General features: G+C 37.8%; 2 protein-coding genes across 3 annotated transcripts; one reads left to right on the top strand and one right to left on the bottom strand.

Moving 5' to 3' along the window:
* Nucleotides 1-82,205: 82,205 nt before the first annotated feature.
* Nucleotides 82,206-105,807, top strand: Sh2d1a (SH2 domain containing 1A). 2 transcript variants are annotated; one of them, XM_051179103.1, is made up of 4 exons: nt 82,206-82,390; nt 99,171-99,234; nt 104,333-104,465; nt 105,446-105,807. In XM_051179103.1, the coding sequence occupies exons 1-4, from the start codon at nt 82,254-82,256 to the stop codon at nt 105,481-105,483; spliced, it is 372 nt and encodes a 123-aa protein (XP_051035060.1). In that variant the 5' UTR covers nt 82,206-82,253; the 3' UTR covers nt 105,484-105,807. The 2 variants fall into 2 exon arrangements, with proteins under 2 accessions (XP_051035060.1, XP_051035059.1); XM_051179102.1 differs by having other exon boundaries at nt 104,333-104,474.
* Nucleotides 105,808-116,604: 10,797 nt separating this feature from the next.
* On the bottom strand, nt 116,605-247,348 carry Tenm1 (teneurin transmembrane protein 1; the record flags this gene model as incomplete). The annotated part of the gene is made up of 16 exons (XM_051179100.1): nt 116,605-117,417; nt 119,237-119,379; nt 119,900-121,120; nt 121,935-122,322; nt 128,622-128,918; nt 139,593-139,828; nt 140,901-141,073; nt 153,195-153,705; nt 155,098-155,464; nt 180,094-180,248; nt 206,918-207,150; nt 210,908-210,928; nt 220,955-221,204; nt 227,216-227,359; nt 243,442-243,709; nt 247,087-247,348. Coding segments are annotated over 16 exons (5,428 nt in total), but the record flags the coding sequence as incomplete, so codon positions are not given.
* Nucleotides 247,349-250,000: the final 2,652 nt, after the last annotated feature.

The raw sequence follows: 250,000 nt of genomic DNA, 5'->3' as shown, positions 1-250,000 counted from the left end.
AATGCAAAGCCCACAGCCAGTTGTTTCTCCATTTCGTTGTCCATTCCAGAAAGTTCTAGCAAAATGTCATGTTTGGTAGGAATTCTGTACTCATGTCTTTTTAGAGAAAAATCTCCTTTATGGCGACTTTGTTTCCTTTCTATCATCTTCTGGAGAGCAGACAACAGCATGGGAACCAGAACACTTCCACTGGGGAAAATGAAAATGTCAGAAACTTTCCAGATGGCTTGAAATGAATGCAGGTGTGCCTGGAACTCTGCCACTGCTCCTCATCCTGAAATGGTAGAGTAAATGCACCCCTAGTAAACAATTCCAATTTAAAATGTGCCAGAGGAATATGCTAGCAAAAGAAATCCAGCAGTGAACCTGTGTATTCAGCAAACAGGGTCCCTGTTTTTGAAGTTTGCATTTTTATGGAGGTTCCTTTGGTTCTTGGAGCGGTTTCAGAAACTGTCATTATAAAAAGTACTTAAAATAACTATCAGTGCTGATGTAGATGGTGTGAATTAGACATCTGTTTGAACACGGGAGGAGAAGGAATTGTATTGATGGGTTGTAGTGTGCATACCTGTGAACATGTTTCTTGATGTTCTCTAGTACCAGCCGCAAGGATGAGTGTTTCTGATGCACTGTTTCCAGTTAACTCTCATGTCAGCTCTGCAGCAGATACTATTTTGCTCCTCTTACTGCATAGAGAGGTTAAGTAATTTGCCCAGGTTCACAGTAGACTGGAGATTGGTTTCTAGGTAGCAGGAACCCCATATCTAGCTGTGTTACCTTAGACCACTCACTTTTCTCCAAGCTTCAGTGTTTTTACCTATTGTATGAAACATTATTTTTAATGTACGCCTGGCTCTGATAGTTCAGGGTTCTATGGGCCTCAGCCTCTCCCTGTCGTTTTGGTGTTGTGCCCTAAGGAGATAAAGATAAGAAGTCTTCAATGTCTACCTTGTAAGTTAAGATAGTTCACAAACTACAAGTGTCATAGATAGTAGATTAGAGAAAAACACATTTTTGTGCTGAGTTTTCATTTCCATGATTTAAGCTACTGACAATTTTGAAGCCCCATGCTTTCTATTAGCTATTTAAGGAGGCAAAACATTCCTTGTAATTGTCCTTGATTAAGTTTTGATTTTTTAAAAATGTTTCTAAGTTCTGTGATTAACTACATTATTTCCTCCATTCATTCACTAACAGATATTGAACATCTGTTAGGAGTAAAAGGTTTTCCCAGGTAGTGGGGATCAGTATACAGGACAAGCATACATTTGTGCCTCATGGGGCTTATGTTTTAGTCAGGTATTCAGGTACTGAGCACAATATAATAGTTTGGAATATTGGATTTTGTGTATTAAATGGTGATAAATTCTGTGGCAGAAAATAAAGCAAGGTATAGGCTTGGTAGCATTGGTACAAATGCTGGGAAAATTGCTACTGCTTCTCATCAGAACTCATGTGGATACATACGTATATATAACATACATACTTATAACATCTTCCTGGGAAAACCACTAGTACTTGTCATCAGAATTTATGTGGATACATGCATGCGTGAATGCATACATACATATATACATATGGACTTTGAGTCAGACATATCTCTTCTGCCTCATAGCCCTGTGACCCTCAGCAAATAATCTTACTTCATCAAATCTTGTATCATCTAGTGTTCAGTCACAGAAGCAGATCCATTGTGAATGTTATGGTGAAATAGACTTGTTATAGGGACACGACTTTACACAGAGGTGGGAGTTGGTTAAACAGTCAACACAAAAATGTGTTCTGTATCTGGGTCTAGGCTTTAGTCAGCAGGGTAAACAGGAAAGCTGGATGCAAGCTGGATGCTGACAGCAAGGTCAAACTAGACCTTATGAGTACCTGCTAGAACATGTGAGGACTGGTATTCCTATCAGTCTCCAAGCTTCTACCTTCAAAGGTAGGAGTGTCCTGCAGAACAAACAGTTGCATTTCATGATAGAGCTAAACACTTACCTGGGCCCTGAACCACAGAAATTGAAAGAGTACATCTCAGAGGTATTAGAAAACTTTTAGCCTGCTCATGTTCTCTCTGAATTCAGAGAAGCTGAAAGAAGAGGCTCAGCAGGTCTGGGCTGACATGTGTGATATATTGCGATTGAGCCAGAAGAGAACAACATGCATGAGATGCAATAACAGTGGGCGCTCCCCACCCATTTTCTATATATAAATAAGATGGTGCCTGCAGCTTCATATCCATCTTTAGTCTAAGTTGTGTTCTAAGTATTTCTTGCCACCTGTGGTTAACTTGAACCACGCAGAAAAGCGAAGGGAACTGTGATTACAGTTGCAGCTTAGCTAGGCTGACTATAAACCACAAGCCCGCTTCTTAGTCGGGACTGTGATGCCTGACTCAAACGTTCTGAAGAATAAAGGAGCTAAGCTATATAAAAGCACCTACCTAGTGCATAGGAGGTAGTCAATACATTTTGTTTGTGTTCCCCTAAGTTCTGTGATTAACTACAGAACAATTTCCGACACTAGTGTCAAGAAGGTTTCAATGCTTGTCTGCAGGCATCAATTATGTATTTTTGTTTATTTATTTAGAGGGTGATATGAGAGGTCTGTGAGGAAACCTTTAAAATTAATTGAACGATTTTACCAGGTTACAATGTGTCTGTTGTTAAAATTGTGCTTGAGGTTGGCTACATATGAAGATGTAGAAAGAGAAAGTTCTGTCATTGAAGAAACAGCTAGCATGCACACATACATAAGTAGTTATATATCTATAATAAAAACTTTTGAAGAAATCAGCGAAGATGGTAGAAAAAGTAAATATATAAAGGCACAGAACCAAAGAATATTGGTGCTGGTAGGTGGTGGAACAGAGACAGATAAGGTAATAAATTGTCTAAATCATAATGTAATTGGTTCAGGAATATTGGTTTTAACAGAAGTTTTGTAGAATCCTGAAGAGCTAGTTTAGTGCATTGTAATGATGTTGTTAACGACTTTATCCACTTTTTTATTCTGTGTCCTCTATGTGACATTCCCACATGACACATTTCAGAATGAAGCGCCAGGAAGATCTTTGTTCATTCTGAGTGAATGGCATGCTTATTCCTCATGGACAATATAAATGTAACAACTGATCGTGTTACAGGATCAGCTGCCAGGATGTTGAGAGCCAAATTTTCAGTTCCACTTTATTAAATATGTTGGGATCCATGGTTTCAATATTATGCCATAATCCTCTCCCATGCTCCTGCTTTATTTTCTTAGCCTCATCTTAATTTTTAGTTTGTATAAGTTTACAAAATAAAACTATCATGTATGTGTAACTTTGAATACTGTGTTATATGTGGAAAGTTTCAAAGACATAAATAAAAAAATCTCCTATATTATTTGGCTTTTGTGATATAGTGAAAAATCACCATGCATTGAATAGGTTCTGCCATTGTTTTCCGTGTGGTGCTGGGGATTGAACTTACGGCCCTATATATGCTAAGATCCACTGAGTGATATGCTTATCCTCAGGCCCTGACATTCTATTAGGTTTTTGGAAGTTCTGTTTCTTTGATCCACTTGGATGTGATAAGTTTTCACAAATTCAGAAGACAGAAAGTCTACTAAGGAGAATAGTGTTCAGTGAAATTATGTGTGAACATTGTTCCTGATATATAGGTGATTTTAGTAACGTAACTCTAACTTGAGAGATTTAGGGTAATTTTTTTTATTTTTTTTTATTTTATTTAATTTTATATAACAAAGTCCAATTATATGAAAACAAACATTTATACACAATATTTGGGAATTTGGATGTTGTTCTTTCCAAACTACTTCCTGCTGGTAAGGGGCGCTGTCTTGGGGGGATTCGAAGAAGATTCAGATATCCTGGCTGTAGTCTGTAGGGCTGTTTTGTCCAGCTGGATTTAGGGTAATTTGAGAGTAGTATTGTTGTTAGTACAGGACAAGAAACCAAGGTTAGTTTAAATCTGGAGAGTAATGACATAACTAATTTTAACTATAATTTATTCACGTGTTTGTTTTTATTTTTATCAGGAAACTTATTTCATCCTAAAAGTGTTAACAGAGGAAAATTACTTTTGATGTTTTCAATTTTATTTTATTTGTGTGTGAGCATACTATGTGTGCATATTTGGTGTGAAAAGATAATCTGTGAGAGTCAGTTCTCTCATTTTACCACATGTGCAGCAGGGACTGAACTCAGACCATCAGGGTTTCCAGAGAGTGCCCTTACTGAGCTATCTTGCTGGCCCGTTGGTGAGCATTTTAATATACATATTGAGTTGCATACCCCTCACACTAATGAGGAAACAGCAGTTCCATATCCCCAGAAATTTCCCCTGGTAATCCTCCAATACTGATGAAGTCAATATACCTAGATTTTATGTTAAAATGCTGTCCCCGTCATTTTATGGAAATAGATTAAGATTAATTTGATTATAGCATTCTCTTTACAGAGTTCCCGCTGTATGTTCACTGTTACAGTTAAGTTCTTCACACTTCATAAAGAGTATAATTTATGGACTAGGTCATAAAGGTTGTTGCAACATAGTTGGTATGGTTGGCTTAATGCACAGGAAACAGAGAAACAAATAAGACCTTACCTAAGCAAGTTATAAATTGGCACAGATCACAAAATGAGGGATAATCTGCCTAGGCTAGAATTATGGCTTTTGTGACTGAATGATATACTACATGCATTTGGAGTATATGTCCTTTGGTTTGTGGAAAGACCTGACTATATTTAGGATGGGAGAGTTACGTTTCATCTCTGAAAATGATATATTAGTCTGAACAGAAAAGAGGAAATCATGTGCTTGCAAGAATATTTACAAAAGCCTTCAGAATCTACAGCCAAGGAAGTTTCCTAAGTACAAAAACATTAATTTTACTTTTTATAAGATGTGGGGAGACAGATGACTGCCAAATGGTTTTGCTTCATGTCCAGAGAAATTTAACAAGACTGACATCCAGATATCTATTGCAGAAGTCTGACTAGAATTTTCCATTATCAATTCAGTGCATGTAAATGCTGAACATATGGCTCCCATCAGAGATCTGTGTGGAGGTGATGGAATGTAGGTTACAGAAGACAGGACGAAGGCCAAAGCTTGTACTCTTAAGTGGAAGGCAGCTGGACACCATATGAGTCTCCTTAGACTTGGAGCCAGCTTTATGTCGAGGGAGTAGGCAGTCACCCAAGCCATGTGATTTGTAGGGTGTGGCGAAAGGATCTTCCTTTGCCAAAATTTCCCATAAAGTCGGGCCCCAAAGCCTGAATTTTCCATTAGAGAAAGACAAACAAAGCAAAACAAAATGCTTTTCTTTTTTCCCTCTTGCAGTCCTTCTTCACAATATAAGGACCTAGGTGAAATGATGGGATGCCAATCCATAAAGATGAAAACAGTTAATAGAGTCCTGATGTAGAATAATTTGTCTCATTAGTCCAGCAGAAGTAGAATAGGATTCATAGGATAGGTCTGTATTGTTTAAAGTTTTACTCTTTTGTTCTTTGGGGGGGGGCCCACCACCCAGCGCCAAAACATGGAGGCTTATTCATAGTTATGAATGCCTGGCCTTTGTTTGGCTTGTTGCTAGCCAGATAGTCTTATCTTAAATCAACCCATCTGCATTTTCTCTCTAGGTTTTTATCTTTTTTACTTTTGCATATTTTACTTTCCTTTTTCCTCCATGGCTGGCTGGGTGGCTGGGTGGCTGGGTGGCTGGGTGGCTGGGTGGCTGGGTGGCTGGGTGGCTGGGTGGCTGGGTGGCTGGGTGGCTGGGTGGCTGGGTGGCTGGGTGGCTGGGTGGCTGGGTGGCTGGGTGGCTGGCCCCTGACATCCTCCTCCCCTTGTTCTCTGCTCCTCCTTCCTTGGTTCTCCTTGTGTATATACTCTCTGCCTGCCAGCCCCACCTATCCTCGCCCCTGCCTCGCTATTGTCCGTGCTGCTCTTAATTAGGACCACCAGTTTTAGACAGGCAAAGAACTACCGCTTCAATGAGTTTAACAAACGCAGCATAAACAAAAGTCACACACCTCAAAATACTATTCTACCACAGGTCTGAGTTTCCACAGGCAAGCACATGTATGTGCATGTGCACACATATTGAGAGCCAGTATATATTCAGAAAGCTGGCCTGATAGATAAGAATGATAATATTGACTGCACATATACATCTTCTAGTTCATTGGCTGTGCAATGGGTGCCCATCATAGTTTACTCCCCAAGGGGGCAGTCCTCCATAGTACTAACTACAGTGCAGGTTGACTTCAGAGATCTTCTAAGACTAGAGTAAGAAGATAGCCCTCTTTTATCCCTTCAAGATAGGGTTTTCCTCTCCCTCTCTCGCTTTGTCCCTTCCTCTGTCCCTCCGTCTGTCCCTCCCTCCCTCTTTTCATTCCTTCTCTTCTTCCCTCCCTCTTTTTTCCCTCCTGGCCCCCTGCTCTTCCTTCCTTTCATTTTTTTCTTTCATTTTTTTTTTTTTTGGACACAGGATCTTGCTGTGTAGCCTAAGCTGAATTAAAACTCCTTTTACTTTTTAAAAATGTATTTTTTAAATTTCATATATGTGTACTACATTTACATGGTTTATACCCCTTCCTTCCCTTTTATCCCTCTTATGGCCTCCCTGCTCTCCTTAAAAGTCACAGCTGTTTAAAAATATATATGTATGTATGTATGTACACACACACACACACACACACACACACACACACACACACACAGTTTTCTGATTCTATTTAGCACTGCTTGGATGGGTGTGTTTTCAGGCCTAATCACTTGGTATTGGATAACATTTTAGGGGGCCTCATCCTCGGGTAAGACTGATTTTTCACTTCTTGATAATCATTAATTACAGATTGTTCTTCATCCAGAGGTAGGGCCTTGTGAGATTTCCCATCATCCATGTTAGCATGTCAGTTGTCTTTGCACTGGTCTTGTTTAGGTAACCATATTGTTGAGATTTCATGGCTTACAGCTTCCCTGTCTTATTACAGAAGGCTTCTGGTCCTCTGACTTACAATCTTACTACATTCCCTTCCACAAGCTTCCCAGAGACTTAGGTGTAAGGGTTGTGTGACAGATACATCTGTGTTGGCATGGGTATTTTATGACCAGTTGCCCTCTTATCTGTCATAACAGTAAGTATTTGGAATGCAGTTAGAGGTTATACTGGTTTGGGAATATGACAGTGTTAGATTTCTCTCTAAGATTCATGACCTCACTAGCCCTGGGTATTTAGATATGTTTCCAGTATCAGGCATGATTTCTCTACTGATGAGTGGGACATAAATTACATTAGACAGCTGTTGGTTATCACCAACATGTGAGTACCACTGTTGTACCTTTAGTGATACTTTGCCAAGCTGGTTATTGTTGTGGTTCTTGTGTGTCACAGCGGAGCTGGACCATTGATAGCTTTTCTCCCTTGGCATCTTTCACTGCACCTTTTGCATGAAAGACATGAAAGACAATCCCCAGAGAAGAGGCTTCTGGGTCAGATCCAGCTCTATCCTTCTAAGTTCTGTGTCTGATGTGTGTGCTATCTCCAGCAATAGAGAACTACCTTCAAATTCTGGGTGACAACCAAGGGCAACAGTATTATCCTATCCTGGTTTTGGAGTTTCTTTGAGCCATGGCCAACACTCTAAAGGAGGTTCCTTATGCTTGGTACTAATGTATGCATACATACATACATACATACATACATACATACATCATACATACATACAGTCTATGGCTCTTGGGTGTACATTATCATGTACACTTACACTTATATATGCTATATATAATTTTGGTATGATTCCCTATGACTTTTTCAAACACCCTTAGTATTATTTATGGCCCTCCCTTTCCTCCCTCTGTATTGCTCTCTGTCTTCCAGTTAATATCCCCTTCCCCATTTCCTCCTTTCCCCCAATAGCTCCTGCGTTCTGCTATTGTGTTTTCCAGAGCTCCTCTTCTTCTCCGTGGTCCCTTGCTATCTTTTTAGTTTCTGGGTTTACTGAAGGTTCTGTACTCATATCTGAAGATCTGGAGCTAGTAGCCTCACTTAAGAAAAAACAAAAAGTATCATTTTCTGTGTCAGGGTTACGTCATTCAGTATGTTTATTTTTCTTGTTCCATCCCATTTACCTACCTAGCTAATGATTTCATTTTTCTTTACAGTTGAATAGTTTCCATAGCGTTCATGTATCACAATTTTTATCATCTATTCTCCAGTTGTTGTATCTTTGTTTTTTCTCATCTCTAATCCATTGTGAACAGAGTAGCACTAAACGTAGCTGAGCAAGTATCTGTGGAGTAGGATGTCAAGGACTTTGGGCATATATCAAGAGTGGTATAGCTGGATAATATGGTAGATTTATTTTTATATATTTTGGAAATTCTTCACACTGTTTTCCAGAGTGATTGCACCAGCTTGCCTTCCCACTGATAATGAATGAGGCTCCCCTTTTTCTACATCCTTGATAGAACTTGTTGTCAGTTGTTTTGTTGATCTTAGCTATTCTGACTGGGCTGAAATGAACTGCCAAAGTAATTGCTAAGGCTGTTGCAGATGTTTTGAGTTATTTCGTAGCTATTTTTAGTTCTCTTTTTGAGAACTCCCTGTATAGATCAGTAATCCATTTTTAATTAGGTTGTTTGTTTTCTCAACTCTTAGTTTTTGAGTTCTTTTTATATTCTGGATATTAATCCTCTGTCAGATGTATAGCTGGAGAAGAGTCTCCCATATTGGGGTTTCCTTTCCACTCAATTGATTATTTCCTTTGCTGTGCAGAAGCTTTTTATTTTTTAATGTGAGCCCATATGTCAATCAATGCCCTTAATTCCTGTGGCCCCAGACTATTGATTCTCTTGCTTCAATCTGCTGAGCAGGGGGGGTTATAGTCATGTGCTGTCACACCCAGCTTCCAAAGGGCTTTTTTGTGAGAAGTTTTATTAGAAAGGGAAATGGAGGAGGAAAGAGAAAAGAGGTAAAGAGGCAAAAAGACTGAGAAAGGACAGAAGAGGAAGACAGGAAAATCCTGTCAAGAGAGAGGAGTGGGAAAGAGAAGAAAGAGGACAGAACCCAAGATATAGATGTTAGAGTTTTCACTTCTGACTGCTATATGAAATCAAATACAAAAGCTGTGTGCTTTATTAGCAAACTATGTAAAAAGATGATTGGGGTGGCGAATTTAAAGATGCCATTGTTTTTTTCCCCCTGAGTAGTACTCCATTGAGTAAATGTGCCATATTTTTTGCATCCATTCTTTGGTTGTGGGGCATCTACATTGCTTCCAAGTTCTGGCTATTACAAATAATGCTGCTATGAATGTAGTTGAACAGATGTCCTTGTTGTATGAGTGTGCATCCTTTGGATATATGCCTACGAGTGGAATTGCTGGTTCTTGAGGTAGACTGGTTTCCATTTTCCAGAGAAACAACCATATTGATTTCCAAAGTGGCTACAAGTTTGCACTCCCACCAGTAGGAATATTCCCCTTTCTCCACATCCTTTCCAGCATAAATTGTCATTGGTGTTTTTCATTTTAGCCATTCTGGTGGGTGTAAGATGGTATCTCATAGTTGTTTTGATTTGCATTTCCCTGATGGCTAAGGATGTTGAATAATTTCTTAAGAGTCTTTCAGTCATTTTGGATTCCTCTATTGAGAATTCTCTGTTCAGTTCTGTACCACATTTTTTAATTGAAGTATTTGATGTTTTGGTGACTAGGTTCTTGAGTTCTTTGTATATTTTGGAAATCAGCCCTCTGTCAGATGTGGGGTTGGTGAAGAACTTTTACCATTCTGTGTGCTGCAATTTTGTCTTGTTTTCTGTGTCTTTTGCTTCTCAGTTTCAGGAGATCCTATTTATTAATTGATATCAGTGGCTTGAGATTTGCAGGCAAATGGATGGAACTAGAAGAAACCATCATAAGTGAGTTAACCTGGTCACAGAAAGACAAACACAGTATGTACTCACTCATTTATAGATATTAGACATACAGCAAATGTTTACCAGACTATGATCCGCACCTCCAGAGAAGCTAGGAAACAAGGAGGACCCCAAGAGATACATACACAGTCCCCTGGTGAAGGGGAAAGGGACAAGAGCCCCTGAACAAATTGGGAATATGCAGTAGGGGGAGGGAGTTAGGAGAAAGAGGAGGGAAAAAGAGGAAGGGGTAGGAGAACATGAGGGAGCAGGAAGATTGAGTCAGGGGAAGATTAGAGGAGAACAAGAAAAGAGACTCCATAATAGAGGGAGCCATTTTAGGTTAAAAGAGAACTCTGGCACTAGGGAATTATACAGAGATCCACAAGGATGAGCCCAAGTAACAATCTAAGCAATAGTGGAGAGGCTACCTTAAATGCCCTCCTCTGTAGGCCATCCTAGGGCCTTCAGCTAGAAGCTGATAGAAGCAGAAGCAAAGATCCACAGCTAAACACCGAGCCAAACTCCCGGGAGGAGTGATGAACAATGAGGTCAAGAGCATGTTGGAAAAAAACACAGGAAGAGCTGACCTGAGCAAGTGGGAACTCATGGACCACAGTCTGACAGCTGGGTCCTTTGGCAGTGGAAACAGGATGTATTCCCAGTGCATGAACAGACTCCAGGAGCTCATTCTCCATGGAGGAATACTCTCTTAGCCTAGAGACACGGTGGAGAGCCTAGGCCCTTCCCCAAATGACTTGACAGATTTTGATGACCCTTCATGGAAGGCCTCACCCTCCCTCGGGAGTGGATAGGATGGGGAGGTTGTTGGTGGGGAGCATAGGAAAATAGGAGGATGGGAGGAAGAGGGAACTGGGATTGATATGTAAAATAAGATTGTTTCTAATTTAAATAAATTTTATTACAAAAAAGAGATGATTGGGGTTCCCTGATGATGGCATTTAAGCTTTGCACCCTAGATATGGTCTTGCCTCACATCCTGAAAATTGACCTTAAAAAATGCCCTTTGAGAAGCACATCCATGCAACAAACTCATCTGTTCAACTATGCTCATAGGAGCATTATTTGTAATAGCAAGAACCTGGAAACAACCTAGATGCCCCTCAACTGAAGAATGGATAAAGAAGATGTGGCACATTTACACAATGGAATACTACTCAGTGGGAAAAAAAATGGAATCTTGAAATTCACAGGCAAATGAATGGAACTAGAAGAAACCATCCCGAGTGAGGTAACCGAGTCACAAAAAGAAGAACATGGTATGTACTCACTCATTTAAGGATTTTAGACATGGAGGAGCAAAGGATCACCAGCCTACAATTCACACCAACAGGGAAGTTAGGATACAAGGAGAGAACCCTAAGAGAGGCGTACAAGGTTCCCCACAGAAAGGCAAAAGGACAAGACCTATTTGGAGTGTTGAGGGAGGGGCAGTGAGTAGAGAGGGAGTTAGGAGAAAGAGAAGGGGAGAAGAGGAGGGGAGAGGAGAACACGAGGGAGCAGGAAGATTGAGTTGGGGGAGTAATGGAGGAGAGCAATAAAAGAGATACCACAATAGAAGGAGCCATTATAAATTTGAAGAAAAAACTGGCACTAGGGAAATGTCCAGCAACCTACAAGGATGACCCCAACTAACAATCTGAGCAATAGTGGAGAGGCTACCTTAAATGCCCTTCCCTCATAATGAGATTGATGACTACCTTATATGCCATCCTAGAGCCTTCATCCAGTAGTTGATGGAAACAGGAGCAGACACTCACAGCTAAACACTGAGTCGAGTCGAACTGGAATCCAGATGCAGAGAGGGAGGACAAGACCAGGCTACAGAAACACACAGAGACAGCTGACCTGAACAAGGAGGAGCTAATAGGCCCCCAGACTGATATCTGGGAATCCAGTATAGAAGTGATTCAGACCCCCTGAACATGGGTCTCAGTTAGAAGGCATGGGCAGTCTGTGGGACCTCAGACAGTGGAACCAGGATGTACCCCTGGTGAATGAAAGGAGTTTGGGAGCACATTCCCCATGGAAGGATATTCCCTTAGCTTAGAGGCAGGAGGGAGGGCCTAGTCCTTACTCCAAATGACTTGACAAATTTTGATGATCCCTCGGGGGAGGCCTCACCCTCCCTGGGGAGTCTGTGGGGAATAGGATGTGGTGGGGGGGGTCATGGGGTGGCATGGGAGGATGGGAGGTAGAGGGAACTGGGATTGATGGGTAAAATAAGAAAACAAAAACATAATAAAAATGCCCTTTGAGTCTTCTTTGCAAATTATTTTTAACAATCAATCCACGAAGAGTCATGTAATAGCTGGGAAAATACACAAAGTTCACTTTACTTTTAAAAAACAAAGGCTAATGTCCTGTAAGATGCTGTGAAAATAGGCAGAATTTTAACATATGGCTATGTGAAATGTGTAACTACAATCAGTTCAGAGGTTTGGTTTACTCTCAGAAAGTGAAAGAATATTGGCCCACCAAAGAAGGGACTTGATAGATCTTCAAATCTAAGGCCGTAGCTCTTTGATGTAAAAATGCCAATGTGCTCACCGCCTTTTTCAATTTGGTAATGTTGTAATTGAGCCTTTTGTATTAAGAAAGAAAATCACTTTTCAGGTTAGTTAGGAGTAGAAAAAACTAATAAAACCTCATGTGGGTGTGGTGCTGGCTTTTCTGAGTTGATCGTTGGATGGAAAATTCAGACTCTTTCTCAGCCTGAGTCACCTGAAAAAACTTGATTTGCTCATTTGCAAATGGAAAACTTAATTGTAGCTGTTAACTTCTTCAGATGATGACATTTAGAGGTGAAAATGATAATGATGCTTAGAGGGTATACCTGGGGAATATGGTCTTTATGGTACTGGGCAAAGAGTTGCCTTTGTGGTTGAATCAATTGGCTTTGGTCAAAGCACAGAAAGCAAGATTCCGGTATGATTTTCCTATAGCTTGACAATGGAAATTTCCCATTATAACTTGTGGGCACATTTTGTATTAGAGATTCATAAATAGAATTATTGGGCCCTGAGACCTACTTTCTGCTGAACAAATGTATGTTTGTAACTTGTACCTACGGATTAGACCCCTATCATCTTGTGAGTAGCCCATTCCTTCCATGGAATTTGAGAAAATTTATTTCTATGTCTCTGTCACTTGAAAATAGTCATTTCTTCTTGGTCAACATTTCATTCACACTGGGAATAAACTCAAAATTATTCTTGTAAGATTCCTTCATGAATTACTGGACCACAGTCCTCAAACCTTCTCTAGGCTAAAAACTTTGAAGTGTTTTAAAAATTAAAATATAATTCCAGGGGCTGGAGAAATGATGCAGAGGTTAAGACCATGGACTGCTCTTGCAGAACCCTGACTTTGATTCTTTGCATTCACATTGTATGACTTACAACCACCCATTACTCCAGCTCTGGGGAGATCTTTTGCCTCTGGCCTCCATGGGGACCTGTACTTCCGTGCACACATCCACACACAGACACACATAATTAAAAACTAAAAAGAAATTGGGCAGTGGTGACAGACTCCTTTAATCCCAGCACTAGGGAGGCAGAGGCAGGCAGACTTCTGAGAGTTCAAGGCCAGCTTGTTCTACAGAGTGAGTTTCATGATAGCCAGGAATGTTACACTGATACACCCTGTCTCAAAAACAAACAAACAAAACAAGAACAATTTTATTTATTTATTTATTTATTTTATTTATTTTTTTTTTTAGTTTTTACTTTTTAGTTTTTCGAGACAGGGTTTCTCTGTATTGCTTTGGAGCCTATCCTGGAACTAGCTCTGTAGACCAGGCTGTCCTCAAACTCACAGAGATCTGCCTCCCTCTGCCTCCCGAGTGCTGGGACTAAAGGCGTGTGCCACCAATATGCCTGGCTCAAAAACAAAATCTTAAAAATATATAATTTATATAATTTTCTCCTAGTCTTCCTAAAGAACTTTCTATAGTGATAATATGGACTTCTCTTAATTCACATCAGAAGAACTGAGTTTTCAGATTTCTTGCTTGTACAACAATGATAAATAATATTTATTGCTAATAGTTATTGTTTCATAAAGCTAACACTTATTGACTGTTTACTAATTGTCTTGCAATATGCTAAGGATTTTTTTATGTATTCGTTCATTTTAGCCTCTTGATAATCCAATAGGGAGGAAAATGATTATTTTGCCATTTTAAAGATTAGAAGGCTGAAACTAAGAATTTTTCCAAGTTCACCATACTATACCTTCTCTAATAATAATATTATTGTGTTTTTATATGTTTATCTTACATATGTGCACACATATGTGCAGATATGTATACTTGCATATCAAAAACGAATTACAGATAAACTCTGTAAATGTGCTCAGTCCCGTGGTTTTAACAGTTTTTAAAGAAAAGCCTACCTGACCTTCATTTATACTAAAACTATCCCCTCAGGAATATTTCATTTCTCTTTTCTATTAATAAGCTGCTTTGAAGAGTAAATTAGTTCTATGAAGGATGCTACATTAAGTTTCAAAGTACTAAAACCAAAGGAATTTAATATTTCCTGCTTTATGCTATCCATGTATTTTATAGATAATAAAACTTTTATCAGTTCTTACTCTGAATATTGCCCTTTAAACCTAGTAGCTGTCAAGTGGCAGCTAAGGACAACCATTGCATGATCTCTCTGAATGAACTTTTGACTACATTATTACCCTGTTTTTGACAATATGTAAAAAGTAACATATCTTAAGGATGAAAATAATCCATTCTTGTGTTAGGTTTTTTCCTATAAGGAAGGGTTTCTCTGTCCTGACTGTCCTAGAACTCACTCTATAGACCAGGCTGGCCTCCAACTTGGAAAACTATCAACTCCTACCTTCTAAGTTCTGGGAATAAAGATGTGTGTGTTGCTGTCCCCCTGGCTCATGTTAGTTCTTTTTCATGTTGCTGTGACAAGATCCCTGAAATGTTGTCTTACAGTTTAAGAAAGGCTACAGTTTATCATGACAGGGAAGGCATAGTGTAGTAGTGTGAGGCAGCTGGTAACACGTCCACAGTTGGAAAGCAGAGGTGAATGCTGGTGCTCGGGTCATTGAATTTTTTTTTTTTAATCTGTGGCCCTAGCCCATGGGATAATGTTACTCACATTTAGGTTGGGTCTTCCTATTTCAGTCTACTTAGAAACTCCTTCACAGATATACCCAGAGGCTCTCATTTCCTGTATGATAATAGAACCTGACAAATTAACACTATTAATCATCATAATCATGCACTTGGCACTTTGTACTAAATACATGTACATCTGGTACTTGGAGGATGGAGGAATGCAGACAGTAAAGTTTAATACTGTCACACAAGTCAAGGTACTAGAGTATATTATTTGGTATAGGATTTGAAAGCAAAAGCAGTATACCATATATTCATATCCAGTAACGAACACTTTGTAGATGTATAATATTCAATGAGCTAAGTCTTATCTCTTGACCTCAGTTTCCTCATTTGAATAATAATGATAGTGTTTTATCTGCTTCATAGACTTCTTGTGATCATTAAAGCATTTTAAAAAACAGGAAATTTGTTTCTGTCCAGAGAGTACATTAGAAATGTCAGTAATTATAAATAATTGTACTTCAAGTGTATCATTTTCTATAGGAAATTTCTTTATCATTTTTTTCTTAGAAGTAAGTCTATTACTTTCTAAAATATGCCTCAAAGTCTGGAATTTGAAATAGTGTTTTAAAACACTCTCTAGTATTAAGATTAGCCTTCTTTATTCTACTTCTAGGCAGCCCAGTAATGAACTTCCCCGGGTTGATGGCAGACAGGGAGCTTTTGCTGTCTACCACTAACCCACTTACTTGGTTTCACAACTCATGGCTTGCTGTTAATCTGCAGTAATCTAGCTTAGTTCAGTGGTTTCTCCAAAGTGCAGGGTGGACAGGATCCCAGGAATATGCAAAATTAACTATTTGGGTGTGAGGAAAATGTTAAAATGTATACTTGTTTTTAAATGTTAAAATGTATACTTGTTTTTTTTTAATCTAGTTTTGGGCTTGCACTGCCACTCATATCTCTGTGTTGGACACAGCACATTTGTCTGCCTGCACCTTGATGAAAGAGTGGGCGTTTCATAATGGGAAGTGCTGTTTTTTGAAGGCCTCACTTGTAACATACTGTGATTTATCAGTACAGGGAGAAGGTTATGGCTTAGATAGCTTCTATAATCTTAGTAATAGAATCTTTTGATTAGTTTGCAAGGAAATGGACAGTGTAACTCGTTTGTGACACACTAGGGCCCTTACTGGTTATCATGGGGGAAATATTGTAAAATTTGTTGAATTTAGAAATGAGTGATACTTTTTTCTTTTAAACAAAGACAAACATTCTGCAATTTCTGACTTTCTCTTGCAAATTCGTTCACAATAGTAAGTAAGATACCTAGACAATATTTGAAAGAGAAAAACCTAATCTAGCCCTTCAAGGTGGTTTTAGCAATAAGTGAAAAGTAACTGACTAAAGTAAGTAGATCTTAAAAATGAAAAGGAGGTGCAAGTGGTATGTGGCCATTAATCCCAGCACTTAGGAGGTAGAGACAGGAGGATCACATGTTCAGGGCCTGTTTGGGATACAGAAATGGGCCCTATCTCGATAAATCAACATACAAAATTTTAAAATGCTTTTATAAGCTCTTATGTGGCTTATTGCTCTGTCACCTAAAACTTCATTTGCTAAAAATCTGAGGATGCTTGGTTTAGTTTATAAGCATAGCTGATTGGTGAATTTTCTTCTTGGTGACAAAGGGCACTCAAGACTTTTGAATAATTGAAAATGAAACTGAAAAGTGCATTCATTATGATGAATTAAGTATGGATAAGAATTATTGTTACTTAAATGTATTTTTTGTCATTTTTTGTGTATACATGATTTGGAGGCATGTATGTCTGTGCACCAGAAGAGGGTAAAAATGTATTTTAAATTAAAATATAATTACATCACTTCCCCTTTCCTTTTCTTCCCTCAAGCTCTTCTCATGTTGCCCCCACTTACTGTCAATTGATCACTGCTTTTGCTTTATTATTTTTACATGCACATGCATAGATATATAGATAGATACTCGCATAGAAATATGACATGCAGAATCCATCTTTGCTGTTTATATGTATATGCATTCAGGACTGATTATTTTGTATTTGATAACCGACTAGGAGGTCCATCCTTGGGAGAGGATAATTTTCCTTCTTTCAGCCAGCAGTCACTAGTTTGTCTGTGGTTCTTTGTTTCCAAGTTGGACTCTGTGAGCTTTTCCACTTTCTGAGTTAGCATGTTTATCAATATAGTCATCACTTAGGGCTTGTTAAGACAGCCATTTCTTGGAGACACAGTATCATAGAAGACTTCTGGTCCTCCTAATCTTGTTTTTGTATTAGCTTAGTAGTGGTTAAGAAGAGTTGACAGTAGGTCTTTGAAGGTCTAGTTGAATTCTGTTGTGACTCCATCTGAGTCTGACTTGTTCAGACAGAAGCCTTCTTACTATTTCATTCTCATTTGTTATAGGTCTGTTTATGCTGTTGATATTTTCTTGGTTTGACTTCAATAGTTTGAATGAATCAAGAAGTTTGTCCTTTTCTTTTTATTTTCCAATTTAAGGGAGCACAGGTTTTCAAAGTAATCCCTTGTAATAGTCTGAGTATTCTTATTAGGGTTGTTTCAGTGAAAATAAAATTTTAAAGGCTGTTTGTATCATGGAAATTTTCTATTTTTCCTTCCACTATGCAGATAGTTTTGCTGGGTACTGTAATCTAGGTTGGTAGTCATGGTCTTTTCGCACTTAGAATGCTCAAGACTCAAATTTTCCACTGATGAATCCGATGCTATTCTGATGTTTTTGCTTTTATATGTGACTTGTGTTTTTTCTCTTGCAGCCTTGAATATTCTTTGTTCTTTATACCTAGTATTTTAACTATGACTATTGCATTTGATAGGAAACATCATGTCTTGGCCATTCATATTGTTTTTGTTTTTGTGATGTGACCTGTGCACATGTACTTCTTTCTTAGCTTGTGTGTTTGATTGAAATTCTGACATGCTTTTATATTGGGCCAGTAAGGAGCTGCATGACTAGACGTAAGCCATGAGTTAATAAAGCTAGTACATGAGCTCTTTAATTGGATTATACAAAGATGGCTCCTAAACCATGGATCTGTAACTAGGCCTGTAGGTATGGAATGGCCATGGGCAGTGGAAGGAATTGGAGAAAAAAGAAGATACTTTGCAGGAAGAAGAGGCTCCTGAACAAAGCCAGTTTATAGGTCACATGTCTGGAGCTAGGTCTTTGGGTGTCAAGCATGCATTCTTTCTATTTATACCAAACAAAATACTCATTGAAGCCTAGTGTTATTTGTTGTAACCTGTCTTTGTGGGGCTTCAGCTGAATCCATCTGACTTGCCCACTCATACCTGAGAGGATGAGGGTTGATTGAGAAAGGGCAGGTAAAGGCACTAAGGAAAAGACAGGGCAATCCAATGGATACTGAATGGCCCAAGTTTATTCTTCAACATTCTTAAATATCCCAACCAAAAAGGGGAAAACAACAAAAGGCTTCTTTATCAAGATATAAGAAAGAAATAGACCTTCTTCCTTAATTCACCAAACATTTGGTAACTATACCTTAGACTAAATCTCTTATTATTATCTGGCCTTGAGGGTTAAGAATAACCACACCTCAGAGCAAGTCTCTTGTTATTTAGATAAGACATCCATACCTAAGACCAAACATCCTTTAGTAGCCATGACTTAGATCTTTAGGTCTTATGACTTTAACATTGGAAGAGTAAGGTTAACATTGAACTCTCCGACCTTAAGCTGAGATAAAGTAAAACTATTTTATGGACCCCACACTTGGAACATATTCACTGAATTATTGTATCATGAGATTTAAAAAAAATCATGGGCCAATGTTCAGTCACATTCTCCTTAACACATTCTGAATAATAACTTTAGAAAGAAAAACATTGTTTTTTTGAAGCATTATAAAACAGCCTTGTTTTAAAATATGGAAAATTTAATTTTTCTCTATCCTTAAAAATGTACATGTTTATGCATCTTCATATCACATATAATAAGATAGTTTGGGGAGATAGTTGCCCTTCATAAAAATTTAAAGGCCACTGAAATAGAGTAGCTGTTCTCACTTACTAATGAATATAAATTTGAATTATTTTCTACTGCTGATACAAACAACCTGGGTAAGGGAACTGATATTTGGATGAGGGGTATGCTATTCCTCTCTTCCTCTTCCCCTCTGTTGGTATTATGAGTTCTCATCTTGGCTCAAGTTAGATCAATAAAAGTCTCTCTGAGATTTTCTAAATTGGGTCAAGGTGAAAGAGTAGTTCTGGGAAAGTTCTATGGTGTATGTACAGGTCAGTAGATTGAGAGGGAGAAAAGAATCAAGGAATGGAGAGATCTATGTAACTTATATGGCATTCTTGTCTTCAGTCTGACTCCAATTTTAGGCCTCAAAAAGATGTCACAAGGTAATGTTCAATGACATATCTCATTTCCCATATGACCTGCTTCCAGTCACACAAAGCATGCAAAATCACAGCAAGAAGTGCTGAATAATATTAGCTTGTACTGTTCCTTAATATTTTTTCTGCATGTAAGTTATAGTTAATGAGGTAGAAGTTAAGAGCAGGAATATTAGACAGACTTAATGTTAATCTTGGTTCCTCTGTTTGCTTCCTGAAATTCTGACCTAGGGCAAGTAGCTTAACATTTTTTATAGTCCTTTTGAGTTAATTTAATCTTTTTGATTCTTAGTTATTTTTTTTCTGTATGTGTGTGTTCTTGCCACAAAATTAAAACAGTCTTTCCTTTCAGGGTGATTGAGAGGATGAAATATGTTATGGGAAGCAAGAAGTTCTAGTTTACTTTTTGTTGCTACAATAAATACCATGACCATAATCAACTGAGATAAAACTGGTTTGTCTTCTCTTACTCATCCAGGGGAGTATAGGCCATCACTGAGAGATAACAGGGAAGGACCTCAAAGCAGCAGAACTTGGTAGCTTTGGCCATGTGGTTCCATAGTTAAGGACATCAGAAAGGGGCTATAATCTCCCTCTGCAACTAAGGAAAGTTACTGAGGTGAGACATGTGTCAGGGTTATCCCTGAATGGAGGCTTACAGAGGCCGTTGTGTGAAGCTGTGAAGGTGAGGACTGTATTGCCTTGGAGACCCCAAGATGCTGGAGATGCCAGAGTCATAGAATACCTACCAAGAAGAGCTGCTAACAGAGAGTAGAACCAGCCCAAGAGAAAGAAGTATGTTGTAGTCAACAAAGATGAAAGAAATTGAAGATCTGAAGAGCACTTTGACATCAGACATGAAGATACAGAGTTTTGAGTTTGCTTAGCTAGTTTTTGGTCCAGTATTTCCTCACCATGCTCCCTTCTCTATGTTTTGGAATGGTAATGTATATGCTGTGCATTTTGATTTTGATTTTATAGGGGATTACAGTGAATCTCAGAAGGGAGTTTGAACTTTAGAATTTTAAATAAGTTTGAGACTGTTATAGACTATGGGGACTTTTGAAGTTGGACTGACTGCATTTTTACAATAGGATATGGCTATAAACTTTTGGGATCCAGGGAGTAGAATGTGGTGATTTGAAAGAAAATGACCCTCAAAGAGAGTGGCACTATTAGGAGGTGTGGCCTTATTGGAGTAGGTGTGGTCTTATTGGAGGAAATGTGTCACAGTGGAGGCAGGCTTTGAGATCTAATATATGCTCAAGCCAAACTCAGTGAGACAGACCACTTCCTGTTGCCTGCACAAAATGTAGAACTCTCAGCTACCTCTCCAGCACCAGGTCTGCCTGCACACCACCGTGTCCTGCTATGAAGATAATGGACTAAACCTCTGAAAATGTAAACCACCCTAATTAAATGTTCTACTTTTATACGAGTTGCTGTGGTCATGGTGTCTCTTCATAACAACAGAAACCATATCTATAATAACCAGACTTGAGACTTCCAATCAACTTAATTTCTTTTGAAATCCTTTAATTTTTGAAAGGTATACTGGATGTTTCTGGTACCATTTCTTATCAAAACAACTGTTTTAATATATTTAACCAAGTTTCATCCTTTTAGGGAGAAGACAAAATCTTCTAAATCCTATCATTACATTTCTTTTGTTTTCATTGATAGTACTGAACTATTTGACTATGTCCCTGCCTTTAATCGTAATTGAAGAATATTGCCAATACCATCATGCTTCTCTAAATATCATTCATAAATGGTGACTTCCTAACTACCAATGGAGTTCTTACCTGGCCTTAAAGGCATGATACCTAATCTGGCCCCATTCCAGCAATTCAAATATTTTCTATCAAGGCTCCTGCTCCAGCTAGATGGGTCTCACCTTTGAGGTCTAAGCTCTGAGTGCAACTCAGATCGTCAGCTATTCATTTGCTGTGTTAGGATTTCCTATTCCCAAATGTGAACCTTTATCTAGCTACTGAAGACTCATTGAGTTCTTCCAGGATAGCTCACCCATTTGGATACTTGGTTAAGTGTCAAATGTATATATTTATGTTTCTACAAGTGAGATTGGATGTATACAAGGAAATAGAGAGGGTCTTCTTCAGTTATTTCCCTCAGTAGTACCATGTTTTGCCAAATCCACAGTTAATGGTTAATTAAAATATAAGTGACCTGGAAGTTCTTTGTAATTAAATGCGTTCATTCACACACGAACCACTTCCTGAGTACATACTTCATTGTATAACTTGGATGGACCTAAGTGATAGGTAAGTATTTTTAGGGAGTCTCAAAAATTGTTGGGGAGAGGAATTTGGTAAAATACATTTTCTTTTAATTGCCTTTACTTATTTAACTTGTAAATGGCAGGGTATTTCTTATTCAAATTCATATATCTATATCTACATGCATACATATATTTAAAATATTGACTTTATAGGATTTACAGGCACTTAATAACCCCTCATCCATTGTCTTAGTTAGGGTTTCTATTGCTGTGAAGAGACACCATGGTCATGGCAACTCTTATAAGGAAAACAATGAATTGAGGGTGTCTAGATTATAGTTTCAGAGGCTCAGTCCATTGTCACCATGATGGAGAGAATGGTGGCATATAGGCAGACATGATGCTGGAGAAATAGCTGAGAGTCCTATATGTTGCAGGCAACAGGAAGTTGATTGTGACACTTAGTGGTATCCTGAGTACCAGAAACCTCAAAGCCTACCACCACAGTGATAGGTTTTCTCCAACAAGGTCATATACACTCAAACAAAGCCACGCCTCCTAATAGTGTCACTCCCTATGAGATTATGGGGGGGGCAATTACATTCAAACTACCATAACAATGCTCCTGTAACCAACCCTAATTAAACTTGCTGGGCTGTCTTTAAAAGGACATTAAAGCAGAAAGGGGACTAGTTATGGGGAGATTAGCAATAGTTGGGGGAGGGCAAGTATGGGTGATGGGATGAATATGATCAAAATATATTATATGCATGCATGAAAATGTCATACCGAAATATTGTTATGCATAATTAATATAGGCAAATAACAACCATAAAAATAATGGGAATATTGTGGAACGTTAGTTGAAGATGTGTTACATTCATTTATGCTGTGGAATTTTGGTTTAATGATGCAAAGATGTGTGGCACTGTTCTATGTCGCGTTTGTTTAACTCTGTGAAGCTGTGTTACTGTGCCTGCCTAAAACACCTGATTGGTCTAATAAAGAGCTGAATGACCCATAGCTAGGCAGGAGAGTGATAGGTGTGGCTGTCAGGCAGAGAGAAGAGGGGGTGGTAAAGGAGAAGACACATCAGGGGCTAGTCACCCAGCCAGCAAAAGAGTAAAAAGTAAAGAAATATGTAGCACAGAGAAAGGAAAAAAAACCCAGAGGGAAAAGGCAGACAGGATAATTTCAGAAAAGTTGGCTAGAAACAAGTTAAGTGAAGGCTGGGCATTCTTAAATAAGAATAAATCTGCAAGTAACAAAATGGCGTCCGCAACGTGGCTAATAAGAACTTTCACTTAAAACTTGACAAAAGCTTTTTAAAAAAGGGTTTTAGAAACAAAAGCACAGAGATAAGCAAGGCTTCTTGGTAGCAGCATTTTTCTCAGTTGGGCTCTGCTTTGCTAGAAACAAGCAGAGACTTGCATGGCTCCTGTAAGGGAGGTTTCCTGACTTAGCATAAGCAGCAAAAAAAAAAAAAAAAAAAAAAAAAAAAAAAAAAAAACCGCAGGGCTTTTAAGAAGTGCTGCTGACAACGGAATGGTGTGTAAGAGAGCTAGCAATGGTCCCTCTGGTAAGACAAGACCACGGGGAAGTACTTAGATTAATAGAAATGGGTTAATAATTAAGACAGAGCTAGCCGATAAGTGGCCAACAGAATTATATCTAATACAGTGTCTCTGTGTGTTATTTGGAGCTGGAGCAGCTGCAGGTCCAGGCTGGCTGGGAAAAAACTACTCGTAACAGTTTCCCCCAAAGAGCAAAGAGTAAATTAAAACAAAACAAAACAAACAAACAACAACAACAACAACAAAAAAAAGAGAAATGGGAAAAAAATTAGATTTTTTTTCCCCAGTCAAATAGTATGAATGCTTCAATTTTCTCATTTGTGTGATTTCATAGACTTGTGAAATCAGAGACATTTAGGTTGTCTGTGTGTAACCTAACTGAAGATAGAATGTGCCCATCAGAAGCTTGTTCACTGTTACATCTTGGTGCCTAGAATGCAAAGTGTGGCACATAGAAGGATTTCAACGCTGCTGAATAAAAAGAGACACTTCTGGGGGATTTGGATTTACTCTGATGTGCTGACAAAGTAAGTAAGGTTCCTTAAGCCTCAAGGGTCAGACAATGCGAACCTCACAAAGTTCCCACTACTCCAAATGAGTTCTTGGAAAACATCAAGCTAGGCCCCCTGAATAGCCCCTAATCTATCATTTTCTATTTGAAACTTTCTAGTAGAAAACCCCTTTTGGACAACAACATTTTTTTCCCCTCTTATCTGAAAACTAAAGTAACTTTATGTATTTTTTTAATACAACACTAAAATACTGAACTTTATCTTCTGGTACATATCTGGCCCACATTTGCTGTATTATATTTCATAAATACCACCCTGAAACAACCACGGTTAGTCAGTCTGCATCTCTTGTGGTATTTGACACTCCAGTTTTCGGTTGGCCACCTTCTTTACTTTTAGCAACTTTATAGTAACCACACCAAACTCTGAGAAAACAGTTGATCGTCCTGTCACCTCAGAGGTGATTTGGAAAACAGTTTAGAGTCTGTTTTAAAATGCTCTCCAATCAAGATGGGCTTAAAACAACCTGAAGATTACTTGCTGACAGGCTTGTTGCTGCTTTTTCTCGGGAGAGCAAGTTCCCCAAATGATTTATCAGTTGTTTCCGTTTTCCTGCCCAGAGCCAAATCATCTGGTTTGTATGCCGAGTCCAAAGGAATATTAATGAATATTTTATTCAAGCAACAAGCCAGGGAAAGAGGATCTGAAACATCACAGTAGGTTTTAAGTGAGAACTTCTCGAGGCCTGCATCTCAGAAAGCCACTGCTTTCCAGCTGCAGCTTCAGTGTGTTCTCCCATGGCAAGAACAGCCCTTAGCCCACTAATTTCTGAATCTATTTCCCCCCCCCAATTCAGCCTTTCAGTGAAAAGACCATGGGAGGAAGCATGGAGTGGTGGTGGGGGTGTTTAAATGGACTCTTTATTTGACCACATCATCCTGGTTCTGATATGACCTCTAAGGGCATGCATTGTGACCTGTGCTATGCCTGCAATGCTCTTCTTTTGGACATCAGCAGTTATAACTTCTTGGCTGTCATGTTTAAGCCTAAGGCCACTTCTTCAAATAGGACTACTCTAATTATCTATTTAGAATGGAACCTTAGTGCAGGCAGGGATTGCCTTCTTTCTAGAGTTCACAGTCTCAGAACAGAGTCTACCGAGAGCTGCCAATCTCACTGACCCTTATCTTCTGATTCATGTGAAAAGAATATAATGAAAAAAGATGGAACTGTTTCTTTAGTGAATCTACATTTGGGTGTGACATTTGAGGTATTTAAAAATACAGTAGGAATAAACAGCTGATCATTTTCTTTTTTTGAACTTTTTAATTTATTGTTTTAGCCAAACACTTGTAAGAATTTCTAAATGCCCCTTTACCAGCCTTGTTTGCATTTTTCCCACTCTATTTTTCTTTTTTGAATGCAGATTTTTTTTACACAATATAATTTGATTACGGTTTTCCCTTTCTCAACTCCTCCAAGATTTTCCCTGTCTCCCTCCCATCTGAATCAATTCCCTTTCTGTCTCTTTAGAATACAAACAGGTATGTAAAGAATAATAGTAAAATAAAATGAGAGAACTCAAAACAAACCAGAATGGGACAAAATTAATAAACAGAAGGAATAGAGCCAAAGAAAAAGTACAAGAAACACAACATAGACACAGAGACACACATGTTTGCACACACAGGAATACTATCAAAACAAAAAACCAGAAGCCATAATACATAAAGGACCGATGAGACAATTAACCTCCAAAGATGCCATTAAGTTCATTTGTGGGGGGCTGGAGAGATGGCTCAGCATTTAAGAGCACTGACTGCTCTTCCAAAGGACCCGAGTTCGATTCCCAGCACCCACACGGCAGCTCACAGCTCCAATTCCAATGCACATGAAATAAAATAAAATCTTTTTTTTTTTTTTTTTTAAAAAGTTCATTTGTGTTTGCTCTCTGCTGCTGAGAATATGGCCTGCCCTTAAGAGTGGTTTGTGGCCCCAGGGAGAATCCCTTGGGAAAAATTATTTTTCATTTTCAAGTGGTTATGAACTAGAGAGTGTTAGGCCTGGTCGCAAGTGCTGTACCATTGAACCATCTTGTCAGACCTAGTGTCCCATATTTTGTCCTGAAACTCTAATAGTGTTTTCACCCATTTCATATGAATCTATATTATTCACAAAAATATTCTTATTAGTCAGGGTTCTCTTGAGTCATGGAATTTATAGAATGACTGAATCTCTCTCTCTTTCTTACACACACACACACACACACACACACACACACACACACACGAATAACTTACAGGCTGCAATCCAACAATGACTAGCTGTGAAAGGAAAGTTCAGGTGTCTATTAGTTTTTCAGCCTCACAACGCTGGGTGTCCCAGATGGTCTTCTGTGTATGCTGGAATCCCAAGGAAGCAGGCTCCAATGCCAGTGAACGAATGAGTGTGCTGAGCAGGCGAGGCTAAGCAGGTGAAGAACTAACCAACCCTTCCTTCTTTATCATCCTTATATAAATTTCCAGCAGAAGGTGTGGCCCAGATTAAAGGTGTGCCTTCCAGCCTCAAGACCTAGATTAAAGGCATGTGTCATCCCACTTTAAGATCAAAACCCTATGTCTTCCTGCCTCAAGGTCCAGATCAAAGGCATATTGTCTTCTTGACTCAAGATCTGGATCACATTTCTTGATTGTGGTTCATTTTAGATGTAGTCAAGTTGACAACCAAGAACAGCTATCAGTGATATCATTAGAACTTTTGAACTTTTTCACTGATGTGAATATGCCTCCATAGGAGCGAGACTGCACATCAGGAAATTAAAGATGCTGGGATGTAGTTTGTGCTAAAGACACCCTGCTCCCACACTATCTTGCAAATTTGCTTCTGAATTATCCTCTTCTGGAAATCTTGTCCTTGTCTCATGTGACCAGCCTTTCTGAATACGTTGACTCTGTCGTTTGGGCCAGGTTCTGTACTATAGCTGAATTTCCATCTCCTTTGCAGATGGAAAATATGGAAGCTTGATAATTGGGCCATGAGGGAAAAAAAACCCTCATTGGTTGCTGGGGCTTCACTGCATATTGTCACCAAAATTCTTCTGGAACCTTCTGAGATTCAGGAGCTTGCTTGCACATGTGCCCAGCTCAAAAGAAACACAGGAATGGGACTTGCTCATTGTTTTGGCTGTATTTTGTTGTCAATAATAGAGTACAGCAATCTTTGTGTAAAAACACTGTTATCACAGGAATTAATACATGCATAATTTTCTAGGTGAAGTGCAGAATACATCTTCTTCACAGGTAAACTTAATGACATTTGTATCCTAAATGCCATCATTCCTCACTGTCAGGTCTTTCTTTGTGCACACTGCAGCCTCTGACATTCAGTGAAGCAATAAAGAAATCAAACATGCCTACCTAACCTTTATGAAAATGCTTAAAATTATGATTTAATTTTTCATCTCTCATGGCAGCAGTAAAATAAATGATATATATCTCAATGGGATAAGCTTCCTGCTTGGTAATAATACTTACAGTATGGACTAAACATAGAAGCATTCTTTTCAGTCCCATAGGTGGCACTGGGCTGGCAGAGACAGGAAGGTAAATGTTGGAAATTTTGTATTTCTGGGGTACTTATTTAGGTGATTTCTCTTCAAACACAGAAGAGATTGGGGAGGTAGTTTTGACAGAACCTGTGCTAACACTTTTTTTTCTTTCCTCTTTGCTTTTTAAAACAAAACAGAACACAGAAAAACCAAGAAAACCCAACATACACACACACGCACACCACATGCACACACACACACACACACACACACACACACACGGAAATCAAACAAACAAAAAGCAATTCCCCGCAAATTCCTGCAACCATGGACTTTCTAATGTTTAAAAAGAATAATATGTTCTATGTAAACAGATAGATGGCAGCTTTATACAATCTACTGATAAATCTCTTACATAATTAGTTGAGGTCTAGGGCACTAAGCCACAGGGATGGGAACTGGTAAATTTAGGGACGCCAAATTAAATAAGATGGTTTATGGTGTTGGAATGGTGCTAACACAATAAACTGTGAATTGAGTAACTACTTTCTCACTGTTTCACAGTATAAAGTGCTAATGTAAAAAACAAAACGAAACAAAACCTTATCCCCCTCCCCAGGAAACAAATTTGTTAATTTTCTAACATCTGAGGCATGCTATATATTCTTTAAATATGTGAATTTGTTTTGTGACAGTTGAGTTGTGAACACTTTGAGGAAGACCAGAGTTTGGTCCATAAATAGTTATTAAGTACATGTGTGTAATCTACAGATGTATTATATATAGCTACAATTTCAAGATGAAGTAAATCAACCTATGAACACTTACCCATATGATCAAATTTTCCAAGAACTTTTACAACTCAGTGGCTCTCTCAGATTGGATCAACAATTGTTCCCTAACCTTCATAGTACTGATATTTTGGCTCAGGTTCTTGATTTGCTTTAGGTTTTGTTGTGTGTATTGTCAAATATTTAATAGTTTTTCTAAACACTGGAAGGTTATTGTGTATCTGCCCCCCCCCCAGTTGTGACAATAGAAAGTATCTACAGATATTTCCATCCATGTCTTTGGAAGTGAGGAGCAAGATTCCTAAATTGAGTGAGTAACTCTGGGTTAGAAGAGGACACATGGTTCTTGCCAGAATCCCCAAAGTTACACACTAGTGTCTTCTAGATCAATTGGTTCTGTGACACTTATATATTAGCAATTGGGATCCAGGTATTCTCACGAACGAATACCTAAAACAGGCAAGTTAAGGGAAGGCAGCTTTATGTTTTGAAGTAATATACTCCATCATGAAGGAAAGGCATGGCAGCAGATGGCTGTGTGGTGGTGGAAGGGTACAGCAGACGTTTCTTCACCTATTACTGGACCATGAAGCCCAGGAAGGAGAATCCTGGTACACAGCTTTCTTCTTTTCTAGATTTTATTTAGTTTGGGTTCCCAACTCAAACATTTAGGGCAGATCCTCTCTCTTAGTTACTTTACACAAAATTCTCTGGAAATAACCAGGCAAGCACATTCAAAGCTATGTTTCACTGATTGCTTGGTTAATTTATAAGTAAAATTCACCATCAAAAGCTTCTTCTTGCCTACTTGATACCTAACCCCAGTCCCACGAATCCTAAAAATAACTGAAAGAGGAGAAGTGTCAAGAATAGAGGCTAGCTCAAGTGTCTGTTCATAGATAAAGAGAGAACATGTATTGGAATGAGATTCATCCACTGAAAGGGATAAATGAATATATACTGCAATGCAGATGAACTTTGGAAACATGCCAAGACAAGAAGTCTGATACAAAAGGCCACATATAGTATGATTCCATTTATATGAATTGTTGAGCAGAAACCCATGGAGAGAGAACAGCTTGGAGATTGCACAAAAACTGCAGAATGGGATAAGGAAGCTGCTTAATGAGTACTGTTTCTTCATGGAGTGATTCAATGGAATTGTTTGGAATTACATAAATATGGTAACTGTACAACACTGTAACTAAATGGCAGTATTTTTCACTTTGCAATGGCTAAAATGGAACATTTTTAGGGACATGGGAGATGGCTCAATCCGTGAAGTCTTGTGTAAGCAGGAACATCTGACTTTGGATCTCAAAGCTGGGTGTGTTGACACACATCTGTAATCAGCACTGGGGTGGGATGGGGTGATGGAGACAGGTAAAATGACAAAGCTTGCTGGATGGACAGTCTAGTTGGTTTGGTGAGCTCTGGGTTCAGTGAGAGAGCATGACTCAGAAAGCAAGGTAGAGAGTGAAGAAGACATTTGACATTCACCATTCTGGCTCCCAATGTGTGCATGTACACATGCATGTACACCTGCATCCACACACTTGAACATATATATATATATATCACATTTATTTTATATTTACTGGGCACTTGACTATATATTTCTGAGGACACCAATCCTTACTCCTCTATTGTGACTACCTTCATATCATTCAGTAGGCCAAGTTCTTTTCATAACTACCCAGTCCCAGTCCCTTTGCTTCTGTGAATTTGACTATTTTAGGTTCCACATATGAGCAAGATCATGCACTTTTATTTATGTACATTCCTTATTTCACTTAATGTAATGTTCTTTACGCTCATCCATATCGTTGAAAATGACAACTTCATTTTTTTATGGCTAAATACTATTCCATTATAAAGCTGCTGTGTAAAATGGTTAAGTTTGTTACTTGAATTTTAAATCATCAAATTAAAAGAAGCTGGAAAGACTCAAAAGAGGCTCAATGTGAGGCTAGGAGAGTGGACTGGGGCACATAGAATGCATTTCAGCACTGAGTGGACTCAGTCGGTTAAAACGAAAAGAGCACATGAAGTTGGGAGGTAACGGTGGTGGGGGGAGAGAGTTAAAGGAGGGATGGGGATGGCCTGTGTTTAATACAAAAAGTACATAAAACGCCTTGGAATGCTGAGGGTCCTAGGGGACTTCCCTAGGGCTACAGGAGGTCATAAGTTAGAAGGAGCCAGTTTCTTACACTCCCTTCACCAGTTATACTTGGTGATCATTGGAGACATTTGGAGCATGCCTTCTTTTGCAGGGTTGCTCTAAAAATCTAGTGACATAAACTGGGCATAGTTGCACACTTGGGAAGCAGAGGCAGGCAGATCTCTTTGTTCAAGGCCAGCCTGATCTACAGAGTGAGTTCCATTACAGGCAGGGCCACACAGAGACACCCTGTCTTGAAAAAACTAAATAAATGAAATTAAAAATCTAGTGAGATAATGCATTTACAGTTGCTAGTGCAATGAAAATGTCCAATGAACAGTGGCCTCTGTAAGCTCCAGATCTCCATAGCCTCTTGAACCTTCTACATCCAAGGTCTTTCCCAGCGATGTCCCTTCTCCTTAAACTGTATAAGTTAGGAGTTACTGTTACGTTTATGTCAAAACCAATCAGCCATGCCTCTGACTGAGGTACACAGGGAAGGCTTCCCATTGAGGATGGGTGACATCAGAGTTGATCATGATACTGAGTACCAGAATCATATGAGAGCAGATGGCACAACCAGGTGAGTATGTAAAGAATTGTCTCAGTGTCTGGGATACAAGAATGTTGCTCAGTAGTTCTTTATGGGAAGAGGGGCATTGGAATGCACTCTTTTGTGAATATTAGACACAATTATGTTATAAACACAGGAAAGAGTTGAATGGGGTACTACTTGTTTTAGAAAAGGAATGATAGTTTCTACCTTCTGATGTCTTCAGTCTCCTTAGCAAACTGATGAGGACTTGGAGGGAGAGATGATGTAGAATTCTACATACATGTAAGCATAAGCAAATGCTTATTTGATCCATGCTAGCCCCCCCCCAGACTTCCCTTTTGTTGGTTTTCCTCTAGTATTGAAATATTTTGGCCTTATATCACATTAAGAAATTGTTGGAGAGAGCTGTACACTGAATTTAAAAGTCACCTAATGAGAGAAAGATGTGGGAAGGTAGTCCAAGAGGTATGTAGGGTGGATATGATTAAATATATCATATTCACATACGAAAAGAACATATGATAAAACTGAAAACCACCTAATGAAAATATAATTTATTTTAGTGGTCTAAAATGCATGTAGATAAGATCTTTTATTTCGGTAAATTTTCTTGTTTCTGTGAGCAAATATCTGACAGAAAACAACAATGAAGGTTTATTTTGGCTCATGAGTTGAGGGAATATAGTCTACAATGGAAGGAAGGCATGACTACAGGTGGCTCTGAGCAGTGGAGGCATGCTGCTGGGAATCATTCATCCTCATCTCAGTGGACTAGAAAAGAGAGGACAGGAAGTAGGGCTTGGCTATAAGCCTAAGGCCACTCTCACATCACAGATCCACTATGTTCAGCTAAGTACATCCCATCTCTCAAAGTTTCTGCAATGTCCTCAAACAATCCTGTCAACTGAGGACCAAGTGTTCTAATAAGGACCTGGTTGGGGGTTGGGGAGCATTTTATACCTGAGCCATAACAGGTAAATAGTGTGAGCTTTGTTTTTCTCAAAAGGAGCCCTCAGGCCTTGTCATCTCAAAGCAGCAGTTCCTTTTGCAGAGAGGGATGTGCTTTGGGGGCCAGTCAAACTGAGTGCTTGGAAGAGCAGCAGTCTAGGACATAGCCTAGTTTAGCAGGTCTCCAGTTTGCTACAAAACATGGGTGCTGGAAACATGACCTCTAATAGCATTAAACAGACCAAAAAGCAAGAAATTCGGCCTTGGGCAAGGACTGTGGTGTGTAAGGAAACAATGTGCATCATGAGCAAGGTAGAAACCCAAGTGAAGTGCTGATAGGGTTTCTTGTCCCCAGGAGAAGAGAAGTAGCCTTCAGGGTTCCAGTAACTTTTCAGTTTCAGATGCAGATCCAAAGAGGAAGAGGGCCAGACCCTGCAGTTGTTTTCTAGTTCAAGGAGAATAAAGAATGATTGATTTCTTTAAGGAAGGGTGCCACGTACAAAAGAGTGCTTGACCCCAGAAGAAGGCAGGGGAGGGAGGAGGAAGCAGATGTTTGGGGACTAACAAAGGGAACCAGGAGGCTATTGTACTCTATCAATGACGTAATGCTGCATTGAAATGACTCCTAACTAGATTTGTGTGGGCTGTCCTGTGCTCTGGGAGGGAAGTGTGTTCCCACGCAGGTGCAGATGACTGAGTCCCAGACAGCAAGTCAGAAAACCTTGTGTTTGCTTCAATCCATGTATGTCTCTCTGCTCCAGTCTGGGCTTTCACTCCCGGTCGCTGATTACTCCAGGGATAGGCACTGAAAAAGGCTTGAAATAAGATTCAGGAAGAGACAACTCCCTGGGGCCAGAGAGGAGTGGTGACAGAACTTGGGCAGTACAGCTACAGTTCTTCAAGCCTTGTACGTAAACTTCACTCCCTGTGAAGTTTCCTGTCTTCCTTGGATAAGTCCCCAGATTTTTTTTTTTTTTTAATCTCAGCTTCTCCTGAAAAATTTGGCTGTGAATAGATCTGCTCCAAGGGATGTGCTAACATTTATTCAACCCTGACTTTATACTGAGTCCTGGCAGATGCCATGAAATAATAATGATAACGAACTTGTAGAAAACTAATCAATATCTTGCTTTAAATTTTGGTGGCCTCACAACACTCATCTTCATCTGCCACTATTGTTATGCTTTGTCTGTCTTTCTATCAGTTTCAAGAACACGCCATTAACCCTAGCACATTGCTCTGCTTGGAAAGCTCTTGCCAAAGATCTCAAAGTATGGCTTCTACTCACTTGGCAGTTTTCAGGTCCTAGTACATGCCTTGTCCCAAAGAAGCATTGAACAAGAACAGATCGAAGCGGGGTCATTATGTTTATCTGGCTTATGTCAATGGAGACATCAGGTTTGAGGATAGGGCAAAGATACAGGTAAGGATGGAATGAATTTTATAGCTAAAATGAGTGGATGTAGAACAGAGTGAGTAGGGGAGGGATGGTGGATAATCTGTGGGTTTCGTATCCAAGGGACAGCCATGAGATATGAATGGAATCTGTTGGGAACCAGCAGTCTGCTGACCCTTTCCCCTGATGATGGGCGGGATGCTCATAGCCATGTCTTAGCTACATCATGACTTACCTGGCTGCTTAAGCTTTACCTGGCTGCCAGGGGACTCAGTTTCCCTTTTAAAACAAGTGCGCCAAGGGCGCCTCTCTATCTGGCTCCTTCTCTTTCTGTCTCTCTCTCTCTCCCCTGCTTTCGGTTGGCCACCAGCTACCCCCTTTTCTTTCCCCTTTATCAAGAAACTCCACGTGGGCGCTGAGTCTTGTGTTTGTGTTTCATAGGCAATAGTTGTATCAAAAGAACAACAGAATCTAGCCTTGAGAATTGATTTATGGGTGTTGGTCTTACCTGAAGCAGTGAGGAAAGTAACTACTCAAACTCACTTATAAACAAGCAAGATGAAAGCACAGCCTCCGAGGTTGCTTGTGAGAATCAATCAATCTCTCTATCTCTCTATCTTTCTATCTTAGTGTTACTATGGCTGATAAAGCACCATGACCAAAATTTTAGGGAGGAAAGGGTCTATTTAGCTTATACTTCCACAGCACTGTTCACCATTGAAGGAAGTCAGGACAGAGCAGGATCCCAGAGGCAGGAACTGATGCAGATGCTATGAAGGGTTGCTGCCCTGACTTGCTCCCCATGGCTTGCTCAGTTTGCTTAATTATAGAATCCAGGACCACCACCAGCCCAGGGGTGGCACCACCCACAATGAGCTGGGCCCTCCCCCATCAATCACTAATTAAGAAAATGCCTTATAGCTGGATCTTTTGTGTGTGTGGTTTGCTTGTTTGTTTTGAGACAGGGTTCCTCTGTGTAGTCCTGCCTGTCCTGGAATTAGTTCTGGAGACCAGGCTGGCCTCAGTTTCACAGAGATCTGCCTGCCTATGCCTCCTGGAGTGCTAGGATTAAAGGTGTGTGCCACCACAGCCTGGCTTACTGATGGATCTTATGGAAACATTTGCTCGCTTGCCGTTCCCTTCTTTCTGTTGACGAATATCATTTTCAGGTGTGTGACTTTGTTTATGTTGCAGCTGTTTAACTCTGTGAAGCCGTGGTTCTTTGCCTGTCTAAAACACCTGATGGTTTTAATAAAGATCTGAACGGACAATAGCGAGGCAGGGGCGAGGATAGGTGGGGCTGGCAGGCAGAGAGTATATACACAAGGAGAACCAAGGAAGGAGGAGCAGAGAACAAGGGGAGGAGGATGTCAGGGACCAGCCACCCAGCCACCCAGCCACCCAGCCACCCAGCCACCCAGCCACCCAGCCACCCAGCCACCCAGCCACCCAGCCACCCAGCCACCCAGCCACCCAGCCACCCAGCCACCCAGCCACCCAGCCACCCAGCCACCCAGCCACCCTGCCACCCAGCCACCCAGCCACCCAGCCACCCTGCCACCCTGCCACCCAGCCACCCAGCCACCCAGCCACCCAGCCACCCAGCCACCCAGCCACCCAGCCACCCAGCCACCCTGCCACCCTGCCACCCTGCCACCCTGCCACCCAGCCACCCAGCCACCCAGTCACCCTGCCACTCAGCCAGCCATGGAGTAAGAATGAAACTAAGATTTTCAGAAGAGAGAGATAAAAGCCCAGAGGCAAAAGGTAGATGGGTTAATTTAAGATAAGAAGAGCTGGCTAGAAACAAGATAAACTAAGGTCACATACTCATAAATAATAATAAGACTCTGTGTGTAATTTACTTGGAAAGTTGGTGACAGGGTCCTTCAAAAAGCCGAAAGAGTAAAAACCATCATGCAACTACACATTTCAGGTGACTCTAGCTTGTTTCAAGTTGACATAAAACTAGCCAGTACTCTCTCTCTCTCTCTCTCTCTCTCTCTCTCTCTCTCTCTCTCTCTCCCTCTCCCTCTCCCTCTCTCTCTCTCTCTCTGTGTGTGTTTGTATGTATATTGTATGGGCACAAATGCATTTGTCAGAGGACAAATTTTGTACTTTGAGGTATACTCCAGGTTAGCTGGCCCTTGAAGTCCTCCTTGACTTGAAATTACAGATACATGCTATTACATCTCACTTTTTCTGATCTCAAATTTTATTAGTTTTTTCTGACATTTTTGTACAATGTATTTTGATCATATTCATGCCCCAGCTCCTCCCAGACCTACCCATTTCTATCTATCCTTTGAGATGTCTAATACTGGTTGCCAACTATATTATACCTGCAATCAATTAAAACCCAAGAAGCTGGGCATAGCTGGATCATTTTAAGGTGGTGGCTCACATAAAAGGATATGGAAGATGGAAGCTTTTGGATTTTGCCTGCTTGCCCTCCCTCTTGCTGACAAGTTCATCTCTCCTGCTGCTGAGGCATTCCTTGAATGCTATTAAAACCTATTTCTTCAGGATTACAATGAAGACTGAAGACCAGCAGCTCTCTCGGGATCTTCCCAGACTCAAGTACCATATTGGAGCTGCTGAGACATTCAGACTTGTATGCTGAACAACTACCAGAACATGCCACAGGGAATACATTTCTATCTTCTAAATCTAAGTTCAGTCAGAACCTGTGGTCTTGGAAACTATATCTTTTGGGATGGCTGCCAGCTCTGACAACTGAAGCAAGCCTTCTGACCATTAGGTTCATAGGTTGTAAATTCCCCAAAGAGTTCACAGAAACTCAAACCACCAGCCTCTTTTGGCACCACAACCGCCAGTAGCAACACACCCAAAGGAAATAAATTACCATGAGCTAAGGTAAAAGGCAAAAGTAGTTTATAGACAATACTGAGAAGAAAAAGAAGGAAAGATTAAGAAGAAAAAGACAAATCAATGAAAGAGTGGGGAAAGGAGGGGCACAAGGGACAGAAGCAGAAATGGGCAATAATGAGGAAACACACTCAGTTTCACTATTAATCAAGGGACTTCAAATTAAGTTCAACAAAGTGTCATTGCATACCTAGCAAACTGACAAATGTCTGACTACCAAATGTTCTCGGGAACATGGAGTAATGAGAGTTATTCACTGTTGGAAAAGAGTATAAATTGACTCTAAACAGCTTACAGAGGAATTTGACAATATCTCTATTTGGCAATGTGCAAACCATACAATAATTGTACTTTCCCATGGACACCTCTACTCTTGTACATATGGACAGATACCCTCTATGTTGGCAGTATTTCTCATATCATTGTATTCTAGTCGTAAACATCTGAAACAGTCTAGGGGGCCATCAATTGAAAAATGAATAAATCAAATGAGGTATTTTACACAATAATCTCCCATACACTGCATGGATCTAAAAGGATCCATATAACAAAATGTTTGAGTAAAAAAAATGCTTATGTGTACATGTTAAAAACACACTCAAACACAATCCCATTTTGTTAAGGGAATGTAAGTTAGGGCATTTAAAGTCTAGATGTTTCAGATAGGTCATATCAAATTCATGATGTGATTGCCTCTGAGGACAGGGAAAGGAAATAGCATTGAGAATATGGGTCCAAGATGATCTGACTATATCGATAAAGTTTCTTTCTTTTACATATGAGGAGCCACATAGAAATAAACTAATTATCAACTGGTTCTCTAGAAATTGAAAATGCCAGTTTAGAGAATCTAAGGATTTCAATGGTGTAATACACCCACTATGGCCAATTTCAAGCTACCATAGCACTAGCAGCCAGCAGGCAAAATTCCTAAAATTATCACCATATGGCTATCAAGAATAAACAAGATCTGCCTGTGACTTTCTCTCTTTCCACTCACTTCATATAAAAATTTGAAACATTAATGAAAATATTAATAATCTCCCTTTCTAATACTAGAAAGATGATATTTTTATGTAGAGTCAGCATAATTGGACTTAATGGATTAAAGATAGGCCATAATGTTGGGCAAATAGGGTAGGAGATATGGATCTGGGAGGAGTTAGGGTAGAGGTTGAGTATAATAATAATAATAATATATAATAGGTACAATATTTTGAAAGAAATACTAAGGGAAAATTTTGAAGCTTCATTTTCCTACAATTTTTTTTGCATAAAAGAAACAATTCTATAAGAACCAGAATGGTTAAAATACCTGACATATTAAATTCAAAATGATAATAGCATTAGTCATACTTTTGTATGAGATACATCCCCTTATATTTTATACTTAAATAACTTATTTTTGAATATATTGAATAAATGCACATATGTGAAGTATCTTCCTATCTGCTTGCCATATGTTTTTATTTACCAGGATCACCTTTCAGAAATAGCTAGTTAATTATCAATTCAAAGCAACTTGTAAGAGTAAAAATCCCACTCAAGCCCTGGAGATGTAGACAATGGTAAATGCTTTCTCAGGAAGGTGCCAGGTCCATTCCTACTGCTGTAAAACATAAACAAAACCCAAAACTTCAGGCAAATGAACAGAATGCTTTAAATGATCCCAAAATACCTTTCAGGGAGCCTTGCACTTTGTTGACATGCTATTAGAATGAATTTCACTTCTTTGACAGTCTATGAAAACAGCTGCTAAATCATTTTGACAATATATTTTTAATGAGCTTCAAAGTCTTAGAGAAGTGATGATGTATTATGCTGCTGAATATAGACTGTTAACTGCATTCTGCTACCACAGTTGAAAGAGGCAAGACTATCAACATGGAAGGAACAGTTGAATGGAATAATTTTCTCAGTTCCAAAATGGTCTATTAGTGAGTTCCTAGAATGAACTAAATTCTGTGGATTTAGTGTCCACTGAAGCAAATAAAATTACTATGGTATTGTTTCTAGATTGAAGGATTCGTTCTGCAGATCATAATGAAAAATGGGAATCCAGAGACAAATGCTTCAAATTCCATGCTATCTTGAAATCCCTTTCCTCAACCATTTAGAAAATGAGTTGGAATAAAATTATATCCAGAAATCAACTCTATATATTTTATATAATATCTACATTGCAAACAAAATTTATATTCATAAACAGTATTTTCTAAGAAAATAATTTATAAACCATATTTACAAAAGTAAAAATCTATTAGGATAAATTAATATAGAATTATTATATATATGTATTTTATACAAAACTTATTTTTGGTGTATTATCACAGTAATAGAAAAGTAACTGAGACAAACATATAACCCAGCTTGCCTAAGGTTGTTCATGCCAACACCTAGAAAAATGAGTAACAATACACATTTAAATCTCAAAATCATGCTTGTTTTAGAGGAAATTCGCAAAGTCCTTCTTCTAATTTGAATAACTATCAGTCCATGTATCTTCCTATCTGAGTGTCACATGTTTTTATTAACCAGGGCCATCTTTCAAAAAAAAGCTAATTATCAATTCAATATGCCCTTCAACCAAATAATGGATAAAGAAAATGTGGTTCATTTACACAATGGAGTATTACTCAGTGTTAAAAAAGCACTGACATCTTGAAATTCGCAGGCAACTAGAAGAAACTATCATGAGTGAGGTAACCCAGACACAAAAAGACAAACATGCTATGTACTCACTCATAAGTGGACATTAGACAGAGAGCAAAGGATAGCCAGCCTAAGATCATAACCCCAGAGAAGCTCGGAAACAAGGAGAACCCTAAGAGAGACATATATGGACACCCTGAGAAGGGGAAAGGGACAAGATCTCCTAAGCAAATTGGGAGCATGGGGGGGGGCAGTAAAGGCGGTAGGAGAAAGAGAAGGGGAGAAGGAGAGAGGGGGAAGAGAACACGAGGGATCAGGAAGGTCGAGTTGGGGAAAAAACAGAGGAGAGTAAGGAAAGAGATACCTTAATAGAGGGAGATGATACATGCTTAATGAGAAATCTGGCACTAGGGAAATTCCCAGGTATCCACAAGGAAGAACACAACTAAGAATCTAAGCAATAGTGGAGAGGCTAACGTAAATTCCCTTCCCCAATAATGAGATTGATGACTACCTTAAATGTCATCCTAGAACTTTCATCCAGTAGCTGATGGAAACAGAAGCAGACATTCACACAGCTAAGCCCTGAGCTGAACTCCTGGAATCTAGTTGCAGAGAGGGAGGAATGATGATGAACAAAGGAGTTAAGACAATGTTGGGGAAACCCACAGAAACAGCTAACCTGAACAAGTAGGAGCTCAGGGACTCCAGCCTGACAGCTGGGCAACCAGCATAAGACCAAACCAAGCCCCTTGAATGTGGGCGTCAGTTGGGGGACTTGGGTAGTCTATGGGGCCTCTGGCAGTGGAACCAGTATTTATCTGTAGTGCACAGATGAACTTTGGGAACTCATTCCACATAGAGGGATACTCTCTCAGGCTAGATACATAGGAGAAAGCCTAGGCCCTGCCCCAAATGATGTGACAGATTTTGATGATCCTCATGGGAGGCCTCACCTTCCCTGAGGAGTGGGTGGGGGTGGGAGGGATGGGATGAAAGGTGGGAGAGGGAACCAGGACTGTTACGTAAAATAAGAGAGTTTTAAAATTTAAATAAAAAAATTAAAAAGATAACTTGTGAGATTAAAAAATCCTACTCAATCCCTGGAGTTGTAACCAATGGTACAATGCTTTCCCAGGAAGGTGGGAAGTCCTTTCTGTAAGATGTATTTTTGGGAAAAGATGTTCTTGTTCAAAGAATAGAAACATACCCTAGGAATCTTGATACTCAATAATAAGTTGTATGTTCAGAAATTAATGCCATTTTATATTTTAGCCAGTAGTGTGCAAAGTGGACAATTGAGTAAAAGTCTGTCTAGTAGTGACTAGTAAACATTATATTTTCTCATTCTGTTTCATTTTTGTACTTGCCAGTCTGATAAGAGAAAAAGAAGGCGTATCAATAGTCTCATTAGTAGCTCTTTAATTATTGGTGAACCTGAATTTTTTATGTCTTTAGTGATTTACATACTTTGATGACTATTCTTGGTTGTCAACTTGACTACATCTGGAATTAACTAAAACCCAAGTCGATGAGTACACTGCTGAGTGATGCTTTTCTTAATTAGATCATTTGAAGTTGGAAGGCCCATTTTTTTGTTTCTTCAAGATAGGTTTCTCTTTGTAGCCCTGGCTGTCCTGGAATTTACTCTGTAGGTCAGGCTGGCCTGGTCTCTCAGAGGTCCACCTTTCTTTGTTTCCTGAGTGCTGGGATTAAAGGTGTGTGCCACCACACCTGGCAGCAAGACCCACTTTTAATCCAAATCTTTTGAGGTGGGAAGATCCACCTAAATTATTTTATCCAAACCTTCTGCTGGCAGCCTGTATAAAGGAGATGGAAGTAGGAAGCTTGCTCTCTTTGCCTTCTTGGCTTCTCTTTAGCTGTCAATCCATTCCTTCACTAGTATTAGGGCCTACTTCTTTGGGATTCCAGCGTACATTGAAAACCAGCTGAGACAACCAACCTCATGGAATAAACAACTACTGGATTCTTGGATCCTCCACTGGCAGACATCCATTGAACTAACTGGACCATGGCTTGTAAGTCATTCTAATAAATCCCCTTTATATATTCATTCTATTAGTTGTAGAGAACCTTGACTAATACACTACACATGTCATTGGTAAATCTTATATGTGGATTTTTTTGTGATGTGTGTGTGTGTGTGTGTGTGTGTTCAAAAGAACTATTAGGATCCTCAGCACAGGTATGGCAATTCTCACAGAGTTTACTAGCACTCATGAAGTCTGAACAGTGCTACGAAACTCCTCAGTAGCACTGGTGAAGTTGAGCCCTCTCTTTTGCAAGCATGCATGAGCATGTTGAGGAAAGAAGTTGACATCAGGGTTTCTCTCTGAATCTGGAGCTTGCCATTTCAGCTACACTGAGTGGCCATCAAGTTCCTGGGATCCTTTTTCTTCCTTTGCGGCACTAAGATTGCAGGCAAATGACTCAGTGTTTGACTTTTACATAGGTACTGTGCGTTCAACCTCAGTACTCATGCTCGGCAAATCCTTTACCCATTGAACTATCTGCTTATTCCTATCATTTCTTTTCATTCTTGCCCATTAAGAACTCTTTTCATATGAATTTTCACCATGTCATATTTGTTGCAAATTATTTTCCTGCTTGTATTTTGTTTCATGACATTGCAGACTATGACTTCAATGACCGTAAAAATATTTTTTTGTCCCCCTCTGGTTTCTCTGCTTCTATCCTAAAATAAGATTGATATTTAACCTTATATTTACAATATATATTAAATTATCCTCTAGACTTTTAAAGTTTCTACTTGTTTGCTTTTTTTTACTCTATTCAAATGGGTCTTTTAATGTTGCAATGGATGGTATCTAATTCTTAGGCGTAAATTATTTTCCTGCCTCAGTATCCCAAGCTGTTGGTACTACAGGTACATGCCTCCATGACCATGTTATATTTTATTTTTAAAGTTAGCTATTAAATACATTTGCGATTCATTTGGCATGAGCTTTGGAGAACTCTCCCTTTAGGTTGTTTTTCTAGTAGTTAAACAAATTCTCTTCACGAACCTGATTGATTTGCTTTACTTGAATAATTTTAGGGAAGAATTGACAACTTAATTGTTATTTGCCTTGTTTATTATACAAGTACTTCATATGTCTCTCTTTTTATGATGTTACTTTAAAAATTATCTTTGAGCTAATTCATGTTCTCTTCAAATAGGCCCTGCTTATATCGTAGATTTTTTTTTTTTAGTTGCTTCATGTTGTATACTGGAAAGCTAATGGAGTAATTTTCTCCTGTTGCATTTTCTCACAGTTTGCTGCTATTATATAGGAAGACTGTTGCTTTTGTATACTTAGTTTATACGTGGCCTCTTATTAATTCTCTTAGACGTTAACTTGATTGATACTACTGGTATTTTGAGGATGGCGAACATATAATCTAGAAGAACTGTAATTATGAATCCTTTTTAACTAGCAATGCTTTGAATTCATTTTTCATGTTTTAGTAGTAGCATTAAAAATGTTCATAATGTAGATTGTAGGGAGCACTGTTACTTTGTCTTTGACATTAGAGTGCATGGGCTTTCAGGCTTTTACACTTAAATAGGATACTGGTGTTTGGGTAAAAAAATAGATTCTTATGTTAATATACATTTTCTTCTATTTGTGTTCATTAAGAGAAATTGGATTTATTCAAAAGAATTTTTCCATTTGTGTTTATAAATGCAACATTTTCTTCTTTGCTCTAATGCGCTGATGAATAACATGAATAATTTTCATTATTTTGAACTGCACTTATGTGTTCCTTTTCATGCCACATTGGTGCATTTTGCTGGGATATTTTCTGGCGGTTTCCACCCACACTTATAACTAAAACTGCTCTGATGTTTAAGCATGTACCTTTTGTTAGCTTGGAATGAAAATTACAGAAAAATACATCAGAAGGTTTCCATTTTTATCCTTGATTTTGAATGTTTTAACTATCATTTGGATTTTTTGCCCCCCTTTCATTATCTGCTGCTTTTGTGTTTCTGTTTTATCAAACATTCAAAATGACTATTACCTGCTATTTTCTTTGATGGTGCCCTTTAAAGGGGTAGATACAGGGTATGTATTTACTTCCTTTCCTATCCTTGACTTCTTGAAGAATAGATATAAGAAGATGAACATGTTCATATTCTCTTCCATAATTCGGGACTTTGGTGGGGTCCCTATCTATGTTCCAACAAGTTTTTTCTCACTTGCTTCTCATTTATTAAGTGTTCCCTTTAGGTTACCCCTTGTGTATCACTTACATTCTCTGTGCTTTACATAAGCTATTAAAGTCTGTGATTTCTAGTTACCTTTTATTGGCCAAATAAACTTTTTCTTAGTTTTTATGTTTTTGCCTGGCTATATTTTACTGGTTCTCAACCTCTGGGTCATGACCTCTACCCCCGCCCCCTAAGCAGAATCAAATGATCCTTTCTTAGTGGTTGCTTAAGACCATTGGAAAACACATATACTTACATTATGATTCATCACAATAGCAAAATTACAGTTATGAAGTAGCAATGAAATACTTTTATGGTTGGGGGTCACCACAACTTGAAGAACAATATTAAAGGGCCACAGCTTTAGGAAGGTTGAGAAACACTGTCTAGACCATCAACATGAGGAACTGTATTAAAGGGTCCCAGCATTAGGAAGGGTGAGAACCACTTTTTAGACCATCACCATGAGGAACTGTATTAAAGGTCCCAGCATTAGGAAGGGTGAGAACCTCTGTCTAGACCATCAACATGAGGAACTGTATTAAAGGTCACAGCATTAGGAAGGGTGAGAACCACTGTCTAGACCATCAACATGAGGAACTGTATTAAAGGTCCCAGCATTAGGAAGGGTGAGAACCTCTGTCTAGACCATCAACACGAGGAACTGTATTAAAGGTCCCAGCATTAGGAAGGGTGAGAAACACTGTCTAGACCATCAACATGAGGAACTGTATTAAAGGTCCCAGCATTAGGAAGGGTGAGAACCACTGTCTAGACCATCAACATGAGGAACTGTATTAAAGGGTCCCAGCATTAGGAAGGTTGAGAAACACTGTCTAGTCCATCAACATGAGGAACTGTATTAAAGGTCACAGCATTAGGAAGGGTGAGAACCACTGTCTAGACCATCAACATGAGGAACTGTATTAAAGGTCCCAGCATTAGGAAGGTTGACAACCACTGCTACCATATATTCCATTAACCCTCTCTGTTCTTCGCATCTGCCCGTGTATTATCCTTTCTTACTCTATTGTTGCTGACTACTCCTGTCTCGTATTTTCCAAATCTCATCTGTTCTAACATTGTTTATATTACAGTTTCAGTTCTATCAGCTCTTATCTTCAACCTTTGCCTTTTTTCTTTATATGTTCTTAGTAAACAAATTTATTAATTGTCTTCAAATATACAAAAGCTACCTGTTAAAGTTCCTAATATGGCAGATGATCAGTTGAGCTTTAGTTTTGAATTTCCAACTGGCTATTGAACATTTTTGTTGTGATAGCCTTCTGAAACCGCAAATTTACTAAGCGAACACCTGAACTCACAAATTTGCTTCTATTTATTTGTCTTCATTTTCCCTATTCCTAGGAGTCATGGCCATTTATTCTGCTGTAACTCCATGGTCTCATATGAAGAAAATATCCTGTCATAGGAAGTGAGGAGAATGGAAAGCACATACTTTGTTTCAGAGAAGAGGAATAACAGTAAGATACTGGCATTTAAAAGTATCAGCCCAGTACTGTAAGATCTCAGAATATATATATATGACTTAAAACTTTAATGTCAGTTTTCCAACTTTGACAACAAATTTTGTTTGAAAACACTGACTCCAACAAAATGCACTCATGTGCGCTGATTTTTGCGGCTGAAATCTCTGGGTCAAAGAGTGGTTTGGCTCTCAGTTCCAATGCTATTTTTCTTAAAAGAATTAAAACAATGAGCACCATTGACATGTGAAATATAATAATACATTTAGCTTAAATGTAAAAGTCAATAAAAACTTTTGTTTTACAGATGTATACACTTATATAGTCACTAACCCAATCTAGATGAATCGTATTTTCTTGTTCATTTTTTATATACTTTTCACTACCTACAGCCACTGTTCTGATTCATGTGACTATAGCTTAGTTTGTTTTAATAGACTTCATATAAATGGAATTAAAAACTGATGTTCCGATGTATGGGACTATAGCTTAGTTTCCCTTAATAGACCTCATATGAGTGAAATTAAACAGTGTACACTCCTCTATGTCTGGCTTATTTCATTTAGCGTAATGATTTTTGAAATTTGTTCACTTTCTTTTACATTTCTGCAGTACATTCTTTTTTACTGACATATAACATTTCACTTTATAAATATATTGCAATTTTCTATCCAGACTTTTGTTAATTGGTGTTTTTGGGGTTGTTGCCTATATGATTTTTTTTATTTTAGTGAAAGGATAATTAAAAATACAATGGTAAATGTACAATTAGAAAGCCTGCATATTATTGAGAAAATTCAGCGTTTGCTTACAGTTAGCTTTTGTTAGAGGGTAAGTTGGCATTCTGCTCTTCTCTCTCATTTTGTTATGTTTTTGTTTCCCTTGCATCATTATTATTACTATCATTTGTCATCTATTGTTGCTGTAATGAAATTCCTGGAGTTCACTGCACCTAGAGCAAAAGCAGTCTAAGCAACACTACCTCCCATTAGAGGTACTAGCTCCTGATGGGAGTGCTTATTGTCTGCTAATAACCTGTGGAGGGCTATGTGATGTCAACCATATATGCTGATGCATTAATTCTATTAAGAAGCCTTACTACGAAGAGAAATGGTGTTTTCCCATTCTGAGTTATTCACGCTAGAAACTTTAAAATACAAACAAGGGGCACATCAGTGATTTTATTGTTGTGCTTATGTTAGCTAACAATTATCTGGGAAATCTTCATGAATACAAACCTTAAGATATAACAGAAAAGTTATAAATATTAGGATGTTTGACACATATATTTGTATATTCAACAAATACTTAACTTTGAAAGTAATTTCTGTGCCATTCCCAATGAAAAGCACTATCTTGGCTGGTGGAGGCACATAGCTTTAATTCCACCACTCTGGAGGCAAAGGCAGGTGTATTTTTGAGTTCAAGGCCATCGTGGTCTATAGAGCAAGTTACAGAGCACGCAGGGCTACAAAGAGAAACCCTGTCTCAATAAACCAAAAAACAAAAACAAACAAATAGGGTACTGAAGAGTTGGCTCAGCGGTTAAGAGCACATGGGCTGCTCTTCCAGAGGACCAGGGTTCAATTCCCAGCATCCACATGGCAGCTCACATCTGTCTGTAATTCCTGTTCCAGGGGAATCTGACACCTCCACATAGACATAGACATGCATATGGGTAAAATGTCAATGTACAGAAAATACAAATAAATAAATAAATAAAGAAATCTTTTAAAAAAACAAATAAAAAACAAAACAACTACAAAAAACAAATCCAGAACCAAAAACCAAACTACTATCCTGAATTTGTTATTTAATATTTTCATGGGCATATGGATTCCTCTAATGTATATATGCCAGTAAATGATATTTCATGTTGCTTTTTTGATTTAAAACTTCATGAAAGTGGCATCAACATGGAGTTTTTTTGTCTTGTAACTTTTTTTTACAACTGTCTATTTGCAAAAGTTCCCATGTTGACATAGCTCTAGTTTATTTTATTTCTTGGCTTGAATGGATCTGTGGCCAATAATTTATCTGCTCTCTTGTTGGCCATTATTTAGTGCTCCCAGATTTTGTTAATACAATAAATTCACCAGTGAGAATTCTTATGGTCTTCTTATGTACATACACATAGAAGGGAATCTCTAGGGTTCTTACATGTTGTAGACAGAATATGCGTTCTCTCTTCTTCCACTGACCCTAAATGCATTAAAAATTTTGCAATGTCAGTTCATCTTAGAATTTCTAGGGGCTCCCTTGTTATATATAGGTTTTATATTAAGGCAATATAATAGACAAAAATCACTGGACTAAACAATCTACAATTGTACTTCTCTCTCCCAACAGTTGAGAGTCCAGGTACGTGGCTCTGCTCCAGAAAACCAGATTATATCTTATTTCTCTGACATACTTTAGGGTTGTGCTTCTCAACCTTCCCAACTGCTTTGAACTTTTAGTATAGTTACTCATGTTGTGGTGACCCGTCAACCATAAAATATTTTGTTGCCACTTCATAACTAATTTTGCTACTCATCATGCATTGTAATGTAAACATCTCTATTTTTTGATGGTCTTTGGGGGTCATGACCCACAGGTTGAGAAACAACTGCCTTAGAGGCACCATTCTGAAAATTACATTTCCTAGGCCATTACTTGATTTTATGGTCATAAGCTAAGACTCATCATTGTTATATTTTAAATAATCAAAAGGGGGATATTTCCTGTCACATAAAGGAAATATAAACCCTGTCCATAAAAAAAGTTGATTGGAACATTGCCATACTTATTTTTTTCATATTATCTAAGGCTAATTTTGAGCTACAGAAACAGCATTAAGCTCTTGGGGCAAAGACTTTATTGTTCATGTAGGCCAAAATATTTCTCTGGTCTTTCACACACACACACACACACACACACACACACACACACACACACACACACACACACACACTCAAGCTTTGTGATCCTTACCTTTGGTTCTGTCTATTTCTTCTTCTTTGATACAGGGTTTCTCTGTGACTTTGGAGGCTGTCCTAGAACTAGCTCGGTAGACCAGGCTGGTCGCAAACTCACAAAGAGTCGCTTGCCTCTGCCTCCAGAGTGCTGGGATTAAAGGTGTGCACTACCACTGCCAAGGTGCTGTGTAGTTCGAAAATGGATCATCATTACTTCTTCTTTCCAGCCACAGGAAAGGAATGGATAGTGGAGGCTAGCTAAATTCTTTCTCGGGGGATATAATTCACTCATCTATAACTGGCTAGAGCTTATTTTTGTCTCTTCCTACTTTAATTTCTTCAACATTATTTTACAGATTTATTTTTCTTCTGCATATAGGTATGCATTTTTATTCTTGGTACTCATCTTTCAATTTATGAAAGCTCACGATCACCTTGCCTCCAATTCCAGGTTACAGGTTTGTGTTACCATGCCTACTTTATGCTATACTACTAACTGAATCCATTTGCCAGAGATATATAAACCTCTCCTTTCCTAACTCTATGAAGATAGTAATGATACATCCAAAACACGAAAAACAAACCAAAGCCACCAATAATATGGAAAATGTATTTTTGAATGTTCTTTGTTTGCTCCACATCATTTTGTAAGAAACAGATGCAAAAAATGAAAAGAACAAATGTCCACAGATTGATGTACAGTGAAGAGAACATTTTGTCACCCAGGTCAAGAAACAATACTTTGCCAAACACTTAGAGGATCTTTTACATTTCCCACTTTATCACAACTGCCCCCTTATTAGGTTACCACCATGCTGAGTTCTAGTGTAATTGCTTCATTGTTTTTGTGTTTCAAAAGACATTATTTTACCATTAAAATGTACACATTATTAGTGGGTTTTCATTTTATCCATTTCTTTAAAATTTAACTCCTGATGAAACCAGAGTAGAAATCGATAGTTTCTAAAACTCTGGGATTTATTACAGATTTGACTCTTGGTGGGGTCACATATGTTTCTCTGTCCACTGTGCTTTTGGAAAATTGGTCAGTGGGTCTGCAGATTAATCAAATTCTGGTTTGGTTCCTTTAGAAAAAAATATAGGTAGTAGCTGGCAAGACTATTCAGTCATCTCCCTTTTTTATTGATATGTAATGCCTGCTGTCTTAGCACAACAGCTATCATTATCATCTTTATTAGAGGCAGCTGTGGCCTCTCATGATTGACTCTTAAGATTGGGCCCATTGATGTTCTCTCATAGAAAGAGTGCATGAGAAACTCTTGCCTAAGATTTCAGTCACCCTGCCACCCCCACCAGCTGCGTGTAATGCTGCCCTAAGTGCACAGGGCCCCTTCATCTTGGGAAGTGATAGAGGGTATAGATTGTGGGAGCGTAACTGAAAGGGGGAGGACTCCCTCTACGCAGCTGTGCTGAAGTCAGCATTTGTGCTGGGGTGAGGCTGCTGGTGGAATAGCTGCTCTGGGGTCAACTCACACTGCTCCAAGGAAGCCTGATGCTAATTGCTTCACAAAATTGGACTTTGGTAGGCTTGTGTGCTTTAGCTGTGCTGTGCATTACGAAGTGGGAAGCAAGCCTTTTTACACATCTCAGATGTTCATGCAACATGTCTGCATGTATTAAGTAATAGAAGTTGCACAGCAGTGCTGTCTAAAAGCCAAGTTCTCCTCCTCCTCCTCCTCCTTCTTTTTTCGAGACAGGGTTTCTCTGTGTAGTCCTGGTTGTCCTGGAACTCACCTTGTAGACCAGGCTGGCCATAAAACTCAGAGACTCTGCTTCACAAGGCAGTTATGAAAGGTGTGCACCACCACTGCTTGGCAAATCCCATGTTGTTTCAATTGTTTCATTGCTGTAGTTTCATAAAGGCCAGCTTACTTTTGGATTATCTAGTGTTACAATTTGTATGATTTAGACACTAAAATGGGCTTTAATGTTTCATAATTAAAAATTAGTGGAGCTAGACTTGAGTTATAATTTCAAGATCCCTTTGCATCCTATGACATGAGGCTAACTGGTGTACCCCAAAAGGCACATGTACAAGATTTAGAAAGCAGAAATAAAGCAGTATCTGGCCTCTGCATGTTATTTCAACATTCATTTAAAGCCAGATGCAGCTTCTTATGGGCTCCAACTCATCATAGTTTCTGTGCACTCAAACTCTGAATCGCTAGCCTTGCTGACTGGGAACCAGTGATCCCAGGTAGTGAGATGTTTGAGATGGAATGAAGGATACTCAGTTAAATTAGACTCTCAGATATTTCACATGTATATATGCATATACCTTACATATGTATTATACATTTACTTTGAATCAGTGTACATATATATATATATATGTATGTTTGTATATACTTATGTATGTGTGTTTTGCATGAATGAGCTAGGTTAAATCTGTCAATCCTATCTCAAGCACAATAACAGCTGCAAAGGAAAGCTGTCTCTCTCCCTGCCCCCCCCCCATTCTAGTAGCTGGCTATATGGGACTGGTTAGTGGCTTACTGATGATCTTCAAACTTTTGGTGATTCTTACTTTGCCCACCTCTTCCACAATTTTGCAGTTTCAGTCCTAGAACTATGACCTTATTATATAATGCTGATAATGATTCAGTTTTCTTGACTGACTCTTGACTAATGCAACCCTACAAATACAACCAAAGCTTTCATACCTTGTCTGTAGGCTGACTCTAACATTAGAAAAAGTACATAAAACACCATATATATGATAGCATAATCACTGTTCACCGTTGAGTCATGTAATTTGCCAAGAAATGCCAAGCCAGGAAATGTGCTAAAATTACTTCACCTCTTCTAATAGTGCTTAGTACTAAAGTGAAATGGATTTTCTCTCTGTGACTATTTCATGGCATTCTCTTATAATCCATCAGCTGGGAACATGGTTTTCTTGCATTCTCAAAAGTTTGCCTAGTTTTAAAAATTGTGTTGATTATTATTATTATTATCTTTTTTTGTTTGTTTTTTTGTTTTGACCTTCAGCTGTGTGTAATTCTGCCCTGAGTGCACATGGCCTCATGGTCTTAGGAAGTGCTATAAAATGCAGGCTATGGAAAATGAACTGAAAGGGGAAGACTCCATCTATACAGCTATGGTGAAATTAGCATTTGTGCTGGAGTGAGACTGCTGATGTCATAGCTGCTTTGGGGGTGACACATCATGTATATATAAGAATTCCAGTAGCTTGTTCTTTTTCCATTAAAAATTTATTGTTTTATTTTGAAAAGGGGCCTCATATATATATAGCTCAGGTTAGCCTTGAACTTTTTATGTAGCCAAGGGTGACCTTGAACTCCTGATCCTCGTGCTTCTATCTCCTGAGTGCTGGAATTAAAGATGTAGATAATTACATCTGGCTTTCAAATTATAAATTCTTCTTCCCTGTTTCGAAACATGAATCTTAAGCATTCCTTATTCTTTTTGTGAGTATATGTATATGTACGAGTGTGCAACTCTGCTTGGAGGCAGTAGTGAAGGCCGGAGAGGGATATGGAGTAGCCTCTCTTATTCTCCGCCTTGTCACTGGGAGCTAGGCTGCCAGTCAGAAAGTCACAAAGGCCTCCCCCCTGAGAGTGGGAGTTACAGTTGCGTGTGCAGCCATACCCCACTTTTGTTTCAGCATGGTACTGGGATCCAAACTCAGGTCCTCCTGCTTGTGTGGTAAGTGATCTTATCCATGAAGCCAACTCTCCAGCCCTCAAAATGATTATCATCATTTCTAAACAAATATTGCATTATGGGTAAAAAAGTAGAGATGGAACCTGCATGTCTAAAAGAGCCTTCCTTGTCTCTTATAAAAGACAAAAGAGGGTCACAAAGTTGGCTCAGTGGGTAAAAGCATTTACTACCAACTTGATGACCTGAGTGTAATCCCCAGGACTCAAAAGGTAGAAGGAGAAGACCAACTCCTAGGAAGTCATATTCAGACCTTCATGTCTAAACCAGGGTATGTGTGTTTGTATATGTCCATGTGCATACATATACACTAACACTCATTCTCCTCCTCTATGAATATATATATATATATATACATATGTATAGGAATGAAAAAACATGAATTAAAAATTACAAAATTAGAGAAGAATATATGTTTTCAAATGATTCTTAATTTGTAGTATATGAACACTACGGAAAACGTTTGTAGTGTTCAGGGGAATTTGACACACAAAAATACAGATTAACTTTATGACCAAATTTGGTTTGAAAGTAAGAAACAAATGAGATTGTAAGTAGCATTTGGATATTTAAGCAGATACGATTCATTTATTATATTTACTAGAATTGTTAAAGTGCTTATTTAGTTAGATTGTTTAATTGTTCAGTGAGTGCTAAAGGCATTTACAGTATTTAAAATGTAAATTAAATATATATACAGATTGGAAATGTCTAAGGGAATTTCATTTATAAATTCAATTGATTATAACTAAAATAACATTAGTAAATTGAAATTAGAAGTTTAGAAAAAAGTTAGTTTTCAAGTTCCTTAAGCCCCACAAATCAAAATAAATGAAACCCATGTAGTAGTCAAAATAAATGAAACCCATGTAGTAGTCATTGTTGTGTACATATGTTAGAATCACTTTTTTTTTTCTTTAAATTCAAATGTTGCCCAGGTGGGTCTTGAACTCATTGTGTAGATAAGGATAACGTTGAACTGGTCCTCCTTCTGTCTTCCATGTACTGGATTGGTGTCACCTTTAATAACACTAAGAAGTTTGTTTTCTCATTTTTTCTTTCTTAAATTTAATTTCTAATTAATTAAAAATCAGCATACAAAATAGTAAGTTTATTATGACACCTTCATCCATTATATCATGACCATATTCACCTTAACTTTATCTTTACTTTTCATCCCTATCTCTTCCTCGTGGTTCTCTTCATTTTCCTCAATACTGCCCTTCTGCACATACATGCAAACAGACACAAGTGTAATGTTGCCCATTACTGGTAATGTTATATTTGATCAAGCCACTCACATGTTTCTCCTTATGTTAAAATAGATAAAACATAAAAATTTTCCTTGAATATGTAACTCAGTGATCATAAATTCACAATGCTGTGCAATTATCATTCATATCTAGTCCTAGGGTAGCTTAATAGCCTCTACAATCTAACCTTACATTCAGTATGTAGTCACAACCAATTCATCATTCCCCTAAGCATCACTCAACCAATCATTAACCTGTTCTCTGTCTCAGTTTGGAAGTCATATAAATGAAACGATAGAATACATGGCCTCATGCCTCTGCTTTTGTTTTCCCAGTGTATCATTTTAAAGTTTATTCACGCTGTAGCATATGTCAGCGCTTCATTAGCTTTTATACTTACCTACATCTTACCCATTCATCAGATGATGGCTCTTTGAATGGTTTAAACTTTCAAGTTACTGTGGAAAATTCTGCAGGGAAGATTGTTTACAAGTTTTTGTGGGGACATATATTTTCAGTGCTCTTGAGTGCACACATACCTGTCAGGGGAAATACTGGGTCACGTGGTAATTTTATGTTAATGCTGTTGAGAAAATGACTATTTTCTGTAGTAGCTGCATTTTCTTTCTAAGTGGGAATGTATAAGCTGCCTAGTTTTTTCCATGTCCTTTTCAGCTGTTTCTTCCTGCCCTCCTTTCTCTTTCTTGCTTCATTTTGTAGTCACCTCGTGGGTAGGTGTGAAGTGGTATTTCATTGTGGGTTTTGATTTGTGTTTCTTGACCAACTGATTACATTGAACATCTTTTCTTTATGGTTGGTAATCATGTTCCTTTCGTTTCTGATTTTAGTGATTTGTACATTTTATTTTCTTGGTCTAGACAACTGTTGTGGTAAACTGGGAAATGACTGTTTGGCACTAAGCCCTGGAAATACTGAAGATGGGCATTCTTTTGAGAAGCTAATACATAAAAGTGGATGCCTTTACTCTTTCTGTAGCATGAATTTTTTAAATAAAAGTCCTCTAGTTATTATTTTGATTTTTGCTTGTTGGACAAGGCCAACAAATGCTATTCTGGGCAGAGGGATTTGTGAGGACTATGCTGGTGGATTAATACAATCGTTTTGTTTACAAAGCTTCAATTAGTTCCCTAGATTAAATCCCCATTTTTCTTTCTTTTCCCCTTCTGTGCTCACTGACTCAGAGCTCAGAGTATCTCCAGGGTTCTTTCAGGAACACTGGCCCCCATGACTTTCCCAGTTTCCTCTTAATATATTCTAGTCTGTGGTTTATCCATCCGGTTCAACTGCCAGCTTGTTCATATCCACTCTCCCCCAAGAAATTTATTAGGAACTCTTTTGTTGGCAGTTTCCAAGTTATTCTTTTGCCTCTTAGAGATTTACCCCTTTGTACTTGTATTTGCCATTATGCAATTATTTGAATGGTACCCAGGAGAGATTGGGAGAGATGCATCTATGTTTTCACCATCTCAAACTAAGAAGTGTGAGGAACTGTTACAGGGACGCATCATTTACCATGAAAGGCATAGCTTTCAAAACATATTCTGTACTTATTTGTCTATCTCTCACCTTGAAGATATGTGTAAGAAAATGCTGATTACTTGAGAGGAAAATGGTAGAGTAGTTGGCTTTGAAAAGAAGAATGGGATTGACTTAGTTTCTCTTCCTGGAAGAACAAAGGTAATTAAACCCATGTAAGTGCCAGATTGATACATGGTTACCACTACCAAGAGCTTGACATGAGTTCCCCGTAGATCCACAGCTTCAAGAAGTAACAACCGACTCATAGCTAAAAGGGAAGTCTAAAGGTGAGAGAGGACAATATATATATATATATATATGGGGGACATGTGGCCTTGTTTGTAGGTGTCTGTAGAGGCCAGGAGCCATGGATCCCTCTGGAGTTGGAGATAAAAATAGTTATAATCCACCTGATATGGGAGCTAGGAATAGCAAGAGTAGTATGTGCACTTAACCAGGTCATCCATCTCTCCAGTTCTGAGAGAGACTACGGCTACAATAGCCTGTGACAACTGAGGAAGAAGAGAGCGGGCTGTATTAGCAGGAGGATGTATAATGATGTATAATTTGTTTTTCAGAAACCAGATAAGCAGAATCCCCCAAGGACAATTGTTCAGAGGTGTGAAGTGACCATAGCATAGGAATTAATTGAGACAAACCCAGGACAAAGTAACCGAAACAAGCTGGCTGTGGGCAGTGTTGCTCAGTCCAAGGATACTACAAATGACAGATGACAGGGGACCTCCAAGCAACACTCTAGAAAAAAAAATGTCAGCCTTGGAAATCTGCTACACTATTTAATCAACGTCATATTATACTTGAACCAGTGTTATTATTTCTTAATTTAGAGTCTGTCTTCATGTTCAAACTTCAGAGGAATAGCTGGAGACAATTCTCTCACCCCCTCTCTCTGTCTCTCTTGTTTGACTCAACATTTCCTTGCTGAGTCATACATGAACAAGGTGGTGAATGGAGTTTGAGAAACAGGCAAAGGGCGCAAGCATTTAGACTGGATTGGAAATTTAAGTCCCCCCTAAAGAATGAAGATGGATTGGTCTTGTAATATCTTAGAATGACTGAACAAGGTATGAGGGCTGTCTGAAATTTCATGAAGAGGTGGGGAAAAATGATTCCACTGAGTGTGGAATGCTGGTGTGAAAGAATTATAATGTACTTTTCTTGTACCCTGCTAGTCCATCCAATAAACTAGTTTATATAAAGCTATACTATATATGTACAGTCAATGTTCAGTGAATGGTACCACAGAGGAGAAAGCAGTACACTATCCCAGGGAAGTCAGACATATTTAGAACCCTACTCAGAAAATCTCCTTTTCCTTGAAATTGACTTAATGCAGGGTCATATTTACTTTTAAAATAATCACTGTGTTCTGGAGTCTCAGAAAAGTAGACCATAAATTCAAGGCTTGACTAACATACGAAGAAAGACTATATCTATTTTTTTAAGAGACAAACAAGATTATTCCCTCCATTTCCAGGCAGTGGTGGTGCACACCTTTAATCCCATCACTCATCAGGCAGAGGTAGGCAGATCTCTGAGTTCAAAGCCAGCCTGGTCTACAGAGTGAATCCCAGGACAGCCAGGGCCACACACAGAGAAACTGTGTCTGGAAAAAAAAAAAAAAAAAAAAACCAAAACCAACCAACCAACCAAACAACAACAACAACAAAGACTATTCCCTTCCTCATAAAATGTAAACATTTACTCTTTAACCACCAAAAAGCACTGCATCACAATGTGCTTTGGAGACTGGTAAAATCTGTGATGATTGGGAAGTAATGCCAGGTTAAGACTGACCTTGTTGTTTGTTGTTATTGTTTTTTTTTTGTTAGTTTGTTTTTCCCTTTGCTCCTTGGCTCTTTGGGGGCCTACCACTCAGCTCCCAAATAAATATAGGAAGGCTTATTCTTTCTTATGAATGCCCAGCCTTAATTTGGCTTGCTTTTAGCCAGCTTTTCCTAACTTAACCCATCTATCTTTTGACTCTGGGCTTTTTCCTTTCTCCATTTTTGTATACTTTTTTTACTTCTTTTTCCATGGCTTATTATGTAGTTGGGTGGCTGATCCCTAGTGTCTTCTTCTCCTCTTTCTAGCTCATTGATCTGCTTTTTTTTTTTTTTTTTTTTTTTTTTTTTTGGTCCTCCTCCTGTTTATTCTTTGCCTGCCAGCCCCCTGCCTATCCTTTGTCCTGCTTGGCTATTGGCTCTTATTAGACCAATCAGGTGTTTCAGACAGGCAAAGTAACATGGCTTCACATATTTAAACAAATACAACATAAAAGAACACATATTTGCATCATTAAACAAATGTTGCACAGCATAAGCAAATGTAACACATCTTAAAATAATGTTCTACAACAAACCTAGTCAAAGAGAGCTCTTGCTTACCCCTTAAAATTCTATTATAATAGCAAAGTGATTCACTTTAAAGAATATTTTCACCAAATATAGAAGAATTCTTTGCGTGAGTCCTGGCTTGGAATTGGGTTTTTCTAGGCTTATAACAATGAACTGTTCATTCAGATAGAAGTCTTCTAACCTGACCCTGTATCAGGAGATAGGGTTTTTTAAACCCAAGGTTCCTGAATAAAATTCACGAGAAACATGAATAGTTTGAAGCTTAGCATTTACCCCAATTTTGAACAATAGACAACAAATCATGATAATGCTAGCATATTTGTTGCTCTAGAATAGGTAGAAACCACAGATATTTACATATACCATTATAATACATTTAGATGTCTCAAATATTGTTTATTCATACACTATTTAATTGTCATGTTAAGTATGATGGTTGATTGCTTAATATGTTAATAAGTAACAGTTGCATTATCTTATAAAATTTGGTTTAAAATAGATTGTTTGCTATATTGAATATAACTGGCTCCCTTTTGCAATCTTATGTATTTTGTTCAAGAATATTATTTTAACCATGGGTTATAAGTTGTACTGACTGGCACAAGGATACACAGCACACAAAAAGAGCACAACATCCTATTTAAGGAAAATAAAATCACTGAAGTTTGTCTCCTTGGTCATTTATATGTGAGAGCAAGTAGCTTATGAAGAAAAGTGATACTGTTATGTTCTCAGTTTGAGGGTTTCATTTGCTTTTACACCTTATTTTTCTTTCTGTTAGGGAAAGAACTTATAGAGGATAAAGGCTATTCTCTTTTACCTTTCAGTGCAGCACAAGGCAGATTTGACATTGTTAGATGTCAGGGAGACAGTCTGGAGGCTGGGTGAGATATCAGGAGATGCTCAAATGGGGCAATGGTTTACCTGCCTGATGCCATGTTTGTCTAGTTAAGACAGTAGAGAGGTTTGATAGGGACATCCCACTTAGGTCTGAGTGCTCCAAAGTTTCTTACTCTTTGCCCTTTGTCCAGTTGTGGGTTAATCAACATTTACAGGGAGAGGCAGACTTTTGATCAGGGTTGATTAAGGCACTTATCTATAGGTATAGCAATATATCATTTGGACTCATTTTATCGCTATGTTACTTTAGCAGCACAATAGTAGGTTTTCCCCTAGAGTTCATGGCCTGTCTCGTCTCAGGTTCTTGACCACTATAGCAATGTCAGGTATTGGTTCCATTTCATGGAGTGGGCAAGAAATCCAATTTTAAAAAGTGGTTGGTTACTCCCATAACATTTATGCTACTATTGCACAGTGGATCCTGAAGAAACGTCACTGTTGTAGTCATAGGTTTCACAGCTGGGTAAGATTGCTGATTACTTTTTTCCTTTGGTAGCATGCATAGTACTTTCAAGCACAATGAATGCTAGTGAATCTTCTAGTTGTGTACCAGCTTCATTTATCCATGTTTGATGATATATGTAAGATAGTTCCAGCAATAGGGCAGTATTGTCAGGTAAGTCTTGGCAATAGCTTGTAGTGTTTGGGGGAATGTATGGGACCCCTTTGGCCAGAAACTCAACAAGATGTAACCCATTCCTGGCACTGGAGGATTTACTTGAGATCCAGGAATTATGTGGTAGAGGAGATGGAAAGAGTGTAAAAGCCAAAGGTAATTGATGACTTCAAGGAAGCAGCATCTTCCAAACACAACAGTGCTGAAGTGCATATGAACGTACAGAGACTGTGATAATGTGAGCATGACCTGCACAGGTTCAAGGCCAACAATATCCCAATATGGAGAAGGAGGAGTGGGTACAAAGTCCCACTCCAGGCAAAGGAGGTGCTGTAATTGATCCATGCTAGGAGAAGGAAAATCAGTTTTCTCAAATGCAGTGTCACTGGCTATATCAACCACACTCCAGGACAGACTCTAGTCCAGGAATAGTCCAACACACAGTGAACTCAGTGGGTTTTTTTTTTTGTGTTGTGTATGCTTTTTTGTTGTTTTCTCCCTCCCTCCCTCTGTTCCTCTATTCCTTCATTCCTTCCTCTCTCTAACAGAGAGAGAAAGGGCATAAATTGTATAGGTATCCTATTGGGGTTACTCTGGTGAAGAAACAACACGACCAAATTCAAGTTGGGGAAGAAAGAGTTTATTTGGTTTGCACATCCCAGTTCATCACTGAAGGAAGTCAGGACAAGGATGCAAACAAGATTGGAACCTGGATGCAGGATGCAGGAGCTGATGCAGAGGCAGTGAAGGAGTACTGCTTACTGACTAGTTCATCATGGCTTGATTAGTCTGCTTTCTTATAGAACCCAGGACCACCTGCCCAGGGTTGTCACCACCTATTATGGACTAGGTCCTTTTCCATTAATTACTAATTAAGAAAATGCCCTACAGGTTTGCTGAAAACCCTATATAATTTTCTTTTCATTTATTCCTCCCTTCTCTTCTTCTCTCTCTCTCTCTCTCTCTCTCTCTCCCTCTCTCTCTCTCTCTCTCTCTCCCTCTCTCTCTCTCTCTTTCTCTTTCTCTCCAGCCCTAGATGTCCTGGAAATTGCTTTGTAGACCAGACCAGGCTGTCTTCAAACTCACAGAGATCCACCTGCCTCTGCCTCCCAAATGCTGGGATTAAAGCCCTGCATCACCATGCCTGCCATCTCATTTTCATAATTGAGGTTCCCTTCTTTCAAATGGCTTTAGTTTATATTAAGTTGACATAAAACTAGCCAGCACAGTGGCTAAAGAGATGGCAAGAATCAGGGGGGAGGGAAATGATCAAATTACACTGTATGAAAAAATTAAAGCTAATAAATAAAAACGTTAAAAACAAACAATTACAGAAAGTGAAATGGGGCCGTGAAAGCAAAATAAAGAAACATCATAAACCACAGGGCATTTAAAGGTACAACTCATTCATTCAGTTTGTGCTCATAAGAAATAGTCATTCTACATGAATGTATAGAAACACCTACTAGGGTTTCTAATTGGAAATACTAGGCATTAGTCTACTGAATACAAAGACTGGTAAAACTTGACGATTATCACTAACAGAAGTCTTAGAGTATCAATATGCTGGAGAAGCTTAAAGGGATTTGGGTTATAAAAGGTACTGAGTGTGGGAATGAAAGCTATCACATAGCTTTATTATTGGTGGGGTCAGGGAAGATAGGTCTCTGTGCAGCTCAGGCTGAATTTGAACTTGCTATGTAATCTATGCTACCTTCAAACTTGAGATCCTAGTGCTTTTGGCCTCCTGAATGCTGGGCTATTACATATATATGTATATATGTATATATATATATGTATATATGTATATTTAAAAGAGGAAAAAAGCTAATTGAGTTCTCCTTTAAATATTTAATGTTCCCTTAAATAGCGTCTATATGCCTTTAAAGAAATATTTTATGATCTGATAATAATTTCAATGACTGAAATAATACTTCACATTTACTTTGGAGATTACTTGAATAATTAGTGTCCAGTTTGTGGAACAAATCTTAGTTTCTTTATAGCATTATCAGTGGCCATTCTTTGATGCCCATTTGAATTAAAAATGCCAGATGTTGCAATTTATCTTCTACAAGTTTACAATTACACTATCAGTAGTTTGGTATTGATTTAGGAAAATAAATTGGTCTTCTTGTTTGTTTTATGTGCAGAAAAGTAACTCCATAATTCTTTGAGTATGAATGTGCTGCTAGAAGTGCTATCACTTCATGGCAAAGAAAAAGAAAAAAGAAAAAAAGAAAATGCTGAGTTTTCTGTCAACTTTGCCCAAGAAAATTTATCAGCCATGAACTCAATGAAGTTCCTTGCATTACAAATATAGATTACACTGTATGTTGTGGTAGCATACAAAATGGTAAATGCTTTTTGGCACATAGTACATGATAAATGTTAGCTATCATTATTACCTTATCCCTCCCAATAAGGGTAGACCTGAATTTCTACTTGAAATGGCTGTTCTATATAGAATGTAGAAGAAGGGAAGGATTAGATGAAGAAAATCACTCTACCTGGGTGTGTGCAGGCTTTCATGCTTGTAAATTTTAGTGTAAAAGGAGATTAACTAAAATCACAGTTAGAAAAAGACTTTGTTTAGGAGGACATTCTTTCAAAAATTTTGGTGGAATATTAGTTCTATAAGATCGCTAGATAAAACAGTGGCATTTACTTTTGTTAAGTAAGTTTATGAAGTTCTACAACATCTTAGAGGTTCATATGAATGTTAAACACATTACCTGAGGTGAGTAGGACTCCTAAAGATGAATATCAGTTTGTGGGCTGGAGTGATGGCTCTGTGAGCAAAGTTCTTGTCATGTAAGCAAGGTAGGGGCATGTGATTGAATTCCCAGAATACATACAAAAAGCTATGCACCTGCAATTCTAGTATTTCTATTGTGAGATATGAGGCAGAGACAGGAGAGTCCTTGGAAACAGTGGGGCAGCTAGCTTGGCATATGCAACAGTGAAACCCTTTCTAAAAACAGGATTAGAGACAAGGACTCTGATACACACATGTGAGCCTGTACTTACACAAATGCACACACACACACACACACACACACACACACAGAGAGAGAGAGAGAGAGAGAGAGAGAGAAAGAGAGAGAGATTTTTTAAAATAAGTTAGGTGGTGTGACAAAATTTCTTGCCTACATGACTCCTTTGCTCTTCTCAACTTCTGAATGCTCTCAGATACTAGTGTTCTGTGTTCAGTAGGTGGAACTATCAGATAATTATTTTTTTCTTCACTGAAATGAGCTTCCAGTCATTCTTTGTAAAGACAAGAACTTGAAGGACATTATGGAGCCATCTTTGAGAAGCAATCTCATTTATATGGATGTCGCCTATCAGATATGCAGAGGTTTGGAGAAAGAATAAGCCACTCATTGTAGGAAGCCATGGAAAAGACTTCCACCTCCTTTGTCCTGAGATTTTGAGTTAGGGGGATTTATTAAGAATAGGCTAGTGTCAGAACACAGTAATAAGGCATATGAAATTATCAACTATATAGATTCTAGGAGTAGTGATGTACTCCCTTATTCCTGGCATTTAGGACATTGGGGCACAAGTACCACTCTTTCAAGCCTAGCTTCATCTACATAGAGTACTTGAGGCCTGTTCAAGTTTGTGTCAACATCTCCTGCCCTGATGCTCAGTGAAGAGGAATAACTACAATGGTGGTACGGAGTATATAATTTGTAGCCTCTAGTGAAAATCGGCCCCTTTTAATGAATTATTCGGAGCTCAGAGATGCAGCGGTAGAATGTAAAAGTGAGCGTGACTACACATGTTTACACCCTTATAGCCAGCCTCAGACTGTGACCTTAGTTTATTGAGGTTGTGTACAAAATACATATTTTGACCATGGCTCATCTAGAATTGCGTAAGCCCTGAGGAAGTAGTTAGGTGTGAACCGAAATTTAAGGTCACGAAATGGTGACAAGAAGCATTGAGATCAGTTTCTTTGCAGCAATGACCCAGTTTGTTTGTCTTTTACTGTTGCTGTAACAAATCACCCCACACTTCATTTAGTAGTCCAAAACAATATCATTTTATTGTCACTAGGCTTACATGGCTTTATTCTACTCAAGGTTATATGGGCGACTAAGAATTACTGGAAGAGAGAGGCTTTTTGGTGATACAGCTGCCTGGAAGTTTTCCACATGTGTTGCTTTCAACTAGTGTAATGGGTAGAATTGAGACAACCCTAGCATAGCATATTGTCAGACTATAGTTCGGATTGGTGCTCTATAAATGCTGGTTCACAGATCAATTGCACTAATATCACTGTGAAACTTTGGTGGTGCCATTATTAGAGCATCTTACTGAGTAGAGTTGAGACTGGGTATTAAAAATCTGTAGTCTTTTGGGCCATTGGGTGATTCTAATGAACATTTAGGCTTAGGAATCACTATTATCTTAGGAACTTTTCTATTGCTATGACAAAAAGCAACTTATAGAAGAAAGATTTTAAATTGAGGCTCATGTTTCTAGATGCTTAGAGTCCACAGACATCATGGTGTGGAGCATGGCAGCAAACAGGTGACCATGATATATGACAATGGAACAATACTGAGGGCTTACATTCTTATCCTCAAGTAGGAGCCGAAGAGAGAGCTAACTGATAATAGCCTGGGCTTTTGAAACCTCAAAGACTATTCCCAGTGATATATCTCCTCCAACAAGGCCATGCCTTCTAATTCTTCACAAAAAATTCAATCAATTGAAGATTAAGCATTCTGTGGTGACCATCCTCTCTCTCTCATCCTCTCTCTCTGTCTCTGTGTCTCTCTGTCTCTGTCTCTGTCTCTCTCTCTCTCTCTCTCTCTCTCAGAAAGCCTTACGTCAAACACATCCTCCTCCTCTATATGAGTACTGCAATTACAGGTATGCACTACTTCATCTGGCAAGAACCATTATCTTGTATTATCATTCTTAAGCATCAGTTGTCTCAGATGTGCTGGAATTTTGAATATGACCATCTTCAATACATTTCTAGGGCACAGAAATTGTATTGGTAAAGAGACTAAAGTGAATCTTTGTTAGACCATTGTGGAAACAACTTCGTAATTTACAAGTTGAACATTTACAACTATAAATGCATGGATGTGGAAATCTACTTTTAATTACATGCATAACATAAGAAATGTAAAATAATGTTAATTGCAACTTGGCTAATGGCAAAGAAATCTGTTAATAGTTTAAATGAGTATTTAAAGAGTAAGGTCTTAATCAGCAGTTAAAATGAATGAAATATGCAATCTCTCTCACATTGGCCAACTACTCCTGGGTATGAGGCCTGCCCTGGAGTATGGTTCATATATCCAATGTTGCTTCATTGTGGAAAACAGATTTTTGCTTTGTACTTTTTTGTCTTATTGTTTTTGTTTATTTGTTTTATGTTTTGAGACTGAGGAGATGAAATTGGGTGGAAAGGGAGGTGAGGAAGTGTTGGGAGGAGGGGGAATAGTATGATCAAGACAGATTTTCTGTAAATTAAAAAAATAATTTAAAAAAGAAAAAAGTGAAATAGCCCACAGGGTTTAACAAAGGAACTGCTATTATTCATTATGGTGCTAATATTGCATATTGGTCACACACAAATGCATATCTATAAAAATACACATGGAGCATTATGTTCCAACTTGCATTACTTTTGTAGAAGGAAGGAGAGGGAAGGAAAAGTTAAAAGGTGACTTTAGTCGTATTAAACCCTAAAGAACTTGTAAAGAAAAGGATCGAAAGCATTCAGAAAATGCAGCTTACCATGCCTGGTGTTATGATGTTCAGAAAATTATTTAAACTTTTGCATAGTAACCATTTAGTAAGGTGCCCCTAAATCCTAGTTACTATGACAAGCAAGAATAACACCCCAAGTATTTATTCAGTCACAAACCAATAAGTTCGAGTGAGAAAAGGTGCATTGCAAAGAGAGATGACATCTGGCACTTCAGAGCAGAAGCACTTCTGGTGAGGGTACAGGATTCTGAGCACACCTTTGGGCAGAAAGAGCAGAACTGAAAGTTGCTTTTTTATTGTACTGCCCTTTTAAGAGTGAGATCTGTCTACTCTGCAAAGCATATGTGAGTTTGCATTTATTGGGGGTGATGCATAATGTGTTTTCTTGCCTGAAACAAGGCATTGTGTTGTCTGTACTCATCAACGTTCTAGTTAATCCTAACTTTGAGGAGGATGAGGTGGCACTACAATCCGTTGGTTACAGCTTTATCTTCCAGAGTCTCAGCCTCCTTAACTCGTCTAGGACATTTTGGGATGTGAACAGACATAAGATACTGTATTCAAGAACATGTTTGTGGTAGCAGTTGAAGTCAGAGGGCTTAAATTCATGAGTGGATTCATTGAAAATGTTTGAGTGATGTTACAGAGATATTGAATATCTAATAAGGAGAGGGGAAATTAAAAAAAAACAGCAAAGATGAAATGCATTTATCTCCTTTACTCTTTCACCTATTTTTTTTAACCATATTCACAATAATAACTATTTATGTGAAAGTGGTCAGATAGAATTGATTGTACGTTTTTCTTTGCTTATAAAGTGACATTGTACCACTATCATAAGCTTCCAGCCATACACTCTGCTTAGATGAAAAACAATTTAGGGAGCATCTTCTTTGTATTTCTCAACTGAACTGCTAAGTCCCCGTTTTCTCATTGGCATTGGTTGGGCTGCTGTGTTGAAAAGGTCACTGTGGGTAAAGTACAAGAAAAGAAAGCATGTATAGAAAATGGAGTCAATTTCCCCAAAGCAGCATGAAACCTGTTCCTCTGAACTCAGCATATGTAGCTTATAGTTACTATATATGCCTTTTCTTGATTCAATTTATCACCTTTGATTGCTGGGAGATTAAATCTGTACAAGCGTAGCTACATACCAAAATGATGAACTTTAAAATGTTATTTTCCTTTCTTTATCACCAATGATTATCATTTAAAGTTGTTATGAATGTCTGGTGACAGGGGTTTTAGTAAAATTGAAAGTATATGAACTTACTGAAAATCGTGTACCAATAAGTTATGTTTTTAATGTGGTTTCTCAGATTGATTAATTTATGCAATTGAATTGTTCTACTTTCTTGTAAACATACATTCACACTTTGCAAACTTGCTCACCTGCAAAGTGAAGTGTGCTAGTATTTTTTTTATGTTATCAAGAACAATCTCAATGCCTTTTAAGCTCCATTTTTTTTTACAGGTCATTGTGTATCACCTTCCTGTTTCAACACAGTGGAAATTGGTTCCACAAGGATCTCAAAGGCTAAAAGTATTTAAATCTTAATAACTTAAAAATGCATATTCTATTTAAAATATTTTAAATTAAATTTGTTCTTAGACACATATGTACATGATGAATTCTTGCTACTCTTATTCAATTTTCCTCCTATATCCCCTTTCTATAAGTCCCTTTCTCACATTTACATTTTGTTTTGTTTTATTATCCATTAGATTTAGCCAGGGCTGAGTGACTATGGTTTGGAACTGTCCATAGGAGCCTGATGCACTCATCTATGGTAATACGACTAAGATGATGACTGTCTCTACTCCAGAATATACCAGTAGCCAATAATAGTTAAGCAGGGAGGGGTAGGGTCCCATGAGCCCCTCCCTGATTCATGTTTTACTGATGTTAGTCCTAGTATTCTACTGGTCCATTGGAGGCAACTCCAGCTTCTGTGAGATAACGATTCCAATGGCCATGTCATTCTCAGAATATAGCATTTCACATATCTCTCCATATATCTCCTGGTCTTTAAAATTTTTCTCTCTCCCTGTTCTTGATAGTCCCTGAGTCTTAGAGGAAGGTGGTATGAGTATCCTGTTTAGGGCCCAGTATTCTCAGCACCTTGAACAGCCATGAGTCTCTGTATTCATCATCATTCTCTGATTAAGGTGTTTATCTCTGGCTATAAACCTAAATATTAGAGAGCAGTTTGATGCATGGCAAGTCACCCAAACAACAGTAGGAGGTTCTTTCCCAAGGACATCTTTAGCCACGGACTTTTGACTGAGTTTGCTGTAACAGTCATGAATAACCTATGGGGAGAGCCTTGAATTAATGTGGAGAGCATTTGATTTTTCCCATGTCATGTTACTATTGCACAAGGTGCACGCCGTCTGTCTCTTTCCATATGTATGTTTTTATTTTCACTTATGTATATGTGTGTCTGTTTGTGGTTATAGAAAAATAGTGCAGGTGCCCACAGAGGATCTCTGGAGTTGGGGTTACAGGGAGTTATGAACAACTTGATTCAGATGCTGTGAATAGAATTCCAGTCCTCTGCAAGAGCAGTACCTGTTCTTAACCCCTGAGCCATCTGTCTAGCCCATCAGTTAGCATATCATGACTAGCAGATTAGTATGGAGTTCATACCAATGGTTAAGACCATTGATACCCTTCCCCTCTCAGCAGCATTCAGAGTAACTTCTGAGACTATAAATGACAGCTAGAAGCTTCCAGGTCATTTCTGGCTTGATTTTTCTATATCTTGAGAGCAAGATGTGTGGTATCTTCAGCAATAAGACCCTATTTTGAAGGGTGCAGTGTTGAGACAATTGAGACTCTGTAACAGTTCTGGCTGTCCTTAAACTTGCTTTGTAGACCAGGCTGACCTTGAACTCAAAGAGCTCTGTCTTCCTCTGCTTCCCAAGTGCTTGGATTAAAGGTGTAGGATACCACCACCCAGCATAAGATCCTATTTTTGAAGCTTAAAAAAAATGCAAAGCTCATTGCCATTTATGAAACATTGTTGCATTAATTTGTAAATGGTTCTTATTGGTGGTTTTTGATTGTTTTATTTTTAAAGAAACATCTATACTGCCTAAAATTATTTTTACATGGATTGAAACTATGACATGGATTTGTCTTTACATTTAGGTCATGCAATAGTCTTTGTCCCATGTCCTTTCCTTCATTCTCCTGACTTCTGTTTTATTTTTATGCCAACCTCTTTGGCATTTGTAAGCACTGCATGGAATTGGAACTGTCTAAGGTGCTAAGAATAAAAAGATGAAACCATATTAATTTATAATCCCAAAGGATTAATTGGTGAGATAGAAGTAAAAAAAAAAAAAACCTAATTACAGTTCTAGAGAGATGGCTCAGTAGTACATACATGAATAGTTAAGTTTGAACCCCTAGTCCCCATGTAGAGTTTGAGTATGGAAACCATCTGTAACTTCAGTAGTTGTGAAATTGTAGAGACAGAATTAGTTGTGGACCTGTAGAGACAGAATGACCTTTTGGGCTCACTGGCCACTAAGTTTAGTCCCATTACTGAGCTTCAGGTTCAGCAAGGAACCTTGGCTCAAAAACTAAGCTGGGCAATAATTGAACAAGGTACTTAATGTCAATTTCTGGCCACCATAGACATGTACACATATGTGCATACATGACCACACACCCATGAGTACATACCATGTGATATATATCTATCTATATCATCTATCTATCTATATCACATGGTGTGTACTCATGGGTGTGTGGGCACACACACACACACACACACATATATATCTTGTATAAGACTTGTATAAGTATTGTATAAGACTGAAAGCATAGAAAGAACTCCACAATCTGGGATGGAGAGTAGATAATGAGGAAAGAAATGGCTGCAATGTAGTAAACCATCTTTCTGGTGTTTTAAATTGCATGCATATATCCCTCCTCACCAACACAAAATAGGTAGTATCTATGCTCCTAGTATAAGTTGCCAGTGATAGAGGGAATGATATGGACCTTAGTTTCAGAGAATCATAGTTGTTTGTTATGTCTCTATGGTAGGTCCCTGGAAGATTTTTTAAAAAAATTGTCTTTACTTTGCTTGTCTAACTCAGAGCATTCTCAGAGTTGATGGCGTATCCTACAGGAGCTGGGCTTTAAAAAGGTCTTGTATAGTTGAAAGAGTCACACATACTGTTTATATGATCAGAACAAACCTGAGTTAAGCTATGCTTTGACTTTCATGTCCCAAGAAGCAGGAAGTAAAAGTAAAGACAGTATGATTAATGACATGGGTGTGGTTTGAATGAGCCCATAAGCTCATATGTTTGAATACTTAGTTTATGGAACTGTTTGGGAGGGATTAGGAGGTATGGTCTTGTTGGAGGAGGAATGTCACTGGGAGTAGCTTGAAGTTTCAATAGTTATTGGAAATTCCATCCTAATCCCAATGCCATTTTTACGAAGATCAGAAACTCAAGCAGCAATTTTAAAAAGCAAACATTCTAACACAATATAATTCTATGGTACATTAATTTAATACTTGTTGACCAACGATGGAAGGAAAGTTTTAAAATTCTTAGTTTTCCACAATTAGATCATCATGTTTTTATTGGAAAAGAAAATTTGCATATTTTTTTAAAAGAAAGAACAACAAAGAAAGGAATAATATAAAATAGTCTCAAACCTGAGCCTAGATCATTCCGGTAGCAGTTACTGGTGTTTTGTGATATGAGAACACATGCAGTGCAGCTTACATGTTGTATGTTTACATGCAACACAGTTGAGTATTCCAGAAGCACATTCATTACTGGATTCATTACCAGTTTACTTTCAAATTAATTTTTTGTCATTGCATTAAAATCATTTTTACTTTTTTCAAATTTTCCTTCACCCCCATATTTGATTACACGATTCCATATAATCCACAGTTTAAGAAACTGGATCTAAAACAAAGTACAATGATATTCACATGAGAAATGCTATAATGAAATCCATTATTTTGTATGTTAACTAAAATTAATTAAAAATCTATGAGAAATAAAATAATCTATCAAGAAGATATGTTATTATAAGCATATACTAATGTAACAGAAAAGCTCCCAAATGGATATACTGTAAGGATGTTAAGCAGTTCTACAATAGAGACTTTAAATTAATTTAGCATTTAAGGATGCAAAGAAAGATTGATCGAAGAGTTAATATGAAATGGTAGCTTTTAAAATGCCATTTAAAAATTGGCCTAACAGACAACACACAACAAAGCAATCTTTTTCTCAGAGAACATGAGAGACGATCCAGGAGGACCATATGCTGGGATTACAGATGTGCACCACCACACTTGGCTTGGGGGAAGTGTATAACGAATGAGCCTTCAGGGGTTTCATGGCTCAGTTACTTGGTTTTCTTCCGGACAGACATTCTAAATTCCTCTGCTTAGGAGGAAGAAGGAAACTCACAGATGTCAGGGCTGACCTTTTGGAGGGATTGAAGCAGTAACTTAGTAAAGACTCTAAGATGGGGCTCAAATGCTGGCTCAGAGGATAAAGCTGTTGCCTCCGAGACCGATGACCTGAGATTCACATGGTAGAAAGGGAAGTGACTACAGTAGGCTGTCTCCTGACCTCCATAGGTGTCTGAACACACACACACACACACACACACACACACACACACACACACACTTAAAACAGAGTGTCTGAGGTGAATTAAAAAATAATTAATATACAGGGTTACCATAAGGCACCTTTCATGGAAGTATACAATGTACTTTGAGCATTTTCCTCCTTTACCCCTGACTATACTCTTTACTTTCCCTGTCTTATTAGTTCTCTTTGATCTTCAATTTTGCTTTTACCTTCATGCCATCTGTAGGCATGTGATCTTGTAGATATAGAGAAATTAGGTTCCACAAATGAGAGAAAACATGCTATTAACGTATTTGTTATGGAACTATAAAGTTGGCTCACCAAATAAAGGCCTCACCATGCAAGCCTATGACCTGAATTTGAGCTTGAGAATCCATGTAAAGGTGGAAGGAGAGAAACCAGCTGTTCAAAATTGTCCTCTCACCACTATGCAGTGGTGTTCACTCACACACATCACATGTACAGACACACAAGTACTACTAATAAAATAAAAAATACATATCTGATAACATGACTATAAGTAACAATATATAGTCCAACAAAGCAGGATACACACGCACACACACACACACACACACACACACACACACACACACTCACACACTTGCATGCTACAACAAATGAAAGAACAAGCCATTCACTTTCCTTGTGGAGTGGGTGGAGAGTAGGTGGGGGGTCTATGGGGGGCATGGGAGGGTGGGAGGGAGAGGAAACAGGGACTGATATGTAAAATAAGATTGTTTCTAAAGAAAAAAACAGGCCATGAATTTGAAAGAGTAGGGCTGAGTGGGTATATGGGAGGCTTTGGAGAGAGGGAATGGAGAAATGTAATTATATTATAAAGTCAAAGCAACAACAAGGAAATTTATCTATGTGAGATTGGCTTACTTCATTCACTAACTATAATTATCTCTGGGAATTATTTTTGATGTAAGGTTTCACTGTAAATAAATAGCTCAAGCTGTCGTAGAACCTTTTGTATTTTCTGACTAAACCTCCAGAATACTGCGATTGCAGATGCCAGTCACAAATCTCAGCTTAAAAACACACCAAGTATCAACTATGTGTCACACTGGAAACTTTCAATACCCTTACCACACTGGGGATAGAACCCAGGAGCTTTGGCTACCTAATCATGGGTAATCTCTCCACTACAGGACTTACAACACAAAAACCCAAGTCATAACAAAACAAGAGTCAGAGCTGAGATAGGAGAATCCCTTATGCAGTCATATTCAACTGCAACATTTGGCTATGAATTCTTTCCATTGTCTTGGTGGTTTTCTTTCCCAAGTTTCTGTTAAGCAAGCCACTGGCTGGTGGCTCATTGCTGTCCTGGCCACTGCCACCTTACTTGTACTTCCTGTAGGTGGCGCTGTGCCAAAGGGCGTGCCTTATAAGAGCCTGCATGCATGACGCTCACGCGGTCGACGTTCTGTCCTACGTCAACACTAGTCGGTTAACTGTTACTGCCTTGCCGCCATTACTGTTGTTGCCTTGTACTCGTCGTCATTGTCCGGACGCTGAGGTGGTGAGAGGAACGGCTTTGGTTTTTGTAAGACTGAGCAAAGACTGGTCTATGGCTGAGTCAGTGGGAATAGGGGAATAGATTGGCAGCACATCCTGTATCTGTGACCTTTGTTTGACAGTGACGGAAGTGTGTCAGGCTGTAGAGTGACTAGGCCACATTGACCATGGCGGTGGAGTTGGGGGACTACTCCAGTGGCTTTCGCCACAGTGAGGTGATTCGGTTCATTAACAACGAAATCCTCATGAATGGAGGTGGGCCTGAATTCTATATGGCTTTCCGCTTGAGGCCCTGGAATGAAATAGAAGACCAGCTTCGCATCATTCTTATTGATCCCGAGGTGCCACGTTCTCTCAAACGGGCCTGTACCTGGAGCGCCTTGGCCCTGAGTGTGCGAGTAGGTGCGAGGCAGCGTGAGCAGCAGGCTTATATGGTAGGGTTAACGCAAGATGAAATGGGGCAACGCCCCTCGGCTCCCAGGGCCTCAGTCTCAGAGCTGTGGCAGCTGCGACAACAGCGAGAGGAGGCAGTCACTCAACTGCGTAACACTCAAATCGCCTTACAGCAGGCGGTGAGGGAATGTGATATATTGCGACGGAGGCTGTACCCTGCTGAAAGATCTTCCCAGACTGCTCCGCTGGTTCAAGACGTAGTGGCTGGAGCTCAAACCCAACATCTTGGTGCTTCAGTGGTACCTCTGAATTCAGATCATGCGAGAGTTATGAGTGCAATGGGTGGATACGACAGGCAGTATTTGGAGGCACAGATGTCAGCTGCGACAAATGTTTTTTACATGCCTGAAAGCACAAGTCCCTGGCCCCTGGCCATGCAACCCTCTGTGCCAGTCCCAATGCCATACCAATTCCCACCACATCCACCACTCCTCATGGGATCTCCATTCCTAATGCCCTTTCCACCACCAGTAGTCATGGAAACTGAAGGAGGTGTTGTAGTTCCAGTTCAGATGCCTCCTGTGTATCCATCAGGTTCATTTGCTGCATCATACTCCCAGGATCCAGCTGACCAATGGGACCAACGACACATGGGTGCTCAACGTCCTTCAGTTAGCCAGTCTTCTGTTCTCCCAGGGAATGTCAGAGACGCCAGTCAGGAGGGAGACCTACCGAAGCCCCAGGAGACAGATACTTCGGGAGACATTAGACGCTACATTCAAGGGCAACGTCCACAAAGAACCCAGGAGAAGGCTACCCTGGAGAATATTGGAAGTGATAGTGAGGTAGGAGAAAAAAATGAAGACAAAGAGGACAAAGACAAAGAAGCAACAGCAGCAATACCAGCAGAAGCCAAAGCAGCAGAAGCAGCAGCTGAAGTAGCAGAAAAAGCAGAAGCTAATACAGAAACACAAGAAAAAGAAGAGAAAGCAGCAGCAGCAGCAGCATATGCTTATACTGTAGGTCTGTGGAAGGTCCAAGAACTACATCTAACTGAGGAAGAGGAGGAGCTCCATAACCAAAGTGAACCGAGTCTCCAGGCATCAGCTCCAGCTTCCTTGGATTCTACTGGAAGTCAAATCAAAGGTGTGGAGGGGGCCCAGCCAACCCACCACGTGTGGGAGAGCTGGAGCCAAGCTGTGAGAGATAGCCCAAAGAAACAGCAGCCTCAGCTGCCGAAGAAAGACAAGCCACAAGTGGAACCCCCCTTTGAATCCCAGCCTGGGATGAATTGGATCTGTCCAAAGTGTAAAGCTATGAATTTTTCATGGCGCAAAGTCTGCTATAAGTGCAGGAGAGTTAGTATGCCAACTGAAGGTGGAGGAAAATCTACTGATTGCAGAAGGTAGGTAAAGGAAACCAGGCTCCTAACAACCCCTCTCTTCATCAAAAATGTGCTTTACAGATAAATAAAATAACCTATTAGCCCTCTACAAAAATTAACTACATTTTTATCATAGGTTAATATGTAAAAACATTTTTGTATTTTTGGTTGTGAGTCTAGCCTTTAATGGCTAAGCCATCTCTCCAGCCCATGTTTTGGTATTTTTAATTTATTACTATTATTTGTTTTTTGAGACAGAGTTACTCTGTCTAACACCTCTGGCTGTCCTGGAACATGCTTTGTAGACCAGGCTGGCCTCAAACTCACAGAGATATGACTGCCTCTGCCTCCTAGGTACTGGATTAAAGGTGTGTGCCACTACCACCTGACCTGTACTTTTTTAAATCTATTAACACAAAAACTATCTTGATTATATTGTTCAGTAAGGAAAAGAATGTTAATATTTATATCGATTGACGTTGGTTTGCTTAAACAACTATAAAATTATATATATATAAAATTTGGACAAAGAAGGGCTCCCTTTCAATACTGCATTCCTTAAGCCAAGATTTCTTCTTAATAACATTGCAATTTTGCAGGTGGTGAATTCCTGATGTCTGTCCCTGATGAGATGGTATTCTGAAGAAGTAAAGAAGATGAAGTTATGAAATCTTTTTTTCCTTCTCCACTTCTATATTTTCTTTTTAATTCCCTTTTTCTGAAAATACAACATATTGACTGGGGAACACTCAAAGTTGTAATCTGCATTGAATTTTAGAAATAGAACTTTTTCTTGAAAATACTGTTTTTCTTTTGTTTGCTTTTTTAAAAGTTTATAGGTTAAAGTCGTGTTTAGATAGTTCAGCTCCACACATTTCCTGAACTTGCTCCATTATAGTACTATTCAAGAGCCAAAAGAAACATCTTACTTCTCATGGTCCCTATAGTTTGGTGAGACGCCCCCCCCCCTCCACTAGCTAAAGCAAAGTTAAACTGGAAGAGTAGAAAAGATTACTGGCACACATATGGGGAATACTGAACTACAAACTACTTTTTGTTAGAAGTTAATTTCTTCACTAGGATAATGGCCTAGCTTGGAGGTTGTAAGGTTAAGTTCTAATGATAATGAATTTTATATATTTTATGTAATTCATGAAAGTTATTTAGAGGCTTTCACAAGTGAATTTGAGTAAACAAACTTTTCTTTTATATGTTCTCATTCCAAGTGAGGTAAACTAGCCAGGAAGAAGCCAGGGGTGGGAGTTTAGCTCATCTCTAGTCTGTACTAAAGTTGTTACCTAGTTCCATGAATTATTCTACGTTAACCACATTCTGACTTGTCTATTTTGTTGCTACTAACAAACAATAAAGACTGTAAACTTTCATGATGTGTCTTTTGTGTGGTTTGTATTCTGGGGAGGGTTGGCTCAGATAGTAGCATCTCAAACCATCATCATCTTCTATCCTATCGAGGTGTAGGAGAGTCAATGTGGACAATAGCTTCAGAGTGCTGACAGGGAGGAAATCCTTCCTTGAAGACTTCAAGCTGACACTCCAAAACAACTAAAACAGGCAAGTTTTATTATAACCATTTGTGCTTATAGTACCTTAGAATTTTAGAAATATTGACACAAATGAGACTTGTGAACATACCACTGGGGTTTTATACATCAGTAGGTCTTTCTAAATCTAAGTATACTCTTTGGGGAGCCTGTCACCCAGCTCTCAAATAAATACATGGAAGTTTATTCTTTTTATAAGTGCCCAGCCTTAGCTTGGCTTGTTTCTTGCCAGCTTTTCTTAAATTATCCCATCTACCTTTTGCCTCTGGACTTTTGTCTTGGCTTCTGCGCTTTTTCTTTTTTTTCTATTTCTATATATCTTATGTTCCCTCTTATCTCTGTGCCTGGCTGTGTAGATGGGTGGCTGGCCTCTGATATCCTCCTTGATCTCTCTTGCTTCCCCATCCCTCTTTTTTCTCTTTCTATTTACTCTCTTTGTCTTTAAGCTCCTCCTATCCTTTCTCCTGCCCTGCTATTGGCCATTCAGCCCTGTATTAGATCAATCAGATGTCTTAGATAGGCAAAGTTGCACAGCTTCATAGAGTTAAACAAATGCAACACATCTTTGCATCATTAAAGCAAATGTTCCACAGCATAAACAAATGTAACACATTTTTTTTTAAAGACAGGGTTTCTCTGTGGCTTTGGAAGCGATCAGGAAATAGCTCTTGTAAACCAGGCTGGCCTCAAACTCACAGAGATCTGCCTGCCTCTGCCTGCCTCTGCCTGCCTCTGCCTCCAGAGTACTGGTATTAAAGGCGTGTGCTACCACTGCCCAGCTGTAACACATCTTAAAATAATATTTCACAACATATAATTGTTCCTTTTGTGGCTTCAAAATAGACTACTGTTCATGCACGTACTTAGACTTCTATGAAAACAATCACTCTATGCATACTTTTTTGTATATTTTAATTTATTTGTATGACCTTTTGGCGTTTAACTTTTACAGTAACTTGAACCACTGAGGCTTTCAAATTGCTATCTTCATCTTGCATAGGTTCATAAAAGAGAGTAACCCCATGTGAGGCCTCACCCTCCCTGAGGAGTGGATCGGGGCGGGGGTTGGTGGGGAGAACGGGAGAATGGGAAGGAGAGGGAACTGGTATTGCTGTGTACAATAAGATTTTTTAAATTTAAATAAAAATTATTTCAAAACAAAAACAATTATATTTGCCAACTGGAAGTGCACACGGGGGGAAAAATCTTTGGCTTTGTAATCAGACAGACATGATTTGAGATACGGGCTCTATTCCTAGCCACATTCTCTCAAAGAAATTACTGAATTTTTCTGATCCCCAATGTACTGGCTAGTTTTATGTCAACTGGATACGGGATAGAGTTATCTGAGAAGAGGGAATCCCAATTGAGAAAATGCTTCTAAAATGCTTCTATAAGGTTGGGCTATAGGCAAGCCTGTGTGGCATTTTCTTATTGATTGACAAAGTAGTATAAACTGATGACATGTCTGCTCCTTGATTTGGTTAAAGGGAAGGTTTTTGTTGTACATATGTGAAAGACAGCCAGAGGCACCTGGAAGAGTCCAGACCAGAGGAAGGAAGTAGACTGATCATGGCCAGCAGACTGGATATGGCCAGGGCTATCTGTGAGAGAAGAGAGAATAGCAGGCTATAGAGAATAGAGAGCAGAGAAAACACAGTGACAGAAGCAAAGCCAGGAGTAGAGCTGAGGTGGGAGAGAGAGGGAGGGAGGGAGAGCTATTCAGATGGGAAGCTAGAGTTCCAATAAAAAAAAATGATACTCCACCTGGAAATAGAGGTTGCAGAAAGATGACTCAGGATGTTAAGTGGGCCAATGAAGCAAAAGAATTAAAAAAAAAAAACAGGAATATTTATTTATGAGTAGCTAAGGAGTGGTGCGAAGAGTTTGTGATCGTGTAAAAGAAGTCAATGACGAAAATGGCACGCCCTTAGAGTCAGGCGCCACACAGAAGGTTGTCTCTACATAGGGAAGGAAAAAATAATGCTGATCTATATGTGCAAAGAGGACTATGGCATCACCCTGTCTTCTAGGGTTTCACAAGCTCATAGCAAAAAGCTCTTGAGCGTCTGTTAGGTTTCAGGCCAATGGACAATGCTATTTTGTTTATACTAATAGAAAAAGGGAAGTAAAATTGCCAAAGGCTTGCCTTCATTTGATCTAGAAAAGGATGTTGGGAAATAAGACTTTGTATAGCAATTTCTTACTTGGATAGAAGATATCCTAGTTTATTTATTTTCTAATTTTAAAGAATTCCTATATGGTTGTCCAGGCCAGTTCTACATTTCTGGGGTCAATACATTTTCCCAAATTGCTGGACTATGAGTATGTGTCATTGAACCTGGTTAGATTATTTTAGCAACAGATTACTCAGAGTACTGATATTTTTGGGCGGATGGATAATTTTTTTTGTTTGTTTATTTATTTATTTACTTACCATTTTATTTATTTATTTATTTATTTTTATTTAATTTTATATAACAAAGTCCAATTAAATGAAAACAAACATTTATACACAATATTTGGGAATTTGGGCGTCGTTCTTTCCAAACTACTTCCTGCTGGTAAGGGGCGCTGTCTTGGGGGATTAGAAGAAGATTCAGATATCCTAGCTGTAGTCTGCAGGGCTGTTTTGTCCAGCTGTTTGGAATGTAGGATCAGCTTGTACTCTGTTTCAGGCGGTCTGGTGTGATCAAACCACATTAGTCTGGAAGGAATCCACATCTTTTCATTTTCTGTGGAAACAAAAATAGAAATACTTTTCCCCAGTAACTTGTTCTTCAACTTAAATTTTGGAGTCAAAGCGTTTTTTTTTTTTTTTTTTTAATTTATTATTTTACATGTCGATCCCAGTTCCCTCTCCCTCCCTCCCTCCTTCCCTCCCTTTTGCCCTCTCTGCCCTCTCCCATGTACTCTAAACACCCTCCCCTCCCAACCCCCCACCACAATACCATATGTAGGGGAATGCCATCCAGTTGGGGTCATGTAGATCTGACAGGTCATGTGAAGTAGGGACTAGGGCTTCTCTCCTGTCTCTAGAATAAGGCAGTTATCCCTCCATGGGGGATATGTTTGCAAAGTCCTTTTGTGCACCAGGGATACATCCTGGCTCCACTGTCTGAGGTCTCTTAGACTGCTCAGACCTTCTGGCTGAGACCCATATTCAGGGGGGTCCGAGTCAGTCCCCTGTTGGCTTCCCAGCTATCAGTCTAATGGCCCTTAGCTCCTCCTTGTTCAGGTAAGCTGTCTCTATGTACTTCTACCGTGTGGTCTTGTCCTCTCCATGGGTGGATGGATAATTAATGACCTAGATTCTGGGCCTTTTAACATGAACAGCAGACCATCCAAGCAAGACCCTTCCAAGGCATAACTGACAAAGCCTAGAAGCTCAGAATCATTCTATTTCAGCTAGAATTAGGGTGCTTTGAATTCAAGATGGAGGCAAATTCAGGCAAAGTAGAGGAAGTAATTATACATAGCAGACAGAAAGATAAAGACATTGTCACATCGAGTAGGTTGTATTCATCAGAGTGAATAAAATTTGAATCAGGGTTAGTATGGCTGTGCTGTGAGAACTCCACCCTCTCCTTTATCACAGCTTGTGTTAGTCACTTTTGTATTGCTCTGACAAAATACTTGATGTAAACATTTTAAGTCAGGAATAATTTGCTTTTGTTTTCAGAGGATTCAGTGGGGCATAGTATCATGGGAAAGAAGAGGGTGTGGAGGAGTAACATACTTTGTGGTGGCTGGAAATGGGGAGTGAGATGGTGAGCATGATGGAGAGGTGGAGGAGGAAAGGGGGAGAGAGAATGAGAATATACACGTTGGACTTCGGTGTACCTTTCACAAGTATATGGCCAGAGATTTACTTCTTCCAGGTAGGCCCCACACTTAACATTTCTACCCTCTCCCAAAATAGTGTCCCCAACTGGGCACCAAGCACTCAACTCAGGAGCCCGAATGTAGCTGTTTGTACCCTTCTGTGAGCTACTTGAGGACAGGTACTGTGTATTTCTTCTTTCTAACCAAGTACCAACTATTGTATCTGACATACACTAGGAGGCCATGAGTAGCTGGAAGAATAACATATCATCTATTTGACAGGTTTAAATAAATACCCACAGTAACCTGGTATCTGTTTCCCTTGTTGAAGAGGGCATTTAGAAAAAAAAAAAATAAACTCATAAATAAACTTCGGTGTTAGAGAAAGGAGGTTCTTTCTCTTTTTAAAAGACTTTTTTTTCTTCTTATTTTTGTAAAGGAAGTAAATTTTAGTGCTAAGAGAATGTGTAAACTCACCACATCATAACATGGTCACAGGAGAATTCACACTTTTTAGATAAGCTAGTGGAAGAACAAAGATAGTTTTGAAAGGTTATAGAAAAAGATTCTGAATGCCGTATCTCCTCTACAGAACTGGCCACCCTTGGCATCATTCTTTTAATCTACCTGGGCTCCAGAATAGCCTGGGGCATTTGGAATGCAGACAATTAGCACCTCAGACAGGGTATCCACATGCAAAATCCTGTCACTTCTCAGAGATCTCAGGAGGTGACAAGTTTAGAAAAGAAGGCCCTTTCAACTTGGCTGACAGCTTTCCTAGCTTTCAATGTTTTTGTGTTTGATTTAAATGGCATCTATGGCATCTATATTCAAAACATTTTCTTTAAAATATAAAGCTTTCTTTCTGTACTATGATTTTTGGACTGGAGATTATTTTAAAAACAATAAGAACAAATACCCCCTTTTATCGAAACTTCAAGATCTTCCTCCTCCCCCAAAAAGAGCTTTGTTTTTCTCCAGAGAAGCATCTGTCTGTCTGTCTGTCTGTCTGTCTATCTCCCTACCTATTATCTATTTATCATTTATTTTAGGCTTTTATTCAGAGCACTGAATGTTAAGGCTGAAAGTGACTGCTTAGGGTTCCCCTGGCTCAATTCCATTTGACAGATGGAAAAAATAAGACTTGGACTTAGAGAAAGGAAGCAATTTAGACCTCACAATTATTGTATTAGTGCTCCTTCCAGTTCACACTGTGGTTTCTAAGGTGGGCCAATGTTATGTAAAAGCATGTGTATTTGTGTGTGTGTGTGTGTGTGTGTGTGTGTGTGTGTGTGTGTGTGTGTTTTAGACAGAGAGGGAGAGGCAGAGAAAATTTTCTTTATAGCTTTATTCCCAGCCATTTTTACACACACACACACACACACACACACACACACACACACACACACACACACCCTTAGCGTCCACTGTGTGCCAGTCACTGAGGATACAGTAATGAACAAAGTTTATAAAACCCTGTTGTTAATGGGCCTTATGGTCAAGTGGGAGAGACAGGCAATAAACAAGCAGATTCTTCTGCTCATAAATGGGGCCCATTATTTAGCTCTTTGTGTATTGGTGCCTGCCTCTATTATCTCTCCTGTTGTGCTATGTGATCTTTGTCTTCCTGTATTGTGGGCACAGGGACAGAGAAGGAAGAAAGCTGTTTCAGTTCCTCTGGTCTCTACACTTCAAGCTGTGCATGAAGTTTGAATTTGCTAAAGCCAGGTTTAGTGTATGTGTAGCAGCCGAGTGAAGATGTCAGTATTTTTCATCAACACTGCACTGGTGGGCTGGCTCACTTGTCAGCTTGCTTGTGAGATGACAATAAGGTACTGGATGTGAGAGTTGTACTATTACCTTATAATTTAACTGTTCTTTTTTTGATACGATTTTAGCTGTGCTGAACCCCACTGTACCTGGCTGCTTTGACAAGTGTGCTATTTTAGCAATGCAGAATAAAACAGAAAGAAAAGAATGCATGGTATGCTTGCGCTGTCAGGTCCAGGTTGCTCTGTTCCTAAGTTTGTAGATGATTTGTTCAGAGTTGTTCAGAGAGTGAAAAAAAAAAAAAGTTAGGTTTTGTTTTTAAACTGTGTTGCTCTGAACGTTCTACTAGTTACATGATAGGTACTGTCCATAGGACCCGATAAAAGAGGATGCCCTTCCTTTCCTTGTCACATTTGAAATGCCACCATTGTAATTCATTTGTAAAGTATTAGCCTTTTTCAAATACTGAGTCCTGGTTAGGCTAGATTCTGAAGTCCTTAACATTGAGGTAGGCATTTATATATCAAGTCAATTTTAATTTCTTCCTTAAGCAAAATCATGGGAAAAGATGAGAAGGAGTTGAAGTAAAAAAAAAAAAAAATAAACCCCAAAACAACGCATGAGGTAAGAAGATAATGGGATGATCTTGACCCAGTCCCTAGAGCTTTTCTATCGTCATTGTGAGAAACATGACCTTAAAAATCCCTACTGAAAACGACTGTAGGAAATGTAGGTTTATATTTTAACTACAAAGGTTGGGCACTGTTTTTCAATAAAGAAAGAGAGTTGTAACTGGCTACCACCAAAGAGTTGAGAATTGTTCATAGACCCAGTAGGTAGAGAGAAAATCTTTACCTTTGGTGCAGGATAACTCTTTGCATCCAGCTCATTGAGCATCTATTTAATGTCATTTTCCTTAATGAGATCCCACTCATGCCATGTGCACAAGGCACTGAGTGCTGAAGTGGTAGAGGAAATAGCATAGCTTTTGCTGTCTCTACTCCAATTTATAAAGCATGAGGCATTATATAATGATATGGATGAGACTATTCAGCTTCAGGCATTAAATAGTATTATTTGGGAGGAAATGGGAGGAAACATAACTTAGCATATTTTGAAATAGAATCAACACTTGATTTCAGAGAATGAAAGTGCAGAGGGGTTTAAAAAAATTAATGACCCTTTAGCATCAGTTTTAGACAAAATGTTTATTAAAACAACAGAAGTTATAATATCAACACTTGCACAATAATATAAAATGAGTTTTATATCCAAAGGCTGGAGAGATGGCTTGGCTGTTAAAGGCTAGATTCACAACCAAACATATGAGTTTTACATTCAAAATGATTTGGGCCTAGCCCCATTTACCAAAGGACAAATAGAAGTTCACACACAACACCCATGTATATGCCAAATAGGATAGAAGAAGGCCACAAGCCACAAACCTGTAGCCCTATACAAAGAACTACAGGCAACTGAGTAAAACTGGGAGTGTAAGAAGTGGTCTTCCCCAGGAAAGAGTGCACCAATTGGTTGTCCAGTGCCAAATGGTCAACCCTGAAAACATACATAGAAATAGCATTATAGAGATTCAACAGGTTGCAATTAGGATTTGTAGGTATAAACATATATTCGTGCAACAATATTGTGGGGAAGTAGGGAGGGGCATTTGGAAGGGTTTCAAAGGTGAAAGGGAAGGAAGAAATGTTGTAATTATAATCTCAGAAATAAAAAAAAAAAAAACCAAGAAGCACCAATAAAAGGATATGCTCTATTTAAACTCTTCAGCTAGTTCAATATGAAATAGTTTTTTTTTTAGCACAATTACGTTTTTGGTGACTAAGCTGATACTTTTGGAAGCTGAACACAATATTAATTTAAATTTAATATTTGCTTGAGCCTACACTTATTAAAGGATTAGGCATATTGTTTATTGGTAGAAGGTGTCATCTGCGAGGCCCTGGATTCATTCCATCATCAGCATTGAAGAAAAGAAAGCTCGTTCAGGAAGATCTAGTCCCAAAGTCCGTAGTTCACAAATGCTTGGAGGTGCTGTGGAAGCCTCATGACCATGTTCTGTCCTGATTTTGTAGTTCCAGTGTCTTTATGCATTTGTTTTGTCGGTCTCTTTCTGTCCCTCATGATGCCATGTACCACGCGCCTCTATCACCGATTCTTTTGTATACTGGTTAAAGCCAAGTCATCACTGATAGCTCTGCAGGTTGCAGGGACTACACAAGAACAAAAGCATTACCAAATTTCTCTTCTTTGTGCAAGGTCTGTCTGCGTTGCTTGCACTGCTCAAATACTACAAGGGTTCACCTTTCCAGTGTCCCCCCTTCCTAACAAGAAAGAACAGGTGATCAAACCTCACGGCAAGTTTGAAGCTGCTAAACTGCTGAGCTGGCCTTAATTGAAGTGTGAGAAGAGGTTTTAAGGCAGGTAGACAACATCCTGTTGTTGGGGCTCTCATCTCTTTTTTTCATACTGGCTGCCTTGGGAGTCAGGTGGCTGACTGTGACTGGTAACCACCACAGCAACAAAGACAGCAGCAGCATTTCCCTTTTGCCTCTTTCCACTAGGCCTATACAAGAGTCCACCAGTCATGGACGCAGTGACTGTGTACCATGGCAAAATCAGCAGGGAGACCGGGGAGAAGCTTTTGCTCGCCACAGGGCTGGATGGAAGCTATCTGCTAAGAGACAGCGAGAGTGTTCCTGGCGTGTACTGCCTGTGTGTTTTGTGAGTACATTGTGGCAATGGCAGCCTGGTAGCGAGTGTCCTGACCTGCTGGGGAGGCCTGGAAGAAGGGGTATGGGGTTATAGCTTTTAGTTAAGGTAGTCAGGGACACAAGCAAGAGGGACTCTGAGTACTCGTCATCTCTGATGCCTGGTGCCAAGGCTTCCCCAGACCCAGTGTAAGGCTGTTGTGGGTAGTACTTGGGTATAGGATGCTCACTACGGATTTCTTTTACTGGATCTCACTAGTGTTTGTGGCAGTCTCTACTGTACTAGAGTGAAGCTTTTCTGGAGCTGCTGAGTTACTTTCCTTTATAAGAGAGCCCAGGAGTTTAAAAATGTGGGACGGCTGATAAAAGAGTACAGAAAGAAAATGCTATTGTAACAATTCCACTTTGCTCTTTGTATAAACTGTTCCCAGTCTCTTGTTCCATTTTGAACTCGATGCAGCTGCATCTTGGCTCCCTATCTCCCCGGTCAAGCAGATCTGAGATCGAATCCTACCATAGTCAGCCTCTATGCTTGTAATCTCAGCAAATAAATCTCTTAGTCCTTGGGTTTTTTTCATTTATTAGAGGGACTGTAAAGATTAAATACCTGCATGCGTTTAAAAACATGTGAGCTCTGGGCTTGGCACTGAGTAAATGTTCAGTAAGTTATTGGCTTTAGTTTATTATTATTCTCTTTTTGGACAATTTATTCCAATACTCATGGAGGCATTTCTACAAAAGGACCTAGTTCAAGTATTGCTGTAAGCAGGGGAAAAAAAAAAAACAAACTCACAAAATCCTCACTCTAGCACAAAAACGAAACAAAGGAAAATGCTTTATAGTGAGTTCTAGACATGATGATACACTAGAAAAATCTGAAGTACTTTCTGGCCCAGAAAATAAAGATTAAATTGTGGACGGTGTGAGGGGGATTGGCATTGTATATTGATTTTTTTTTAAATGTCAAAGCCTTATTTGTGGCAGTTTTCAGATCAGGTTAAATACATTTATCATAAAACTAAATATATGGAAAAATAATTGTTCAGTGTTGGGGACAGAACCCAGGATTTATGTATGTTGGAAATTGCTTTTGCACTGAATTAGATATCCAGCCTTGAGCTTGGACCATTATGTTCTCAAGTGGAACCCTAGGAAAGGCAAGGAAAGCCAATGAACATTTTTTTTTAGGTCAAAAGATGGAGGATGAGGAGTGAAATGAACTGCTTTGGGTTAGTAGTGGGTTAAGTACCATGCTCCTTAAACTAAAGGGAAAAATGAAAGTTCAAAAGAAGCCTGAATAGGGAGGAGAGAGCTGGAGACAGGATACCTAAGACTTCTACTCTATATATATCATCTTCATTCCTGAAGGTCACCATGTCTGCTCCACACTCAGGATTTTACACCTTCTGTTCAATCTTCACCCCTTGAACATTCTAACAAATGTAAGGGGCCTCTCTGTGCTGCTATCCCATATCCCATTATTTTTATTCAAGGAGCTTTAAACTTTCTATTAGCTTGTTTATTTGTATATGGGTCCTACCACAAAAATACTTTCATGAAGGAAAACATATTGTCTCCAGTACCAGAAACATTCCCTGGTACATAATAGGCACTCAGCAACCAATTTGTAAGTAAATGAACAAACTGTTAAGTAAGGCATATTGTACTCTACTACAAAGAGCCTTGGGTATGGGCTCTAGGGAGTCACTCAAATTCTCTGGGCATTTCTTTTTCCATATATGTAAAACAGAAATCCTTTTTCCTCCTGTTACAAAAGATTGCTGTCAGTAAAATCTTGAAGGGAAGGACCCTTAGTATTTTAGGCAGGTAGGTCAGAACCATGCAAAGAAATTCTCATCATTTTAGATTTCACTGAAGGTGAATGCTGCATAAGTGTAAGGTTTTGTTGTTGACTAATTTCTCCATGAAAACCTCTTCCCATGAAAATAGACAAGTGGAGAATTCTCCTCCTGTCATATGGGTTTTCTGAGTTATGGCCAGACTACTGTGGAGGGAAGAGACAAGATGCTTTGCCTTTGATTAGTTCTTCAATTATTTTGGAGCTGAGTGTCCCTTTTGATATACATAAACATTTCATTCTCTCTTACTGGCACTCCGTGGTACTTGCCAAATGTTATTTTGGAACAAACTGTGCACTCTTAATTCAAAATACTGACTTGTATGATATAAGTGGGAAGAAATAGAATCATATATGCACAAACAAACATACAATACTTGTAGTTTACTCAGTGCCACATTGTTCTATCTTTTGTTTATTCCCATTTACCAAGAAGGTTTGCTTCAACTTCAGTTTAGTCTATTTTTACTATATGCTTCCAATTGTACTTTCCAACTGTATGTTCCTCTTTCCCAGATGAAATCCCAACTGTGGCCCTCAGACAAGGTCCTTTCTCCTGTTAGGTTTTAGAAAACAGAATGTTTCAAACATTGTAAAAAGTTTCCACTTTTAGAACTTATACTCTTCATTAACAAATCAAAGCTGTTCTTCCAATTATTTTCTCTAAACAAAATCAGAATTAAAACAATCTGTCTAAACAGTCTTTTACACTTATTTGTGATATAAAATATGAAAACAGATAATGTAATCAAAGGAAAAAAATCACTTACAGGCAACTACTTTTAAGTTTTAAGTAAAATTTCTCCTATTTTTTAATAAGATGAATATTTTAGAACATGTAATCCTTTCATTATATTTTGCTGAAATTTCCATGTAGTATGAAATAAAAGTTGATCCATACATGATAGTTTTACAAATTCAAGACATTATTTTATAAGGGTTGTATTTTAGTTCAACTAAGTTGTAAATAAACCATATTTTTCTTGACCAACCTCTTATTTTATTTATCGACTACTTTTGCTTTTTGACATTTTCTTACATTTCCATCAGTCTCTTACTTTGACACCTGAATCATTCAATACATTTCAATTATATATTTTACATATAAATGATTGCCATAAATATATACTCTAGTTTATATGTGTAATTTTCTGTAACAATGAGTATTCTTGTTAAAATAATTCCCTTTGAAATTTTATTTCTATTTTTATTATATTTACACTCCATTTTTCTTATTTTGGATTTTGTTAATGACACTCTAAGTTTTTGATGTGGTTGCTAAACTATTTTCCCCCATTTGTTAACTGGCTATTTGCATACTTTTAACAGTTAATGATTTGGATCTTACTGCTTTTCATATATACACTTGTTCATGCATGCACATACACATACACACACACACAAATGCCCAAGAACACAGATATATCTCCTTATGTTGCAGATATCCTTTCTTAGTTTGGTGTTTGTTATTTAATACTCAGCTTCTTCATGTTCAATTTCTCCCTTTGCTTTCCAGCTTAGAAAACCTTTTCTCCTCCAGAGATGCATAAAACTTCACTGTTTCTGTTTTAAATGTTATTTTATTAATTTTTATTCTATCCTTTAATTTCATTTGAGTTTTATTTTTAAGTGCGTAAAAGATCTAATTTATTTTGTTTCCTGGTAGTTATCTGTTGTCCAACATAGTTTACTAAATTAAACTTCCAGTTTTCATTTCTTAGTCTACTTTACCAAGTACTAAAAGAACTGAATATTTATAATATTGTTATTGTTTCTGGACTGTTTGATTGCTTATCTTAATCAAATCAGTGTACCATAATTTTCAAATATACTAGAAAGTTATTAGGCATTCTTATATACTTGTTATTTGTGAAGAAATATAAAATGATTCTGTGAAATTGGATTAAATTACTATCTATAATAAATTCAGGAAAAACTATCATCTTTAAAGAATTGACTCATTTCAAAAATATGGCATAAAATTTTGTTTGTTCTCTTCCATTTTCTAGGACTATCAAGTTCCTTACATTGAGGTACATCTTTTACATCCTCACAATTTTTCACTTTTCACTCCAATATGGATAGATACTAGGTACTGCCTCATCATCCCATGGAATTGACTCATAAGACAAAAACTAATTAAAATATTGAAAAAATATGCTTGAAAAATAGCATATTTCCACAATTAACATCCCTATGCACTAGGTAATTTTGTACTTCTCTGCTGAAAGATTTGGAAGAAGAAACACATTTATAATTCTTTAGTCTGGAAGACATAATGAGATAATTTTTCATATATTTCATAAAAGAGTTACTTCTTGTCCTTTTTCGAGGGTCAAAATTGATGATTACTTTTCTCCTTTGGTAGTATGTACAGTACCTTCCAGCATTATGAGATAATCCATATAGATGAAGCTCGCAGGTCTGTACCAGCTTGACTTCTCCATGTTTTATGCCTCAAGTGTGTGGTGTTGTCAGCAATAGCGTTTTACTGTCTGAAGGGTAACCAAGAGCATTGGCAATAGCCTGTAATGTCTGTTGGTCTGTGTGAGCTCAATGGCCAACAACTCAAAAAAAAAAAAAAAAACAGAAAAAAAAAAAAGACACAATCAATTCCTGATACTAGGCATTTCATTTGGTAATATATGATGTCTACTTGTTTCCTTGTTATAGAGTAACTCCATTTTAACTCATTTATATGTGTGTATAGGTATATATTTTAGGAAACATCTACATTAGTACATTTACACATGGCTTTTTTGAGAGGTCTTTAGTGTTCTTTACCCCTTTCTGTCTTCTACCCTGTCTTCCCACCCTTACCTCAATTTAACCTTCCTGTTCTAGTATTCTGGTTTGATTATTCATACCTGTGTGTTCTGTCTCTCCTCCCTTGGAAGTTGCCACACATGGTCCCTTAGTAATTCCCTGACCTCTATGAGTCTTCAAAACGAAATACATATCTTTTTGGGGGCCATTCCCTATGAAGGGACACCTTGCTCAGCCTAGATACAGGGGATAGGGCCTTGGTCCTGCCCCAAATGATGTGACAGAGGTTGATGATTCCTCATGGGAGGCCTCACCCTCTTTGAGGAGTGGATGGGGGGGGGGGTGGAGTGGGGAGATGGTGGGAGGAGTGGGAAGACTGGAGGGAGAAGGAACTGGGATTGCTATGTAAAATAAGTTTGTTTAAAAAAAATCTCAAGATTAAAGCTAACAATCACAAATGGGAGAAAACCTGTGGTGTTTGTCTTTTTGAGTCTCGGTTAGGTCACTCAGAATAGCTATATCCAGTTCTAAATATTTACCTGAAAATTTCAAAATTTCACTTTTATTAATAGCTGAATATCATTGCAGTGGTAAACACATCACATTTTTATGAACCATTCTTTAGTTGATGGACATCTAGGCTCTTTCTATTTCCTAGCTATTGTGAATAGAGAAAGCAGCAATGAAAATGGATGAGCAAATATCTCTATAGTAGATATGGAGTCCCTTGTCCTGGAAATGAAGTGCCCACCATACAACTGTATTCAAGAAATTGTGGAGATATACTACAATAAAATTCCAGCTTATCAGTTGTGATAGCAGGGAACAGTGTGGCAAAGAAGAGTATGAGAATAAATTCAAGATTATAAAATTGAATGAGAAATCCCACTTTAGTTTACCTCATTTTAGATTTCTTATTTGTTTATTTATTTATTTATTTATTTATTTATTTGTGTGTGTGTGTGTGTGTGTGTGTGAATACATGCATGCTACAGTGTAAGTCAGAGGACAGCTTGCTGAAGTTGGTTCTTTCCTTATATCATGTGTTTCTCAGGCTTTGCAGCCAGAGTCTTTGCACTCTGAGTCACCTTGCTCATCCAGACATCTGGTTTTGAAATTCTACTGGCTGTACTTATTGATGTCACATTTTTCACAATAACTTGTGTCACTAAAATGATTTTGCATTTTCCATGTAGAATTTATTAATAGTACAGTGAGCCCAAAAGCCACCGGAGTAATATTAAACTTAGGGGATGTCTGTGTTAACTTGTAAACCTGACCCCACCCACTCCTGGGTTCTCCTCAGCTGTTTTTTCTTCAGCTACCTCTCCTATCCACTCCTTCAGCAGACAGTTCTATTCTGGTGTCCTAACAGACTCATCCTTTTTTTTTTTTGAGGGGAATTATACTTCTGAGATTTCTTTTAAGACCAAATTGTTAATTCACTGCCACTAATCTAAGAAATGTCCCATTCAATGGGAATTAAGAGTCAGTTTCTTCTTTCAAGACCCTCTGAGTACATAGTCAACTCTGCCTCTTATCTAGTCATTTTACATTGCTCAAGTTTCTGAAACTTTCTTTTGCCTTGGATTAACAAGTGTCTAACATAGTTTTACCATTGACACTGAAAGACTTTAGATTGTACTGGAAATTCATATCCCCTCCAAAAGAATGAAGTTCCCACAACAGAATTTTCAGAAACCTCTTGAACGAAAGTACAGATTCAATAATGAAGACTTTGTATATAAGAGATAGTTATTCTTATTTGTTTAGAATTTAGTTATAGCCAGTATGGTGATTCCTGCTTGAAATCCTAACACTTGGGAGGTGAGTCAGGGGGATCACCATGGATTTGAGTTTGGTCTGTATAATGAGTTCCAGACCAGCCTGAAAAAAGGTTAAAGTCCCTTCAAAATCGGTTGCATAATTGTGTTTTAAGTGTTACATATAGCATTGGGATATGTAGATGAAAGCATGGGAACTAGCTTGCATTGTTTTCAATGAGTTGTATGATTCAGATGTATTCCCAGCTTTTCTTTTGAGAAGTTCTTTAATTGGCATTAACAAAAAGTTATTGTGGTTTTGTTGCTTTGAAGCAAAGCTCTATCCATCACACATGCCCATCAAGAAAGGAAAAAAAAAATAAGCTGAGTGTCTGTGTACTTGCCCACTGCAAGTCTGAACACCTTTACAAAGATTTAGAGTACAGGGCCTGGAGAGATGGCTCAGCCATTAAGAGCACTGGCTGCTCTTCAAGGGACCTGAGTTCAATACCTAGCATTCATATGGCAGCTCATACCTGTCTGTAACTCCAGTTCCAGGACTTCTGACACACTCACACAGACATATATGTAGTCAAAACACCAATGATCATACAATTTAAAAAATTCTAGATGCTTAGGGGACAGTTAACAATAACAGTGTATTGGCAATGACTAACAAGTTTTGTATGTGTTACTTATAAAAATAAATTAACAGCAACAATTTAAAACACTCCAATGTTTTAAATTCTAAACTGGGTTCATCATCAATTACAAGAAGCATCACAATGGGAGAAAGAAGTGAAAATTGATCCATTTTTGATTTGTCTATATTCATAGAGTGAGTCAGAAGCGAGTAGCAACTTTTAAATATGATTTAAGTTTTCCTCCTATCTTCTTTGTGATTTACAAAGCCACAGTATCCTCAGCTTCTATGAATAAAATATTTTTAGACTATACACATGAGTGAGATCTTGCAATATTTGTCGTGTTTGTGCTAGTGTTATTAACATAATGTCTGTCTTCCAGGTTCATCCCTGTTGCCAAAAATAGATGATAACATTTTTTTTTGTTAAGGTTGAGTAGTATTCCATTGTATGTATATTTCAGATTTTGTTTCTTCAATCATTTATGATTAGTGAATATTATAAGTAGTGCAAAATGGTGGGTTCATTATGATATATTCTTACATATATAGTATATTTTGTTCTTATTTACCCCATCACCCTTTTCTGGTATTTCCTCTCCTTCTGGTATTCTTCCATTCTCAACTGGTTTATTTTCTATTTCCATGTTTGTGTGTTTTAAAATCTAAATTCCTACACGAGGGACAGGATACGAGGGTATATATCACATTTTCTTCATCCATTCTTGCACACTAAGGTTGATTCCTTATCCTTAATAATACAGATAGCACTACATTGAACACAGCAGACTCTTTGCCATACTGGTTTCATTTGGATACACTCCCTGTCGTTCTATTGCTGAGTCATGAAATACTTTTTTATTTTTTTGAGGGACCTCCTTCCTGTATTTCATAATCACTGTACTGATTTACATGCCCACCAACAGTGAACAAGTGTTCTCTTTCTACACATCCTCACAAGACTTACCTTTCATCATTTTGGTAAGAGCCACTTGAACAAGTGTGGTTTCAATTTTCATTTCTCCAATGATTAATGATGTTGATTTTTCCCCCATACACATGTTGGCCATTTTGTATATATTATTTTGAGAAAATTCTGTTCAGGTCTTTTGCCCATTTTCAATCAATTTGTTTTCTTACTGACTTTTTTCAGTCTTAGGTATTATGGGTACCAACCCTTGTCAGGTTGATGGTTTGCAAATGCTTTTCCCATTCAGGAGGTATGCTCTTAACTCTATTTTCCTGTCTATAAATAATTGTTTGATTTTGATGTAATTTTTATTTATACTTTAATCACACAATTTTGAGGATATATCTAAAAACTATTACCCTATTTTGAGTAATTATCACTTGTTTGGGGTAGCTAGCTTAATTTTACTTTACTATTAAAACTTACTTGTCTTTTTCTTTTCATTTAGTGTATGAAGATAAACAAGGTTATTTGGTAAAAGATATGTACACTGTTATAGCTTTTATTAACATATATTACTTATTTCCTATAACAGAGATTTTCTACAGACAGTTCATATACTTTGCTTTAAAAAAAAACATTCTGCTGGGCGTTGGTGGCAGAGGCAGGCAGATCTCTGTGAGTTCAAGGCCAGCCTGGTCTACAGAGCTAGTTCCGGGACAGGCTCCAAAGCAATACAGAGAAACCCTGTCTCAAAAAAAAAAAAAAAAAAAAAAAAATTAAAACCATAGGAAAAAAAAAAAAAAGGAATATTCCACGGCTAGGAAGATGACTTATTTGTTAAAAGCATTTGCTACCCTTCCAGATGATCTGAATTTGGTTCCTAGCACCCATATCAGCTGGCTCACAAATGAGTTGTTCTGCTTTAGGTTTTTCCCACCCATAGTACATTAGTATGCGAGTTGTCTACAGAGGATTATTGATTAGCAAGTGCTAATCACTTAAAAGCAGAAGTCACATACTGCTGGTGTATTTAGAAGAGACAAAAGTTTATTCATTCAGAATTCAAGGGCTTAGGTTAGGGGCAATTGTTAATATTAGATACTTTAATCATGAGAAAATGGATGTGCCATTGACACCAGCTTGTTTGGAGACTGAAGAAGGTAAGAGCTTTTGAAGTGGTACTAAGGTTCCTGCTGCTTAACCGAAAGTGAGATAAGATCAGATTCGTTAGGAAACAATTTTCAAAACATACTCATTTATTTTGACTAAATGAAGCTGAATGATGGTAAGGAGCTATAACCATTGTATATTTTGAGGCCCATTGTTTAGATTCTGGAAAACAGGTTGCTTACCATTTTGCACAAATTATTGAGATTGTGCGGAAATTATTGTGTATAAATTATTGAGTTTCTGTATAAATTATTGTGTTTGTGTATAATTGCTTACAGTTATGTGTGTACATGTGTGTGGAAGCCAGATAATAACTTCTGGTGCCATTCATCAGGAGTTGTACATCTTGACTTCCTGAGACAGGGATTCTCACTTACCTGGAGATCACCAACCGGGGTAGGCTGGCTGCCCAGTGAGCCTATTTTTCTCTCCAATGCTGGAACCACAAGTGCGTGACATTATGTATGGCATGAGTTCATGGGATTGAACTCAGGTCTTCCTGCTGGAAGGCAAGCACTGTACTAACTGAGTTATCTCCCAGCTCTATTGTTGAGATTTTTAAACACTGGAATCTCATCAGCCTTCAACTTACTGTGCATCATTCTAATTAGTTACTTTCCAAAGGGAAAAAATAGAACTTAGGGCTCTGTATCCATCTCTATTTTGCTGGATGGCTTGAAGAAAGTATCTTAAAGCCCATGTTTCAAGTTTTCATGGTGAAAAGCAGAAATCAAAGCTCTTGTCTTGTTCCCTGTAGAGCACTTACTGAAATGGTGTGCTTTAAATTACTTAAAAATAAGATCTTAACAGTGAAACATGTATATTATATTTTATTATGTGTAAGCACATAGTAAGCTATTTTTAAACACTAATCAAATATTCTGGTAAAGCTAAATTACAAAAATAACACATTTCTTTTGTGATCACACCAACATTTAAATTGACCCTTTGTTCAATTTCCCAAGTCAAATGAACCCGATTAGAATGTTTTAAATGTCTTTTGTAGTTCATTAGGTAATTAGTACTGATGGATATTGACTAAAGATGTAACAATTTAATTCAAATATTTAAAGACTTTTTAATTCTAAAGGGACTTAATGCCAAATGTGGCCAATGAACTAAGCATAACCCCCTCTTTGTAAGAATTTAGTATCATCTACTCTCTTAAGTTTAAACACAGTGATTTAAATAGACGTTGGTATGTTGCCTAATCAAGGATTTCTATTGATCCAAGCTTGTGACTATGAACAGCTACAGTAAATATAGTAAATGAAACCATGATGATTTCTCTATATCCAAATTAAAAAATTGTTTGAAAATTCAGCATAAAGTTACTTTACTTTTGTACTGAGGAAATATTTATTAAGAAAAAATGTGAGAAATGGGTCAGTGGTTAAGAATACTGGCTGTTCTCAGCAGAGGAGCTGGGCTTGGTTCCCAGCAAACACATGGTGGCTCACCACTGTCTGTAACTCCAGTTCCAGGGGAACAAGTACACTCTTTTTGCATCCATGGGCATGGTACATACATAGTTGCACAGATATACATGTATGCCCGATTATTAAACATATAAAGTAAAAAGTCATTATGAAAAAGAAAATTATGTAAAAGTTTTCAGTACACTAATCACCAGGGAAATAAACATCAAAATCACAAGATTATTACATCACTTCAGTAAAAATAGATAATAAAAGCTGTTATATCCCAGAAAGCAAAGATAACAATGCTAATGAGCAGTGGGAAAGGAGAAGCATTACATACTATTTATGGAAATGTAAATTAGGACAATTGTTATGCAAAACAGTATATAAGATCCTCAACTAGAACTACATTACCCAGTTATCCGCTCCTGAGTATATATTCAAAGGACATGAAATCAGTATATCAAGGAGATATGTCAACTCTCAGATTCATTGCAACACTACTTACAACAGCCAAGAAATGGAAATAACACAAGAATGTATCAATTGAGGAATGAATAAAAAAAAAATGAAGGCATAAACAGAATGAACTTCTCTTCAACCATAAAATGGAATGGAATCCTGCCCTTTGCAAAATGCATATATAATTAGAAATCATTATACTAAATGAAATAAGATAGACACAGAAAGACATACTCTACACGTTTTCATTCTTATATGGAATATAAAAAAAATGTTCCCATGGAGATTGAGAGTAGTGTGTGGGTTGCTGGTGGCTGGGTGAGATAGAGGGGATGTAGGATAGGGAATGAATAATCAGTATGCACTAAGTGTTCTAGTTTGCCTTTTATTGCTGTGATATACACAATGGTCAAAAGCAGATTGTGAAGGAAAGAGTTGATTTCATATTCTATCTTAAAGTTCATCATTGAGGGAAGTTAGGACAAGAGATCAGGACAGGAACTGAAGCAGAAACCATGGAGTAGTTCTGCATACTGGCTAGTTCCCCATGGCTTTCTCAGCCTGCTTAACCTGCTTTCTTATATAACTTGTACAGGGGTAGCAGCACCTGCAATAGCCAGGCCCTCCCACATCAATCATTAATCAAGAAAATGCTGACACAGAGACACAGACTTGACTACAGGTCAGGCTCATGATCATGACTCCAGCTTGTACCAAATTAACAACAACAACAAAAAATTAACCAACATAGTAAAGTAGGAACAAGAATTTCTGATGTGCTTGTCCACAGTTGGATGATGATAAACAATCATGTATTGTATGTTAAAATATTGTACATTAATAATGGATTGTACATTAAAACATTCTGTGTTTATATCCCAAGAAAAACAAATGTTTGGATAAATATAGTTGTTCTAATTTAAACATTATACAATATATACATGAATCAAAACACCAAAATAACTGATTATGCATTGCTTCATTTATTAAGCAAATTAAGTTTTATTATTATGAACACTAAAGTATAATAAATCCATATCCACTATAGTGTGAGAACCAAATGAACATAATCCAGATAACATTTTTACTGCATAATCTCTAGTCTGCTTTGGTTATTTTATTTTCAACATTTCAGGATCCTCATTTATAAAATTCATTTTATCATATAAAATAGTACCTTTGGAGTTTCCAAAAGATATAGTTCATGTACTATGGAGTAAAATTACACCTCTAAAATCCATATATTAAACCCCTTACCTTGATGTGTCTCTATCTTGTAATAGGGCCTAAGGAGGCAATTAAAATTAAATGGATTGATAAGGATAATCTCATAGATTTGGTAACTTTATAGGAAGTGGAAGCTAAAAGGCCATTTAAGCAGAGTTGGTTGTTTATGAATGAAGTTGGTTGTTTATAAGCCAAGAAAAGAGACCTCAGAGTAAAATTTACCATGGTGGCATCTTGAACTTGGAATCTCAGCTTGCAAAATTGTGACAAGAAATGTCTGCTGTTTAAGCTACCAAATTGTAAACTAAGACAGAGACTAAGAAATCAGGTGGTGCTGTAACATAGTAAAAACCCTTTGAAAATGCTTTGGTAATGGGGAGAAACTGGAAGTCTCAAGAGGGAAATGAGGAGAAAGTGATTGGAAATTGGAAGAAATATGATCATTGTTCTAAAGTACCAAAGAACATGAGTAGGGTATATTACAATTTTGTGGAAGACAGATTAAGTGAACAATGAAATTGATTATCTAGCTTATATCTCTTAAAATATTTATTTTAGAAAATATATTATAATATACCATTTCCCCTTTTCCCTCGAAAACTTTCCATACACTCCTCTTTGTTCTTTTTCAAATTCATAGCCTTTTCTCGTTAATTGTTGCTATATATATATATGCATATATATATACATAAATATATACATATATATTCCTAAATACATAAATGAAACCTTCTCATTCTGTATAGTGAGTAGGAGAAATTAGCTTCCCCAGGGAATAGCATAACAGTTGCTTATCCAATGCCATTTGGTAAGCCATGAAAACATATACATACAAGTAAAGTATATGACTTTCTTCTGTTGTAATGTTGATTACTTGACCCTTGCTAGGCAAGCAATCTTCCACAAAGCTGTCTCTCCACCACTAACCCAGCTGTGGAGATTTCTAAGCTTAAATTTGAAGGGATGGCTTGGTTATTCAACATTGCTTATAGTAAAACACTAAAAGAGAGAAATGAGTTAAATGAAGAATAATTTTAAAATGCAGAAAAATGTCAGCTTACCTATAATGCAAAAACATTAGGGACCAGTAATAGACTGCTTTTGTCTGAACTGTGTGCCCCCAAATAAGTTTAAACCTTATCCCCAATATGACTATATTTGTATATAAGATCTTTAGAGTGAAAGGTTAAATTGTGTCATTAAAGAGGGGTGTGCATTCATTTACAGTAAGGTGTCCCTATAATCCAGGAAGCTGAGGTAGGATGATCATGGATTTCAAACTAGCCCAGGGTTACATATAGCTTGTCTCAAATATATAAGTAAATAAAAACAAGTAGAGCCAAATCTAATATGATTGGTGGCTTAACAACAATGTAAGAGAGAACTTTTTCTGGAGTTCATGAGTCAAGACCCAAGAATGATACCCTCTTTGCTTTTACTTGCCATTGGAGAAAGCTTCCAGAAATGTGAGCAACAACTTATTTTTGTTTAAGACATTTACTCTATGATATTGTTTATGGCAGCTGAACAGAAAAATATCACATTTAAAAGCTTTGCCATAGAGTAGAATTCATCTAAAGTGGGACACAATGCCAATGATGGGGACACTATTTACCACATTTGAAATGACAAACTGCTTTGAAGTATTAGCTATTTTTTTCTGTCATTAATTTTATAATTTTAATTAACATGTAGTTGTCCATAGTTGTGGAATACAGTGTGATATTTTAACATATATACATATATATGTTATTTAATATATATATTATTTAATGATCAGATTAGGGTGACTGCCATTTATATCAGTTCTTGGTGTTGGTAATACCCTGAACCGCTCTCACTAACAATGCTGAAATACACAGTTATAGTTGTTGCTAGCCATAGTTAGCCATTATCATGGAGAACATTAAAATTGACTTCTTCTCTATATCAGCATCCCATTTCAATTAACTGTCCTAATCCCCTATACTCTCCACAATCACTTAACTATGAGTCTTTTAATTTTTGTTAGATTATTTATCTTATTTTATGTGTGAGTATTTTGCCTGCATGTATGCATGTGCACCATGTGCTTCCTTGGTTTTCTTGGTGGGAAAAAAAGGTCATCAGATACCCTGGAACTGGAGTTACAGATGGTTGTGAACTACCGTGTTGGTGCTGGGAATTTACCTGAGTCTTCATCAAGAGAAACAAGTTTCTCTTTTGTCTAAATGAAAATGAAAGGTTTTAACTTTAACACAGTAAGACTCATATACAATAAGAACATTTATTGAGTAAGGATTATATTCACAATGTCCAGTCCATTTGCGTTTGACAAATACTCCATTATCTATCCTATCTTAGTGACTCCAAAGTTTTATACCTAACTTACTTTCTTTTTTTTTTTTTGCATATAGAGTATTTTTTATTTAATTTTATATAACAAAGTCCAATTAAATGAAAACAAACATTTATACACAATATTTGGGAATTTGGGCGTCATTCTTTCCAAACTACTTCCTGCTGGTAAGGGGCGCTGTCTTGGGGGATTCGAAGAAGATTCAGATATCCTAGCTGTAGTCTGTAGGGCTGTTTTGTCCAGCTGTTTGGAATGTAGGATCAGCTTGTACTCTGTTTCAGGCGGTCTGGTGTGATCAAACCACATTAGTCTGGAAGGAATCCACATCTTTTCATTTTCTGTGGAAACAAAAATAGAAATACTTTTCCCCAGTAACTTGTTCTTCAACTTAAATTTTGGAGTCAAAGCGTTTTTTTTTTTTTTTTTTTAATTTATTATTTTACATGTCGATCCCAGTTCCCTCTCCCTCCCTCCCTCCTTCCCTCCCTTTTGCCCTCTCTGCCCTCTCCCATGCACTCTAAACACCCTCCCCCTCCCAACCCCCCACCACAATACAATATGTAGGGGAATGCCATCCAGTTGGGGTCATGTAGATCTGACAGGTCCTGTGAAGTAGGGACTAGGGCTTCTCTCCTATCTCTAGAATAAGGCAGTTATCCCTCCATGGGGGATATGTTTGCAAAGTCCTTTTGTGCACCAGGGATACATCCTGGCTCCACTGTCTGAGGTCTCTTAGACTGCTCAGACCTTCTGGCTGAGACCCATATTCAGGGGGTCCGAGTCAGTCCCCTGTTGGCTTCCCAGCTATCAGTCTAGTGGCCCTTAGCTCCTCCTTGTTCAGGTAAGCTGTCTCTATGTACTTCTACCGCATGTTCTTGTCCTCTCCATCTGCTTCTGGGTTCTAGTTTGACTCAGTGTTTATGTACGGGTGTTTGCTCCTGTTTTCAACAGGCATTAGTTGAGGACTCCATGGAGAAGTTGAGAACTGGTTGGTAGTGTGGTTGACCAGGAACTGCATTCAATCCCCAAACTATAGAATGCCAATGCCCTGCTATTCTTTTTTATGAATGCCCAGCCTTACCTTGGCTTGTTCCTCGCCAGCTTTTCTTAAATTATTCTATTTATTTTTTCCCCTCTGGCCTTTTATCTTTCTCTATTCTATATACCTTTCTTTACTTCTTACTCCGTGACTGGCTGTGTAGCTGGGTGGCTGGCCCCTGGTATCCTCTCTTCTGCTTTTGCTCCTCAGTCTTCTCTTCCCAGATTTCTCCTACTCACTCTCTCTGTCAGCCAGCCCTGCCTATCCTTTTCTCCTGCCTGGCTATTGGCCACTAATTCCTTATTGATCAATCACATGTTTTAGACAGGCAAAGTAACACAGCTTCACAGAGTTAAACAAATGCAACATAAAAGAATGCATCGTTAAACAAATGTTCCACAACATAAAGAAATGCAACACATCTTTAACTAATTCTACAACAAACAATTGTTTTAACTTTCCACCCATCTTTCTAGCCCTATTAGCCACTGTTCTATTCTGTACTTCTTTGAGGTCCAACATTTTGCCGCCTTCATATAAAGGAAAATATATAATTTCTGTGTTGCTGTGCTTGAATTATTTAATACCCTGTCCTCCAGTTCTATTCATACTGCTGAAAATAGCAGAATTTAATCATTTCAAAGGCTGGATAACATTCTGTGGTACAGTACTCCTTTTTAAAATCCAATTACTGTTACTACTAAATAGTAATATAATATTACTATTTATTATGATGGTAATATTATAAGAATAATTATATTTCATAGCACAATATACTTACATTACTTTAATAATTAATACTGTCAGTATTACTGTTAATTTAATTGGGTCTGATTTCAGTCAACAATTTTTAGCTCAAAACTCTATGTACACTTAAAAAACAGTAAGACTCTGGTTTGTTATAGGTGTTTAATAATTTATGATTTTTTGGCAGTGACAGCAAGTCTTTCTGTCCAGTCTCTACTAGACAAATCTTTAGGAGTATGAATTCACACAGTTAAGAAAAAAATCATAGGGAACTGTGATTGGGTTGTAATGAAATGCAAGAAAATTAAATCCAACGACTGCTTCCTATGACTTCCAGGAAGCTGTTAATTTACATTCAGTATATGTAACTTTTAAAGTAAGTTTAAGTTTAGAGCATCCATTGTTCTTCTGGAAATCATTGGTAATGGAAATGTACTCTTTCACAGGTATCAAGGTTACATCTATACATATCGAGTGTCGCAGACAGAAACAGGTTCTTGGAGTGCTGAGGTACAGATCTTTCATTTACTTTTGCTTCTTTGGATATCACCAAAGTGCTTGAAATTTAGGTTTGTTTATAAAAGAGAAGTCATATAATACATTATCAAAATATTAATCATATTTAAATAGCCAAGACTCAAATCCATAGTCGTTGATGGTTTACTTAGAAGCCTTTAGAGAATTTTGGTTTCAGATCTGTGTGGAATGGTATCACTTTGGAGGATGAAGAAATCCAAAAGATCATGTCTAACTTATTTACAGTGCCTATACAAAATTTTAGAAAGCATATACTGAATAATATTAATGTGCAGATTGGTGCTGTTATGGATAAAAACAAACCAATTGGGATTTCTACTTTTCTATTAGTCACTAGTAGCTTTTATGAGATATAATGGGGAATTAAATTGCAGCATGAGATCCTGGGCTGTGTCCAATGCATCCATGCTCCGTGTGGTTCTTCCTATAGTTACTTTTGATTGAAGCAATTTGTAAAATGAGCCTACAAACATTTACTCAGAGGACTCATTTCAAGGAGTGTAAGATAATGAAAGCAAAGAAGCTCTTAACTATAGAGTGAGCAACAAGAATGTGAACTACAGAAAACTGCTCAACAATATGATTGTGTGTAGCCCAGTGCTAATTTACCAAGCACAAGAGTTCAAAGATAGAGGCATTTCCAAGCATCCAGGTAATTGATGCTGCTCTGTGTGCATAGGCAAGACTCTCAAAAGAGGCCTCTGGATAGTGCAGATAGAGAAGAGGGAAAATTGCAGTTTTTATTTAATAAAGTTGTTCTTTGAGAGTTTCATACATGCATGCACAACAAATTCCTACCTGCTGTTGCAATGTTTTAAAGGGATGTTTTTCAGAAATCACAGTTCTCTTCTATCTTAGGACTCCCTGGAAAGGGGGTTTCAGGAAAGGAAGAGGTGAGTGGGTGTATTTCTGGGTAGCTATCTGGCTTCAATTGTGAAGCTCTCTTTAGTTTTCCTATGAATTGGGAATTTAAATAAGACTTATTCAGAACAAAGGTTTTTTGTGGCTTTGAAAATATTTGAGTGCCACTGTGTCAGTTCAAGAAACAAGTGAAATCTTTCTATGGAACATAGTAGAAAGTAGCATAGAACAACCCACCTTATGAACCACTTAATGATCCGCAATTGAAGCTCCAAAATTGTAGAACATGCTTCAGTCCATTTCTGACTTTCTAATAGTCCATCCTGACAGTTCAAGTACTTCACTATGATCTTTTGGAAGGATAGATGTTAATATAAACTTCTATTAGTAGCTTAATTAATCTGTGTATTTAAGGCATTATAAAGGCTAGACAAAAATTTAAAATGCCGTACAAATTTATCAGTAAAAAGCAAAGTACAAATTACAAGCATTTAAATCATGGAAATGAATTAGAGTAGATTCGAGTACATTATTATCTTATTAATTGGTTAATTTTATATTTTAAGTTTTGTCCTTATCTCGTAGAATTTTTAAAAAATAGGATTAGGGTTGAAACCCAGGATCTCATGCATACCAGGCAAGTGCTATACCACTGAGAAATATCTCCAACTATTTTTTATTGCCATATATTCACTGTACATAGCAATGTGTTACATAAGACTAGTATATACTATGCTTTGATTCTGTTCTTCCATATGATACTATATCTCTTGTCTCATTGTTACTTTATGTCAGGACAATTAATACTGTGACAGTATATAAGGAAACATAAGTATGATTTTTAATCAAAACTATATTTCTTAAAAAATCTATCACTGCAAATAAATAAGCAATTTGATTTATTGTAAAGCATAGTGATGTGTAGCCGATATATGTGAATTTATGTATGGGTTGGCCACAAATAATCCTCTTTCCTCATGAAATACCCTTATGCTGAGCAATAAAGATATTTTCATGGGAAGAATCTTTGATATTTTTGTGATTTAAAAAATTAGTTCTTAGAGAATTTTGTACAGTGTGTTTTGATCATATTTACCCTTGTCCTCCAACACCCATCCCTCCCTCCCAGTTCAGGCAATTTTGTGTACTCTTTGTTTTGCTAAATTTGTCATCTCAATTTGTGCTGTCCAAATATCCTTGGATGTGTGACCTTCCTCAGAAGCATGATTGATTTACCAGGGGCTATTCTTTTGAAGAAAAGTTGGCTTTTCTTCTCCTGGTAGCTCTCAGTTGCCAATAATTCCTTGCCAGAAGTGGAAATTTGTGCATACCTCCACTCTTCGTGCTTAGGTTCAATCTGGCTTAAGTTGCACAGGTCTTGTGCAACCAGTGTGAGTTCATATGTGAAGCTGTCCTGCTGTGTCTGTAAGACAATGTTTCCTTGTAATAATCCACCACTTTACACTCTTTTCTCTTCCCCAATGATCCCTGAGTCTTGGGAGGAAGGGATGTGATAAGGATTCTTAGACACATTTTATAATTTCTTTTCTTCCACTTCACATATAACCTCATATCACATCATTACATATTTGTAATCTTTTTAAGAAGAGGGTTTATTGAGCATAAATGTTCCATATCCTGTTGCCTGAGTTGACTGTCCTTATATAATAATATTGTAATTATTTGCACCATGACAGCAGAAGATTGGCATGGATTATCCCCAAATGGGAAGAGGTGAAAACATCTTCCTTTCATGAAATGCATATTGTATTTTTTTTCTCTCTGCAAAATTTGCCTTCTTGTTAAGGTGAATATTAAACTAGTGCATAATTCTCAGAGCTCATACCACCTGGCTGAAGATCAGTTGTGATTCCAAACATATTTTCATGGATAATTAAGAGAAGGCAGTATGGGAAATACATACATTTGACCAAGAACTGAATTCACTGACAGGATAGTGGCAGTGATGCTTTTTTGCGTGTGTGATAAATGTCTTTCCAAAATGGGGTAAGTGGCATTTGTACTACGTTCAGGAAAACCACTTTAGTTTGCAACACCATAAGAAAAGGTCATGTCAAGAACATTCTATCCTCAGTCCCTAGGTAAGTTTAAGATATGTTTTAAGATGTGATATTAAAAAGAACTTCAAATATATTGGATTATAAAAGACAAATATGCATCTTTTTCATTTTAGGTAAAGCATTACTGAGGACATTCCCTTAGCCCTTGGAAGCTAAAGTTATGATGAGTTGTTGATTATCATTTATTAAGTATATATTGTCAGCAATTCATTGTCAAAAGTGTACTGATCTCTCTCTCTCTCTACCAAGTTTTGGGCCTTTGGTCTTTTCTGGATAGTTGGTCACCAGGAGATCCTAAGCTAGTAAGTGAATTACTTATCAGCCTAAGCAAAGTATCATATATTCAATCAGTCATTTGCTGAAGAAACCCTGAATCTCAAGTTCAAATTGTTTCTATATGTCCAGTGGTATTTGTCTTCTCTGTCAGCATGGATAATTAAGTGTTAACCATAAGTCCCCATAGAAATGATGCCTCTGTTGAAAATACCTTTATAAGCCACAAGAAACAGCCCAAATGAAGTGTGGTTTGAAATGATTCCCCTCTAGGGAAATACGCAGTTTTTCCTCTGGCAGGTGACTTCAGCTTCACTCAAAACTTCTTGGTTTAGTCCTAATCTGAAAGGAATGCAGAGACAATTCAGCTGCTTCTGATTTATATGTGACCTCACACGTGCCCGTTAATTTACTTCAGTGCAAGTGATTAGGTTACATATTTGTATCTGTGAGATGAGAATAATTGAAAGAATCAATATCTACCAATCCATGAGGAAATAGTAAAGGCAAGAGTTGGGAAAGTGTTTTGAAAAATAAAAATGTCCTAAGAAAGAATCAAAGAAGTATTTTGTACCCATTTGTATGCCTTTGTAATTTGCAGTCTGTCTTGATGCCAAAGCTATTTGGGTCTCTGTGAGAATGGCCATGCTATTTTTAGATGAGGCCTCAACAGAAATTTAGGAAGGTCTTCTAATCATAAAGCTAGAGATGGGTGGGAGATCGTTTTCTTTCTGTTGATACTGGACAGGTAAACACTAAATTAAAGCTAAAGAGAACATCTACTGTGTTTGTACTGGAAAACTATCTATTCACTCCAAAGTAGGCAATGATGGAGAGTAACTTTGGATAGTCTGTTATGTCGAGTTTAAAGTCTAGCTGACAGAAATCTGTGTGCCAGCTCTCATGTTTTCTCATTTAATGCTAAAAACCAAGCAGTTCCCATCTCAAAAATCTTCCAGATGGAATAGCCAAAAAACAACTCTCAAAAAAAAAAAAAAGCTAGTCCTAGCAATACTATTTTATTTTATGTAAAGTGACAGTTTTGAGCTGGTGCCTAAAGCACAGCTCATAAGCTTTGTGGGGAATGTTGATTTCAGGCAGCGTCTTTGTGAGAGCACAGATGTCAGGGAAATAATACATTCTTAACAGCCACCTGCAAATGTGATCTCTTTAAAAACAAACAAATACATAAATAAAGATAACCTTCTATAGTCTTTCATTTTCATGTCATAGTGCAGTGCTGACTATACAAACAATTTGGGAAAAGAACACAAAATTAGCATGAAGGATGAGTCAGTACAGTATGTATTTTGAGGTAAAAGAGTATAAGCACCAGCCAGCCATGCAGTTGCATGCATCAATAACAGTCACATTTTAAATTTTCTGTGTAGTATTTTATATTGTAAAATGAGGACAGGGGACAGGTTGCTTGTTGTTGTTTTGGTTCCTCTGGCTTTTTTGTTAATGGCCTGTAGGATCTGTACTTTTTTTTATGTTTAACTGCATCCCCTCTGTTGCTGAATTCATTGTGGGTAATGGCCTGTATATCCTTAGAGGTTCAGGATGTATGATGGGTAGCAGTCAGAAAGGGCAGGGCTCTGAACAAGAGCTTGTACAAGCTGGTACTACCCTTGGGAGAACTGCAATGACAGCTCATTAGCTCCTCTTGCAGGGAAATTCAGCCAAGCAAAGGCAGCTCTTCTGGATGTCGTTTTCATTTCTTCCTTATGTTTTCAAATATTTGAGCAAGTTACACAAATGTTACCTCCTTGAGCAACTCTCTCACGTCTTATAGGTCTTTTTCTTTTTTTAGCATTATGAGGAAAATAAATATTATTTTGTCTTTTATTTTCCAGACAGCACCTGGGGTACACAAAAGATTTTTCCGGAAAATAAAGAATCTGATTTCAGCATTTCAGAAGCCAGACCAAGGCATTGTAATACCTCTGCAGTACCCAGTGGAGAAGTCCTCAGCTAGGAGTACACAAGGTACCACAGGTCTGGACTCCCACTCAGTTTTCAAACACTTGGGAAGCTTAGAGTTAGGGGGTCAACCTATTCATGACTACATAAGAAGCAGGAAGAGTCTTAAGAAAAATTCAACAAGGAGGTAGCTGCAACCAGCAAGTCAGATGAGAGGTAATTATACAAAAGGGAGGTAATAAGCTCTAATACACACTTTTAATAAAACTGTAAAAAAGTCTATGAGGCCAGGATATTTTCATCTCTTTATTTCTATCTTGTTCTTTCTATTCCCCTTTGTTGATAGTAACTACTGTTTTGTTTTAGTGACCTATGCACATATGATTTGAAAGATGGGATAGTGCAGGGAGTACATGGGCCATATGTTCCCTTTTGCTTACTAAACAACCTCCTTTGCCCTTCCGGCACAGAAAGGCTAATGACAGCCTAGTTCCTGTGACTCTGATTTCTGAAATGATGGTGTTTGAATGAATGAAATTTTACAGTGGCAAATGAAAACAAATTAGCACTCTTGGTTGCTTTACTGGCATTCTGATTCTCTTGAGCAAGGCTATTATTAGTGAATAGATTGAGCTAAAGAGTGTACACCATCCATTTGATGACCCTATCTGCTATTCTTGTATGAAAACAGGTTAATATTTTGTTTTGAGTGAGAAGATGTACTTTGATTGACACAGAAGGTATTTCAGATAAAATGAGTTGTTATAACTTGAGGGATAGGGAACCAGGCTCAGACATAAATTGATAATTAGATTCAAATGTGAATTAAATTAATGAATAGTTAGCCTTTGACATAGAAATGTAAGTAGAACTCCAATTTAGAAATCAGCTTACTTTCCTCCCTTTCCAGTAATTTATTCTTTATGGTGGCATTTTGAACAATAGCTGCTTGAGTCATAGCATTGGGCTGAATATTACAAATGAGTTAAACTATTATTTTAACACTGTACAAACTTCTCTCGACTTTTGCTAATCTTTTTCTTTAGGGAGAAGTGATTCTGATGTCTGCCTGAAAGCTCCATGAGGAAGAATAATACACCCTGTCCTTTATTTTCAATAATTTAAGTATATGTCAAGTCTTGTATATTGTAGATAATATAGTTCAGTGAACTGCAAATGCCTTTTAAACACCACTCTAGTCCTGTAATAGGAGCATCTCGTCTGTGTCAAAGCTGAAAGTGGACATTGTAGATAACAAGTGCTTTAAAGCAAGGACTGGGAAACAGAATCCCTTAGAGTAGTTTTACTCCCTGTATTTACAAATGAGAAACAGTTTAAAGCACAATGATGACTTTACAAAAGATTAATGTCAATTCTTGCCACATGTAAATAAAAATAATCTTGTTTCGGGTCAAAAGCAACATTTCTGTGAATTATTTGATAGTCACTGATTGTCAAGCAACTTGCTTGATTTCATGGTGGAAAGACATTTGATGTGCAGATCTCAAGTAATTGTGATGTCTTAGGCTTCTTTGGGATTTATAAAGTTGTGCATGAAAAGAAGTACTATATAAAGAGAAAAGAGTTTGGTTTAAATTTGAAATCAACCTTCTAGCCTAGAGTTCTTCTGTTGAAGCAGTTAAATCTTTGAACCAGTGGGATGTGGTAGTGCATACTTTTCATTCCAACACTTGAGAGGTGGTGACAGGGTGATCAGGAGCTTAATGTCATTTGGCTGCAGAACACAAAAAAAATCTCACAGGACCAAACCAGTTTACAAGCCCATGGCTGCAAATAGGCTCTAAAGGTTTACTGTATTTGATGCTACAGGTTTTGAGATTATGTTAGAGATCCAGTGAAATGATGAATGAAATAGATTTCTCACACTTCTCTGCCCTAGTCATTTTTACTACAGGCAGAAATTTATTTGGAAGGGAACCTGCAGTGGCTGCATCTCATGACCAACTGATTTGTAATTAGGTAACCCTACAAAGGTTTGTGGTTTCATTAATTTTCAGCAATTCTCAGTCATCGAAGCCTAAGTAAGACTTGGATCATCTGCAGTCTTTTCTTCTCACATTTGTATTGTCATGGCTTTTGAGATTGATCAAATGCCAAGTTGCTTCAGGCCTCACCGAGTTCTTTCACTCAAGGAACGTAATAGGGCAGACAAATAAAAACACCTGTTTCGTGCCTTAAGGCAGTTCAATGTCCATTTGGACTGGAAAACAGTAACAGTAAAAACAATAAAAAGAAAAATTTAGAGACAACGGTGACTATAAAAGTTGATAAATACGTAAGTGAAGTTCCCAGTATGTAGGTAGATTTGTATTTAGTGGTCCGATGAATCAGCACAAATACTCTGCTCCATAGTTTTCTCCAGGAAAACTAATACATTAGAAGTCTGGGTTTTCCCCGAATGCTGTGAGCTTGGTTCCGAATGAGTGAGCTGCTGACAAACAGAGCTGCTTTGTGCATACTGAGCATTTACCATGGATGCTTTGAGGATGCAAAGATGGTTATGATGACAGTGATGCATTGCAGGCAGCTTACTATTTGTTGAAATAGCAGCATCACTTACTTGTAAGTAAATTTAAAACATCTACTGTCAAGATAAAACAAAATACATATGTTTAAATACAGGTTTTGATAGGGTGTCATGTAGTCCAGGCTGATCTTCAACTTGTGTAGCTGAAGATGACCTTGAAGTTCTCATCCTTCTGTCTGCACCTCCTGAATGCTTATATTAGAGGCAGGGGCCACCAACTTGACTTATGCAGTACCATGGCTTTAACCCAGGGCTTTGCATGTGCTAGACAAATACTCTACCAACCAAATTAAACCCTCAGTCCTTAACAATATTTAAAAAATTATTTTAATTTGAATTTATATGTCAATGCATTTTTCAAATTATTCAAACTTTTATTGTTTCTTTTTGGATTTCATATCAATTATCCTGATCCCCATCCATATCTCCCACCCCTGGCCTGATCTCCCCACCTGCTACCTCCCTCCTTCTCTCCCTCCATCCCTCTCTCCCTCCCTCCCTCTCTCCCTTCCACAACAAAGTTTAAAAGAAAAACCAAAAATCAAAGCAACCAAAGTAAACCAAACCAAAAAAAAAAAAAAAAAAAAAAAAAAAAAAAAAAGAAAGACAAAACAACAACAGCGTAAAGATTCTCTTAGTGGAAGCTGTAGCTGGTCCCGCGTGTTGTATAGTACACTCTTTAGTTCTTTCATCTTTACTTTCAACGGATGCTTTTAACTCTCTGAAATCTGTTCATTCGGGAATAACTAAATACATAAATGACATTTCTGTGTTCCTTTACCAGAGTCTGTTTTAAAAAAATACTTTCTGAAATCATTTTTAATAAAGTACTTTTAATAAAGTATTTGAAGGTTCTATTTGCCCGATTTGCTTTTAAATACTCATTTAAAATACAGAGACAGTCTGGTCTACATCGTGAGTTCCAGGTAAGTCAGGGCTACATGGAGAAACCCTGTCCCTGTCTCAAAACTAAACAAATACATAAAATATAGAGACAGAAGTTGTTAGTAAACTAATGCATTGATGAAGTCTACTCTACTGTATTGGAATGATACCCTGGAAAAGTTAAGAACTTTTCTGATTATTACTGTTCAAACTTTCCCATCCATGACCTCCATCCTTCTTCTCTGGCTGGACTTCAGCATCAAGTTGGTTCCATTTTTTTTTCTCTCCTAACATGAGTAACATTATTATTACCCAGTGTGTAATAGGTGAACTTTTTACAGAAAGAGCTTATCCTTGTTACATCTAAAATGTATACTTGTAAGATGCCAAGTCAAGGTAGAAAAGAATGTACACACTGAATGAAAATGAGGATACGACTGCTCCTAGGTATTATTGAGCAGAAGGGTTTCATTGCAGATGCCAGAGAGTTCAGCCAGGTACAAGGTCCAGAATGAACAGGGCCGTGGGAGGAGAGAGAGAGAGAGAGAGAGAGAGAGAGAGAGAGAGAGAGAGAGAGAGAGAGAGGACAGAGAGATACAGCAAGAGTTAGAGACAGAAAGAGAGCGAAAGAGACAGAGAAGAGAGGAAGAAGCAGATGAAGAGAGAGGAGAGAGTCAAGAAGGCAAAGAGGCCAAAAGCAAGCCTGCTAGGAGCCAAGAGACCAAGAGAGAAGAACCGAGAGTATTCGTAGCTAAAATGACTGAGGTTATATAGGAAAGAGAAGCCGGGGAAAGGGAAACAAAGCTCAGTCCCTGGACTGGTTTAGGGTAGGAGGCCAGGTAAGAAGTGCTGGGAGAAGTCACAGGTAAGTGAGACTTATCCCCAGGTTCTCTGGGACCTGACACATGCATTTCCAAGAATACATCTCCTTTGAAAAGTCTATCAGTAAGCCCACAATACGTATGACAGCTTATCAGATACTAGACCATTTCTTTAGAAATTTGTTCTTAGAAGCATAAGGCCAGTAGGGAGAAAAGCGTAGGTAATTGTCTATTTGACTGTGACAGGCAAGGAGCCTTGTGGCAGTTCACAGGTAGAATAAATCTACAAAGAATATGTCTGATGAAGCCACCTGGTATAAATAAAAAGCCTGGATAGAAGATATTCTTTCTTTAGATAGAACAGATTATTTGAAAATGTGAGAAACACTTTAGAATCTGTTGTGAATGTTATGACATTGGACTGTGTTTTATTTGATTCATTTTATTGAGCTCAGAATCCCAAGTCTACTAATAATAAATCCAAGATTTGCCCTGGAGTGGTTCAAGGTTACATGAAAACTGGTTTTCTTGTTAGGGGGCTGTAAATTCAACTTTGTCACCTGTGTTTGCCCTTGCAGGAAATGTGATCTTATTACTTTTCAGTTTGCAGCTGGGGGTGAAGTTAAACTCTCTTAGTTTGGAGACTTTTGTACTTTGGGGTCACTGGCCAAATTTCTAATAAAAGGCTGAATTATTAGTAGGTCATTTGAATTTTATGTGTGTTCCTGTTCTTGTGTACATGCTTGAGAAAATACTCGGGCTCTGTCCACGTATTTTTTTTTTTGGAGACAGGTTATTTTTCTGGGCTGGGTCTCACCACCTGGGCTACCCTGGCTGGCCAAGAAGTCCCAGGAATTTGTCTTTGCTTCCCTGGAGCTGGGACTATAATTATGTGCTACTATGCTGGATTTTAAGCAAAACATACACAAGAAAGTAAAACAAAAGAACCCCAGTATTTTTATTAGTTCTGTCTTTGAGAATTTCATTTGTTGTGTTTTGAACATATTCATGCTCCCTTCCTCAACTCCTTCCATGACTACCCTTTCTACTCTCCCATTCCTTCCCATCCACCTTTAAGATTTTTGTCGTCTTTTTTTCTTTCTTCATCTAGTCCAGTGTGTGTTGCCCACTTAGTCTTGGGAGTGGATCATTACTTAACGTTCTGGCTGGTTTTTTTTTTTTTTTTTTTTTTTTTTTGCCATGTGTGTTGTGGGGATGGAACCCAGATCCTCATGCTTGTATAGCAAACACTTTACTGACTGGACATTGTTCTTGCCCTGCATTTGCTCCTTATTTGTTTTTTTTTTTTAAAGAACATGTTTTGATGTAACAAATGTGAAAAACTGGATGAATAGAACCCATCAACATAACACAGAGAACTTCTGGAATGCAGTTACAGACAAGGAGAAGTGATTAACAAAGGGGTCAAGACCAGACTGCAGAAACCCACAGAGACAGCTGACCTAAACAAGGGAGAGCTCATGGACCCCAGTCTGACAGCTGGGAAACCAGCATAGGTCCGACCCAGACCCCCTGAATGTGGGTCTCAGTTAGAAGGACTGGACAGTCTAAGGAACCTCAGACAGTGGATCCAGGATGTATCCCTGGCGGACGAAAGGACTTTGGGAGCACATTCCCCATGGAGGGATACTGCTTTAGCCTAGAGGCAGGAGGGAGGGCCTAGACCCCACTCCAAATGACTTGACAGATTTTGTTGACCCCTCCTGGAAGGCATCACCTCAGAAGCAAGAGAAGTGAGTTTCTGTTTGTCTGAAGGAGCCACTACTTCCCTTATTTCTTAACAGCTGACTATCTCTGGCAGTGGGGTACATAGATGACATGCTAGTTCTCGCTCCACCCCCACCCCCGCCTCACTCTTCTGGTCCACAAACATTCTCAACCACTACTCTAACGTCTAGGCTGTTCTGGTTTACAGTCTCCTTCCAGTCACCAACACACTTCTCTTTAAGAACAGGAAGGAAGGCTTTCTCTGCCCTTTGCTGTTCTTTCTGACGGCTATGGCAGCTTTGAATTTCCCCACATAAACCTTTCTTTTCCACCCATGGAATGGTCAAGTTTGGTGGATTAACTGTGCTCTCCCTTATATATGATGCCTTATATATATAAGATATATATTCTTATATGTGCATATATACATATAATGCCATATATGCCAGTGATAGGTAATATATAATCAGTCAGTAGAAAAAGCAGTGGAGGCCTTTTTTAAAAAATAGTTTTTTCTTTTTATTTTACATATTGATCCCAGTTCCTTCTCTGTCTCTCCCTCCCTCCCCCCTCCATCCCTCCCTCTATCCTTCCCTCCCTCTCTTCCTCTTCCCCTCTCTTCCACATCTCATGCCCCTGGACCACCCTCCCTTTCCTCCCCCTCCCCATTCCACATGTAGGGTGATGCCCTCCAGGAGGGGTCATCTAAATCTGTCATGTCATTTGGAGTAGGGACTAGGCCCTCCCTCCTGCCTCTAGGCTAAGGGAGCATCATTCAATGGGGAATGTGCTCCCAAAGTCCTTTCATGCACTAGGGATACATCCTGGTTCCACTGTCCGAAGTCCCTTAGACTGCCCAGGCCTTCTAGCAGAGACCCATGGTCTGAGTCAGTCCCATGCTGGATTCCCAGCTATCAGTCTGGGGGCCTGTTAGCTCCCCCTTGTTCAGGTCAGCTGTCTTTGTGGATTTCTGTAGCATGGTCTTGTCAGTGGAGGCATTTTGAAGTTCTGTAAATGTCAAAATCCAGTAAGGATTATTATGTAGTAGATGAATGCCATTAGTATCAATTCAAATATTTGAAGATCTATTGGTCAGATTTTGTAGTCTCATCTAGAAATGTCTGTGTTAGAAATAAATAACAAATACCAATTATCATAGCCTGTGGTGTAGGGCCTATGTGGAGCTGTTGTTTCTTTCTATAGTCTGTCATGATTGCCACTCCTGTGTCCAAATACCTTAGACACCCTGGCCTTCCAGCTCTCCATTACCATTTTTTTTTCAATTGAAGTTTTCTTTATCTCTGATGAAGGGCAAGCCTTTTAAGAAGTCCTAATCTGGAGAAATTTAAATTCACTGAATTCACTCTTCTGTGTTTATTAGGTAGTCATTTGTGTCACATATCCTATTGGTATGAAAAATAAAAATGAAGAGACTTCTTCCTGGGCTGGGATTAGTGCCTTTTTTATTTCTGCACTTACATTTTCAAAATAATGTGGTCTTTATTGTTTCCTGCCAAAGAGCTACTTTTCCTATTTCAGTTAACCAGACTGACGTGGGGATGCAGTTTGGCGCTTGAATAAAATGGGACACAATGTTCATTTGCAATTTTATTTTTTAAAAATGAAATATTCAAAGTACTTTTCTTTCAAATATTGACACATAATGTTTAACTTTAAATATTTACAGCATGTTGTTGTGATGTTCTTGTAGAAAAAAAATGCATGCTTCTGGCCTGAAAGCCAGAGCAAAATGCAAAAGACCATTGAACTGCAGCCAGAGAACATGAACCTGTACAGTATCCAGTCACTTTTCAGCACAGGAGAGCAGGAATACAAAATTGGAACCTATTGTTTCCTAGCAACATGGCTCAGGCCATTATAACACAATTTTCAGTATGATTAGAACCTCTAACTGTTGTTACATAGAAACTGAAAATCTTGGCATACACTGTAAACATCTTTACTTTTCATGAGAAAGTAAGCAGCTAAAAAGAGTACTTTCTGACACAAAGGCTGTATTTCTCCTTTTCACGGTTTTTCTTACTGATGCTTTTGCCAGAAGAACAGTAAAGATTTAGACACTGTCATGATTCATACACGTAAAATATTTTTCAAGGACACAATCTGATATACTAACATTTATTTAAGAGGTTAAAGTCCACCACTAAATCTAAGGAAAGATTTTTAACTGCCAAACACATTTCCTTTGACAAATAATGTAAGATGACAACTGCCAAGACAAAATCCACAGCATGTTTAACTCTAAGTATGTTCAATTACTGTTTAGGAAGCAATTTCTTCTTACACACAGTAGTATATTTGGTCCTTAACAGCTTTCACATGAAGGACACACTGAAATAAGTCACGGTTTTGTGGTTGAATTGTTTCTGGTGTTTTTTTCTTTCTTTCTTTTTTTTTTTTTTTCCTGTTTTTTTTTTTTTTTAAATTTGCTTTGCTTTTTTTTTGTTTTTGTGTTTTTTTTCTGGTTTTGTTTTGTTTTGTTTTTGCTTGCTCTTTTGCTTTTTTTTGTTTTTGTTTTCTTTTCAGAATAAAGAATCTTACAGAAGGCCGTGGAAGAGCAGTCTGAGATCTGAAGTATTATTCAGGTCATCTATGTATATGTGAGTTCCTCCAAGAAAACAAGAACTGGGCATTCAATCTGTAAGCATGTTTCCCTACAAGGTAGAATACACTCCATTCCCTCCAATTTTCTTTAAATACTTCTTTATTGTACTTCTGCTTTCATTGCAATTGAACTAAATTGCTTTTCACACAAACAAATCTGCAGAAATGCAAACACTTTGCCTGGACTCTCAGGTAAAGTTAGTGTGGGAACAGGTGTAGTGGGAAAGAGAAGGAAAATGAAGAAATAAGTGATGGGATGCCTGAAATTGTGTCAACAGTAATGAAAACCAAAAATGTAATTAAAGTCATAATGGAATTTTATAACTCTCCATGTAGGTAGCATATGAATTCCAAATTATACATCATCAAGTTTTCATATTTGGCTATGTTGTAATATTATATTTTATATATGCATTCTATATATTATAGATCTCCTAGATGAGGTGAAAATAAATGACACACTTATTTTATTTTATACATGATTTTGTTGGATTAAAAATAAAACATATACTTATTTCTATGGCAAGTGTTTTGCTGAAAAAAAAAATGAATTGAGCTTTATTTTCTTTCCTTCCAGAATTGTGCTTCTAATCAGTAATGATTAGAATGACAACCAAAAAATAGATGTATTTATCTTTTAAACTTAGCACTTTTCAGCTCGTTTGCATCTCTAGACTGTAGTGCAACAGTAAAACAGATCGAAACAAAAAGCACAAATGAAATGGGCTTCAGGAAAAGAAGCAGTGACAGCCTGCATCCCTCCCTGAATGTTCCTCACAGGAGTATACGAGTAATATCTTCTCACTTTAACCTACTTGAGTGGTATGTTTAGCTATGCTGTGTGAGCCTTCTGCATTTTGTGTGTGAGACATTTCATGTAATTTCTCTTCAAAGCTGCACTGTCATCAGGAAACACAAATGAATTGTTCTTTCATTTGAACTTCAGAACTGAAACTCAGTGAAAGTATCCTTTCTACCCTGCTAACAGGAAGCACTATACTTAATATTTCCATGTTCTTGTTAAGTAATGTCAAAATGTTTCTCTTATATTTGCAACATGTTAGTGCTAATCTTTTGGTTTTTCTTTTCCTCTTCAAAACTTTAGGAGTTGCAAAGAGAATGATAATAGTTCAAGGCAGTATTAAAACCACAGCTGTAAGTGATAAAAAGTGCATTTCCTGAATATAATACAAATATAACTTTAGGTAACCAAAGGCACAAACTAACTAAATACGTATTACAAACTAGAGTCACACAGTTCAAGGTAATTTACTATGAAGGAGTAACTTCAAATATTTAATTCTAATGGTTATTTAAAACAGTTTGAAAATGATATATCATTAGTGAGTTGCAAAAGAGTGCAATCACTTAAGATAGAAGCAAAATAGACTCCAATATTGACACACTGGGTTAGTGATAAAAATACACCACATTAAGAATGCACTTTTATATACAGTTAACAAATTATTTTCCCATTGACTTAAAAGAATGTCAGAGGTTCTAGAAACTTAAGGTCTATTTTTAGGTTGGTGTGGAGGTATTCAAATTTTCAATAAGTTTGTGAAATTTTTCAGAATTTCATTGTGAATAAATAGTGTACTGATGAGACAAGCCTGATTCAGGAAAATCCCTATGCTGGGATTTTAGTCTAGATTACTAATATATTGAATTAATGTGCTTCTAATTACAAAGATAAATGATGAGTTCATCATGAATTCTCTCTTTCTTCCTCCTCCCATCCTCAGTGCATGTGATGATCTGAACCTGAATGTTTTAACAATGAAATATTTTAATATACCCTACCCTACTATTTGCTGGGGTCCTTTTCCTCTCCCTTGTTTGTCTTTGTATAATAAGAGTCAGATTCTTCAAAAAAAATCTTAATAAGAACTGGATTATGACTTTGCATATTTCCAATGAAACGGTCATCACAAAGCAAGACAATGACCTCATATTACATTTAGGTAATAACTGGAAAGAATCTAAATGGACTGTCTATCATAAATTCTCCTCCAGTCATAGCAAATGTTCACCCTGTGATGTGAGGATAGAAGCTGTCTCATGGGAATTTTCTACTGGGCACATTGTGGTGTCATGAATTTTCATTGTGGCAACTTGCAATTACACCGCATTTTATAAACTGCCTCTTTGTCAATTGGCACAGATCTCTCAGCTCACGAAGTTGCTTCTTTAGCTGCAGGAGTCATGAGATTGAGAAACTGCAGCAGATATTAACATTAACCCTGACGTTTCTCTAAATTTTAAGCTATTATGGAACAAACAATCCCTCTTGAAAATAGTTATTTTCCTAGGTGGAATCGATGATTAAATAAAAATAAATGGATTAAAACAGAGAACTGAAATAGCCACATAAATTATGTTGGTTAAAAATCTAGTCTGTCCTTCTGTAATTAGTTAAAATGTTTTAAGTTGGAAAGGATTCACTTAATTCAATTTTCTGCATATGGCTGGGAGAGATTCAACACAAAAAATGTACATTTGAAAGATGAATAATAAGTGGGAAGAAATGATGAAGCAGCAACTCTTATTATGTTGGCTTTTGTCTCTTTTATACTTTAATACAAGGTCTATTGTTTTTAAGATTTTGGCTCTTGGGAATTTCTGCAGTAGTAAAATATGATTATCAGCATCACAGGCACACACACCTGTTAAAACCTCGTCTATTGTACCAGATACTTTTTAGTATATTACCTTTCATGTGCACAAACCATTGGATTAGTGTATAAATACTGGATTACTAATGTGAAACTATGACCAAAGCACACCCTTATATATAAATGAGAAATTCCTACCCAGGTTAATAAAAGCTATGTTTACATGACGCCAATACAGCTGGGCAAATGGATAAGAAATTGAGTCAAAACAGGTCATATGAGAGAGGTCACATCGACCAGCTGCTTTGGTACCACGTACACACAAGCAAAACAGTGGCTCTTCAGCCTGTACCACACCCACAGCAAAGAGTGATAGAAGCCAGCCACCACACGCCAAAACACAGCACAACAACATGGCATTTACTTTTTAACAAGCAAGGAGGAAAAATCAGGGAAGGAGGGAAAACAGCTTCTGACTCCAGGAGATGGTGCTTGAAAACATTTTAGATTTCCTTTTAAGTTTCCTCTAACAGATCTGGACAATGTGAAGGGGCTGGCAGCCTTTTGAGATGCAAGGTTCAGATACTATTGCACCACACTTTCAAGGAGCCTGTAAGTCCTGACAACGGTTAGATGTGAAACTTGGTGTCACAATAGAAATTGAGAGCCTTGGGTTCTTTTTATGTAGTTGAACATATGCATGGCTCAACAAATTGAAAGTGGTGCTTTCTGAAAACATTTGTGTAAGCTGTTGTTCAGCTTGTGTTCTTTTGAATACTGCCACACGAGAACTAAAAATCTCTGTCATTTCTTAAAGAGTTTAAACAAACAATATTAAAATACCATCTTCTGTCACATTGAAAGGCAGTTGGATATGTTTTTCCTCCATATTTACATATACAGAGTTCTGATCTAGAAAACCAATACAATAAACCTTTTTTTTTTTGTTTTTGTTTTTGTTTTTTTTTTTTTTTGTTTTTTGTTTTTGTTTTAAAAACAGGCAGTCTTTGGTGACGCAAAGGCAGGGATTTCTTTTGTTACCTCCTGCCTATTTCGCTCTGTCTCATAAAGTGAATATTGTTGGCACTGTCTGAAAGTTCTAAATACTGCTCAACAGACAAGACAAAATACCCATCATACCCTTGCACCCTCCCAGTGCTCAAAAGCTGCTGTTTTTCCCCCTCTGTCCATGCCCGGATCCCTTCTTCTCCTTCCTGTAGTCTCCTCTGCTCCTGAGTCCAGGCCTGGGCCACCGCGCGCTGTCTGGCCATCTCCAACACATGGTTCTTTTCCTCTTCAACAGTCGTTCCGTACCGGATATTGAAGCACAGAGCTCCGTGCTGCAGTTGAATGTCTGCAAACCGTCTAGTCCTCCCATTTAACACTGATGTCATCTGAGACACAGTGACATTGACACCATTCTCCAGAATCCGCCTCCCCCCAGTGTTACCGATGAGCACCAGGTCTTCCTCCAGAGACCCGAGCTTAATGAAGTAGTGAGTGTCCCTCCCTTCTATGGTAAAATGCAGGTTTTCCAGGTAATGAGCATTGTTGAGAATGGCAGCAAGACGCCTGCTATCTTCATTGGCAACTCCTATAATATCAGCTGTCACTATGCCCTCCTTGATGGCAAATTTTATACCTTTGCCAAAGACAGAAGGGACAGCAGCAAACCTTGGCTGTTTCCCTCCTTCAAGGCACCGCCCCTCATTGTACTGAGGAGTCATAGGAAGCTGATCCAAGGAAATGAAATTCCTGAGCTGTTTCTGGAGCTCACACTGAATGCCCAGGATCATCTAGAAAAGAAGGCACAGGGCGAATGCAGCACACGGTTAGACACCAGCTGTATGCCTGCTGACACCTGGGAAGGAAAGGCTAGCAAGGGTCTTCACTTAGTCATTATTAAAAGAAAAAAAACAAAACAACAACAAAAACAAAACAAAACAAACAAACAAACACAACTGGAATATCTACAAAGACTGGGAAAACAGAAAGGCTAGCAGGTATTGATTTCTCAGTCTTACATCTTGCCTTAGTTGAGTAGAAGAAAATAGGTTCAAACATGGTTTCCCACAATTTCAGAGCTACAAGGAACTTTGTGTTTTATTTTTTCTATTTCAGCACGTACTTGTGGCAACCAGTTTCTGAAACATGCTTTTCATTCAACATGAATATATTTTATTTTGAGCCAAACCATTCCTTACTCCTCACTTCCAATTTCTAGGTAATACGGACTCCACATGATACGGTCAACTTACATCATCTTCTATTTGTGCATCCTCCTGAGTCCAATTAGTGCACTTGGTGTTGCCCATGTGCATGAAGGCCCTCTACCATAGCATGGGTAACTCACCACAGGTCCCATGCTTGAAGAAAGTTGGACTTTCCCTTGGTTGCTATTGAGTGCCTATAACTTCTCAACTAGCAGTGGGGTCTTGTAAGCCCCCCCCCCCAATGCTGGAACATTGACTACATTGATCTTGCATTGGTCTTGTGTAAACAACCAGAGCTGCTGTGAATGTAACTGCTTGCCATATCCCTAATATGCAGCAGTTCCTCCAACCTCTGCCCTTATGATCTCCATGCCCCTTCATCTGTGATGCTTCTTGCACCTTAGAGGGAGGGGTATAGAAGGAACTTTAAATAGGGTAGCTCACAAAAACACACATCTTACATTTAGTAATCTGATACTATCTAGATGTTATTTCTGCACATAGAGGGATACATTATGCATCCCGAGATTGGAAAAAGTGTGTAAAACATAGCATTTGCTTTCTGTCACTCCTAGCTGTATAACTAAGTGAAAAACTATGACAAATATGCAAGACAGGCCAATTTTTTAAAATGTGTACTTAAAAATTTTTCTTACTTGGGAAGCTTTCAAACTTGCTAAGAAACAAAAGACTACTAACCCTCCTAGTATTCAATAAATTTTAACATTTTGAAAGTCCTTTAAAACTGGCTTTTAGTTATAAAATCCATGTATATATTACACATGCTTATAAAAGATATAACCCTACAATATATAGCTACTTAGAATTTCCTTTCACTTAAAATTTTTGACCTAAATGTCAAGTTTTCCTACCCAAATTTCAGTTTTCATTTTTTCCTTCTTTCTGTTTCCTTTCTGTTTGCATTTTACAGTCTTCATGAAATCATCTGCCTATCTGTGGCTGTTTCTGTGTTCATATTTTTTCAAGACTTTATCCCCATAAATTGTAGTATCTTTGTATATTATGCCCATATACGTTTTTCTTGATCAAAACAGTTTTGTGTTATTTTCATGTTCTTATGGCATCATCATTAGTATACAGTTTTTCCTACATAGAATCCATTATTACCATTGCTACCTGATTTCAGAATTTAAGAAGTTTAAAGTGTCTTTCTTCTTAAGCGTTTATTGCATCAGCCATCAAGTAATCTACTAGCTTTTTTTCTTTTCTCAATGCTCCCGTTCCATGATCTTTCCTTTATGGAAGCATTCTGGAAAGTCATTTAAAAAGCCCCTCAAAGAAATAATCAAAAGTATAGAATATCGTATTTTTGGATTAGATTTTCTTCTGTTTTTTTTTTGTTTGTTTGTTTGATTTTTTTAAAGCTAAAATTTGTACTGACCTTTCCAGGGTCCCATTCTTGAGTTTTTGTCTGAAGCTGAAGAAGCTCGTAAGTTAATTCCAAGTTTTCTAGTTCTGGTTTGGGAAATCCTGGTAGTACATTATGTAACTGGAAACCAAACAGCTCTAACCAACTGCCAATGTCTGTGAAACACAAAACATAAGAAAAAAAAGGCATTCAGAAAACATTTCCAAACTTGAAAGGTAAAATTCTGCATAAATGTTTAGAAAGGGGGGAAGGTAACCATTTTCCCTTATTTGATTCACTCTGAAACAATATCCTTTCCCCTATGGAGGGAAATCTATTGGCCTGTGGGCAATCCCAGGAATAGGCTCAGTTCACTATAGTGAAACTCATAATATGGTACTGGTTTTAAGGCCACATGGATTGTGACACAGGATTTATTTCTGATTTAATCCTGATTTTTTTTATGAGACTATGTTGGCAAGCTTTTAAGGATAAAACATAGAAACAGCTTAAAGGGAAAGAATAATAAACTGGGATGCAAAATCACTATGTCTGATGAAAACTCACATGCTTTTCTTCCTCTGAAATATGTGGTATGAAGAAGGAACACCTCTACAAAGGCGTTGGGATTATGTGATAAGAAATGACCAGCATTAAGTTAGTTCAAGTTCAACTTAATTGTATTCAATTTAATACCTGTGGTATACTTTGCAACATCTTGGATTTTGCCAACTGGGTAGTTATTCTCAAAGGAGTAGAGGTTGAATGGTTTAGGAAGAAGGTTCAACTGTTTCCATATGTGATGATTAGGCGTTGTCCATCTGCCAGCAACAACATCATAATCCCTTTGGCCTAGATGCACTAATTTAGTAAGAAAATCATAGAGTCCTCCATGAAAACCAATTATGACCTGAAAGTCAGGGTAAGTATCATGGTAGATGTCACCATAAGGTGTATACAGAATCTCCTTTATGACCTGACCCCGACTGCTGAACACAGCTAGTGGAGTGCCCATATTATCACAGGCTACATAATATTCTTCACCACTGCTTAACTCCATGGCAATAAGGTGACCTTGGAGATCATAATAAAGAGATGTAATCTCTGAGCTTGTGTGGTTGTATAGATGAGTGACTCTTATAGGGTTGGCAAGGTCTGCATAAAAGAATTGGAGATGCTGTCCTAGGCTAGACTTGCTGGCAACACGTCGCCCAAGCCCATCATAGTAATACTGTACAGTCCAGCCAGAAACCTTATTGTAGGCTTTCTGCATCAGACCATTAGAATTATACTCAAATATATCATTTCCTCTCTGTCTGAGAAAGCCATCTTCATCCATTTTATACTGAATCTCTCCTAGTCTAGTAATGCGGTCTCGGAGGTCATATCGGAGAGGAGTAAGACGAGCACTATTCCCATGGCTCAAGAGGTTGATGTTTCCATTAAGATCGTAACTATAACGCCATTGGGTTTTATCATTCACAGAAACAGTTTGAAGTTGCCCATCAGCATCGTATTCATAGAAGTACCTTGTGATATTGGCATCTACTCCTACCCTTATATCACATATAACCATCCGGCCCATAATATCATACTGGATAGTCATCCAGTAGGCAATTGCCTTTAGGATCTCATATTGGACTTCAATGACTTGTCCATTGGCATTGAAGATCTTAGTGTGCTTCATCACTGTAGTCGTTATAACCTGATTTAAATCATAATTAATTACACTGAACTTTCCAAATTGTTCTGTTCTACCAGAAACATCAACATATCGGTATAGATCTATGGGTAAAGGGGTCTCATTGATCACTGCTTGCATGCTGGTGACACGGAAGTTGTTGTAACTGTAGTCAAACCGCGCATTCACAAGACCTTCTTCACTGAATCGGAAAATCTGACGTCCAATAAGAGGTCCTGTAAGAACCAAAATAAAAATGAGAAAAGAGCCAACCAATAAACCAGGAACAATCACAGATTTTTTTTACTAAGTATTCATATTTTACATTCAAAGTAATATCCTATTTTAGATTTGTCTCTGATGTGTGATTCCTGGGCATATCACTGATTGTGTGTTCATAATATTAGTCACTAGACATGGAAGATATCATATAGCAAAGTGACAGAATAATTTAATTACAGGGACATTTGAAGTAATAACCCATGCAGTAGCCCAGAGGGGGAAAACTGTTATGATGCACATGATTTCTTGCTGTCATCACCGGCAAAATGTGTTCAGTTTATTTAACCTTTGCTACAAAGTCAGATGGTCAGGTTTTCACAGTGTCCAACATTCAAGTAATTGGCTTTGGGCATGTTATGAATCCAAAGGCTGAAATAAATCCCAGAGTTCTGACTTTTGTCATCAACTGAGGCTTATAGAGGTTACCTGGGCTTAAGCTTTTTCTGAGCTTCCTGTCATGTACATAGATCTTTGGGAAGATGCAGGGATGGATATGAACAAGTATAGGGTTAAGGCAAGTACCGAGGTTGCAATTGTTTTGAAAGCTGAGAGAGACAGAAATATACTGTATGCTATTAAGGAATCAGTTTTCAGGTAGACTGTAAGATGTTTTCAATTTAGAGTGGAAGGTAGTATGAGAAGTAAAACCGAAACTTGTTCAGTCAAGCATGAGCACAGAGGTTAACATTTCTTTTTATGCTTGTTATCGTAAAAATTATAAAAGAATATGGATGATGATGTATACTGCTACCCCCTTTCATAACAAACCTGTTTGCCTGTATCTGATAGTGCAGATGAATCCATCATGCATCAGGTGTATTGTCTTAATCACTCCAGAAGACTCTTCATAAGTTAGTGTGACTTGAGTGGTGTCATAGAGAATCTCAGAGAGTCTCGCTTGCTTTGTGTACTTGTATAAAACTCTGCGCCCCGTCCCTAGATGCAGAGTCTGTAGCAGTCGTCCATCTCGACTGTAGTCTTGGATAAAAGAGGTGCTGCTGTCTGGTGGAGTGTAGATGTTACGGTAGTAGCCCACCGAAAGCATGGTTTGTAAGCTGTGGCGCACCATGCTAGGCATGGTGACTGACAGCAGACAATCTGATTGGTCATACTCAAAGATGTAACGCCGCTGACTGTGTAAGAGAAGCATCACAGACTGAAATGAGACAAAACCAAAATACTGTAATTTATATCGCGGATGTTGAAGAGATGAAAAGAAATACATGTTCATCCATTTCACACGGATTTATCAAGCAATTACTATGTACCAAGGACTGTGGCAGATCCTGGTGGATTCAGTAGTACCCAATCATGTCATCTACTTTTATGGGATTTACAGTAACAAAGCAATTACAGTATGAAATGAATCTAGACAGAAGATGTCCAAACCACCTCTGGAAAGTAGAGAGAGAACAGTTATTCCTGACTTTTGAGGCCAGAGTAAACTTCCTGGGGACAGAACATTCAGCTTAAGACATAAATGATGACCAGAGTTTGGCCAGACAAAGACAGAGAGATGTATTGTGTGGAAGGAAAGAATACTTCTGACAAATAATATAGTGTTGGGAGGGGCCAAGTATTAAGGAAGCCTATGAAAATGGCCATTTTCTCATAGAACATGAGGAATTTTGTGTGGTCAGAACATGTATGGTTTGGGGTAGTGCTAGTGAATAGTAAGAATGCAGCTGAATCTAGATTATGCTGTGAGTTTTTAAGGCAGTTAGACTTAAGCCTAGAAAGGCACTGTAAAGTTTTAAGTAAGTTGAAGGATGGGTACTTGAGGAGGTGGGAGAAACAGTCAGGTTGATATTTTAGAAAGGTCACTGCTGCTTCTATGTGGAGATGGATTGGAGGAAGGTAAAGTGAAGACAGGGTATAACAGATATTAACTTTGAGCCACGGAAATGTATTGATTTTATATAGTTGACGCCTTCTTGAAAAGATGCTCATCGAATAGTATTATGCATGATTTGTAATATATACTTTAGTTCTTCGTGTTTCAATTCTATTCATGTTTTAATATTAAGGAAGTGAGGCATTAAAAGTGAAGAAATCTCTGGTTATGTACCCCCTCAACACGCAATAGATTTGTAACTTGTTTTCACCTATTTGTCATAGTATAATTTGTTATTGACACTTTCCCGCCTGTCTGGTTCCACAGCCGTGTCAACCCCAAATAACCCACAGAGACACTGTAATAGAGAAATGTTTTAATAGTTAAGTCAGAGCTAGCCAATAAGAAACATAGCCAATGGCCAACAGTTTCATAATTTATACAGCTGGTGGGAAAGTGCATGTAACAATAATACTTTGTATATAATCAATATTAATATTAATAAATATTGATTGATATTGTTATTGTTCTAAATAGAAACTTAAGCCAGGTCTGATGGTATAGGCCTGTAATCCCTGTAATCCAGCTTACTCAGGAGGCAGAGGGCAGAAGGGTCAAGATTACCTGGGATGCAGAGTGAGTTTAAGGCCAGCCTAAGTTACTTAGAAAACTCTTTCTCAAAATAAATTATTTTTAAGGGCTTGAGACTATAGCTCACCGAAAGAATGCATGCCTAACATATATGAGGTTGTAAATAGAATCCTCAGTGCCACAGAATAAGAAAATCAGCATTGATGTATATATATATATATATATATATATATATATATATATATATATAAACAAACCCATACAAAAGCACTATGTTAGTGAAGACTATAATTCACTGGCAAATAAAATTAACTTTTAAATATAATTTATCTCATTTGTAAGTGTGTGTGTGTGGTGTGTGCATGTATGTATGCAGGCATATGCATTTGTATATGTATGTGTATGGGCCAGAGAAGGATGCTGGGTATCCTATTCTATAACCTTGTTCCTATTCTGAGAAATTGTCTTTCAATGAATCTGGAGCTATCCTGGTGACCAGCACATCCCCACAACCCTCCTGTTTCTGCCCCCCTACAGCATTGGAGTTATAGGCAAATGGGAAGCTATTCATGCCTAGCTTCTTATGTGTGTGCTGGTGATTCAAACTCAAGTACTTATGCTTGTGCAGCAAATATTTTTATGCACTATGCTACATCAGTGCTTTAACTTTAGTCTTTTAATAAAAATAAAAATAAAAGTTATTCCACCCCTGGGTACTCTAATATAACTAAGGGAGTTTAACTCTCCTGAGAATTACCTTACCAAACAAAAATACTAAGTTCAACTACTTTATGTTGTGAAAACAATAGGTATCTTTTCATTTTTTACATGCAAATCACACAAATAATTCTGAAAGTTAATTACTTAAGCATACACAACATGAATCTTAAAAATGAATTATGATGTGATATTATATGTATGTTATGCGATGGCACCTCCCTCCTATACTTCTGAGAATTAATGATTTTTTTTCAGTTGCATTTCAATGCCATGAAGTCGGTGGTCATTTGCTCATTTATTTAGTCTATTTCTTTCCTACCAACGTCATGCCTGGACATTGAAAAGTAGATGCACAAATCTTTTCAAGTGGAACACGTGCAGCCTGCCACATCTTGTAGTCCTACCATTATGTCTACAAACCCTCCCTAGTAAAAGGCACAATCCTGTGCAGGCCTAGGGCCATGAAGAGAGGCATGCTCTCTTCCATCAGTGCAAAACACCATAGAACCAGAAGGATTTCTTCCTGTGAATAGAACAGCAGGTGGTAGAACATTGAGGTGGGTGGGTAGATGCAGTAATTGGTGAAAATACCTTTGTATTATTTCCACTCCAAAAGTCTGATTTCCCAGCTCCTTTCCACTCTCTCCTGTCAGTTTGCCAAGAACAAATGACATCTGTCACTTGTGGTGTGGGCCAGGGACAATCACCATATGGCTGCCACACATTTTCCAGCACCATCCTGCCTATTCCAGTCACTGTACTAGCTTTGCCAAAAATTTACACTGTGTTGTGATTGTATTCCTTCCTCTGTTTGCTTCCTCTAGTCTATAGCAAGCCAATGCCTGAATCCTGTTCCTCTATTGTGCTGACTCGGAATTGCCTTCAATGCTGTTGCTCTCCAGTCTGGTTTAAAACGTGAAGACATGATTAGGAATCTCCTGAATGCAATTGTTTTGCTGTCACAATACCATTTAGCCCTATTTAGCTGCTTTTTCATTTTGGATTGGTATTATTATCAGTTTGTTCCAAAACAATGCTTATGAGTCTAGCCAATGTCCACTCTGCTACTGCTGGATAAAATGCCATTCCTTATTAGTCCGAATAATAGAGAGGGAGGCTTGTGTTCTTTTAATAGGATTATTATACTGTAAAAGAAATCTTTGTGAAGGAAAAGAAAAGAGAACAATCATGGCCGTATACTTATTTGAAAAACACTAGAAACGAAAGTAGAAATTTGAAAAGGTATAGTACCCACATGACCACCAGATGGCAGTGTGGAGCTACCTAGGAAAGAAAGCCAAAGATTGTATCTCCGTAGTGAGCCTTCAAAATAACCCCAAATAGATAATTTTGTGTAAATGTGTAAAACTAAACTATCTTATTAAATGATTATAAAAATATATTTATGTGCATTTTAAAAATGGAGCTTGTAAGAATGATTTTTAGGAAACTGAAAGATTTACATTAGATGTAATATAAACTTAGCTGCACCAGTCTTCAAAATATAATTAACTTAGAGAAGTGTCATAAATCTAGGCAGAAAATTAATGACTACATACAGAAAAGCTAGGAAATAATAATTGATTTTCTTAATAGAGAAGAGACCATTTACGCAACCACAGCCATTAGCTAAATAATTATTTTTCTCCTAATGAGAACAAAGCATTGTTCACAAAATGATATGTTTAACTTTCACCTACTCCAGAGAAATAAATTTTACAAAATTATTGCATGCGAAGGTTAAAAAGTATGATGCCGATTTTTAATATATCATGGTGTTACCATGGAAAGAGACTTTGCAGATGTAAGTAAGGCCAGAGTATTTTTTAACTTTGATCATTCTCACTATGTACTAGAGGAAGTAAGACCTTCATCCCTACCCTTCTCCTGTCATGTGGTAGCAAAATCCATGTTAAAATACAGGATTAGAAAGACCAAAAGGAGTCCAAGAACAGCAAGCCCCTTAAAGAGTGAATCAAAATCCAACCATCTTTCTTTAGTTGTCTGTCTTTGAATCCAGATTTCAAAGATGTTTTTGTTTTCTTACTTTCCTCTTTTCCTTTTGTTTACTCTCATTTTGATTTGCCGTCAAATTGACCTAAGTGCTAGCTATGTTCCATTATCTATTTTTGTGCTTTGTATTAACTTATTTCATGTAAGCCCTTCATTTATTCAGTGAGTTAGTTATTTATCATTGTTGATAATAATAGACTAAAATCAATTTCAGAATGAATTAGGAAATTATGGCAAGACTATGGATGATGTGATTAGAAATCTTATGAATGGAGCCATTTTGTTAGTGAGAAACCATTCAATAATTATATATTTTGTAGGTTTAGACTTTAGTACAATAGGATTGCTTAAATAAGTGGTGATCCTTCTATGTAAAGAACAAGTTACACATGAAATACAATGACAAAAATGACTTGGGTTGTTTGGCTGGTCAGTAAACAACTGCAAGTCATTGAAGTTTCTCTTAACATATTATTAGATGAGGAATATACCACTTACATCTGTTCCCTTTTTGTTTGTTTTTGAGAAAGGGTCACAGAGGCCTTGAATTTGTGATTCCCTTTGCCTCTACCTTGTTGTTTCTGTTTTGTTTGAAGAAACTGTTGAACACTAAATATTTTATTTCATAGAAAGAGAACTGATATGAAATTTGTTTTGTGTGGACAAAATAAACAGTTACTTTGAAAAAGAGAGACCATATCTCCTCACTGGTATCAGAGAAAATTGTGCGCAGGGCTGACTTTTAAGTTCTCGATAGATGATGTTCTTATTATATAGAGAACAAAGCAGGAAGAGTCTTAGGAGGCCTAGATGTTAGTCTTCAGGCTATTAGCTCAGATGGTCGCACGCTGGTGCTCTGGAGGCTGTAACCCTTTACATGCCCCTAAGGACTGTTGCCTACTTCTCAAGTCACATGGAGGAGCTGTGAAAGGATAACTGTTAGGTCAATGGCATAATTTTAAACATACAGTATAACTTTTAAAATGTACAGATATAGCGAAGTTTTCAGTAAATGCCTTATGGAACATTTTGACTATGTATAGATACTATCAAGTATTTGGATTTAATTAATGTTTGCATGTGTTAGAAACTCTGTAGACCTTAGCCACAGAATTTCCAAGTCATTTTTTTTTTGTTGAAATTTAAAAGTGCAAAGATTTGCTTCATGAGATGCATACTTTCCCGGTGTAGGATACAGATTACACATTCTGACAGCTTTCCCAGAAGGGCAGGACCCTGGGAAGATGTAGCAGAGGTCTACTGCCTCTTTTGCAAACTTTGCTTTGTCTCTTAGGTATTCCTGACATTGGGAATTTCTTCAGCACCTGATGCTTAGAAGTAGGAAACTAGGTGGACAATGACAATGAACCACGGGCACACCATTTTTTTAAAAATCAAACTTTGAGGGTGTCTCAGAAGCTCACATATTATTCCCTTTCCACCATGTGTGCCATAAGCTCTCGTGATCCCTCTAAGAGACCCTGTGTGTAACCTTGCAACTGATTACCATTGAAAAATTTCCTGGGAAAAGCATCCTTTACTTTTCCTAGAAATGAATTCAGGAATGACAAGTTCAGTTGAAATGAATTTGGAAGAAAAGACTGCATATCTTAGGCAATCAGACATGGCAATGGCAAATCAAGGTTAATTGTTCTTATTGTCATCTGGTAATGATCTGAGCAGAAATCATTCGACTGTGTAGGGGCTAATGTTTTACCAATGGTTCCTGTGGTGGGATTATAATCCTTTTATTCCAGACAGAGGGCACAGGCTCCCAATATGGATGCTGTTGGAGGCTTAGTACACACAAAAGACTACCACCAATTAGTACTGTCTGCCACTGTTCCCTCTGGCTAATTAATTTGAGAATTAGTTCTCAAATGTGTACAATGAAAACCTCACTGGCTATGTAGGAAAAATAAAAAAGGAATTCCTTATTCCTTATTTGTTGGGTAAGAGAACTTTTACCAGAGCTGAGATACATTAACACAGGGTATTGGAATTTACTAGCTATTTTCTGTCAGTATGAGCTTTCATAATAATACAGATGTCTTTTCAAGGGGATGAACAAATATGCTCAAATGAGTAGAAAGCTAAGCCATTATCCTCACTTCAGTTTGAAAAAGTACTTGGCAGAGGGTGGGCATGGAGATGATTTTAGTTGATAAGTAGTAGCCCAGGTTCACAGTGGATTTTTGTTATTTATCAATGAGAACACAGACCTCTGTAGGTCCTCATAAAGTTGGGTACTTAGGCACCTTTAATATTCTTTTTCATTTCTCTTTTCCCATACTTACTTTTTCTAAGTAGGTATAGCTCCAAATTTTCCCATCAGCCCAAGTTCTTGAGATTATTTTTCCACTCTGGTCATATTCCATCTTTTCATTCCAGGTTCCTCTTTGAATAAATGTGACTAATCCTGAAGGCGAATATGTGATGTTCACTTCATTATATCTGCTTACAGGAGACCACAGAATAGGTCGTCCGGTTTGGTCATAAAGAATACGAAGGGTAAATTTTCGATGATCATCATAGATCTTTCCAGTGCGGGTCATATGATCAAAATCAATGGAGAGTAGGTTTCTGTTATGGGCCTACAAAAAGAAAGACAAAATTCAGTGTATGTACTGCCTTGATTCAGAGTAGGTTTCTATTATGGGCCTACAAAAAGAAAGATCAAATTCAGTGTATGTACTGCCTTGATTCTTAATCTAGTGCATTCACAATTCTGAATTCTCCAGTGATGGAGAAGTCTCCACCTCTGATTCCTCATGTTTTCATAGTCTTCATCGAACACTTACCTCTTTCCTCACCAGAGTGTACAGTTCTGGAGAGACAAGGCTATGTTTTATTTCCTGAGAAAGTGCCTGATATTAATATTGACCTTCATCATATGGCTAATGATTGTCTTTCTCTAACTAAAGACTCAAGTGAGGCACCACAGTTTTCAATAATGGCATGATCTTATTTTCTGTGAGTTAGATATGAATTAGAATGGGCCTTCTTGGCTCTTTTTGCACTTGCTAACTAATCAAGTGGCTAGAAAGTGTGGAGTTACAATTCAGCACAAAAGAACACAGTGAGTGCCATTAGATTTATGAAAGGTCTACAGCTTTGGATTTTCATGTCTATCTGAACTCGGTGAACTTCACATCATAATGGAACTCAGAGTGAGGGAACCACAGATAACCACGTTTGCAAGTGAGGCTTGCAGGTAAACATGGTGGCATTGATAGCAAGTGTAGTACCACTTACTGGTAAAAGAAACATAAATTTGGATTCAAGTTCAAAAACAACTACAGTGTGGTCACAGGCTTCTGCTAGTATTCTCTACACACACCTTGAAACCTTATAGTTGACTAGAATGAACTCCATTCAAGGGACCCTGACTAGGATTTTATCAGTGACAACACCCTGCAGTGCCTGGCTTTGATGAAATCCAGCTAGGTCCACCTGAGAGATCCAAAGAATGAAATGACTTACTAAAGCAATCAAAACTAAGCAACATGATTTGGTGGCTTTTCAAAGCATCTGGACAAGTGGTGCACATTTAGAGTTTTATGTACGAACGTCAGGGTTTGGCAGTACCACAATAACTTCTGTTATGACTTGCTGATCATGGCACAATCATTCAAAAAATCCAGCACTGGAATTTTTGTGCATTTGTTCCAGGAGAAAGGAGTACTTGGTTTTAATCATTAAGAGAGTTCAGTCCCCGAAGAAAAAGGGAACTCTCAAAGGGCAAGTAGAACCCATAATTTTAGTTAGTTTGGTGTGGATAGCTTTGTGTTTTAGTAGGTCTTTTGTCTTATTATAAATATGATTTTATTTTGAACTAATTTAATATATGAAGTTGAAAATGGTAGAGTCACATTACTCCCTTTACTGGAAATTTATGAAATATGCCCCTACAAAATTTCATAAACACATACATGGGCACTGACTTATAATCTTAGTTGGCTACCACATCACTATGAGACCCAAACATGAAACTTCTATGGGTTCTCAAGAATCTAAGTTTCAATTTCAGATAGAAATTTTATCTAAGTGGCCTGGATAACTACAAAGTGCCTACTCATATTAGCATCTTGTCTTCCCTTTCTTAGTAACCTAAAAACTTATCAGCTTCATCCATATTCCCTGAACATGAAGGGAATAATTTGATTTTCAAAATTTCCCTATATTGGAAAATATAGAAGAAATGAATAGGGGAAATCATGATCTGGGATTCCACCATCCAGGAAGAATTTCAATTAACTTTACTGTATTTCTTCCTACTTATCTTTCTCTGGGGGCATATTTTTCATATATTTATAAAATATAAGTAGGATGGCAGTTAGCCTTGTGTTTTATTGCCACCATTCCCATGTTGATATGTATTCTTGAAATATGGCTTGAATTGGTTATACAATTTTTTTCTACGTGATAAATGTTAGAGTTTTCATTTTCCCATAGTTGGAGATTAGTGTTCTTATTTTTATTTCCTCTTGTACCCTATGATTTCTTGGACATATTTGTAAATAACAACATAGGTCTTTATAAAAAAAAAATTTGTACTGAATGACAAGAATGTACTAAAAAGACTCCAGATGTGATTTGAGAGATTACTGGATTGTGCAAAAGATTGTACAAACTTCATATCCTACTTTATTAATAGAGCCAATCCCATCCTATCTTTAGTTACATTGGTAGTAATTTTCTGAATATGAGAGTTAGAAAATGGTACTTTATTGTTGAATTTTGCATTTATTCAAGTGGTAATGAACATGAGGGTTGAACTTTTTTTTTATTTTTTTAAATATTGACCACTCGTGTGTCTTCCACAGACCATCTTTTCATGATATTTGTCAATTTTTCTACCAGAATGTAGTAGTGGGTCTTTTAAAACATACTTTGGTCTCAGTTTCATCATTTCTCAGTCAAGGCAAATAATATTTGCCCTTAATTTTGAACTTCTGCAAAGAAAGGACCCAAACAATACATGCTATGAATTCTATTCAGAAGACCAAATTATTTTGTAATAATATTCAAATTATTTTGTAAAAGTGCTTTTGATTTCAGAGAATAGGTATAATTCAAGTACTACAGAGGTAGATTTGCGACTTAAGATTTTTTAAAAACTGTCTGCAGTAAAAGTGTGCTGTGTTGTATTGCAAAAATATACACTAGCCTGCTGTGTTCACATAAAAGCACGTAGTCCCTGTCTTGTGATACTCAGTGCTTGGAAGCCTACAGGAAACCAGGTGTTCGTTTTTCAACTACCTTTCCTGTGGTTTTATCGTCACATATCTTCAACTGTAATACCGTTTATTTACAGCAGCTGCAAAATACCCATGTACTCCCAGAGATAGTCATAACTATTACAATTTATGTTATAAAGATAGTTTAAAGAGACAAAGTAACAAGCAACTTTCAGTACAACTAAATTTGTGGCTTTGTTTGAGAGACGAAGTTTACTACTGAAGACCACATTTCTTAATAAAGTCAGTAGGATGCCACAAGCAATGATCAGTGTTGAAAATCCACTAAGAAGTCAGTCAGAGGACTCTGTCTAATGCCTTTTCCCTGCCTGTCGGGACTTCTGCAGCAGCTTCTCTGTTTCAGAACAATGCACTCCACTATTCCAATGCTGCTATGGCAATGCTCCTGAAACACTACTTTCAAAGTTGGGTTTGGAAGTTAAAATAAAATTCAGCAAGGGCTGAAAAGGATGAAGGAATCAAAGATGCCATAGGTTTCCCCTACTCATTCTCTGTGGAAACCACACATAAGAAAGCTGCAAGGCTATTGCTTTCAGGTGAGGCTTTTAAACCTCTGTCTGGAGTACTGATGTGCTGCCAGCCTCTAAGGTGGGCATTCAGAACATGACTTGACTGCTCAGGTCATGGGTAAGGCTGGAACAATCCATATTCATACACATGCTTGCTCTTCTCTATGACTACAGCTCTTGATCAGAGCATGAGCCAACAATTCTTGTTTCTACTGTATTTCCAAATAATCTATATTGATCACTCTCCTAGAAAAGAGAAGATGAGAATAACCCTAAGTCATAAAGGACACCTTTTGGACAGCTGTACACTAAGTGGGAACTTTTAATTTGGCCACTGGTGAATATCATTGTGTGCTAAGAAATATGGGCATGCTTCTTTTCTTAGTGGGAGATGTGTATATGCTGCATGCAATGCCTGGATTCCATCAGGGCTTTCTTTACCCAACTATACTAAAGAACAGGGCTTGCTTATTGTGTACAACTGAGCCAGAGAGAAAAGAAGGGAGCACACACTCTGATGAGCAGTGCATGACACTGGAGTCAGACTTTTCTTTCCTGGCCGCTAGTCCCAAGTTACCACACAGAGGCTTAATGTTAATTACAAATGTTCAGTCGATAGCTCCTGCTTGTGACTAGGTAATCCTTACATTTAAATTAACCCATATTTCTTTTTTAAAATTAATTTTTATCTAAATTAAAAACAACCTTATTTTACATACCTATCCCAGTTCTCTCTCCCTCCTGTCCTTCCATTCCCCCTCCCCCCATCCCACCCTTCAATCACTCCTCAGGGAGGGTGAGGCCTCCCATGGGGGATCATCAAAGTCTGTCACATCATTTGGGGCAGGGCCTAGGTCCTCCCCATGTGTATCTAGTCTGAGAGAGTATCCCTCCATAGGGAATGGGCTCCTATAGCCCATTTGTGTAATAGGGATACATACTGATTCCACTACCAGAATCCCCAACTGACACCCACATTCAGGTGACCTATAGAACTCCCTCCTCTCACCATTCCACATAAGGGAATTTCCCGCAGAACTGAAAGTATCTAAGAAGGGTATGGGTGCGTGGAATGGCAGGATGATGGGCCTCTTCAGACAACTGTCCTGTGCCTCTACTTCCTGTCTTTTCTTTAGAGTATGTGTTTTAATTACTTAAGAGAAAACCTTCCCTACACCTTTCATATGTAACGGATTCAGATAGGATAATGATATTAGTAGGTAGATGTATGGACAACTTGAGATAATTAACAGTGATACTCTACACAAAAGGAAATCTATCACACACACACACACACACACACACACACACACACACACTCCCCAAAGCTACAGCCAGGGCAGTTGATTTTTCTTTCCTCTATAAAGAGGAGGAGACTGTCAAGGAGACTAGCATTTCAGGTCATAATACAACCTAATTACCTGTTAAATTTTGCTGAAGACAGAAGGTGAATAAGAGACAGGCCAAACAGCATCAACGCTTGGAAGGTGTACCGTATTGCATTTTTATGAAGTCACAGGGATGGGCAGGAAATTCTCAGCTGATTTTAAAGTAGCACACTGTATTCTACTCTCACTAGTTTTAAGGTAATTAGTATTGGACTTTTAAAGATCAATCAATACATTAATTCACAGATTTTAATGTTTTACTGATATTTCCAGTTTAACAATCAAAAGGTTACTCAGGTCTGTTTTCCTTTTAGAGTTGCCTATAAATGAAATAGCATGTCTTTAGTGTTAGTACTAGCTTGGGATAGCCATTTACAATTTCCTTTGTATTTATTTTTTTTTTATTTTTGTTCCCAAGATAGTCTCTTTGTATTGACATTCCAGAAAATTTTAGTGCTAGAAGAGAACCTAGGAGATGCTCAAATGTATGGAGCCAGCCTTCCTGTCTTCAAATCTTAAAACAACCACTTAGTAACTATGCAACTTCTGTTTCTTATCTGTAAAATTGAAATAACTAAAACCCCACCTGATGAGATGTTATAAATGGTGAATAAGTTAATATATGATGATATACCTAGAGAGGCCCCTTCAAATGCTATTGTCATTATGGTTAATGGCAATATTACTAGTACTACAAGAGAATGCACAGTGTATATGCTTCATTTAGAGATGGGAAATTGCAGTGTCATGGTGTTCTACTTCTTTCTCATAATCTCTCTTATTCTTCGCACCTGAACTTAACCATATGGTTTAACTGTACAGCTTTTGACTTCTGATTGACTTGTTCTTATTTAAGGACTTCCTTGTTGATTAGTTCATCTGTGCAGTTTCTAACACATTTGAAAAATGATAGCAATTCACTAATATTTATGCATAGGTGAAGTCATATGTGAAACAATTCTCTCATCCTAATTATTTTATTATAGCAATTTCAAGATCAAGAAGCAGTAGTTTTTGTGATTTGAAGACTCCAACAAAGCCCGCTTTCCAAAACACAATACCATACATCAGTCTTGATGCCTGAAATTTCCTGTCTTCTGGTTACTCCTTGGGGATGGGGGGGGGGACAGAAACACAGAAGACTGCAGGTGCATTTTAAAGGTGGGTTAATATATATCCTTGTATAACTTCATAAAATGAATGTCTCTACCAAACCTAATGAGAAGGAAGGTAAAACAGTCAGAAATGAGAATCCTTATCCCATAGCTGATGGCTCTTTCAGGCTGTTTCTGAGGACAGAAGTGAATTCTACTATGCTTTTGGCTTAGACTCCAATTTTCCATTTACCAGCTTGGAACTCAAGAGTTTCAACAAGAGTTTTCTTCCCTTTAACATTTTCGGTCACATATTAATATTTACATGTTGTATTTGAAAATCTTATTTTGAAGGCTATGAGATAGTAAATTGCTTGAAGCAAAAGCATGAGGATCTGAGTTCGATCCCTAGCACCCATGTGAAAGTAGTGTGTACTTACAATATTACTAGATTGACCCTAACTAGCAATTTGAGCAACAGTGGAAAGGCTACCATAAATGCCCTTCCCTGGTAATGAAATTGATGACTAACTTATTCACCATCATAGAGCCCTCATCTAGTAGCTGATGGAAACAGAAGCAGACACCAACAGTTAAACACTGAGCCGAACTGGAATCCAGATACAGAGAGGGAGGACAAGATCAGGCTACCAAAACCCACAGAGACAGTTTACCTGAACAAGGAGGAGCTAATGACCCCCAGACTGATAGCTGGGAATCCAGCATGGGACAGACTCAGACCCCCTGAACATGGGTCTCAGCTAGAAGGCCTGGGCAGTCTAAGGGACCTCAGACAGTGGAACCAGGATGTATCTCTGGTGCACAAAATGACTTTGGGAGCACATTCGCCATGGAGTGATACTCCCTTAACCTAGAGGCATGAGGGAGGGCTTAGTCCCTACTCCAAATGACTTGACAGATTTTGTTGACCCTCCTGGAAGGCATCACCCTCCCTGTGGAGTAGATGGGGATGGGAGGGGAGGGTAATTGGGGGGCATAGGAGGGTGGGAGAGAAGGAGGGAGGGAGAGGGAACTGGGTTTGTTGTGTAAAATAAGAAAAATAAAAAAGTTAAAAATTATTATTATTATTACAACAACAACAACAACAATAATAATAATACACTATTAGGGCTGGGGAAATGGAGAAAAGAAGTTCCCTTCTGCTGACTGTCTAGTAAGTCTAGCCAAAATGTTGAGCTCTGTATCCCAGTGAGAGACTCTGTTTCAAAAACCAAGTTAGATGACTCCTGGGAATAACACCAGTGATTGACCTCTCATGTCCACATGCACAAGCAAACACACATGCATACACATATCTGCCCTTTTCAATTATCTTTAAGTAGAGGGAAGATCACCTGTGAGGGTGTTAGACTTTTCTTCTTTTTGTTTGTCAATATATAATCATTCTATTGGATTTTATAAGTTTGATTTCAAATGCTGTTTCCATTATTGATTTTTTCTAAAGAAAATAAAGGAAGCTATAGTTTCAGAACTTTGCTGCTCACTCTATGAAATCATATAAAGAACTCTGGGATTCAATACTGGGATAAGTCTCATATGACATGATTATCCACAGACACAGCAAGGTGCAATCTGGTTGTAGCTCCTAAAGCAGTTTGCTTTTGGAGAACATCCAATTCCTTGACAATTGGCTCTATTGTTATCTGTACTCTAACTCTTCTATTGTCCAGGGAAACGTATTTATGGGGACAGATTTATACAGCAGATGAGAGGATACATGGGTTGGATGCAAAAGTACTTTATGAGGAAGATGATTCCAACACAACTCAAGTTAGGGGAAATAGATTTTTAAAATAGATGAACTTTCAAAATATTAATGTGATCTATTTCATGCAGTGGTGCCTGTGAAGGATGATAGAGCTAACAGTTGCCTGGCCTACATAGGCTGTACGTAATACCATGTTTCCCAACAATTTGCTTCTCTTACCTTATTTTGTGTGCACGGGGGAAGAAATCCCCACTGATCACTGGAGGAAGGGAATTCTTGTTTTCATCTAAATACAGGTTTTCCCCTGAAATGTTTTCCAGCTAGGAAATCTGGGGCTACGATAGGTAGGGTTTGGAACATGGACCTTTAAATGAAGATGTCACTTTGTGCCTGTGTTTTACAAATTATGAGAGTGGCTTTTCAGAGGGTTTCTATGGCCTGTGACTATGCGATGTGTAGTCTCAACCTCTCTTCGTAATCCCATCTGCTCATGTTCTGGAGTAGCAGCTTCAGCAGGAGAAACAAATGGTTTAGTTACGACCCTCTGGTACTGGAGAACATCAGGGACCCTGTTATTTAGAGGTATACTTACAAATGGGTCCCTGCACATTTAGATAGAAAGAGAACATTGTCATCACCCTTACAAGCCTACCAGAAGTGAAGGGTTATGATCAGTGGGCAAAGACTATTTGCTTTGTCCACCTTGCATCTACACCTGTCTTTTGGAAATGCATTCATTCCACTAGGCATTCCGTTCCATGCCTGGCACTGGGAAACCAAGGCAGTAATGCACCAGGTCCTGTGAATGGGGAGGGCAGATAAGGATTGCCCAGTTAAACAGCCTTTCTCCTTCTTTTGTCTCCTTCATGCTCTCTTTGCCTGGAGGCCAGCCAGTTGTCCTGAACCACCCACATTTGCCAGTACATTAGAGGTGATTATTTGTCTCTTTTTGTCAGCATTGAAAATGAGGAGTCAGGCTCTGCCAAGGTGGCTGTACCGAGTGGGGCAATGATTTATAGATTAATTATTTTAAGGGACAAGGCAGCAAGGCATGATACAGTGGAAATAGTACCGTACTAGGGGGAAGACCTGCATTTTAGCTCTGGCTCTGAGCCTTAATAGCTGTTTGACTTTGGGCAAATCACTTGACCTCTCTGGGCCTTGGTGTCTTTATCTGTAAATTGGGAATAACTACAATTGATGGCTGTGGTGATCACATAAAATTCTGGCTGTGAAAGCATTTTGTTAACTCGGAGGCACTAGGTCTATGTAAAAGACTGTTATTAGATTTCTAGGGACCGGCACAGCCACACTACCTAGCCAATACGGGGCCCAATCCTTCATTTCCAAGACTTCAGGGAGTACATTAGAAGTTGCATAGAGAAAAAGGCCTGGAATTTGTTGCATTCACAATCCAGTCTTCAAATCTATTTAACTCTACCATACAGAGTGCAATGTGGGTCAACATACTTAGCATTTACTAAACCCTAGGTGTTTTATGGCTTTTAGCTTTTCAAAAATAAGAAAATTAGAGGATATTATATACACATTACAGTTGATACTTTCTTTCTATTACTTGAATGTGGTAGGGAGAACAGAGATTGGACCATCCTAGAAAATTCCAAGGTCACAGAGTAGAGAATGGGTTATCCCAAAGACTAAAAACCCTGAAATGACACTCTCCCTGATTTGGTTCATAATATTTTATTGAGTATATAAGTTGGGGAGGAAGTAAAAGTTCTGTTTTCCTGTGATCAGTCATTAAGATGATAAACCATTTGTAGAGAATCCTTAACTTTTCATAGCATCACATGTTCACTTCATAGTATAAAAAGAAGCTGGTGGGTAGCCTAGGACTTTAATCCCAGTACTCAGTTTGGGGCAGGAGAATCATTAGTTTGAGCTCTGCCTGGGATACAGAAAGGGACTCTGTCTCAAAAGCAAAAGCAAAAACAAGAACCAAACCAAATCACTGCCACCATTGCTGTGACCGCTGCAACAAAACAGCATTATCAAACAAGGTATAAAACCAGGTATCAAGGCTAGGTCATCTGCCTTTCCCATTCCAATGTCTATGCAGTAGGCACATTTCTCGAAGAACTCAGACATAAATGCTGACATCTAGAGCTTTAGGATTTAGGCTAGATTCACTTCTGAGTTCAGTGGCCTATTTGGTAAATGCTCTAATACAGACTGATCAATAGAACTGAAACATACAGATGGACTTGTTTTTCTAAATAACTTCAGTAGCTATTATTAAAAACCAGAAACAAAACACACGAAACCTACTAAAGACTGTTTCTATATACCATCAGTAGAGCTGATTAAAAAGCAAGCACACTTGTAGATTATCTTTTCTGCATCAAGCCATATGACTGGTTGGTTTGCTTGCTTCCCTCTGCAGCTCTATGGTTGGTTGGTAGTTGTGCTTCTACAGCATTCAATTTACCATCATTCTTTTACAGTGATTGAAGAGAATGCAAGAATTCTCTGCGTGCTGGGTGAGATACAGGTCCTCTGCGTCCTGGCCTCAGTAATGAACACTTTCTACAGATTGGCAGTTGCTCTGATGCTGATACTGAGTGCTACTGTATTTGGAAATCTGGCCACATCATCATAACATTGGTTAATGTTCAAGAAAGAACAGGTAAAGAGGGTATTATGGTGTTTGTAGGCTTCCTACACATTAGGCCAGTGTTTGACAGAGATTTCGGCCTAACTGTAGGGAACTGTGTTTGGTAAAGACTTGAAAACTCCAAAAGCTTTCAGTTCCCTCAGGCATGATTGTTTGATTCCTCCAGCCTATTCTCACTTCCAGTTCTTTGCTTCTATGGCTCTAGTGATGTGTCATTCACTGACTTTGCCCTCCCATCTTGCCTATGTCTAAATGGTGCCTTATGACTCACATTCTTCTCTTTCTCTCTAACCAAAGGTGGAAACCTGGCTCAACTTGGGGAATCTAATAAGCATCTCCAGGGCAGGTGGCGATGGGTACTGAAGAGCTTCTTGACTAACTATATTTCTCTGGCCAGACTTTTTTTGTGCCTGAAATTGCTACTATTAGAGCACTTTAGCTGGCTAATGACAAAGAAAGCTGCTATTAGAATGTACATTTAAAGATACTGAACCCATCATCAGCCATTAGCACTCTCCCTTGAATTAGTATATCATAGAAGCTAGCCAGTCACCCAGAAAAACTTTGGAGAAGTGAGACCACTTCGGGAGGCTCTTCACATTCTGAGGGAACCCACGAACTTTTGTCCTTGGTTCAAAAGGGAAGGCCTTACCCTCAGTCTTCTTTCAAAAGCTGAAACGTTGCCTTTGTTTTGCTCCTTTCGCTGTCTCCATTCAATGAGGTTTGCATTATGCTCTCCAGGCAAAGAAATGTTGCATTTTCCCAGAGTAGGATTGACAGCCCCTGCCAGGATGTGGGGCTCTGAGCTGAGGCTGATCTCCATCCCACTGGCAAAGGTGACACGTAGAGAACCATCCGGGCTCACCCGATAGGTACTTTGAGTATTTTCTGTAGACAGATGAGCAGAAGAGAGGGGGAGAGGGGTATGGAGAGAGAAGAGGAGGAGGAGAAGAAGAAGGAAGAGGAGAAAAAGAAGGAGGAGAAGGAGGAGGAGGAAGGGAGGAGGAGGAGGAGGAGAAGGAGGAGAAGAGACAATTATTTTCAAGTGACACATTTGGGAAAGTTTGAGCAGATGGACCACTGGGAGCCTAACTCCACTCTGGGCTAGACCACTCCTCTGACAGATAGCTACATTCTCTACTCATTTGGGTCTTGTTATTTTTACAACTGGGTTATATCTTGTGAACAGGATAAAAGACTGCTGTTGTCTCACACAGTAGGCTGGTCTCTTTTTTGTTAGCTGTTTTGTTTTAAAAGCATTTCCTCATAGACTCCTTCTCTGACTTGTGTTTGTTGTCTTAGTTTGGTATGCTGAGAGCTAGAATGAGAAGAGTATGAAATTCAACTCAGCATGTTGCCACCCAGGGATGGCATCATAGCCACTGTAGCCCATGAGATAAAAGTTGGTGTTACTCCATTCGGAGTGAATTGCCCTACAGCCTAGCAGCAGAGTGAGTTCTAATGACTAAGCAGTGAAAAGTAGTTCGTTGTCCACTTCCCCTATAGCCTTTAACACATTCTTTCAAAATAATATTTTTCTCTTCAAATATTTCTGCTCGCTGCTCTGTGTAGAATGGGTTCTTAATTCTCTCATACCACTTGTATTCTTCCTTGGTGTATTGCCTAATTTGCCCTTTTACTCATCCATGTCCGATCTGATCTAGAATGCTAAGCTCAGATAGGGCACAGACTCTATTATTGTCTTCCAACCTAGGAAACCCTAAACGAACTTTACAAATCACTGTGTGTTGGGAAATGACTTGATGGGAGATCAGACTTGGCAGGATGTAACCTCATTACTCCCACAGATTGTGGCCCAAAGTGGATACGTGAACTTGTGAAAAGTCTGAATTTGTCTGTGTTTCAGCCGGAAAGTAGGAGGAAGAACCCATCTTCTCAATCAGAGGGGGATTCCAGTTACTTAATAGAGAGCCCAGGTGGAGTTGTGAGGGTCACTTACCTTGTTTTAAAATGTATATAGTACTAGTTGCTGTCAGGTTGGTTGACATGAGGACATTTTCGCGGTTAGATGTGTCTAGTTCTACTTTCGTCAGCTTTTCCAGGTCACTGTGGAAGCTGCTGACCTCTCCAGTAGGAAACGTTGCATTGGTCAGATGTCCCTCGGGGTCATACCTGAGGATCATAACAAATATCAACCCTGAAGCTTCTTGGCAATGATAACTGGCCTTTGTAAACCAAAAATCACTTGGAAGCTGGTACGGTTTAACTTTTTAGTGATAACGAATATTATTAACCTTGTCCAATAGAAAGAAAAAGGTCAAAGAGATGATTAATCAAAAGAAGGTAGTTTTTGAAGCTTCTGAATTCCTGATGAATTCCTTGAGCTGTGCTGTTTTACAGAAAAAATATATCTGGTAATGAATCACCAGAGTGGAAAACTGATTTATGAATCTCGCCCTGCTGGGTGCAATGTTGCAGGGAAACCTCTGTTTGCAATTTGGATTGATCCCATTACTAGTGATGAATTGTAAAAACCAGCAGAGGGTGCTGTTGTCAAAGGGAAAGGAGCCTCAAAATGCCCCTCATAAGCCCAAGCAGGCCAATAAACCGACTCTGTATTGTGACGGGGAAATTAGAATTTGCTGCTTTTTAAGTTGCCAAATTTGAAATGAATGAATCATTCTTCCAACAAAATGAACAAGCACAGAGGATAATGGAAACATGTTCATTAAAACATTCTGGAGGTCCCTGATCTTCTTATCACTTAAATTCTTTTTATCTTTCTGGAGTATAGTGAGTGCATAAATGCTTGTAATTTGCCTATATGAAGGAAGACACATACACAAAAATAATAATTACCTGGGATAATAGGCAATAACCCAAATCTGGAAATGTAGTCTAGTGAGTTTCTTAAAAAAAAATAAAATCAAAATTATTGGCAATCACACTGTCCTCCAAATGGAAAGTGCCTCCCTAAAGGCTTTTGATGTGGAGCTGGTATTTTATTGCCAATGGAACCATGAAAAATAAACAGTTCATTAAAAGTAAAGACACGCACTTTGAAACCCATTACTGTTTTCTTTTCAAGTTGCAAATTGCCAAATATTTAAGCACTTTTATTTGCTTTTAAAATGTTAAAAACAATTATATTCTTTTTACCCAAAGTGAACCGGATGCAGCAAAGACACAATGGAGAGTCTGGCTCTCCCTCACTCTCTAACAGTTCTGTGAAGTGGGGGGGGGGAGTTGAGGGTGAATCCACCAGGTTGTAAGGAACTTAGGTAGTTGCTGAGACTTTCAAATCTAGACTACTTTTGGATAGACTGTATTTTAGAGGATGGAGCTGCACTTGAGGATATACACAATGCTAATTCAAGTTCAATGTCCTACATACATGTTGTGTCTAGGAACACACATAGATTACCAGTTAAAACAGTTGCATGTATGCAGAGAGTCAATCAAATTGGTCCTTCGACATCATAGACACTCTGCTATGTTGCCTAATTGGGTCCCCCCCCCCTTTTTCAAAATGGGCTTCACTGAAAAATTCTTGGTGTGCTGTTACTATGCGGCAAAGAACTCATTGTTAAGGCCAAACAGAGTTGCTATTTGTGCCTGGGGTTAATGGCAAAAGTCTTTCCTTTACCCCGTCTGTTTACACACAGCCTGCTCTGGGGCTCTGCACCTGTAGGCAGCAGGCATTGGGTCAGAAAGCAGCATGGAAAGGCTCTATTAGGAGTAGGGAAAGGGATAGGAGTGGGGTTGGGAGTAGGGTAAGGTAGGTATAGGGATGGGGTAGGTACAAGTATAGGCGCAGTCCCAGCCTTTGTTGCCAGGTGGTCCTTCTATAGGAAGGAGACAGGGTCCATATTTTATCATGCAATGGAATCACGCTGCTGCTCTCCATAGGAGAAGTTGCCAATTTGCAGACAGAGGGCAGCTGTTGCAAGCTTTACTCCGTAGAGAGTGTGCCAGTTCAGCAGCTTGGGTTATATAGAAGTTCCTTCTTGGTCTCCATTCAGCATGGACAACTGCCTCATGGATTTTCCTTTCCTGAATTCTAGGGGCTTGCCTCAAATCTTGGTCAATGCCACAGTTCTTCATTCCTGCAGGAAATTGGCCCTGAGAGGCTCAGTAGGTACAGGTTGACAACTGATTTTTTTCACTTGGGGGAAACAACCTCCCCGCCAGTTATGCAAACCTTTGTTGTATTTTATTTGCTATACTCTAGCCCTCTCATTATTTTAGGGCAACATTCTGTATGAAAGAGTTCAGTGATTGTGCCCATTTGTGAGAGTGAAACAAATTCAGATGCAATTGAGAGAGCCATGTATGCACATAGATGCAAGAGTCCAAAGTTCTGGTTGACTGCACTTAAAGCTTGCAAATAAATTTGGTTTGCTAACCAATCTGCTTAATACTTTTAAAATGAAGTCATATGCTTTCTTGGCCAAGATGCATTTTAATGCTTCTTCTCAACATCACAATCACAATGTTCCTTCCATACTCTGTTCCAGTCACAGTTTCATAAGGCTACAGAAGTATACTGGGTGAAGGGAGTTAGTTCTGGGTAAGACTAGAATTACTCAGACATATTTAGGTGGGAGGCCACTGCTGGGTCCTTTTCTCCTGATGGAGGTAATGTTTTAGGGAATAAAGTACCATTTCCCACAGGCTTGTCTAGTCTCCGAGTAGCTAGAAAGTCATCCTGCCTCATTTCCTTTCTGGGGCTGGACAGGATTTCTTATTTCAGAGTGCACATTTGTATGTATCTTCATCACAAAGAAAGGATCCCAGCCTCCCAACACACTTACACTGCCACATTCTGCTCATCCCAGTCAAAGCAGTTCCATTTGGTAGTGTTTGTAGTGTGGTGTCTCTCATGTGCTCAATCATTTATATGGCTCTGGATCAAAACAGAAGAGACCCACTTCTTTTCTGCGGGGTCATTACCAAAGGAAGAGCTACAGGCAGATGTAAACATCAGTGGGTAATTCCCGCAAGTTTGGAAAGATTGCTCAAAGTGGACAAGAAAGAAAGAGAGCCTTTGATTTCCCAGGGCTTGCTTGAGTTCCCCTCCCCCTCCCCCGTCACATATCACCCCTGACTCCCATCACCAGGGAATGCATCTGTCCAGGCTGAATGTCAAAGAAACAAGTTTAATCAAAACCTCTCATGTTTTGTTTTCCACCCCCCCCCCCCCCGACTTGGAGCTTGCATCCTTTGGTGCAGAGAGTACAAGCCAATATGCTTCAACCGATCCCCTCAGGCCACAACATGGGAACAACTCCCTCCTTTCTCCAGACAGTATAGAGAGCTCATTTAACCAGAGACAAGACTTCTGCCAAGGGAATTATACCATTAGGCAATGCGTATTGCCTTCCTGGTCATTAGAAGTGAGTTTGGTGACAGGAGATTTGACATCAAAGGAGTCACTCCTAGACTGATTTTGCAGTGTTCTTACTGTGAGGGCATACACAAATATTGGATACTTACTCTTTAGTTAAGCACTGTGATAGACTGTAGATATGAGCATTTGCATATATGTGTGTGTTCATGTGCACATGTGTGTAGCTCGGGTGTAGCATGTGAAGGAAAGTAATCCTTTTTTAAATTTAAAATGTTTGTGCATGGGTGTTTTCCCAGCATGTGTGTCTGTGTACAAATGGAATGCTTAGTACCTGTGGAGGCCAGAAGATAGTATCAGATTCCCTGTACCTGGAGTAAAAGAAGCAGTTTTAAGCCTATGTATGCTAGAAATTAAAGTTGGGTCCTCTAGAAGATCAGTCGCTTCTCTTAAGCGCTGAGCCATCTCTTCGGGCCCTAGAATTCATTATCCTTGAGGGGGGTATACTTTAGTTGGGGGAAGTTATATTTATACATTATTAAAAATATATTTGGCCTAATCTTTTCTCATAAAATATAGTGTGATATTTTCCCTGAGGAACATTTAAGACAGGTCTAAACTGCACTGAATAGAAGCTGGAAGCTTCCCTACTTTTGCCTATAAGAAAATACTCAGGTTAGTAAATGTATGATTCATTATTTATATTATAAAAAGGAAGGAAAAAGGAGTAAGACCTTTATACTACCTCTGGTCAGAAGGGACCAATCTATTAATCATTCTTTAGGAAATAGTGGAACCCATCTTTGTCACCACCAATAGAACTTGCTTTTTATCATGCACTTCCAAGTCCACAATGCACTTCTGTTCCCATGTGACTTTCACTCAGCTAATAGAGTCATGTGCTAGGTCCTGGGAAACCATGCTGAGCCAAACTCGAAGTCTCTAGTAGGGCAGATGAAACGTGCACAAAAAAATCATTCTAGTTCCAGGAGATGGCCTGTACATATGTAAAAGAAGAACTGTATAAGCCCAATAAAGGCAGAGGTCAGTTTCTGCTAAACTGAGTATAAGAGAGAGAGGAAGAGCATGGTTGGTAGTGTTTCAATCCTGGAAAGTGCACAGAGACTGGGGAGGGAAAGAAGACATTTCAAATAAAGTAGGAGCATTGAGACCAGCACAGACACATGTGGAATGTACATTGGGAATGTGCTGTTTGATCACAAGGAAGTGGGAAAGAAGGCTGGAGAGTCAAGCTTGGGCCTGAGCAGGATAGTGGGTGGTATACCAGGCTCTGGAGGTAAATATGAAGTTAGTAGGAAATATAGAGGCATGTGAAGGTTTATTTTTGTGGGGGGGTGGGATAGGGTGGCCTGATCAATGGTATGATGGCAATTGAGTAGTGGATGGGGAGACTGGGAACAACTGGAACTCTAAGGAGGTTCTAATCTCAGTTCTTGTAAGGGATAATGGTGAGCTCTTGCTTTCATCAAATGTGTTATCACATGTCCTGGCCTTCCTCACTTGACTCTTAAGTTCACATCTTTTGACCTCTCAGTCATCTCCGCATTCTCAGAGTCTGGCCAAGAGTAGATTCTCACAACATTCACTTACTAAAAGAGTTGGTAACTGGATGTTGCCAATGGAAATGGAGAGCCAGATATGAGCACCAATGTGGTAAAATTGAAGATAGTAGTAGTGTTGGGAAGTGAAGTGTGCTGTCTGGTTTTTGTCAGCTAACACAAGCTTGAGTTATCTGAGAAGAGGAAACTCAACTGAGAAAATTCTTCCATCAGATTGGCCTGGGGTACATTTTCTGGTTCCATGATTGATGTGAGAGGAGTTCATAGGTAGGTGGCCCTAGGTACTATAAGAAAGCAGGCTGAGTAAGGATGGGGAATAGACCAGCAAACCCCATGTTATCTGCTTTAGCTCCTGCCTCCAGGTACCTGCTTTGAGTTCCTGTTCTGACTTTTTCCAATGATGGACTGTAACCTTCAAGGTAAAATAAACCCTTTTCTCCCAAAGTTTCTTTTATTCAGCACTTTTAACTCACTAGCAGAGAGAAAACTAGAATAGGAAGACTAACTCAGTTTACATAGGTGTCCTGTGATAATGCACCTAAACTTAGCAGCCTCCATGTGCTCCCTGTCTTTCTGTGGTTCTCTAGAGCATCACCATAATTCTGTTTATTTCATTATTGCTCTATAGCAAAGATTTGTAAAAAGAAAGGTATTTGATGATACCTGAAGGAACAATTTTTATTATTATACTCTTGTTTACCTGGGTGGTGGTATTATTATTATTGCTTTTGAGAGAGAGTCTTATGTATCCAAGATGAGAATCTTTTAGGTAACTGAGATGATAGTTTGACGGGGCTGTAGACAGAATCCCTGGCCTTACCCGACTTATACAAGCACTATAACCATTGAACTACGTCATCAGCCCCCTTTTAAATTAAATTGTAGTCATTTACCTACCTGGAGTCAAGAGCTGCACCTATAGTGCCTTAGCTTTTTTCTATCCCATGGCTCTAGAAGACACTAGAATCTTTCATGTTTGGCTATGAGCCTTAGGTGTTAATGGGTGAGCCATTTCTCCAGCCCCATTTCAAGTGTTTGAAGGAGTGACTATCATGTAAAGCTTTCTGTAGAGAGACATGGCTTATGTATCTTGCCCCATTATAATTTGATCTGGGAGGAAGGGATATCCCTCATTATTAGCCCTTGACAAAAGTCAGCATTTAACGAAATAGTCTAGAAGGCATTGAGAACTATGAAAACTTTTCTCATTTGTCAGTAAGTGGCTTGTGTGTGTGTGTGTGTGTGTGTGTGTGAAGAAATGCACTACCAAGAGTCTAGAAACAGAGAATGCAGAGGACTGAAAGATCGATAACACATGGAGATACAAAGGTCCTCCTGAGTACAAGGACTTCCTATAAAGGGCAAAGGGATGGAAGAACTGCTAACTTGGCCTAACCTGACAGCAGACACAACCAAAGATCTGGCCTCAGCCTGGGGCCTTTTCTATTTAATGTAGCAGAAGATATTTTGGCATAAAAATGAGCAAAAGCATCATGGCTACTATTTCAGTTCTGAAGGTGAAGAGGATTTGCTTGTTATGTGAAGTGCAAGACCTTCTCTTGGATCTCCATTGTGGCAGGGTCATTACAATTAGAGGTCCATTAGCTTGTCAGGCCACAATGTCAGAGTACTTGTCAATCCAAGACTTGTGTTGACACTCACCTCCTTATTAGCCATTTCTCACTCTAACCCCCCCATGCTTATGGGCAATGAGGCTTCAAGTAATAATACGTGGGGTGTGTAATTTTGATCTTGACCCAAATCAAACAGAATTATGAAAAATCAATGAACTATTTAAACAATATCCCATCATATAATAAAAGCCCCTACACTACTAGTGCACAAGAACATTATCCACTTCTCAGGGTCATAAGTGTCATTTTTGTTTTCTCAATAGCTGCAGACAATTGAAAGTTGAATGGATTAGTCTCATGGGTTTCTCTACACATCAAATCTCTGTCCTGCTAAACTTTGCTTCTCATTTCACATCAGAATTTCTGGAAAACAATTTGTCCCCTTTAGCCAAAGAAAGAAGCCACTCTCTTACTTTAGAAAAACATTTGAGAGTTCAGGAGAACCTCTCAATTCTGTCATGCTTAGGCCTACACTTATCCCGATTGAGATAATAGGTTCAGTTGCCTGTTCCTCAACTTCAGGTAGACAAGGATGTTTTTGTGGAAATATCCAGACCAGGTCTAAAGCATAGGAGGATATAAGTGAAACCAGCCACATGCAGAAGGTGGGTGATTCCAGCCCATTATTAGGGACAGAAAGCCATGTATTCTTACATGGCCTGGCAAGATAGGGAGGGTCTGTGGTTTGTTAGGGACTGCTGTTGAACCTGAGAACGGATAGCTTCAAAGGGAAGAGGTATGTTATCTCAACATAGCAACTTTGTTCATGAGCATTTCTCACTGGAGTTAAGGAGGTGTGGAAAGACTAGGCTTCGTTAGCTAATGATGGTCCCAAATTCATTTTCTTCTCTAGCTCTCCATACTATGTATTGCCATTCTTGTGATCTCAAGTATTCACCCTTTTATGGACACTGTACGGTACTTGCGGAACAGAAAGAATAAGTGTAACTCTAGATATAGCCAACAGACAATCTGAACAGTCCTTGCTTTGGGACTCTGTTTCCTTATTTATAAAATGACTTCTACTTTTTCTTTGTGGCCATAAAATTCCAAGATTAGTTCCATGTTGATGCTTGTGTTTCTTATTCCTTCGAGTCTCAATACTGGTTATGCCACAATGATGTTAGTAGCTTCCCCTTTACTGATTGTGTGCTGAGTTCTGGTGACAGTTCTGGGGGATACTGCTTATCATAGTGTTCCTGCTTCAACATGCCAACAGCAGAAAGCTGTCATACAAACTGATCTTTCAGTAACACTCTTTTCTCTACTGGGCATCATAAACCATACACTTTTATCTCTATACTGAGCATTTTCCATCACCAAGCAAATATAGTTCACTAAAAATTTCTAAAAATTTGAGGCTAGCCTGGTCTATAATGTGAGTTTCAGGTCAGCCAAAGCTATATAAAGGGACCCTGCCTCAAACTAAAACCCTAACCCAAATCAAACAAAAATGAACAAAAACAAGAAGTTCCTTCTGTTGATTTCATTTCTCCCAGCCCCCTCCCCGCACTGTGTCCTCTAATCTCTCTACTCCTTATTAAAAAGGTCCTCAAAATAATTCTTCATCCACTGTGTCCAATCTTGATCCTACTTCCTTTTTATTGTTTCTGAAAGGTAATTCACATACCATAAAATTTAGTATTTTAAAGGGTATACGTTTCTAATGTTTCAGCACACTGGTCATGTCACATAACCAGTGTCACCACTTCTAGGACACTTTTACCATTTCCCAGAGAAAGCCTATATTCATTATCCCTGACTATACTCCAGTTCATTCCCTTTGTCAGCTCTGGATGACTACTAATCTATGTTCTATCTATATGGATTTGCCTCTTCTGGACATTTTCTGTAAATGTAACCATATGATACTTCCCCTCTTGTGTTTAGCATCTTTCACTTAATGCTTGTGAGCTTGATCCATGTTTTAGCATTTATCAAAACTTTATTTCTACTTTTGAGTATTATTTCATGATATTGATAGATTGTATTATGCATGCCCACTTATCACTCAATGGACATTTCTTGGCTATTATGAAGAGTGGTGCCATGAACACTTATGAATCTATCCAGTTTTCAACTGCAGGATCTTCTTCCTTTCAAATAAACACCAATCTCCACAATCCAAAACAGAATGGTAGATTCTCAGGACCAACTTACTTGTTAATATGTCATATACTTTCATTTTTTTTCTGGGAATGCTGGACATTGTTCCCCGGGGTTATGTGTGTATGAAGCAGGTCACTTATCATTCTGCTCTCACTCAGCCCCTTTTTCCTTCTTGAATAACCTGTTTTACATAGCAATGGGGGCCTGAATACATCCCCCAGTTTTGTAAATTGAAATATTATCAGCCTGCTTTTATTTTAACATCTTCAGATTTTATGCGTATATAGGTTTCTTACTATGTATGTCTGTGTACTATTTGCATGCCTGACACACATGGAGGCTGGAAGAGGGCATCAGATACCTTAGAACTGAAGTTAAGGGTGGTTGTGTGCTGCCATGCAGGGTTGGGAATTGAGCTCAGGTTCTCTGAAAGGGCAACTAATGACTTTAACCATTGAGCCATCTCTCCAATTTGAAGAGGTTGTGGTCTTTAGTAGACCATGAGGCCATGAGGGCTCTGCCTCCATAATAATTAATATTTGGGATTTTATGAAAGAGTTGTCTGGAAGTCATCTACTTCTTTTCCTCCCTCCTTCTGCCATGTGATGTCACACAGTTAGTGGTAGCATCATGTAAACAGAGAGTACTCCATACCATACACTGATTCTTAGACTTTCTAGTCCTTAACAAGGTGTCTTAGTGAGTAGAAGAAACACTTGCTGCACAGGCCTTGTGGCCTGACTATCATCCCTAGAATCCCTATAAAGGTAGAAGAAGAGTGCAAACTCCACAAAGTTGTTCTCTGACACACATGATACTGCATAAGTACATTTACACACACACACACACACACACACACACACGCACACACACGTTTCTATTGTTTGTTTAAGAGTACCAATGGGCTGGACTAAGACAATTGGCTTCCCAGACATGTTGCTTCCCTAGTTCACTGGCCCTCTTTTCTCAGTCTCTTTTGCCCCTTTTTCTTAAGCTAACTATGAAGTGCATGAAGATCATTCTGTTGCTATCTTTTCTTAGTCTATACTCACTTTTCTGGATATCTCATCTGTTTCACGGATTTAAATACATTTTAAACTTGGTTGATTCCAAATGTGGATCCCTAGCTTCTCTTCAATTCCAGACTTATGTATTTAAATGTTCAACTAATTGTCAGAAATTGAATTTCTAGTCTCTTACCTTACAATACTTCTTGTATAATGTTTCTTTCTAAGAATAGAAATCCCTATATTCTGTTGCTTAGGACAAAAGCCTTGAAGTTGTCTTTGACTCACTTCCTCACAAATCCTATATAACTTTGTCATTAAATATTGATCATTCTTATTTTCACAATGTATATAGAATTTTTGACACATCTTTACATTAATCTATCAATGTCTGTCTATCTATCTATCTATCTATCTATCTATCTATCACCTATCTACCTACTTCATCGGGGGGGGGGGGAGTCAAAGAACAACTTGTTGGGGTCAGTTCTCTCCATCCACCAGGTAGGTTCCTGGGATCAAACTCAAGTTATCAGACTTGGAGGCAAGCACTGTTACCTGTTGAGCCATCTTACTAGTTCAAGTTTATTAATACATTTTATACCATATTCACAAATGTATGTATACACGTATATATATATATGTATATATATGTATACATATATCTATTTGTCATATAACATCACTATTTGAAATTCTATACAACTTATGGTCCTCCAGTATAATGTAATCTCCGTGAATATATGGAACTTTATCTTTTTTGTTAATGGTTATATCGACACACCTAGCGGGTATGTTCAGTCTGTGTCCTACAGGGTGTGTGTATCTCAGGATAGTTATAAGAGAAAACCAACACAAAATCAACTTAATTAAAACATTATGAAATGTTTGTGAGTCTTTTGGAAGTTGATTTCATAGTTCTTATGTGTGAACTTAGTAGATGACATCATTCTGCCTCAGTATTAAAGGTTAGACATGCCTAAAACATTTTGTAGTACATAGTAACAGATATTAATTGAACAAATGAAAAGGAAACAGTTTATCTGGTTGTTTTGAAAACTAGTTAACATGTCAACTATATTTTTGGAGGACTGAATTTAACAGGCAGGTTTCAAGATAGTTTTTCCTAATTTTAACTGCATTGCATTCTGGAGTGACACTTATTTTATTAGAAATTAATTTTCCTAAATGAAAAGTATTTAAAGTATGGCTTCTTGACTTGGGATACTTGTATTTGAGTTCTGGATAGCTAGGTGAATCAGGACCTGTTAATATTCATATCTTAGTTACTTATCTGTAAAATGGGAGTGCTAGGATCACATATCCCACATTGTTAGAAAGAGAGCCAAATAAAATAACGTACAATAATTAGCAAACAGGATATCTAGCAGCAAGTGGATTCTTAGAGGACATCAGCTTTTGTTGGTCTTATTAAGATGTAAGAGAATTTAAAGAAAAAAAAAACATCTCCCTTCCCCACAAACAGAGAAAGTCCTTCAACAGAAACTACTGAATCCATTTCTCCAAGTGAAACTGGAGTAGCTATTCGGATCTTTTGTATAAATGACGTTTCTTTGGGAAAGTTCCAAAGTTTGAAGGACAGTTGCTTTGTTCTTTTCTTCAGGAAGTTTTGTGGCCCTAGACTCATTCTCTTCAGTTAGTCTAATGCTGCACAAGAATAGTCACACCTGAAGCACATCACACTTAGTATCTCCACTTCTTCAGGGTTTAAAGCCTTCAACTTGACTGAAACCCCAGGATCTGAGTGCTGACTCTAGGGATTATCCTCACAGGGTATACTGTTAGAAACTAGGCAGTTTTCTTTGTGGGGAAGTGCTTCCCGAGGGCTGAAAGTCTGGCTTGCTGAGTGGATTGACTTGGAAACAAGGTAAGGGCAATGGTCTTTATTTCCATGCCATGGTACTTCCTCGAAGCTTGCTGTCAGATATACTTTGTGTTAGTTCCCAGTGAAATGAAGTTATAACAGAATTAACTAGTCTGTAACTGCCATTGCATGCTAGGTTCCACTTGTGCAGGGACACCAAGGAAGCCTGAGGTTGCACTGAAGCTCTTGGCTCCACATTTCACTTAAGCAGAGCTGCTAGGCAGCATGTGCTCTGTGGAATTTTACATTTGCCTTTCAAGGTCCACTTCTTCCATTCTAACTTCACCCTTATCTCTCACAGCAACAGATATGGAGTTGAGCTGGGCACCGACTTGTTTATTCATCCATTAAACCCCACAGAGATCAGTAAATATTTGTTAAATCACACTGTTACTTTACTGCTTCAGCAGCATCCTTTAGTTTTGTTATTTAGATACAATTTTACCTTGTCTTCCCAGGGATGCAGTAAATTTTTTTTGTGTGTATGGACTTTACACCTCTTTTCTGTCTCCTGCAGTGTTATACTCTACTACTTAGGAAAAATGGGTCCCACCCTAGGAGTTGGGTAAAATTTTCTTTTTGATGACTGACTTTTTATTTTTTATTTTTCTAACTGTGATTGTTAGGAGAAAATAGTACACAACAGCCATAAGTCATCAAACAATGTGCTTACTGGAATTCTGTTTCAAATAAAAACCCAACAAAGGCTGAGTTGGAAATTAGAAACTTACTCATAAACAGTTGTCCATCCATTTTCATTACTTTTTGTTGCTAGAAGTCCCGTGTTTCCTGGGTAGGTCATCAAGGCCAAATTGTACCCTTGGGCTGACACTCTTTTCAGGACTCCATTGCTGCTTATGGTCAGCCAGTAGACTTGCCCGCCAGGCACCACAAGCCATAGGGGCATCCCGCCTGCATCCCGGCGAATATGAACTGAATTGCCATTGCTACTAGTGATTGCACCCAAATCACCTTCAGCGTTGTAGGTGAAGTTATATACATAGTCCCTTGTTATCAAGTTCATGGTATGGAGGTGGGTTCCATTGACAGTGAACTGGTAGAGTTCTTGGTCAGCAGGTGAGGCAATCTCATAAAGGTTCATATCATTTAGGTGAGCTTGGTTTCTGCTGATGGTACGAATTCGAACATTGCCAAGATCTGCTACATAGAGGGTACCATCTGGTGACACTGCTAAGGAGGAAGGGGCTTTCATCTTTGCATCTTTGGCATAACCACCATCACCTATGGGGAGAAATGACCAAATTTAAATAATTGGCACCAAAAGAATTTGAGTGAGTATACCTTAGATTTAAAGCAACACACATCAAAAATAATTTTAAAAAAAAAAGATGCAATCATGGAAACCATCATTCTTTGCATGCCCCCTGATGATTCTGAAACCGATCAGTCCAAAGATTGCAATTCTTGAGTCAGTATCACTAAAGATGAACAGTAAGATGTAATTATCTCAGTTACACCAATTTTGTGAATTCCTAAATCCTGCTGTTCGGAATCTATTGTATTGCAAGATACAAGAACAGCAAATAATGATAGTCACACAAAATTTGCCTGCCAGGCTGTAAGTCTCATTCCTGTTGCTTCTTGCAGGACTCATTTTAGAATCTTCCAGTCCTACTATGCTTAGAGGTCATTTCTTCTGTTGATTTCTGTTGTTCTGCTGACAAAGTATACTAAATCTGTAGGTGTAACAATAACTCCAAATACCAAAGCTGGTAACTGAGATAAATACTAGAGTTACCTTCCAAGAAAGATATAAATTGCTAAAACATCTATATATTGCATTGTCCAGGAAAATACTGGAAATATTGAACAAAATTATGTTGACCAACTTGCTGGCTCAATGAAACACAAACCTTATACGGGCTAGTCATTCCTGGATGAGTCGCTTAATAGGTTTGCATGTAGCATGGAGGGATTCCCATTTCTCAGACATGAGCAGAACAATTGATATTTAGAGTTCTGTTTGATATCCAGAATAACTATTCCATGTTTGTGGAAAAGACTCTTCTTTTCCTCCCCCATTTCAGTTAAAATGGCACTCTTGTTTATGGGATTTTAGAGCTTTGAAAATCAAGTAATGCAGAAGACTGATGCTGTAAGAATTTGCCATTTGTGGAATTGAATTTTGCCTGTGCATTCTCAAAGCAGTCTATTTGGGGTCCTTTAAAAGGTCTAATAGAGCATGCTTTAATCGGGAAAGCAGTCACTTAGAGTATTTTTTTTTCTTAATAAAATCAGCAAATATATATTTAAACCTATATTCCTTTCTCTAAAATCAAAATAATGGAATGATCTTAAATTTGTGTGATGCTAACTATTTTGAGAATCTGAAAAGTTATTACATCTGTTTATCCCAAGACCAGCAAGGTGACATGATGGAGAAATATACTTATCTCTATGTAACAAGTAAGGCAGATGGATTGTGAAAAGGTTTTGTGGCTTTTCTGGGTCACTCAGTCAGCTGTCAGAGCTAACTCCCAATACATTGCTTTCTCCACTAGCGCACACAATTGTTTATATGAATTCCTTTTGTTTTCCTTTAGGCTTTACTGATGCAGGTTTTGCTTTTGAAAACAGAAAGGGGGAGCTGGTGAATTGCTAAAAAGGTCATACCTGAAAAACAGTCACAGTTGGGATCAATTTTGCAGTCGCAGTCAGTGGGGGCACCGGCTATGATGGAAATCTCCCCATTGGTGGTCACTTGCTGAATGCGGTTCACTTTCCTCTCGTCTGTTTCAGCGATGAAGAGCAGCCCGCTGTGGGAGACGCTGATGGCCCTAGCTGACTCCAGAGTGGAGTGAATAGCTACTTTGCTGACCAAGAAATGATCGATGCCGGGCACCTGGCAGTGAATGGGACGCCCTGCAATGATCCGCACGCGCCGGTTCTCAGAAATTTGCAGCACGATGTTGTTATCCAGGATATACAATGAGTTGTCCATGGGATTGACTGTAAGGTCTGTTGGCCACTCTAATCGCACCTACAGAAAGAACAGAACACACATCCTAAGTTACCACATCTTTCTAGAGACAATTTTAACATAAAAATAATGAACAGCACATTGTTTCAGTACTATTACTGAATTTAGCAACATTGATGCTGTCTGGCAATGAGGGATGGATAGGCAATCACACAGCTTGCTAAGCCCATTTATCATTTATGCTATTTCCAACCCAATATAAATTATTTTCCATAGTCCCAGAAGTATCTTCTGGATAAGTGGTTTTCACGGTGTGGTCTTTGGACCAACAACCATAGCATCACTTGGGACACGATTAGAAATATATATTTTGAGGCTTCATCCCAGACTCATTATATCATAATCCCTAAGAATGGAGACTCAACCATCTATGTTTTTACAAATCTGCTAGATGATTCTGAAGGCTATTGCTGTAGGACTTCTGGATCAATAATCCCCACCCCCAAAATCTCTTATTGTTTTGCATATGCATATAAAAGCAAAGTCCTAAAGATTTTGGGGCATTAAAGTAATGGGGAAATCAGATTTTACTCAATCAACAGCCTTTGTGGACAGGGCATGCCATTTAGCATAGGCCTGGTATCCATCCTATGTATCATTCAGGTATTATCCTCTAGCTATTGATTTGCAGTCATAGGCGGGAACACACTTCTTGCCTAGCTATATCTTGATTACTTCTTGGGTCTTCTATCTTGGCAAATAAATGGGTTGGTTTATGATTTCCCTGAACGTATGTTGAGAACATTCTCTGGACTAAGCCTTGTGTTAAGCTTTAGGGATTAAAACAAATTATTCCATGACATAAATCTATGCCCTCAAGTAATTTTTTGGTCTGGTAGAGCCTTTGAAAGCATGATTAGCTCTCCATGTTGTGAGAATGAAGCAATAGAAAGGGTATGAGAGTACTTCACATAGATGTGGAATCAGGATATTAATAGACAAGATGATATGTAAGCCAAGGGTGAAATGACCAGTGAGAGAAGTCTGGTATGAATCCGAGGACGATTTGGGTAGAGCAAATGGCATGGGTAAGTGCCTAAACATCTTAGATGGCATGACTCATCTTGGCTAGAATAAATATTTTAGTAAGGTTAATATAGTTTCAGTGTGTGGAAATAATAAGTGATGGCAACTAGGAGGTAGGCAGTGACTAGATATTACTGAGTAAAACTTGTCGTTTTAAAATTTATATCTTGTGATCCTAACCTTCAATGTGACTGTGTTTGATGCTAAGGTATTTAAAGAATAAATTATGATAGTTAAGACTCTAATCCAAATTGTACAGTGTGATTATGCTAATGGAGATGTTAGGACTGCATAAACTTAGAGGTTGTCTATATGTAGCAAGAAGATGAACATCTGAATGTAAAAAAGAGAGGTCTCAGGAGAAACCAATAGATGTGTCTTTGGTTTCTAGTGGCCAAAGATGTGAGAAAATACATTTTGTCTTTGAAGACACCTAACCTTTTCTAATTCGTTATGGCATTTCTGACAAAAAAAAAAAAAAAAAAAAAAAAAAATACAACAGCTAATGAAAGGAAAGACACAGTCACTTTTGTTCTTGTGGCTGGGGCTAGTCACCGAAGGGCTTTAAAGTAGAAGTATGCATAGTCATGTTTGGGTTTGTGATGAATCTTACTGGCTACTGTTGAGGCAATGTGGGACACAGAGATGAGCTAAGGCAGGCAGGAGGCTTCTGTGCTGGGCAGGTAAGGAGTTAAGATACATAAACTAGGAAGGCAATGGAGGACATTGGAAGTTCAGAGATTTGAGATATGATAGAGAGGAGCAAAACAATGCGTGTGTGTGTGTGTGTGTGTGTGTGTGTGTGTGTGTGTGTGTGTGTGTGTGCTTGTGTCTAGTGTGTCCTGTCCAAGTGCTGTGCTAGATGCTGGGGATATACAAACTAAACATGATTGCACTGTAGCTACTTTCTGGACGTGAGTTGGCTCAGTGCCTGCCCTGCCATTTCCAGATAGTGACGACTTTATCCCTAGGCACTTCTCAGAGAACTGTGCTCCGTGTTTCACTCCCCACATCACCACTCATTACTATCCATTTCTTTCCTTTCAGGCTAGACAAAGGCAGAAAAAAAATTCCTATTCAGGACTAAAATAGTGAAAGTAATGTAACTATTCTTTTTAGCTTTGAGTGAAAGCCGCTGGAAGTCTTTGTTTCTCTCATGGAATCTGAAAGTTTGGAAAGTAGATATGGGCTGTCACTGCATTTTGAGGGCCATTACTTCCTCAGCTGAAAGAGGCCTTATGTACATGGATTAACGAAGTGGGAAAAGGTCCAATCTGATGTCTGAGGTGAGAGCCTTTTTTCAATAATGGTGGGCGACTGGTGCTGCGAGGACACCAAAGGTTGCCTTTGGCTTCCCCTTATTATACCACACAAGGCCTTTTGCCCCCATGTCTGAGTGTCGCCCAAATACTCAGCAACCTCATTGTGTCCCCACATCTCTGTGTGCCCTCTACTTCCACCTCGACAAATGTTGGCCTTCTGTGGTCAGTACCATATGCCTCTGGGCAGCCAGGAGTTTTGAGTGCTAATGGGGTATAAAGCTCAGCTTGTAGTATGCATGTTCTACAAAGCCTTTCAGATTGAGGCCATTGGATAAACATTAAACACCAGCAGCAACAGCTCCCAGAACAGTTTGCGGTGATGTGTCCCTCAGCATGTCTGTCTGAGGCCTTTGCATGTCAGTGCACTGCCACCGAGAGACAGAGTGAATTCTGCTGCCACTGCTATTGCTGCTGTTGCTATTGTGGAGGGTTGACTCTTCCTTCACCCTGTGCCTCCACCTTGGACCTCTATATACACTATCAAACTTGTTCGGAAGCTGTCTGTGTGCTCTAGTCCTATGGAACATGGTCCCGTAGGAAATAAGTCAGGGCTGGCTGAGGAAGAGGAAATAAATTTATTTCAGTACAACACTCCTATTTTGATCGAGTCTGAAGTCAGTGACCCAGAAAAAAACAAAGCTGGCTGAAATGACGTACTAATTATCCCCACTCTGAGAGCCAAAGCCAGGGCAGAGGCTGGGGAATAGCATACACCTGGCAGAAGCTAGGGAAGGAACAATTTTAGCCTCTGGTCTCAGCTATCAAGGCTGCCTCTGAGATAAAGGCTGGCGGCAAGAAATCCAGCTGTGAAATTCTCCAACTCTCTCCACCCGATTTAGACCGATACTATTGGTGTCATGTTTATTAGATTTAATATTGCCTCAAAAATACACCAGACATTGTGTCTGTTTGTTTTCTTTCCCATCAAATGAGCCAGCCTCTGGCAGTTTTCTGTGACTAAAGTGGCCTTTGTGCTTTTGAGACACTTTCTATGCCAACTACACAGAATCCCTTTAATTCCCATTTGATTCAGCAGGGCAGCTTGTCTATGAGATCTGCTCAGATGAAAGATGTGTGCCTACTTAGTAGTCGAGGGGGCTGGTCGTTTTAGAGGACAGACCCTTTTCACTGCTTTTAGATTGTCAGTTCCTTTTATGTCATTCTTATGCTAAATACGTCCATTTCCAGGTAAAATTTCAAGGAACTAGTGCTTTATGCCCACAGTAGAAACACAGCATTTCCACCCTCCCCCAACCCCCAACATACATAGTGATGTTTTTGAGCTGATTCTGGCTGTCAGAAAGGAGCATCTATTAGTTGTGGAGAGATCCCAGCACTCTGAGCTACTTAAATGGATCTAAGGTTAACTTCCAGAAGGTGTTGCCATTTGTAAAATTATTTTTTAAAAGTGGGGGTTGCATGTGGTGGTAGATAAAAGCATATTCTTTTTGAAGTGGGAGTCAAAAGATATGCAAGAGCAGCAATGGAGGCTCTGTCAACTCTGCTTGCTGACCCAGCCTACAGGCAAACCATTATGTCTAATTTGTGGTGCTCGCCCCACCTTGTAAAAATATACTAATTTTTTCAAAATGTCAAAATGTGTTTAAGCTAAACTAGCATTAAAGGTCACTGTCATAGCCTCCAGCTGGTGGAATGGACCTTCCCTGAGAAATAACCCTGAGCATAAAGTAGCTCTTGGTTGGGATGTTGGCACGTGACAGCACTGTCTTCCTCTGCTAATTGAAAACTTGCCTTGAAGGAAGTTGACTCTCGGGTCAACCAGTCCTGTGGTTGGCTTAAAGTTCTAGCTAATTTTGACCTCAGTATCAGTGCAGAAGAGAGCAGGCTCCTATAGAGAAAAACCTATGTGTAAAAACAAATTCTAAACACGAGCCCTTTGATTATACAAAGTTCAAAATGCCCTCAGTTACAGGACTAACCGTACGAGGAAGAAGACATAGACCATCAGTTATATACTTGGTTTCCCTCTAACAATTTGACTCAGGGTTTCCTCCCTTAGTTCTGTGTGATGGTAGGAAAACTAGGCTATCTTGTATGAAGCTTTGATTTTCTTATCTGTAGCAAGGAAAACAGGTTAATTATCACGTGTGTGTGTGTGAATGTGTATACATGAAAAATGTTTTACTTATCATATAGACTAAATGATATGTGATGATGTGTGGTGCTCATCCTAGAACATGGCACACGGAAGGGGGTGCTAGGTGGTATTAATAATGACTTCATGGGCATGGACATTTATAGCTAGAGAAACCCAGTCCAGTCAATGTAGTTCTCTTTCAACATTTTTATAAACTTCATTTTTTCTGTGTAAGATTTTTCAACCCTGTGCCAACTATACTAGAGTTGACATACTATTTTTCTTTAAATTGACCTATTTCTTAAATATGAATATGCACTGCCAATTTCTTTGAATTGGTCTTGATCTATAACACTTCCAAAAGTGGAGAAATGCTAATCTGGGCTGTTAATAGAAGTACTGTTTATTGGGTCCTTCAAAGGTATCAGGTACTTTATATGGATTAGCACTTAATATACTTCAGAAAATAATTATCTGAGAACAATGGTCTCTAGTCCCAATTTCCCATGTTTCTGCCCTTCCTTAGTTCATAGTTATGCGATGGAAGACAGATACAGATATATGTCATTCAATATCGCACAGGCAAATGTCATTGTAATGCATGCTGAAAGTGATATGGGTCCACAGAAGGAAGGGAAGATGAATAAAAATAAAGACCTATGAAATCATATGGGAGTGTTGGAATTATCGACTGGGGTTCATCAGCTATAATACAGAATAGCTATCATTGGTAAATGGCATTCTAAATAGTTTTCCTACCATTACACATAACTAAGGGAGGAAACCCTGAGTCAAACTGTTAGAGGGAAACCAAGTATGTACCTGATGGTCCACTTCTTTGTGCAGTTTTAATTAGTCCTGTAACTGAGGACATTTTGAACTTTGTATAGTCTAAGGGCTCGTGCTTAGAATTTGTTTTTACATACAGGTTTTTCTCTATAGGATCCTTCAGTCTTCCAGATTCCTAAAGAGAGTCATTTTTTTTTTTTTAATTTGGGGTCAGCATCATGCATTGGTAGGATGTTTCGCATCATTGTTCTATAGACATCAGTAGAGTCTTTGTTTCCATTAACAATAGCCAAAAATGTATGTTACCTAAAGAAAAACACCATCCTTTGTTGAGAGCTATTGGACTAAGCTTTAAAAGGATATTCATTCTAAGACTTTTTGCTTTAAGCTGTATATGGTGAAGAGACAATGGTGATCTTTAAAGAAGCTGACAAGTTTAGCTTAATATTTCAGAAATATTAATTAGGGTGAAGTTTGCGGGACAGATTGGGGGGGGGAATGGCCAGTTACAGGATAGTCAATCCAAAGACCATCCATTCATCATTCCATCCATCCATTAATTTGTTCTCCAACCATAAGGAGACACTTATGTTCCTGGCACTTAGAGTCTGGAATACTGCTTCTCATTCCGATTTAGAAGAATGTGGTAGAATTTGGCAAAAGTTATAACCTTCTCCGTAAAATAAATGTTCAGATGTAGGTGAGTGAAGTTATTAGGAGATCAGGCTCTGCTGTTGAAACATCCTGGATCAAAAATTTAAATGCTAGGATTTGATATTGCTGTGGCTTCAGAGAATTAACTAACATAGAAACATTTCAGTCTTCTCACATAGAAATTGTCCCATATAACACCTTCTGGAAAAGTGTAAGACTTCAATTAAAACAAACAGTGTATATCACAAGAGTGTCCAATATGTAAAAAGAGGTCTGAAAAGAATAGGTAATCTGTATCTGAGGGTAAGTTGTACAGTGGTTACAGAAACCCATCCCTGCCTCTATCCTTGTCTCTATCCAGCTGTTGCAATGCTCTCTTTCCCAGACAACATACAAACTCTTAAGAACATGGTCATACTCTGAAAGACTGTCAGTGATTCTATATTACTAGGGACTTGCTTGTTTGCTCTATTCCTCAGGGATCTTTCTAAACAATAAAACCTTCAAGAAATCTTTGATTAATATTGGGACATATTATCTCACATACATTTGTCAGCCAATTCCCTGGCTAATAGTTTGGTTTATTATTTGGGCCACCTTGTTATTTATAGCAGTACACTTGGCCCAGCATAAAGCACAGAACATATTAAATTAATTTCCTTTTTCTGTCAATTAAAAGTCTATTAGCTCTTCCACACTATGGCACATATTAAGAAACCAGTTTTAATGAACAGAGAATGGATTCCTCCCCTCATGGAGATTAGAGTCTTTTGCTGACATCATTTGCTTTATTTTTCTGTAAGCACAAGGGGCTGTCAGTGGCACCGAGCAATCAATCATTCCTTTTCCACTGGAGTCACTTTAAGAAATTAACTATTGTGGAAATTCCTCAAAGATAAGGTATCGTTATCACAGTATTCTACAATCACCATCAATTGCTAATAAGTTCTTTCTCCAGAGTTCCACTGTGTTAGAGAAAACTAGCTATTTTGCAGAGGGTTCTGCCTTCCATCCTACACATAACTTCTGATCTCCCTCCTTTAGTCTATTCAGAGCTTTGTGGTTCTTTTAACAAGTGACTCTGCTTGACTCCGAGCTCTAAGTCTTCTTTAGTAGGACTTTTCAGGAAGTGCATGATTCTCTCCTTTGAGGTGTGCCCACCCTGGGGACAATGCTGTCATGGGACTGAATACTCTGTACCAGGTGTTCTGCCTGAACCACCTTAGATGTCCCTATGCTTCTAAAAGCTGAAAACCTCAGATTGTTAGAATCACTTTTTGTCAGTTTTCAAATGGCATTCTCATTTCTTGACACTGATACTGTTTAAGCATCTTTAAATTTGTAAAAAAATGGAAATGCTGCCTGGTAAATTTTTTTTTCTTTTTCACTTGAAAATCATGATGACACTTTTAAAGTGCTGCCCCCATTGATCTTGCTTTTAAAGAACAGAAATCATTAAAAGGTGAACTATATCAAGGTTCCATGGCCTTGTCAACAAGTATATTATTTCACATTATCTCATATCCACACTCTGTAGCTTTTCCTAATGGCTGGACACTTTGAAGAACCTCTTAATCTTTGCTCAAAACCATCCACATAGTCTGTCTCTATGGTTGTCCAATGAGAGCCGAAGATAAAAAGGGAAGTTATAGTTGCAATATTCAGTGAAGATGAATAGGTAGTGTCAATCCAATCATGACTTACAAGTAGGCTGATCTTTAGAATTAGTGTACTACAGAGCACATCGACTAAACTGTATTTACCTCAATGTTCCTAAGTTAATTTTGAAGTGAGTAAAAGAAAGTAAAACAAAGCAAAGCATCTCCTATACCCTGCACTACAAGCAGTGTTGGCATATTTCATCTTCCAATAATTTACACCTTTATAAGCAAGTCCATTTAGGGACACTATTTTTTTAAGTGCCATCTTCCTTTGTAATAGGGGAAGACCAAAATATATCTAGGTGGCATTTCTCCCTTTCATAAATTTGAAGATTCTCAGACAGAATGAGGGTCAATATGAATCTCAAAAGTGTGCCTCTTGATATTCCTGTGTCAGAGATCTCCAGTCCTAGGCCTATCCTATAATTCATTCAATTTTCCTCCTTAGTGGTAAACTTCATTATTATGTAATACATATTGCTATTTAGATCAAAACATTATTTGCAGTTATCTGTGTCCATATGACAAAGTTCCAGGTAGAATTATGTAAGAGGAAGCGGGGAATCATCTAAACCCACAGTGTATGTTGTAGAGATTGCTCAACAGAGAGCTAACTGACCTGGGAGATGCTTCCTATAATCTTATCTATCTTTGGGACATATGAATGTTGAAAGTTTTGTCAGATATGTTGGACCATGATATTGCTTAGAAATGGAAGTTATGTGTTCAGTCAGTAGTAATGAGGGAGCTTGAATGCTTAATGAATCTGTGGAGCTTCCCTCTCAGTCCTGAATAGTACATCTATTCTGCCTGCTATCTTGTTTGCATCTGTGTTGTACTGGGAGTTTGTGTTATTCTCCATGGAATATAATCAGAATGAATATGATGATTTAGTTGTTAGGTTTTCATATTGACTGGAGGTACCGATTATACCACTATAGATACACTGGCTTATACCGCTATAGATACACTGGCTTAACAAATTTTGAGTGTTTCCTCTTTGGAGAAATCACCTGTATTTACAAAATTAAGTGAAATCAAATTGAAATGAATTAATATTTTGGTAAATGTGGGAAATACAACTTGGGCAATAACCCTAGAAGTACAATAGTGGCATGTATACCTTGGTAGTAACCAACTGCTCTCTAATTGGTTTAGGATCTATTTAATAAGGGGTAAATAATTCCTGGTACTGGGAACCTAGTCAACTATCCAGGACTTATGAAGTCATGAATCTTGCATAAGAACCCAACCCACAACTGGCACTTTACTGAACCAGCATAACCCTTAACTACTTTCTAAATATTTTTCATATTTCCACATAATTATAGTTATCATCGCCCATCAAAGAAACATATAATTGCATCAGACAAAGGGCATTACAGGAAACTTCAACCAATCAACATTCAGACTTGAGGAGCCCAGTTCCAACTGCTATATCTGTAATACAATGAAACTATGTTTGAACATATCAACAGTTATCAGGACTGCTAAGAGGTCCAGAGACTAAAAATCTTGAGGATGATTATTCTAGAGGAAAGAAATAGTGAAAGAAGAAAAAAAGCACATATCTCTTCTAAGATGGCTCTGGGGTCCATAATCCCTGTTTGAGAGCCTGAAAATTCTCACTTCCACTTGAGACCCAAAGTCTGATGGGTGCTATAAAAGTTTGTTCATAGAGCCATCCTAAGAACAATCAGCATGTACATATTCCCTATGAGTCTTCTGTATAATTGCCACTACCTCATCTTAATAACAGGCATAATTGCTCTGAGTTTCCGTCGACCCTTTCTGGAAACTCTTTTCTGAAGCCTCAATTTTGGAAATGACACTTGTGAATACACAGAATGTTGAACCACTTCCACTTTTCAATTTACAGTCAAAGTCATCTATCAGCAGGAGATGAAGGCCCAGTGTGAAAACTACAGAATGTCCTTCAGACTTCACAGCTAATTTGTTTGTAAATTCGATTGTTATTGTAAGAAGAACATATTGTACATGATGCTACTTACATGGTGCTTCTTGCCAATTTACTATTTGTGTCTGCTGTATCTTGGGTTTTATCATTGCAGTCAAAGAAATGAACCCTTTCTGTACTTGTCAAAGTGGGAGAGGAACATGGAATCTTTACTGTTTTCTCTTTTGAGTCTCTATTTTAATTTTACATCTATTTAGTAAATACTTATTGCATATTCATCACTGTGGGGGTAGACTGGCTGAAGGAGGGTCACACAGATAGCAGTCTAGGAAAATATAAAATCATGTGAGGCCAGGTGACAAGAATGTGTCTGTGATAGGTGATCTGTGATCACTGTGTGTCTTTGTGCAGGAGATGGGATTCTTGCCCTCCCGAGGGCCAAGGTTTTGCTTGCACAGAAAAGCCTGGGGCTTTCAAAGGAGTCCCTAAAATCATTCTTCAGTTGATTTCTGCTGAAAAGTTGCAGAAACTTGTATGTTGCAGGTTGTTAATATTATAGCATTGGCTCAAAAAGATAGGCCAAGCTTCCAATTCCCTTTGGCACCTAGAGCAATTTCCAGGCCAGAAGTGTGAGTGCATAGCTTTTATGAAATGGTCTGATTTCATTGATCAGCCACTTTGAGATTATGTTTTCATTTCTGTAGCTACTGCTAACCCTTCTTGCTGATGTAATATTTAAGAAAGAAACTATTAAAAAATTTCACCATGGAGATATGAAGATGTAAGGGTGCGTGGCTATGAATGAGAAGAGGAGGCATCACAACTCATGATTGCTCTCCTCCGAAGTTCATTTCAAGTTAGACTAGAATTCCACAGATTGTCTCTCTCATCTTAACTCTGTAATGTTTCCAAATGATAAGGACATTAATAACAGCAGATGGCCTAATGAATATTTAAAAGGAGGATTTAACTGGCTGTATTATCATTAGGGCTTCAGTGTGCTTCCGGGTTTAGCCCACCACTTCCCTGTGTGAAAGACAAAAGCACACATACTCAACAGATGGCCCAGCTCAAGCTTATGTTTCCAGAACTCTGGAGATTGACCACAATTTAAGGAAGCATTCAGATTATAGACTTGAGTCTGAACAAAACAAAAAAAAATTAGGTGATGAATATTGAATACCTGAGTTTTAATGAGTGGGGAGTCTAAAATCACCCTCACAACACATGGAGCAGCTCTGGTTGAAGTCTTTTAATAACAGTTTTTTACAGATTCAGTAATGATGAAATCCTCTGTGGCAAACAGTCCACTCTAATTAATGTTTCATCCAAACTGTAAGCATATCTGAGTGACTCCAGCAGCAACAATGACATGAAAATCTAACACCTCATTGCACAGTACGCTAGTTATTAAGATGCTGTCTCACAGCTCCAAACTCACCCTTTTAAAGACATTGCTTTGTGTTGCTGGGGTTGAGACTATGCTATCTACATTTTCTATTTTGCCAGCTGGATTTCTGATAGATTCTGACAATACAGAAAATAAAGGAATGCTGCGGGGCTCAAGGAGTGAGAAGGGACATGTTCCTTCCTGCTTGCTTTCTATTCCTGTCAACATTACCTCAATAGTAGTCCTTCATTCTGGCAGCAATAGCTGGCTGAGCTTTCCAGCTAATTTACATAGTCTGAGACTCAGTGTTATCATGCCCTTTTATAGGTACCAGCACCAAATTTGTTATTAGTACATTCTTAATGTGAGAATGCTAGCTAGCATCCTTTTCTCAACAGTCTATGCTCTACCTCTATGGAACAAAACTACCAAGTTTCTAGGTTCTGACAATATCAAACCCTTCCTTTTGTTTTCTAGGCCTAGGATTGGTAGCCATTTCCTGAAGGTATTTATGGTAGTTTTCGTAACCTATGTAATACCTGTGATACCCATCCCATGTGTTAAGTAGTGTTATAATAAGTAGGCACATTTTATTTTCTCAATGATTCTCGAATAATATTTACAGCTTGAAACCAAATAGAAGCATAAAGGAAGAGGAATGCATTGCTAGAGGTCAGTGGTAATAGTAAAGTAGTTGTGGTGGTTAGTCTGAATTGTCAACTTCACACAATCTTGAGTCATCGAGGGAAGGGTCTCTGAGAATGTCTGTGATGGGTTACCTTAACCTTGTTAATTGATGTGGTAAGACCTGTCCCATTGTTAGGTGGAACCATTGTCTGGGCTTGGGGTCCAGGACTGGTAGAAAGACTGTTGATTGAGTCTTCACACATGCATTCATTGTGCTCTTCTGAATGTGGACATTATGCACCTAGCTAGCTTCTCAACTGACTTCCCTGCCATGATGAACTGAGCCTTGAATTGTGAACTAAAATAAGCATCTTTATCCTTTAAATTGTTTATATTAGAGTATTTTATTGTGTCATCAGAAAATTAGCTAAGATGCTGGTGAATGTGAAATAGTAAACGTGAACAAAAGCTATCATAGGTCATCTTGTTATTAGTCAATGATTTCTTCCATATATTAGCTGGCCCAGACCGAGCTTGAAGTAATAGCTGCTAAAATTGCCATTAAAGTTAAAAAAAAAACACCCACATAAAATAAAGTTGCATGTTAGGGAATTTTGTTTTGAATGACGTTAACTAGAGTGTTTTTGACATTCTTGAAATGCTCTCATTCTGTGTACAACCTTCTCATTCTAGTGTTATGTGAGGATAATTTCACAGTAGGTTATATGATTTACCCACATGCCTTTGGAGTTACAACTGAGTACTTAATATTCATGAGATTGACCTACAACAATATTTTCGGTGTGTCCAGAATTTTTTTTGGAAACAGTAATGTGTTAAGTATCTACCACTACATTTTTGTTTTTATATTCCCTCTTAATAGTTACCTTGTTAGATGGGGATCCTTGTTTCAGAATGGTTTTCCCCTGGATTTGGGCAATGGTAGTGCAGTGAGGGATGAACCAAATGGATATGAGAGTATATCTCAGTTGCTTTTCACATGGACATTGTAGACACTAAGAGAGAAAGCTGTATTTTGTAGGATTGACTATATTTTGTTCATAAAATTTGGAATACTAAAACATTTACTGGAATAAACTATATGACACACTTGAATATCAGACTTTCCAAATGTCCGGTACTTACAATGATTATTTATCAAATGAATTCCATGCCAAAAAAGAATGTGTCTCAGGGTAAGCCCTCTCAACAAACGTACTCCATTGGTAAAAGCTTTGCATGTTCCCTTATTCATATTTCCAAATACTCTGAGTTTTATGTGACTAGTTGATCCTCTTGTTATGTAGAACACCATCTTTCAATTGTGTTTCCATTTGATAAAGAAGGGTTGGTGTTGATTTATGTATTTCCCCTTCCTATAGTTAAGAGGGACTTGGGCCTATACTTAAAGGAATAGTCATAAAGATAAAGAGGCCAACTGGCTTAAGCTGGGATATTGTCATAAAATATCTAGTGACAAGCTCGTGAGTTTATCAACCAGATATTTTTTGTATCTTAGACAGCTTCAGGGTCACCTCAAGTCATGGAGCATGCCAAGCAAAATGTGGAGAAGAATGCATGGCTCAAAAGTAGTTTGCAAGCTCTGCATTTTGAGACGCTTTTGGAACTTTGGAGATGCTTTTCCTCTGGTGCTTAATAGTTCTAATAAGAGCTATCATGCCATTGTCCTTTGTTGGAAAGAGGACACTGCTGAAGGAGTTTTATTTATGTGATAAATTATGTTTTCGATATAGCATTGAACACGGTACTTGACTTTTATTTTAAAGTGCCTGAAAAGTCTGCCTATTTGCTTTTGTGCAGACATTTCAGTAGAATTTGGATATGCTGAAGTTGAAGCCTACCACTCTCTGCTTCGTTTTCAAATGTCTTGAACTGCCAACTTGTAGGCATCAATGCAAATATCTGTAATAACAGGTTATTGTATTAGAATTTACTGATAATATATTTACTTTAGAGATGTAGGCCCAAAGTGCATGTAAAACTATTTAAGTGAATTTGGAGAACAAAAGTATGTAAAGGAAGCCAGTATGTAATCTTGTTGACACATTTCTTCCAGTTTATCACTTCGGTAAATCTTTTATATTAGATTAAAAACCCTGATAGAAATCTTTAGAGCTTGAATATCTTGAAACAAACAAACAAAGGAACCAACAAACCTAAAAACTAACACTAACAACAGTAACAAACCAGAGTCATTGGATGGTGAAGGGGCTCACAGACTAAACTTTATTAAAAAATCCAAGGGCAGTGCTTTCTTCTGAGGAAAAGCTAGTTTCAAACTTTCTTTTGATTTTGTACTCAGTTGGAAGCCTTTCTGTTTCAACTTGTTTTGGTTTGAGCATGATAGCATTCTTATATTGACATAGATAAACTTTGTTATTTACTCTAATATTCATTTGATTTTTGGCAAAATTGGCCCATCTAGAGTGACTGCAGGCTACTCACTAAATAAGCCACCTTCACCTCTCAAGTTTAAAGAGATGGGCAGGTGATCTAAGAATCTCAAATACACAGGTGTATGCAGTACCAGTAGATTCCAGCCTTCGTCCTACAATCAGCATATCAGGTCTTGAAAGTAGAAAGAAAATGAAGGATTTGGGGCACCATTCAATGACTAGCAAGTCTTCCACTAAGTGATCTACTTAGAACTTCACATCAGCATTAGGCTGAAGAAATCCTGAGTGAAGGTCAAAGCAGGCTAAAATAAGTTTCTGGAACATGTGGTTGCTGCAGCCCCTTAGACACATCCACCGATATTTGCCTCTCTGCAAAAGGTACACTTCCATGATTTGGGCAGATCAGGAGTATTACGTAATTTATCAGTTCCAAACTTCTAGTTCTTTTTACTCCAGTCCTGTAAATTATCAGTTCAATTCTCCATATTGGGAGAACAAGGTCAAATACTGCAACTATTTTTCCTATTACTAGTATAATATTTTATTGAGCACTTGTAAGCCAAACACTCTGTTAAATGATTTATACATATTGACCTCACTGAATCTTTACAACCTCCCTATGAGGCAGGTACATTATCATTCCCATTTATAGATAAACAATTTTTTTCAAGGGCATCCATCAAGCATAGATGTAGGCTTTGAAATTAAGCAGTCTGTGTTGCTAACCACTGTGCTTTATTGGCTCTATATTGGTATTACTGTGAAGGAGAAGCTACACAAAAGACCTGAATTTGTCTTTTGAATCGCCTATTAAAGGCTTAAAGAAAATCTGGCTGGCCTTCCCCGTTCCAGAGGGTGCTTTTATTTTTATTTTTTTCCTGTAGGTGACAGAGCCAGGAGACTGGGTTTCAGCTGCATAAGCAATAAATAACATTACCCAGGAATACATTTAGATTAGACATGGACAACAACAGATATTACAAAATCAGAATAACTGCCTTGCAAACTTATTTTGTTCTTGTGTCCTCCCATTTTAGCAAGCATATGATGAATCGGCAGAAAATGTTTCCTGAAGATGCCAATTACCATCTTACATCACCCTCTATATTTGTAAAGCACTTCATACTTTAGCAAGTGCTTTCCCATTAAAAAAGAGAGGCCACTTAATCAACAATTGGGTAATTTATTGAATTAGCCTTCATAAGGAGGAATAATTAACCGACTCTAAAATTCTAGCGTCAGTTAAAAAAGAAAAAAAAAACCCAACATAGTGCTAAAACTGGAATTAAGGAGCACCTTCTTTTGGGTCAAGAACTAGACAAAAAATGAACTTTTCTATATTGCTATTTCAGAGGCGATCAGAATGAATGATTCAGAAAGTTTTTAAAAAATGACTAAATGGCAACTTAAAGCAGTGGCTATTCCGCACTTTTAATCCAATTTATTGCCTTGATGTTGAACGTATCTTTCATTTACAAGTGAGTAACATGGAAAGCCATTAGGAACTCCTGAGGAAATAATTTTATAAATGGTGTTGGTTTGGCTACAAAAGAAGACATTTAAATGATTCTGATTGCTACTACATTCTGTGGTAGCAAAATATGATTGTTATATAGCTTGAAGTTGGTGTCTTTTTTTTCTACATGCCTATTTAGCTGGTGATTTGATTGAGTTAATTTTGAACTACTGAAATAACCAATTGCTGAGCAGCTACGTTGCTGTTCTATTGTGGTCCAGGCATGGCAAAAGTGAAAGAAGGCTCAAAATTCCACTGAATGGCTGGCTGGTAGGAGGACCTTTTTGTTTTGTTATGGCTTTTCGAGATAGGGGTTCTCTGTGTAGCTTTGGAGCCTGTCTTGGAACTCTCTCTGTAGACCAGGCTGGCCTTGAACTCACAGAGATCCACCTGCCTCTCTGCCCCCTGAGTGCTGGGATTAAAGGCGTGTACCACCACTGCCTGTCTGAGTATTTTTGATGTCAACTAATCCATTACTTGACAATTACTATGTAAATGGCTATTTCAGTTGGTTAAAGTAACCATGCCAAATTAGGAGGGTATAAGCAAGCAATTGACACTGAGGCTGTAACATAACTTCCTTTTTCACTTTCTGGGCCGCATTCATCTGTTATTATATCTTCTTTCCACCTCCAAATGTCCCTTGCTTGTTATGTCATCACTTCTTTCTATTCCTGTTGCCCACTGGTACTGCTAGGTAAGACATATATTTCCATATATTTCAGCTACGCTAGCTTTGTCTTTTGTATCTTGCCGTTAACCTGTAGCCATCTCTCTCTTTCCACCACACATACCTTTATTTGAATTATATAGGGTCACCACAGCCATTTTCTTTGCGTTGACAGTGAGATGGACCTCACAGTTACAGAAGCATTGAGAGGGTGTGGTGGGAATTGAGGTGGTGAGAGTTTCATCTCCAGTGGCAGGAACTTTTAAAATAAACTTTTTTTCCCCCTGGGAGATCCCTTTATTCAAGCAAACTTATTATAATTCAGATTTTCTTGATTCCCTACAGAGCTTCACAAACTCGGAAGTCAGTCCCTGCAGGGAATTTCACTTATAATGGCCTTCATTCGAGAGATCTAATTCTGTTCTCATTCAGTGTGCACATGGGAGAGTGATGGAAGTGCACAAAGAAAGGCAAGTTACCCCTGAAAAGCTTGAGTTTCAATATCATCTGCATCACTCAGGGTGAAGGAGGACATTCTATAGATGTGAAAGGGTTTTCAGGAGAGAGAAAGAGAGACAAAGCGAGACATTAGGTGAGAGTTGAAGAAAGGAAAATAGAGGTGCCTTTCCCCCTCTTAAATTGCTGTTTCTTTTTAGTTTTTTTCTTCCAAGATTGCTGTAACTTTTCATGCTTGACTGTTATTATATATGCATTTAAAAAAAAAAACAACAGAAAATGCTGAATCTACTGTATAAAAGAATTGGCATGTAGATTTTGAAAAGAATGTTTTATATGTCCCCCGTCTATCCAGTTGTAGTTTTTTTGAAGCTTGCATAAAAATTCTAAGCACAAGAGAAAATGGCTTTTTTTTCAGTTTTGTAGAGAGTGGAAGACAGCCAGGGAAGCCAGAGGTCTGTTGCTTGGGGCAGGTGGTGTAATGCTGACTGATGGGAAGTTTTTTTTTCTTTTTTCTGTTAAGGAAAATGGCCACAAAGAATATCGATTCAAAATTACTAAAGCCCAATATGGGTGAAAGGATTTTAAAAGAAAACCTAACTTCTTTACTAAATTCAACATTTGTGCTCTTTTTTTTTCCATTTGGCTAGGAAAAATTACCACTCAGAAAGAACTTGCAAATGGGCTTTGCAAATCAATCTCCTCCTCCTTATCACATTATTATTGAAAACTAGTGGATGGCTAACAGAGAGGGTTAAACATAAATCCGACTTCAGAAGAATCAGATTGTGTCCAATAAACTTCATGGAAGGTGCTTGATTCAGAAAAAAAAAGTACCTTCCAATGCATGTTTACGAAACATCCCCTACTTATTCTGTGATCAGGAAGTAGTGTTTTTGGATCATATGAATGCAAACAGATTTTGAGAAGCAATTCTTGTCTCCTTTAAACTGTTCTTAATACTTTATGGAATCTTTGTAGTATGGTTCAAACAAGCATTTGTGCACTGATAGATGAGGAGATAGTGAGACATAGGGTCTTCCAGGACTCTGCCTTCACAACGTATGCCAAAAATATGATATTAAGGACTACAGGGATGCCTCCTGCTCTTACTGCTCTTGCAGAGGACCTAGGCTTGGTTCCAAGGACCTATACTGGACAGATAAAAATCACCTGTAACTCCAATTCCAGGGGAGTCAAAATTCTCTTCTGGCCTCTATGGGTACTTGCACATACACGACACACGTAAACTCATGTATACATAAAAGTAAAAAGTATAAATAAGTCTTCACAACTGCGACCTCATTGTGAAGAAACATCACTTGAGCCTTAGCTGTGGTTTCTTAATGTGTGCCTTTTGCTCATTAACATATTCCCAGACTGCCTTGGTGGTCACTAGAAGAAGTGTCATCGAGTAGGGATGGATTTACTGGGACTTTAAAAATCTATTATTTTACAAATGGAAACTTACTTTGTTTGAAGTAAATATCGTGTGTTTAAAAACAACCAGAAAAGGGAAACAAATCAAGTATGTGCTTTATAGGCAATGGGGAATTAGTATTATCTGTGCTTGGGTATCTGTTGTTGGGTTGAATATCATAGTAGCATTAGGCTTCCTTAAAGTAATAAATCCAGCTCTCAGAGTTATTCTTGCTCTAACTCCCAATTACATTGTATCTAAGCATGGGAGGCAGGACAGAGCAGAAAGACTAAAAGGAAGCAATGAGAATAGAGATCTGACTCTTCACAATCAATGCATTCCCTGAAGTGAAAAACATAGCTACAGAGAAAGGGAAGCGATACCTCGGAGCTTGTACTGAGAGTTGTTGAGCTTCACACTTTAGTTAAAAATATATTGATTTTGAGTAAATGGCTGATTTTATTGCCAAAGCAAATTTTATTTCTTGAGATGATTAGATTTTATTAAACTATTTCCTAACTGTCACTAAACACATGTTCTGTGACTAAACAGCACAGCCCTCAACCACGTGGCATTCATTTCTTGGCTAAATAGAATGATATTTGATCAGCTCCAATTTTGAAAATGTGCAAGTTGAAAGAATGCCCACCTGAGGCCTGGAAGTTTATGCTCAGAACTTGATTTTTATCACTTTATAACTCAATGGTCACAGCATACTCTGTGTCCTTCCCAGGACCAGTTTTCTCCTCCATTGATGTGAACAATAAAACTATCCTTTTAAGTATGGTTAGGTTATGGAGATAAAATGGAACAATGTATAACAATGAGACTGCTTACACACACATATATGATCTCTATCTCTTTACACACACACACACACACACAAACACACACACAGGAATTTCTCAGTCATAAAGAAGAATGAAGTTATGGCATTTGTAGAAAAATGGATGCAATAGGAGATACTCATACTAATCAAATTAGACTAGTATCAGAAAGACAAATGCATGTGTTCTGTATTTTCTATGGGCACATAAGATCAAGTGTGTATGTATGAATGCATGTAGAGTATGAATGTACTGAAGTTGAGGAACGAAGAGGACTGATGAGTAAGGAGAGGAGAAAAAGAGGAGCATAGTGAGTATGGGGGAATATGTGAAAATATAAATATATACTTGCATTAAAATCATCCTTATATACCTCAGTTACCATTTATAGTGGAAATTTAGCATTCAAATTCCCAGTAAATGGTAACAGTTAAGTTTAACATTTTATGAGAGAGAGAGAGAGAGAGAGAGAGAGAGAGAGAGAGAGAGAGAGAGAGAGAGAGAATAATGACTTGTTATTAAGGAGTTTATTTCTGAGGGTCCATTTTTCTAAGAAAGTGTTGAAGACTAAATAACAGGAAAACAAACCACTGCTGCATCATTTCTCTAACTATGTAGCATGGCCAGGACTTGATTTATTGGAGACATGTTGGTTTCAAAATGCAGGGTAAATAAGATATAACTTTAGCAATGTGTTTATATTGTTGTAGAGCTATCTTTATGTGAATACTAAGTTCATCTTTCTCACACCATAAGGTCTGAATGATTTCTATCTAGCATTTGCTTGAAAAGTTTCAAAAGGTGGGAACCCTATAAAATCCTTTGATCATATATGCAGTTTTCTTGTAGTCTTACAAACAGTAAGCCCTTCTTAAGAGTTGAGTTAAATCTTCATGCTGCAGCTACTCCCTCTCCCATACATTCCCATCAGCACAAACTGTGAGGTCTTTTCTTAGGGATTTGTTTCTGCCTTCATCCATCAATATAGTTTGATTTACTGAAATATGAAGCTGAGCAGTATGTAATCCCAGCTGGATCACTGCAAGTACTATTCAAAGCAATTGAGCCTTTGCTCTTGGAAGGTGATATGATGCTCCTTACTCAGCTGTCTTCTTTCTAAGTGAAGACTGCTCATGTTCTTAAGGACAGCCAGGAGAAACATGGGTCACAGTTGTCTGGACAGACAGGAAGCTCTGGGAATAATCACTGAGGATCTAGGCAGCTGTGGCACACACATGGTCCTTCCTGGAATCATTCTCTTCACTCCCCTACTGGGTTGCATTCATTGTACATCTCTCTTACACTGATTATTTTCTTATACCTAAGAGGATGCATAAATCATACCTGGTATATTTCAAAGCTAAAGCTCACCATCAATCCAACTGTTGTTCAAATCAGCTTATCATCTTATACACAGCCAAACATCTGAAAGAATTGTCTATTTTCATTTCTGTTCTTCATTTTCTACTCTAGTATAACATTCCAGCTCTTGCCAATTAGCATCCTGCTTGCCTGAGTCGCTAACATTGTAAAATTAAATGGCTTAAAAGAAAACAAAACAAAAAACAGAAAACAAAAAAACATCCACTTTTATTGCATTATATCTACTCAACCTGAGATACTGATTTTGAAAATCTTGTTTTTTTTTTTTTTTTTTCCTCATATCTTCTTGGTTTTCACCTTACTTGATCTTTTCTTCTTAGCCTTCTTTGTGCACATACATCCTATCATTTCCTGTTCAAACTTTGCTGTTTCATAGTTTGTTTTAAGCCTTTTCTTCCTTTGTACTTTATGTATTCTACCCAAGGGTTTCACTGATCCCCCGTTTTCTATTACTATAGATAATAGTAAAGTGATAATCATGGATACTTTCTTCATTTCAGACCTTGAGCTTTTGACGTCTATCCAATTTTTTTACAGGCCTCTTTGTCTAGGCCGGCAGTTCTCAATCTTCCTAATGCTGTGGCCCTTTAATAAGTTCTTCATATTGTGGTGACCCCAAACCATAAAGTTATTTTTCAGTGATACCTCATAATTGTAATTTTGCTACTGTTGTGAATCATAATGTATATGCCTGTGTTTTCTGATGGTCTTAGCTGACCCCTAAAGGGTTGCAATTCAAAGGTCGAGAACCACTGGTCTAGACTCTACACATAGGCATCTCAGACTCAAACATGTCCCAAACTGAACCCTTCATTCAATTCCTGCTTAGATCTGCTTCCCTTCTCCTTTTATTCTCTGTCAGCGATTGGTACTTGTACATTGTTCTTTATGGTGGAAATTAGTCAATTAGGCATGTCTATGGTTTGAGTTCCCTGATTTGACAATTCATATTTTGTCTCAATTCATATTTTGATATTTTATATTCAATTGCCAATAGTGCTTGCTTATGAAGCTTCATGAAACTGGGCAGTATCATGATGAGGATCAACACACAGATGTGCTACAAGGAAGTAGCAGCTCGTCACCTGTGGTTGTTTGAATGAGAATGTCCCTATAGACTCATATATTTAAGTGGTCCACAGTTGGTGGACTTTGTTTAGGAAGGATTAGGAGGTGTGGTCTTGTTGGAGTAGGTGTGGCCTTGATGGAAGTGGTATGTCACTGAGGGTGGGTTTTGAGGTTTTAAAGCCCATGCCAGGCCTGGTCTTGCTCTCTTTTCCTCCTGTCTGCAGAGCAGGATTTAAGTTCTCAGCTACCATTCCACAGTTCCATGCCTGCCTGCCTACCACCATGCTCCTCACCACAACAATTATGGTCTAACTCTCTGGAACTGTAAGCAAGCTCCATTTAGATGCTTTCTTCTATTAGATGCATTGGTCATAGTGTCTTTTCAATAGAATATCTAAGACTCCACCCCCCAAAGCAGCTTATTTTCTATGGCAGTCTGTCTCTCTCTCTCCCTCCTCTCCTCCCTATCTCCCCCTCCCTTTTTTCTAGACAGAGTCTCGCTATGTAGCTCTGGCTGTCTTAGAACTCACAATGTAGATGAGGGTAGCCCTTAACTCAGAGAGATTTGCCTGCCTCTGTCTTTCAATTGTTGGGATTAAAGGCATGCATCAGTATACCTGAATTGTATAGTAGTTTCTTTAAAGGCCATTAATCACCAATGCATTGATATATTTTGTTCTTGTCATACCTATATCACCACAACATCCTTTTAAATGGTCTCTTGCTCTCTAACACAGTTTTGCTTAACCCTGTTCTGTATCCCATAATCAAAACAACTTCTGAAACTTATTTTTTTTTGATGGCAGTGCTGGTTTTTAAATGTAGGACCTTGCTTAAGAAGTATTCATTTTCCCACTGAACAACAGTTGTAGGACTTGGATTTCTTTTCTTTTCATTTTTTTTAGAGATGGGGCTTCACTACGTAGCCCATGCCGGCTTGGAGCCCACTATGTAGATCAGGCTTTCCTTGAATTCAATGAGATATGCTTGCCTTTGCATTCCCACCACTAAATTTAAAGGCCTGCACCACCACACATGGTTCAAATCTTCTCTTAATGCTACCACGTGTGCTCCATTTCCCACTGGATGAAAAGAAAGCTCCAATATGCTTAGAAGTTCCTCCAAAATTTCTCCCCTACTTCTCTGATTCGGTCCTTCCTACCATTTTCATCATAACTGTATCTGCTGAGTGAGCACACAGCATACTACCTACTGTAAATCCCAACCAGAAAGTGGTGTGGGAGCTATTACAGTGTTATTTATGACTAAAAAGTGTCATGTGAAGAATCCCTCTCACAGTGATGAACTTTATATGGTCCCTCTACTGAGACAAAGAGCCCTCTTTTCTGAATAACTTTCTACAGAATCACAACAGTTGTTTAGCGTTGACTGATCACAGTGCTAAGTGTTCAAGTGTTCTATTTTAAGTTAAAAATACCCCACACGTGAATATAAATATAAATATATAAATATATTTTTTTCTATCCCATCCCCTATATAAATACATTCACAACCTTCCACATTTACATAAATAATGCTCCCATTCTTTGGCTTCTGTAAGATCTGGAATCATAGAAATTTAAACTGTTCTGGAACTTGAACAACTGATGTACTCAGATATCTAATAAGAAATTTGTTAATTTTGTTCATTTAGTTTGTTAATTTTACAGGTTTTCCCACTCCTCATTTTATTCTTGTTTCAATTTCTGCAGTGAAACAAGGACAGAAAATGAGAAAAGTCAAATAGGTGCATCTCTAGCATTTTATAGAACACTAGCAGAGGTGGAGAGTGGTATTAGAACTGATGACTAAAGAAACACTGGATAATGTGTGACTTTAATTATCCCTGTTATCCTCAGGTTCAGATGCAATGAAAAATGAAGTTTGGAGTATCCTAATAATAAATAATTGCATCAGTTGCCTATGCAGCAGTGAGCCTACATTTCTTCCTACAGGAACCGCAATTTCAATTAAAGGCTCAAGTAGCAACCTGCTCAAGGAAAACAATGTATTTCCAGAGGTTCTCAATCCATTTAGAAAATTCAGTTTCTACTTTGCTAATGAGTAAAGGCATTCAGATATACTACTCAGTTCTGGACAATGTGACTGGAGAAAGGAGTCCCTTGGTGTCTTTGCTCATTTTGGGACATTTCACAATATGAAATGATTAAGCTTTGTTGTTTAAAGTACTTTTAGACAAGCGTTTTGCTTGTCTCAATATTACCCTAATTACTCTGAAAATATTACATCATCAGAGCTGTAGGTCTGTAAAATGTCAGAGCATAAAGCTTCTTCAAGGATTGCCTACCCTACTTACCTTATATCCACCAAACTTTTGTGTCTACAGACACCAGAACCGTGCTGGAATCATGTTGTATGTTTTAAAATTTCTCTACATGCCATTTGATGATTTGGCAGAATGATGTTAAAAATCAGAATTTTGGATCCAGATGAATGCTACACTATTTTTTCCTCTTTATTCTCTGGCTGGAAGGTTTTTGTTTTTAATGTTTTGTTTTTTGAGAATTTAGTACAGTATATTTTTTATCATATCATTTTTCATTCCCCATTTCTTCCCAAATCCTCCCTATTTCCTATGCATCCGTATACACATTCTCTCCCTCTCACACCAAAAGCCACTAAAGACAGGGATTTAATTTGTGTTGCCCAAACACTCTTTAACACAAGAAAATTCTCGCAGTTTTGCTAAATATGTATGAAACAAATCTGATAAAGGTGTTGCTTTTATTTAAGAAAACTTAAAACATCTCAGAAATAGCTCTTTATATGCACACGAATAACATGCCACACTCACATATTTACCAAATAGATTTCTGAAGATCTTGATCATCACCTCTTTGCTAAAAAAATTTCATTTGCTGTTGTATGCAAAAATATTAAAACTGAGCTGGCAAAATAGATCAGTGAGTAAAGGCACTAGCTAACCAGCTCGGTGACCTGTATTTGATTCCCAGTATTCACATGGTAGAAGGAGAGAACCGAGTTTATCAAGTTGTCCTTTGGTCTTCACATGCACGCCCACCTCTCTACTCCCCCAATATATAAATAAATGAAGTACATCAATTTTTAAAAAAGTAACATTATATATTTTAGGAAATAGTGAACAAATCTAATTTTAATTGGTTCAAATTTAGAAGTCATTGCTATATCAATACTCTTCTTAATACTACTCCTATCCTAGCTCACCCTTTCCCCCAAAGCTTTCTGAGGAGGAAAAAAAGTAACTTACATAAAAAGAAGATTCTGCTATCTGACATTACAGCAGATGCACCAGGCTTCCTTTATATGTAATTTCTGCATGAGAAAATTGTTATCCATTTCCACGATGCCAAATGGTGATAATACTTGAAAACCAGCAGTGCCTACCTGAGTGATGTCCATTCCTGAGTCACAGCTCAATGGCTGGGTGGAAGTCAGACCGTTTGAGCCAATTACAGTTGTGATCACAGCATTCTCATCAATTCTTCGGATCATAGTCCCATCCACAAAGTAAATGAATCCATTCCTATCAACAGTGATGCCTGTTGGGAAAAAGTAAATTAGCATTAATAATCTAGCGGGCCACATTTACACTAAGTTCAGTATCTTGAAAGAGCCACAGAAGTGGAAAGACATTTAAAGATATACAGATTTAGTTTTGCTCAGCACAGATAGGACAGAAATAGAAGATGGGGATTGGGACATATATTCATTTTTGCAGTGTTTGGAAAAGAAATGATAAAAATTACCATACTAAAATAAAACTGGGTTAAATGTTTTGTTTCATCCACCTTTATACCTGTACTTTGTGTACTTTTTTTTTTCTGTTTGCTTACCTCTACATGTAGTCAGAAAGTATCTTTGAGATAAAATAAGGAGGTAGTGTCTGTCACATTGTTTTTTTAATGATGTTGACACCCAGGCCACTGCTTATTTTCACGGTTGCCCTATGAAATACTTGACTTGTTTTGAAGAAATTATATTTACTTTCAAGCAAATTTGTAATATTTTTGCTGAGTTATGCTGAAGAATTTCCTCTTCATTACCTATTAACGTGTGCTTGCAGAGGAAAGTTATGGCACTGAACAGAGAAGGGCTAAGCTTCTAGAAAAGTAAATGAATTGATTCTGATATTTGTCTTATTGTTTTAAAATGTAATTTATGTTTATAACATATTTGGATCAACTCCCTCCCCTTTAAATCCTCCCATATTATCCCATCATGTCCCCTCCCAACTTTATGTAGTCTACTTAGTGCTGCCAGTGTTTGAGGGACAGTCAAATGTCAAGAATGCTTTTCCAGCCTGTTGTTGTTCTTTGAAATGTGCAGTATAACAGTAGTTAGAAAGCTTGCCATCTAACAACGAATAATGACTGATATTTCACTGTGACTGAAGTTTTTGCCCCCACATCTCACATTTCTGAAACCTTATCAGAAAAATCATGTGCCTTATCTATGGTTATCAATTCTTTCTTTCTTTTTTTTTTTTAGCTGAGTCCTGGAGCAGGACTCAGTCTTATACAGCATTCTTTGATAAACTGGGCTGAACAGGTAATTACATGCCTAGGTTGCTAATTTAAAAATTATATTAAATAATAGATGCAAAAAATAATCAAGCCTACACAAGGAGCATATTATTCACTTCCCATTTCCTTTGCATTTTTTTTTCAGAATGTTCTTAAAATACCTGTGTGGGATTACAGTAAAACTCCCTTATGTGAGGACATGCAGTGGTGGATGCCTGAAACCATGGATAATATTGAACCCTATATATACTACATTCTTTCACATAAATCTCACTTGAACATATCACTGTGATACATATGATGAAGTTTAATTTATAAGTTAGTTACAGTAAGAGATTAACTACTATAACTTAACAATAAAAAATCCTCTCATAACAGTATACTACAATAAATTGTACTATACTATAATTAGATTTATAACAGAATGATAATATAAAATTAGAATATCTTATACTATACATAGACTTATTTTTGGCTGTACATGTGTAGGTATGTATGCCTGTATGTTTTTATGTGTATCCCAGTGTGCATATGTGTGTGTATGCAGGCTAATTCTTAATGTTATTCCTCAGTCACCATCTATTTTTTTTTATTTTTTTATATGGGGAATGTGCTCTCAAGGTCCTTTTGTGTACCAGGGATACATCCTGGTTCCACTGTCTGAGGTCCCTTAGACTGCTCAGTCCTTCTGGCTGAGACCCATATTCGGGGGGCCTGAGTCAGTCCCATGCTGGATTCCCAGCTATCAGTCTGGTGTCCCATTAGCTCCTCCTTGTTCAGGTCAGCTGTCTCTTTGTGTTTCTGCAACCTGGTCTTGTCCTCTCTCTCTGCATCTGAATTCTAGTTTGACATAGTGTTTAGGTATGGGTGTTTGCTTCTGTTTCCACCAGGTATCAGATGAGGGCTCCATGATGGTGGATAAGTTAGTTGTTGATCTCATTATCAGGGAAGGGCATTTATGGTAGACTTTTCACTGTTGCTCAAATGTTAGTTGGAGTCAGTCTTGTAGGTCTATAGACATCTACTTTATTTTTATAGACAGGGATGTTCACTGCCTAGAACTTGCCAAATAGGCTAGGCTGACTGACAACACAACTTAGAGATTAAGCAGTCTCCACCTCCCCAGCACTGGGAATACATGTGTATGTCATCATGAATGTCTTTTTAAATATGATTTCTGGGATTACATTCAAGCCTTTGTGTTTGCAAGGCAAGCACTTTGCCAAATAAGTCTTCTCCCCAGCTCAACAACCTCCTTATTCTTGTGACCATACAAGGTGACAAAATGCCCATACATTGAGATTAAGTAAGGTAAGTGATGTATATACGAGGATACTATACATAGGTTACTTGAACCCAAGCACTGTGATATTACAACAGTTGATCTGAGAACTGAGATGGTTAAGTGATTAATAGGCAGGTAGTAAATATGGCAAGGGTAGTCTGGGTATTTCATATTACAGAGAGATGATTCAATATGATGTGAGATTTCAGCATGACACTCAGAATAGTATGTAATTTAAAACATTAATTATTAATATTTCCACTTAATAGTTTTCACAGATAACTATATTTGTGAAAACTGAAATTGCACACAAGGAGAAACTACTCTGCTTGAAACATTGTCCACATACTATTTTTCCTATTTCCCTTTTATTCAGACTCAGTGAAATCTATCAGGTATATATGAAAGTTAGACAAATCTTGTAATAATACAGTATTTTAATATAGCACAACACACACACACACACACACACACACTTGTGTGGTTAAGTATAAAGTCACTGTTTTGATTTGAATGTAAAATGTCTCCTACAGGTTTATGCGGCACTGTCCCAGCTTGTGATGTTCTTTGAGAAAGTCGTGCAGTGCTTAGGGACTAGAAGCTTACTGGAGGAAGCAAGTTACTGGGAGGCCTGGAGCTTTAACAACCTTCTTCTCATTCATTCTCTGCTTCCTGGGCATGGGTGCAGTGTGACTAGCCAGCCTTATGTCCCGGGTCACCATTCCTTCCCTGTGTACTTCTACATACTTCTCACCACAACGGAACATACACTGATAGAACTTGAATCCAAAGTGAATTTTTAAGATATTTTTGTCATGGTATTACACCTTATCACAACAACAACAAAATTAATTCAAGACAATCACCTAAAGATAATGTGTAAATCTAATGTAAGTTGGACCTGGTGTCACAAGCCTGTAATCTTAGATATTCAAGAGGCCAAGACAGTATGACTGCAACTTCAAGACTGTCCTGGACAGCTTATCAAAATCTACATAAGCATGAATGTTGGGAGTGGACGAAGTCCTGAGTGACTGTGCACTACTGACACGAGCACAGCCATGTCAAGGACCTCAATCCCCAGGACAGGTTCAGAGGAATGGTAAAGTTTTTCCCTGGTGCAAGTATGAATGTTAACCTTTTATTCTGAAACTATTATCCTCTCGGATGACTCCAACTTGACACTCTTCCCTCACAGAGATCCTCTGAAGAGACCCTCTACATGCCTCCTCATTTACGCGGTGTATAATCAATGTGCTGACTTTTGGGGTTGTTGTTGATGCATCTCTATCAGAGCGCATGACCTACCCAAACCAAGCTTTTCTCTGTGTGCAGGGTCTTCATTCCCCATCACTCCAGGGAGGTCAAGCCTAAAGCTCCCTATGTCAGTCTCAAAGCACATGTGGATCTTAGTTCAGACCCTAAGAACCTGTATAAATTGCTGCATATGTTTGTAACCCCAGTGTAGTGGGTGTGGAAACAGGCATACTGGAAAGGGGAAGGGGCCCACTGTCCAGTCACTCTAGCCAAATTGTTGGTCTCCAAATTCTGGGAAGAGACTCTGTGCCAAAATAAAAGATGGAGAAATTATTGAGAAAGACATCTGAATGTCAACCTCTGACTTTCACACATGCCCACATGAGTGAGTGTACCTCTCACATACATTTGTACATACATAAACACCAAACACAGAAAAAAATGGCTGAGGATATATCTCAATGATAGAGAACTTAAATAACATGTGAAAAGCTGTATGTTCATTCTCTATAAGTGCAAAAAAGAAATCCAACCTAATAAGTCACTTACTCTTAGATGAGTTAATGCATTGGCATTAGGTTAATATTTAGATTTGGCTCGGGGATATAAACTGACCAATCTCTATGTTCCTTATAAAGTATTCTTAACATTTATAAAACTTAGATTCGTTTTAATATTCCTTGATATCCTTTTAAAATCTTTTTTGTCAATCCTCCAAGGATAATACTATATCCAAATAAGAACATTTCGCATCAACAAATCCCTTTATCATGTTTAGAAGCATGTGTACCTTAATGAAGTTAATAAACAGACTCCTAAAATTGGTGCAGGTCAAATGATGATGGCATGGGAACATTTATTCCTCCCCGCAAGAACATTCTGGCTGATAATGAGCCAAGCCAAGGAGAATACCTACTCTTTATTTCTGTATCTGTTTTGGCAAAACCATTTTCTTAACTGCCAAAAATTTAATCTGGTTTTCGTTAGAGGCTTCTGATTTAAGACCTCCTTCTAAGGTCTCTATATTAAATATCACCAAATACAAAATTTAAGACTTCACTGTCGGGAGAGGGTTGAATAAAAAATCAAGACTAAAGCCTGGAGACAAAGGAGGGCAAGACTTAAACATGGAGAGAACACTTGTAAGAGTAGGTGTCCTCAAACCGTGGGAAATCACGGGCCATTCACTAAGTAGGTACTGAATGGTACTATGTTAGACTCTTTGAGGGCCAAGGGACAACGATTCTTTGTGTACTGAAGTGGGGATTAAGAGAAACAATCAAAACTTTAGTAAGAGTGCTAAAAATAAAGCCAAGTGTTGATAGGAAAGAGATAATCAGATCCTCTGAAAGTGAGAGTATGTTCCCCACTGATGCAGAAAAAAAATTGTTCCCTAACTGATGCTGTAGGGAAGATGTGCTTGTCAGCTTTCCATTACTGAGACAAAAGTATTATAAGCAATCAGATTGAAAAAGGGAAAATTGATTTTAAATTTTATTTATAAGCTTGGAATTTATAACCACCTTTGGTTGGCTTCACTGATTTGGGGCCTCTAGTGACAGTTCACAATGGGAATGAATACATGGCAGTAGAAGAACTTATCTTATGCCTACACATGGGAAAAGAGGAGGAAGGAGCAATGTCCTATTCCGTTGAAGATCACACCTCCAGTGACTGAAAGGTATTATTTCATTAGGCCTTGAAGTTTCTATCACACCCCAGTAGTGCCATCTTGGACACTAAGCCTTTAATACTTGGATATTTGAGGTACTTTTAGACTCTAATGGCAACTGACCTTGCACCTTTCTGCTGAAAATTGTGAAGGACAATTTTGATACTTGACTACCAGACTCCCTAAGTCTCTCAGGGTAGGGAATTTGAACTAATCCAGGGAGAACAATCTGAGGCTTTACATCCTTTTCACACTTTTAAGTTTGACGATTCTCTAACCATTGTGAAACTCTGTTTTTTTTTTTTCTTTGTTTAGGTCAGCTGAATTCTATAGCTGAGTTCCCCTTTCAATAAATCTGGGCTTACTGTATACTCACTCCAGCGCTTACTTTGCTGACAGTTTGTAGAATATTCTCCTTTTATATATTTGTAAATCAACTTCTTTATATCCAAGGTCCAAGTCCTAAGCACACTCATTTTTTTTTTTTTCGGTTGGGACTCTTTAATTAACTTTGATTGGGTCACATCACATTTAACCCTGGTATTGATAAAGAAGCAGTAGAATGAGCTAAGAGGAATCTGCCTGATAGGTGTTTTGTAAATGCACTTATGTATATTTTATTTTGTGTATCAGTCAACCATCCAACCAAACAACAATTACAAAAACAAATCCCCTAAATAATAGTTTCATTAATTCTTCCCTTGTGAGATTATATAAGATATTATATATTAATACATATTCAGTTTTTATTATAGGTAAAATTCAAATTAGAAGTTTCAAGAGAATTATTTTTGTTCATTACTTGGGGAAGGTTTTCCATCCCGTAATGAGAATAGTGATGCTCAGTATGATGTATTAGTGCTTGGTAGACATAGTGGGAGGACATGACACATACCCGGTATATTTTAAGCGTTATTCTTCAGAGATGTGAAAGTGAGTGATTTCAGATCACATAAAACCATCTGGGGCTAGCAGGATCTGCAGATTCAATTTAGTTTCATATATTTACATTGTTGTACTCTGATTTCCAAACCTTGGTGCTCAATGTTGTATGCATAATTTATTTTAACAGTCATGGCCTTTGATGTGCTTATTGTCAGTGTTTTCATTAGCACTTATAATACAATATTGCACAGTCTTTGGATAAGAAAAGATTTAAACGGCATTCAGAAAATCACTTCCAGGTTTTAAAAATGCAACCAGTGTTCATTCTTAAACAACCCAAGAAAATAAGAATCTCTCACTTACCATGAGTTCAGACAGTAATGCCAAGTGGGTGGGGATAGAGGTGGGAAGAATGAATGACACACAACAGCTTGAGTCCTCATACTCATCCACCCCCAGCAAGGAAAACATTGGGCTCAGATGCCTGTACAGCATGTTTAGCTTGGAGCACAGTTTTACATTTGTGAGAAAATAAATAAATCCCTGTAAATTAGTGCACATAATGAAAGCACTGACAGACCATAACCTGGCAGTGTGAATGGGGTTGTCTCCATTCATCAGCATTAAGCCCCAACAAGCAGCTTCTATGAAGGGACCTGCTCATAAATAAAGTGCATCTTGTAAAGGAAATTATTCACAATGTCTTATGCAAAGTAGGGGGCATTATAGAATATCTGAACCTCAGGCTCTTTTCTCTGTGAGGCATCACTCTGTATGAAATGGATGGAAATTACAGGTGAAATTATTTGACTTTTTCCCTTGTCTTATTATCCTCCAATGAATAAATGCTGCAATTCTTAGAAAGACAACAGCCTAAAGCTGAGACAGCCTAGAGAGTTACTAATAAATTTATCACCTATTGGGGAATAGGATTGCTACTGATCAATACTAAACGAAAGGGGGGTGTGCTGATGTGATCACTGGGAGACTAGATGTAGAGCTAGATAGCCTGAAAATAGCAGCTAAACCCCATATTAGATAACAGAAAAATCAGAGGCTTTGCTATTACACAATGCCAATTTCAAATGTTGGCAAAAGATGTCTATGTATATGATTTAAAAATTAGAGCTGTTGAGGCAATCTAATTTTTATTATTTCCAGAATATAAGCTTTGAAATGTAGTCATGAAGTTTTCTCCATCTATAGCTCCACCAACTAGAAAACTGAAATACTGTATATTTTTCCTCTTTAATATGCTATTTTTGTGAGATAATGATAAATTGCTAAAATCAACTTCTCGGGAATACCCTAAATTTAATCCCCAGTAGTAAGTGCTGAATTGTGTAACCAATGTTGACCAGTTGATCCTAAAGGTTTTTTTTTCCAGTCAAAGAGAGATAAACATATCTTACTTTGTTCACTTGCATTCAAATTCTATTAAAATCACTTGTATGGTGCATGTGCAAACACATCTTTAGGCAGAAGCATATTTTTTTCAACTGATCTAAATTTTGCCCACTTAATTACATACTGGGATCAGAAAGGGCCAAGATTCTTCTGCACAATGAACCCATTAATTTCTCTTGTTAGGTAGCTGCTAATAAAGCTTCTAGAACTTGGAGGATTTTTAGATACCTGTGTGTCACTATCAGTGAGAAGGAGGCAGACTTTAATGAACAGCTGAGATGATTTCACTGCATGGTTAACAATGCAATCAGAATTTCTCCAATAGAAGACACTAATAAACTCATTCTAGTACTGCATGGCTAGTGAATGGTGTGAGGTACATAATTGGATATTCTGCTTAATAAAAAGTTATAGTAAGTTCTAAGCAGTAAAGGTCATTCCCAAGATATATAAATAGACATTTAAAATGACAAACACTCAAACGAATGTTCTACTGACTGGAATGTCCTCTATTTGATGAATGAGAACCTTCTTTAAAGCACTTCAGAGTTCACAAGGAACATTAGATTGGTAAATGTCTTGATCAAGAATTTTGATTTTGAGAAAGATGGGCAGGTTCGGTTTGGAGCATTTTGTTTTCTCTTCAGCTAGTATAGCTTTAGCCTCAGCTTTGTTGCAAGGCAAAGTGAAGGGCTCTCCATCTCCACCAACCAGTAGTTTTGTAAAATCTGACTGAAGAACCAATGTGTTTTTAATTTTACTGATTTGTTCAGCATTTACTTTACACCTGCTATCTGTTAGACATTGTGCTAAGTACTGGAAGTATAACATGGTTAAAAAAAAAGACATGACATTGCCTTTGAGAAGCTCAGAAAGTGGTAGGGATTATGGAGAAAAATCAAGTAAACACAGCATCATTATATAAGCATCAGTTTGAGGCAAGTTGGAGATGTGAAAGAGTGGGGACATTATGCTGTTAGGTGGTATCTTATTAGAGGAGGTATAACCTGGAATCTGAAGATGTATATTGAATTCCTGATGAATTTAGTATGAAATCTGGTTTAACAACATTGAAAACCCACACAGGATGTTCAGTATACAATGATCATTTTGATTTGCTGAGTGTATTATGTTTTCCTAGGCTCAGTGCTTGATTCTTTAAACATATACTCTCATTTAATAGTAATACCAACCCTGTGTAGAAGATATTATATCATTTTAGATGAAGAAATTAAGCCACTTCTCTTTCTTGAAGCTTTCTTTGCAAACTTTAATTCACTGTGAGCTCTCTGTCTCCCAAACTACAGAAGCTATCATTTTATTTATGTGTTTTTAATGTGCTTATATAAGCTTCATGAGAATAAAATGTATTTTTTCTGGTTTATTTCTTATATTTTAACAAATCCAGAATACCTGAGCCTAAGTGATCAACAAATACTGCAGGTTTATAGATTAATTTCCACATGTTCATATTGGTGCACGTCTAAACTTGAAGGAAAATAAAGCATGCCAGGAGGTCAAAAGCTATACACGAATGTCTCTCAAATGAGTTTAGGAAAGCTGCAATTACAATCTCTTTTCCTAAAGAGCATTAAGAGCAAGATAGTCTTATCAATTAGTGATGATTTGAGTATGCAAAAAGGGGGTTTGACAAGCAAGAACAGAGAGATGAAAGACCATAGATCAAATTAACTGAAAATGATTTGATCTATGGAGATTGCAATCCTGAATAGCTCTATGCTCCCCCACAACAAACCCATTCTGCTCTGTCAACACAGCTTTGTGTTCGGTTCTCATAATCTTGTCCTAACTTCCTGTGTCAGGAAATATAAAGAACCACAGATGGTTCAAGATTTCTCACTAATTTGCACCACTGCATGTGAGAGAGCAGAGAGAACATCGGATCCAAGGTAAGGTTAGAGATCGGATTTTCAGGGTGTATTTGCTACATATTTCTCATAGGGCTTTTTGTAAGATGTTTTATCATTTGATGTCTTGTTTTCTTTGCCAGTATATTTCCTGTTACACAAAGCAAAATGTTCTGAAGAAGACAAGAGACATGGGAAGGTCATGAAGAGGATAAAATATTATAGTATTGCTAAGTAGCATCATAATTACACTATTATTGCTATTATTCCTCGTGAAAGTGATTTTTCCAAACTTAGAATCATAGACAATGGCTTCTATCAAGGTGATATTTCAATACTTTACATCTTCATATAATGGACTGATAATTGTAGATGATATACATCTGTAAAATCTTATGTAACATTTGTCAACATAGTGCCCTTTGTTAGATTCAGCACAGAGGCAAGGTAGTGGCTATAAATAAATTTTGTTAGCTTGGTAGAAATTCTGTAGTATTAAACTATTGAGGTAAAGCCTTCACAATTGTATATGCTGGTTAAAGTGTTCATACCGATAATCGAATAACTGAAGCCCCATGCAGTGCAATGGGTTAAGGAAGACTCAGGGTAGGGGGTGGTACTGGTGTCAACATTTTGCTATTAAACTCGAGACCAATACTAATGTAATTATTTTCAATTGCTTTATAGAAGTTGGTGTGTATGTTGTGTGTTTATGCAAGAGAGATTTGGGTAAGTAGATGATTCTCACCCAAATTGAGATGCGCATTTATTACTTTATTTTTATGATAGCATTCTTGCCCACAAGATTCATCTGGGTTATAATTTAAAAGGGGCTTGGTCTATATAGGCTAAGATATAGGAAGATACTGAGAGAGAGAGAGGGAGAGAGAGAACATAAAAGAGGGAGCCAATATTGGTGTGAAGAGAAAACTGAACCTAAAGAAAGGTCTAGAGACACACAAGACTGTCGCCAACTAACAATTTGGGCATCTGTGGAAAGGCTACCATAAATGCCCTTCCCGGATAGTGAGATCAACAACTAACTTATTCATGGAGCCCTCATCTAATACCTGTTGGAAACAGAAGCAAACACCCATACATAAACACTGAGTCAAACTAGAATCCAGATGCGGATGGAGAGGACAAGACCAGGTTGCAGAAACACAAAGAGACAGCTGACCTGAACAAGGAGGAGCTAATGGGCCACCAGACTGATTGATAGCTGGGAAGCCAGCATGGGACTGACTCAGGCCCCCCTGAATATGGGTCTCAGCCAGAAGGACTGAGCAGTCTAAGGGACCTCAGTGGAACCAGGATGTATCCCTGGTGCACAAAAGGACCTTGCGAGCACATCCCCCATGGAGGGATAACCGCCTTAACCTAGAGACAGGAGAGAAGTCCTAGTCCCTACTTGAAATGACCTGACAGATCTACATGACCCACCTGGATGGCATTGCTCTACATGTGGAATTGGGGTGGGGGGTGGGAGGGGAGGGTGGTTAGAGTGCAGGTGAGGGGGCAGAGAGGGTAAAAGGGAGGGAGGGAGAGGGAACTGGGATGGACACGTAAAATAATACATTAAAAAAAAGAAAAGAAATGCTTATGCCATCTTAGGAAAACAAGCCCCTCCCAAGATCCTTGTATAAACAATTAGTCTTAGGTAGGAAAGTTCATTTATTGCCAATGGACCAGCAGAAAGCTAATTGCAGTTCTTTTACTCTAGGGAAAATGAGTCTTAAGGCATGGGGGGTGACCAAGATGCTCTAATAAAAAAGCAAACTAAGTCTGAAATAATGCTGTGGTTTAGGGAAGGAGTCTGAATGTTTTTTAAGGAAAGGGATGCACAATTACCATGTACCCAGTATCCATAACAGCACTTAAATGCAAAAGAAATAAAATATGTCTGTGGGAAAAAAAAGCAAACTAAGTAGAATACTTTGGCCCAAATGGTCAGTAAAAGCAGGGTATGGAGCAGTAGGCTGACAGTACTTACTATTCAAAAAAGTAGTCTAAATAACAAAGAATGAAGTGTTTTTTTTTGGGGGGGGTTAACTGTTTGCATGCATGTTAGACTTCACTGCAAACAAGCAAACAATACAGAAAACCCATACAAAATCCCTTCAGCCTCCATGCATCTGTATGTATAGAGCTAATGCCAGAAGAGATGTTTACTATGTCAGAAGCAGTAGACAGACATTTGCAAAAGGTAAGACAAGGTAATGAGTACCACGTGCATACAGATTTTCAATCCTTTAAATAAAGTTCAAGAGACAATAAAGAAGACCAGTTTGAGTTCAATCAACAGTACGTGACAACAACAACACACATGTAGCCTCTTTCTTGATTTTTCATTCACACATAGGCAAACACATATGACAGTGTAGGGCTAGCAAGAAGGCTCCATTTGCTTAAAGCAGTTGCTGCCAGTTGTGATGATCTGACATGGATCTCTGGGGCCCATATGGTGGAAAGAGAGAAATGACTCCCATAATGTGCTATACTCTCTGCTTGTGTGCTGTGGCATGCATGTATCCAAACACACACACACACACATACACACACACACACACACACACACACACACACACACACACACTAAATGTAAAAAAAATTAAACAAAAAGAAACTGTGACAGATGAATTAAAATAAGATATTTAGGATATTCAGTTTCATGAAGTAAAGAACTCTGTGTACCACCCTCTTTGGCAAGTTGATCTACAGGTTGGATAATCTTGGGCATGAGAAGGTTATGCAAAAGGGTATTGGAAAAGCTAGATTACTTGTCATTGCCCATGTTGCATCTTGGTTGGGCATGCCCGTGCTTTCCCTATACCTTTCGGTATCTAAAATGAACCTCACAGATGTGTTCGTGAGTGATATGAGAGGAAGATGAAATTCAGGCTGTGAGGCTGTCGCCTGAACCAATGTACCGAAGCTCCTGGTGCTCATCTTTTCCTCTTTGTCTAATGGTAGGAATAATAGCTGAGCTGCCCATGTCAGCAGATTACTGTAAATGCCAAATAAAACAACAGCTGTCCTGTCTGTGAGATCTTTCCGAAAGGTGAACACGAGTGATGTTAATATTTATTTATGGTTGTGATGAACAACTTTCTGGTATCATGCTGAGCTTTATCTAGTACATGATTTCCTACTTCAACATAGCTTGACTTAGATGGCAGAGGCCCTGTGTGTAATGCTGTCAGCATCTGCTCCATGCTGACAGTGGTGATCCGTCTGGATAGCATCCTGTATGGTTTTTCCAGTCACAACAGTCTTTGTTAGCTCTGAAACACACTGCTTTTCAATCTCCATTGTTTTGCCTGCATCATTTTCTCTGGCTGCAATGCACTTTCTTCTTTCTAGTATTCTAAGTTTGGTCTTTTTTTCCAGGTGCAGCACCCATCTAGCAGCACGATTGACAATATACAAACTGACTTTAATATCTGCAAATGTTTTGATGGAGGTATTTTCTTGGCAATGTTACTGTTTTCCTTGGATGGAAGAAATCTTCTGATCCTATCACAAAAAGGTATGGGATGCAGCTCCAAGCTGAAGTATAACATGACATAAGGTTGCTAATGTAAAGCCTACATTGTTACTAAGAATGTGGTAGGTTTCTGACTGGATCCAAGAACATAATTTACCCTGGGCCTAGTAGCATGTGCCTGTAATCCCCAACACTTGGATGTAGAGGCAGGAGGATCAGGTGTGTAAGGCCAGGCTCACTTATATAGCAGAATCAAGACCAGCCTGGGCTACACAAAACTTCAATTCTAATAAGCAAACAAGCATAATAATACATTTCTATTTGTCCAGTTATTAGGACCTTTGTAATGAATTTACTCGCTCTCAGGAAGAGCTAAACAATCCATCTCTCATTTTCTGTTAAGTTTTATGCTCAATCACTCTACCCCCTCTCTTGCTCTGTACTTTGAATTCCTTTTCCTTTTAAATCTGACTTAACCCATTATGGATAAAGGTTAGAATGCAGTTCTCAGTTTTACTTTATTCTTGTGTCCAGCCCCCCATTCAGATAACTCTGTCCTTTCCCCTCCAGGCTCATTTTCCCTACCTTCTTTCTTTCAATCCTAAAATATTAATCATTTCTTGAACCCTTGAAATATTTAATGTAGATATCATATAACTTTATGAGTCATCCCTTGTCTTCCAAGCACATTATATTCTTATTAAAAGCAAGTCCATGCCTTTTTACTTTCTTGAAGACTTTCGAATCTGCTGTTTGAAAAGCTCAACCTAATAGAAGACTCAGATAAGATGTGTCTTTTCCTAATAAGGTACACTGGAATGATGATGTGGATTTGGAAAGGTAGCTAAAATCAGTAGGAGCCGTAAGATTGCAGTGTGGTTCTGTTGGTACCAGTGTTTTATTGATATCAGTGAAATATATTGACATTATTAATTAAGATGATGGCATCTCTAGATTCATGTCTGATAACTAAGAGGCTTTGTGTACTTGGCATTAGCATAGTTCCTGCATAAAGGAGGACTTTCTATGTTTGTAAAATAAATGACTCAGGTCTTTATTAGAAACTGAATAATATAAACTATTAGAAAGTAATTAATATCAGTAAACCTTAAAATAACAAAAGGAAACAGAGGTTTATTGAAATATTTTCATATATGATATTTTTTGAAGCTGTGGTGGTTCCATAATTCAGTTGTCCAAACATTTCTAACATTTTTAGGAACAAGAGAAGATCAAATTATGTCCAGCTCACAAGCTGGTGGTTTGGGCCATCTGTGATATCTGGATAGCATCCTGTAATCATTCAAACTGATTCTTTGAACAAAGTCTTAATGTCAAAACTGGATCAGATATGCTTAGGAAATAATATACTGCCCAGCATTAAAAATGAAAAAGAAAAAGAGGGCATTAAATGATTAAATGTTAACCTGTGGTTTCACAAACATTTTCTTGCTTAATGAGCTTTAACGTTTATATCATATGACATAGACCCTATTTAGTTCACTGTCCTTATACATGTCCCCCACCCCCATTTTACTGTTTTGGAAAAGGTGAGAAGGCACCTTGTGAGACTAAGCCCTAAAGTAGGCCAGGGCAGTAAATTTACTGCAATTCCGAGTTTTCTCTGTTCACAATGCTAGAAAAAAAGGACTAAAGAAGAAAACAGTGGTAATAGTGTTGGTAAAATCCATTCTGGTACATTTTGGCTTGGGGAGGGACAAAGGAGACTTGTCAATCTGTTAGTATGGCTTTAATTTTCTTGGGTTAGAGATGCCTTCCAAAATGAGAAATGGTTCTTGGCCACTCAGGAAATGACTGTTATAATCAGCTGCCTTTCCTGAGTAAATACTGGGAAAATTGGGCCACCTACCCACCTTCCTTTCCCCCAAAATCCATTACACACTTTAACACGATTTTGCAAAACCAAATGGAATAGCCAGTAAATGAAACTGGAAGAAAAATAGAGCAAATAACATTGGAGCTTCTTGGCTAGGCTTTGATATTTGAGGCAGGAAGATAACCTCACATTTGAGTGGTTAATCCTGTGATTCCTCAGGGAGAAACTGTAAATGGGCCAGAACTCGCTCCAAGGAAACAGTGACTTTGGTTAATGATAAAGTTGACTCATTACATTGATGCATTTTTCAGGAAGTTCACAGTCAGCCATTTAGGCAACTCTGAGTATGGCCATGTATGAAAAGTGCTGGTAAGCCTGCAGGAGAGGCTTAAATCCAGTAAGTTCCGGAAATAAGAGATGAATACACATAACCAGATAGTACTCTAAAGACCCTATTTAAAGGCTGATACTCTTAAATGTCCTCACACATTGGTATTGTTACCTGCCCCTCATATGATGTTAAATATTCTGACTACCATCTCTACTGAGGGAGAAAAGCTTTGTTTAAAATGAAGCAAAATAAAATATTTTTTGAAATGGAATTGTCAAGTATAAATTTTCAAGTTGTTCTTTAACCCACTATCTGATTCAAAATGTTTTAAAAGTATGCAACATTTCAAGTGGTAGACGTGTCAGAATACAATACTACTGACACTCATGCACCTATCACTCAAATTAAACTTATGTTGCTGTTTTGTTCCTGCATCAGAAAACAAAAAAAAATGTCATGGATACAGCCAAATCACCACTACTTCAGTCTTCCACCCACTTTCCTTAGAATTACCACTATTCTGAAGTTAGTGGGTATCATTCTTACCCATTTTAAAATACATTTGCATATTCATATAGCTACAACTAATACATAGCATTAGTTTTGTACATTCAAAATTTATATAGCTGGAAGAATAGGGGGAAAGATTTGTTTAAAATGTGTTATATACATGTATGAAATCATCAAACAATAAAAAGATTTTTAATGTAATTTAACTCCATAGCTGAGTTTGTTTGGCATGTCTGAGAACTTGGGTTTGATGTATAACATCATAAGATATATGTATGTATATCTGTATATGTGTTGGTTGCACATGAATGTATGCATTGCTTGAGAAATGCACACATAAAATAATATATACTACGATATCATAAGTTAGACAGGAAATAATCACATTAGTGTACATTCTTGTGTAAGGGAAAATGTATAGGACTGGATGGACTTGCAACAAATTGTTAAAATGACTTACTGTTAGACGCCTGCAAATTTCTCTTCATACATTTCTCTACAGTTCAAACCTTCAAGCAACAGAGACTTAATTCTTTTATATTTTTCAAGACCAATTAGGCTTAGCTAGATTGATGATGAGATTATGGGTTACTTAAAATTTAAGTTCTTTATAAGACTTTAAAAATATATGTGATTAAATATTTTTACTATCAGGCTGCTAGGATTACAATGGTTTTTTATTTACACTTCTTCCTTGACTTATGGTGTGACACCTTCATCAGGTGTTCTTTCAAATGCTCGGATGACAATAACACATTGTCAAGTTTTTATAGTGTGATATTCTTTCCTGAAGAGCTGTCATCCATGAAAACAAAGACCCGTGTCTCCAGAGATTAAGATATAGGACGAGATAGTGCATATTTGTGCGTGTTGAAATACTGGGGGTATGGATATATGTGCATACTCAACAGCTACATTTTACTTCATAGCTAAGCACTTAATAAATTAAAATATAATACTTTGTGTTCTGTTCACTTACAAAAAATAGTATAATTCTGTCACTTTGTGTTGCTGTAGCAGGACTCCAAAGCTCTGTACATGTAAGGGAAAATGCAATATATCTCCATCCCTACTCAGAAACTTAGAGAATAAAATCAAAATGACCGACAATTCCTTGTGTAACAGTGATCATAGATATTTAGACATGCTTCCTTCCAAATTTCTCCTGCCATAAGTACACACTGCACTCACACCTTTGCAGATTTAGCAGCACACACTCGATGGCACTTTGTGTTCTGAACTATTCACTGGACATTATTTTGTATTTTCATTATGCACCAGAGGTTAGTAAGTTGTGGGGTCAAATGGGAGAGTAACTAGCCTTTAGATGCAGATAGTAAGGAAACACCACTTTGCAAGGAAATATTTAAAATGATAAATAGTATAAATAATAGGTTTGCTTTTCTTTTCTATCACTATTTGCTAGAATATCAGTAAGAAAACACTCTCTTCATGGTACCATTCTCCTCTAGTATAGTAAAAGAGATACTACGATATGCTCATTTGTTTCTGATTGGTGTGAAGGAAGAGGAAAAGTTAGATTTATATCCAGGGGAGATAAACTGTGGGCTGCAGGGAGACACTGAGCGAAAAACAGAAGAGGTGACATTGAAGCCATCCCCCACTTAACCAGTTTGTTACTTGCATAGATAACTTGTAAAACTCCTTTTCTTTGATTTAGAACCAAAATGGCAGCTGCCTTTCTTGTATGTACCATCTGTAATCCTTGGATGAAGTGGCCCCAAAATGCTATCAATTGTTCAATTAAAAACTAAAAATAAACTTTATGGCTCCATATTCAGATGTGATTTAGCCCATGGTGATGTTAAAGTCACAGATTTTGAAAGATGTGTTGGTTTACTTTATGTCGTTGGAGTTTTCCTCTGTACACCTATTCATTTATTTTGTATTTCTAGAGGATTAATGAAGCTAAAAACATCTGATGATTGCTTCCTGTGCTGTTGAGTTAATATTTCAGATTCTCTGGAATGTAAGTGCACTGTAGATAGAAGATTCCTCTGGTAAACACCAACCTGTGCTAGATTAATAAGGAAGTGACTTTCCATTTCTTTGATTTCATGCTCAATACCATACATTTGCCAAACGGGGGATTACAGGGTCATCTTATACTGATCTTGAAAGAATACGGGGCTATGGTCAAAGTTTTAACTCTAATACTTTTTCATGTTTTAGAGCCTTAAAAACAAACACTTTACATGAAAGGAAACATCCTAATTAACTTCTGAAGAATTTGTGCATTAAAACATCTTACTCTGCTGGAGAAGACTGATAAAGCAAACTTACTACCTTCTGCTGAAGAGAAAGTGTATTTAGAGGGAACTTGCTATTCTCATAAAACTTTTAATAGGAAGAAGTGAATCAAATTCCTTAATTACCATTTTATGGTTGGTAAAAGGGCAAATTACATGCCATCCATTTCTAAACTTCTAAATGTCTCTGGTGCTTTTAATTAAAACTGCCATCTAGAAACTACTAAAGCAATTTTACGCAATTAGTTATTTATAGGTTACCATAATACACCACTCAAAATATGATTTAAATGATTTGCAGCCTGTTAGTGTGTGATCTCTGTCATTATTTTATTTTTTGGCTGGGGAGTTTTCTTTGAAATCAGGTGAGGTGATTGTTAAGTGGACAGATGGGAAATGCCTGACACTGAGGTGCTGTGATAAAGAAGTCAAATTAGTTTGGGTAGTGGTCTTAAATAAATAATAATAATAAAAGAATCAAAGCTCTATGCTTGCTGTCTTTAAATGAGGTGGGGGGAATGTAAGTTGCATTCTTGACAGTAATGTACAGATGCAGTACAGCCAGCTCTTTGTCCATGTGAATTCTACACCCTTGGATCCAACTAACTGTAGATGGAAAATATGAAGAAATTGTATCTGGACTGAATGCTTACAGAGTTTTTTCTTGTTACCATTTCCTAAACAATACAACATAACAATAATTTACATAGCATTTGCATTGTATTAGATGTTGTAAGCAATCTTGAGATGATTTAAAGGATAAGAAAGAATGTGTATAGACCACATGCAAATACTATGCCATTTTATATAAGAGACTTGAACATCTTCCATGGATACCAATGATTTTATTTCACTCTCAAATCCCCACCTTTCACCACTGCTCTGTTTTTCTACCACATACCTAGCACTAGGTTTTTTTCCACATTGCCTTGAGTACATCCTATCCTCCTTCTGTCTTCAGGGGATCTCTAAACATATCCATATTCCATGCCCTCAAGGTTCGTAGGAAGTGTTTAAATGATGAAGTAATGTGCTGCTTTCCCAGGTAATTCCCTTCTCTGAACAGTAAGTTCTTATCTGAATAGAATTCTATAAGAATACATTTTATGGTGAATAAAAGGGGTATTATTTTGACTACAGGTGACTTTTGGGGCACTACCTGGCACAAATGAGAACCGGGACTTAATTAAATCACACACAACAGCTGGATCCTAACGTGTCTTGACTCCTAATTCGCTTGTGGCCCCATCTTTCCCTAGGATACGCAGAATACTTCTTTCCAAAGTCACCTATCCAGTGTGCTGGCAACTATTGTAATCATCATTAGTAACAGCACAACAATACTGATAAGAACTACAGGTAATATTTACCGTGTACACACCCCATTCAAGATATTTCATTAGGCAATTTTTATTAGGGAGTTTTTTTATGATGTGCTTTATTGAACAAATCAATTGTCTGAACACTACTAGTGTTCTCACTTTAAGGAATCTGTAGCTCAGGAAAGTTAGACAACTTTCCCAAGAGTGAAGGATCCGGGGTTTGCATCTGTTCAGTTTGATTCTAGAACCTGGGTGGTTATCAGTATATTTGACCCCTAAAATACTATAATTTTCATAGAATTGGTAAATGCATGGCAGTTGATATAAATAGAGAAGAGATCATTTACTAAAGCATCCATGGCTTTAAAACAAATGGGCACAAGGGAGCAGGAAGGTTGTATTCTTTTGATGATTGTTAGCAGACACATTAGGACAAGCGCATACAGAAACAGGCTAAGCTCTCATTGTGGTTGGATAACAGGTAACTGAGTGTCCTCTGCACTAGCTCCTGTAAGCTCTGGCCTACTAAGAACTTATCTTGTTAATATAATGGGTTTTTATGACTTTTTAATGGCTGTGTGATATTTCTTCATATGTGCTACATGCTATGAAATTACTGGTAAATTATTAGGTTTTTAGTTTTTCACTAATTAACAACATAAAGAATACCATGCAGCTAAAAAAAATCAAAGTATTATTGAGGGGCTAAAAAGAATTTTGCCTAATGTTTAAGAGTGTCAAAAAACAGTGTTTATAAGCTGCTGCTAATCCTAACAAGGATGTTGGATTTTAAAAATTGTATAGGAAGAACCTTGCAACTAAGCTGGGAATTTTGCCATAGGTGACTGACTTCTGATGTTATTTAGAATGCAGATTTTATTTATGTGATTCTCTCAAAGAGTTCTTAGCCTAGTGCCTGATTTCAATTCTTTCAGCAGGAAAGATGTGTTTCTTTGAAAGCCCTGAGATTCATGACTCTTGTACCTCTTACCCTTATCTTGACCTTAGGGCCATGTCTTTGTTCTCTTTCCTATTCCATTCTGTTTAAATACTTTCCCTACAATGCATTTTGTTCCTTTTCTTTTTTTAGAATTTTTTTTTTAAGTTTAATGTCAAGAAAAACATGTACAATGGATGTTTTCTCCTAGAAGTGGAAAGCAATATTTAAAGAACTCTAGTACAATAACTAGTTGAGGGTAGTGCCTGGCCATTAGCAGAGTTCAAACAACTTAAAAGTGGAGAAATAAAGACTTAATTTCATTTGGACTGTTTAGAGCTTTGTTACTGGTACATAATCTCAAACATGTGGTTCTCATCATTTAAAACAATATTCATGATGGTGCCCAATTTCCTCCACCTCATAAGCAAAGACATTGTCAGATCACAGATGTATTTTAAAAACTAAGGGCCCCAATCATTCAAATCAACATGTTTATTGACTTCACTGAGGTGAGCATGGGTGTCAGACAATGTGGCTCACTGTATCCTCACAGCATCCTCACTGCTACAGTTCTGAGATTTATTCTTTCCCTTCCCCAACTCCTGCTAAATTCTCCCCACCTTGTCACCCATCCAACTTTATGTTTTCTCTCTCAAAACAAAACAAAAACTCCCAGCAAGACAAAGACAAATCTACCTAAACCATATGAAATGAATCAAAAAGCCCACAGACACCCCGCCCCGCCGCCATGGAGGCCCCTTTGTGTTGGTCAACTACTCCCGAGCACCGGACCTGCTCTGGAGTGTAGTCGACATACCCATTAGAGAAAATAGCTTCTGGTTAGGAGTGGTATTTTGCATGTACTTCCCTGTCTCTGTGCTGTGATTTGTTCTGGTTTGAGGGTTGAGCCTATGCAGCTCTTGTGTCTGTTGTCACAGTCTCTGTGAGTTCATATGGGCTTCCGTCCTGATGTTCTCCCCGCCATTCATGTTTGAGATATTTTTTTTTTGAGACAGAGATTCTCTGTATAACAGTCCTGGTTGTCCTGGAACTTTCACTGTAGATCAGGCTGGCCTTGAACTCACAGAGTTCCACCTACCTCTGCCTCCCCAGTGCTGGGATTAAAGGCGTGTGCCACCACTGCCTGGCTCAATCTTCTGACTATAGGATGAGATCGTAAATTCTTACTCCCCCCTTGCTTCTGCCATTACCCTGAAATATTTTTAACTATAAAAATAAAACACTGATTATTTTTTAGAATCTTAAATACAACATTTGTTTTACTATACTTTTATTCAGACATATTCTTCTTATTCTGCCTAATGGTTGTCACCAAGAAGTCATAATGGTATGAATGATAAAGGAATGTAGGGAAATCATTAGTGCCTTCACTGCACTGAAGAACCCAAATCATTTCTTGTTTCTCTACTATGTTCTCTTCCTTATAGACACGACTGATGCCAACAAGAAGTCACTAATTGTTGTCTTATCATCTTTTCATTAATCACAAATACAGTATTTGGGAATAGTATGCAGATGCCAAGGAAAGAGTAGAAGTTTAAGATTCCATAATTTCCCATAAAGTTTAAAGGAATCATGTAGCTAGTTTCAAGAATACCCTAAAGCCACCTTTTAAAGGTGTAAAGACTTTAGAATTTTTTCTCTTCCTTGGAAAAATTGTTTGCACTCAACTGATAATGCCTAAGCCCTGCTGGCTTCTTAGGTCAATTTATTTAAAGACACATTTGCAAAGAGAGATATAATCTGTGGTGAGGTCATAGAAAACCATATTAAGTCATTGATTAATTTTAGCATGTCCTGTCAATCCTTCACCCTTTGTATCTACTTGGAAAAACACAAGTGAATTCAGCTTGTTACAAATTTTGTTTTATAACCCCACCTAGTACCATTTCACATTCTGCTTAAGTACTTGGTCATCTATTACATGACTCATTCGTTTGAGTTCTCTGTAGAATTAAAGAAAGTTGCAGTAAAAATAATAAATGGAACCCAAGTCTCAACGACATCATCCATGTATGTTTTAAAATCATCTTTCTAGGTCAATTCAAACTCATATACAATGCTGGGGAATGGTATTCCTTCAACTTCTTTGATAAACCTATGGAAGTATTGATGAGGAAAATGACTAATGTTTCTTTTTATTGTGATTCAAACCAAAGTATATCATATTGGAAGAAATAAAGGTTTCTTCCCGGAGAAGAACCAAGGGATTATTATATGAAATTCTATTTGAGGATGCTCCCATTCTTTCCTTCAAACAAAATTTGTAGTTACTACTGCAGTCAGGACATTTAATAAAATGAAGGTTTCCTGCCTTGGTCCCTTAAGGAAAATTTGGTGAAGTTCCTAGTTGAAGAAACTTAAAAAAATATGTGACAAGGTTTCCTGGAGATTTATTTGAATAATTACATTTACAGACTATGTGAATGCTATATGGTACACTATCGGTACACAATTCATTTGGAAAAAAAATCACAGAAAATGTAATAAGAAAAGGAAACCTGACTGTTGAATGCATGTTACTAGATTACAAAGTACTCTCAAAATTTGTATCCTCTCCAGAGATCCTGGATTTTAGTACAAAGGTGTGGAGTGTGGGATAGTGCTATTATTCTCCGTTTTTGTCTTTTCATAGAAAATGTTTTATAAATGAGGCTAGCTTGGTTTGAGTTCTGGTATTTGTATCCCTGCAAATCTCTTGCCCTATCTGAGTTTCTGTTTCCTCTTGTACACTAGGAGTCATCGTGTGTAGAAAACATCTACTAGACTGAAGTGCACATAGTAGGCACTCGACATGCTATAGAAATGTTCACTGTGATCTATTAGAACCTGAAAGGGACCATCTTGAGGTCTTCATCTTACATGAGAGAAATTTCATGGTCTTGTGTTAAAATTCATGATGAATCGAAAGTTGATGGCATTATTGTCTATTTTCGTGTTGAGGAAAGGGGAACCTTGGTAAGGGATAGTGACTTGTACAGCCATTCAGGACTTTATATGGATAAATCAAGAAAATGCAGGCTTTCTAGCCTGGAATTCTCAATCAGCTGCAATTTCTCACAAACAGAAACAAATGGACAAACCAAAGTGAAACACAACACAGCTTCTGATCTGTGAACTTTGGCTGGTAGGCTTTTGGTAGGATTTAATAATTTACTCCAACTTTAGGATCAAGAATCTCAAAAGCAATATTTTTTTTCAGCTTAGCTTTAGAATAAGTTCAGAAAATTAATGTACTGCCTTGCTAATCAACATTTCCTAGCTGTACCTTGAGTAGTTAAGGACATGTTCCAAAGTCTGCCTAAAATTGCAATACATTGCTTGTTAATGTAATAGAGCAGTGGTTCTCAACTTTCCTAATTCTGAGACACTTTAATATAGTTCTTCATGTTGTGGTGATCTCAACCATAAAATTAGTTATGTTGGCATTTCATAACTGTAATTTGCTACTGTTATGAATTATAATGTATATATCTGATATGCAGGATATCTGATATGTCAACCTAGGTTGAGATCTTCCATCTTAGAGCAAGCTTTCTTTCCCAACCTAGAAATGGCACTCCCCAGATGTACATTTCCATTTTCTACTGATCTGCAGTTTTTCATTATGAGCTTGTGTGTAAGGGGGGAAAAATCACGTCTCTACTTAAAGCAATTTGAAGGAGTGGCAAGAAGGAGCTGATTCACATGACAGACAGTTGTAAAGCAAAACTGCAAGCAACTTACACTTTCTTGAGAGACAAAGAATCTGCAAGAAAACTTCAAAGATGAAATTACCAATTAGTAATACTCCTTTCTCAATTTGCACACTGCAATTTCATAGCTTCTTACATGAATTTTCCTTCTACAGAAGTCTATGAAACTGTCTCATAGCATTCCACATAAGACTCTCACTGGAGATTTAGTGACAAGGGTGAGTGTTGTGTAAGTTCATCGTGGAGATAGGAGTTGCAGCTGGACACTTGAGTTTCTCACCAGTATGTTGAAGGTGACTGATATGTGCACCAAGGTTCCACAATCTAAGTGATTTTAAAACTCACTATCAGGGTATCAAACATTGTTTCTGTTGTCAAAGGGGATGTGGTACATTCCTTCATAGTATATACCATAACTTCCACTTCTTTAAGTATTCTATTTCACTCATTGGATCTGGACAAATTTTAAAATAACAGCATCAGGAAAAGTATATGAAAGTTGTTCAGATGAGTTCAGACGATCAGCTGTCTGTCTGAGCCTGATGTACTCAAGGCTGCTTTGAAAGTATAGTAGAGGATGGTAAAGGCCATTCATGTAAAGAAAGATGAGTACATCAAGATGAAAGAAAACACACTGCTGGGTATGACAAGAAGAAAATCTGAGTTTGAGATCAGCTTTAATAGACATATAAATTTTGACACTCTAATTACTGATACTTCAAGAGTTCGTGTAAATCCTGCTCATCAGGGCTCTTATTGCCGTTTCCGAAGCAGAAAACCTATACCAAACCAATTCTTTGCTTTATTTGAACAAGCAGAGATGTCATTCTCTATGTAGCACGTTGAATGCGGTGAGATGAGTAGTTTTCAGACTAGCAGCAACCCAGAGGGATGTCAATTTCAGGCACAATACAAGCCCGATTCCTCCTTATTGCGTATGCAGAAATCTTTATAATACCCACAAGAGTTTTAAATCTGTATAAAAGGTAAGATCCAACCTGATTTTTTTGAGAGATGAGTTGATTATAAGTTGCACCTGAGTTATTCATTTACTCCTTGAATATTTATTGTAGGCCCACTGTGTGGATGTAGAGAAAAAGAAACACTTTACTATAATACTTAGGAGATTTACTTTCCCTCAGGGAATACCTGGCATAAATAAGAGTTATTTAAATGATCAATTAGAAAAAAAAACACATTTGAAGAATCCTATATACTGCTCAAGATTGGTGGAGGGATGGGTAAAGTTATAAAATATTAGATGTTGTTTCACATTGCAAAGTTCTATACAAAAAAGTCTTTCTATTTATGAAGGAACTGGGAAGCAAAAGAAGACAAAATACAATCAAGTGTTAATTGCATAGTGTAGATACTGCTTAAGAACTTCAGGTTTAATGGGGTGGGGTTGGCTAGAAGGGTTTTAATAGAGACATGGCAGTTGAAGAACCTGAAGTCTTTGAACTATCATAGTAGTTTGAATTTAATTCCAGTATGGCCAATGTCAAATGGCTAAAGAATAGCCTCTTAATGTTTGAAATACTAAGTGAATTTCTAACAGATTAAATGCATTGGCCTTACAGTACTTATTGACATGGAAAGATATTTATAATACATGAAGTATGAAAAGCACATTACAGAATGGCAATATATACTATGAGTCTACTCTTATAGAATTAAAACATATGCTGCACATGAAAACATTCTAAAAGAATAAAAACTCTAAAGTTAATGATAATTTTCTATATGTGGTAAATGCTGATTTTAATTAAAAACATTTCACTCTTCCCTTTGTTCTTTGCTTTGTTTTGTTTTTGTTTTGCAATAAGGGTGTAGTATTTTTAACACTTCATCCTGGCTTTGTGAAATCCAATGAAATGAATACTTTGTAAAACTCACTAAAATAGCCAGGCAGTGGTGGTGCATCCTTTTAACCCCAGCATTTGGAAGGCAAAGGCAGGTGGATTTCCTTGAGTTCAAGGCCAGTCTGGTCTACAGAGTGCCAGGAGAGGCTCGAAAGCTACACAGAGAAACCCTGTCTCAAAAAACAAAAACAAAAACCAAAAAACAAAAACCCACTAAAATAATTATGCACCCATGCATGCATAAAACACTAGGAGAAAGACAAAGTCTAAGTAAGTAAGGAGATGATACAGATGATATCTATTGACAGACCATCCATAAATTTATAAGTCTAAAGGTGGACATACTATAAAATTATGAAGTTAATTGGGAGACACAGACTTGTTCATTAACTTCCAGACAATGGAGGTAAAGGTTGGTCGTACAAGATAGGGAAGTGAGTTTTAAAATAAGGTTAAGCTCCCACTATAGGCAAAATAATTGGAATCTTTTATCCTAGAGCTAATGTAAGTTTAAAAACATGTAGCCTAAAAATAATATAGATACTTTGAAGGAAGAAAGGTTCATTAATGTTTGTTAAATAAAAGATAGGGATGCTATGAGATAGTCAGCATTTCAGACGTGGTAGAAGTTGGGAACAGGCCTCATTAGCTCCAATACAGGCCATAGACAGAAGGAGAGAACTTGGGGGCTCTAGGCTGGAACCAGTTAACTCTATAAACACTGGAGCGTGGAGTTCCCAGAAAACAATACCCAGGACAGGGTAGATATCCTGAGAGGCACTTCAATGGCTCAGGGCATTAGTTATTTGTTAATCACAATAAAAAGCATATCCATCTTTTGAGAACAATCATGGTCATACTAATGCCTATCATTTAAACATTTGTCTTGATGTACTTATCTTCTGTAATATACTGGAAAATCTGTCTACAAGAGACAGAATGTTGAGATCGAGTACAGGATGACAATAGCTTTAAGACTCAGTGAAGTCAAACAAAATATGCAGTCAATTAAGGAACAGAATTTTGTTTGTTTTACCTCGTGGGCTGTTCAATGATGCTTCTGAGGCTTTTCCACCATCTCCGCAGTGACTCTGATCAAAGGGAAGGCACTGATCACCTGTTCCCGCCACTACCTCAAAATTCTTAGACAGATCTTTTGTTTCCACAAGTGATTTCAGTTTGTAGACTTTTCGAGTATTGGTGTCTGATAGGTAGAGTGATTCAGACATAGGGTCCATAGCCAGATAGTACTTGTGTGCAGGGCTTGTGCTAGGGAAGAGGAAAAAAATTATTAGAAGTAATATGTTCAACTTGCACCCCAGGAGTATGTTTTTTTTTGTAACAAATGGATAAAATACTTTAATAGATGAAATAATTTATGTATCCTCCAGATTAACATATAGACACATATTGTCCACGGAGAGTAGAAAGAAACAAAATTATATGCCAGGAGACACTCTTCATATTCCATTATCCAATCATCAGCTGGATGATACCTCAAACTCACCAAATTTAACACAACCATTCTTTTCCTCACTTCCTTCCCATCTCTAGTAAACATCCTCTTCTCCTCTTTTTACCTTCCTTGGGGACACTGACATCTTCCTAGGTGTCTCTTATCAATCAAAAAGCCTGTTTCAAGCTAGAGGATTGCTGATCTTGGAGGGCTGAGTCAGAAATACATGGTTCAATTTCCAAATTCCCCCTTTGAACTCACCAACACTTCTCTAACACACTTTTCCTTCTGTCAGACACTGATGATACTTAATATTTCTAAGGTATAATCATGGCATTCTAGTTTTTTTCTTGTCATGATAAATATCAATCACAAGGCACATCTGGGGAAGAATGGATTTATTACCTCTTTTAAGTCAGAGTCCACCTAATTTAGTGAACCTAAGGTGGGAACCCAAGGCAGGAAAATGGATCAGGAAGTGAATCAAAGACCATGGAAAAATGCTGCTTAGTGGCTTGCTCTCCATGAATTGCTAGGCTTCTTATACCACTCTGGATGACCCACCTAGCAGTGACACTGCTTATAGTGGGCTGAGCCCACCCACATCAATCAGTAATTATGACAATGACCTACAGATGATCTGATGGAGGCAGTTTCTCAGTTCCCTCTACCCAAGTGATTCAACTTTGTGTTATGTTGTCAAAATTAACCAGCATACGTAGTCACATGGCTGTGTACATAGATTCAATTTGTTATCCGTCACATAGAAGGTGCTTTTGAAGTTGTATCCATTTTATCCATAGTGTCTTTGTAATTATTCTGATCACTTACTTCCATAGTTAGAGATGTTCTAAATTTTTTATGCAGTATACTAAACCTTTTTACTTCATCTATTCTCTCATGCTTTTAATGGCTTCCATGAAGGAAGCCTTCCCTAAATCTCTGCATTTTATTATTTGCATAATGCTTAGGGAGAACACATACAAATTAAATGATTTGCTTAGATATCAGTGTCACCCAGTCTAATACATTGTAATAATTAGCAGGAGAGGAACTATCGCAGTTAAATAAGGATCAGGATAAACAAATAGGCCGAATAGATGTTTATTCAGGGAGAAATAATTTACAACCTAGACAGATGAACACCAGGAAACTCCACCCGATGCTCTCCTGTCGGAGTCACACCAGGCAGTGAGCTTTTCTCGGCCCTCTCTCTGACCTCCTTCCACAGGTCAATTCTGCCCATGGCTCCACCCCCAAATGGGCGTGGTCAGTGCCACAGAAGGACTATCTCACTACAAGTAACTATTTCCTTTTTATTTCTAATATGTTTAGTGGAGAACTCTGCTCCATACCTACTTGTTACACCACAAGTAAGATATCATTCTTTTCCAATTCCTTTCTACCATTTCTCACATGTATAGAACATAATTTTCTTGTCACCTTCTACTTTCTAACTTCTTCTGCAGTATGTTCCCTTTTTTTGTGCTGTCACTAGTCCAAATGCACATTGTCTCTTACTGGAGCATTCATTGGTGCCATGTCAATTGCCCTCTAAACATATGCGTTAATAATTATAAAGTTGGCAAATGGTAACTTTGAAACTCAGCTTATAGTTTTGTACTGGAAGAAAACTGGATTCAATGGGAGTAGCTTGTTTTTTCTACTTGCCTTCTTTTAGTAAGATAACTCAGTAGATTCCAGGGATGTCTTTCAACCCTGGAACCACCATGACAGGTGCTGTACATAAATTGTAAAGGGCACCACCAGATTCCAAAATTGATTTGGCAGCTTTACCAGCAAATCATCTCTGCAGCAGGCTTCTCAAATAGGTGGATGAGGAAAGTGTTTTATGTATTTAGTTCACTTTTTGCCTTCAGAATAATATTTCTCCAACATACTTATATTTTCTTACAGTAAAGGATGGGTTGCAACCTTTCCTGGAAATAACCTTTATTCTTTGGTAGTCAATTTGTGCGGTTTCAACTGAGCCAGATTAATCATGCTTTGTTTAGGTAGGGTACATGGGCTATTTTTCCAAGAGAAATGTTATTCACACAAAAGTACTTTGGAATGCATTACATTCATTCATTATTGAATATCTCCAATGTGCCTGTAAGCTAAGTTAGAATTAGTATTCATCTCAAACTTCAGCTGGGGAAACCCAGAACCATAAAGGGGCTTGCCCAAGGTTACTAACAGTTCTGTGCCCTTACTAAGACCAGATTAAGTCACATGTGACTGTGTGTGCGAAAAGCCAACAGAACACTCCTGATCTGAAAGCAGAAAAGACTACTAGTGTTCTAACCTTTTCCTGAGTAACTAGTCATGTTTTGTTCATCACGATTGTCCTTCATCTTTATATACTGGCTTTCAGAAAAGGGAATAGCCAAACATAACAAATTCAAATCTAATTAATGTTATTTTCTCGACAGAAATATACCCTGCATTGATATGCAATTTCCTGGCATTTTCAAGTACACTGCAGCTTCATTGACAATGGTTTCTTTGAGCTTTCTGAAAACATGCAAACTTGCTGCACTACAATCCTATTTGCTTTACTCCATTGTGACTAAATACGTGTCATTTTGACAGATAGGAGGATTTCTTTTGCAATCTGAGTGTTAGACCTACAGTGTCACATTTGGGTTAAGTTTATTTTCAAACTATTGATCTTCAAGTAAGCAGTGATCATTTCATTCATACTATTTAAAATCACATGGATTTGTAAATGGAGAATTAACACATACTTTTAATGTGTAGTTCACCAGTAAGCAAATTGGCAACCAACTAAATTTTCTTAAAGAATCAAGCTATGATAAAGTTGCAAAACTAATTTTGTGCACCAGCATTTGGGAAGAAACATCTTCCAAATACAATCCATATTCCACACTGTACTGGGATATTTTGATGACAACTGGCACTTGGAAATGAACAAATTAAATTTTTTTCCTTTGAAATTTCAGAAAGTTTGAATAGTTATGACAGGTGTAATACACAAATGAGTTGAATAAAAATCTCTATCACTAATTTTAGTGCTGTGTGGTATTGCCTGTAAATGGTCAGTTTAGAGCTTTTCAATTACTTCCTTTGGTTAGAGAAAAATAGAATCCATTAGATATGTCAAAGGAAAAAGATATTATTAAAGAAAGTTATCAAATGCAAAAAGCAACTCTCAGTTAAAAAATGAAGGACATTATGGTCACTGTTCTTAATATAATTGACAACTATATTTTTAAGAATTGGGAGAAGAAAAACTTGAAACTTAAAAACATTAAACTGATTTGAACTTATGGACTCATTTGTGATATCACCTTAGGGAAACATAATGAGTCTTTTGGCCTTACCTTCTCATGACATACTGAACTGCCATCTCTCATTTATCTTATTTTCTTTTCTGAGTGTTGTTTTTTTTTTTTTTTTCCTTCAGTAAATTCCTACTGAATATACTGACCTTCTTTTTTGGAATACACTATTTCTTCAACCTTAAGCAGCAAGCATCCCCTATTTGCACATTATTCTAGGATGTGTAAGAGGGACATTAGGTAACTGCTTGTGTGATTTGCTTACCTATGTCTGGTATCTCTGTTTCTATGGTGCACAAGTTGTCCATGAGTAGCAAGGGAAAAAAATAGGGAATCATTAGTATCATTGAACAAGAGAAATCTCAGTAGACACATCAATTCATGACTCAGCTTGTGGCAATTAAAAAGACTGCACTGGGATCATTTAGTCAGTGGGAAGCCAAAGTTGACTCACTCTTTCCATGGATCTCCTTAAAAGATGGTGTCAAGGTGGTTACATGTCTTGCTTTGGTGGGACATAATACAGGAAGACAATAAAAAACTGTTCCCTGGCCGTGTGCATCAGGACCATTAGATTCTAGCCCATGTGCAGTATTCTGGGAGCTCTCTCTTATCCTGCTAAACCAGAATTCTGACACTGGAAAGTAGTGATTTGGGATTTTATTTTTAACAAATTCAGCTAGTGATTTTGATGCAGAGTTAACATTTAAGAACCATTGGTCTTGGAGCTGAAAAAGCAGCTTCTACAAAGGGACTTTCTGAATTATAGTTTGATAACCCTATCATACAGAAATATAAAAACACTGTGTCTCCCTATCAACACTTGTACTGGACACATAACCCAACCCTGACCTCAGAGATAATGTAGGGACATCTGTGTGCATAGTTATTGATACAATTTTAAAAAGGTCTCTTAACTTAAATGTATGGGGGTTTTCTCTGCATGTTACAATACTGACATGGCTGGCAGAATGTACTCATTGATGTCATAGTGCTATGAAAATTACGGGGTAACCAATCATATTCTGATTGAATACAAAACTGTTGTTCCTCAGGAAGGATGTCATGCCTGATGAAGTAAACTTGATCAAAGGTACATGACTAGGGGATCACAGGTCCTGGGGGAACCTATAGTTGTAATGTTAAATGGTCATGTTGTCAAACTGCTTTCTAAACATTTATGTTTATATCCATAGAATGTTCTGATGTCAGTTTTGGTTAGAGAAGGATATTTCTGCAGTGGGTAGTAGATAATACAATGACTTAATATCTGGTCAAAATACCAAGAATAAATGACTGTTGGTGATCAGCTATGGATGAGTCATTTATATTAACCTCCCGCCATATAAGGCTTAGGCAACATCACAGGAGAATGAACAAAGAATGTCAGAATTTATGGATTAGGAAGAGAACAGTGAAATGCAGACTTCATTTTTCTTTTTCTTATTTGACATGTCAATCCTACTTCCTTTTCCCTCCTTCCGTCTCTCCCTCCCTCATTCCTTTCCTCTTTCCTACCCTCCCATGGCCCCCTGACCACCCTCTCATCCCATTCCCCCTCCCACTACACAGGTAGGTTGATGCCTTCCAGGAGGGGGTCAACACAATCTGTCAAGTCATTTGGAGTAGGGACTAGGCCCTCCCTCCTGCCTCTAGGTTAAGGGAGTATCCCTCCATGAGGAATGTGCTCCCAAAGTCCTTTTGTGCACCAGGGATACATCCTGGTTCCACTGTCTGAGGTCCCTTAGACTGCCCAGGCCTTCTAGATACCCATGTTCAGGGGGTCTGAGTCGGTCTAATGCTGGATTCCCAGCTATCAGTCTGGGGGCCCATTAGCTCCTCCTTGCTCAGGTCATCTGTCTCTGTGGGTTTCAGTAGCCTGGTTTTGACCTCCCTCTCGAAATGCAGACGTTTGACATTATGTGGCTGCTCTACACATCAACTATAGCACCTGTGGTTACATGCATAAGACCTGTATAATATCTAGCCTGACACTCTTCCAGTACTAATGGAGAGGGTCTTCTGAGGCCTAATCTTTGGCAGAAGGGTAATTTCCAGTCAATAGTTGCTGGTTGAACGAGAGTCACTATCCTCTGGGGATATGGTTGCTAGTGGTTTGCCAATATACTAGTGGATGGCCCCATATATACACAGATAGGAGCAACACTAATTTAACTCAGGAATTATTAACAACAACAACAAAGGGGGCATTAAGTTGGGAGGGAGTAAGGATTGGGGGCACTAGAGAATGTTGTAGGGATGTAATGAATGGTAGATGGATATGACTGAAATAAATTATATAAATGTATGAAATCTTCAAAGAATTTTTTAAAACGGGGACTTTCCCTTAGATCGCAGTAGAATGTCCTTAGCATTAAAACTGCTGCATCAAAACAGCTTCAATAAAACATCATGTACATCAACTATTAAAACCTTGTGTCTTCCAGCCATCTGTGCTCCAAAGGGCAACCAGGGTGGGCAAAACAGAACTGTCAGCTACAAAGAAGTGGAACGTTTAGTAAGCACTTCATTTAATAGCTTCTTGACACAGGGTATTGCCTTGGATGTTTCACTGGGTGACATGGTATAATGTTTCTCACATGAGGGGCTCAGGCTGTGTGCAGGCCTGACTTTAGGTCAAGTTTGCCTGGAAATAAAAGGCTATAATCATCTGTGAAATATAGTCATTTTAATTTTAAAATCCTTTTAAATCTGGCCCTTAGGTCACTTTGAAGACATGAAGATATTAAACCTTTTTATAAAAACCAGGAAATGTTCTTTTTCTTTGACTGTCCAGGAAAAAGGAAAGATACAGAATTATTTTACTTGAAATTTTCTGCTAAAATGGATTCAACTCTCTTGAAAAAAAATCTTTCCAAGATACTAGCCTGGCCACAGGTCATACTCTACTGTCTCTTCTGTCTCTTCTGTTTCCTTGGTCCATCGCGAAAGAGTAAGTATTCAGCCAGTAATGAAACAGAGCTCTGATTAGAAAGAAAGCTGACCTCAGGTTTTTGTGCCTTTCTCTTTGTCTATTAGACATTGTTTTTGAGGTTGTTGGAGCCAGGCGGGCTCTAATCATGGGAACAAGTCAATTCTTCTAAGGGAGTCTAGTTGTGAAAACACTAGATGGATCTCATTAAAATATGATTTCATCTACAGCAATTTGTATTTGCATGGTATAACAAGAATCATTTGTGTGTCTACAGAGGATTTTCAGATTCTTAGGTGATGGCAAGAAGCAGAGAGGGAGATGGTTTGATTCTCTCTCAGTTGCGTCTGATCCTGCCAATAATGTCATTGTGAATTTGGAAGATGCCCCATATTATGCAGAGCAGCTTCTCTCATTAACATCTCAGAGGGAGGAAGTGAAAATGATGGAATTTATTTCTAGTGTGTGACCTTGTTCTGTCTTAAAATTACTTTTAGTTAAGGATTTAGAATTGAAACCACTACCAAAGTGAACCTGCTGTCTAGCTATCAACTGGCTACATACTGAGCTGCCAGTGTGTGAGCTCTTCACAAGTGCCAAGGCCCATCAGTGGTCATTAATACCTGGGAACTGACAGTCTTGAAGCTTGTCATGAGTTAAGAGAAGAAAAGAGGGGAGTCACAACTCCTTTGAGAGCAAGGGACATTCCTAATGAGAGTATCTGTGGATTAACCCTTGCTTTCTTTTTTCCAGGATAAAGATGATAAAAAGGGCCATCTACTCTTTTTGGATTTAAAAGAAAAGAATTGCAATATGATTTTATGCCATAATTATACACTTTTAAGATGTACATTTCAGCAATTTCAAACACATTCAGTTATGCAACCCTTATGATTAACAAGATCAAGAATAAATTCTGTACCTATTTGATAATTATCATTTTTTCATTTATTTCCTTCTCCTCTACTTTGTCCCAGATAACCAAAACTGTATGTATGTATTTTGTCTGCATAGACTTACTTATTCTGTATTGTCACAGAAATATAATCATACTGTATTTGTACTTTTATGGCTGTATTCTTTCATTGTTGTTGCTGTTGTTTTTAAGTTTGTTTCTTTGTGTGTGTGTGTGTGTGTGTGTGTGTGTGTGTGTGTGTGTGTGTGTGTGTGTGTGACTAAAGATGGGAAATAGGGGGCCATGTCAACCTTAGAGTAGCTATTCAGACTTTGTGTCAGGGGAGCATGAGTGTCTTACTTGGTGATTGTTGCAACCCTCCATGCATTCTTTACTCTGTTCCTGGTTTCTCTCCTTATTCCTGAACAGAAATAATTGACTCCCTTCCTTGTTCAACTTTCTGAGTTCTTAATCTCTTGATCATTTGGAATCCATGCTTGTTTGTGATTGACTTCTTTTAAAAAATATTTAAATGTTTTAAAACTTCTTTATTGATTCTTGGTGGATTTCACACCATGCATCCCTATCCCACGCATCTTCCTGTGCCGTCACATCTGTCCTCTGCCCTTATAATGTCTCCACTAGGATAAAGCAAAATTTAAAAGAAAAATCAAACACCAAATATAATAAGCAAACAAACAAAAAAAAGGAGAAGAATCTCATCGTGGAAGCTGTAGTGTGGCCCATTGAGTCACATAGTTTATCCTTTAGTCCATATTTCTTTACTTTCAAGTATTCATTGACTTGAGTCATTGGCCTGGCTCAAGGCCTCTGGCTTTTGCTACAGTGCTGATAATGGGCTCTTACTGCAACTCTTCTTGGATATTCTTTTGTTGTTCTGTATGTGACTGACTTCTTAGAGCTTCGAATTCCACCAAATGTCATCTCCCATGCTCTGGCTTTATCCCTATTATCAGAAATTGTCATGTGTTTTAAAGCCACTGCTAACATATGAGTTGAAACTCAGGTGGGGCATAGCTATCTATTTTATCTACAGGCAGTGTTTCTAGTATTTGTAGTTCTAGTCTGTGAACAAAATGTTGATTTGTGGCAATTTCTTAGTTATTCATAGAATTCTTCAAAGCTAAGGTTCTGTTTGATCCTTTTTAAGAGTTTCTGTGAGTTTCAAAATCCCTTGGCATGTTAACTACTCCTAAGTAGAAACTATACCAAGTCTCCTCCATTTCCAACCAATGATAGGAGTCAAGTCCTATAGGTAATGAGAGAAATATTAACCAGTCACTGGAAAAATGGTAAAAATCTCTTGAGAAATTTTCATGTCATGTTGACATTCGTCTAGTTCAAATTGCTCAAAGTACTAAGGTATATTTTCTAATCTCTTATTTTCTTTTCTCTTTCATATTTAGGGGAAGGAAAAAGAAATATCTTGAGAATAACTGAATTTTGGCAAAAAAAAATTGAAGTATGTTTTTTAAAAAAAAAAAATAAATAAAGAGTAAATCGTTTCCAGTCATGCTTAATGGGTTTTCTAATAGAATTGTAAAATTAGACTATGAGATGTGTGCAAGGTTATATTACATATTTGAATTCGTTCAAATTACTTGGTAGGGTGTCTTCTATTTTTACTTATATCATTATCCTTATTAGTTTTACAAAACCAAAAAGTGACCCGAGGCTAACCAAGATCAAAGGAGAAAAGAAGTAGTCATAATTGATGAGATATAGCTGAACTTGAACATATTGGACCTGAAGAAGAGAAACTCAGAAATCTGACAGGTGATTTCATACTTGTGAAGTAAGTTACTACTGTGATTCTTTAGATTCTAGAATTTGATACTAATAAAGAGGCATTTCATGTGGGTAGATTTAAGTTGATCATAAAGAAGGAATTCTTTTTTCTTTTTTCTCTCTCTTTCACAAATAAGTCTAAAGATGCAGTAGGATTTCTTGAGAGGTATTTAACTTTCTGGCTATTGAAAGCAATCAGTCAAATTATAAATGACAAAGTGTCAGACATTTACTGGAGATAATACCTTCATGGATTCTTTTAATAAATATTAAACTCATAATTCTGTAATATCACTTTTCTACTGTTAAATTATGCACATATATTTATGTACATATATGTACCTCTACTGTATACATTTTAATTTGACAAGCAAATCCACAGGGGAATCAAGACTCAAACTGTCATAGAAATGAATATATCTTGAAAGGTCTTCAGAAAATGTAGTTTTGAAAGACTTGTGTTATGGAAGCTTGCAAGTTATATTTCTTTATTATCTTACTTGAGCCCCTCACTAGACTCCTATTTGAAGACAAGTCTATAGGAAATTGGGGAGAGGTAGGATAGACTTAACTAACAAGAAACATGTTTCTCTTGGCAAATTTGTAACAACAACAATATCCTTGGCCTTTTGTTTCAGTTGCTTTTCAGCCAATGAGGAATGGCCAGGTCAGGGGTGGGATGAATGTTAACCAATGAAATGAAATGGTTATTGATATCAGAGAAATGAAAACACAGATGTGGAAGGTTTGAATGACTAGGGTAAGGTTGGAAGAGTACCAGTCTTTGAAATGCCAAGTGGAATCTGAAATTATTCAATATGATCAAATATGGAGCACAAGGATAGAAAAGTGGCAAATTCAGGAGGCCTTTCACTTGAGACAAATTTTATGGCCTCACAAAGTGTCATCACATACTGAGCCAAGAATGATTCATATGTGCATCTCTGTATGAGACTTGTCAGCAGGTGTTCGAAGTATAAAGTAAGGAGGTAGATGGCAAAGTAAATTATAAGAGGTATAATCTGAAAGTGTCAAGATTTAGGATGGCTTTCTACCATTTTTTGTAATAACCCATTCACAGCATTGCTCTTCCACTCACAATTTTGAATATAAAAGACAAATTGACTATATAAGTCTATATTTCCAAGGAAACAAACCACTCAGTGAGGTAAGATAACTGAATTAACTGAATTTAACAAAAAAAAAAAAAAAAAAAAAAACTGGTAGAAAATGAAGTTTCTATTCAAACAGTAGAATTCAACAAGTATTTTGGTTCTAAAGATATATAGATCTTATTCAATAAATTTCTTTCTTCTCAGAAAGTTTACATCTTGTAAAGTTATAGCAAATATATAAAGCTACCAATTAGATGCAAAGGATTTGATTTATACATATAGGTTACTGACAGTATAGATTTTTTAAAAAAGTGTTTTGTGAGACTCCCAACAATGGGAGTGGGTGTATCTCTGATGTTTTTGTCTGATCTTGGGACTTTTTTCCTCCTTTTGGGGTGCCTTGTCCAGCCTCAATATGAGGGCCTTGGACATTTCTTAATGTATTCTGTTTTGTTCTGTTTGGTGGTTGTCTCTTGGAGACTCTATTATGAAGAAGATATGGACTGCAAGTAGATCTGGAGAAATGTGAAGTGTGTGTGTGTGTGTGTGTGTGTGTGTAGGGAGGCTAGGCACAGAGGGAGGGGAAACTGTGGTGGGATGTATTGAATGAGAGAAGAAAATATTTTCAATAAAACGTTATTCTTATAAGGACTACATTAGTTTCTGTGTAAATGTACAGTTAACATATGCTGCCATGAACTGGTTTGGTTATAGTCAAAAAGGGAATTATTTCATATTGTATACTTAACTATCCTGTTTCTGTGATGGCCAAATCAGAGTAGTGTTAGAATTGAGAAGAACACAAAATTCTGTCCCTTTGGACTTAATTTAAATGGAGCTATTAACCATGACTCTATGACATGGCTTCATTACAGAAATGGTTGCTGGCAGGCTGCTGGTAGCAGGGAGGTTAAAAGAGGAAAATATGTCCTCCTAAAACATGGGAAAATTTTGGGTGGTGTATTCTTTCTATGGAGAGAGCACTAAGCTTGAAATGGATTCTTAGAGAAATCTGAGTCAGACAAAAACGGTTAAGGAACTTTGAAGGATCATATCTCAGAAAAACCAAATAGAGTGGTAGGCTAAGTAAAAAACAAAAACAAAACAAAACAAAAAACTGAGCATGTGACTTCACATATGTGCATGCCTCTGTACCTGACAATGTGTGACATTGTATGGTATAGTGAATACAGGAATGAAGAATGATGTGTACTTTGGACAGTGCATTAAATGAGCAGAAATGGAATGTATTTTCTACCAATAGAAATCACTTTGTAATTTGAGGTCAAGTTATTTTAATTTATACTTAAAATGACTTTGTGTTGAAGGCCACAGGGTACTTTGTACTAAAATGTAAGTTTGCAAATTGTTGAGAATCTTTAACTGTGAATTTCATCAATGAAAGGCAATTGTTCCACTTTAGGTAAATTTACACTTAAATTACAAAGGAAAGGACTGAATTTAGTGAGGGGCTTCCTCCTATTAATAGCATTTTTGTTTTGTTTTCATAGACTTTACTACTTTTTCTCACACGAGGAAGCCATGTAGGGATTACATATGTGGGCTTTTTACAGGATTAGCTAGATCAGCTCAGTAAGACCAGGTCTTTTAGCTACCTGACAGCGTGTATGTTGAATGAATTGCTCAGTGATTTCATTCGTCTTTGGTATTATATCAAGAAACACCCCTAGGATATTGTGTAAGTGGCCTTCAAATCCAGGTATGCAGTTGTTGTAGAGTTCCTGTTGAATTTCTACTGATGCCTAAAAAAATATACTACTATAAATGACAAATCTCCATGAGGTCTGACATCATGAGGCTCATGAATACTCAATTATGGTAGGGTGCTGTGAATTAGTGTCCCTTAGAATTTTTGGATGTGCTTTGTCTTTACAAAGTGTTAACTTTAAAGTCTATTTTTTATTAGCCAAGGGATTTAGCAGCTTTCTTCCATATGACAGCATTTGCAATTATAATTAAGAAATGTATTAAAACTAGAGTGAATTAATATGGAAAATGGATGGTGGCTCGGGACTACATTTCACAAACTAGGTGTGAAAGAATAACTCAGCTTGAGAAAAGGGAGGCAGATTCCAAAGCAAGAATGAAAATGTGAAAATATTCTAGGAATGCCCATGCAAAGCTGAACTTTCATCACAGTGCACAGAAGTGATGAATGGAATGATGCAAAGCATCACCATGGTCCTGTGCACACACCATTGCTTCTTTAGGATGCATTTGCTCTGTCAGTCACTATTTTTATATCACCAAGGAGATGCCTGAAGCAAACATTACTGTATGGAATATTCAAAAGATGACATCAAAATCCTTTGGAATCTACAAATTTGAGCCTTAATTTCCAAAGTCGCATGTTATAGATAAGTCTGCCATGACCGATTAGAAGGCAAGCCCTGCCAGTTTCCTCAGGGGTGAAGCAGCAGTTTTAATCCCTAACGGGATAGGAATAGATGCTTTCTTTTTTATGAACTCCAGATGACATACAGTTTGTCTTACAGCCACAGAAAGGACAGAAATAAGCTGATTGAGGTATGGTTGATTTAGTTGTGATATTTTTGCAACTTCAGGGTATAGTATAGCAAAAAAGTATGAATTCTTTACAAAAGGTATTAACATTCTTTGTACTCTCAAGAAAATGCTTAGAACAGAGGAAGAAAATCTAAAGATGTATGCTTTAATCATCACTGAATTGCTCTTTCAAAGGTAGATAGTGTTCTTCCTTCCTTGTGATGCCAGGAGAAAACAGAAGTTCAATGTTCTTCTACATTAAATGACTTCAAAAGGCTGAAAAGCCCTTTTGAATCTGGTGATACTGCTACCAGCAACAGTGGATGGAACAGGTAGCTTTTATTAGCTTGACAGTGGCCAGCACTAAGTAACTTATACCAGCAGCTGGAAGTACTAAGATCCATGCAACAGCCATGCAGACAGGGGAGGTCTCAAGTTCAGCGATGGCAATACTTCAGAGCTCTTAAATTGGTAATTAAAAGTTCCTTCAAATAAATGGAGTGGGTTTGTGAGCATTACTCCTATCCCTCCATGTTTTGAAAATTGTCATTTTTAAATTATATTTTCATTATCCCAAGACTGCTTTTTAATTTCAATATATTTTTGGGTTTTTAATTGAAATAGCATTACCTCACTTTTCTGAATTACATCACTTTTCCTTCTCCCTTCAGCCTTTCCTGGAACCCTCTCATATCCCCTTCCACTCTCAAGCTGCAGCCTCTTTCTTTTTGATTTTTTGATTAATATATATATATATATGCATATATATGCATGTATACACACATGCATATATGTATATACATGTATGTATGTGCACATATATACATATACAACTCTGTGAGTCCACTTTTGTTATTTGTATATATGTGGTTTCAGGGCTAACAGGACAACAAATACGGGAGGAGAAATTCCTCAGTGCTTTGATACGGAAAAGTACACTTTAAGCTTTTGTTGGCAATAACTTTTCTCTTCACATGATCTTATTCTTTTTTTTTTTAATCTGTCAAGCAAACACAGAGAACAGAAGAAACTTACCTTAATTCCAAAATGCTAACGGAATTTCCTGAAGGAAATATTCTCCTTACAAAATTGAAGTCGCCAACATACACACTACCATCAGGGCCAGAAGCTAAAGCAACAGGAGCAAAGAGTTTGTTGTTGTGTGCTGGGCCATTGCAGTTAGTGCAGGCTACACTCCTTTGGTGTCCATTACCCATTATGGTTGATATGACTGGGGGCTGCTGGGAAATGAACATATTTTCTCCATTTCCTTTGTGTATGATTCCTAGACACAAGACAAAAAGGGAACACAAATTAGAAAAGTATTTGCCACACAAACATCTTATCAAAAGTTCAGTTTTCTCTCAGAGTTCAAAACAGAAGGGAGTTTTGGGTGAATCTCATTACTATCAATCTTGTTCAAATGTATAATCATAACAGACAGTGCTATAACCCTTAATCTCAGTTTGTCTTTCTGTGATGTGGGGGAATGTGAAGAGTCTTTTAATACTGATCCCAATTTTTTTTTAATAAAGTATCTGATAACTAAGTTTTAATCATTTAATCATCTCCTACTTGCTCAGCTCTGTGGATTTTATGTAACTAGTTTTTTTTTGTTTGTTTGTTTGTTTTTGGTTGGCTTTCTTCATGTCTCATACACATCTACCTGACTCCACTTTATCAGGCACAGGACAAGAGACTCTCCATTCATTTTGACATTAGCCCCAGTAAAACACAATCACAATGGCAAGTGTGCTTTTATGGAAAGGAAAAAAATCTTACTGCTATAATGCACTTCAAAGATATACTAAAGGAAATTGACTTTTCTCCTATTTTGGACCATATCTCACCATCATCATTCCAAAAACAAGAGACATTGACTTATGAAGATGCTTTTCAATCATTCTGTTTGGGTAATTACATTTCTACCCACAACTCTGACTTTCATCCCTCTTAGATGAAACTTTCTCCTGTTTGGAGTCTTTGCCTAACATGTGCTTTCTTACTAGACATTTTTACGTGGATGAGGCAGCTGCCTCAAAATGGAAAAAGGTTGGGGTTGAGGTCATTACATTTCTTGTATCTTCTACCAATGCTTCTCTTCCTCTTGTTTAAACCCATCCCATGAGTATCATTTTTGTTATGTAACTACCTAAATTGTAAATCTAGTCATTATGGTGATGATTCATTTAATTTAATTTAATTTCATTCTCTAAGCCCAAGCAATTACTAATTCCTCACCTTAACATGGCAAGAATTTTCCTGTTCCTACTCTTACTGCCTTAGTTCAGTTATCCTGCTGCAGAGATTATTAATACCTTAAATTATGTACATAATTTAATAAAGAGAGCATTCCTTACTGATGAATAAAGAGAGCATTCCTTACTGAGAAGGTATACATATTACCTTTTGGTTTTGCATTCCTGTATTTCTTCAGTTTTCTCTCTTATTACACTTTTGTTTGTATTTCAATATCTGAGCATTACAAAAAATTGTAATTGTTTTCACATTCTTCCCTTCTGTTATGATTTTGTGTGCGTTATTGCCTCTATTCCTGAATGCCCTCTTCATTTTGTCTGTGTGAGAGCTCAGTTCATGTCATCCTTAATATTCCATCCAGGCAGAATTAGTCACTCTCTTCTGTGTGTGCCCATTTTCCATAGCTCTATTGTAACACTTACCATATTGTATGATACAGTTTTTCTCACTTCTCTAGCTTCCTCATTGTAACATGAATGAACTCCTTGAAGGCACATCTTCTGTCTTACTCCTTTCTGTATTTTTAGTGCCAATCCTCATGGCCAAGTCTTTATAAGTGCTTAGCAAATGCTGAAAATAGGCTCTGAGTCTCTTGTAGTTTCCTATTCCACATCTCAATGATTTCACAAACCTGCTGTGTCTGGGCAGAAAATCCAAGGAACAAGCACTGCTGTGCTAAATGGCACAAGTCAGTCCAGAACGAGCCAGGGCAGGTAAAATATCCATGTTGTGAGAAGGCTTGCCAATGTGTCAGACTGGAGTAACTGACAGCAAATGAATAAATGCAGTTGTATTGCATGCCCTTATTTTTCCCTCTCTTGTGTCCTGCTATCTATCTCCTCACGCTGTTATTCTCCCTAACTGCTTTCTGAAATGTCTTCCTCTGTTCTCTTCCAACTCTCAGCTCTACCAAAGAAACTATTGATCATTCTGAGATAGGAACATTGCTGGTAAAAATAAATAACAACATAAAATATGTACGCCAGGGCACCAATATAAACTTATAAAGGGCCTTCCAGGAATTATGAATTCTCTCCATCATATGGTCTTTGGATTTCAAATTTAAGTATGTTTATGTTCCCTCTCAGGGTGGTTCCAGATAGCTTTTCAACACATGATTTGCAAGAGTAGCTATAAGGTTACACTCCAACAAATTGATATTTTATTACAAGATTATGAGATAACTTTAGGGTGCTACTTACTTATTATATTGTTGACAACTTTTCTTAGCCAGTAAGGATATTTCTTATGATTTAGAATAATTAATTCAATATGATTAATAGGGCTGGATTTCATTTACCTCCCCAAACATTTAATTTTAGTGTGCTCAATGTTGTAATTTTAATGAAACGGGAAGAAGTGAAGGAAACTGGAATGACAGTTATACAACATCATTGAAAAGAAATTGCCTGATGATTGTTAGCAGAATATCCAACCAATGAGAGTATGATACATTCTTTAGTAATTGAGGAAACCATTGTTTAGCATGTCAGTACCTCAGCAATTCACAATAGGTGTACTATTCAAAAATCTTTCCAATTATCGGCTTGGAAATACCAGATTTGCTATTAACATCTATTTTCACAGGTAGATCTCCATTTTTTATATCAATTTAATGGTATAGTTAACAACTGCCCTCAAAATGACATGTTATTACCAGGCTCCTGGCAATTTAAAAACTAAAGATGGCTATTCTAACCCATTCTTCGAAGCCTGCAATTCCACAACTCCCCTTTTCGATTAGAAAGCCCCATACTCCATCAAAAAAGAAGAATGATTAAAGGAAATAAAACATAAGGCAATGTACTTTCTGATTACATCTCTACAATTGATGTCTTGCTTTCATGCAAGGTACTAAAGTGCCCATGTACTGAAATTACCATTTCTGTTTAAAGCTGAAGCAATCAAAACAAAAATGGGCAAACCCCTTTTGTATTGCCCTGGAAAAATAGATCATTTTGAAGGGTGTTTTTGTTGTTTCAAGAATCTGTTTAACCTTCTATTACACAGAAGCAGGCTATACCATCTAGCAACAGTGATTTAACACCAATTCTCCTGCAAAAGGTTGTTCTGGAAATATTTTGTTTATGTTTCTGGAAGTCTTGATCAATTACTGATGCTTCTTTTCCAGTTAAATTCTGCCACACATGCTCATTTTAAAACAGGGCAATGCACACTATGTGAAGGCCAACTTCTTAAGGACTGGGTGTCTTGTATGTACTGAACAATGAAATCTCACTGAATGGGATACTTTCCTCCCCCGTGTTTTCCCCATCTCTGCTACAAAGTGATAGCCAAGTTTTCACAGCAATAAAGTAAGCACATTTTAAAACATACTACCCCTACCTTTCTGCTATCTTGCTCAAAAGTTCTGAAGCTTATAAACAAGTTTAAAATAAAATTCCCCCTGGAAGCCAGTGGGTGGTGCTTTATGCTGATTTCAAAGAAGAAACCATTTTTCAGACTTATGACCAACATGGGACATAATACACATTTCTCTTACTACTTGACTGAGAGGGTATAAACACAAACTGGGAGATATGGCAGCATGATCAATGACAGTTTACATCTTCTCTCAGTAAAACTATTTATCGACAAACTACTGGCCTATCTAGGAGGCTAAGGAAATTTGCTATTTCAGATAGGTAAAAATGTACTATTAGTACCCTGGATTGTTCTAATATATATATATATATATATATATATATATATATATATTGATATATATATATAAATATATATATCAACTTGCTCCTGGGAATCACTAGAGGATATTAGAAAAATATGCTAATCTGTGTAATGAACAATAATTTTAAAGAATTAACAGGAATAAATATGCACTCTGCAATCATCAAAGGATGTATTTGGAGGTACCCATGTTGAAAAACATGCATTTCTAGTACTTTTATTATAATGATAGTAGAAACTGTATGTGTGCATCCGGTTAAATATTTAGAGACATTTCTCCTTAAGCATTGGTTAATTGTGAGGTAAATATAATTGTGGTGCCTGAAATGACAAATGGTCTGAATACAGTGCCTATTACAAACTACCCACTGCATAATGATTTGGGAGCCAGAGCAAAACTGAGAACAGAATGGCAGCAGACATCCAATCTAATTATAGGTGTCTTTTTAACAAGTGAGAGGAAATTGGAGGAAGATGGATTCTTGTTTCTAATCTACTATCTGTCTCAGATCAAAAAGGTTGGGTGCCTAAAGAGTTAGGATTTTTCATGAGATGAGTGCAATGGGGGAATTCGGGAAGACACTGTTTTTGCCTTAATCGGTAAGAAAAGACCATCTGACCTGAGGGGGAAGAGCATTGCTATCTAAATCAGCATCCCCAACCCCATTCCCTTGCATTAATCATTCTTGCTTCTAAAACTGCCTTTGTGGGTGGCATTTTGACCTCAGAAACACCCTAAGACTCAAGGGCAAACTGAAAGGCATTGGCTTCAGATCTATTTCCTGGCAAGTGGGACCAGTTCTTGGTGAGAAACACAATGCCTCCACAAATGAGATGGTAAATGTACAAACGTCCCTTGGGGGCGAGAAGGTATCCAAAACAGTACGGCTTCTTTCTCAGAAGAAAATGATCAGAAAGGTAGAAACGGAAAGCTTTGGGTAATACAAGATATACTTTTGTTGTGATAAAATATCCCGAACATGAGTTTCGGTGATCACAGGACAAGTACAAATTTATTAAGCATCATTGAAGTGTGCACTTCAAATGGGTGAGTTGTATGGTGTATAAATTATACTTCAATCAAGCAGTTCAAAAGTCTCAGAAGTAACTTCATACCTAATTACCTAAAAAGTAATTATGGGTGAATTAGGGATGTAAGGCATGTGTGGTTCCCAAAGCCAGCTTTCTGAATAGCTCCCTTCTGTTTCAAAGTCTGTGTGAAGCAAATGATAAGAAGATACAAGACCTGGAGCACACAGCTGGGGGCTGCTTCCATTCAGGTCAGTTCCCACTTTGTGTTTAATGTCAATGACAGGCGTTTGAAAGAGACAATTCATACACGCCAATAAAAGTGAGTGGAAAAGAAATGGCTGCTTAAAATGTCAAACTCTTTTAAATCAAAACAAACAAACAAACAAACAAAAGCCCCGAATAATTTAATAAGTGGCATCTGCTCTTTCGTTTTTGTACTCTGAAAAGTGTGGCTTCTTTTGACAACTGGAAAAAAAAGTTGACATTTATGTCTGTGCTTGAAGCTTTATTGTTAAGACAAACAAACAGACAAACAAACTATTTGAAATGGAACTTAGCATCTTTTAAGGAGAAAGGGGAGGTACACTGGTGACATACAGCAATGGATTTTTTTTCTCCTTCATACTGGGGTTAGGATAGGCTTTGCCATTTTATTGGTAGCACTAATCTGTTATCTTTGCTCATCAAAAGTTCTGCGTGGCTGTTTTTCACTTCATGTACAAACGAAATATTATCATGGGCAGAATTATAAAACGGAACACTTGGCTTCACAAAAGAACTCAGACTTATTTCATAAATGTGGGTTAGATAAGAAGGGTGGCTGAACTAAAGACACATTCATTGTTTCTGAAAATGTAACCTGCAGTGTATGAACTAGTCTAGGTTCTTAGAAACTGCCTCTTTTGACACAAAGCAATATGGGTTTTGTGTTGAAAAGTTATAAGTAGACGATGTTTGTAAGAAGTCAGGATGGGAATCCTATGGACCAGAATGCAAAAATAAGTGGAAGACTGTGAATGAAGCAGTTACAGCCAGAGTAGGAAATTCAGCATGAACTCAGGGGATACACATGATCCTTTTTTATGAGTGATTTTCTTATTTGCTCAAGGCTTCAATTATAAACTAAGTGATAATAAGTTAGAGTGTTTGGATTCTGAAGCACTGAAATGAATTCAGAATAAAATTACAGCACCCATACACAGTTGTGTTATCTTTGTAGGTGATTTTTCTCTTACACTTGACGAAATTTCAACAACAAATGTCCACTAAATAGTATTAAGAAACTGGTATTATTGTAAGTTTTTAAAAGTAGCTCACCACTTTGAGGATTAAAAATATGATGCTTATTCAAGGACCAGCCTCCTAGGTTAGATGCGTCCATCTCAAATCCCTGCAAAACCACTGTCCTTTGTTCCCAGAGAATAAAGTCAGGGCACATCTCATATTCATATCCCACAGACACTGCAAGAAAAGAGAATTAATAGCATATTAGAATATTGGAAAATATTTACTTCCTGTTCACACTGATTGGTAATTAGGTTGTTACTGTATTTGCTAGTGATTTCTGATTTGGTGTGAAATTTAATAGCAAATGTCATTCTCCTGGCATAGTCAGGAACTGTACTTAGAATGGCATTGGCTCTCCAAAATGACCAATCAGTGAAAACTGGGCACATATGTGAAACATTAAATAAATAGATGCTCCCAAAGATAGGCACCATATACAAATGAACATTCAATTTCATTCTGGACTTTCTGATTAAATTCTGATCTGCAAACCTGAAGAGATATGCTCTTTGAGAATTAAGTGTATGTGATGAAGAAATTCCTCTCACTACTTATAGAAGTATGGGAAAAGCTGGTTTCTCACTTCTGTAGAGTATAAAATGCATCCAGGACACGGACTTTGGAGTACAGTACACTTATACAACACTTGAATATATATGAAACTAATAAAATTGATTCAGTCAATTCATATATTTTCTGTACCAAAGCCTTTACTGAGATGTCTGAGTTTGCTTGGAGTGTTGCAAGCGTAAATTATACTTTATGTATATTATGCTTTTATTTCTGCATATAGAGTACCAATGGGACATCACTCAGGCATTTGGCTTCAACTCCTATGAAGCACAGATGTTGTGCATTAAATGTGGAACCCTAGTATGCCTCTAAAATGGGAAGTGCAGAATGTGCTATCTTGGATGTCTCTGCCCTACTGAAATATGCATAGCCCAAGCAAACCAAGTTGTAGCCATTTTCTCAGTTGGTGAACCTGCTTACCTGTCAGATTCCTAGATTTCTGCTCTATGAATTTCCAAATGCTTTCTATCTTCAAAATGTTGTAAGCCTGAGAGGACTGACTCATTACACTGCACATCCCAAAGGTGCTTTTGCCTCTCTGGCAGCTTAAAATAGACCCAGTTGGTCTGTCTTCTGATACTGCTTTCTAGTACCAACCTCTACCAGATCTTTAGATGTCCTTGGAGAGCTCAGTTCCTCCTTTGCTGTTCAGTTATAAAAATTACTAAAGAAAACAGGTGCTTAAGCAATAGCAGTATAAGGGCTCAAAAATGAAAAATGAAAGTAAACTAGTTTTGGTTACTGGCACTATCATGTCATCAGAAAATAATTAAATTGATTTGCTTGTGTAGGTGTAGTTAAGAGTTTAAATGCAGATATGTCCAAACATCCATAAGATTATACATATACTACTCTCTAATTTTGTAATTATATATCCAATTTGAAGTAGCCCCTTAACACAACAATGCTTAGAATCACAATAGTTCTCACTGGGTGTGGCTTATGATTAGAAGGGGCATACAGATTAAGATTGCTGTTCCTGTTTTGAAAATCTTTAGTAGTTTTTAGGGAAGGAGATGTGTACTTTTACTTTTGTTTCACTGGGTTTCACAAATTCTATAACCAGTTCTGATGACATTGCAGTACTATCAGCTATCAGCTGGTTAAGACTCATGGAAATTCATTTTTTGGTATGTATATATGTTAGTGTGTGTTTACATATGTGTGTAGTCCAGAGATTGACATTTGGTGTGCCTTTATCAGTAGCTCTCCACCTCATTATTTTAAAAGTTTAAAAATTTATTTGTTTGTTTGTTTACTTGTGTATACACGTGCCTGTTCCAAATGTGCATGTTGGGGTTAGAGGACAACATCTGGGAGTCAGCTCTCTCTTTCTGCCATGTGGTTTCCAGTCATCTAACTCAGGTCACCATTGCCAGTTAAGCCACCTTGCTGGCCCCACCCTTATTTTCGATGATGGAAGCTCATAAGTTTAGCAAGACTGGCTGACTAAAAACCCAAGGATCTTCTTTTTTTTTTTTTTTTTTTTTTTTTCTGCAGTGTGAGTTTATTGGTATCTTTCCAATGAAGTTGGAAAACTGATACATTTTAAATTTGTTTCAGTCTCAACAAATATCCTCAAAGTGGGGACACTAAATATCTTTCACTTCATTTCATTGTCCTGAGAGAGGTACATTACCTCTTTCCATACTCTATATTATTCATTTGGCTTATATTTATACATATATATAGGTTTAACTGAAACAGGACTTCTCTGTGTAGCCCTGGCTAGCCTGGAACTCACTCTGTAGACCAGAATGGCCTTGAACACAGGGATCCCCCAAGGATCTTCTTATTTGTGACTTCTCAGTTCAGGGATTACAGATACATGCCCTCACACCTGTCTTTATGCCCTCGATCTACTGGTCCATCGCCCCATTTGTGCAAACTCATGTTTAATTTTATTCCCTACTAAGCAACATTGTCAAGATAGATCAGTGGACAAGGATAACTACTAATCGTAAAGTGAGAGTAATCTCTAAATGGAAATTATTAGAGGGTTATGTGTATGATGCTGGTTTCTATGAAGATGGGTGTGAATAGGATCTCTCAGCTAAAAGGAACCTCAAAGGTAATCTCTGGTTGCTGACTCCAATCTTCCTAATATCATAGCCCCTCTATTGGCTAAAACAATTGAGAACAGTTGATTTTAGGCCAAGAGAGGAAAAAGTTTGACTCTCAGATCTGCCATTAAGTAGCTTGGGGGTCTCAGGCAAATGGAAGAAGGCCATTAAAATTGGTCCTTATGTCATTATAGATTATGAAATGTTTATTGTGAATCTTGTGAACAATGTCATTGATAGTCTTCCTAGAAAAGTACAAATATACACAAAATTTTGTGTGCCTATCTAGGTGTTTAGTTGTCTTACTATCCAAATAATACTTATGGATTGAAGACACATGTATTAAATAATTCCTTCTACTTCCCCTTCATCATTAACACTATATGATTCTAAATTGCACTCCTTTTGCACGGTATTTGGTAAATTCAAGTTTCGTATTAAACTTACAAGCCAAATAGCACAAGGTGTCTCATGTTGGAAAGGTCAGGTGGTTAGAGAACACATTAAAAAACATGTTGGTGCACAGAATTACATGATTTCTGCTTCTCTTGTCAAAGTTTAAAAGTCTTGATAATAAATAATCATGACAACAATAATTGCCAGTTCCTTTAAAGCCATCATCTTGTCCCCACAGTATCCCTGGCAATTATGGGATCTGCCTTCTATACATTGGAAGCCTGGTAAGCAGCCCTTGAATCCCTTCTCCGGAAGGTGATTGTGTAGTTTTGCAAATTAGTAGTGTGCCTTGGTGACCTCTGATGATGGCGTGGAGCCTGCTTTTTTCCCTCTTGGTTATAGTTAAAGATCATCCTAACTCGGCAGCAGGAAATGCTTACATAAAGCATCAATTAAACAGTTCTCAATGCGATGGTAATAAGAGACACATACTCTTTTCACCTTCTTCTATCTGCTCTCTGAATTGCTCTCCAGTCCCCAACAAAAAAGTGCATTGGCTGCAAACCCTACAATTATATTACTATTTTCTCCCCAGTCACAGGAAATAGCAACAAAGCAACCACTTAATAAGTTCCCTCTAATTTTTATTAGATTTACTTTCTCCTGAGAAAGCTCTATGAGCTAATAAAGGTATAATTTATACTTAAGACGTGTCCAAAATTCCAACTGACTTTAGTGAGAATGGCTGTGTATTGCTGTATTGTTGTGTACAACTCCTTGCTCACAGTAACAAGGCAAGGTTTCTTTCTGACATTAGCCCACTTTAGCACACTCCTGGAACTTACAATTGGCTTCTGAGAGGAAAAGTTTCTCTCCATGATGTTGAACTGCTCTCCAAATGCAAGGCGACTAGCTAATGCAATAACAGCTAAATATTCAACTTCATCCCAGGTAAGCAGACCGAAATGCACCAAAGTCCTAGTGTTTTGTATAATTAAATATAGGAAAGGTGGATTTATATTGGATCCAGTGCTAAAAATGCTATGCCTTAATACAACATTCTGCTCAATATCATGACAGCTGCCATGCTAAGTAAGTAGAGTGGACCATGACCAATTTCTGGCCTATTCCCTATAGCATTTGATCATTAACACAATGTTGTATAAGTCACAGAATCAATCTCTGGCACTCTGGAGTAGAGCTAGGAATACTAGTATAATAAAATCAAACAGTGTTTCAGAAGGACTGTAGAAGTGTTTTAGACTGGCAGTGAGCAGAGATAGGTAGACAAAGGGTCATGAGCTATACTACACAGGGCCCCATTATGGTATAAATATATTGGGAACAAAATTGAAAAAGAGTCTATATGGAAGAATACTTTCTGTGTGTCATGTGGCACCCTTTTTTGTGATACCCTTAATTACATCTAGAGTTCTGTCTTTCTGTATTCTTTGTCTCACATTCATGCAAAGGTAATATTTGCTAAAGAATATTTGCTAAACATGAGTCACTGATTGGCATGGTACACATACTACTTTTTCAGGGGGCTGTGTCTTCTGATCACAGGGCCACATCTCATCTCTGAATTCATTGTTAGTCTTCTTGCAGACCTTACATGGGCATATAAAGAAGACTAAATCAAAAGACTAGCTTGTTCTCTTGGAAGGATTAGAAAAAAAGCCCTCTTAATGTTTATTTTACTTATATAGGCAGCATTATTGTTATCATATGTGGAATATCAGAAGGCTAAGAGGACACACCGTCCCCCACATCCAGTTTAAGGACTATACCATTCATCTATAATAGCTAGTATAAGGGATTGACATTAGATAGCCAAGGTAAAGATACAATGTAACAAAGCTGATGTGTGAACTATGACAAGATTAAGCAGATGATTTTTAATAGTTTTGGGCAAAGACTTCAAAATTCATAATGCTTACATTTAAGAAAGTAATATATAATTAAAGTGGATAGTGGAAAAATTGTGCTACCTTAATGAAATCAACATATATCTAAAAATAATTTGAAGGCATTTAAAAAATACTAAGAAAATGAGAATTTTTTTTCTTCAGAATAAGCCTTCAATAAATAGGACAATAAATATTTCCCATTAAAACTATACTAATGCAAAACTAGAAAATGGCAGAAAACAAAATACCAAAAGAACCAAATGAAGACTGTGACAGCAGACTGAAACTATGTTGCTAACATGTTATCTATTATGAAGAAGGGCATGCTCTCAAAGCTGTATCTTTTCCTGTTTTCTAGTAATTTACCATAGAATAGCAAGATCTCAGAGGTTCCTTGATTTGATACAAGTCTGATTGGCTGAACTGCTTTGTTTATCTATAATCCCTAGTTTATTAAGATAGTCTGCATCAGGTGAATGGATTTTATTGAGTGCCTTTTAAGCATTTGTGGAAATAGTCATATAATTTGCAACTTTAATCTTCTAAGACAGTGAGTTAAAGCAATGGATTCTCCAATGTTGAACCATCAATGTGGTCCTAAATTAAATCCAATCCGTTCATGATACCTTATCTTTTTTTTCGAGTCAGTGGATTTGACTTGGGTGGTACTAATATTTTATTTCGAAGATGTACCTTACTCATTCACAAAAAAGGTTAACAAGATAATATTAAGAGATATGTAGTTGGACAGGTAAGAGTGCAAGTAGGCATCATACTAGACTGTATCCTGAAGTTTAATGTTGTAAGATTTTTTTTTTTTTTGGACGATTTGTTAAAGTCTAGTTGCATACAGTTCAGAAATATGTTCTGTGAGTGCCTTTGTGTACCTGTGTCCTCTTCTTTCTGTGGAGCCATATCATTCCACTACAAGGCTAAGGTGTCACTTCTATTTTATTCATTTGTTTGTTCAATCATTCAACAAATATTCAATATTTATTGAGTACCTTACATTGACAGTCACTGTATGGGGGCACTGGGATATGAAGGTGAATAAAACAGAATTCCTCATGGCTAAGCTTACATTCTAGTGAAAGAAATAATATGAAAGAAAAATTAATAGCATACACACATACATATGTTTTGGTAAATGTTACAAAAAGAAAATGTGTAATGTTAGGAATGATTCTAAAAATGGAACTCATGTTGGATGAGAGAGACAAAGAGGAGGGATTTCCCTCATTTGTAGGGGACACATTCTAAGTCCTCTTACTGGATGCCTGAAATTGTGGATATTATCAAACTTCTATGCTGGTATTTTTGTCTATGTGCCCTGCAGCATTGTCACACAGTAATCAGAGTTAGTGTATCCTTCCATGATTCATGCTGTGCTTTGGAGTCTTTAAGTAAATTAAGCACTCCAATAGCTTAGCAGTTGATTTGATAACTGACACTACTATATGACACTAATAGGCCATTAGTATTTACAGTATGGATATGATGTACAAAGAGATAATTCTTTTCTTCCTTTTGAAATCTTATTGTTATGTGTGCATGCTGTGTGTGTGTGTGTGTGTGTGTGAGAGAGAGAGAGAGAGAGAGAGAGAGAGAGAGTACATGTACATATGTCATATTGAACACATGGAGGTTAGAGGACGACTCTATGGAGTCATCTCTCTCCCTTCTACCTCTATATGGGTTCTAAGCATGGAACTCAGGTAATCAGGCTACCATGTCAAGCAGTTTACTAGCTGAGCCATCATGCTGGCCTGAAATTATTCTTGTCTCGGCAAGATGAAATGGTGAGAGATATCATTATGTTGCTCAGAATGGCATGCAGTCTAAAACTGCATGGAGTTATTTATTTCTAGAAATTTTCATTTAATATTTTTCAGACTTCAGTTCACTGGGTAACTGAAACCAAGAAAAGTGAAACCACAGATAAGAGGAGAGAGACTACTGCATAGAATCGCCTTGACTAACAATTGGGCTTCTGTTTGCAAGCTGAAAATATTTGGAGTAAAATATGCATTTAATGCACTTAACTTTCTGTAGTCAGAATTTAGCAAGACAGATCACTGTACGAGATCAGTTATTTACTCTTGTAATTCAGGGACTGACTGGGAATTACAACTACCTGCTGCTTCCCAGCAACACCAGAGAATGTGGCACTGCATATCACTAGCCAGGGAATTCATCAAAATTCAAAGTATGGCTCTTACTAAATACACATTGCTTTTATGTCACTGCAACATCATGAAATAGAAAAATTGTAAGTTAACCTCTCCTGAGTATGGGGGGACTGTCTGCATAGGGAAAATCATTTTAGGCAGAAAGAGTAACATGTGTTGAACACTTTGATACTTGGCACTTTTATGAAATTTAAAGAAGGTTATATTGGCCATAGTCACTTTCTCTCAAGTGCATCAAAAATAAATAAAGAGCCTCAATTATTCTCAACCTCACCTAGTAAAAAGTAAAACAAAATGTTGCTATCTTATATTAGTGTTAAGACAATTTTGTTTGGGTAGGAGTTTCAAGAGAGATACTCACCATGAAAATGGGCTTTTAAAAATGTGCTGAAATCAGGCTGTAGAAACCCACAGAGACTGCTGACTTGAACAAGGGGGAGCTCATGGACCCCAGTCTGAAATCTGGGAAACCAGCATAGGACAGACCCAGACCCCCTGAATGTGGGTGTTAAGTAGGAGGACTGGGCAGTCTATGGGGCCTCTGGTAGTGGGTCAGTATTTATCCCTAGTGTAGGAATGGACTTTGGGAGCCCATTGCACACAGAGGGATACTCCCTCATCCTAGACACAGGGAGGAGGGCCTAGGCCCTGCCCCAAATGATGTGACAGACTTTGATGATCCCCCGTGGAGGGCCTAACCCTCCCTGGGGAACAGAAAGGGAATGGGATGGAGGTTTGTGGGGGAAACAGGGAGGACAGGAGGGTGAGGGAACTGGGATTGACATGTAAAACAAGCTGGTTTCAAATTTAAATTAAAAAACAAACAAAGCCCCCCTCCAAAATATGCTTGAGTAAAAGGGATATAACGTTGCAAAGAAAAGAAATACCCTTTTACTCTTAAAAGCAACTACTTTTGATAGATAAATTCTGTTCTCGTCCAATCTTGAAGGACTATAGTTGTAATATTTTGAGATGAGTTGGTAGAAAGGAGTGGAAGGCACGAATATTTGTAAATGCTGTCTTGATAGATAAGTTGTATGTTTTGATAAATCATGACATTTCCCTCTCTAGATTCTGTTATCTTACAAATGCTTTTCAAACTTTTTTTCCTGAATGTCACATAAAAGAGTTTACTGACTGTGAGCCACCATCATATGTACATATAGTAATACACACAGATATGCACAAATTGAAATAAAGTATTGCTATGCAATATTCTCTTATAGCATCATGATTTGATACTGTCTATTGTATTGTGATAATTTTTGTTCTATTACTATCTACTAAATTATTTTCTTTTATTCCAAAAGTGCTGCTAGACTCAAGAAAGGAGTTTTAGAATCTAACCACGAGATTGACCAGAAAGAAATGGACACATAGTACTTGCTTACTAGAGTATTAGGTCATTTAAAAACCTTGGGAAGTCCCACGCTCTTACGTTAGCACTTTTATCTGGTATTAAAATGGACACAACTTATATCCCACAGTAAACCTTTTATATTTAAATTTGAAGACTGAATAACAGTCGAGAAGCTGATGTAAATGCTTGGTTTTGCAGACAATTAACATTTACTTGTGATTTTTTTCTCATTTTCTTTTCATACTTTGCTTTAAGGTTGCAAGCATGTAATTGTTCCTTAAAATATTTAAAGCCTAGGCACTGTGCCTAGAAAGTTGACAGTCTAACACAGTTCTGCTCTCAGTTAACAATTATGAATTCATCAGTGGAAAGAAATGATGAAAGATTATTATCTCTGCTAGCTTTCCTGACAGAAAGCCACTGGGGCATAGAATTGGGTGCTTGTTAAGGTGGGATGCTCCCTCATTGGGTCAAGAGCGACAGCAGGAAAAGACATGCAGGGCTGGGAGATATGAGTTGCAATTCCTGCTCTGTACAGGCTTTTCGGCTCTTTCTGAACCTCAGTTTCTTCCTTTGGATATCGGAGGTCTTATTAATTGTGCCGTGCCTACCAAGCAGGAATGCTATATGGATTAAAATGAAATAATGTATTTGAAAGTACCTTGCAAATTGAAAAGCACTCCCCATTTATTATTAAAACATTCAGTGGGTACTATTCTCGTGGCTGCCCAGCTTGCTTAGGTTTCACTCAAGGAAAATTTATGAACACTAAAGCATCATTCTCAGGAATGTTTTGTGTGCACAAAACAGCCATAGTTTAGCACCTATTACTATTAATGTTCCCTTGTTTCTCTCTAACACAATTTAGACAGACTCCTATGCATTGCAATCTTTTAGGAAGTCTAGTTCTAGCAGAAACACCACTCTTTCTTGCCAAACTACTGTACTAAATAATTATGCAATCACTGTTGCCAATAACCTTGAAGAAAAATACTATTGTTTATAGCAGTGCTACTAAAAGTGGATGGCTGATTTCCTGAACTTCCAGGACTCTAAACCACTGCAATTTAATTTAATTAAAATGAAGACTAGGCAGAATACATTATTACATATTGATAATATATGCAGACACAGGCAGACATAGGGAATTATTTTGACAAAATTCACATAATGGATGCAGATCAGAGGCTCTGAACAAGCCAGTTTGTCAAATTAAATACACCATCTTTAGAATTTTAACAGCACCATGTACTTAACAATAGTGATTTTTTTATATTGTTTTGCAAGCCATAGAGTTGGGAAGGAAACTAAATAAAATACAATGATTTCCAGACATCATACTTTATTTAGAGTCAGGGAATGAAACACTAAGGCCAAATCATTTCAAATGCTCACATGGAGTTTTCGGCAGGGCAGTGTTGTCCATGAATCAGACAACAAATTCTTTAAGCTGGATGAACTAGTGATTGTGGCTTTTGTAGTGAACCATAGGATGAGTTGTACTCTTCTTCTACTTGATCAATAGTGTACTTGAACTAATAAATCTTATTACTTGTCACCAATACTTCTTTTAGTAAGAAGTCTGCATAACCCTTATTAGTAATTTATTCACTCATGTATTATACCAGCTGCGAAGTCTATTTCATTGCAGAAATTGATAGGATAGCTTAGGATTTTAAATGTCGCCATTCCCTTTTGGTTGTCTTTCAATACTTTATTCTTCTTTTGTGACATTCTGGTCCTTAGATATGATACCAATTCCCCACAGATGAGCTACATGAGAAGCAAGATTGCCACATTTCAAACTTATCAGCATTTCAGCTTAGGTATTCCTCATCACTTCAAATTCAGCTTGCTTAAATTTGGACTCCTCTTAATCCATCATCCTGAAATAGGTGCACCAGAGATTGAGAGTTAATTGCTATGAGAAGGAACAAGAGTTAAGGCCTTCTTGGCCATAGTCTTAATAAGAATCCTTGCTATAAGTAGAACATTATAAACGATGGCTAAGGCTTATATCAATTTCCTATTGTTACTGTGAAAAGCGTCACACACTGAAAGGACTCAAATAAAATAGTTGAAGCCTTCATGGGTCTCAAATGGGTCTCAATGAACAAAATCCAAGGTGTTAGAAGAACTGAGCTAACATCCATAGACTTTAAGGGTACATTTCATTTGTCTTTTTTAGCTAGCTATTAGTGGCCACTCATAGTCCTTGTTTTGTAGTTTCCATGTCTATTCTTCAAAATTGTCACTGTTTATCTGTCTCTCAGTATCATTATTACATAGTTATATCTTCCTATAACTCTGATCTCTCCATCCATCTCTCTCTTCCATTTTCAAGGTCTTGTTGATACTATGGGACCAAGGCGAAGTTGTACAATCTCTGACCATAATTTCAAAACTAATCAGCAACTTAAAATTTTCTGTAATGTTAATTCTCTTTTTCTCATGCAGAATAATATACTCAGAGTTGATAGGTAGACATTTTAGCTCCATTAAGAGTTTTGCATTTACTCCATTCATTCTTCAGTTGAGGGGCATCTAGGTTGCTTCCAGGTTCTGGCTATTACACAGTAATGCTGCTATGAACATAGGTGAACAGATGTACTTATTGTATGAATTTGCATCTTTTGGGTATATGTTTAATAGTGGAATTTCTGGAATTTGAGGTAGAATACTTTCCACTTTCCTGAGGAAACGCCATACTGATTTCCAAATTGGCTGTACAAGTTTGCACTTGCACCAGTAATGGAGGAGTGCGCCCCTTTCTCCACATCCTTACCAACATAAACTGTCTTTGGTATTTTTGATTTAAGCCATTATGAAAGGGGTTAGATGGTATCTCAGAGTTGTTTTGATTTGCATTTCCCTGGTGGCTAAGGATGTTGATCACTTTAAGTGTCTTTCAGCCATTTTAGATTCTTCTATTGAGAATTCTCTATTTAGTTCTGTACTCCACATTTTAATTGTATTATTTAGTGTTTTGGTAACTAGCTTCTTGAGTTCTTTGTATAGTTTGGAAATCAGCCCTCTTTCGGACGTGGGCTTGGTGATTATCTTTTCCCATTCTGTGGGCTGCCATTTTGTCTTGTTAACTGTGTCCTTTGCCTTACACAATGGAATCCCGAAATTTGCACAGAAATTGATGGAACTAGAAAAAACTATCCTGTGTGAGGTTACCCAGTCACAAAAAGACAAACATGGTATTTACTCACTCATATATGGATTTTAGATATAAAGCAAATGATTAGCAGTCTACAGTTCACACCGCCAGAGAAGCTAGGAAACAAGGAGGACCCTAAGAAGGGGAAAGGCACAAGACCTTCAGAGCAAATTGGAAGCATGAGGGAGGGGGTTGGGAGTTAGGAGAAAGAAAAAGAGAGAAGAGAAGGGGAGAGGTGGGCATGAGGGAGCAGGAAGATTGAGACAGGGAAAGAATAGAGGAGAACAAGAAAAGAGATACCATAAGAGAGGGAGCCGTTATAGATTTAAGGAGAAATCTGGCACTAGGGAAATGCCCAGATCCATAAGGATGAACCCAACTAACAATCTAAGCAATAGTGGAGAGGCTACCTTTAATGCCCTTCCACAATAATGATATTGATGGACTAACTTATATGCCATCCTAGAGCCTTTGGCTAGTAGCTGATGGAAGCAGAAGCAGACACAGCTAAACAATAGCCAAACTCCTGGAATCCAGTTACAAAGAGGCAGGAGTGATGAGTAAAGGGGTCAAGACCAGGCTGGAGAAACCAATAGAATTAGCTGACCTGAATAAAGGGGAGCTCATGCACCCCAGAATGATAGCTGGGAAACCAGCATAGGACTGACCCAGACTCCCTGAATGTGGGTTTTAGTTAGGAGGACTATGGGGCCTCTGGTAGTGGATCAGTATTTATCCCTAGAATATGAATGGACTTTGGGAGCCCATCCCATATAGAGGGATACTTTCTCAGCTTTGACACATGGAGGAGGGCCTAGACCGTATCCCAATGATATGGCAGACTTTGAAGACTCCCCAAGGAAGGCCTCACCCTGCCTGGGGATCAGAAAGGGGATGGGCTGGGATTTAGTGGTGGGTGATAGGAGAGAATGGGAGGGCGAGGGAGCTGGGATTGACATGTAAAACAACCTTGTTTCAAATTTAAATTAAAAAGGAAAAAAAAGAGTTTTGAATTTAAAAGCTATCTGAGCAATGCCACAGAAAACACAGTTGTTACTATATGATAGAAATCTTTGTCTATCTCCAATAACAGCAGTACACTAATAAAGTATTGCTATGTTAGCAAGTAAATGTTTGTGCAGAGTATATTCAAAATGTTAACATACTGTCCAGATAATCACACACTTAATACCAATGCCTCCATACATTTGTCCCTTGAACTTTCTGGTGTGTGCTTTAGGGGTTAACAACCCTTAGTCAGAGTAGTTGATCCCCCAGTTTTATTATATTACTTATTCATATGCTTTACCATTATTGAAATATCTTGGTCTCTGTGATGGAAGGAGCATTTACTTGTTCTAGGGATAAACACCCCACCCCCTTGGTGATCCAGTCCAGAGTGGTCAGCCCTGAAACCATATACACAAACAAAAAAATTGACTTAGAAAAATTGTATTGATTTGCACTGTTTGACTGCACAGTAATAATGAAAGAAAAAGAGACTATTAACTTGAGAGTAGGCACATGGTAGGGGCTTGAGTGTGGGTAGCTAGGAGGGACTAGATAGAAGAAAGAGAGGAGCGAGTGTGATCTAATTATATTTTAATTAAACATATTACAATTATTGTAAGGAAAAAACACAAATAACAGGCTAGTATAAGTCATGAATCTATTTAAGTTATAGATATGTTAATGTATATTATAGATGCAATTTATAAATGTAAGACAAACCAGGGTTTTCCTTTAATAAAGATTCTTTTTTTTTTTTTTACTTATTTACTAACCTTTTTCTAAACAAATGAGTGTAAAATGTGTTAAAATGTGGTGATGTGGTGAACACTAAAAATAAACATTCACCTGTTTTCTTTCTGAAGCTAAGAAAAAGTAGATGGAGATAAAGGATATGCAGTAAATAAAGTCTTTTTAGCCACCAGTCTTTAGCTAACAGGGACATTTCCTACAAGTCAAATAATCCATATTTTAGCTTAAGCAATATTTGTGCAATTATTTTGAATCTTTGCCAGTTTTCTTGCTCCACTCTAAACTTTTTTCCTTAAGTATACAAGGAACCATTGTCTTACCTTACACTTTAGATATTTCTAAGGCTTTTCATTGCCCATTGCTTTTATTATTGTAACTAGCCATACAAAAGAACCGATAACATTATTTTACTTAAAATTTTTGAAATTACATTTACAAATTTATGTCCTTCCCTTTCCTCCTGAAACCTTCCAGATGGCATTTTATTTAATGCTGTTTTACAGTTAGAGTGACAAACAGATGAACAATAGGAATGAAGAAATCATCATTAGAGTCTACACATTTTTTTTTTTTTGCTTATATATGTGGTTTACATCTTTCCTTAATTATAGATAAATGTATTAGTGGATCCATCACTGAGAATGATTAATTACAAGAAAGAAGGTTTAGAATATTTAGTAATGCAGGTATTTTAAGAGAAGAAATACAATTCAGGTATAAAATGAGGTTGGTAATACGATGTAGCCAGAAGCTATAGTGATTTTCAGTCACTATACAGTAAAATGCTTACTGTGAAAGCACGAGGACCTGCGTGCAGTCATCTAACTACACATACAAAGTCTAGTGCTATAATCATAATACTGGGAAGCAGAAATGGGGGATGGGGGTTCCTGGAACTTGCTAGACAGCTGAACTAGCCAGATCAGTGAGTTATTGTTTGATTGATACTTACCAAGTGAAAGAAATCAAACTCAAAAAACTACTTATTGTATGGTGCTGTTAGTTTGAAAAATACAAATTAGGGAAACATAGGAAGATAGAAAAGAGATTAATTTATTTCAGGTACAGGGGAGAGAGGCGTGAAGAGTAAACTGTTGATATGTATGGAGTGGCTTTGTGGGGGTAATGACAACAATGTTTTGCATTTAGATATTGCTGATGATTATGTAACATTTTGAATTGTGCTAATTGTTTTCTGTAAAAGTAGGGAAGGTTTCATGGTATATCAATTGTGTTCCAGCAAAGCTGATGCTTTTTAAAAGTCAGATTTGGCTACATGTATATAAATCTTGTGAAGAAATAATGAAAATTATAATAGATCTTCATTAGTATGTTGGATAAATTTGTACATGTTACAGCTTAAAATAATTACCAGTGACAACACCAACAACTAATCTCTAAATCAAGCAGGGGTCTAAGGAGGTTCCTAAAGAATTGGAAGATAAAGAAATGTAAGAAATTTTGGGTTGTTCTGTCCCCTAAATCAAGCTAGTATCTGGGGTGGGAGATTATGGAACTTTGAGTATATATCAGTCATGGTCACAGAATGAACTAGGTAGAGCTTACTAAGAGTTGGACTGAAAGTGTGGGTAAAGCTGAAGTAAAAACCTAGAGTAGAAAACTATCAGACCTGCAGCACTGGGCAGTACTGGGAAGTCTGCACGTCTTATGGGAGCAAGGGAGAGAATGATGACACTGAAATCAAAGAGAACTAAGGAGTGGATGGCTACTCACCAGGAAAACAGTCGGAACCTAGCGGAGTCTGGCCTTGTAACTTTCTTATAATTTTTACACTCAAGAGGCCAGTAGGATAGTGGAAATTAGATTCATGGTACAGTTACAAGTTTTTCTATGCTATATATTTGCTGGCTGACATAATTTGATACTCTTTCTAATAGGAATCTGAATGCAAAATGAGTTAAGTCAGCGGAGTAGTAGCTGAAGACCTGAGAGAAAGGAAAAATTAGCATAGTAGTAGAGGTACACTCACTAATATGTAAGACTCAGTCTCTATTGGGGGAAGCAATGAAATCTTAAAGATGGGACTGGGGTGGTCCAAACCTGCCCATGTTCCTTTGTATTCTACTAAAGCCCAACATAGATAATATTGTTAGTCAAATAATATGAATCATAACTAGGCAGAGAAAAGACGCCAGATTTTTCATTTTCCACTGACAAAGGAAAAGAATTGGAAACACTATAGGCTAAAAAGAATATTGTTTTGCTGTGTAAAGTTCTATCGTGGTAAACACTTCCAAGGAAGGATGTGAAAACACTTCCTCCAGATATTTTGCTTCTAATCTGTCCTAAGATTTCTGGATAGTATTGTAATACTCTGTGTCAAGATTATAGGAAAACTAAAGTAAAGGGAAATAAAGATGATGTTTTTAATTTCACCTACTAAAGTAATAAGTTAATGGAGCCTAACCATCTTAGACACAAATGATAACAAGTAGAGATGCCTATATGTTAGAATTTTGTAGCTTCGAAGAGGAAATGACAGTCTAAATGTCAAATTCAAAAACAAGGCCTGCAGAACACCACACCAAAGGTCACTGTTAGAAGGAAACATTCAGTTCTGGAAAGAGTTATATGTTAGATATTGTGTGATTCTTGTAGTGTGTTGCTATCCTAAAAATAAAAATAATTTTTAAGCAAAAATATATCAAAATAGAATTCTAAAAAGGTCCAAAGTGGGTGTTTACATTAAAAAGAAAACCTTATTTCCTTACCTGGAAGAAAAATCAATAAATACTACAAATTCAAATTGATACACATCTAGTATTTTCTGCTTTGTAAGTAAAGTACTGCTATTTAAATAGAAACACTTCAACATACCCAAAGCTTCTGCCAGGCCCCATACTTTTTGTCCATAGATGTCTGTCTTGTTCCAAGCAAATGTGTAGACAAGATTAATTGCAGCAGGAAACCACTTCTGTGTGAGTCGCCCTTCCACAGCTACTGTGAGGTGTACTTTAATCATGCCCACAGGAATCGTTGAATGTGTCAAAAGGATCCGTAGCAAAGTTTTATACCCGGGTGTTCGACTGCTCAGGTAACTCAGCCTCACAAAGCTGGAAGGAATGGGGATTTCTTCCTGTACAACCTAAAATTGAAACACACACAACAACAACAAAAATTAGCTCTTCAGTGATCACAGGTAGAGGAAGCTGTTTTGTTTTCTGAGAAACAGACTAAAGGCCTATGAATAATGGGATCTACTGATGTCAAGTCACATGTTCGCAGGTTTTTATGAAACTGGGTAACTGAAGGTTTTGAATTTTCTATCAGATCTGAATGAGAATGAGAGATACAGCCAATGCAACAGATTACTCTCATCTTGTGCTGCCAGGAATGACTGTAAAGAAAAATTTTATTCTTTCAACAACGTTCCAAAAATTGCTTAGCAAGAATTGAGAAAGATCACACTGCTGAATGTCAAGCAATTGAGTGCTCTGGGCTCTATTAAGGGGTCTTATTTCTTATAAACACACACACACACACACACACACACACACACACACACACACACACACAGAGAGAGAGAGAGAGAGAGAGAGAGAGAGAGAGAGAGAGAGAGAACCTTGCTTTGTGTTATGTCACATATCTCAAATCCATTGCTTATTTAGGCTTGGCTTTCTGAGAGGAAGGGTTGCAGAAGCAGTCACAAAAAGTGATATGTAATGACAAATATTGTGGGAATTAATCTTTACTGAAGTCATCAAATTTGTTTACTTTGGAGCTTTGCAATGATCTGGTGGTCAAATATTTTTGACATGAACCAGATAATTCTTTTATTAACATAAATGAGTTAGTCTTGCCATTTAGCCTATATATAAGAACTGAAAAATCTATATTTCCACAAAAATCTATTCTATATATTCTTTGATTCCTTCCTATCCTTTCTAGAACACATCTATCACAGACATTTTCTTTCTTATTTTACATATCGATCCCATTTCCCTCCCCAAGAGCCCCCCTCCATCCCATCCCATTCCCCAACTACTCCACAGGGAGGGTGAGGCCTTCCAGGAAGGACCATCAGAATCTGTGAAGTCATTTGGACTAGGGCCTAGGCCCTCCCGCCTGTCTGTAGGTTAAGGGAGTATCCCTCCATGGGGAATGTGCTCCCAAAGTCCTTTCATGCAACAGGGACACATCCTGGTTCCACTGTCAGAGATCTCGTATACTGCCCAGGCCTTCTAATTGAGACCCACCTTCAGGGGGTTCTGAGTCGGTACAATGCTGATTTCCCAGCTATCAGTCTGCGGTCCATGATCACCCCCCCCTCCCCCCGCCTATTCAACTCAGCTGTCTCTGTGGGTCTCTGCAGCCTGGTCTAGACTTCTTTGCTAATCACTCCTCCCTCTCTGCAACTGGACTCCAGGAGTTCAGCTCAGTGTTTGGCTGAACTTCTGTCTGCATCAGCTACCAGTTGAGGGCTCTATGGTGGCATCTAAGTTAGTTATCAATCCCATTATCATGGAAGGACATGTAAGGTAGCCTCTCCACTGTTACTCATATTGTTAGTTGTGGTCATCCTTGTAGGTCTCTGGACATTTCTCTAGTGTTAGTTCTCTCAAACCTATGGTATGTCTTTTCTTGCTCTTGTCTATTCGTCCCTGTCAATCTTCCTGGTCCCTCATGTTTTCTTCTCCCCTCCTCTTCTCTCCTTCTATTTCCTCTGGTGGTCAAATTTTAATCATAGGGTTTTTTTTTCTTCACATTTTTCTTTGTGACTATGTACAAATGGCTGGGTATAAGTTTCTCCAACCTGGCACTATGACAGGAAAGAAAATTCTCACTAATTCCTCTGTAAATCTTATAGTAAACATTGGATTCAGAGTGAAAATGCCATTTAGCTTTGCAAATTAATTGCTATTACTTATTTGTTTATTACTGCAAATGGAGATAAATGTCAAAAACTGGTAACTAATACTAAATTCTGTATTTCATCATTTTCATTTTTCAAAACAAAATATTTGAGGAGGCCATTTCATGCATTATATTTAACCTCATGAGGATTGTGTGAGTATTTTTGGGTCCTGTTTCATTACTACCATAGAACTTTTATCCTTCAAATTCTTCATACTTGTATGTAAAATAGTCTATGGAATTGGCTGTTTAACACAAAGCAACACATACTTTAGTAGGTTTGAGGTATTTTGCTATTTCCAATTATCTGATCTCTCTTGTATACCCTTTTAGAAAAGATTTGTTTTATTTTTAATGGTGTGTGTGTGTGTGTGTGTGTGTGTGTGTGTGTGTGAGTGAAAATGCCCAAGGGGGCCAGAAGAGGTGGGGGATTACAAACAATTGTGGGTTATTAAGTATGGGTGCTTGGAATCAGACTTGTATCCGCAGGAAGAATAGAAAGTGTACTTAACTGCTGAGTCATCATTCCAGGCCCTCTTCAATATTCTTTGTCTAATATTTTCTCCTCTACACTGTATGTTTCACATTAAAATCATCCACTAGCTTTTTTCAGATTTTAATTGTAGTTAATGATAACACATTTGTTACCTTAGTATTTAATTTTCATTAGGAAACATAAATTCTAATTTTGAAAACCTTTGTGTTGAACAAAGATCTATACTTCCTGGTGATATCTGTTGAAGAATTAGTGTACCAGTTAGCTATGTTCCTTAGTTTCCTGTTTTTCTTATTTCCTAAGGAAAAGAGTTGGAATAGGCAAGACAGCCAACACTTTGAATTGTTTTTCCCAGAGTGGGTTACTTTTGTGTGAGGTATTCTTCAGCAAGAAGTTCTGAGAGTGTTGGGGCTGTTGTGATAGAATAAAGTCAATTCAATCTTGGAGTGTCCTTTAAGATTTTTAGGAGTACATTTCTTGATTTTTGGATTTGTAAGACTTAGAAGTTTATTTATGTGGCATCCACCTTGAAATATTATTAGAATATTTCTATAATATTGTCTGGGAATAGTACTATGACTGTCTAATGAATAATAATTCTCAGGAATGATAAACCATTAAGATCCTAACTATGAAGCTCAAATACTTGGAAGCAATGTTATGTAAAGTACACCCCCCCCCAGTCTTGAAAACCACCTTTAATAAACACAGCTAAACAAGAGCTTCCATGACTTCTGAGAACAATAACAGTAACTCCAACCTGCACAATGGAAGAAAAATTGATTTTTAAAGCAGCTTCAATTTCAGAACCACAAACACTCCAAGCTCATTGATTACACTGTTATCATTATTTTTAGGACACTGTGTTAATTAGGTCAAAGTTGATCATTTCTCTTGACAGCTAATTTATTTGCTATTTCATGGCCACTGATGGTGCCCTAATATCCTTGTCAATAATCTACTAGAAAGACTTCATTCAAATGCTTCTTCTTTAAAGTTAAAGGATCTATATTATAGAGACAACAGGAATGATGTAAAAAGAATTAGCCATAATACACTGCCAAACACCCTACAGACTATAACTTTAGACATGTGAAACCCAATATACCTACCTGAAGCTCAGGAACAATAGTTCCCCTTTCTGGACAGGACCCTCCAAATGATGTAAGTGGTGAAGGAAGCACAATAGGGTTTGGGCTGATGAAGTTGGAAATATCACAGGACGGTGTGTCTGCTACAGTTCTCTGCATGATTACTTTCTCTACCACAATAAACTGATTCCAGGGCAACCAGAGTGTTCTCTTTTCAGACAGGAAAGGTGATCGGTCAAAGAGTAAGACAACAGAGATACCGCCAGTGGCTACGAGGTCAAAGCTAAGAAATAAAATAAAGGAGGAGGAGAAGGAGGAAAACAAGAAAGAATAGGAAGATGGGGAGGAGAGCAGAAGAAGGAGAAACACTGTCAATGATATGAGCAGCCCAAATAAAACAATTTTTAAAATAAAAATAGGTCAATTATATCTTCCTTTCTTACTTTTATCCTTTTTTGTTTTCTGTTTTATAAATCTCCACTCACTTGATATTCATTTCATTGATTATTTCTTTTTATCATTCAGTAGACATTTGATATGGAATTTTGTACCAGTAGTTGATATTCACCAGATTTGAAATATCAATTTTAATATTGTCTTAAACAAAATCATTGCATGCATTTTTTGTAAAGCCAAATCTGACATTACTGCTTTACCTTGTATTAAGGATTACACAAGGATGAGTAGTTAATATTTTGCAGGATTTTAAATATGCATATTCTTCTTGAGAAATTTTATAAGTAACTATATATAGTATATAGACATATATATTTACACATGCATACATACATATATTCTTTATACATATGTGTAAAAGGAAAGATCCAATGGTTAAAAGTCTTGTTCAGTGTCAGAAATCAGTCAGTATCTCTAAGATAACTTTGGGAGAATTATACTAGGTGAAGTTTGCAGAGAAACTTGAACCAAACCATGCATGAGCTTCCTGCTCCTGACAACCATCTTCAGCTCCTGATTGTGCTTGAATTCCACATTTAGGATTTCTGATTCTGCTTGAATTGAAATCCTATTGTAAGACAGTTGGTAACTCATCCTACTCATCTCTGCCTCCAGCTCTTCTGCATCTCTGACAAAAGAAGAGTATCTTTTCTGTAAGCCAACTCTGTCTCACAACAGAAGTGGTCGCTGACAAGACTATTGTGTCAGAGCATAAAAGCCTCCGATTTCGTTTCATTCTGTACTGATGGTTCCACCTCAGTCCTTTTTTAAAGTATAACAATGTCTTTTAGGTAATGTGCTTGAAAGCACTCAAAAAGATGGGATATGATAAAAAGTAACAAAATGATAAATCATTATCATTCTATCTTAAAATGGATGAAAGACAATATGATGCTCCTTAATATTCAAAGAAATGCAGCAATGCAAGTCCATAGGAGAACAATATAAGCCTTGCCCTACATTAGAAAAAGCCTTTTAGTAAAAACATGCCTTCGATGCTCAAAAGCCCGATAAGGAAACTTACTAAATTATAGACATCTTACCATTCCCTTTATGTGATACTTATTAGGTCCAGTAAAATATTACCATTAAGTTTTTTGTTGAAGAAAATTTCCAGGTAAATATAATAAATCATAACAATGGATGAATAATACCATATTTTTATTTTTGCCTTTTCAGTAAAGTGGCAGTGATATCAAGACAGATTCCAAAAGGAGAATTTTAAGAACTAAGCTAGGAAATAATCTAGGTTTGAACAAAAAAGTAAATCTGAACAGCATTGTATCTTAGACAGAGAGGTTGAATTCCTGATAAAGTAGGAGCAGTTTAAGACAAATGTCATGGGGGGAAAGTCCAATACTATCTGTCAAGAAATCTTTCCTTTTGATCTCCTTTTACATAGACTTGACCCCATGTCCTTTGCGAAATGCACTTGCTTCATACAAACATTAAGATTTAACTCCTTAAAACTACAGAGCTTATTTATTGAAAAAAGAAACAAACAATAACAACAACAAATATGAAGACACAAAAAGTTATCTAAATAAAAACATAGCTATCTATGAATTATTCTGACTCTACAAAGATTAAGCAGATAGAACAGTCACTTTTTTGTGGGAGGAATGTGTTTGACTTTAGACATATCGCAGTTTGAGTCTCATCTCTAACATATTAGCTTTATATCTATGTTAGTTTTTTAAATCTTCATGAACGGTAGCTATATATTATCCATAATGGATCCAATATGACAAATATGTATTTACAGCTACTGCTGTAAATAAGGCAAAGACTTTAGGGTCAAGTATATATCTGGGAATCAGCACATCTTAAGTTTGTCCTCAAATTAGATATATTCTTCATAATTTTCTATACATTTCTTTTTGTTGCAATTCAAATAAGTTGTAGGCCAGCTTTTGATGACTTCCACGAAGAGTTTTCAGTTCTTCTTAAGATTTCCTCTAGAAATTTTATGATAGTATTTTGTTTCAACTTGGCTAAGCTATGCAACTTGGATACTCAACCAATTATAAATCGTAGGTAGGTGTGGAGATACTTTGCTGATAAGGTTAATTTCTACAACCACTTGGTATTAAGTAATGGCGATTTCCTTGATGATGTGAGTGGGTCCTAGTCAACCATTTGAAAGACTTAAAAACAAGCTAAGTGAAAAGCTTCTTCAGGACCTGTACAAGTTGTTATTGAGAGTTTTCAATGGACCAACCTGCCCTGTAGATATTAGACGAGCAGGCTCCACAATAACCTAAGTCAAATCCTTGAAATCAATTCAAGAGAGAGGGAGAGTTTGAGTCTCATCTCTATAATATTAACATGTCTATAATATTAACCTGTATCTGGGTTAATTTATAAATCTCCATGAGCTGTAGCTCTTATTAATAAGAGATCTACTAAAACTGTATTTACAGCTACTGCTGTAAATGAATGCAGTATGTCTGTAAATAAAACAAAGACTCTATATGTA

Source organism: Phodopus roborovskii, unplaced genomic scaffold (genome assembly GCF_943737965.1).
Source record: "Phodopus roborovskii unplaced genomic scaffold, PHOROB, whole genome shotgun sequence".
In the NCBI taxonomy this organism is placed as follows: domain Eukaryota; kingdom Metazoa; phylum Chordata; class Mammalia; order Rodentia; family Cricetidae; genus Phodopus; species Phodopus roborovskii.
The sequence above is the reverse complement of the archived record's forward strand: the minus strand, read 5'-3'. Positions and strand labels throughout refer to the sequence as shown.

What these genes read in the sequence shown, in the direction of transcription:
- Sh2d1a (XM_051179102.1), top strand. Translation starts at nt 82,254, where the DNA reads ATGGACGCAGTGACTGTGTACCATGGCAAAATCAGCAGGGAGACCGGG. An exon ending in CAGGTTCTTGGAGTGCTGAG is followed by an intron (nt 99,235 to 104,332) that starts GTACAGATCTTT and finishes TTTATTTTCCAG; the next exon opens with ACAGCACCTGGGGTACACAA. An exon ending in GAGTACACAAGGTACCACAG is followed by an intron (nt 104,475 to 105,445) that starts GTCTGGACTCCC and finishes CTTTTTCTTTAG; the next exon opens with GGAGAAGTGATTCTGATGTC.